Raw genomic sequence first — 288,358 nt, forward strand, 5'->3', positions numbered from 1 at the left:
GTGACTTCTCTTTTTGATTCCAGCTGGTACTAGATACTGAGTTGAGTTCAAAGGTAGTATTGGAGTGAAGAAAGGATGGTGAGGTAGAATTGGCTCATGAAGCAAAAATGTGTTAACAGGCATAATGCTTTCAGACAATTCTGTCAAGGAAAAGCACATAAATCAAATAAATGAGGCCAAGATTAGATCTTTAGGCAGTAACAAAAGAAAATTGTACAAGAATGTATACTGTTTGTGTGAGTGGGCTGTGCAGGGGTTGATCAGGTTCCATGTCACACACTAAAAAAGCTCAATGTTGGGTGTGAACACTTTGCATGTCGTGAATAAAAAAGGAATTCTCTTCTTTGATGTCAAAGGCTGCAGATGGAGATTGGAGGAAAGCAAGGAGAGTTAGTTCAGCTTGATTAGAATCAGCGTGACATCGATAAGAGCTGTCTGATAAAAACAGGGAAAGTGGGGAATGCAAGAACAAGATTAAAACACTGAAATTTGGGTCGGAGGTGAGGGATGAACAGAGGGAGATAAAATTATGGAGGGGTGGATGGTGCCTAGATCAGATGGATGGTCATAGCCTTTTTCACAGGCTAGGAAAATCTAAAATTAGAGGTGATAGATATAATGTGAGAAGGGAAAAGAAGAACTGGGGAACTTCCTCCACATAGAAGATGGTGGGTATGTGGAACAACCAGCCAGAAGAAGCTACAGAAGTAAGCAGAATTACAATGGTTCAAATACATTTAGACAGCATGGATAAGGAAGGTTTCAAGGTATATGGGTCAAATGCAGGAAAACGAGACTTGCACAAGTAGACATCTTGTCACTATGTTCGGAAAGGCTCAAATGTGGCGCAAGAGAGACTGAAGCATGTCGATAGTTCACAGACTTTAATGCAAACAGAGTTAGAGGGAAAAGAAAACAATAAATGCTGGGCCAAAACAGGGCTTTCTCAAATGGAAAATGAAGTCAACACTGCAGCTGAAGTGAATAACTACCGTAGATTCCGGATTTTAAGCCGCTACTTTTTTCCCACATTTTGAATAGCTTTGAACTCTGCGGCCTTTAATACGGTGCGGCTAATGCATTATTTTTTTTCATGCCGCCAAAAACATTTTGCCTCGTAACAGTAGACCAATAAAATTGATGAGTAGTTCACAGAGGTCCAATGAAATCGTACGATAAATCAAGCACACTTTCACAATTAAATTATTGTAAATCAGTCATTTGTACTCACCCTCATCAACATGGAAAACACTCGAAGAAAAGCATTGTTTAGTTTATAATATTTTCGCTTAGTAATTCATTTGTTAGTTAAAGTTAGAACTGTTTTAACTATATTTGTTTTCTGTACTACATCGCGGGATGCTATGACGTCACACCCGGTTTCGCCGCGTCTTGTGGGATACCGGTTTGCGATAAACGGGAAGGAGGGGGGCGAGCGGCGGAGCGAAAACGCTGCTTTTAAGTTAAAGGCGATCAATAACTTTTCCTGGTAGGCTGCAGTATATATATTTTTTACCAGTCGTTAGGAGATATTGGAATGTTGTTCAGTAAAGAAGTATACGCAACGTATATTTAAAAGTAGCCGCGTTACAGGCACGGTTCGAAAAAAAGCATTTGCAATATGTATTTGTTTATGTTACCATATGGATTTAATTAAAAGTTAAAAAATCCTCACGTGTAATATCTTTCTGTGTAAATATCTCATATTACAACATGGGACACCTGCGGCCGAAAATCCGGTGCGGCCTGTACAAGTAAAAAATTGATTTTATTTCTAAAATTAGAGCCAGCGGCTTTTAATCAGGTGCGCTCTGTAGTCTGGAATCTACGGCAAGTATAAAATGAATATCGTAAGTTGTCAGAGTCAGTTGACTCGACAGTCCAGTTTCTCAGGCAAGGCTGAATGCAAGCAGGCAGCAAAACATTGCAGTGTTTTGCTCAAGTCTCGAAAAGAAGTTAAGACAAAAAGAATGGAGTTAAATACCATTACAATGAAATAATAATTATCTGACACATGCATATTCACGAGCGCAATTGTCATATCTGCTGTGCTGTCGAGTCCATGGTTGTGACAGGGCTCCCCTCCTTAGGTGTCACAGACGTGTGTCCGCTGGAAGTCCTGGATGAGATCTTTTTTCCAGGATGTCCTTCGGCGGGCTCCAAGTACGTTCTTCTGGACCATACCCTTCCCGCTCCATAAGGTACTGGACCTTACCACGTATCTAGCAAGATGACAGGAGGTGCTACACCGTATAGACAAGGGAACCATCTACCAGGCAGGAAGGAGGGGGCAGGTGGGGTGACTGGGGCCAGGGGAGAGGTAGTAACTGGCTTAAGCTTGGAAATATAGAATACTAGGTGGATTTTCAGTGATGCTGTTAGATGCAATCTATAGGACACCTTGTTGACAGCCTTTTCCACTACAAACGGTCACATGTAGCGTGGTGCCAATTTGCGGCTCTTGACTTTTGGGGAAGATCCCTTGATGCCAACTAGACCCCCTCTCTGGGCTTGAAAGGCCTTGCCTGTTGATGGAGCTGATCAGCCTGCTGGGCACGCAGCAGAGAAGCTTTGGCTCATCTCCAGGTGTCATTGTAGCGCTGGATCAGTTGTTCAGCGGCAGGAACTCCTACGTCAATCACCTGATCAGGGAAGAGCGAGGGCTGGTATCCCTTCTGGCATTCAAAGTGAGACATACTGGTGGAGGACGACTGGAGGTTATTGTGGGTGATCTCTTCCCAAACAAATTGGGAGCTCCAGGACGTGGGGTTGGAATGAGCAGGGCAGCACAGGGTTGTCTCCAACTCCTGGTTCATTCTCTCAATCTGTTCATTAGATTGGGGGTGGTATCCAGAAGAGAGGCTGGCCGTGGCTCCTACAAGAGATCAGAAAGCCTTCCAAAAGGCAGGAAGTGAACTGTGGTCCACGATCAGACAAACCATGGAGCCTGAACACATGTTGAACCATGTGCGGCCATCTCATGAGCTGATGGGAGCTTGAGGAGGGCAATAAAGTGAGTAGCCTTGGAAAATTGATCCACAACCAAAATTGTGGTGTTTCCATTAGGCGGGCCCCCCAGTGAGGAAATCTACTGAGAGGTGAGACCAGGGACGGTGGGGCATAGGCAGTGGACATAACAGACCCGCATGATGCTGGTGTGATGTCTTGTTCTGAGCGCAGGTAGAACAGGCAGATACAAAGTCATGGACATCCTGGGATATAGATGGCCACTAAAACTGACTCTTTATAAGCTCCTGGGTCTGTTGAATTCTCGGATGTCCAGCCAGATGGAAGGAGTGACCCATTCCAGCAGGGACAAACTGCCGGTTGGGAGATCTCCCACCTGGGCCTGGGCCTGACTGCTGGTGGCCTTCAACTCTGCTTCTTTTCCCCAGATCACCAGGACAGCAACACACGAGTGAGGAAGAATGGGCTCTGGATTGGCATTGTTCTCAGATCTGTCAAACTGCCGTGAGAAAGCATTGGCCTTTGTATTCTTGCTGTCGGAACAATAAGTGAGGATGAAATTGAACCGTGTGAGGAAGAGTCCACCAGGCTTGATGAGAGTCGAGTCTCTTTGCATCCTGAATGTAGGAGAGGTTCTTCTGATCTGTCCAGAACAAGAAAGGATGTTCTGCCCCCTCCAGCCAGTGTTGCCATTCCTCCAAGGCCTCCTTGACAGTCAGAAGTTCCTGATTCCCAACATCATAATTCTTCTTGGCCAGGGTCAAGCAACGGGAAAGGAAGGCATAAGGGTGCAGCTGGCTATCCACAGGCAAACGCTGAGAGAGGACAGCTCCAATGCTGACATCGGATGCATCAACCGCGACGATGAATGGCTGAGAGAGGACGGCTCCAATGCTGACATCGGATGCATCAACCGCGACGATGAACGACTGAGAGAGGACGGCTCCAATGCTGACATCGGATGCATCAACCGCGACGATGAACGGCTGAGAGAGGACGGCTCCAATGCTGACATCGGATGCATCAACCGCGACGATGAATGGCTGAGAGAGAGGACGGCTCCAATGCTGACATCGGATGCATCAACCGTGACGATGAACGGCTGAGAGAGGACGGCTCCAATGCTGACATCGGATGCATCGACCGCGACGATGAACGGCTGAGAGAGGACGGCTCCAATGCTGACATCGGATGCATCGACCGTGACGATGAATGGCTGAGACGGGTCTGGGTGTTGCAGCAACGGGGCGGTGGTGAAACGTCGCTTCAGCTCAGAAAATGCTTCATTGGCATCGTCCGTCCAGTGGAATCCTGCCGAGGTCTTCTTGGTGAGGGCATTAATTGGAGCCGCGATAGAGCCGAAATTCTGGATGAAGTGGCGATATAAGTTCGTAAACCCCATGCAGCGCCATAACTGTTTGACTGTAGGTCATTTCAGACAGTCTGTAACAGCGTGAACTTTACTAGGGTCCATTTGAACACTGGATGGGGTGAGTATATAGCCCAAAAATGACACCTGGTCTTCATGGAATTCACATTTTTCGGGCTTGGCATAGAGGCTACTTTCAAGAAGCCGTCTGAAAACTCTCCAGAGTTTGCGTGTGTTCCTGATGACAACGGGAATAGACAAAGATGTTATCTAAATACATAAACTAGTTCAGCAGGTTCTTGAGCACATCATTAACCAAGGCCTGGAACACAGCGGGGGCATTGGCCAGACCAATAGGCATCACCAGATACTCAGTGGCCATTGGGTGTTGAAAGCCATTTTCCACTCATCCCCTTCTCTTATACGAATCAGATTGTAAGCATTGCACAGATCAGTTTTGAAAAATATGGTTCCTCCCTGAAGATGTTCAAACATAGACACCAGCAAGGGAAGAGGGTAGTGGTTCTTCACAGTGATGTTGTTCAGTGGCCGATAATCGATGCAGAGATGGAGCTTGCCATCTCTCTTGTTCACAAAAAAGCCTACTCTTGCCGGTGAGGTTGACCAATGGATAAAACCCATGGCCAATGCCTAACATCCTAACTCTCATACTCACTACTTAGATTTATGAAGGCCTTCTCCCCATAACCTTTCACACCCTGACTAATCAAGAACCTATCAACCTCTGGGTCCACATCTGCCTGTGGCAATGAATTCCACAGATTCACCAGCCATATCAATTTGTGTGCAGTTTCCTTGATGGAAATATAACAGTCTCTCGAGCTCATGCAGGCTTTAGCCTTTTCAGGGACTGCTGGGTTTCACTTGTTGGAGAGAGAGAGAGATTTTTGGTGAGAAAAGAAACTTGCCCAGTCTTTTTGGACGCAAACCGTTGAATTGGAAACGTGGGTTCCCCATTGTCAGTTCGAAGTCCTTTTCGGTGTTATCAGCCACCTGTTCCCCAGGCCAGGGGAAACGGACCACATGTGGCTTCCGAATAGCTTCCCGTTATCACGGGAGCGATGAGCGATGGTGTCTCCTTCTGGTGCGTCGCTAGGGGACTGCCCCCTGCAGCCCCTCTTTTATCTTGACTTGCAGGGTTGTAGATGTCAATCAAGGTTAGGGCTTCTGCCCTAGAGTGTACAAAATGGGAGGGGGGCAAGATTTGATAGAGTTATACAAAAGTATGAGGGGCAAAGATAGCGTATGAAGTTGGATGAGACTAGAACTGGAAGTCATCAGTTAAGGGTAAAAAGTGAAATGTTTAAGAGAAACATAAAGGAGGACTTCTTGACTCCGAGGGTTGTGAGAATGTGGAACAATTTGTCAGAAGTGGTGGATGTAGGTTTGGTTTCAAGTTTTAAATTTGGATAGGTAGATGGATGGGAGGCTATAGTCAGAGTGCAGGTTGATGGGCAAGACACATTACCAGTTCAGCATGGACTAGATAGGCCAAACAGCCTTTTTCTGCTGTTACGAATGATGAACAACTCTGATGGGCAGAAGGGTACAGAATCGCCAATGCCCCCCCCCCCTTTGGAGAATCGCAAATCACTACTATTCCGATGCTGTTATCAAGGGAGATGAGAGAGACACAGGAAAGCTGCCCAGACAGTTGTTATTGATAAACAGCTCATGTCAGTTAATGAGAGAGAGACAACTCAGAGATACACAAAGTGGAATGTCTCCAGCTAACAAAAGAGAACGGAACCATTGATTACTGCTATTGTCTTTTGGAGAAGGTTTGTGTACTAGGTACTGTTCTATTCATTGAAACCCCTCAGGGGGCAACCAGAGTGGGCTGGTTTGATGGGTTGCATCATCTCAACCTGATTGACACCTGAGACCCCGTGAGTGGGGATAAAAGTGAGGTCTGGGGAACACCCCTCAGACGCACCAGGAGAAACGCTACGAGACCGGTGGGGGCTTGTGTGTGTGTCCACCCTTGCCTGGGTGACGAGTCCTCCACTGAAGAACGGTCTAGCTAAAGGACGGAGGGGTCATAAGTGAATGGCCACAACAACAATGCATCGACGGATCAAGATCGTAAAGGAAGGTTGGCAAGTCAATAGCTGTTACTGTTCTCTCTCTCTCTCTCTCTCTCTCTCCCCAACAATTGAAACACCGTGACCAACAACTACTGCAGCCTGCATGAACTGAACTGAACTTTATATTTCCATCTGACAATTCATTATCCCCTAGACAACAACAGAGCTTATTTCTTATTCATCATTATTATACCCGCACTTTTAGGTTTAGTATTGATGACGTATATTATCTGTATATTTGCATTGATATTATTTTTGTGTATTTTTACTAATAAATACTGTTGAAAATAGTATCACCAGACTCCAACGGACACTCCTATCTTTGCTGGTAAGACACCTAGTTACGAGGTTCGTAACACTGCACTGTTGTACTCTATTACTCTACAGATACTCCAGGAGCTACTTTACTGGATAGATCATGTGAACCAAGCCTGCTGTACAACAATGAATTGATTTTGGGCTTTAAAAAACCCAACTTGTTGGAAGAGAGAACTTGTCCTATTGGTGAGGACTTCTCGGAGAAAGGTGGACAGCCTGGAAATCTTAAATTCAGAACAAGATGAAAAGGAACTAAGGTTTGATAGAAGAACACCTCCCAGACAAAGGGTGCCACTTAATTAATAACTTCAAAAGACTGTTGAAGTAAATACAAACGTAAAAGAACATGAAGCCAAAAAAATACAGATGGAGTTTAATGTACAGGTCAATCATGGTCTGATAGACATGTACAAGTTATAGGTAAGGGATGGTTAACAGAAAGAAAGGGAAAGGGAGACAAATTGTAAAAGGACCAGGAATGGCTGAAGTGTATCACTGGTTTAGGGAAGGAAGTCAAATGGAATATTGTGTTTGGCCAGCATTTCCAATCCACCCAGAAATGTTGACACACCTTTATCCTACATTGCCAGCACCTACTGTTCAAGTAAAAAGTGGGAGGTGTAGCTAAAATGATCTGTGGTTGTCACAGAGGCAAAACGGTCAACTGGTATTTCTGGACTAGGGAATTGGATGGAAAATTAATATAGAAATGACTACTTTTCACAATGCAGTTAAAGGCAATGAGGTACTGAGCACTTGATGTGTGCCTGTTCTTAATGATATCAAGGTCTTTTTATTGGTAATGAGTGAAGCATATTAGATTCAAGTACATATGTTTAACTTTTTTAGTCTTTTGAGACCAAGAGAGAAATCTGGGAAGAGAAGAGTTAAAGAAGATGGCATGTTCTACCGGCAGTGATTATTTAAAGCAAAATGAAGGCATTTATTATTTGAAAAGGGGGAAAAATGGACAATTTATGGAACAAAATCACAGTACCACAAAAAAGCATTTCTGTGCCAGCTCTGCAAGAGTAATCCAATCATCCTCACTCTCACATGTCAAACATCACATTTGCCTTTCCAGGAACATTTATTTACTTCCCTCTCCTGTGTTTCTGTCCTTGACAAAATAACACAAATGTAGTTGACCACACCATTTTTTTCTCCATTTTATCCAGCTTTTCTTATAAAGAATGAGAAATAGGACTGCTCTCATTCTTGTCTCTCTGTCATGGTGACATAATCATACTGAATTACTTCATTTTTCCTGACCACACCATTACCTTTGATGTTCCCTAGGCATCGATCCTTAACACTTTATATTTCTCACTTACAATAGACAATAGGTGCAGAAGTAGACCATTCGGCCCTGCGAGCCTGCACTGCCATTTTGAGATCATGGCTGATCATCTACTATCAATACCTGGTTCCTGCCTTGTCCCCATATCCCTTGATTCCCCTATCCATAAGATACCTATCTAGCTCCTTCTTGAAAGCATCCAGAGAATTGGCCTCCACTGCCTTCCAAGGCAGTGCATTCCAGACCCCCACAACTCTCTGGGAGAAGAAGTTTTTCCTTAACTCTGTCCTAAATGACCTACCCCTTATTCTCAAACCATGCCCTCTGGAAAACCACCCAAAGACACTGTATGATACATCAAGTACACCCAATCTTAGTTCAAAATCACTTTTTCTGTTCTCTAAATTGTCAAGTGGTTTTCCCACATCTGATAGTGTAGAAGTCTGTTTCACTATGTCCCAACTTCCACTGAGTCATGTTAATCCATTGCCCTTTGCTTGCTGATCTAAGTATAGATTACAAGCAAAATTAGGCCACTCGACATGCTCTATCATTTAATATGATCATGACTAATCTGACTGTAACACTGATTCTGCATTCCCGTCCACTCGTGGTAAGCTTTCACGCTCTTGCTTATCAAGTATCAATCTAAATTTTTGTCTTAAAAATATTTCAACACACTACTTGAGGAAGAGTAATCCAAAAGAGTAAGGAGAAAAAAGGCCTCATGGTTGCAGAATAGTCATAGAATACAGCACAGAAACTACCTAGTCCCATTGACCTGCACCCGGACCATAGTCCTCCATACCCTTCCCATCCATGTAGCTATCAAAGTCAAACCCGCATCCACCACTTCCACTGGCAACTCACTCCACACTCTCACCACCCTCTGAGTCAAGAAGCTCCCCCTCAAGCTTTTCACCTTACACCCTTGATCCATGACCGCTAGTTCTAGTCTCACCCAACATCAGTGGGAAAAGCTGACTTCACTTACTGTATCTACATCCCTCAATTTCGTATACCTCTATCAAATCTCTCCTCATTCCTCCATGTTCAAGGGAACCAAGTTCTAACCTCTTCAACATTTCCCTACAATTCAGATCCTCAGTTCCGGGCAACATCCTTGTAAATTTTCTCTGCACTCTTTCAGTCTTATTGATATCTTTTCTGTTGGCTGGTGACCAGAACTGCACACAATACTCCAAATTGGGTCTGACCCACATCTTACACAGCTTGAAGATAACATCACAACTCCTGTACTCAATACTCTGATTTATGAAAGTCAATATGCCAAAAGCTCTCTTTGTAACCCTATCTACTTGTGATGCCACTGTTGAGGAAATATTAATCTATATTCCCAGATCCCTCTGTTCTACCGCACTCTGCAGTGCCCTACCACTCACCGTGCAAGACCTATCCTGGTTTATTCTCCCAAAGTGCAACATTTCACATGTCTGCATTAAATTCCATTGCCTATTTTCAGAGCAATTTTTTCCAGCTGGTCCAAATCCCGCTGCAAACAATGATGGCCTTCCTCACTGTCTACTACACCACAATTTTGGTGTCATCTGCAAATTCACTGATCAAATTTAGCACGTTATCATCCAGATCATTGATACAGATGACAAATAACAGCAGACCCAGTACCAATTCCTGCAGCACAGCTCTAGTCACAGGCCTCCAGTGAGACAGCTAACCATCTAATACCACTCTCTGGCTTCTCCTGCGAAGCCAATGTCTATTCCAATACCTCATCCTGAATGCCAAGTGACTGACCCTTCTTGACCAATCTCCTATGCTGGACCTCATCAAAAGGCCTTGCTAAAGTTCATTTCTGACTTAAATTAATGATTCCTAGTTGTAGATTCACCCACAAGAAGGCATATCCTATTCATATCCATCCTGGCAATATCACTCAGTATTTTACATGTTAGTCAAATTCCACACGTTGTTCTGAACTCCAGCCTGTCTGGACACAGAATGGGCAGATTATCAAACCACCCTTGTCTGATTTGATTCAAATACTGTAACAGTTGTGTAAAGGATCCCAGTTAAATTTCAAGTTCTTCATGCTTTCTCTTCTAGCCCAGTGATTCCTTCAGTAGCTGCTTCCAGAATTGTCCCAGAATTGGGACAATTCTGTGTCCCAAATTCCTTCCTTCCATCATTGCATGTTTGCCCTCAATTGCAAGAATTGAATCTATACGGAATTTTATCTGTAAACTTCTTTATCTTAGTCCAGACATTATTTAAGATCTACTTCTTTGACAAAGACTATGCCCACCTTCCCCACAGTTTCATTATTCAAAACTATTGTTCCACACATCTTGGTGAACAAATGCCAACTCCTCAGTCTAAATACACCATTGTGCAACTGGGTGTTGGGACTTCCTAATAAACAGATCTCAGATAGTCAGGATGCACAATAGCACCTCCCTCCCCATCATCCTCAACACGGGTGCCCCTCCCCCAGCACAGGACAGCACATCAAATACTTGAGTACTCACATTGTCAAATTCACCAATGCCACAACAGTGGTGAGGTTCATCATCAACAATGACATGGCCCACAGAGAGGAGGGAGGTGGAAGAGCGCGAGGCCTGATGTCAGGCAAATAACCTTATCATTAATGTCAGCAAGACAAAAGAGTTGGTCATCAACTTGAGGAGAACTTCCACCATTCACACCGCACTTTACATCAGTAGCTCAGCAGTGAAAATTGCTAGCAGTTTCAAACTCATGGGAGTGCATATTTCATACAACCTCTCTTGGTCCCAGAACACATCCTAAATAACCTTAAAAGCTCACTAACACCTCCACTTTCTGAGGAGGATGAAGTCAGCTGGAATTTGCTTATCCATAATCACGTCACTCTACGGTAGACAGAACCCTAACAAGCTGCATCACCGCACAGTACAGAAACTGCATTGCGACGGAAAGGAAGGCTCTACAACAGATAACTAAAGTTGCCCAATGCATCACTGGCACCAGCCTACCCAGCATCAAAGATATATATATATATATATATATATATATAGAAAGGTGCTGGAAAAGTTCAGTAACATCATGAACGATCCCACCCACCCTACTCATGGACTGTTTGTCCCACTCCTGTTAGGGAGCCTACTTAGCACTGATGCCAGGACCACCAGATTCAAAAGCAGTTACTTTCCCCAAGCAGCAAGACTGATCAACACCTCCAGCCACAAACCCACCCATCCATGGCCCCAACCACCACTACTTTATTATTTCTTGTCAGTCACCTTATTTACAGACACTTCTGTGCCTAACGACACATTATGGACATACAATCAATCCATGCACGTACATAAGCGATCTTAAGTATTTATATTTATTATGTTTTTGTTATTGTGTTTTTAATCTTTTGTGCTTTATATGCTGAATTAGATCCAATTATTTTGTTCTGCTTTACAATTGTGTACAGAAAATGACATTAAACAATCTCTTATTTTTTTATTGTCAATGTTCCTGTAGGTGTCTTGTGACATCCTGCTGTTAAAATACAACATAAACACAACTTCTCATTGCCCAATGGATTTGTCTGTTTTAAGTACACCCCCATTTCCTACATGAAAGTTCCTACCACCTTTCAGAGAATGCACTCCACATCACAAAATGTAGCACAATTTCAATTTGCCCCAGCTATTTTAATGATTACTTTAAACCCGTTGTGCACACAAATCTTCTAGCCAGTGAAAATTGAAACTGATTTATTATAAAAATAGTTCTCATCTTGTTTTACTAACACAGTGTATGAAACTTCAGTGGGATGACATCCTCAGCTTCTCTAGTCACTTTACTTATGCAACTTCTCTTGTATTTGGTAGCCCTTTAACAAATCTTTGTCCCTTTCCCAAGGCCCTAATGTCCTTCAGAAACAATGATGTATAAAGGTTTACCATAAATATAGTCCCAGGTTTAGAAATCACAGTCCTTAAGTCTCTTTAAACAGCTGCAATTAAGTGCTCCTGCTCCAGAAACATACATTGATCTGGAACACGTTTCATGGAATTGCTTTGTTATTTGAATTGAAAGTGGGTGGAATAGAAATTCCATCTTAGATGCTGTAAACACTAAATGTAAAGTGTTGTACTTGCAAATTGATTGCAAGGAATCAAATTTGCAAACAAAATGCAATACACATATCTTATCAGATAATGCTAGCAATCATGAACAAATTTCTTCCCCATTGTTTCTCATTAGCATGAAGCCTTAATTTACATTTATCAAATATGTCAAAATGTTCAGATACAATTCAGTCATTTACAGTAGCTTATGGTTAAGCTAAACTCAAGTCATGAAAGCAACTTAATGATTCTTAAATTAATTTTCTTAATAGAAAATATGGGACTTGTAGGGGAACGATCATTAAAAAGTAACAGGTGGGTGTAAAAAGAAATGGAAAAGGCCAATGGAATGACCTTTTCATCAAACGAGTGGCAATGGGAAGGAAGTGGTACAGTGCCTTGGTCAAACATGTGGGAAAACTGCCTTTAACTCTAGGCATATCTAGAATGATATGTGTTGATCTTCATAGGAGTTCAAATAGGTTCACCAGAGTTTAAAGGTAAGGGAAGTTATCATCAACTGAATTATGCACTCTATTGAGTTTAAAAGTTTACAGGTCATCTGATGTGGTTCAAATGGTTAGATAAGAAAGATGAGCAAAAAATATATTTCCTTTGATGGTGAATCCAGAATTAAGGTATCATAATCTTAAAATTAGAGATTCATGGCTCAGGATTGAAATTAAGAATCAAGTTTTTTTACAAAGAGCAATAGAAATCTAATTTTTTTTCCCCAAAAGGCTTAAAATCCTGGGATATGATTGAATGTTGAAGTTTTAATAGAACCCTTTTTATTCCAGAGGCCCAATCAGTGGCCGGAGCAAAGCACAGCGATGAGGTTTCTCACAGGTCGGTGACACTTGTTTAAAAGAGGAGCTTAGCGGGCATTCGGACATTCTGAAGGTCCAATCAGCAGAGGGAGCAGAGCACAGCAAATTAAATAAAGGTACAAAAGGGAAAAGCAGGGTGCCCATTGTTGGAGTCAGGCTAGTGGAGAGAGTAGGAATGAGAGGCTTCAGCTCAAAAGAGGCATTGGCTCTAGGTAAGTTTCTATTAAAGTTCTCTTTTTTCTCTCTCTCTTGCTGTAGTAAATGGCTGTTGTGTGTTCTTCATGCTGGACATTGGAGACCTGGGAGACCCAGAGTCTCCTGGGGAACTACATCTGCGTGAAGTACATCCAGCTGCAGTTTCTTGAAGACAATGTTAGAGATCTGGAGCAGCAGCTGGATGGCCTTCAGCTTGTACGGAAAGTGAGGAGATAATCGATCAGAGTTACAGGAAATTAGTCACCCAGAAGTTGCAGGAGGCGAGTAGCTGGCTGACTGTCAGGACAAATGTAAATGTGAATAACGCAGTGCACCCCTGAAGCCATTCCCCTCAAAAATAAGTATACAGTTTTAGATACTTTTGTGGGGGATGACCTCCTGGGGAATGCCACAGAGACAAGGTTACTTACACTGAGCATGGGTCCGTGGTGCAGAAGATAAAGAGGGAGAAGAGGGAAACGGTAGTGATAGGGGACTCAGTAATCAGAGGAACAGACAGGAGATTCTGTGGATGTGAACAGGACACCCAGATGGTATGTTGCCTCCCAGGTGCCAGGGTCAGGGACATGTTGGAATGCGTCCACAGCATTTTAGAGAGGGAGGGGGGGAGAACAGCCAGATGTCTTGCTACATATTGGTACAAATGACAGAGGAAGGAAAAGCAATGAAGTCCTGAAAAGAGAATTTAGAGAGTTAGGTAGAAAGCTGAGAAGCAGGACCTCCAGGATAGTAATTACTGGATTGCTACCTGTGCCACGTGCTAGTGAGGGTAGAAACAGTATGATTTGACAGATAAATGTGTGGCTGAGAAGCTGGTGCAGGAGACAGGGCTTCAGTTTCTTGGATCATTAGGATCTCTTCTGGGGGAGGTATGACCTGTACAAAAGGGATGGGTTGCACTTGAACCCGAGTGGGACCAATATTCTCATGGGCAGATTTGTTAGAGCTATCGGGGAGGGTTTAAACTAATTTGGCAGGGGGGTGGGAACCGGATTAAAGGGACTCGGAATAGGACAGATAGTAAAAAAGCAAAGACAGCTTGCAGTCAAGACTGCAGGAACAGCAGGTAGATGATAGGACAAAATTGCAGCCAGAGGATGGGCATTCGGGATGCAAACTCAAAACAGGTTGGAAATACAGCACTCAAAGTGTTATACAATCAATGCACAGAGTATAAGAAATAATGTGGATAATTTTCTTGCGCTATTACAGATTGTCAGGTATGATGTGTTGTGGCCATCACTGAATCATAGCTAAAGGATGGCTATAGTTGGGAGCTGAATGTCCACAAGGTTTCAAGTTGTATCAGAGGGATAGAAAGGCAGGCAGTGAAGGTGGTGTGGCTCTGCTGGTAAAAAAAAAGCATCAAATCAGTAGAAAGATGTGACATAGGATCAGAAGATATTGAATCCTTGCCAGTTGAGTTAAGAAACTGGAAAGGTAAACAGACCCTGATGGCAGTTATATGCAGGCCTCCGAGCAGTAGCTGGGATGTGGACCACAGATTACAACAGGAAAGAGAAAATGTATGTCAAAAGGGCAATGTTCTGATAGCCATGGATTTTAATATGCAGGTCAATTGGGAAAATCAGGTTGGTAACGGATCTCAAAAGAGTGAGTTTGTTGAACGCCTATGAGGTAGCTTTTTAGAGCAGTTTGCATTGAGCCTACTAGGGTTCAGCTATACTGGATTGGGTGTCATGTAATGAACCAGAGGAGATTAGGGAGTTTAAGGTAAAACAGCTCTTAGGAGCCAGTGATCATAATATGATTAAGTTCAACTTGAAACTTGACAGGGAGAAAGTAAAGTCTGATGGAGCAGTATTTCAGTGAAGTAAAGTTTTTACAGTGATACGAGAGAGGAGTTGGCCAAATTAAATTGGAAGGAGCTGCAGGCAGGGATGACAGCAGAGCAGCAATGGTGTGAGTTTTTGGGGAAATGAGCAAGGTGCAGGACAGATGTATTCCAAAAATAAAGAAATACTGAAATGGCAAAACAGTACAATCATGGCTGACAAGGGAAGTCAAAGCTAATGTAAAAATGAAAGAGAGGGCATACAACAAAGCAAAAATTAGCAGAAAGTTAGAGGATTGGGAAGCTTTTAAAAACCTACAGAGAGCAACTAAAAGAATCATTAGAAGGGAAAAGTTGAAATATGAAAGCAAGCCAGCGAACAATATTAAATGAGAGTGGATATAGGACTGCTAGAAAATGAAGCTGGAAAAATAATAATGGGGGACAAGGAGACAGTGGATGAACTAAATGAGTATTTTGCATCAGTCTTCACTGTGGAAGACACTAGCAGTGTGCCAGATGTTATAGTGTGTGAAGGAACAGAAGTAAGTGCAGTTACTATTACAATGGAGATGTTCAAAAAGCTGAAAGACCAAACGATACACAAGTCACCCGGACCAGATGAACTGCACCCTAGGGTTCTCAAAGAGGTAGTAGTAGAGATTGTGGAGACATTAGCAATACTCTTTCAAAAATCATGGTGCCAGAGGACTGGAAAACCGCAAATGTCACTCCACACTTTAAGACAGGAGGAAGGCAGCAGAAAGGAAATTATAGACCAGTAAGCCTGACCTCAGTGGCTGGGAAGATGTTGGAGTCAATTGTTAAGGATAAGGTTATGGAGTACTTGGGAGACCCAAGACAAGATAGGACAATGTCAGCAGAGATTCCTTAAGGGAAGATCTTGCCTGCCAAACATGTTGAAATTCTTTGAGGGGATGCAGTGTATGTTGTATATTTGGACATTCAGAAGGTCCTTGACTAGGTGCCAGACGAGGCAGCTTACCAAGTTAAGAGCCCATGGTGCTACAGGAAAGTTACAAATATGGTTAGGGCATTGGCCGAGAGGTAGGAGGCAGCAAGTGGGAATAAAAGGATCTTTTTCTGGTTGGCTGCCAGTGACTAGTGGTGTTCTGCAGGGGTTGGTGTGTTGGGACCACTTCTTTTTATACTGTATATCAATGATTTAGATGATGGAATAGATGACTTTGTTGCCAAGTTTGCAGATGATATGAAGGTTGGTGGAGGGGCAGGTAGTGTTGAAGAAACAGTTAGGCTGCAAAAGGACTTAGACAGATTAGGAGAATGGGCAAGAAAGTGGCAAATGAAATCCAATGTTGGAAAGTGCATGGTCATGCACTTTGGTGGTAGAAATAACTGTGCAGAAATTTTCTAAATGGGGAGAAAATCCAAAAATCTGAGATGCAAAGGGACTTCAGAGTCCTTGTGCAGAACACCCTAAAGTTTAACTTGCAGGTTGAGTCAGTGGTGAGGAAGGCAAATGCAATGTTAGCATTCATTTCAAGAGGTCTTGAATACAAGAACAGAGATGTGATGCCGAGACTTTATGACACACTGGTGAGGCTTCACCTTGAGTATTGTGAACAGTTTTGAGCTCCTCATCTACAAAAATGTGTGCTGGCATTGGAGAGGGTCCTGAGGCAGTTTACAAGGATGATCCAGGAATGATAGGGTTATCATATGAGGAATATTTGCTGGTTCTGGTGTATGCGTTGTAATTTTGAAGGATGGGGGGGGGGGGGATCACATTGAAATCTTTTGAATATTGAAAAGCCCAGAGTAGATGTGGAAAGGATGCTTCCCATGGTGAGGGAACCTAGGACAAGGGGGCACAACCTCAGGATAGAAGGGTGTCCATTTAAAGCAGAGATGCGGAGAAATTTCTTTGGCCAAAGGGTGGTAAATTTGTGGGATTTATTGCCCCAGGCAGCTGAAGAGGCCAGGTCTTTGGGTGTATTTAAGGCAAAGCTTGATAGGTTCTTGATTGGACATGGCATCAAAGGTTATGGGGAGAAAGCCGGGGAATGGGTTGAGGAGAGGAAAAAAAAAGGATCAGCCATGTTTGAATGGCGGAGCAGACTTGACGGACCAAATGGCCTAATTCTGCTCCTATGTCTTATAATCTTGTTTGGTATGAGCATTAAGGTAAAAGGAGCTATAGGAAGTAAATAGAACTAAGTCACATTCATCTATAATTGAATTGAATGGTTCAACTGACTGGAATATTTTTAAAACAAAATTAGAGTTATTAATTAAATAATGAATGGAGCAATAATTTTCAATGTGCTAAAATTAGAGACTATAATTGTGTTGTAATAAATGATGTCAGATACAAAATCACTGCTTTAAAACTTAATTTAAAAATTAATTTGTTAATCATCATTATTTTTCACACAGCTACCACTGACCTTCTCCCATGGCTCTCTACACGTTCATATAGTAACACCATTTTCACATCTACATACCAAGAGTGCTTCCCACTCTTCATTACCCTGATACTCTGATTCATCTGTGGTCACATTCTTCACCATTTGCCTGTAGTGTATACTCACATCTTGCAAAGCTACAAATGGAGCCACATGTTTTAGTACATTGCTTCTGTGGAAGAGAACCTGGAAATTCAACCATTTTCAAATTTATTCCTTTAAATGAAGTCCACGATTCCTGCCTGGTCAGTTTAGATAAAAGCAAACCAATTATTCAGACCCTTAACTGATGCTACACCAGATAAAAATCAAATGTACAGTACTATGCATTAGTCCAGATTTTTGAAATAAATTTTGTTTTAGATGTTTATTTTTTATCTTCTGCATTAGTGAGTCAATAGAAAAGAGCAAATTTTAGATTTCATTTTAGGCATTCACTTACAAAAAAATTAAATACTATACAAATGTATGTATTAATTAAAGAAAATAATACATTGAGTAATAGACTACTTTTCAAATAAAACCTAGATTACTTTTGGATATGTAGCCCAGTGCATGATTAATCAAAGATAACAAACAGGTGCTAATGATCAATGACATAATGAGTTGAATGAACTAAACTGATTAACTGAAACAGAAACAGATGTAGAAGGAATCAAACTGGGCGACAGACATCCAAACTAAATGGTGAGGGTGTAGCAGATGCGACAGATTAACCTTCAAATCATCAATTCTCACACCACGGCAAGAGTGAGCAAAGCAACAAGACACAAGGTGGTCACAAGGTCTCTCCCAAGCAGAAATTTTGAAGCAGACAGGAGTTTTAAGACATGCTTATCAAGCTCTTCAAAAGCACAAAGAAATGGGCAAGGTTGAGGACAAGAAACATCGTGGTTGGTCACAGAATCTTGAGTGCATCAGACGAGAGACACATCAAACTGAAGTCCTTTTTAATACAAATACTGTTGGTGATCTGGTCAGAATTAATGAAATCCTCAATGCTGAGAAATACAAGCAGATTCCCATCCATCACACAATATACTATCAGGGAGGCAACTGATCAGTCGGTCCCATCTTCATTCTGTAGCAGGATAATGACCCCAAACACATAGCCAAGGTTATAAAGAACTATCTTCAGCAAAAAAGAACAAGGAGTCCTGCAACAGATGGTCCACAGAGCCTTGATTTCAACATCATCAAGGCTGTCTGGGATTACCTGGAGAGACAGAAGCAAGCAAGACAGGCAAAGTCTACAGAAGTACTGTGACAAATTCCTCAAGATGCCTGGGAAAACTTACCACCCGATGTTCTTAAACAACTACACGACAGTGTACTAAGAGAATTGATGCAGCTTTAAAGGCAAAGGGAGATTTGATATAGTTTTTAGCTGTTCAGTAATTTTTTAATATTTAGAAACTTTCATTTCATAGTTTTTGAAAGCATCTTCACTTTAGAGATTTTTTTTTGCATATGCCTAAGACTTTTGCACAGTACTGTAGATGGAAAAATTATCCTTCTCTTGGGGAAATGGTAGGCTGCATGAACCATATTAAAATATCTAGTTTATTTTTCTTTTGGGAGCAATCTTTAAAGTATTAAAACCACCTTTAAAGTATATATATATGTGCATCATTGGACCATTTATAGTCACTGGTGTTACATTGTTGCATTCTCATCCATGCTGAGAGAGAAGATATTAAACCAGGTGACCCCAAAGTTCACAGATCTTAGCCCTAGAAATCATGCAATTCTGAGTTTTGTTTTAAATGGTTTATCTCCATGTGAACTCCCTACAAATTTTGAAGTGAATCCAGAGATTACTGCAGACATTAAAACACTCATGTGATCAGTTCTCACTGACGTCTTCAACATCTCCGAGCAGCGCCACCATCGTGCCTGTGCAGAAGAAGTCTTCAATGTCCTACCTAAATGACTACCGTCCCGTTGCACTTACATCCATCATCATGAAGTGTTTCAAGAGGCTCGTCATAAGGCATATCAAGACCCTACTGCCCCCCTCACTGGACCCCCTGCAATTTGCGTACCATCCCAACCACTCAACAGATGACACCATTGCCACCACCCTCCACCTGGCCCTAACCCACCTGGACAAAAAAGACACATACATTCAGATGCTGTTCATAGACTTCAGTTCAGCATTCAACACAATCATCCCTCAGAAACTGATTGGAAAGCTGAGCCTACTGGGCCTGCAACTGGATGCTAGACTTCCTGACTGGGAAACCTCAGTCAGTCCGGATCGGGAGCAGCATCTCCAACACCATTACAATGAGCACTGGGGCCCCCTAGGGCTGTGTGCTCAGTCCACTGCTGTTCACTCTGCTGACCCACGATTGTGCTGCAACACACAGCTCAAACCACATCATCAAGTTCACCGATGACACGACCGTGGTGGGTCTCATCAGCAAGAACGAGTCAGCTTACAGAGAGGAGGTGCAGTGGCTAACGGACTGGTGCAGAGCCAACAACCTGTCTCTTAATGTGAACAAAAGAGATGGTTGTTGACTTCAGGAAGGCACGGAGCGACCACTCCCCGCTGAACATCGACGGCTCCTCAGTAGAGATCATTAAGAGCACCAAATTTCTTGGTGTTCACCTGGTGGAGAATCTCACCAGGTCCCTCAACACCAGCTCCATTGCAGAGATAGCCCAGCAGCGTCTCTACTTTCTGGGAAGGCTGAGGAAAGTCCATCTCCCACCCACCATACACATCACATTCTACAGGGGTAGTATTGAGAGCATCCTGAGCAGCTGCATCACTGTCTGGTTCGGAAATTGCACCATCTCGGATCGCAAGACCCTGCAGCGGATAGTAAGGTCAGCTGAGAAGATCATCGGGGTCTCTCTTCCCGCCATCACGGACATTTACACTACACGCTGCATCTGCAAAGGAAACAGCATTATGAAGGACCCCATGCACCCCTCATACAATCTCTTCTCCCTCCTGCCATCTGGGAAAAGGCTCCGAAGCATTCGGGCTCTCACGACCATACAATTTAACAGTTTCTTCACCCAAGCTATCAGACCCCTCAATACCCAGAGCCTGGACTGACACCTTGCCCTATTGTCCTGTTTATTATTTATTGTAATGCCTGCACTGTTTTTGTGCACTTTACACAGTCCTGTGTAGGTCTGTAGTCTAGTGTAGCTTTCTCTGTGTTGTTTTTTTTTACGTAGTTCAGTCTAGTTTTAGTACTGTGTCATGTAACACCATGGTCCTGAAAAACATTGTCTCATTTTTACTATGTACTGCACCAGTAGTTACTGTTGAAATGACAATAAAAGTGACTTGACTTGAATATTATTGTACTCTTGTGGGTTACTTGCAAAAATTCACATAGTTTTAGAGATACCTTGAAAATACCAACACAGAGAAAATACCTTAGGCATCTGGTGAACTTTCAGACTCATGGGGATCCCCTTTCAGAACTGAGTAGCTGGATGAACACTTCAAATACCGCGGTGCTTAATTTGGTTTTAAAAAGCTTTACAGCATTTCTCTGCTTGAGATAACCTATTGGGTCAATCAGTGCTCTGCCAATGAGGCCAATGATCTATGTGGTGGGTGTTTCTTTAAGCTTGGTTTAGTACAGCATATCAAAATAAAAATGGGAAGATTTTAAGATCCATCCGTACGCTCATTAAAAGTGAAAGCACAATACATATTAACTTACTGTGTTCATGTAATACTATCCGAACTTTAACAAAAATAAAACGTAAGTATCTTATGACCAAAAGAATACAAGAACTTGTATGAATCATCTCAATACAAAACATTAATTCCTTCAGCATTCTGACTGTAGTGCATTGCTTTTCTCACTTCCTGTCAGAACATTCCTTTAAAAACAGACAATGACTTTAAAGACAAAAGAGGCAAACATAAGTTGTTTTGGAAAGGATGCAATTTATACATTATGATGACCTGATGAATTCAATTAAACTTTTATTGAAGAAAAAAACTTTTGAGCATCATAGTTCATGTTGACTGAGCTGCAGCAGCTCTCCTATTGTTACCACAAAGTGGGTTAAATAACTTCATCAAACAAGGTGTACAGGCGTAGCAGGTTAGTGGCCTGTACAGCAAACGAAGAGTAGGCTGGAGCTGACCAGAGTTAAATTAAACTGGGCTGCTCTTCAAATTCAGCAGGTGAAATGATGGTAGCACAAATACTGCACACTGGAATCCAAACAGTCAGAGTTCTGTTCAACTGAAGATACCAAAAAGATGAGTTTTGCTTAGCAACTTCAAATAGGTTGGGCAACTGATTAATCAAAGTCAGTATTTTAATGGGAAACAGCAACATGAGGGGGTTTCTTCCCACATCTATATGTACTGTATTAAATTAGTTCTTACGTTTTGAACCCCATGGTAATGAATATGCATGTAGAGGTTAATTATTTGACTATTTTAAATGAATCAGAGTAAGACCCTCTGTAATGGAACTCTCTAAGGGAAAAAGAACACACTGTATAACAGTTATATCATTGAACATTTCAGACAGAGTTCAATCCTGGACATATATATTTTGTTATGTCTCTCCTGTAACTGGCAGACAACTGATGCTGACAGTACTGCACAAATAACTCGATCTACTGTTTCTGTAATTACACTCAGGTCACTGCCTACCATAGTTACTACTGAGCAAAATAGGCAGAAAATCTTTGATATTAATTATGATGCAGTGCAAATAAGTTCTTTGTAAAAGCTGACATTAGAGCAGTTGTGTCCTTTTTCTATGGTGCAGATAGAGGTGATTCTCGGGAAGGTGACCCAGTATTCTCATCTGGTGGAAAGACTGTAAGAGTGCATGCTCTGATTCCTCCCAATGACTCAGGGAGATCAAAGACCTTTTGCCATTCATCTTTCTCAGGATCGTACTTCTGAACTATCTCCACCATGCAGCGGTTGTTCCAGGAATACCCTCCAACCACGTAGATCTTGTTTTCAAAGACTGCCACACCTACATCACTTTGCCCTCGCAACATGGCTGCGATTGGGGTCCAGTGGTCCAAGGCAGGGGTGTAGAACTCACAGCTCAAGACATCATCGTAATCACTGGTTCCTCTGAAGTGATTCCCCCCAATGACATAAAGTCGATCTCCAACTGTGCACATGCAATGCAATCCCCGAACAGTGGTCATGGGAGCTTTCTGAGTCCATTTGTCTGTGTCAGGATCAAAGCACATGAGTTCTTTTTGAAAGGTGTCATGGGTAATCCCACCTGTGGACAAGAACATTTAGAAGCAATTAGAAGGTTTCTTTTGTAAAGTTCCCTCACCACTACCAAGAAAATAAGAGAGCAATTCCAAAAATTATCCTCAATTTTGAGAAGCAGCAATATATAAAATAAATACCAAATTATTCACAGGAGCATTGTCCAACAAAGAAATTGATGTAAAGCTTTCTTATATAAAAATTAGGCCAGATTACCAACAGATAGTCAGAACTTGATTTTAGGTAGTATAATAAAAAGAGGCAGAGAGATTTTGGAAAACAGAGATGGAGGAGACTGAGGAACAGAACCATGGAGGGATTTGAAAATTAGGGCAAGAATTCTAAGATCAACGCTTGGCCTAATAGGGAACTTGCTTAAATCAGCAAACTCAACGTTTGGATGTGAGTAGCAAGGTGGCAAACTTCAAGTTTATAGAAAGACACAAGAGTGAATCTGCAGATGCTGGAAATAAATAAAAACACAAAATGCTGGCAGAACTCAGCAGGTCAGACAGCATCTATGGGAGGAGGTAGTGACGTTTCGGGCCGAAACCCTTCATCAAGAGTGAAGTAACATGGGATGGTGGAGAGGGGATAAGAAGTGGGGGGAGGGATGAGGTAGAGAGCTGGGAAGTGATAGGCTGGAGGGAAATGGGCTAGGGGGAAGGTGGAGAATTATGGGAAATAAAAAAGAAAGAAAGGTAGGGCTGGGGGGAGATTATAGTGAGGGGGGAAAAAAAGAGAGAGAAAGAGAACCAGACTAAAATAATAGATAGGGATGGGGGTAAGGGGGGGGGGGGGGGCAGGGGTATCAACGGAGGTCTGTGAGTTGGATGCTCATGCCAGTCTGCAGCGGGTCTCCCCAATGTATAAATGGCCACATCGGGAGCACCGGATACAGTAATCATCCCAGTATATCGTCCACTATCAACTCTGCCCTCCATTGTGACTCCTGTATTTCACGCACCTCTGCCCTCACCCCATCCCCCCCACCAGCCCACCAGGGATAGAGTCCCCCTGGTCCCCACCTATCACCCTATCAGCCTATAGATCCAACGTATAATCCTCCGTAACTTCCGCCACCTCCTACGTGATCCCACCACCAGCCACATCTTCCCCTCCCCTCCACTCTCAGCTTTCCACAGGGATCGCTCCCTACGCGACTCCCTTGTCCGTTCATCCCCCCCCCCCCCATCCCTCCCCACCGACCTCCCTCCGGGCACTCATCCCTGCAAACAGAAGAAGTGCTACACCTGCCCCCACACTTCTTCCCTCACCACCATCCCAGGCCCCAGACAGTCCTTTCAGGTGAGGCACCACTTCACCTGTGAGTCAACTGGGGTGATATACTGTATCCGGTGCTCCCGATGTGGCCATCTATACATTGGGGAGACCCGCCGCAGACTGGGAGACCATTTCGCTGAACACCGGCGCTCAGTCCTCCAGCAGTGGCGGGATCTCCCTGTGGCCACACACTTCAATTCCACAGACCACTCCCACTCCGACATGTCTGTCCATGGCCTCCTCTACCGTCAAGATGAGGCCACACGCAGGTCGATGGAGCAATACCTTATCTCCCGCCTAGGTAGCCTCCTGCCTGCCGGCATGAACATCCAATTCACTGACCTCCGTTGATACTCCTGCCCCCCCTTAGCCCCATCCCTATCTATTATTTTAGTCTGGTTCTCTTTCTCTCTCTTTTCCCCCCTCACTATAATCTCCCCCCAACCCGACCTTTCTTTCTCTTTTATTTCCCATAATTCTCCACCTTCCCCCTAGCCCATTTCCCTCCAGCCTATCACTTCCCAGCTCTCTACTTCATCCCTCCCCTCACTTCTTATCCCCTCTCTACCATCCCATGTTACTTCACTCCTGATGAAGGGTTTCGGCCCGAAATGTCGTCACTACCTCCTCCCATAGATGCTGTCTGGCCTGCTGAGTTCTGCCAGCATTTTGTGTTTTTAAGTTTAGAAAGAGTAGGTCACAGGAAACCAATCACAAATGCATTGGAACGTCAAAATGATAACAAGACTTTGAAGGGGGACTTCAACTAAGGATAGGAGATGGTATTAGAAAATGTTAGAGTGTAAAAGGGCAGCTTTAATGATTTGTAGCATTACAATATCCTAAACTCAATACAAGCTCAAATAAGATCCAGGCGACAAAATTGAAAGTGTGAATGAATCAATACGTTTTCTCAATGAAAAGACAATAAATATTAAAACACAGCCAAAATGAATGGGCTATGTTATTTAGCATTTGGCCCACCATTCAAAAAGATCATTGTATTTTCATTATCTGCATGCCTTTATTCCATAATTCTGAACATCACTGCTTACCAAACGTCAATCAAGATTAACAACAAGTGTTCAATTAACCTACGCTAAACAACTGTCTAAGGGAAAGAACTCTTGACCACCACCACTACTGTCTGTGCCCTCCTTACTGAGGATCCCCTGATCAAGGGATATTCTGTCTTTGCATTCACCAAATGAAATCCTTTAATAATTTTAAGACAAAAAACCCACAATTTAGCCCTTTTTATAATTCCTGGTAACCTGCATTTTTATTATTTATTGAGATATAAAGTGGAATAAGCTCTTCTAGCCCTAGTCACCCAACAACCCTCGACTTAGCCCCAGCCTGATCACGGGACAATCTACAATGACCTATTAACCTACTAACCAGTACGTCTATGGACTGTGGGAGGAAACCGGAGTGCCCGGAGAAAACGCATGCATTCCATGGGGAATGACATGGGAATTGAACTCTGAACTCCAATGACCTGAGCTGCAAAAGTGTTGTGCTAACCACTATGCTGCCATGGCACCCATCAAGTATCTGCAGTGTCAGGATATTTAATGAACATTCAATTAATATCTTGACACTGCAGGATCCTTGAATGTAGATGTGTTGCATTTATTTTTTCCTTTAGGGCAGAGATTAATTCAATCTAAGATTAAAGCCATGAGGTTGGCTATATTTATGATCTCTATGGAATATAACAGCAAATAAGAGATGTAGTTCATGAAGGACAGGAGTAGAGATGGTGACATTTTCAGGAAGAACAAAGCAGTGAAAAGAAGAACGTGACAGTATTTGTAAAGCGTGTGAACTCTGGGATAATTTAGGGTTTCACTGTGAATTAAGGTTCATCAAAATACAAAGATGAAAGAGGTGACGATTTACTGATGATTCACAGGCAATGCCAGAACAATAATCTCCGATGAATTTAGCTAATCAGAGATCAGAGCCAAATGTTATGTGGATTTTCTAGTGTAGTCTGTTTTGTCATATGCTTTTGTGATATCATTCTGGAGGAAAGTTGTCTCATTTTTTAACTGCATTGCATTTGTGGTTTCTAAATGACAATAAACTGAATCTGAATCAGCCTGAATACAGGTAACAAACACAATCGAAGTAGAAAAATAAAGAAATAGGAATAAAGATTGGCATTAATTTAATGTCTTTTAGGTTCTCCCAAGGTGCTCTATATTCAATGAAGTACTCTTGAAATCCAGTAACTATCAATATTTAGAAATCATGCAGATTTCCTTGTGTTAACCAATTTGGTTTACAAGGTTCTATAAACAGCAGTGAAATAGATGAGAAGTCTATTTGCTCTCAAGGTACTGTGGCTGGGTTCGACTTTCCAAGCAAAAATGTTAATTTCCCCTCTTAGTTTGTTATTTTCTTCGCAATAGTTTCTTTATTTCATTGTTAGCCATTTTTATTTGGATCATCCACTCAGTCATTTTTTTCTGTGATGATATTGGATTTGCTGACTGTGAAGTTCTAAACTCAAATACCTAAGCCCTATCAGATATAGATAGCTGTGAGTACACTCACTAAAGGGGGGGGGGGGGGGAGTTATACTGTAAACTACCTATTCTTCAGAAACTAGTTCATTTCCTTGTTGATCTTCCATGACGAGAATAGTTGCCAAAGCCTACTATTTGAGTGGTGAAACCCCCTCTCCTTACCAAGGAGAAGATACTTCCAGCTAACAAAGTAGTTTAAACACAGTTCATTTATTTTTAGTGATACACGCTTTTTCAGCCAGACAAAGCTCTTAAAAACATATTTAAAATTCACTGAGGGTATTCGATCATAAAAATAACATTTCTAGATTACAAACAAATTAAAACAGAATTTCCAAAATACAGGTACAATTCCTATAGGCTAAAGACATAACAACGATAAATGAAATGCAGATAAATGAAATGCAGATGATGTCCGTGTCGCAGAAATCAAAGCTTGAGGAGTGGATTCTCGTCACTGTCTTTCTATCATACTTCTTGATGTTCTTTAAGCATTCCTAATAAGCCTGAACTGGTCCTTACATACATATGGGTTTCTTGCAACTTGGGTGATTTCACATGTACATATTCCTCAGATACAATTTTTACACATACGACCTAAAAGCTTCTTGGAAACACAGTTCCTAGGTACCTACAATGAATACAATGAAGCCAACTTCCCTGAATACATAAACCTTCCAATTTATTTGTGGACTGTCATTTGCTATGCTAAGTGATATTATCCATCTGGTCTGCAAGCTTCCTGGAATTAAATAACTTAGCCAGCATTGTCTGTTTGAAACAAGCCAAATTAAATAACCTGTTGTCTTATTGTCACCTCTTGAGAAGTCAGTCCAGGTGCTATGAACCAATATCCTGCTTTCTATAAACAATGTGTCTGTTAGCACAGCTGCTCTTCCAACTTCAAACTGATTACTGCTTGCTATTTACATTAAAAACTAAAGACTGCTCCCTTTTATGACAAGAAGCTAAGCAAAGAATTTTAGTTCAAAGTTTATCTTGTATTTTCCTTTGTAGAGGACAATAACTAGGAGACACAAGCAGGAATATTAATGAGGGGGAAAATCATTCAAGGAATGGTTAAAGGTCTGGATCTTACTGTGCAATGAAGAATTGAGGTAGAAATGTTGAACATATTTAAAAAGAACCAGGAGGATCACTTAACATGTCATAACATTCAAGGCTATTGACTGCTTTGATTCTTCTTTCTGACCACCTTCCTCCCCCATTTCCAATCCTGTTGGCCCTGATTAACACCAAATGCCAGTTATTCCTGATCATTCCAATGCCATTTGCTGAGCTGTCTCCAATTGTTTCTCCATTCTTCCTCCAATAACACTGTCAGTATGACTCCTACTCTTTCAATCTTAATTACCAGTCTTTTGCCCACCTCTGATCCTGTCACCAAGCACTGGTATTTTCACCACAACCATACCTAACATTACCATATAAAACTTTAAATGTAATATTACAATAAATTATATTAATCAGAATAATCAGAACTTTTTACAGAAACTTAGTTATTGTTCGTATAAATTTATTATAATACATAGCAATTCATAATCATTATTATACCTCCCCCTACACCTGCAATGCCCCCACTACTGTTGGCATTTTGTCCTTATGCTCTGATCCTTCAGTAAGTACATGCATCTCCTTTACCTAGACCATTTGACCTCACAAGAAAGCACCAGATTTCCACCAATGCTCCCATCATCTGGTCACACCAGTATCTCCCCTGCATGCCCGATCTCTGCACAAGTGCAAGTGTCTCTACCTCATCCCTATAATCCCACACCAAGTATGGATCTCTTCCCCATCCCTCTGTTCCTCCCATCAAGTGTTCATCAATGTCTCCATCCCTCTAATCCTACCCAATTCAAGTTTATTGTCTTTTGACTTCACATATACAACCAAACAAAACAATGGTCCTCCAGCCACAATGCACCCACAAAACACTTAACTTGCACAGCACATCACCAAAGTATTCCCATAACTAAGTTAATAAAATATAATTAAAAATGCATGCAGCACAGGTAAACAGTGCAGTATACAATAAACAGCATGCTGTCCTAATGATGAGATCTCAATGGTGGCAGGGTATTCATGAGTCTCACAGCCTGAGGGAAGAAGCTGTTACTCAGTCTGGCAGCCCTAGTCCTGATGCTTCTGTACCTCTTTCCAGATGGCGGTGGATCAAAGAGATTGTGGGATAGGTGGTGGAGATTCTGAACAATACTTTTGGTCCTTCGTCTGCAACGCTCCTGGTAAATGTCACAAATAGGAGGGAGGGAGACTCCAATGATCCTCTCAGTAATTTTTACTATCCTCTGTAGGATCTTGCGACCTGATGACTTGCAGCTTCTGTCCCACACAATGATGCAGCCAGACAGGACACTTTCAATGGTGTTCCCGAAGAAAATTGTTAGAATAGGGGTGGGGAGTCTTGCATGCTTCAATCTCCTCAGAAAATGTAGATGCTAATATGACTTCTTGACTATTGAGAAGTGTTGTAGGTTCAGGTTAGATTGTTGGTTATGTGCACACCAAGGAACTTTGTGCTTTTCTCTCTCCCCGCAGCAAAGCTGTTGATTTTCTTCGGCAGTTTAACGGGGGCATGACTGCGCAAGCGCGTGTTTAAGTCGGACCGTGAGGCAGCAGGAGTATTTAAAGAGAACAGTAGACGGAGCGGGCGACGGAGTAGAGGGGGACAGAGTAGGAAGGCTTTGTCTTGAGAGGCTTCGGCAAGCAGAGGCTGAGGACGAGCTTCACTCCAAGTGAGGTAAGGCCGGGTAAGTTCCTTTAAAAGGAGAAAGTTTCAAAAGTTGAGGCAAGTATCGGGTAGGTCATGGCAGCTGAGATTGGCTCTGTGGTTTGTTCATCCTGCAGCTTGTGGGAAATCAGGGATACTTCCAGTGTCCCTGACGACAATGTGTGCAGGAAGTGTGTCCAGCTGCAGCTTCTGGCAGACCGCATTGAGCGTCTGGAGCTGCAATTGGATTCATACTGGAGCATCCGCGATGCTGAGAAAGTCGTGAATAGCACGTTCAGTGAGTTGGCCACACAGGCAGAAAGGGAAGGGGTGGCCACTAGACAGCGTAGAAGTAGGCAGGTAGTGAAGGAGTCCCCTGAGGTCATCTCCCTCCTAAACAGAAAAACTGTTTTGGATACTGTTGGGGGAGATGTCTCATCAGGGGAAGGCAGCAACAGCCGAGTTCATGGCACCATGGGTGGCTCTGTGGCACAGGAGGGAAGGAAAAGGAGTGGGAGAGCTATAGTGATAGGGGATTCAATTGTAAGGGGAATAGATAGGCGTTTCTGCGGCCGCAAACGAGACTCCAGGATGGTATGTTGCCTCCCTGGTGCAAAAGTCAAGGATGTCTCTGAGCGGCTGCAGGACATTCTGGAATGGAAGGGTGAACAGCTAGTGGTCGTGGTGTACATGGGTACCAACGATAATGGCAGTTCTAATGTTAAAGCAATGCAGTAGGTTCCTGAATTCAACTTTATGTATTCCATGGTTCTGATTAGCAGTCATTGCGTTTCTTTTCACTTACACTTCACCCTAAATAGATATGCACATGTACATAACAAAAAAATGCACTGAATAGAAAGTAATGCATTCAGCTGAAGAGTGTAGTATTGAATTTTCCTCAAAAGTACTCTGTGCTAACTTGACGTAAATTTTTTCAATTTACTTTCTATATGATTTAAAGTAGTCTGCAGCCATTTTTATGAGTGTGCTACTGAAGTTGATGACGTTACTCAAAGCAATATCACGAATTGCACATAATAGAACTTCAGATGTTCAAAGCTATATACACTTACATTTTCACTTACACTTCACGATATAGGTAAAAAAAACGGGATGAGGTCCTACAAGGTGAATTTAGGGAGTTAGGAGATAAACTAAAAAGTAGGACCACAAAGGTAATAATCTCTGGATTACTACCAGTGCCACGTGCTAGTCAGAGTAGAAATAGGAGGATATTTCAGATGAATACGTGGCTTGAAAAATGGTGCAAGGGGGAGGGATTCAAATTTCTGGGGCATTGGAACCACTTCTGGGGGAGGTGGGACTGGTATAAACAGAACGATCTGCACCTGGGCTGGAATGGAACCAATGTCCTAGGGGGAGCGTTTGCTACTGCTGTTCAGGAGGATTTAAACTAATGTGGCAGGGGGATGGGAACAAGTGCAGAGAGACAGAGAGGTGTAAAATGAGGGTAGAAGCAAAAAGTAGTAAGGTGAAAAGTAAAAATGGCAGGCAGGCAAATCCAGGGCAAAAAGCAAAAAGGGCCACTTTTCAACATAATTGTATAAGGGCTAAGAGTGTTGTAAAAACAAGCCTGAAGGCTTTGTGTGTCAATGCGAGGAGCATTCATAACAAGGTGGATGAATTGAATGTGCAGATAGTTATTAATGAATATGATGTAGTTGGGATCACAGAGACATGGCTCCAGGGTGACCAAGGATGGAAGCTCAACATCCAGGGATATTCAATATTCAGGAGGGATAGACAGGAAAGAAAAGGAGGTGGGGTAGCATTGCTGGTTAGAGAGGAGATTAACACAATAGAAAGGAAGGACATTAGCTTGGAGGATGTGGAATCGATATGGGTAGAGCTGCATAACACTAAGGGGCAGAAAACGCTGGTGGGAGTTGTGTACAGGCCACCTAACAGTAGTAGTGAGGTTGGGGATGGCATTAAACTGGAAATTAGAAATGCGTGCAATAAAGGAACAGTAGTTATAATGGGTGACTTTAATCTACATATAGATTGGGTGAACCAAATTGGTAAGGGTGCTGAGGAAGAGGATTTCTTAGAATGTATGCAGGATGGTTTTCTGAACCAACATGTAGAGGAACCAAATAGAGAGCAGGACATTCTAGATTGGGTATTGAGCAATGAGGAAGGGTTAGTTAGCAATCTTGTCGTGCGAGGCCCCTTGGGTAAGAGTGACCATAATATGGTGGAATTCTTCATTAAGATGGAGAGTGACATAGTTAATTCAGAAACAAAGGTTCTGAACTTAAAGAAGGGTAACTTTGAAGGTATGAGACGTGAATTAGCTAGGATAGACTGGCAAATGATACTTCAAGGGTTGACGGTGGATATGCAATGGCAAGCATTTAAAGATCACATGGATGAACTACAACAATTGTTCATCCCAGTTTGGCAAAAGAATAAACCAGGGAAGGTAGTGCACCCGTGGCTGACAAGGGAAATTAGGGATAGTATCAAGTCCAAAGAAGAAACATATAAATTAGCAAAAAAAAGCGGCACACCTGAGGACTGGGAGAAATTCAGAGACCAGCAGAGGAGGACAAAGGGCTTAATTAGGAAAGGGAAAAAAGATTATGAGAGAAAGCTGGCAGGGAACATAAAAACTGACTGTAAAAGCTTTTATAGATATGTGTAAAGAAAAAGATTGGTCAAGCCAAATGTAGGTCCGTTACAGTCAGAAACAGGTGAATTGATCATAGGGAACAAGGACATGGCAGACCAATTGAATAACTACTTTGGTTCTGTCTTCACTAAGGAGGACATAAATAATCTTCCGGAAATAGTAAGGGACCGAGGGTCTAGTGAGATGGAGGAACTGAGGGAAATACATGTTAGTAGGGAAGTGGTGTTAGGTAAATTGAAGGGATTAAAGGCAGATAAATCCCCAGGGCCAGATGGTCTGCATCCCAGAGTGCTTAAGGAAGTAGCCCAAGAAATAGTGGATGCATTAGTGATAATTTTTCAAAACTCCTTAGATTCTGGATTAGTTCCTGAGGATTGGAGGGTGGCTAATGTAACCCCACTTTTTAAAAAAGGAGGGAGAGAAAAAACGGGGAATTATAGACCGGTTAGTCTGACATTGGTGGTGGGGAAAATGCTAGAGTCGGTTATCAAAGATGTGATAACAGCACATTTGGAAAGAGGTGAAATCATCAAAGTCAGCATGGATTTGTGAAAGGAAAATCACGTCTGATGAATCTTATAGAATTTTTTGAAGATGTTACTAGTAGAGTGGATAGGGAAGAGCCAGTGGATGTGGTATATTTAGATTTTCAAAAGGCTTTTGACAAGGTCCCACACAGGAGATTAGTGTGCAAACTTAAACCACACGGTATTGGGTGTATGGTATTGATGTGGATAGAGAATTGGTTGGCAGACAGGAAACAAAGAGTGGGAGTAAACGGGACCTTTTCAGAATGGCAGGCAGTGACTAGTGGGGTACTGCAAGGATCAGTGCTGGGATCCCAGTTGTTTACAATATATATTAATGATTTAGACAAGGGAATTAAATGCAGCATCTCCAAGTTTGCGGATGACACGAAGCTGGGCGGCGGTGTTAGCTGTGAGGAGGATGCTAAGAGGATGCAGGGTGACTTGAATAGGTTAGGTGAGTGGGCTAATTCATAGCAGATGCAATTTAATGTGGATAAATGTGAGGTTATCCACTTTGGTTGCAAGAACAGGAAAACAGATTATTATCTGAACGGTGGCTGATTAGGAAAAGGGGAGGTGCAACGAGATCTGGGTACATTGTACACCAGTCATTGAAGGTGGGCATGCAGGTACAGCAGGCAGTGAAAAAGGCAAATGGTATGTTGGCATTCATAGCAAAAGGATTTGGGTACAGGAGCAGGGAGGTTCTACTGCAGTTGTACAAGGCCTTGGTGAGACCGCACCTAGAGTATTGTGTGAAGTTTTGGTCCCCTAATCTGAGGAAAGACATTCTTGCCATAGAGGGAGTACAAAGAAGGTTCACCAGATTGATTCCTGGGATGGCAGGACTTTCATATGAAGAAAGACTGGATCGACTAGCCTTATACTCACTGGAATTTAGAAGATTGAGGGGGGGATCTTATTGAAACGTATAAAATTCTAAAGGGATTGGACAGACTAGATGCAGGAAGATTGTTTCCGATGTTGGGAAGTCCAGAACGAGGGGTCACAGTTTAAGGATAAAGGGGAAGCCTTTTAGGACCAAGATGAGGAAAAACTTCTTCACACAGAGAATGTGCCACAGTAAACAGTTGAGGCCGGTTCATTGGCTATATTTAAGAGGAAGTTAGATATGGCCCTTGTGGCTAAAGGGATCGGGGGTATGGAGAGAAAGCAGGTACAGGGTTCTGAGTTGGATGATCAGCCATGATCATACTGAATGGCGGTGCAGGCTCGAAGGGCCAAATGGCCTACTCCTGTACCTATTTTCTATGTTTCTATCTGCAATGGAGAGTGGTTGACCTGTGCCTTCCTGAAGTCAACAATCACCTCTTTTGTCTTGTCCACATTGAGGTTTAGGGTGTTGTTCTCACACCATTCAACAAGCCTCTCTACTCCTCTCTGTATGCCAAGTTATCATTGTTGCTGATGAGAAACTGTTGTATCATCAGTGAACTTGATGATGGGATTTGAGCTGAATCTGGCAGTGCAGTCGTGAGTCAGCAGCGGACTGAGCACATAGCTTTGGGGGGTACCAGTGCTCAGCTCCACGGAGATGAGATGCTGCTGCCAACTCGGAGTGACTGAGGTCGTTCTGTTAAGAAGTCCAAGATCCAGTTAAAGAGGGGTGTTGAGTTCCAATGAGGACAATTTACTCAGCAACCTCTGTGAGATGATCATGTTAAACCAGTCTCTTCTCCACCACTCTGATCTCCCGCCTAGTACTGATCCTCGAAGCCCCACCCAACTGATCCCTTCATTCACCTGATTCCACAAAGTACTGTTGTCTGGAAATTGCTATATGTCGGCTACAAAATTAGGTAACATTTTCTTCATTACACCTAGCAAACAGTAATCAAAGCAAATGATAAAAAGGAGAAGTGAAAAAAGTGATTAATCAGGAGAATATGCATAAAGATTAAGTGATTGAGCTTGTGACTGTGCATTGTATCCAAGTTAAATATTGTTTTGCTTAAATAAGGATTGCAAACTCTAGTATGTCAGGTGTGGTTTCAGCAAACACAGTTAGCTGGGCTGGACTTCCTGGTCCTGCACTGCAGCCTCCTTGAAATGACAGATCAGCATTCTATTTATCTTAATTGTTTGCTATATTCTTACCATAAATATTTTGCTTTTATAAGAACACGCAGATGTCTCTGAACTCCAGCATGTAATAACCTAACGTCATTATTTTTTAAAAATACTTACCAAAATGATTAACCTCGCATTTCCCCTCAGTACACTGATTTCGAATGTTTCAGCCACTGATGAAGCCATTGCATCATTCTGGGAACTTTACAACCCCTCACAACTGAATATTTTCCACTTATCTTTGTGTCATCAAACTGTTTACACTTACCTCTTCATCCCAGTTATTAATATAGACTGCAAACAACTGAGGCTGCTGTACACATTCCCCAAGTCAGCTGACTAGAAAACAGTTAATAACCTGATTATCATTAGCTTTGATTTGTTGCTAACCAATCCTCTCCTCAGATATAACAATATTGCATAATTTTAATCCCACGTACCATTACCTAATACAATTATTAACATGTAGTGTATCAAATATATTCCTGCCCTTTCACTATTCTGCAGATCGTATCCTCACATTTCTTAAACTTGACCTTCCTTCCTTATTCATGGACTGCTGCAAATTTCTAACAATTGATGAAATCAGGAAATCCTTCAAAATACAGAGCTCAGTAGAAATTTGCACCATTTTCTTTCAAAAGATGGTAGAGACTGGGGAATAATCACTAGCTTTTAAATAGATTAATAAAGTTCTGAGTTGTCAAAAATCTAAGTGGTATGTTGTTCTTACTGATTCATTGCCTTAAGGCCATTGTTTAGTTGAATGAAGAGAGTATATTGGTTACCCATTTCTGTAAAAAGCAATAATGTGTTTAAAAAAAAATATCAAGGTATTGAAAAGACAAACAGGTCCACACAGTTGTCTGGGAAAACTCCAAGATGGATGCAAAACCGTCAAAAGAGTTACCAATGAAAATCCTGAAGTTGATTTCATATCTGCTCAAAAGGGCCAAACCACGGATGGTATAAGTGGGAGCCAATCAGAAATTTTGATAACCATATACTGTGGAAACACATTTGAAATCCAAAGGCTGGACATCAGTCCAATCTAAACCCATGTTAGAGAGAAGAAAGCTGAATGTTCTATTCACATCCTTAATCCCAGAAATTATAGGAATTATCAACGTGCTTGGCTTCTCACATGGAAGAAGCAGACATTGGCCTGAAATTAGACCAATAAAGTTCCATCAAATAGGATCAAAGTCAACCCCGCCAAACTTTAACAAATAAAACAAGCAATCTCAAGGTTGCATAACTTATACATTCTTTGATAATAAATGTACTTAAATCTTGAATAAACTAATCAGATTGCAAAGGTGCTAACACTACTTAAAGCAATTTCAGATCAATTCAAATAATGAATAACTAACGTTTAGTGTGCTACCTCTCTTACAGAAAAAGGAAACTGGCAAATGCGGCGGCTGCAGTGTCTTAAAATGAACAGATCAGTTTTCAGGAATGACAAACGTAATAATATTATTTGATTAGGAACTTAAGGTTTGAATTGTTAATGTAAAAGGGGAAATGCTTTAAAACAGAACACACTTGTGAATTGAGTGGCCATATTCACACTATATTCACTCAAGATGCTTCTGCCAACACAGACTAACTGTGGTCTTTCTGTCAAGAAGTCTAGGATCCAGTTACAGAGAGAGCTGTTGAGACTCAGCAAGGGCAGTATACTGATCAGCTTTAGAGGAATAAAGTCGAGCTAAAGTCCACAAACAGCATCCTGGTACATGAAACACCATTTTCTAGGTGGGACAGGTTAGAGTGGAGTGCAGAGGCTATGGCATCATCAGTGGACCAATTTGACTGTGCTATAGGCGGTAGTCATTGAGCCAGATTACTGTCGGCCTCTTGGGTGATGGATGATGGTGGTTGCCTTGAAGCATGTGGGGACAGTTGACTGTTCCAGAGAGATGCTGAAGATGTCTGTTAGAACCTCAGTTAACAAGGCTGCAGAGTCCCTCAGCACCCAATTGGTATGTTATCAGGCCCTGTAGGTTTACGTGGTTTGATCCTGGCTAGGATCATCCTCACATCAGCTATGGCCTGCTCCTCAGGGGGGTGGGCCCTTCCTCACCAGCACATTGCTCCATGCATCAAATTGAGCATAAAAGACATTCAGACTATCAAAAAGTTGCAGATCTTACTGACAAATAAGTCTGAAATGAAAGCTGACTCAGGTACGTTGGATAGAAAGCATGAAGATGACAAATTTTACAGTATATTCATGAACTCAGCATGACTACTGACTTCAATATTACACCACACAGGAATGTGAAAACCTGTGATAAAATGTCAGGACAGCAATAAAAGACTTTTTTTATTGTCAACAAAAATCTAAGTCCTTTGTACTGATTAATGGGGATCTAATCAAACAAATACACTACTATTTGACAAAGCTTGAGTTTTGGTCTGTTAGAGCACATCTTCAATCCTCTTACCATTGCCAAGGTAGTTATATGATATTCATGATTTACTCCAATAACTTGGAGCACAGTGACAATTGTCTTTTCTATTCTGGGATCTTGCTGCATTCACTGAGCTGTTGGCTGTATTTATACAAACTCAAATGAATGAGGTCCATTGGTGAGAGCTCTCAAAACTAGGCATGTGGTACAAATATGCAAACTTGTGACACAGCAGAGTGAAATTATATTGGATGTCTACATTCTATATTGATTTATGGAGGTCAAGAAACATTGAAGGTTCATTAATTATGTTTGCTAAAAATCTCCCAAATAGTAATTGGAGCTATTAACTACCTGAAATATACATGTAGCTGCCATAAACAGTTCCAGCATGTCCATAATGAGGTTCATTCATTTTGGCCACATAATTCCATTCATTGGTTCTTGGATTGTAGCATTCCACAGTGGCTGTTGTAAAGAAATGAGAAACAGTTATGAAATGTTACAAAAATGCTCATCATTGTAAAGTTTTATTGAAAATTGCTGTGCCATTATCAATATTGATTATGGAGGCATTTTAGTTTCCAATAATTTATAATTATAGAGAAATACCTAATTATTAATATCAATACTGACAATACACATAGCAATTTTTTTCATAAATACATATTTCATTCACTGCAGATCCTTTTCATATCCCATGTGGTATATAGCTCCCCAGGCTATTTACACCTATGGTTGGTTATTTCACTTTGTTTGCATCCACCTATTTTTTTTAAAAACACAATTTCAAACACTTAGCATTTTCTTCTGAAATTATGGTAGTAAGGTAGAAGATTAAAAAAAGACAATAATTGGTACTCTACTCTAGCAGTGAAAAGTCTGTCTTAGAAATGTTCCTTTAATGCTTGAAGGACTCTCCATCTTCAGCACGACACTCTTTGTTGAAAGTTAATTACAAAAGCTGTAAGTCACATTTTCTTATGACATAGAAGGCAGCTATTTGGCCCATCAAGGGTATGGCAGCCCTCAGAACAATCACATCAATCCAATTCCACAACTCGGTTCCTTATAACCTAGTTTCTTTCACTTGCCCACCAATTTTATTCTGGTTGTCGGTTGGGACAATTTAAAATAACCAGTTAATCTACCAACTAGCACATAGCTTGGAAACTGCTCTATCTGGTGAGATCAATAGGATTACAGAGAGAACGTGCAAATTCCACACAGACAAGTCTGGAGGTCAGGAGTGAGCAATGAGTGTAGGTCCAGCCTGCTCAACCTTTCTTCATTCTACAATCCTTTCATTTCAGGAATCAAGCTTGCACAGCCAATATGCATATATATTTTTTCTTCAGATGGAGATCAAAACTTTATATACTGCTCCAGATGAGGTCTTCCCAGCACCCTGTCAAATTGCATCATAACTTCCCTGTGTGTATAATTCATACCTCTCCTACCACACCCTCCAATAAATATCGATACTCCATTACTTTCTAATCACCTGCTTTAACTGCATATTGACTATTTTGTGTTTCATATACCAGGATTTCTTTAAGTCTTTCTGTGCATCAACTTTATTGGTCTCATTGTTTAAATGTTTTTCAAATTCTTTCTTCCTAAGTGGAAATCATAAATTTTCATCTGACAACTTGCCCACTAACTTTATTTATTTATATTCTTTAACAGGCTCCCTGTGCCTTTCTCACAAGTTGCCAATCCAGTTGCTTTTGCACCATCAGCAAATTCTTCTAGGTTTGCATTCAGTCTCCTTATACAAGACGTTAATGTAAATTGTAAATAAAGGAGGCCTCACTCTGATTACTGTTGTACCACATTAGTTAATGATTGCCAATTAGAAAATTACTCAATTATACTGAGTATGTTTTCTGTTAATTAGTCATTTCCTTATCCATCTCACCATATAATACCCAAGCCCATACAATTCTATCTTCCACATTGACTTCTCATGTGCCCTATTATTGATTGATTTCTGGAATCTAAATACACATACTCATTGGCTCCCCTTTAACTGCCATCTTTCTTGTTATGTCCTCAGTTTACCCTAACAAATTCTGTCATGAATGATTTCTCTGCTACAAAACAATCATGCTCTATTTGATCGGATTTTCCAGATAACCTATATTGCATTTTTAGTAATGGATTCCAGTATTTTCCAAATGACAGTTGTCTGTTTTAAGTGTCCTACAGTTTTGTGCCTTGCCTTCCACATTTGTAGAATGGTGTTACATTAGCAGTTCTTGAGAGACATTTTACCAGAGTACAATCAATGCATCCTTTTATTTCTGCAATATTTCTTTTAAAATCCTGGATGCAGGCGGGTGGATTCAAAAGAGTGGTCAGCCTTTTGTCCCATGAGTTTGCCTAAGTCTCCATCATGAGCCAAAAAAGAACCATTTTAATTTCCTACCTTCCCATAGGCCCCTGATAACCTATCAAACGTTTTGTGTCTTCTATAGAAGATGAATCCCACAATATAGAATTTCTGCCGTTTCACATCAATTCCCCCATCTTTCCTCCAAGGTATAAAAGTTCACTTTAGTTGTTATCTTCCTTTTTACATTCTAGCAAAAGCTCTTACTGTTTATTTTTTAATTTCTTCCTACTTTCCTTTCTAGCTTCCTTGCATATTTTGTCTTTTTTCTTTTTAAAATGTATTTAGTTATCTGTTCCTTGTTCTGAAAAGATTTCCCCAATGCCCTGGTTATCTATATTGAATGTCTTTCAATTTCATACTATGTGAAGTCTCTGCCTGTAATGTCAGTGTTATTTATGGCATCTGTCTACCTTCTTTCCATTCTAACAATATTGAAATCTCTTCAAATACTCAAAAATAAATTGAAAAATAGTGAGAATAAAAAAAACTTGAAGTAATTTATAAGCTTTCACATTTGTCTATGTGAAGTGCTATCTAATGAGTTTATTTTTAATAACTACTTTGACAAATGCTCTGTAATATATGTCTCCTTTGATAAGACACAGTGTATTTATAAAATTCATTTTAAGGAAGGGATGATATTTAACATGATCTGTTTTTGGAGACATAAGAGGCTGCAGATACTGGAACCTGAAAAAAACAAACTGCTTTGAGGAACTCAGTGAGTCAGGCAGCATTTGGACTGAAAAAAAGAGGGGAGATAGCCAGAATAAAGAGGTGAAGGGAAGGAGAGGAACAAGAACTGGCAAGCAATAACTGGACCCAGTTAAGGAGGGATGATTGGCAAGTGGAGGAGGGAAGGGTGGAAATATGACAATTATGGGAACAGATGAAGGCAATAAAGCCTCTGGATGATGGAATCTGACAGGAGAAGGAATTAGAGCATGGAACCAAATAAGGCAAGTGGAGGGATGAGGAGGCGATCTAATGCAAGGAGTGTGCTGGCGATGGACTGGTGCTGTAGGTGGAAGAGCGGAAAATATGGTGATGGGGGCCGCTATGCAGTCAGATTTGGGAAGACCAGTAGGAGAGATATGGGGTAGAGAGAGAGAGCAGGTTACTATGATCTATTTTCCCATTTGTGAATTTATAAAACTGATAAATTACACAAGAAACAGGATTTGATAGACAAATGAATATGAACAAAATGTAGGAATATTGATGATAAGGTAACTTAGTATAAACTGGCATCAAGATCGGCACATCATGGGCCAAATGTCCTGTCTAGTACTATACTGTCTATGTTCCATGTACACTGTAACCCTATCCTATCTAAACTTCTTCAATGATTAAATGGTTTCAGTTCAAACTAAATGAACTTCTGTAAGAGACTTAAAATGTCTGACACTCTGAGGGACTCTATAGCTACATACATAATTCAAGTAGTTAATGGTAGGACAGTACTGATTAGAAATATTCTTTTTATGCTCAGAACAGGGCAAATTTCTCTACAAAGCAAAAAATGAAAATAGCTGATGCTGAAAACTAGAAATGAAAACACAAAATGTTGGAAATACTCATCACCTTAGGCAGCACTTGCAGGGAGGGTACCTGAGTTAATGTTTAAAGTCAATATAGACTGGAAATCAAGCATAATTTTAAACTTCAGAGAATAGTAATACAAATTCAGTTTAATAACACTGACATATGTCATGAAAAAGGGGGAGAGAACAATTGTGATTTGGTGGACAGCAGGATCTCTTAAGGACAATGCCAGATGAATTCCTTGTTAATCAGTATGAGATAGATCTGGCAGCTATGGTTAAGAGTTTCAATAACTATAAGGAAAGTAAAATGTTGGCTAGGGAGAGAATAAGTCCCCCTTAGAGCTCAACATGACTGTCTTATGTCTTGAGCCACAGGAGATGGGTGGGATCTTTAATATTTCTCCTCAGTATTTACTGAAGAAAAAAATCATGACTGCACCAAGAGATAAGAGAAACTAGTCGAGATGTTTTGGAAGAAATTCATATTACCAAGGAGGAGGTATTTGTAAATGATGGTGTATAAATGTCCAGACTTTTGCATCCTTGGACTTCATTGGAGGCTAGAGATGGAATTCCTCCAAGAAGACCACAACCATGTTGTAGGGTTAGGAGGCTTGCTTGCCTCAATAACCCAGAGAGCTATGTTGGCTGGTGTCAGGGCTTTATGCTTTAGCTTCTGGTAGGGTCACCTATGCTAAACAAGTCAATGGATAGAGGCCAGACTGAGTGGTCCACCAGTCCCCCAGGTTTGGGGGCTTTAGCCCAGGGCTAACAACCCTGACTGGTAAAAACAAAACTGTTATGGAAACAGCGATAAAGAATCCTTCTACAGCGTGATGGTATTCCTGAGTCTCCACCTGGAACTTGCATGACTGACAGTAGTGACAATCAAACTACTAACATCTAAGTTATTGGTGAGGCTGCACTTGGAATATTGTACAATTTTGGTCATCCTGTTGTAGGAAAGATGTGATTAAACTGGAAAAGGTGCTAAAGTGACTTACTAGGATGTTGCCAGGACTAGAAGGTCTGAGTTATAGGGAAATGCTTATTATGAGAAGCATAGATAAGGTGGAATTAAAAGGGACCAGAGGGTCAACTTTTTCACATAGAGGATGGTAAGCATATATTGAATGAGCTGCCAGAAAAAGTGAATGAGGCAGTAACAATAGTATTATAAAGAAGCATTTGGATAGGTATGTGAAGGGGCAGCAGTCGAAGAGCTATAGGCCAAATACTGGAAACTGTAACCAGCTGGGTGAGCACCATGGTTAGTATGGATTCACTGGGGGTAAAGGGTCTGCATCTGTGTTGTATTGCTCTGACTTTATAAACATCTCAAAAGAACATTTTGCTAAGGGGAAAGGTCAAGGGAATGGGACCAGTTTAATTGTTCTTACATATAGACTCAAATCACTGAATTACCTCCTTCTGTTGTATAATCTCTTGGCTATTCTGTAATACCCATTCCTATTTTGCATGCTATTGCTCTTTTGCTGTGTGTTGGTTTCAGGATCTCTGTCAACTTAGAGTGAACTTTCTGTAAGCACACTAAGGTGAACCTACCTTTTTGGACATTGGTCCCAGCTTGTTTAAGGTATAACCTATCCATCTGAATAGGTATCTCCTGCAAGAATTGGTCCCAATGCACTGATCTGATCTCCCCTCATCAGCACCATCTTTAAACACATTTTAATACATTTGATCTTCCTATTTCTATTCTTGCTGGCACACAGCACTAGACATAATCATCTTAGAAATGCTATCCTTAAACCTCTTCACTTTCTCCCGAAAGTAGGATTGCAGGAGTTGGATTGTTGGACTGTAATTGGTACCTATGTATGCTCCTTCCCTTCCACAGAATATTCTCCTTAACAATTTCCTTTCCTTTAACATCATGCACATTCTGTAGATGAGCTCAAAAATCCTACTGCAATATATTTTAAGATTTAGTAACAGTAAAATGTGAAAATATTTGGGGCTGAATATTTTTTCAAGGCACAGTAGCCACTATATTTCTAAATGGTATTTTCCCTGTGCAGTCATTTACTCTGTCTGGATATCAGATCTAGGGCTTATCAACTCCAAAAGCTTCCACGGCCACAGTTTTGAGTGGGAATTCCTGGAATCTGATCCACAGAAAAGCTTGGTTTCTCAGTGGCAGGTAATGACTCTAGCTGCCACTCAAGCTCACAAATCCTGATCAAGTGTAGGTACACCCTGTGTACATGGTTCCTTAGGATTCATAAAGCATCCTGAAATTCCCATGGTATACAAACTGTAGGCATCTATACAAAAAAACCATGCAATTCTGCTTCCTTCCTTTTTCAGATGTTATTCATACATAGCTGGTTAAATTACACTTAAATATTCTTATTGTAGGATTCAGAGTTTAAGCTTGTGAATTCTCTATTATTTGCATCTTTTAAAAAATATCCAAAATAGATTCTCAACCTTACTTCATCAAATTTCTTTGTTCACCAATGCTCTACATTTGGCAGAAATTTGCAATGTTCCATGCACTCTGTGCATTAGGAGAAATCATGCACATCAATACCATAAGCATCCCAAGATTTTAATAAGCTTACCAGTAATTTTAGGTAATGGGTTCAATGCTGACTGTCTACATTATGTCCTAATTTCAAATGTGCCATTTCTGCAATCTTTTTTTCAATTACTTTAATTATGTACAACCACCATAAGAAACAGATTCCTCTGATTCCTTCAATTTAGGCCACTTAGTGATACTAGAGATCAGGCACCAATTTTTGCATCCCAAAATAAAGATTCACTGATTTGCAACATGAACTACGCTCTAAAAATCACCAAAGACCACACCTCTCAATCCTCCAGTGATCAGAGAACAGGGTCCCACATGCTTCAAAAAGTTAGGGCCTTTGGGATCTAAGGCAAGTTGGCACACTGGATGCAAAATTGGCTTGGGTGTGGAGACAGTGGGTGATAGGACAGAGCTGTTTTTATTACTGGACACCAGTGACTAGTGGTTTACCATAAGGATCAATGCTGGGATCCTTAATGTTTGCAATGTACGTGAGTAACCTGGATTTGTATGTGGGTGTTTGTGGATGACACAAAGATTGGCAAGAGTTTTTGAAGTGTGGAAGGTGGTCTAAAGTTGCAGAGAGATATTGATATGCTAGTGAAATGGGCTATAAAGTGACAGATGGGGTTTAATTCAGACAAATGTGAAGTGGTGTGTCTTGGGAGCACCAATAGAATAGAGCATATTTCATGAATGGTGGGGTTTTAGGAAATATTGAGGAACACAAGGACCTAGGATTCATATCTGTGGATCCCTGAAGGTGTTAACACAGGTGGATATTAAAGTATATGGGATAAGGGCCTTCATTAGTTATGACATTGAATACAGAAGTTATACTCCAACTTTGTAAAACACAGGTGAAACCTCAGCTGGAGTAATTCAGAGAACAGAGGGGTAAAAATCATTTACAGGCAGAAGGGGTTAGGTGTCATTAATTAGTTAGGTTCTTCATCATGGGATGAAGAACCTGCTCTTGTGTTAAAGTGTTCTATGTTCAATGAACCACACCAATTGTGAAGACTGCAATGAATGAAGACTACAATGAACGACAGTACAAAGCTTCTATTTGTCCATCAGAAAAAAGGTAAAGGTAACAAGTGGAGGGAACCTTGGTTTTCAAGAGATATTGAGGCCCTGGTTAAGAGAAAAAAGGAGATGCATAACAGGTACAGACAAGTTAGAACTAATGAGGTGCTTACAAAGTACAAAAAATCACTTAAGAAAGAAATCAGAAGCTAAAAGAAAGCATGAAGTTGCTCTATGGGACAAGGTGAAGGAGAATCCTAAGGAATTCTAAAGGTATGTTAACAGCAAAAGGATTGCTAGGGACAAAATGGGGCCCAGTGGATGAGCAGAATGGTAATCCATGTGTGGAGCCAAATCAGATTGGAGGATCTTAAATGCATCCTTTGCATCTTTATTTACTCGGGAGACAGATACAGAGTCTATAGAAGTGGCATCAACTTCATGGACCCTGTACAGATTACAGATGAGGAGGTATTTGCTAACCTGAGACAAATCAGGGCCTAACAAGGTGTCCCTTGGACCCTACGGGAAGCAGGTGCAGAAATTGCTGGGGCCCTAGCAGAGATATTTAAAACATCTTTAACAACAGAAGAGGTAACAGAGGATTGGAGGATAGCCAGTGTTGTTCCACTGTTTAAAAAAGGCTCTAAACAGAAATCAAGAAATTATAGGCCGGTGAGTCTGACATCAGTTGTGGGAAAGTTACTGGAAGGTATTCTAAGGGAATGGATATGTAAATATTTGGATAGACGTGGACTGATTAAAGACAATCAGCATGGCTTCATGCGTGGTAGGTCATGTCTAACCAATATGATAGTGTTTTTCGAGAAGTTACTAGGAAAGTGGATGAAGGCAAGGTTGTGGATGGTGTCTACATGGACAAGGCACTTGACAAGGTCCCTCAAGAGAGGCTGGTCAAGAAGGTTCAGTCATTTAGCATTCAAGACGAGGTAGTAAATTGGGCTAGACAATGGTTTTGCGGTAGAAGCCAGAGAGTGGTTGTAGAGGATTGCTTCTCTGATTAGTGGTGGTCCTCAGGGATTGGTGCTGGGTCCTTTGTTGTTTGTCATCTATATCAATGATCTGGATGATAATATGGTTAACTGCATCAGCAAATGTGCAGATGACACCAAGATTGGGGATGTAGTGGACAGTGAGGAAGGCCATCATGGCTTGCAGAGGGATCTGTGCCAACTGGAAAAAAGGGGTTGAAAAATGGCAGATGGAATTCAATACAGACAAGTGCAAGGTTTTGCACTTCGGTACGACAAACCAGGGTAGGTCTTGCACAGTGAACATTAGGGCACTAAGGAGTGTGGTAGAACAAAGGGACCTGGGAATACAGGTATAGAATTCGCTGAAAGTGGCATCACAGTTAAAGATAGGATGTAAAGAAAGCCTTTGGCACATTGGGCTTTGTAAATCAATATCAAGTACAGAAGAAAGAAAGTTATGTTGAAGTTATATAAGGCATTGGTGAGGACTAATCTGGAGTGTGCAATTTTGGTCACCTACCTACAGGAAAGTTGTAAACAAGGATGAAAGAGTGCAGAGAAAATTTACAAGGAGGTTGCTGAGTCTGGAGGACCTGAGTTACAAGGTTGAATAGATTAGGACTTTTATTCTTTAAACGCAGAAGATTGAGAAGAGATTTGACAAAGGTAAACAAAATTATGAGAGGTACAGACAGGGTAAATACAACCAGGCTTTTTCCACAGAAGTTGGGTGGGACTACAACCAGAGGTCATGTCTTAAGAGTGAAATGTGAGAAAAACTTCACAAGGGGAACATGAGGGGAAACTCTTTCACTCAGAGGGTCATAAGAGTGTCGAATAAGCTGCCATGCAAACTCAATTTCAACATTTAAGAGAAATTTGGATAGGTACATGGATAATAGGGGTATGGAGGGCTATGAGATTAGGCAGTTTAAAGTTTTTGGCATGAACTAGATGGGCCAAAAGGCCTGTTCCCATGCTGTACTTCTCCACGACTCTCTAAAATTACACCTGTGAGAATCCCTGTAGCATTTTATGACTCTGATCTCTCTCAGAGGCCGATGTAAAAACATCTTTTAAGAGGGTGAACCCTCACAAAGTGTCAGCCCTGATGGTGTACCTGGTAGGGCACTAAGACCTGCACCAACCAACTGGTGGGAGTGGGCAACGACATCTTCAATCTCTCATTGCTGCAATCAGAAGTTCCCACCTGCTTCAAAATGTCGAAATCATACCAGTGTTCAAGAAGAGCTAGATGAACTGCCTCAATGATGATCCACCCAGTTGCACTCACATCTACTGTGATAAAGTGCTTTGAGAGGTTGGTCATGGTCAGAATCAACTCCTGCCTAAGCAAGGACTTTTACCCACTGCCATTTGCCTAGCACCACAATAGGTCTACAGCAGATGCAATCTCTCTGGCTCTCCACTCAGCCTTGGACAATATCAATATGCACGTCATACTTCTGTTTATTGATTATAGCTCAGCGTTCAAAACCATCATACCCTTAGTACTAATCAACAAGTTCTAAAACCTGGGCCTCTGTACCTCTCTCTACAACTGGATCCTTGACTTCCTCACTGGGAGACCACAGAGTGCAGATCTGAAATAACATCTCCTCCTCATTGACAATCAACATTGGTGCACCTGAAGGATATGTGCTTAGCATATTGCTCTACTCTCTTTATACCCACAACTGTGTAGCTAAGATGCCATCTATATGTTTGCCAGAGACACAACTATTGTTGGCCGAACTTTAGATGGTAGTGAGGAGACATACAAAAATGTGATAGATCAGCTAGTTAAGTGGAGTTGCAACAACCTTGCACTCAATATCAGTAAGACCAATGAAATGATTGTGGACATCAGGAAGGGGAAATCAAGAGAACACACATTTTCCCTTCCACCATCAGATTTCTGATTGGACAATGAACCTATGTACACTACATTACTGAGAGATCAGCAGTGGAAAGGATATTCATTTTTAAGTTCCTTGGTGTCAACATCTCTGAAGATCTAATCTGGGCCCAACACATTGATGCAATTACAAAGAAAACACAATTGTGGCTATATTTTTTTTACTTGCTTAAGGAGACTTGGTATGACACTCACACATGTATCGTGGAAAGCATTCTAACCGGTTGCATCTGGTATGAAGGGGCCGCTGCATATGACCAACAAAAGCTGCAGAAAGCTATGAACTCAGCCAGTTCCATCATAAGCATTAGCTTCCCCAGCATCAAGAACATCTTGAAAAGGCAATGCCTGAAAAAGACTGCATCCATCATGAAGGATGCCCATAACCCAGGATATGCCCTCTTCTCATTGCTACCATTCGGGAGGAGGTACAGGAGCCTGAAGGCACACGTGCAACATTTTAGGAACAGCTTCTTCCCTTCCACCATCAGATTTCTGAATGGACAATGAACCCATGTACACTACATCAATATTTTTTAATTTCTTTTTTGCTCTTTTATAAGATATATTTCTTAATGTAGTTTACAGTTTTTTTTACATTATGGATCAATTTAATAATTTAAAATTAGATTAGGAATAGAAGCTCCTTATAATGACACCAACCTAATAGGTTTAGTGTTTACCCCACTCAGTGGACAAACACATAAACCTTTGTGCTGTGGAGATTTCTTCTGCTTCAATAGAACGGCCTCGTATAAAAGGAATTTCTTCATAAAATAATTGGTATCTATTGATTTTATTTATTTAGTAATACAGTGTGGCTTTCGAGCCACGCTACCCTAGAAACCTCTGACAACAATTTAACTCTAACCTAATCACAGGACAATTTGCAATGACCAATTAATTTACCTGGTACATGGAAGGAAACTGGAGCACCCGTGCATTCCACATGGAGGACGTACAGAGTCTCCTTACAGACAGTGCCGGAACTGAACTCTGAAATCCAACGCCTTAAACTGTAGTAGCGTTGCACTAGTCGCAATGCTACCATGGCGCCCAAGAGGAAGAATCTTAGAAATCCCAAGGAGGAAAAAATACTTACCCAATTCTCCAGCTGCATTTCTACCACCGACTGCGTAAAGGTGTCCTTTTAGAGCACTTAGGTGGAAGAAAGTACGCTTTTCATTTAAAGATGCTACTTGCATCCATTTGTTGTACCGAGGGTCATATCTGAAGACAGTGTCAACTGCAGTCTTTCCTTTTGTATCGTAATTGCTCTGCCCACCTACAACGTAAAGGAAGTTTCCGATCACTGCAATGCCATGCTGGTATCTTGGTGCATCCATGGGAGCTAATGATTTCCACTCATGGGCCTTTTCATCATACAATCTTAGCTCTTTGCTCACAACCAGCTGTTGTCTCAGTACTCCACCCAAGGTTACTAAGTGTGTGTTATCTGAACGGATACAGGTTCTCTCAGACTGCATAACAGGTTGCATGTATGGCATCATCTGATAGTTACTGGCTTCCAATAATAGATTGACACAAATGTTGTCTGTTCTCATGAAATCCACTGTTTGAACATGATTAATTAACTCCTGTGGTGACATTAGTGGAAATCTAACATTCTTCATTATCTTTGAGGCAAAATCCATCCGTGCGTCCTCATATCTCAACCAACGGCAGGCAGACTTGAAAAGTTCAAGTTCAGTGCAATTTTTGAGGCTGTTGCTTGAAAGCACAAAGGCAAGTCGCTCAAACGGAAGTTTCATAAATTCACCAGTACTCAGCAGTGCTGGGAAATTCTTCAAAATGAAGTTATTTACATATTTATCTACTTCTGTCAAGTTATAGGTATTGGCGATTCTTCCAACCTCAACACAATTTTCAAGTGATACCTGGGGGGGAAAAAAGTCAAGCATATTACTTCTTATTTCCCTGATTTAAAGTTTAGATTTTGAGTACTTTCATAAAAATTCTCATCAAATTGAAAGAGGGTTGTATTGAGGACACAAAACTCTTCATATCAACCAGTTTTCCCAAGAATAAAGTAGATATATGTTTTTGTACACAAATGCATTTCAGTTTCAATCAGTGAAAATACTTAACTATTTTCTTAAGAACTGATAGAGATAGTTCTTATTTCTTCTTGAAGCTGTCCACTAGAATCTTACTGAACAACACATGCAACACACTTTACTTCAGTAGAGTATCATGGACATGAAGGAAACATTTTTAAGAATAAAGGAGCTGACGAGTGACTGAGATTGCTAATTTTTAACATATTAAGAAGAGCTATGTGCTGCAGCTTGAGTGAATGAGGTAAAACTATCAGACATCAATTTGGAAGCAGTTCCATTTGGAAGAAGTTTTCAGAACCAAGATTTTAATAGATAAAAGCTATCTAATTTCTAGAAAAAGAATCTGAAATAACTAGCTTTGGACAGCAGACAATCTCCAGAGTTCCGATTGAAATCTGAGGCATTATTCAGTATATTGAACAGATAAAATTAGGTATTGTGAAAAAAATTAATAAATAAAACAAGATGAATGTAATAAACACAAAACAGAAACTGATGACCATTTTTATTTTTTCAGAAATGATACACAACGACCATTTGAAATCTGCCACAGAAAACTGACAAAAGTCATAAAATAACAGCAGGAATTAGCTTCAAAATCAATCTGGTAACAAACATTAAATGTATTAAGAAAATGCAAACTAAATGCTTTAATAATGGGGAAAAATCAAGCACAAACTTACCCCTGATATAAGGAATACTTTACAGAAATCCAAGACAGGCAAAATTTGCAGAAAGCTAGCTGCTTCCAAAGTATCTTGGAGATTGTCCATGTTCAGGGAGAGCTTTGCAGTATAAATAAAATCAATAATTTTCTTAAGCCCTATCTGATTTACTCCATGAAGTTTAATGCACATCAGGTCCTGCTCTTTCATTCCACCTGACCAAAGGAAACAAATGAACTTCAGGTTGGTAAGTCCAAACATTAACAAGTAAACATTTCCAGTGAGACAGAAATGAGTGATTAGCCCACTTTAACTGCATGGAATAATGAAATATTAAACTTGTGATTAAAATCATGAACAACTTATGGCCTGTAATCTTCAAATGCATCAACCCAGTTGGTGTGCAAATTAATTAATACAAATACAAACTGATTTCTTCAGTAGCTCAGAAGTTAAGTTCTGACAAAATGGAAACCATATCTTTCCCCAGGACTTTGAAGGTGATTGGATAAAAACAATGAGAAGAGACTGGGAATTGATGGGAGAAGTAGAGGAAGCTGAGACGTGGGTGCAGATTCAAAGATGAACTACAGAAAGTAAGTGGACATGCAAACATACTCTTCAATGCTGTCATTAGTTAACACCCTTTCCAATCTTCAAATGTTTTGCAACAACCAAAAGTTTAAAAATGCTTTCTAAACTTTTTTTTGACATCCAAGTAAAATTCTTGCAAGAAACAAACTGCTGGAGGAATTCAGTGGGTCAAGCAGAATCCATGGATCAGAGAAATGGTCAATTATTTCAGTCCAGATCCTCCTCTGCAGTCTCTTGTGTCTTCATGTTCTTTGCAAATTTGTTTACAGCAGTTTTTTAGAAATCGATTTTTAATTCCTGCTGACTCCAAAGCAATCTTGGTGGTTTATGAATCCTAACGGTATTAGTGTGTTAAACACAAAGTGCTTACTGTATATGCATTGCAACTAGGACATTATAGTTCTTTGAGAAAAATGTGCAGGCAAATACAGGTGTGAAGATTTTCAATATTTTCAGGAGGGTGCTCTGAGCACTTGTGTAGTTGTCGAATGATTATATAATAAATTTACATTTCACATACACCATGATGTCTCTGTGGTTTACCTGTGAACATTGCCTTAAAATAGTCACTGGCGGAGGCCATCATCGCTCTATGGACTGGAAATACTTCATCACCGTCCCCTGGCACCAAGGTAACATCGCAGAGTAAACCTTCAATTCGGAGTTGGTCAAATCCCTACAAAATATAGATATTTCAAAAATCAGGTTACAAGTTGTAAACAATGAATTTAAAAAAATCTTGGTCCCTTCATTACTAACTGAAAATGCCAGGAAAAAAATGTCAGTTTAGCTTAAATGGCATCCCCTAACAGTTTCAAAACAGGAAAGCTTCAAGTTCGACTTCCAGACCATAACATAAGAGCGGAATTAGGCCACTCACCAATAGAGTTTGCTCCACCATTTCATCATGGTTGATTTATTATCCCTCTCAACCCCATTCTCCTGCCTTCTCCACATAACCCCTGACAGCCTGTCTAATCAAGAAACTATCAACCTCTATTTTAAATATACCCAATGACTTCACCTCCAAAGGTGTCCATACCAAAAAAACTCCATTCATTCACCACCTTCTGGCTAAAGAGATTCCTCATCTCTGTTCTAAAGGGACATCCTTGTACTCTGAGGCTGTGCACTCTAGTCCTTGACTCTCCTCGACCCTTTCCAATGTCAGCACATCCTTTCTTAGATATGGAGCCCAAAACTACTCACAATATTCCAAATGCAGTCTGACCAATACCTTACAAAGCTTGAGCATTATATATATTTCAGTCCTCTCAAAATGAATGCTAAAATTACATTTGCCTTCTTTACTACTGACTCAAGCTGCAAGTTAAACATTATGGAATCCTGCACTAGAACTCCCAGGTCCCTTTTCTCCTCTGATTTCTGAATTTGCTCCTTGTTTAGAAAAGAGTCTATGCCTTTATTTCTTCTACCAAAGAGCACAACCATACACTTCCTCTACACTATATTCCATCTGCCATTTTTTTGCCCATTCTCCCAATCTGTCAAAGTCATCTCGTAGATTCTCTGTTTCCTGAACACTACTTGCCCCTGCACCTATCTTTGTCTCATCCCCAAACTTGGCTACAAAACCATCAATTCCAGCGTCCAGATCATTACCATATAATGTGAAAAGAAATTATCCCTGTGGAGCACCACTATTCATCAACAGCCAATCAGAAAAGGCCCCTTCTATTCCCGCTCTTTGCCTCCTGCCAGTCAGCCAATCTTCTATCCATGCTAGTACCTCTCCTGGAACAACATAGGCTCCTGTGTTGTTTAGCTGCCTCATGTGTGCCACCTTGTCAAATGTTTCTGAAAAGCCAAATAAACAACGTCCACCGACTCTTTTGTCTATTCTGTTATTTCCTAAAAGAATTTCAACAGATTTGCTAGATAAGATTTCCCCTTAAGGAAACCATGTTGACTTTGGCATATTTTATCATGTGCCTTCAAGCATCCTGAAACCTGATTCTTAATAACGGACTCAAAAATCTTGCCAACCGTTGAAGTCAGCTTAATTGGCCTATAATTTCCTTTCCTTTGCCTCCATTCCTTCTTAAAGCAAAGAGTGACAATTGTGATTTCTCAGTCCTCTGAAAACATTTGGGACTTTGGTCTCTGCCTCTCCTTGCCAAAGGCTTGAACCAATGCCCCAGTTCTCCAATCTAACCCTATTCCACTCCAATAATGGCCACTTCCCTTAAACCTCACTTCTTTTAATTGGCCCAATTCAACCTTACATCCACTTTGGAATGGCTCCCACTCTCACACAGATCTCGCTCTCACTATTCCGAAGTGATTTACAAACACTGGTGACATCTCTTAGCCGGATTATTTCTTAGAGGTGGGGATGGCCTCATACTGAGAAATATCTTAGGGGTGGAGTTGTACCCATGTGTATGAAGTAGGACTAATTACTGCCATTTTGTGAATTTATTTTATTGCTTATCCACAATGACTCTGTCTTGCTGGCTAATACCTTCAGCAAACCATATGGGTAATTCACATCCCATCACAACCATCTCCCCGCTCCTCAAACCAGAATTTCAGACCAGGTCAGCAACTGAGAAACTCAAGAATCAACTCAGCTAGAGGTCTCTTGTCATCCAGTTGTTCAGCTTCATTACAATATTTCAGCAGACCAGACACACTGAATGGTGTGGCTGCATGCCAACAAAGATTGGGAGTTTCCACCTCACAGCAGTGTCATGAGGACTGGTTTCATTTGGAGGGCAGCCAACTGAAAAAAGGCAAGTAGCAGTATACTAGTAATCTGTGTAACTTCTGGTCAGAAATAAAAGCAAGTACCATCAGTTATTCCTGTGTCCATTAGATGGATGATCAGATCTGTTACCTCTCTTCCAGGAAAAACATTTTTCTGTACTTGTGGGAACAGTTTTATTTTCCAATGCAAAGTCTTTCAGAGATATTAATAGGCAATTATCATTCTGGTGACAGTAATGTTTCAATTTAAATTGTAAAGTGAGTCTAAAACCCAGGTGTACACTTTTAAGCAAGTAGGCATCAAGGTCTTTACACCCACAATGGTGCTAATGTCCAATAAACTTCCTCTTGCTTCATTTCAACTTGTTGGATATCCTCCTAAATCATTTTTTCCAGGGGAAACCAAACTTTTGCTTAAAGTCCCAGCTACTCCATGCGGTAATAAGTTCTATATCCTAACTATTCTCAGAAGTAGATGCATACATCTACTGAGTCTAAGTACTTATAACACAAGAGATGAATCAATATTTTCTTAGAAATTTTCCAACAAGATTTTGCAAGAATGGCCCATTATTTGCACCCGATTCCTTCTGTGCATGATCTATATCCTATCACTAATACACTTATGTTTCAATTTCAACAACTAGCTCAAAAGAAATTCAGAACAGCTGGAGTTGTGTATTTAAGATAAACAGACAAGTTCAGGACCACAACATTAACACTGAGATTGGTAGCACTGACATGCTTAATTGGCCCTTCCATTATATCATATTTATTAAAGCTTGAACCAAAAAGATAATTTTGGATATAATTTTCGAAGAAAGCTTCAATGACACTGGTCATTCACAATAGTAAAAGTAAGATACTTTCTCATTCTTTCTGGACTCCAAATTTCATGTTAGATTTCAGTAAGTATCAGCCACTTTCACCATAATATTAATCTAAAACACTTTAAATATTTATGGATACAATTTCAATAACAAGTTTAAAAATATTTTCCTGATTAAAGTGACTTTGACTTTAGACATAGGCTTCAGAAGAAAATTCAGTACAGAAGTAAAGCAGAGGGGTAGATAGCACATGAGATCTTGACAGCTTTAAGTTCATTATGAGCATGGCAGACGCTGAATACTATTGACAAGAATGCTGTTAATGAGAACTTGGCTCTCTGTTAAAACCAGAGCTCCAAAGTTCCTTTACTCCTCAGTGAAAGCAGACTGTGGTTTGGGTCTGATTCATGCCGTGCAGCATAAATACAATTTTAAAGATCATAATGCCTGTTGCAAAGAACTGACAGGCTCTCTGCAAAGCCATCAGCCAAAGCACTTCTGCAAGTATTGTATGCTGCTGATGCTTCTGCAGAAGTGGTTAAGATATATGCTGTGGAGAGGATGGAACTTGAACATTGCTTATCAAACTATAACCTCCATATTCTAGTTGAGGTGCCATAGGGTCTAGGTTACACTGAGGAGTTGAAAGGTGAGCACAGGATAGTTCTTTCTCTCTGACTTTCGAAGGATACTGGAGAAATGCCATCAATAGAACCATGAGTAGAATTATGACCTCATTAGATATCTGTCTCTTCCTTGTTAGTGAGAGAGAAAACCTGTGGGATGTTCAAATGTTGGAGTGAACAGTTAGTTTTTGATGTACTGTAGACCATGGTCTTTCTTTGGGGGCTTTGCTATTGGGTGGTGGGTGGTGGGAATGTTGATGCTTTATGCTAGGTCAGGGGTTCCCAACCTGGGGTGCCCGCACCCCCAGGGAGTGCGAGATGGAATTTCAGGGGGTGCGACAAAGAGTGGCTTGCGTGCTTGAGTCACGAGTCACGAGTCATCACTCAGCCAGCTGCCAGTGTGCCTTGAGAAGTAGTAGTAACGTTTGTCCCAAGCACACTCCAGTCTCCCGCTGCCCGAGTCGAGAGAGACGTAAACTCACTCCAGTCTCCTGCTGCCCGAGTCAGCGTTGAGGATTCTCATCAGTGTTACCTGGGAGTTACACCTCAGAGTTGAGGAGTCTCATCAATTTACTGTTTACAATTTTTTCTGAATAAATTACAATCTAATTGCTCAATTTATATTTGCATTTTATGCACTAAGTTAAAAGCTTATTTTTTAAGTTCAATTTGTTCATCCGCAGTATTGTATGTGGTTCAATTTGTGGTTCAAAAATTAGAAATTAGACTTCTTCATCTTCAAATGTGATACTACTTTTGTAGGGGGTGCGAACATTAATCAAATATTTCCTTGGGGTGTGGGGCACAGAAAAGGTTGGGAACCACTGTGCTAGGATAGGTGAGGAAGAGGGAGGGTTAATGCTGCTTGCCTCTGCTTGTGTGTTGGAGGGGGAGGAGGGCTTTGGGGTTCTTATGTTTTTTTCTGTCATTCCTTCTTTGGGGGTTTTCTTCTGTTTTGAGGATGTCTGTGGAGAGTAAGAATTTCAGGTTATACATTCTCTGATATTAAAATGGACTATTGAAATCTTAAAATAAGGGATCTAACACTTACAACTGCTGTTCTTGCCTTATGTGTAACACTCAGACCCCTCAAAAGACACACACAGCTGCATTCATACAAAACTTGAAAGACAGACAAGTGAACAGATATCAATTAAGTTAACCATGCCATTGATGCATTTTAAAGTATCTCCTCCTTTCTTTTCTAGGCAAATTGCAAGAACTACATGATCAAACAGGAAAATCCATCCATCTTTCACATGATGGGTACATGAAGTAGCCCAGCCTTTGGCACTTGTATCACTGAAGGACTGACCTTCTCAGTGGTGTTTTAATATTTGACTGCACATACCATCTCCATCTCTGCAATGAATATTTCATCATATTTGCATGTATGCTACAAATATCTCCATATGCGCACACTATAGACATGCTCTTCTATTCAGGGAGGAGATGATAAGAAATCATTCCAAATGAGAAAGGATACATATCATTGAACCTCACACCATTAAGCACCAGCTCAGATTATGAGCTGGTATGCTTTGAGATTTTGTTATGGCTAGAATTAACTCCAGCCTGAGCAAGGACCTGGACTTATGAAATTTGCCTACAGCTACAACAAATCTACAGCAAACACAATCTCACTAGCTCTCTCCTCGGCCTGGACAACAGCAACACATATGTCAGGCTGCTGTTTATTGATTATAGGTTAGCATTCAACACCATCATATCCTCACTAATAACCAACAAGGCCTCTGTAACTGGATTCTTAACTTACTCATTTGGAGACTACAGTTAGTACATATTGGTAATAACATACTGATTATCAACACAGAGCACTTCTAAGATGTGTGCTTTGCCCACTGCTCTACTCTCTCTACACTCATGACTGTGGCTAGGCACAGCTCAAATGCCATCTGTAAATTTGCTAATGACACCACTGTTATTGGCAGAATGTCAGATAGTTTATGAGGTGCTGTACAGAAGTAAGATGGGTCACCTGGCTGAGTGATACCACAATAACAATTTTACAATTAATGTCAGCAAGTCCAATGATTTCACAGTGGACTTCAGGAAGAGGAAGTTAGGAGAACAAATACCAGTTCTCATGAGGGGTCAGCGCTGGAAAGGGAGAATAGATTCAAGTTCCTGGGTGTCAACATTTCAGAAAATCTATCCTGGACCCAACACATTGATATATGACTTTATTTCTGATTCATTAGGAACTTGAGAATATTTGGAAGGTCACCAAAGACTCTTGCAAATTTCTACAGATGTATGGTAGAGCATTCTGACTGGTTGCATCACAGCCAGGAATGAAAGCATAATGCACAAAATTGAACAAGGCTGCAAAGGGTGATACACTCAGCCAGCTCTTTCATGGACCACAACCCTCCCCATCACCAAGGGCATCTTAAAAAAGCAGTGCCTCAAAAAGGCAGCATTCATTAATAAGGACCCTCAACATCCAGGACGTGCCCTCTTCTCATTACATTGATCACAAAGGTGATGCAGGAGATTATAGATGCATATTCAACATTTTATGAACAGCTTTGTTCCCTCTGCCATTAGATTTCTGAATGATCCATGAACACTATCTCAATATTCCTCTTTTACACTATTCATGTTTGGAGCTTATCGTAATTTTCATGTTTGTCACTGTAATCAGCTAAAAAGCAACATATTTAATGACATATGTCAATGATAATAATCCTAATTCTGATTCTGACACGAATGAAATTAAATTATATTGAATTGACTTTACTTCTTACATCCTTCACATACATGAGTAAAAATCACTGTCTGAATGTGTAATATGCAATTTATAGTAATTTGTAATAAATAGTATGTACAGTAAGATATACAACAGAATAGTCAATATAGCTTAGAAATAAGAGTGTGGTTAGATCAAAGGTATTGCACATTAGAGACAATTGTACTTGGAGAGTTTTGCATGTCCATGACAAAGGGAAGACCACAGATCATAAGACATAGGAGCAGAATTAGTCCATTCAACCTATTGAGTTTACTTCAACATTCCATGGCTGATTCATTATTCCTCTCAACCCCATTTTCCTGCCTTCTCCATGTAATTTTGATGCCCTTCCTAATCAAGAACCTATGAACCTCAGCTTTCAATATACCAAATGACTTGGCCTCCATAACCACCTGTGGTAATGAATTTCATAGATTGATCACTTTCTGGCTAAAGAAATTCCTCCTCATCTCTGTTCTAAATGGACGTCCATGTATTCTGAGGCTGTGTCCTCTGGTCCTAGACTCTCCCAATATAGGAAACATCAACTTCATGTTCACTCCATATAGGCCTTAAAATATTCAACAGGTTTCAGTGAGATTCCTCCTCTCCCCACCATCTTCATTTTTTATAAACTCCAGTGAATACAGGTCCAGAGCCATCAAACACTCTTCATATGTCATTTCTTTCATTCCCAGGATCATTCTCATGAACCTCCTCTGGACCTTCTTCAATGTCAGATAAGAGGCCCAAAATTGATCATAATACGGTCTGATCAATGCCTTATCAATGCCAATATTCCCAAAAATAAAGATCATATATTTGTAATTCTCTGTAGAACTCAGTACAACAACATACAAGTGCCTCCAAAATGTGTCTATGATCAACATCATCACCTATAAAGATGAACAGTGTATATTGGGACCTTAAAGCCCACCTTTCCTATTTGCATTGAATTTATCCAATGCTGAGATAACTAGTTCTCCTGCCTCAAGCCATGTGTTGGAATGAAATACCAGATTGCTAGTAATGCAAATGCTTCTATTGGTTCTTAAAAGCTTTTGGACAGCAAAGTCCCTCTGTCTCGTATTCCTTCAGATGAGAGAATCGATTGTATTCCCTCCAGATCTTTCCTGATTACAGAGCCAAGCAGCTGAACAGAGTGGTGAGAATTGGCTGCAATTCATCAAGTACTGAAAACAACTTTCACAAAAATCATTACGGCCAATTATACTGATGCCATGGAATTTGCAAGTGTTGACACATCAGCCACTGGAGATGCCAGAAATGATTCGTAGTGAATACATTTGAAACCTGTGAGAATCTTTAACAGAACCAAATACTTACAAAGAATAAATCCGCTGCTTGCTAAGAAGTCAATCAATTGATAATATAAAATGGGGTCAATTGCTCACTGAGTATGATGAACCATTACAAACTACCCTTAAGGAAATTTTAGAGGAAGTTAGTTTAGCATGCATCACTCCCTGTTTCCAGCTCCCAACCACAATAAGGGTCCAGCACTGTCACAGCACACAAAAGAAACTCCTCATGAGTCTAGCCTTCCATGATCTTGCTGATCCACTTCCCTGTAAAGAAGGCTGAAGCCCTTCAGTAATATCTGCTTGCAAGAACTACAAAGTTGAAGGGAAAAATTAACATAGCATCACATAGTAATGGGTACAATGATCATCTCCCCCTGTCATCTGCTTTACATCTTATTGATCTTCCCTTCATTCTCCTGTTTAGCACCTTAGGTGAGGATCGGCTGAATAGTGCAGAGGGCAGATAGTTTGCTGTACACAAGAGTATTACAAAATATAGAGTAATAGAGTTGAGCTATTCTCCACTCCTACTACAGCCCTGCCACCACACAGCAGTCTGGTGAACCTTTGTTGTGTTTCCTCTGCGGGTGAGTACATTTGTTCTTAAAAGGAAAAATTACACATTTCTTCAGGTACAGTATTACTAAGACACAGTTTAATTGTAGAACATGTTTCTGTACTCAAACCCTGTTGTGATAAAAGCATATCATTTGCCTTCAATTTCTTCCTGGTGATCCTATGTCTTTGACTGTAGTAGCACATTTTCTGCAGGCATACAGTGGCTGGATGGGAGATGCCAGATGCCAGAGAGTAGTGGTGGATAACTGTTTGTCAGGTTGGAGGCCCCTGACTAGTGGTGTGCCTCAGGGATCTGTACTGGGTCCAATGTTGTTTGTCATATACATTAATGATCTGGATGATGGGGTGGTAAATTGAATTAGTGAATATGCAGATGATAGGTGGTGTTGTGGATAATGAGGTAGGTTTTCAAAGTTTGCAGAGAGATTTAGGCCAGTTAGAAGAGTGGGCTGAACAATGGCACATGGAGTTTAATGCTGATAAATGTGAGGTGCTACATTTTGGTAGGAATAATCCAAATAGGACATACATCGTAAATGGTAGGGCATTGAAGAATGCAGTAGAACAAAGTGATCTAGGAATAATGGTGCATAGTTCCCTGAAGGTGGAATCTCATGTGGATAGGGTGGTGAAGAAAGCTTTTGGTATGCTGGCCTTTATAAATCAGAGCATTGAGTATAGGACTTGGGATGTAATGTTAAAATTGTACAAGGCATTGGTGAGGCCAAATTTGGAGTCTTGTGTACAGTTCTGGTCACCGAATTATAGGAAAGATGTCAACAAAATAGAGAGAGTACAGAGAAGATTTACTAGAATGTTACCTGGGTTTCAGCACCTAAGTTACAGGGAAAGGTTGAACAAGTTAGGTCTTTTTTCTTTGGAGCGTAGAAGGTTGAGGGGGGACTTGATAGAGGTATTTAAAATTATGAGGGGATAGATAGAGTTGACGTGGATAGGCTTTTTCCATTGAGACTAGGGGAGATTCAAACAAGAGGACATGAGTTGAGAGTTAGGGGGCAAAAGTTTAGGGTAACACGAGGGGAAATTTCTTTACTCAGAGAATGGTAGCTGTGTGGAACGAGCTTCCAGTAGGATTGGTAGAGGCAGGTTCGGTATTGTCATTTAAAGTAAAATTGGATAGGTATATGGACAGGAAAGGAATGGAGGGTTATGGGCTGAGTGCAGGTCAATGGGACTAGGTGAGAGAAAGCACTCGGCACGGACTAGAAGGGTTGAGATGGCCTGTTTCCGTGCTGTAATTGTTATATGGTTATACACAGTACATCCAAGAAACAGAACATAGAACAGTACAGCACATTACAGGCCCTTCGGCCCACAATGTTGTGCCGACCCTCAAACCCTGCCTCCCATATAACCCCCCACTTTAAATTCCTCCATATACCTGTCTAGTAGTCTCTTAAATTTCACTAGTGTATCTGCCTCCACCACTGACTCAGGCAGTGCATTCCATGCACCAACCACTCTCTGAGTGAAAAACCTTCCTCTAATATCCCCCTTGAACTTCCCTCCCCTTACCTTAAAGCCATGTCCTTTTGTACTGAGCAGTGGTACCCTGGGGAAGAGGTGCTGGCTGTCCACTCTGTCTATTCCTCTTAATATCTTGTACACCTCTATCATTTCTCCTCTCATCCTCCTTCCTTCTCTCCAAAGAGTAAAGCCCTAGCTCCCTTAATCTTTGATCATAATCCATACTCTCTAAACCAGGCAGCATCCTGGTAAATCTCCTCTGTACCCTTTCCAATGCTTCCACATCCTTCCTATAGTGAGGCGACCAGAACTGGACACAGTACTCCAAGTGTGGCCTAACTAGAGTTTTATAGATCTGAATCATTACATCGCTTTCTCTTAAACTCTATCCCTCAACTTATGAAAGCTAACACCCCATAAGTTTTCTTAACTACCCTATCTACCTGTGAGGCAACTTTCAGGGATCTGTGGACATGTACCCCCAGATCCCTCTGCTCCTCCACACTACCAAGTATCCTGCCATTTACTTTGTACTCTGCCTTGGAGTTTGTCCTTCCAAAGTGTACCACCTCATACTTCTCCGGGTTGAACTCCATCTGCCACTTCTCAGCCCACTTCTGCATCCTATCAATGTTTCTCTGCAATCTGCGACAATCCTCTACACCAGGGGTGTCAAACTCATTTTAGGTCACAGGCCGGATTGAGCAAAATGCAGCTTCATGCGGGCCGGATCAGTCGGACGCGTGCGAACGCAGCTTTTGTTGCCTCCGTTTGTTCAGCCTGCTCTCATGTGTCTCAGTTTCTGCTATAACTACAAAGTGTTTCACTTTACAAATTCCGTTTCTTATGAAGAAGACTGCCGAGCAAGACTGCCGAATAAACACTAAAACCCCTGAAAACCTGGTACCTGAATAAACTCAGCATTAGCCATATCATACGCCATAGGCGCTTCGATTACTGGGGCCAGCTTTAATAGTAATTAGATATTATCTCGCGGGCCAAAGATAATTCCAGGCCCACGGGCCTTGAGTTTGACATATATGCTCTACACTATCTGCAACACCACCAACCTTTGTGTCGTCTGCAAATTTGCCAACCCACCCTTCTACCCTCTCATCCAGGTCGCTAATAAAAATCACAAAAAGTAGAGGTCCCAGAACAGATCCTTGTGGGACACCACTAGTCACAACCCTCCAGTCTGAATGTATTCCCTCCACCACGACCCTCTGCCTTCTGCAGGCAAGCCAATTCTGAATCCACCTGGCCAAACTTCCCTGGATCCCATGCCTTCTGACTTTCTGAATAAGCCTACCATGTGGAACCTTGTCAAATGCCTTACTAAAATCCATGTAGATCACATCCACTGCACTACCCTCATCTATATGCCTGGTCACCTCCTCAAAGAACTCTATCAGCCATGTTAGGCACGATCTGCCCTTCACAAAGCCATGCTGACTGTCCCTGATCAGACCATGATTCTCTAAATGCCCATAGATCCTATCTCTAAGAATCTTTTCCAACAGCTTTCCCACCACAGACGTGAGGCTCACTGGTCTATAATTACCTGGACTATCCATACTACCTTTTTTGAACAAGGGGACAACATTCCCCTCCCTCCAATCCTCTGGTACCATCCCCGTGGACAACGAGGACATAAAGATCCTAGCCAGAGGTTCAGCAATCTCTTCCCTTGCCTCGTGGAGCAGCCTGGGGAATATTCCATCATGCCCCGGGGACTTATCCGTCCTAATGTATTTTAACAACATTTTAGAACGATGAAAACTTCATACAACAGGTTGGACAAACAACCATTCATGGCCCCAAACAGTCCATCCAAATAAAGTGACACTTCACCTGCCAGTCTGTTGGGGTCTACCGTATCTGGTGCTCTCAGTGTGGCCTCCTATATATTGGTGAGACCCAATGTAGCTTAGGAGACTGCTTCGCCAAGCACCTTCAGTCCATCTGCCACAAAAAGCTGGATCTCCAGTGGCCACTCATTTCAATTCTACTTCCCATTCCGATATGTCAATCCATGGCCTCCTCTACTGCCACAATGAGGCACACTCAGGTTGGAGGAGCAAAACCTTATATTCCTTACCTGCTCATCACCACCCTCTGGTACTCCTCCCACTTCCTTTTCTTCCATCCTCTCCTATCAGATTCCCCCTTCTTCAGCCCTTTGAGTTAAACAGCTCTCGTTACATGCATGTGCAGTTTAACTCTTTGAGTGATAATACAGAAAGTTTGAAGTTAATAACTCATCTCCTTCTACCTTAGGCCACAAACTTATCAATCACCCCTGCTGTCAACCATTTAAGGAGGTCCAAGACACTAACTTCTATAAAGAAGGGATCCACATGCTCCACGACTGATGGACTAAGTCTGTAAATGTAGGAGGGGTCTATGTTGAAAAGTAAATGTGCTAGGTTTTCTAAAATTGATGCCTACCTTAGGCCACGAACTTATCAATCACCCCTTGAAGTCCATCCAGTCCAGGTGACTTATCTACCTTTAAGACCTTTGACAACAAAAACGAGGAAATCTGCAGATGCTGGAAATTCAAACAACACACACAAAATGCTGGTGGAACACAGCAGGCCAGACAGCATCTATAAGGAGAAGCACTGTCGACGTTTCAGGCCGAGACCCTTCGTCAGGACTAACTGAAAGAAGAGATACTAAGAGATTTGAAAGTAGTGGGGGGAGGGGGAAATGCGAAATGATAGGAGAAGACCGGAGGGGGTGGGATGAAGTTAAGAGCTGGAAAGGTGATTGGTGAAAGTGATACAGAGCTGGAGAAGGGAAAGGATCGTGGGACGGGAGGCTTCAGGAGAAGGGGGGGGGGGGGGGAAGCACCAGAGGGAGATGGAGAACAGGCAGAGTGATGGGCAGAGAGAGAGAAAAAAAACACCACTAAATATGTCAGGAATGGGGTAAGAAGGGGAGGAGGGGCATTAACGGAAGTTAGTGAAGTCAATGTTCATGCCATCAGGTTGGAGGCTACCCAGCCAGTATATAAGGTGTTGTTCCTCCAAGCTGAGTTTGGATTCATTTTGACAGTAGAGGAGGCCATGGATAGACATATCAGAATGGGAATGGGACGTGGAATTAAAATGTGTGGCCAGTGGGAGATCCTGCTTTCTCTGGTGGACCAAGCGCAGGTGTTCAGCAAAATGGTCTCCCAGTCTGCGTCGGGTCTCACCAGTATATAAAAGGCCACACTGGGAGCACCGGACGCAGTATACCACACCAGCTGACTCACAGGTGAAGTGTCGCCTCACCTGGAAGGACTGTCTGGGGCCCTGAATGGTGGTGAGGGAGGAAGTGTAAGGGCAGGTGTAGCACTTGTTCCGTTTACAAGGATAAGTGCCAGGAGGGAGATCGGTGGGAAGGGATGGGGGGGACGAGTGGACAAGGGAGTCGCGCAGGGTGATCCCTGAGGAAAGCAGAAAGGGGGGTGGGGAGGGAAAGATGTGCTGGGTAGTGGGATCCCATTGGAGGTGGTGGAAGTTACGGAGAATTATACGTTGGACCTGGAGGCTGGTGGGGTGGTAGGTGAGGACAAAGGGAACCCTACCTACCCCGAGTGGGTTGGTGGGTGGATAGGGTGAGGGCAGATGTGCAGGAAATGGGAGAGATGCGTTTGAGAGCAGAGTTGATGGTGGAAGAAGGGAAACCCCTTTGTTTAAAAAAGGAAGACATCTCCTTCGTCCTGGAATGAAAAGCCTCATCCTGAGAGCAGATGTGGCGGAGACGGAGGAATTGTGAGAAGGGGATAGCATTTTTGCAAGAGACAGGGTGGGAAGAGGAATAGTCCAGGTAGCTGTGAGAATCTGTAGGCTTATAGTAGATATCAGTAGAAAAGCCGTCTCCAGAGATGGAGACAGAAAGATCAAGAAAGGGGAGGGAGGTGTTGGAAATGGACCAGGTAAATTTGAGGGCAGGGTGAAAGTTGGAGGCAAAGTCAATGAAGTCAACGAGCTCAGCATGCGTGCAGGAGGCAGCACCAATGCAATCGTCGATGTAGTGAAGGAAAAGCGGGGTCGGATACCCGTATAGACTTGGAACATGGACTGTTCATGATTTCATGGAACATGAAAGCCAACAAAAAGGCAGGCATAACTGGGACCCATACGGGTGCCCATGGCTACACCCTTGGTTTGGAGGAAGTGGGAGGAGCCAAAGGATAAATTATTGAGAGTAAGAACTAATTCTGCTAGACGGAGGAGAGTGGTGGTAGAGGGGAATGGTATTCTCCTATCATTTCGCATTTCCCCCTCCCCCCACTACTTTAAAATCTCTTAGTATCTCTCCTTTCAGTTAGTCCTGACGAAGGGTCTCGGCCCAAAACGTTGACAGTGCTTCTCCTTATAGATGCTGCCTGGCCTGCTGTGTTCCACCAGCATTTTGTGTGTGTTGTTGAAGACCTTTGAGTTTGCCTAGCACTTTTTCCTTTGTAATAGCAATGGCACTCACTCCTGCTCCCTGACATTCATGGACCTCTGGCACACTACTAGTGTCTTTCATAGTGAAGACAAATGCAAAGCACCCATTAAGTTCATCTGCCATTTATTTGCCCCCCCCCCCCCCCATTCCTACCTCACCAGCATCATTTTTCAGTGGTCCAACATCAACTCTCACCTCCCTTTTACTCTTTATATAACTGAAAAAAACTTTTGGTATCATACTTTATGTTATTGGCTAGTCTGTGCCCTCATATTTCACCTTTTCCCTTATTATAGCTTTTTTAGTTGCCTTTTGTTGTATTTTAATTGCTTCCCAATCATCCAATTTCCCACTCACTTTTGCTACTTTATATGTACTTTCCTTTGCTTTTATGCAATTATGAACTTCCCTTGTCAGCCACAGTTGCCTAGCCCTGCCACTTGAGAACAACTTTTTCCTGTGGGACCTATTTATCCTGCGCCTTATGAACTATTCTCAGAAACTTCAGTCACCTCTGCTCTGCCGTCATCCCAACCAATATCTCCCTCTAATTCACCTGGGCAAGCTCCTCTCTCATGCCTCTGTAATTCCCTTTATTCCATTATGATACTGATACATTTGACTTGTAGTGCAATCCTCCTCAAATTGCAGTGTGAATTCAAACATATTATGATCACTGCCTCCTAAGGGTTCCTTTATGTTAAGCTTTTTCATAAGATCTGGGTTATTACCGAACATCCAATCTAAGATAGCCTTTCCCTAAGCACAAGCACAAGCACAAGCTGCTCTAAGAAGCCATCTCATAGGTATTCAACGAATTCCCTCACTTGTGATCCGATACCAACCTGATTTTCCCAACCACCTTGCATATTGAAGTTTCCCATTACAGTTGTGTCATTACCCTTATTATATGCCTTTTCCAGCTCCCTTTGCAATCTTGGCTATGATTTAGAGGCCCATATATGATTCCCAGAATGATTTTTTTTATGCTTGCAATTTCTTAACTCCACCACAAAGTTTCAACATTCTCTGACCTATCCACCTCTTTCCAAAGATGCCATTCCAAGTCTTACCAACAGAGCCACACCACCGCCTATGCTTTCCTGTCTGTCCTTTTGATACAAAGTATAACCTTTGATGTTAAGCTCCCAATCATGGCCTTCCTTCAGTCATGATTCAGTGATGTCCACAACGTCATACTGACCAATCTCTAATTGAACCACGAGCTCGTCCACCTTATTCCGAATGTTCTGCACATTTAAATACAGCACCTTCAGTCCTGCATTCTTCACCTTTTTGAATTTTGCCCCTGTGATACCATTTAACTCTTTGCTCTGACTGCATTTGTGCTCAATCATTGGCTTGTCCTTCCTTAAATTCATGTTACACCCATCATCTACTTGTAAACCTACCGGCTCATCCTCAGCTTCATCATACTGGTTCCCATCCCCTGCCATATTAGTTTAAACCACTCCCAACAGCTCTAGTGAATCTGCCCGGAAGAAGATTGGTCCCCCTTCGATGAAGGGTCTCGGCCTAAAATGTTGACTGTTTACTCTTTTCCATAGATGCTGCCTGGCCTGCTGTTCCTCCCACATTTTATGTGCGTTGCTAGGGATTTAATAGAGTGAGATCTTGATCCAGTGGCATGGGGAATCAAAAGCATGCTCCATTCTCGCACACATGGATGTACAGACTTGGATATTGCGCAAATTTCAGAGTCAAGGAGAAAATGAAAGCCTTTATAAATATGAGGATATATGCAAATATTTCAGTGTTATGCTCCTTTTTTAGGAATGATACAGTATTATGCAAAGCTTCAGCTGATCTGGCTCTGGCACTGCATCCCTTAAAGTTGATGTTGAACAAAGATGCACAGGAAGTCCTTTCAAGATATGCAAGAAATGTTTTGGGGTTGCCTTGTAGCTTGTCCACTGCTTGATTTTGTATCAAGATCAAATTAGGGAATTGGTAGAGTGATTGAATTAGATAGTAAACAAAAAAGCACGAGGACCTTAGCTCTCATCTTGTGCATTTTTCCAGAACAGCCAAAGACGATTCATTCGGCTGCCAGAAAAACACACAAATACATGTCCTGTTTTGCATTAACACAAAAGACTCAATTGGAAATATGCTTTCACAATCCCTGTGCATCCCAGCTTCTAACCAGTACCAACGGACAAATTTTAAAACTTGTATCAACATTACAGTCCAGTCTGCACACTTGCTTCCCAATAATGATCATTTGACACATGTATCTGTAGCTACATTATGATTTCACACCTATAAATATTATTCTTGATTTTTAATAAAAGCAAGAGTTTTCTGCAAGTGCCTCTAAATGAAAGGTATTCCCACCTGGCCATCCTTGATGCACTTCTTATTTATTAAAAAGCTCAAAGAAGTGACACACAAAACAAATGAAAACATTGATTTATGAATACATAATCACTGGGATCAATTCAGAATCACAAAGACCAAATAAAGCACAGCCAGTTATGTGGAAACAATTAAACTGCATGCATTATAGTTCTCAATCAGTTGAAACAACCATTGACAGTATAACACAAACATGAGAAATTCAACAGATGTTGGAAATCCAAAATAACACACAAAAAATGCTGCAGGAGCTTAGCAGGTGAAGTTGCATCCATGGAAATGAATAAATAGTCAACATGGACTGAGACCATTCTTCAGGAAGGGGGAAGATGCCAGAAAGAAAAGATGGAGAGGGGATGGAGGATAGCTAGGTGATAGGTGAAGCTAGGTAGATAGGAAAGGTAAAGGACTGGAGAGGAAGGAATCTGATAGGAGAGGTGGTGAACCACAGGAGAAAGGTAAGGAGAAGGAAGCATGGAGGGGGCAGAAGAGGATGGAGGTGATAGGTGCGAAGAAATAAGGGTGGGCTATTCATGCCATTAGGTTGGAGGCTATCCAAACAGAATATAAGGTATTGCTCCTTTACCCTGAAGGTGGCCTCATCGTGGTACAAGAGGCAGCCATGGATCAACATGTCAGAATGGGAATGGGAATGGGAATTAAAGTGTTCAGCCACCAGTAAGTTCTGCTTTTGGTGGATGAAGCAGAGGTGCTCAATGAAGTGATCCCCCAGTTTTACAACAAGTCTCATCAATGTAGAGGAGACTGCATCAGAAGCAACAGACACAACAAACAACCCAGAAGATTCACAGGTGAAGTGTTGACTCACCTGAACGGACTTTTTTGCGGGCCCTAAATGGAAGACTTTGACTGCTGCAGGGACAAGTTCTGGGAGGGAGACCAGTGGGGAAGGACAAATGGACAAATGAATCACAGAGGGAACATTCCCTGCAGAAAATGGGGCGGTGGGGGGGAGGGTAAAGATATTTTGGTGGTAGGATTGCTTAGGAGATGGCAATAGATTTGGAGATTGAAGTATTAGATGTGGAGGCTCATGAGGTGGTAGGTAAGTATATGAGGCGCTCTATCACTGTTGAGGCAGCAGGAAGACGGGGTGACTACAGATATTCAGGAAGTGGAAGAGATGTGGGTGAGGGCAGTATCAATGGTGGAGGAAGGGAAACCCCATTCTTTGAAGGAGGAGGACACCAATGTCCTGGAAAGGAAAGCCACATTCTGGGAACAGATGCAGTGAAGACAAAGAAACTGAGACAAGATAATAGCATTTTTAAAAGAGACGAGATGGGAAGGGGTGCTGTCAGGATAACCATAGGAATAGTAGGTTTATAAAAGATGTTACTTGATAGTTTGTCTTCAGAGATAGAGAGATCGAGTAAGGGGAGAGAGGGGTCAGAAATGGACGGAGTGATTTTAAGGGCAGCGTGGAAGTTAGAGGCAAAGTTCATAAAACTGATAAGCTCAGCATAGGTGCGTGAAGCAGTACCAATTCAGTTGTCAATGTAGTGGAGGAAGAATTGGGAGCAAATAAAATCCAATTCACAAATAAAATTCTCAGTTAAATTGATCATAATCCCTGGTTGTAATACTCATTTATGTGAATAAAGGGTTGGGGCTGAATAATCTTACAAGGCACTGTATGCAGATGATACCACTGTTATTGGCAGAATCTCAGATGTTGGTACAGGAGTGAGATAACTGATAGATAGAGATAGATAGTAACAACAACCTCAAACTTAACATCAACAAGAGCAAGGAACTGATTGTAGACTTTGTAAAAGGGAAACTAGGAGAACACAAACAGGTCCTCACTGAAGGGTCTGCAGTGGAAAGGGTGAGTAGCTTCAAGTTTCTGGGAGGCAATATCTCAAAGGATTAATCCTGGACCCAATATATTGATGCAATCATAAAGAACACACACCACTGATTCTACCGTTAGGAATTTGAGGAGATTTGGTATGTTATCAAGGAATCTCACAAATTTCTATAGATGTATACTGGAGAATATTCTGATTGGTTACATGACAGTCTGGTATGAAGCCACCAGTGCACAGGATCACAAGAGGTTGCAGAGGGTTATAGACTCAGCCAACTCCATCATGGCACAACCCTCTCTTCCATCAAGGATATGCTCTTTTCTCATTACAGGTTTCCTTCACTATCCGAAAGTACAGCGCTCCTATGAAACCGTTTGTAAGCCGAAATGTCATAAAGCGAAGAAGCAATTACCATTAATTTATATGGGAAAAATTTTTGAGCGTTCCCAGACCCAAAAAATAACCTACCAAATCATACCAAATAACACAAACCTATAGTAAAAGCAGGAATGATATGATAAATACATAGCCTATATAAAGTAGAAATATTGTATGCACCGTGTAGTTTCATTTATCAAAATCGGGAAGACAGTGAGCCAAAATCTATCTGGAGAAAAAAAATTGGCACGTACACGTCTACACACGCAACTGCCCGCACAAGGCTTCACGGTCATGGTAGTCTTTCTCGGGGTAAACACACGTATAAAGCGGGCGTCTTTTCTTTGTAAAAGTGAAAATCCATTTTGGTTACCGAAAACAGGTACTAATGTAGGTCTTTTGTAACAGCGAGCTGTCGTAAAGTGAACGTTTGAAAAACGGGGGCCACCTGTACTACCATCAGGGAGAAGGTAAGGGAGCTTGAAGACCCACACTCAACAATTCAGCTTCTTTCCCTCCATCATATTTCTCAATTGTTCATGAGCCCATGAACATAACGTCATTATTCCTTTTTTGACGCTATTTATGTATTTTGTAATGTATAGTAGTTTTAATGTCTGTGCATTATGAGGATGCCACAAAACAACAGATTTGTCAGTGATAATGAATCTGATTTTGATTCTGAAGTTGAAGTTATCCAAGAACAAGGAAATATGCAGTGATAAATATTCTCCAGAAGAGGTCATAAATAATAAATGTTAGACCATTATTGATGAAAACTATTTCTAAATGGGATACCTGTAGCACTGCAGAACTATGGGTATTGCTCGTGAAGAAGCGAGTATTGCCTGTCTTTGAAGACTGCAAATGGGTTGTCACACCCATGTCTCCACTTGCCAAAGACACTTTTAGATGAGGATCCTCCTCTTCAACTAGAGATCTGCAAAGAGAGTAATGAACAAATTAATACAATAAAATTAAATGAAAGTTGCCCTGTATACCACAGAAGGCAGTATAGCGATCCAACTAATTAGTCTTTCAGCGGCTCAGCATTTTTACATTATTCCATATTGCAGCTTTAAAAATGTGTAAATCATACCAAGATTATGTACATTAAGCAAGTTTTTTCAATTATCATTTTGAAAAAGTGCACATCAGCAGGAACAGTGTGTTGTGAGAATAAAAGCAAATTGGTACCAAACAATTTTGTGTAAGAAGCAACAATGGAAATTGCTGCATAGAAATTTTCCAACATCAAAAGGACAGTGAAAAGGAAAAGAAACTGAAACTCAATTCAGGGACATCTAATTTACCGCCTACTATTTATGAGTCCTTGCAGTCTAACCAACAAGATAAATAAGTTCAAAGTACAAGTAAATTTATTATCGTAGTACATGCATATATGTCACCATATACAACCCTGAGATTCATTTTCTTGCAGGCAATCAAAATAAATATAAGAAACACGATAAGATCAATGAAAGACCACCCCCAACAGGGTGGACAACAAGCAATGTGCAAATACAAACCTAACCTTGCAAATACAAAAAAAAACTAATAAATAAACAAGTAATAAATATCAAGAACATGTGATAAAGAATCCTTGAAAATTAGTCCTGTTCAGTGGAAACAGTTCAGTGATGGGTTGAGTGAAGTTATTCCTTCTGGTTCAAGTGCCTAGTGATTGAGGGCTAATAACTGTTCCTGAACCTGGTGGTGTGGGACCTGAGGCTCCTGTACCTTCTTTCTGATGGTAACAATGAGAAGAGAGCATGACCTGGATGCTGGGGTGGGAGTCTTTGATGGATGCTGCTGACCTGGGACTGCGCTGTATAAATGTGCTTAATAGTGGGGACAGCTTTACCTGTGATGGACTGGGCTATATCCACTACTTTTTTTTTGTAGGTTCTTCCATAAGGACATTAGTGTTTCCATACCAGGTCATGATGCACTCAGTCAATATACTCTCCACCACACATCTATAGAAGTTTGCCAAAGTTTTAGATAATATGCCGAATCTATGTAAACTTCTAACAAAGTAGAGGTGCTACCTTGCCTTCTTTGGAATGGCCATTATGTGCTGGACCCAGGACAGATCCTTTGAAATGATAACACCGAGAAATTTTAAATTGCTGACCCTTTCCACCTCTTATTTCCTTATGAGGCTCATGAACCTCTATTTTCCTCCACCTGGTCAATAATCATTTTCTTGGTCATGTGACATTGAGTAAGAGGTTATTGTTGTGACACTACTCAACCAGATTTTTAATCCCCATCCTATATGCTGATTTGTCATCACCCTTGATTCGGCCAATGACAGTGATTTGGCAAACTTGAATATCGCATTGGAGCTGTGCATAGATGTAAAGCAAGCAGAGCAGGGAGCTAAGCAAACAGTCTTGCATTGCCAAGTCTGCAAATGAGAAAAATCGAGGATCTGGTTGTACAAGGGGGTATTGAGGCCTTGGACTGGAAGCTTTTTTGGCTAGTTTTGAGGGGATGATTGTATTAAATGCTGATCTGTAGACAATGAAGCACATCCTGATGCGTGCATCTTCACTGTCCAGGTATTCCATGACTGAGTAAAGAGCCAATGAAATGGCATCCGCTATTGACCCATTATGACAGTAGGCAGATTGGAGTGGATCCAAGTCGCTTCTCTGGCAGGAGTTGATATGCTTCATCATCCACATTTCAAACCACTTAATCACAGTGGATGTCAGTGCTACTGGATGACAATCTTTGAGGCAAGTTACCACATTCTTCTTAGACCCCCGTATAACTGAGGCCAGCTTGAAGCTGGTGGGTACCTCAGACTGCCAAAGCAAGAAGTTAAAGATATTAATGGACATACTAACCAGTTGATCAGCACTAGTCTTTAGTACTCAGTCAGGGCCAGATGCTTTCTGTGGGTTCAACCTCCTGAAGAATGCTCTCACGTTGACCTCAAAGACTGAAATCACAGAATTATAGAGGCTCTGGGAGTTTGTAAAGGTGCCTCCATGTTTTAATGGTCAAAACAAATATAAAAGGCATTGAGCTCATCTGGGAGTGAAGCCTTGTTGTCATCTTATGCTGCTTGCTTTCATTTTATAGGAGGTGATAGCATTCAAGACCTGCCACAGACATTGGGCATCCTTCAGTGATTCAAGTTTGGTCTGGAATTGCCATTTCATACTCGAGATGACTTTCTGGAGATTGTACCTGGACCACTTATATTTAACTTTTTTACTATATATCATTTTGAATTAGTTATTATTTAATTTATTAAACTATTAGTTTTATTTTTATTAATTAATTTAATTTAAAATTTGCACACAGAAACTGACCTTGTTTCAGTTTTGAGAACCTAAAGGTTTGGTAAGCAGTTTCCTCAGGGCTATACCTCCCTGATGATTAGAATGAAAATCTGAACACCAGGATCGTAGAACAAAGATTTCTAAAGGCATTCAAATAGCCCACAACATCAGAAGATTGGACATTTTGGTTCCAACTACAATAACTTAAATTTCTACTTCCTGAATAATGGAAATGTTTCTTCAATATAAAAGAAAAATAAATCAAAATGAGCCACAAAGGCTTTGATCTAGATAGATAATCAAAGACAATGCAGTTTTGCAGTAACTGCTACTAACATAGATTATTATACAATAAGTCACATTTATTTTATTTAGAGATACATTGCAGAACAGGCCCTTCTGACCCTTTGAGCTTTTTGAAGCCACCAATTTAACCCTAGACTAATCACAGGACAATTTATATTGACCAATTAACCCACTAACCGGTACCGTGTACTTTGGGAGGAAATCAGAGCATTCAGATAAAATCCACACACACAGGAAGGAATATACCAACTTGTTTACAGAGGGCGCTGGAATTGAACTCCGACATCCCAAGCTGTAATAGCATTGTATTAACCACAATGGACTGTGATGCCACGATAGATAAAGTGTCATCAGTTAATCAATATTACTAATATTTGTGGAATTATCCAAAAAAAACAAGCTTACAGGAAGCCATTTGGCCTTCTCCTTGTTAAGCCATCCATATAATTAAATTTCCCTCTCTTTCCCAAAGTTGTGTGAACACTATCCCTTCATTTATTTGTCCATTTCTCATGATCAGAGAGGTACAGGATGAAAGTAGGCCCTTCAGCTCATCGAATAAATGTTGACCATCAAGCACCCATAATAACACCAATTCAACTCAAACTACTTAATTGTCTCCATATTCCCATCAATTCCCCCAGACTCTCTTCTGAATGTTATTATTGGCTCTGCTTGCACCATCATTGCAAGCAGAGTATTCCAGATCACAATCTGCAAAATATACAACTTTTCTGGTGTGTAGATTGCAACATAATAATCCATCCTTGCATTTCATTTCTATGCTTTTAGAAAAAAAAGGCACATATTCCTGTTTCTTCATTCTTCCAGCCCTTTTAAAAACCTTAATTTATATAGTCTCTCCTTACTTGTCCCATCAACAAGGCACATCTGCCTTGGATAGGATCGGGCAGGACCCCCCAAGACTTTTTTTAACCAGCATTCTGTGAAGTTAGATGTTATTGCCAAAGTGGCTGCTATGAATTGTTTTAGTGACAAAGCCTTATGCAGTATAACTTAGGGTCCCACCCACTGACCACCTTTACAGCTCTCTGATCAAACATGACCAAAGTAGTGGGGTAAACAGAAACAAACATTAAGCACATTTTTAAAAAATTTTAAAAGATTACATTGAGAAGCCATTAACTGACTTAAGACATAAATAATCAGTCCATAAAGAAGAAAGAAATTGTCTGAAACTATCCATACAAAACCTCATTTGAATGCATTAGATTCTCCAGCCAGGAGAGAGGTCAGTTATGAAGTGGATCTGGTTCTTTAACTCAGCAGCTTCTTGGACAGCCAAAACTGAATCCCAGATTACCGAGCATCTGATTTTTACGCTGCTGTGTAGAATGTGATCATTGTAGCCAGACACTGTCTAGACTATCCAGTTTCACCTGATCACTAACTTACATCCATTTGTCTTTACCAAACACCTCAATACTTTTTCTGGTATTTACTTAACCCACAAACTTTCAAAATTACTCAAAACCAGGTCACAACATTAACAAGCACAAGAGCTTCTGCTGATGTTCACAATCGAGAGCAACATGCGCAAAATGCGAGAGGAACTCAAGTCAGGCAGGTCATCTACGGTGAGGCCCTGAACGACACCAGACTGTAGATACCACTGACGCCAACTTCGGCTCCAAAGATGGCATGCAGGTCCCACCAGTGCCAACACTGGTTCGAACCACCCTAGACTGCAAAATATGCAGCTTCTAGCTCTGGTTCCAGCCCGGACATTGGGCACCAACTCCAAGCTGAGACACTGTCACTAGGCCACCGGGCTCCCCTTCTCCCACCACCCCTCTCTAGTCCTGGGTCTCTCAGGTTCCCCTTTGCTCTCTGAGTCCTCAGAGACTAACTTCATCCCACCCTACATTCCCTGTACAGCCTAACCCTCAGCTTCATCTAATGCCACCAACTCTCCTCCCACCTCTGATCCCAGCTCTAATCCCTGCAGTGTCTTCACCATTCCCTCTGACTTTCCCCTCTGCCCTCAGTAAGGAGCTTCCCTCTGTCCCCCTTTGCCAGCACCTCAGTGAATTCCGCACCCAATTCCCCAGCCCACACCATCATTCCTTTCCTGTCTCCAACCCTTCTCCATTTCTTGGAGCACCCCACTCTGGGTTTCTGCCTGATCTGGATCTTTTCATCTCCAATTGCCCACGAAACATCAACTGGCTCAACTTCTGCACTCCTCTATGCTCCTCGAACTGTACCCCTTTAAAAGGACTTCCCTCCACTCTCTCTGTACCAATCCCAACCATACCATCAAACCTGCAGAGAAATGGGGTGCTGATGCAGTGTGGCAGTTTGATCTCCACCTTGCTGAGTCCGGGTGGCTACTCTCAGATACTTCTTACCTACCCCTTGAAAAGGACCCCACTCAGGACCTTCAGAAAATTGTCTCTGACATCATCAACTTTGGAGAACTTCCATCTACTGCCACCAAACTCATAGTTCCCTTACCCAGCACTGATCATTTCTAGCTCCTACTCAAGATCCACAAACCTGACTGTCCAGGTAGGCCCACTGTCTCTGGCTGCTCCCACCACGCGGAAGACATGTCCACATACCTCAACTCTATTCCATCTCTCTTGGGTGTCCCTTCCCACCAAGGTCTGTAAAACGTTACATGCTCTCGACCTCAACAACTTTTCGATTCCCTGGCCGTGATAGTATCATTTTCACCATGGATATGCAGTCCCAATACAATTCAATCCCCCATCAAGAAGGCCTTAAAACTCTCCCACTTCTTTCTAGACAACAGATCGAATTAACTCCCCTCCTTTCTCAACAAAAGACCCAACTAGTTACCCTCCTCCATCTGGAAGAACCAGTCCCCAAGCACAACAATTTCTCTTACAGTTCCTCCCACTTTCTCCACCCACGTGGGCCCCAACTATGCCTGACTTTCCATTGGCTACATGGAACAATGCATGCTTCAAACCTACACTAGAACATTCCCCAAGTCCTTCAATGGATGACTACATTGGTACATTGATGACGTATTGCTTCATTGGTGCTGTGCTCATCTAATCTCATCAATTTTGCCTCCAACTTCCACCTGCCCTCAAATTTACTTGGTCCATCTCTGATATCTCTCCCCCTTACTCAATTTCTCTTATCTCAATCTCTGAATGTCACAGCTACCTTGTCCATACCTCTTCCCAGTATGTCACTTGTAAAAATGCTATTCAATTTTCTCAGTTCCTCCATCACTACTGCACCTGTTGTCAGTATGAAGTTTTCCATTCCAGAACATCTGCGATGGTCTCTTTTTTCAAAGAATGGGTTTCTCTTCCTCTACTATCTAAGCTTCGCTCACCCGCATCTTCTCCATTTCCTGGACATTCCCTCTCACTTGACATTTCCATCACCGTAACAGAGATTGAGCTCCCCTTGTCCTTAACTACCAGCTCACGAGCTTCCACATCCAGCACATCATTCTCTGTAATTTCCACTGTCTTCAATAGGATCCTACCACTAAACACATCTTTCTCCTCCACCCTCCAATTGTCTGCTTTCTGTGGGGTTTGCTCTCTATGTTACTACTTTGTCCACTCCTCCCTGATGGCACTTAACTTGCAAGTGGGGAGGTGCAACACTTGCCCCTACAATTCCCAATTCCTCTCTCACCTCTATTTCTCCTTCATCATTCTTCTCTTTTTCCATTCCACAACCTGGCTCCCATTTTACCCCTTGTCCTCATCTGTCAATCATCTCCCTCTCATGCATCTCCTCTTTCCCCTCCTCCCCACAAAGTTCTATTGTTCTCTGTTATCAAATTCCTTCTTCTTCAGCCCCTCAGTTCTTCCACCTATCACCACCCAGCTTCTCACTTCATTGTACCCTCTTCACCCACCCACCTTCCCCCTCCCCTGGGTTCAGCTATCAGCTGCTATTTTATACTCCTTCCCCTCTCCCCATCACATTCTGGCTTCTTCTCTTTTCCTTTCCAATCCTGATGAAGGTTCTTGGCCCTAAATATCGACTGTTTATTCCTTTCCATGGATACAACACACACAAAATACAGGAGGAATTCAGCGGAGCAGGCAGTATCAGTGGAAAAGAAAAAAGAGTTGATGTTTTGGGCTAAGACCCTTCTTCAGGACTGGAAAGGAAGGGGGAAAACTGCTAGACTAAAACAGTGTGGGGAGGGGGAGGAGGACTAGCTAGAAGGTGATAGATGACTCCAAGTGGGTGGGAAAAAGTAAAGGCTACAGAAGAAGGAATCAGATAGGAGAGGGGAGTGGACCATGAGAGAAAGGAAGAGGAAGGGGAACCAGGGTGACATGATAGGCAGGTGAAGAGAAGAGGTAAGAGGCCAGAGTGAGGAATAGAAGAAGAGGGAAGGGGGAGGGAAAAAATTACAGGAAGAAGAAATCAACGTTCATGTCATCAGGTTGGAGGCTACCTAGACGGAATATGTGGTGTTGCTTCTCTACCCTGGGAGTGGACGCATCATGGAATGGGAATGGGATAGGAATTAAGATGGTTGACCACTGGGAAATTCCACTTTTGGCGGTGCTTGACAAGGTGGTCCACCAATCTACGTCAGGTCTCACCAGTGCAGAGGAGGCTGCATCTGAAGTACTGGATACAACAGATTACCCCAACAGATTCTCAGATGAAATACTGCCACACCTGGAACAATTATTTGGGATCCTGAATGGAGGCAAGGAAGGAAGTGAATGGGCAGGTGTAGCACTTTGGCCACTTGCAAACATAAGTGCTGGTAGGAAGATTAGTGGGGAGAGAGAATTGAACAAGGCAATCCCTGAAGAAAGCAGAGATCAGGAGGATTGTAAAGATGTGTTTGGTGCTATGATCCCATTGGAGGTGGTGGAAGTAGGGGAGAATGATGTGTTGAATGCAGAGATCATAGGGTGGTAGGTGAAAACAAAAGGAACACTTAAGGTTCGCTGTTAAGATGGTGAGAAGACGGGGTAGGCACAGATGTCTGGGAAACGGAGATATAGATAAGTACATCATTAATGATGGAGGAAGGAAATCCCCATTGTTTGAAGAAGGAATACATCTCTGATGTCCTGGAAAGGAAAAGTCTCATGCTGGGAACAGATGCAGCAGAGACAAAGGAACTGAGAAAAGGGAATAGCATTTTTACAGGAGACAGGATAGGAAGAGGTATAGTCAAATTAGACAAGACAATCAGTAGGTTTACAAGGACATCAGTAGACAGTTTGTTTCCACAGATGAAGGCAGAGAGATCAGGAAAGGGGAGAGAGGTGTCAAGGTGGAACAAGTGAATTAAGGGCAGTGTGGAAATTGGAGGCAAAGTTGATGAAATTGACGAGAGCAGCATAGATGCATGAAGCAGCAACGATGCAGTCTTCAGTGTAGTGCAATAGAGTTGAGGAGCATGACAAGGCCGGGAACATGAACTGTTCTATGTAGTAAAAGAAAATGCCAGCCTAGCCAGAGCCCATGGGGGTGTCCATTGTTACCCCATGACTTTGGGAAAACAAGCATTGTGGGGTAAGGGAAATATGAAATTGGTGGCAGTGGATGGGAGATCTCCAGAATCAATGACATTGGTGATGATGCAGGAGACAATTTCCCAATGCTCCTTACTGGGGTTCTTTTCAAGGGGTAAGAGGTGGCATCTGGCTTCAGCAAGGTAAAGGTTAGTCTACCAGACTACAACAGCACTCTCAGCCTGCATGGAGGCTGATACTTAATGCTGCTTTGTTTTCTACCCTTATTGGTTTTGTATTCACACTACAGTACATTGCTACTTTAATCCCAAACTCTTAAAAGTATATGATGTGGTACTTTTGACTAAGGTATTTTTAAAGTTCATATAAGTAGGTCAACCAGGCTACCCTTTTATCAAAGGACATCACATTGGTAAAACATAATTTGTCTTTCCATGCACACCAACTTCTATCTAATAGCTCATTTTTTAAGATGTCAATAGAAATCTGCAGGAAATTATTGTTAAGTTTTCCTGTCACTGTCATTGGATTGGCTGACCATCGTCCCTTCATTTTTAAATTAGTATATTACTTTTCCCATCTTATTATCCTCTGATACCATCCCTTTGTCTGAGGACTCAAATATTGTGGCCTTAAAAACAAAATCATAGGCATACCTGATCTACATTCCTCCTTCAATCAGAAGCAATGCTGTACAACTGAAACTCATTTCTCCAAAAAATTCTCATTCATCAAGGAACAAACAGATGATCTTGTTACTCACCTCAATATTATTGGTGTAATCTAATAAGCAAACTCATTTTTACATTTGCTTACTGTGTGTCATTAATGATAGTAACATGTAATATTCTTTGTACAGTACTAGTGTGACTTTTTTGACCTTGCAAGTATTTACAAAAAATGCTGAGGTTTAACAATGTGATTACATTGCAGTTTATTTGAGCACTAAATGGACTTTCCCCATGTCTTTCACAAAACCCTATAAACTTTACTGGACACTTCCTGCTTTCAAACCACACATATCAGATGGCAATTCCCATTCAAAACTCCTGAAACATTGCTGAAGAAAGTAGACCATCTGTTGGTAACTGCCAAAATTATTGTGTGTGCTGGCCTGGAACTTCAATAACCACGTCCTATTATTTATCTTATATCTCCATGACCAAACACACCACCATTCACATTCCCTAGACAACAAACTCACCTTCCCATTCTCCTAACCCACCAATACTACTCCAGAGGCACACTGACCGTCCAGTTATTAAACACACTGGAGGTCCCAATTCCAACTCTTCAACATAAGTAGAAATTCACTCTCCTAACCACAGGACATTCTTGAGTCTCCAATATGGCCTCACTTACCAGGAAAAGTTTCATTGACTAGTGCTTCATTCCCCTGGAATCCAGGAGATTGAAGGGTGACCCGGTAGAGATATAGAGGATCATGAGGATCACACACAGGGTAAAAATGCATTGTCTTTTTCCAGGGCAGTGGACACTAAAAACAACAGATCGTGTGTTTAAAATCAGGATTGACAGATTTAAAAGGAACTTTGGGATCAGCTTGCTTCTTCACGCAAAGATTAGTGAGTATTTGGAATCAGCTGCCAGAAATAGTGGCAGAGGCAGGCACATTAGCAACTTCTAAAAGCTATCTAGACAAGTACACGGATAGATGTTTAGAGCACTGCAGATTAAATGTTGGCAGATGGGAGTAGCTTGCTAAGCAACATAGTTGGCATGAAATGACTGGGCAGAAGGGGCAGCTTCCTGCTGTATGACTATGGTCTGTGCTGTAATTGTTAGATGGTTATATGACTCTATAATATGATGGTGCGTTGCCTCCCAGGTGCCAAGGTCAGAGATGTCAAGTATCAGGTCTACAGCATTTGAAAGGAGGAGAGTGAGCATATTGGTATCAATGACATAGGTAAGAAAAGGGAAGAGGTCATAGGAATGATGGCAGATCAGCAATGGCTGAAGCTTCTGGGAGCAATGCGTAAGGTGCACGATAAATATATACCAAAGATGAATTAGTATTCTAAAGGGAGGATGACACAACCATGGCTAACATGCAAAGTCAAAGACAAAATAAAAGCAGAAGAGAGGCCAAATAATATAGCAAAAATAAGTGGGAAGTTAAGAGGATCAGGAAGCTCTTAAAAATAAACAAAAAAACCAAAAAAAAAATCATAAAGACAGAAAAGCTGAAATATGGCAAGCCAGCCAATAACAAAGAGGATACCATTTTTTTCAGGTACTTTAAGAGTAAAAGAGGGTGGATATTAGTCCAGTGGAAAATAATCTGGAAAGGTAATAATGCAGTCAAAGAAATGGTGGATGAACTTAAGTATTTTGTGTCACTGTGGAAGACACTAGCAGTATGCTAGAAACTCAAAAACGTCAAGGGCAGAGTGAGTGTAGATGCTATTACTAAGAAGGTGCTTGGAAAGCTGAAAGGTCTGAAGGTGGATAAGTCAGTTGGACAAGATGGTGTACAGCCCAGGATTCTGAAAGAGGTAGGTGAAAAGACTGTGCAGATATTAGTAATGATCTTTCAAGAATCGCTAGATTCTGGAATGGATCTCTCGGATTGGAAAACTGCAAGTGTCACTCCACACAATAAAGAGGAAGGGAGGCAGAAAAAAGAAAATTATAAGCTACCGTAGATGTCGGATTATAAGCCGCTACTTTTTTCCCACATTTTGAACAGCTTTGAACACTGCGGCCTTTACTGCGGTGCGGCTAATGCATGATTTTTTTTCATGCCGCCAAAAACATTTTGGCTCGTAACAGTAGACCAATAAAATTGATGAGTAGTTCACAGAGGTCCAATGAAATTGTACGATAAATCAAGCGCACTTTCACAATTAAATTATTGTAAATCAGTCATTTGTACTCACCCTCATCAACATGGAAAACACTCGAAGAAAAGCATTGTGCTGCCTTTATGGCAGTTATTTAGTTTATAATATTTTCGCTTAGTAATTCATTTGTTAGTATTTTCTAGTTAAAGTTAGAAGTGTTTTAAGTATATTTGTTTTCTGTACTACATCCCGGGATGCTATGACGTCACATCCGGTTTCGCCGCGTCTTGTGGGAAATACCAGTTTGCGATAAACGGGAAGGTGGGGGGCGAGCGGCATTAGACCCGAGCGAACGCTGCTTTTAAGTTAAAGGCGATCAATAACTTTTCCTGGTAGGCTGCAGTATATATATTTTTTACCAGTCGTTAGGAGATATTGGAATGTTGTTCAGTAAAAAAGTATACGCAACGTAATTTGTGTTACCGATACGTATGTATATTTAAAAGTAGCCGCGTTACAGGCACGGTTCGAAAAAAAGCATTTGCAATATGTATTTGTTTATGTTACCATACAGATTTAATTAAAAGTTAAAAAATCCTCACGTGTAATATCTTTCTGTGTAAATATCTCATATTACAACGTGGGACACCTGCGGCCTAAAATCCGGTGCGGCTTGTACAAGTACAAAATTGATTTTCTTTCTAAAATTAGAGCCAGTGGCTTTTAATCAGGTGCGCTCTGTAGTGCGAAATCTACGGTAGTTAGTCTGACTTCAGTGGTTGGAAGATGTTGGAGTCCATTATTGAGGATGTGGTTTCGGGGTACTTAGAGGCACATAATAAAATAAAACCAAAGTCAGCATGGTTTTCTCAAGGGAAAATCTTGTCTGACAAATCTGTTTGAATTCTTTGAGGAAATAACAAGCACATTAGACAAAGGAGAGTCAGTGAACGTTGTATACTTGGATTTTCAAAAGGCTTTTGACAAGGTGTTGCACATGAGACTACTTAACAAGATAAGAGCCCATTGTATTACAGGAAAAATACAAGCATGGATAGAGCATTGGCTGACTGGCAGGAGACAAAGAGTGGGAATTAAAGAGGCATTTTCTGATTGGCTGTCGGTGGCTAGTGATGTTCCACAAGGGTCATTGTTGGGACTGCTTCTTTTCACATTTTATGTCAATAATTTGGATGATGGAATTGATGCCTTTGTGGCCAAGTTGTAGATGATACAAAGATAGGTGGAGGGGCAGGTATTGTTAAGGAAGTAGAGAGTCTACAGAAGGACTTGGACAGATAGGGAGAATAGGTAAAGAAGTGGCAGATGGAATGTAATGTTGGTAAGTGTATGTTCATGCACTTTGATAGAAGGAATAAAGCCAGAGACTATTTTCTAAATGGGGAGATTTTTTTTTAAATCAGGAGGTGTAAAGGAATTTGGGAATCCTCATACTGAATTCCCTAAAGGTCAACTTGCAGGTTGGGTCAGTGCTAAGGAAAGCATACACAACGTTAGCATTCATTTCAAGAGAACTAGAACATAAAAGCAAGGATGTGTTGTTGAGACTTTATAAGACATTAGTCAGACCGCACTTCATGTATTGTGAGCAATTTTGGGCCCTGGTCTAAGATGTACTAACATTCGAAAGGGTCCAGAAGAGGTTCACAAGAATGATTACAGGAAATGAAGTGTAAACATATGAGGAACACTTAATGGCACTGGGTCTGTACTCGCTGGAGTTTAGAAGAAAGAGGGAGGAACCTCAGAATAGAAGTTATGTCCATTTAGAACAGAGATGAGAAAAAATTGATGTAGCCAGAGGGTAGTGAATCTGTGGAATTCAGTGCCATGTATGTCTTTGACAGACAAGTCATTGGGTATACTTAAAGTGGAGGTTGATAGGTACTTGATTAGTCAGGGTGTCAAAGGTTATGGGATGAAGGCAGGAGAATAGAGCTGAGGGGGATAATAAATCAAGACATGATGGGATGGCTAACAGTCTAGATGAGCCAAATAGCCTCATTCTGCTCATAAGTTTTAGGTTGTATAATATCCACCCCAAGCCCTGGCCATGATTGGACCGTTGATGTGATCATTCATCACCAATTATCCCAGTTAGGGCTCATTTGTCAATAAACACTGTTCATTAACCAATCAGTGGGCATTAATTATGCCTTCAAGTTCGGCATCCAGCCTCTGCTCAAATCAGACCTCAACTACCCAAACTTCAGACACCAATATTCAGGCTTCATTTAGGCCTTCAATGTCAACAGCCTCCACTTGGCTGGCTACAGTTGAGCAAGCAAAATTAGTATCACTCTATCCACCAACAACCACTGAAGCCTCACCACACCGACCAGGCCTTCCACAATGCTGCCTTGTCCACTGAGTGCCCGCTCCACAACATACTGATTCAGTTTCATACAAAGTGCTCTGCTTTCACAAGGTAGGAGCATTTGTGTAAATTAATTGGCATAGTATGAATCTGATTCACTCTTCTGTTCAACAAATTTCCAAAACTTCTGCTGCTAGAAAAAATAAAAACTGAACATGACAAGAGCGAGGGGCTAAAAAACAAAGTCTATTGAAATCACACATGAACAATCTGATTGTACCTTGTGACATTCTACTAAAGTCTTGTAGCTGAAAGATTCCCTCAGTTCTGAACTGATGGAAATTAGTTTACTTGTAAAGATTTTCTAAATGCTCTGAATCATATGCTCCTCTGTGCAAATGCATTACCAAAGACTTTACCAGCACCGAAGGGTCATTTGTTCAGGTAGCAGCAACGTACGGAAAATTGCCAGACAGTTTTGGGTTTAAAGCAAGAAAAATATTCTGTTTCAAAGCATCGAGATTTTGTGTAAAATAATTCTACAATGAAGCTATATTTTCTGGATGATGTTTATGCACATCAAGGACAATCTTCCCAGTATCTCTACATGAAGCAGGAATTGAAATTCCTAATACATAAAGAATATTTTGTCCAAGCTATAATTATCCATAACTGGTAACACAAGTTTAATGGTTAAATCTGGTTGTCAGTTTATTTGTATTTAGATTTGGCAATAAAATTGTTAGATGCCCTCTTTGAAGTATAAGCAGCAGAAATGTAAAAATAAAGCACCAGAATCTCTACTATAAACTGTATATCAGCAGCAAAACCAAAAAATAAGAACACAAATCTGTAACAGCATCTTATCCTATCATTCAGAACAAAGCAAATTAATTCTAATACTAGTTTCCCCAGTTAACAAGCATTCATTTGTCGCACCTTCACTACAATAAATGGTTTTATTTAATTCTAGCCAGGACATGGGATCATTAACTAGCTGATATAGGCATCTATTGCATAAAAACACTACCTTTTAAAATGAAAAAATATAGTTTCTCAATGTCTGTCCAATGCCATAATAAATGCTAAGTCACTCCTGTACTGACATGGTTACAAAAATAACCCCTGAATTTATCTGTTAATATGGTGTTGACCACAGATGTCTTTTTATATAAAAAAAATAAGATTTCATTGCTGCAGGATCTAATTTCTTTCATAAGAAGAAAACTATACATACTCCTGAATATTGCTTCTATTTAGTCTCTTAGCAAACATATTTGTGCTATGGATAAATGAACTGATAACTTGGTGTTGGCTTAGCAAATGAGCTCAAGTTCCATTCCAGGCTGGCATTCCAGGGGAGAACAAAAGGAGCTGCCTAAACTCCTGGCAAAGCCCTTTTTAGAGATATAAAAAGCTGAACATTTTTCTTGAGCAATACCATAAAAAAATAGGAGTAGCATTAAGCCATTTGACCCATTGAGTCTGCTCTGTTATTCAATCAAAGCTGATTTATTTTCCCTCTCAACCCTATTCTCCTTCCTTCTCCCTGAAACCTTTAATACGCTAAGTAATCAAGGTTCTATCAACCTCAGCTATTCTTTATGTGGTAATGAATTCCACAGATTCACCACTCTCTGACTAAAGAAATTCCACTTTATCTCTGTTCAAAAGGGATGTTGTTCTATTCTATACCAAAATATTGCAAAGTTGAAAGTTACAATCATATCTAATACTCAGCTTTTTACCTACCTTACACATGTCGCTTCTTCCTCTGCCAAAGGATAAAAGAAACCTAGCCTCTCCATTTTATCCCCATAACTACAACATTTCATCCTAGGTGAAATGTTCCCACAGAAGAGACCTATACACAGTTTACACTTCTACAAGATAGCACTGACTCACATCTGTGGCCATATCAACTCTTAAACTCAAGCGTACACCTGAGCTGCTTTCACAGTTAAATTCAAAGTCATCATTATCCTCAACTCCACATTCTGCTATAGCATTGGATTCGGAAGTCAGTGGAATTCTCTACTCAACACTGAACTTTGCCTGCTGTCAGAGCTGTCATGAGCACTGGTGTGCATTGCAGACTTTCCCGAAACGCAGGCATTAATTGTAAGAAAGTGAGTGCAATCAAAGTTTCTGAATGCAGTTTTATAAGGAAACGAGTGAAGTCTATGAGTGACTATGATCCTGGAGAGTCAATGTGGTTCATTGGAACAGAGGACACTCTTCCTGTGATGAAGTGATTCAGCAGCTTCTCCAGATCACTTGCATTGAAATTTGAGATCTTGATCTCACGAATCACTAGTTCAGCTATCTACAAGTAGATTCAACACCTATAGCTAGAAATCATATTGATAGATATAATATTCAAGTGAGTTTATAAGGGCAGGCAGATGAGCTCTCAATTATGTATCTAAATGTTATCAGTAATGCACACCATTTCTGAATCATGAAGCAAACTGACCATGCCATATTTTCTAAACTTTCTAAATCTTTTGACACTTTAACACCTAGTAACCAATGTAGACTTATTTCTTGGCTAAAGAAAAGGAAGTTCCCTGATGTTCTGTCCAATGCTCCTCTTCCAAAGGACATCACAGTTTAATTATACACAGTTTTATTATAGCATGTCTACTGGTTGGATCTTACTGAATGATAATGGTTGTTCTGCTCATGGGTTCATTCCAAGTTACCAGAGCAACTTTCAGGCACTTGAAAGGTTGGTACAGCAGTACAATAAATGCAAGGTATAGCTTCCAGTATGTTATTTTCACCACAGTTTTCAGTGAAATACATTTCTTCAAAAAAAAATGTGAAGTACACTGGATGACCAGTTTTCCCCAATAGCATTTGGTGTGGCCATGACACGTACTCAAGGTAATTCAGCAGTAATGACATCACTTGATGATCTCCTACAAATCTAACAGCTCTCCTCCTATTTGATTCAGTTAGGTTTTCAAGTTAAAAAACCAAATTGAGCTGAATGGGACCAGTCGCTCCAAAGGAAACTGCTGGCATTCAGCTAACCCCTGCATCTTGGTTCAGACTTGGGAGAACCTGCATTAAGTCCAAGACATGCTGAGTGATTGATGATTATTTCTGTCAACAGATAGCATGGGGACTTCAAAGTGAAGCTCCATCTTGCAGGGATTCCCTGGTATTATACTATGGAATCTAAATCTCTGATCCTACGCCAATCATACAGGGCATGTATATAGAGACCTCGTTGATTTATATGCAATTCCAGATGTGAAAATCCATAGGAATTACTGTAGGTACGGCATATTATTTATTCTTTTAAACATACTTTTCATTAATAGTGTTTAACATGTTTTAATTTTTAACTTAAAAAATAAATAATATATGCAGAAATTTTAATAGTTTTTAATTGTCTCTGAATATCAGAGACATACAATAACTATAAAAAATACCTCAAGTCTTTACTGAAAGCAAAGCTCCAACCCTAGCTTGCCATTTATCAAAGGCTAGGCTGTCGGAACATTTCAACAGCTTCTAGTCGTGTCTCGATGTGAAGGCTTGGCAATAGCAGTCTACCTCACCTGGGCCTGGTGAGTGTGGGAATGCAGGCATAGAAAGCAACAGGCCATATCCAGTTTCATTCACTCCATAAAGTCTTAGAACCCAACCTAGGAAAGATTAACTGAATAGCTTTCATCTTGATTTAAAGATTCCATTATATTCATGGCCCAAAATATTCCTGGATAACGTTGAGCATAATGGTGACTGAATTGCTAATAAGTTAAAATGAGCAGTACTAACAATGATGTGAAAGACAGCATAATATGGAATGAAGATAAAACTATTTGATATGGTGGGTGTTCTAGGACTGAACAAGACCTTGGGCTTTAGATAGCTGCACATTGTGCTTATGGAGTAAGAATGTTACTCAAACAGCCCCAGAAAGTGCTTTGAGCAGCACATCATTCTTTATTCAACAGCAAAATGATTTTGGCATTCAAAACTATAATAGCACATATGGTTCAACTCACTTGCAAAAATGGCATAGATATAATAGAAAACAGACAACTGCCTTTCAACCCACCAAACTCTGTTAACATTTTGAAAGTTCTCCTACCTCAGTTTCTTAAGTGTCGCCCTGAAAATTTTTTAAAGACTGTCTAATTTCCTCTTCCCAGCGACTCAAACAATGCATTTCAGAACATAACACACTGAATAAAACACATCACCTACCTCATTAACTGTAAAGCAAGTTTATTTAATGGTTCATTAACAAAACACAAGCTTTATTTATTCCAAATCAAAATAAATGATGCTGCATTTCCATCAAGCACAAATGCAGAGTTTATAAAAGTGAAGCTTTGTATTTTGCTCAGACATATTAGTTATAACATATGACATATACTGCCAGAATCAGTGACTGGTGAAACTCTCCTCAAGCAGTAAGGTAATATTTCAACATTTCTACTTGACTGCAATTACAATTAGCAAAAATACTGCCACAGATGTAGGAATACCAGGATCACAAAACTCTTTGTATCAAGTATGGAAATCAGTGAATGAATAGATGAATGGAGGGTAAATGGATGAGTGGTTGAAGAAATGATGCATGAGAGAGGACTTTATATTCCTGGATCTTTACAAAGCAGACAGGGTATACCTCAAATGGGAAGGTCCAACTTCCTTACAGAAATGATTGTTGGGAGCAGGTTGCAGTTGGAGGGTTGGTAGAGCTCTTGGAGAGGCTTGCAAAGGTGGCTTTTCTCAGCAAGGTGGCAGCATGCCCGGTTGCTTATGGTGTAATTGTTTGTCCTTTATGTCTTTCTTCGGATAGCAAGACACTGCTGGATATTAAGAACACCAAGTACTGCAAGTCTATTTCAGTGGCAAGATGCTGGATAGGAGAGGAACTGTGCAGCATAGGCTTATTGTATAACATATCAATGCTATGCCACCCAGGGAAGAAGGCGTCAGAAGCGCTGTGTGGAAAAACGGAAGCACAGAAAGTGTGCTGGTATTCGTGCAAGACTAAAGGTGAAACCCTTCAGGCCAGCTCTCCCATCGATTCTGCTTTAAAAAGTTTGGTTGTTGGAAACTAAAGTAAATTTCCTGCATCTGCAATTGAATCAGCTTTAGATGGACAGCTGCGCGCTCCTTCTGACAGAAACATGACTTCAAGCAGCAGCAATCCACCTAGAAATTTTATCTCTTTTGAGCCAGACAGAAATCCCATGTCCTCTGGCAAGACCCACGGAGGAAGGCTGAGTATCTACGTAATAAGAACTGGTGTGTGAATGCTTCAGAGGTGAAGACCCACAGTCTTTAACAGTTAAGTGCAGGCCCTTCTATTTCCCAAGGGAGTTCAGTGCCATTGTGATTATGGCTGTATACACCTGCACTCCCCACCCACCATGCTAATGCTGGGTAAGCACTGCGTCAGCTCGACGGTTCCAGTGACCTCCAAGCCACGTACCCTGATGTTTCTATACCGACTTCACCAATGCCGACTTAAGAGTGGTCCTGATTAAATTCAATCAGTATGTTGACTTTAATACCAGAGGTGAGAACACATTAGACCTGGCTTATAGCAACATCCATTTTGCATACAAGGATGCTCCACACACCTACCTTGGATAATCTGCCTACTTTACCTGTTATGCTAATTCCTACATACAAAATAAACAGTCAAACCAGTTCGAAGGGAGATAAAGACCTGTCCAGAACAAGAAACCTCAGCATTGTAGGACAGTTTTGAAAACACAGACTAGAACATGTGGCTACCCTTGACCATCACATTAACGTCGATGAATATGTGGGATCTATGATGGCTATAGTGAAAAATGTATTGAGGACATCACCACTATTAAACACGTATCTATGAGGGCAAATCAGAAGCCATGGCTGACAGCAGAGATTGGGGCACTGTTGAAAGATCAGAATGAGGCCTTCAGTTTGGGGGATATGACAGTTCTTGGATCAGCAACAGCTGTGCTTTCCCACATGAAGGCAAAGTGGGTATATTCACAGTGAATATCCAGCCATTTCTGTGTCACCAGAGACACAAAGTACATTTGGCAAGGCAGTCAGACCATAATTGGCAACAAGTCCACGTTGCACATCAATGACAATGACACCACTCTTCCTGATAAGCTGGGTGTCTTTTATGCACGGAACAATGTGCCAGCGAGGGAAGGTGGGCCAGAGGAGTAGGCACTCTGACTGGCCAGAGCTGATGTGACTCTAGCCAGGGCCAACCCATGTAAAGCTACGGGGCTTGAAAACATACCTGGTCAGGTGCTGAGGGACTGTGCAGCCTATTTAACAGAGGTTCTAACAGACATCTTCAACATCGCTCTGGAACAGTTTACTTCAAGGCAGCCACCATCATCCCAGTGCCTAAAAGAGTGACAGTAACCTGCCTTAATGACTACCATCCAGTGGCACTGTCCTCACAATAATGAAGTGCTTTGAGCGGCTGGTTATGAATCACATTAAGTCCCATCTTCCTGCTATATTGGACTATTAGGATGGGAAACAGCTTCTTCCCCCAGGCTGTAAAAATACTGAACTCTACCACCACCCAGTTCTCATCACATATGAAGCGCCAGCGGTGTAGTATTGTTTACTTTTTAAACTTGTGCTGTAAATGCACCTTCTGTTAAATGACAATCCTCTGGAAATTTTACTATGTTAATTTATTTGTGAAAATATTACTTCATGTGTTGAGTTATATGTACTGTGTTGTGCACGTTGGTCCAGAGGAACGTTGCCTTGTTTGGCTGTAAACATGTACAGTGATTATAAAAAGTATTCACTCCACTTAGAAGTTTTCATCTTTTATTGTTTTACAACACTGAATCACAGTGGATTTAATTTGACTTCTTTTGACACTGATCAACAAAAAAGACTCCTTTGCATCAAAGTGAAAACAGATCTCTACAGTGATCTAAGTTAATTACAAATATACAACACAAAATAATTGATTGCACAAGAATTCATCCCCTTTAAGTCAGTATTTAGTAGATGTACCTTAGGCAGCAATTACTGCCTTGAGTCTGTGTGGATAGGTCTCTATCAGCTTTGCATATCTGGACACTGCAATTTTTTCCCATTCTTCTTTACAAAACTGCTCAAACTTTGTCAGATTGCATGGGGATCCTGAGTGAACAGCCCTTTTCAAGTCCAGCCACAAATTCTCAATTGGATTGAGGTCTGGACTCTGATATGGCCACTCCAGGACATTAACTTTGTTGTTTTTAAGCCATTCCTGTGTAGCTTTGGTTTTAAGTTTAGTGTCATTGTCTTGCTATAAAACAAATCTTCTCCCAACGTGCAGTTCTCTTGCAGACGACATCAGGTTTTCCTCCAGGATTTTTCTGTATTTTGCTGCATTCATTTTACCCTCTACCTTCTAGGGCCTGATGCTGTGAAGCATCCCCAGAGCATGATGTAGCCACCACCATGCTTCATGGTAGGAATGGAGTGTTTTTGATTATGCGCATTGTTTAGCTTACACCAAACATAGCATTTAGTCTGATGACCAAAAAGCTCAAGTTTGTTTTCATCAGACCATAGAACCATCTTCCAGCTGACTTCAGAGTTTCCCACGTCTTCTGGCAAACTCTAGCTGAGATTTTGCGTGAGTTTTTTTTAAACAGTGGCTTTCTCTTTGCCGCTCTCCTATAAAGCTGCGACTGGTGAAGAACCCAGGCAACAGTTGTTGGATGCACAGTCTCTCCCATCTCAGCCACTAAAGCCTGAAACTCCTCCAGAGTTCTCATAGGTCTTTTGGTGGTCCCCTCATTAGTCCCCTTCTTTCACAGTCACTCAGTTTTTGAGGATAGCCTGTTCTAGATAGATTTACAGTAGTGCCATATTCTTTCCATTTATTGATAATTGACTTAACAGTACTCCAAGAGATATTCAGTGACTTGGAAATTTTCTGCTATTCATCACTTGTATTGTGTTCTTCAATAACCTTTTTGCAGAGTTGCTTGGAGTGTTCTTTTGTCTTCTTGATGTAGCTTTTGTCAGAATACTGACTCACCAGCAGCTGGACCATTCAGATACTTATGTATTTTTACTATAATCAATTGAAACTCCTTGACAGCATGCGGTAATCTCTATTTAACTAATTATGTGACTTCTAAAACCAATTGGCTACACCGGTGATGATTTAGCATGTCATACTGAAGAAGGTGAATATTTATGCAATTACTTTGTATTTTATATTTGAATTAATTCTGATCACTTTGTTGAGATCAGTTTTCAGTTTGATACAAAAGCATCTTTTCCTGTTGATCACTGTCAAAAAAAAAGCCAAATTAAATCTACTGTGATTCAATGTTGTACAACAATAAAACATAGAAACATAGAAAATAGGTGCAGGAGTAGGCCCTTCGGCCCTTCGAGCCTGCACCACCATTCAGTATGATCATGGCTGATCATCCAACTCAGAACCCTGTACCTGCTTTCTCTCCATACCCCCGATCCCTTTAGCCACAAGGGCCATATCTAACTTCCTCTTAAATACAGCCAATGAACCGGCCTCAACTGTTTACTGTGGCAGAGAATTCCACAGATTCACCATTCTCTGTGTGAAGAGGTTTTTCCTCATCTCGGTCCTAAAAGGCTTCCCCTTTATCCTTAAACTGTGACCCCTCGTTCTGGACTTCCCCAACATCGGAAACAATCTTCCTGCATCTAGCCTGTCCAATCCCTTTAGAATTTTATACGTTTTAATAAGATCCCCCCTCAATCTTCTAAATTCCAGTGAGTACAAGCCTAGTCGATCCAGTCTTTCTTCATATGAAAGTCCTGCCATCCCAGGAATCAATCTGGTGAACCTTCTCTGTACCTCCCTCTATGGCAAGAATGTCTTTCCTCAGATTAGGGGACCAAAACTGCACACAATATTCTAGGTGCGGTCTCACCAAGGCCTTGTACAACTGCAGTAGAACCTCCCTGCTCCTGTACTCAAATCCTTTTGCTATGAATGCCAATGAAAAAACATGAAAACTTCCAAGAGGGGTGAATACTTTTTATCAGCCCTGTATCTTGAACTTGAAAAATTCTGCAAGGGTGTGGGACAGAGTAAGACTAAAAACAGAAAATGCTGGAGCCACTCAGCAGATTGGTACACATCTGCAGAAACAGAACTGGAGCTGATGTGTCAAAAGATACAAGGTAAATTCCTTAAATCATAGATGACCAGACTCTGAGAAAAAAAGGAATTATATTCAAAGACTTTTCTAGGAAGTGTTTATAACAAGCTTTGTAGGCCAGTTACAGTGAACTACTTTTGAAGAATTACACTGTATCGATCCATATGGCAATTAATTTGCCAAAAAGCACTTTTGTTAAATGATATGGCTTTAAAAAGTCTTAAAATGTACAAACAATACAGCAAAAACTTAATGGATGGTTACAAATACCCTAAAATTATCTTGCTGCTCTGTAAAACAGATATCAGTAAAAAATTAGAAAATTATTTTCTAGTGGATGGCAATGGATCATACATTTCCAGTGCACATCAGATTATGCACTTCATAATCAAACGACAATATTTTGTTTCCAACAGACCTGTAATGCATCTAACCAGTGAAACTTGATGTAGTATTATTTGTAATTTATTCAATAATAATGGAGCTTCAAGTTTCAAATTTTGACTGATTTAACTTAATTTTAACAGTGAGTTGCATGAGTGCTGAGAATTTTGCAAAAAAATAATTGCTAATTGGTTTATTATTGCCATATGTACTGAGATACAGTGAACAGCTTTTTTTTGCATGCCATCCATACAGATCATTTATACATCAGTACAGCTGGCTAGTACAAAAAGACAATAATAGAATGCAGAATATGGTGTTAGAGTTACAGAGAAAGTGCAGTGCGAGTAGACAAATAAGGTGCCAGAGCCATGAGGTAGACTAAAAGACAAATAATTCATTGTTATTGTATACCAGGTCTGGTCCAAGAGTTTGAGCAGGATAAAAGCTATCTTTGACCCTGGTGGTACATGTTTTCAAGATTTTATATCTTCTGACTGACTTATTGAGGGAAAAAGAGTGAATGACTGGAGTGGGAAGTTGTTTTATATTGTTTAATTAGTTCCCTCTGAACCTTCATAATGAACTTACTGCAACAAGTGGAGTAGCAAAATCTTATGAATCTACCATAGAATAACAGCCAGTAGTTTTGTTCAGAAGTTAATGCGCTGAGTGAATATTGCTCATCCTGCCAGAGTAATTCAGTGCATTAACATTCACTACAGAGGCTGAAATACCTGGGCAGCAATGAGGACGTTGTTTACCCTATTGAATACTGAAAGGCCTAGACAGAGTGGACATAGTGAAGATGTTTCCTATAGTGAGGGAAACAAGAACCAGAAAGCAGAGCCTCAGAATAGAAAAACATCTCTTTAAAAGAGATGAGGAGGAACTTCTTTAGCTAGAGGGTAGAAAATCTATGGAATTCATTGCAAGACTCTTGTGGAGGTCAAGTCGTTGGGTATACAGTATTTAAAATGGAGGTTGATTGGTTCTCGATATGCAAGGGCATCAAAGGTTGCAGAGAGAAGGCAGAAGAATGGGGTTGAGAAGGATAATAAATCTGCATTGATGGAATGGCGGAGCAAAATCAATGGGCCAAATGGCCTAATTCTGTTCCTAAGTTTTATGGGCACCCCTGCCCCCCAGCAATGCCAAAGATGCTGCCTTTCAAATCTGATGCTAAAATGTGACTTTTGCAAATGGACATAAAAGTTTTCACTGCACCTTCTCAAAATAAATGGAAGTGGGTCCTCTAGGATTCTGGCCAATACTTGTATCCCAAAAGTACCTAAATGCAAAAATACTATTTCACTTGTTTGCAGATTTCTTTTGCACCACATTTGCTACATTACAGTAATGTGCAATTTCAAAACAGAATTAATTGGCTAGGAACTGCTGTAGGATGTCTAATGGTCTTTAGAAAAGCTATGTAGAGATGCAATATTTTTTATTCCATTAGCAGGTTTTGCTTTACATCATTAATTATGTTTTTTTTTACTCTTTCCTTCCATCTTGTTGACTCCAAAACTTTGATCCAACAGGACTCTAGATTCATTGATTAAAATTTTAATGCAAATGATGGATGAATTTTAAATAACAATTTTCTGTTAGCAAAAAACATTTTTACATTGCATTAATCAGTTGTCTGTGTCATGGAAACAAAGGAAAGAAAATATCTATATAATTTTATCTGTGGCAGTGAGCATTGAGAACAAAGCTTGTGACTATAATTCCAAAATAATTTCAATTGGAAGTATTTTTTCCTTTCAATATTACAAAAATGAAGGGGATTACAGAGAGATTATTTTATTACTTATAGCAGAACTGTAACATTCTACAGGTATGACCATGAACATATACATAGTAATACAGCTATAATGTACCACCACTTTAGATAGTTACTAAAAGTTATGACCCTGCTCAGTGAATCCTAAAGACCATGGGATGAAATCCTATGCCGCAAGTCCTAAATTTAATTCAATAAATCTATAAAGGTAAATAGGAAAAAAACCACAATCAAAATGGCCCCACATTTTGGTGTGGTCTCTACATTACACCATTCAATGTGCTATTTTCATCCAGGACCCACTGCTGAATTGCACGGTTTGGGGACCAAGGCGACAGTACCCTTTCATCCAGCTAAGGTAGAGCGGTACTGGAGAGTCTGCAGAAGCAGAGTTGGCAATTTGACTCAGCCAGCACAATCTGGCTCAGAAATGTACAAGCAAAGTGTCTATGGTACGTGGAAATAAACTGTGGGACGTGAAACACAATGCAAAATCCAAAGTGCACTCACTGATGGAACAATTAAAAGAATGCCAATGTAAAAATCAGAAGGAATTCAAAGTTTAAAGTAGATTCACTATCAAAGTACACACATTACTGTGCAAAAGTCTTGGGAACGTGCAAAAAAAATTTCATAAAGCAAAAGGTGCTTTATATGATGAAATGAAATTTTTTTAAAATCTAAAAGATTACTATAAAGCGCAGTAAATAGTGAAAAAAACCTAAATCAAATCAGTATTTGGTGTGGCACTCTTTGCCAGTAAAACTGCATCAATTCTCTGACATACACTGTCATGCAGTTTTATAAGAAAATAGGCTGAGAGGTTGTTCTAATCATTTTGGAGATCTTGCCGCAGTTCTTATGGAGACTTTGGGTGTCTCGCTTGCTTCAGTCTCTCCAGGTAATCCCAGAGAGCCTTGACGATGTGGAGTCCATACCATCTGTTGCAGAATGCCAAAAAATGTGGATGCTCAAGTCCCTTATTCAACCTGTCTCAATGCGGTGGACCTCAGGACCCAGCGGAACCCCAGACCTTATTTAACCTGTCTCAGTGCGGTGGACCTCAGGACCCAGCGGAACCCCAGACCTTATTTAACCTGTCTCTGTGCGGTGGACATTAGGTCCCGGCGGCAAAGCTCTGAATCCACAACGTTTCTGTTTACGAAAATAATCACGATCACGATTGAAAATAAAGTGGAAATAATGAAGCAATCAGAAAGAGATGAAACGCCATCGGTCATTGGAAAAGCGTTAGGCTACAGTCGGTCAACGATCGGAATAATTTTAAAGGATAAGATAAGAAAGGCCCTGCCCCGATGAAAGCTACAATTATTACTAAGCAACACAGTGGTTTAATTATTGGGTTTTGGGTTTTTGATCCCCCACATCAACCAGGGATGGATGGACAGCGCGCTTGGGAGCCCAGCGCTGAAACATACATTCTTAAGTGTTTTATATGCATAGAAAGATAAAAATATATACTATGACAAACGTTTGACTAACTGACACTAAATAATATCGGATGTACCGGTTCCGACTTACTTAGTAAGAGAACTTCCAATTTTTTTTTGAGCCCAATCCACGATAACCTACGCACATCCTCCTGTATACTTTAAATCATCTCTAGATTACTTATCATACCTAATACAATGTAAATGTTATGTAAAATTGTTGTTATATTGCAGTGTTTAGGGAATAATTACAAGAAAAAAAAAGTCTGTACATGCTCGAATAACAAGTGCTGGAAGAGCATTTCTGGGTTTTCTCGATTCACGGTTGGTTGAATTCGCACATGCGGAACTCATGGATAAGGAGGACCGACTGGACTGTATCTGTCACCATATACAACCCTGAGGTTCATGTTCTTGTGGGCATCTACAAACTAAATACAAAGAAACACAACAGAATCAATGTAAAACTAAACAAAATCAGACAAACAACCAAAGTGCAAAAGACAACAAACTATGCAAATACAAGGAGAGAAAGAAACAAAATAATAATAATTAATAAATAAAGAACATGTGTTGAGAGTCCTTGAATGCGAGTCCATAGGTTCTGGAATCAGTTCAGTGTTGGGATGACTGAAGTTGAGTGGTTATTCCTTCTGGTTGAGTGGCTATTCCTTCTGGTTCACAACCTGATGGTTGAGGGGAAATAACTGTTCCTGAACCTGGTGGTATGGGACCTGAGGCTCCTGTACCTCCTTCCTGATGGCAGTAGCAAGAAGACAGCATGGCCTAGATGGTGGGGGTCTTTGATGATCGATGCTACTTTCCAGCAACGGCGTTCCGTATAGATGTGCTCAATGGTGGAGAGAACACAACCCGTGATGTACTGGGTTGTATCCATTACTTTTTGTAAGCTTTTCTGTAAAGGTATTGGTGTTTCCATACTAGGCCGTGATGCAACCAATTAACATACTCTCCACTACCCACGTGTGGAAGTTTGTCAAAGTTTTAGATGATATGCCGAACTCTGAAAATAGAGATGCTGTCATGCCTTCTTTGTAATAGCAGTTATGTGCTGGACCAAGGTCAGATTCTCTGAAATAATAATACAAAGGAATTTAAAGTTGTTGATCCTCTCCACCTCTGATCCTCTGATGAGGGCCTCCAGTTTCCTCCTCCTATAGTGATAATCAGCTGTTTGGCTTTGCTAACATTGAGTGAGAGGTTGATAAAATGTCACAATTCAGCCAGATTTTCAACCTCCTGCCTGCTCACTGATTTATCAGCACCTTTGTTTCACCCACAATGTCAGGAAATCTAAATATGGCATTGGAGCAGCCTCACAGTCATAGGTATAAAGCGATTAGATCTGGGGGCTAAGCTCACAGGCTTGTGGTCCATCTGTGCTAACGGAGACTGTGGAGGAGATGCTGTTGCTAATCCAAACGGCCTGGGGTCTGCAAGTGAGAACATTGCAGATGCAGTTGCGAGGTATTGAGGCCTCTGTTTTAGAGCTTATTCTGTAATTCTGGAGCTTGAATTTTGTACTGTGACAGACATTTTTTTACATGTTACACAAAATATCTTGCACACTGAACCATACTGAAGCAGAAGATTTCATGATCTCACTGAAAATGCCTGTAATTCTGTTCAGTACCGAGTACGCAGAATAAACATTGTTCACCCTGCCAGGTTAGCTCATCACATCAACGTTTAATTATAGAGAGTGAAATTTCTATGCAGCAATCAGACTGCTCTGTCTATTAACATTTTATCTGTTTTTGCAAATGGACACGAGAAAGGTTTAATTGAACTGCTACAAATCCAACAAACTCCCCTTCACATTCAGAGAAATACTTAGTGCCCCCATGTATCCTATCCAGCCTGGAAACAAAATGGTTTGATGTTTCATTAAGATGCACATCAGCTATCATCTCAATGAAAGCAGAACCTCAATGAAAGCAGAACCTTCGAGGGACTGAAGAGAATATTCAGCCTCTATTCCCAGCAAACACCAGTAGCTTCTTACTGTCTTCCTTAATTCAGCAGTTAAAAATATCCAATATTTTTCCACTATTTATGCAGCCTTTGTTTGCATTCCCAGACTTCAGCTGTGCTGTTCTCAACACTAACAATAAAATTCCCAAATTTAGTGAACAGGTGGCATTGTGGAAATATTTAATCTTCCTTTTCAGTTTTAATTACATATGCCACTAAACTTTGTTGTGCATTTCCACATATGTTATAACATTAAATATAAATTTTCCATCAACCTAACTTTTGAATCATTGATTTTTTTCCCCATATACCTTAGTTTCTCACAACACACTTTACCTGCCACAAATTAATTGGACAGGTGTTTCATTGACTGACGAGTCAACAAGTTTGACGGCTGCTGTGCCACTGGATGCAAGGAGCTCAGATATATTCTTCGAAGGGGAGGCTAGCCCCAGTGATTGATAAGGCCTGCATAGTCAGGAACTTTCTAACAATAACAACATGGCTCCAACCCAGGAAAGCTTTGTTAGCTACTCAAACTTGTGCCTGTGTTTGCCATAAGATCTTTCCCTGGATTCCTTGTGAATTGCTTGGCTGGTTTAAAAAATAAAATTGCTTTGCATATCTCACTTCAATGTCCAGACCCCTATGACAAAGACGCTCATCTTTGTTACTGGGCCGATCAGAGCACTTCCAATAATTCCCTTTCTCGCCCTGTGGTCTCGCTATCATTTTGTACAGATGATTCCAACCCCCCCCCCCCCCCGACATCACAAAATAAAATCAATTTTGCTCCTCTATTATCTAACTCCAAAACCCAGGATTAAGATGAAATAGCCTGGGTCTGATGGCCAGCTCCCACCATCGTCATTCAAATGCAATAACTCAAAATCCACCAGTAGCCAAGTGCTGGCTGCAGACACAAGAGCCAAATTATTTCTCTAGGGCATTGAACTCTACAGGAGATTGTTAGGATGAAGATGCGTACTGGACAACTGAGGGACTGGTCAGACAACACCCAAAAACCTCGGCTCACCTGCTTTTCATTTCAATTAAACAAGTACCAATTCAGTCCACTGCATGTTCCAAATGTATTATTGCACAAAATTACAAAACACAATCTGCAATTTTAGTCATTTCATTTATTTTATTACTTATATTGCTTACATTATATGCTATTCAAGATTATGTAAATTCCAACAATTTTGATGATTACTTCATTTATTGCTGGGGATTTTTGTTTAACTCCTATAAAATTTAACAAACTTGCTACTCAGTTTCCAGTTCTTCCAAGGCTTTTGAAATGTTCTGCCAAACTGTCTATCATCAGGCCATCTGTGATCTCATTTGTTTTCATGAATTCTGTTACACAACAAAAGATTGCAATGTAAATGATAATCCTTCCAAAATTTAGCCAATTTGAATTTTATGAAAAGACTTGAGAAATATTTTTCTTTTTACTATTTCAAAATATTTTAATTAACAAGACAGCTGGCTATGTTTCTGAGATTTACATTGCTTTAAACACACAAATGGAACACGTGCAACAACATAAGTGAAATTCTTAAGTTGTTTTCAAAATTTATGCTTAACATTGAGATTGGTTATATTTAATACTGAGAAATGTATGAACTTGTACATTGGAACCATAATGACAGCTTTAATAAAATGAAGGAAACCAGGAAATACTAAACAAGAAGATTTCAGATGTACCAACAGCACCATAAACCCCAAAACAACTTGAACATCATACATGTCAATATTTATGGAGATATGCTTAATATTCTGCCATGAATTTCAGTGGCATAATGACACCGCAGTTACAGCTCCTGGAAGCCAAGTTGATCTTTACTTTGGGCACTGTCTGCATGGAGTTCACACATTCTCTTCATAACTGCACATCTTCTCTCCAAGTGGCACTGTTTAAACCCTCATCACAAAGACATGCTGGTAAGTAAATTATTGTGCAAGAAGAATCACAGCCAAACTGATAAACATATGTTAGGGAATAAGAAAGGAGGTGGGGTTGGAGAAATGGATTAATGACATTGGTTTCTTGGGAGTCAGCTTTAAAGATGGCACCAATAAGGGGCAACTTTTTACATGCATCTCCAAAGGGAATCATCAAATATTCCCATTTAAGACGACTACAGCTGAAATCCACAGCCACAGACATCGCTACTTCAATAAGCAACATCATTTTAAGGCATTTAAAAAAGCTATTGATCCTTAAAATTAACAAAACCTGGACAGCAGACTCAGTATGCAAGTGCAGCTTGCCTTTAAGAAAAAAAAGCTGCAATGCTGCGCTGGGCCACTGGTACAATTGAAACACAGAGGCCTTAAATCCCGACTCCCAATCATCTTCTACTGCAAGATTACAGTACCAGAGGGACATCAGGGACTGCTGTATACTTTGCATCACGGAAATATGGCTCACCATTGCCATTTTGGACACAGCAACAGCTTAATCATTCTCCACAAAGACAGGTCAGTTGAGACTTTTAAAAGTAGAGAAGAGTATGCTTCATGATTCACTCATTGTAGTGCACAGATGTGACAGTTTGTCTCAGACCTGCTCACCCAATCTCCAACCTAGCGGTTGTGACGTCCATTTTATCTGCCAAGGGAGCTTTCCACCATCATCCTGGTAGCAGTGTACATTCAAAGGTTCAATAGTTTAACTTATTATCAAAGTATGTATCCATATACAACTATGAAATTTGTCTTCCCCAGATAGCCACGAAACAAAGAAAGAGCATGAAAGTCGTTCAGAGAAGCATCAAACCCTCCCCCAGCCCAAAAAAGAATGGCATCCCGATCATCAAGCCCCCAAACACACCTCCCCCTGCACAAAACGGAAGAACATAGATCCCCAAACTCCCAACCCCATACAAAACTCAAGAACATCGACCATCCCCCGCACAAAAAACAGAAAGCAACAAGAACATTAACCCCAAACACTCTCCCCTCGCACAACAAAATGGAAATGGGTGAAAAACGCAGAATATAAAAATCACAAGTCCATGTCCATAAACGCAAGACTCTAATCCATAAACGCGGAACCACAGTAACACCCTCTTCCATCATTGAAAGTGAGAGAGATTACATGAGAGCAGAAGCCTAGATGCCTGTCACAGAGAGCCACAGAGCAATACACCACTCAGACTCCTTCTCCAGCAGTGAACAAAAGGCAGGCAGCTGGTGCTGGCATCTCACTCACCTTCCGCATTTGCCTCAATGCCTCAATCTTCCTTCACGCTTTAATTGGTGAAATGGAGCCAAACATTGGCTCACACCCCATCTCCAAGTTACTTTGCATCGGGACCATCTAAGTACGTGCTTTCTTCCCAGAATCTTATTGAAGACAGCAAAGCACTACATTATTCAGTTGATCTCCAGACTGTAAGTTGCAGACTCCAACTAGTTCCAGAAACACACTTAAGTTGTAAAACAGATGTAAAAGAAGTAAAATAGATACTTTTGTGGGTTATCTGGAAGATGTCAACCAATAAGCTGAACACCTTTTATGTGCGCTTTGAAAGGGAGAATAAAATTACACCTGTCTGAATCACTGTAGCATCTTGTGACTCTGTAATCTGTCTTGGAGGATGACATTTGAAAATATTTCATGAGGGTGAACTGTTGCAAAGTGTCAGGCCCTGATGTTGTACCTGGTAGGGCACTGAAAAACTGTGCCAACCAACTGGCAGGGTGATCAAGGACATCTTCAATCTCACACTGCTGCAGTCGGAGGTTCCGATCTGCTTCAAAAAGGTGATGATCATAATCAGTTCCCAACAAGAGCAGGGTAAGCTGCCTCAAGGACTATCACTTAATTGTACTTGCATCTACCCGACAGGTTGGGCATGATCAGAATCATCACCTACCTAACAAGGACCTAGACCCACTGCAATTTGCCCATCGCCACAATAAGTCAACAGCGGATGTAATCTCTCTGGCTCTCCACTTGGATTTAGATCACCTAGACAACAGCAATACCTACATCTGGCTGATGTTAATTGATTACAGCTTAGCGTACACACCATCATACCTTTAGTACTAATCAACAAGCTGCAAAACCTGGGATCTGTTTCTCCCTCTGGAGCTGGATCCTTGACTTCCTCATTGGGAAACCAGTCAGTGCAGATCAGAAACAATAGCTCCTCCTCGCTGACAACCAACACTGGCGCACCTCAAGGATGTGTGCTTAGCCCTCTGCTCGACTCGCTCTACACCCATGACTGTGTAATTAGGCACAGCTCAAATGTCATCTATAAGTTTGCTGTTGACACAACTATTGCTGCCAGAATTTGATCTAGCAGTAAGCTAGATCAGCTGGTTGAGTTGTGTTGAAACAACAACCTTGCCCTCAATGTCAGTAAGACCAAGGAACTGTTTGTGGACTTAAGAAAGAAGTCATCGAGGGAACACACACCAGTCCTCATCAAGGGATCAGCAGTGTAAAAGGTGAGCAGTTCCAAGTTCCTGGTTATCAACATTTCTGAAGATCGATCCTGGACCCAACATATTGATGCAATTTAGAAGAAGGCATGCCAGCAGCTGTATTACATTGGGAGTTTGAGGAGATTTGATAGGTCACCAAAGACTCTTGCATATTTCTACAGATGTTCCATGGACAGTATCCTAACTGGCTGCATCACTGTCTGGCATGGAGGGGCCACTGCACATTATCAAAATAAGCTGCAGACAGATGCAGACTCAGCCAGCTCCATCATGGGAATGAGCCTCCCCAGCATCGAGGACATCTTCAAAAGGCGGCCCCCTCATTAAAGACCCCAATTGCCCAGGATATACCCTCTTCTCATTGCTACTATCAAAGAGGAGGTACGGGAGCCTGAAGACACACACTCAACATTTTAGGAACAGCTTATTCTGTACCGCCATCAGATTTCCAAATGGGCTTGTACATTACCTCTATATATTTCTTCTTTTATCTCTTTTTGCACTACTTATTTAATTTTATATATATTTCTCCATTTAGTATATTTCTATATAATATGTATATGTAATAGAAATATATATACTATATGCACAATGTACTGTTGCTGCAAAGAACATATTTTACAACATATGCCAGTGATACTAAACCTAATTCTGATTCTAAATAATGGGTTGGTTTGTCTTCTATGTCATTATAAGATTTCTACCTACATTTCACATGCATGGATCCAAAATGGTCATTCGGTTATACTTACCTTGAGTAAACAAAAAAAGGACAAACTATTTTGACTATCAAACCCTAACAGCTTAATTTTCAAATTATTTGCCATTACTAATTAATACACCCCTTTTACTTCTGACATCTTCAACTGACATCAGAATATTTTTGTTAGAAGTTCAGGTGAGAGATGATCCACAGGCGTACCATTAGCTTCCTGATTTTATACTTAAAAGACAAACCTACTCACTTTCTTTTAGTAACTTCAAAATGACTGATTTCAGGGTGCACTAGAACTTACTTAGGCCAATATGTGAATTCCATGACTTCTGTGAATGAAAACATACATTGGGAACCAAAACAACAAGTCATCAAGTGGAGGGAATAAAAGGCAGGCACGGAGTTAGGCTACGTAAGCCTGCCAGAGCCAGGTAAATGGGCTCACTGGAACTGGTGCACTAAAGTATGTATGATTAGGAACCTAAAAATCAGACAACCCTCAGGAAACAAAGGGAAAGCAGGAAAGAACAAAAACAGGAATTAGAATGGCTAAACAGGATCATGGAATGTCTTTGGCAAGTGAGATTAAGGAAAATCCAAAGACATTTTAAACATACATTTAAAACAAGAGGGTAGCTAGGGAGAAAATACCCCCACACAAGAACAAGGATGGAATTTATTCCTGGAGACAGAAGGTGTGGCTGAGATACTAAACGAATACTTCGCCAAGGAAAAGGACATGAGGTAGTGATATCAGTACATAAATTCAGTGCCTACAAATAGTGTTCAACCACTCCCCTTGGAAGTTTTCATGTTTTATTATTTTACAATAATAGATCACTTTTAAAGATCTGTTTTCACTTTGACATGGAAGAGTCTTTTTCTGTTGGTCAATGTCCAAAAAAGCCAAATTAAATTCATTGTGATTCAATGTTCTAAAACAATAAAACATGAAAACTTCTGGATGGGGTGGGGGGGGGGGTGAATACTTTTTATAGGCACAGATCCAGAAGGTGCTGTTGTCAGATCTACTGAAGAACATGAAAGTAGATATGTTCCCAGGGCTTGATGGATCTATCCCCAGTCATTGAGAGGCAAGAGACTGGTGGAATCATGACAAGGATCTTTGTATCCACGCCAGGCACAGGCGAAGTCTCAGAGGTCTGGAAAGCAGACAGCATTACTCCTTTCTTTATAAAGAGCACTAGGGATAACTCAGGAAACTACAGGACAGTGAGCCTCACATCAGTGATAGGGAAGCTACTGGAGAGGATTCCAAGGGATGGGATTTCTCACATTTGGAAATGCATGTGGTTATAAAGGAGAATTGACATGGCTTTGTGTAGGGCTGGTCACGTCTTACAAACTTGATTGAGTTCTTTGAAGAAGTGACATACATGACTGATGAGTGGATGTTGTTTACATGGTCTCTGTCAAATTGCAGAGGGTCAAGAAATGGTTCATCAGGATGCTGCCTGGATCACAGAGTATGAACTATAAGGAGCCGTCTGACAAACTTGGATAGTTTTCTCTAGAGCATCAGAAGCTGGGTGGAGGGGGAGGAACCTTTTCCCCCCACAGGGCAGAAATGTCAAATATTCAAGGGGAGTATTCTAGGGCAAAAGGGGGAAAAATTAAAGGAGCTGCGTAAGATAAGGTCCCCCCACCCCACAGAGAATAGTAGGTGGCTGCAGTGTGCTGCCAGGGTAGTGGTGGCGGTGGAAAAAGACATAGCAGCGGCATTAGAGGGATCATCGGGGCAGTAAAAATAAAATCCTTCATTCTATATATTAATTCTCCCCATGGTCAAATCCGTTCTTCCACAGGTAGATTAACAGAACATGATTAGTGAAACAATGACAGCAGTGAACCAATAAATTTGATGTTCCATTATGTCTTTTGATGAACAATTAAATTCATTTCTTAACAACATGTAAATAAAAGTTTCTACTTTGTTTCAATAGTCCAATGAGTATATAGAAAACAAATCAGTACTAATATTCCCCTGCAAAGCTCCGTTTTCATTTTTTTAAAAACCTGAATACCTCAACAATATTTCCTTGACTAAATTGTCAGTGGGAATCTGTCTTACTGACATTTTTAAAATCTGGCTACAGACAAGCACTAAGAAGGGAATTCAAAACATAAAAAATCCATTCATCTGGTATGCATTTATTATCAACAACGTGATTGGATTAAATTATAAAACTGACCCCAAATTATACTGGGAATTTCTAGCTACAGAATAAAACTTGGACTGTAAACTTCTGTGTGCACATTACGTTGATGCACAAAGTATGCATGCAGTACAGGGAGGAATGTCAATGCACGTTAAACATCTGCTTGACACAGCACAGAAAATGGATACACTATTCATATAATGTCAACAACAGAGATAAAAATAAAAAATACTGGAGATCAGAGATTAGGCAACATCTATGGAATGAGAAACATAGTTTAATATGCTATTGAATGATCACAGACAGTTCAAGCCCTACAGTGGGATCATTAATTGCTTGCAGTTTTATTGGGGGGGGGGGGGGAATCACTTAGAAAAGAGCTCAATATGGATGAATTCTGCATTTGAAAAATCTTAGAAGACTTGTGAGGGTTGAGGTCAAGGTGGCTTTTTTTGCTATACGATGGAAGTATGGTAAGGATCAGAAATGGGGGACAAAAGACACAACCAACTTGATAGAAAAGGCAAGAAGAAATCTGCCTGGGATTTTTTGGGAGACAAGCTCCACCTCTAACTGAATCGAAAGGTAAGGTTTTCTCAGTCAGATTTGTTAGCTGATTGCATTTATCGGTCTTTAGAGATGAAAGTTAGTATCACCATGAACTTGTGAACTTCAGTACAACTCCAGACAGCAGTGGATGATATATGCTCTGCTTGTCCAAATTTACAGTACACGACTGCAAGGTGTCAAGGATAATCTCTGCACAAAGGTATTCTATCTTATTATACTGGAGTAAAGCAGAAGACATTGCCAGTGTTGCAACCTTCCAAAAAGTCTCATTGGCTATTCCCATACAGTGCTCAGAGCTCCAAATGCAAACCCTGAGCTTCTTTAAGAACTGTGATCTAATGCTCCCTGTTCAAGAGTAGAAGCATGAGGAAGACAATAGGTAGGTTACAGCATGGTCTGTTCCAGACATAGTGTTAACACTGACTTCCTAATGTTAAGATTCATTTGATGACCCTATTTAACCAGCAATGGGCATGGTGACACAACTTTTACCCAAATTCAGCAAGACCTTGTGAACATTTGAATTAATTAGTAACTAATTACCATCACATTACACCAAGGCATTGTGATGACATCTGCAGCATGGAAGATTCTCCATTTCCACCAATGTTCAATATCATTACTCATTCTCCCAATAAAAAAAGTCCCAAAATTACCATTAATCAGAAAATTGCCAGTATCTCTCAATTCACTAATTACAGTGGCTGCATGTAAATGCTCCAGTGAGATGCTCCACTTGCACCAAGGCAAAGCTATTAAACCATATGCAAAGCTCATATCAGGTCAAATGCATTACAGTTCAAAAAAAACTGAACACACTTTTCTACTACTAATGAGTGCAGCTCTCAAGACAATGAATCATCTTTGATACAGTCAAAGGAATGAGAAATTTAACTACAATCACTGCCCAGTCATTCTTATGAATTCTCTTAGGGCTCAATTTTGCTTGACTATTGATGATACACTGGTCTCACCCCTTGTCTGCAGTCAAGCTAGTAGATGGGTCAAGCCATCATGGGAGAATCCAAGTAATTGTGGGTCCAACTGTATTTGCTCACCAACAGCAGCAATCTATAAAACAGGCAATTGCATGGGGTTAACATTTCCTTCTCCACAGAGTCACTGCAGCTGTGTATAAACTGGCCAACAATTTGCTGAAGATCAACTATGATCAGTCTGTCATCTTTGTTTCAAAGACACTGAAAGTAACAGAATCAATAAGGCAAGAAATTTAGATGGCAGTCATTAGAACTTCCATTGCATCTACCAAATGCTGGGGAGCTTCCATTCTTTTTCCAGTGGAAGGTTCTACCATAGGATGCATTATCAATGGATCTGTGAGTGTCATTACAGAAATGTTCACCAAATATACCAAAAGCCACAGGTTTAAGCATCTATGCATGCTTACAGGCACTAGATGATGCCCTAATCAATTCAACATGTATACTTGCCTGTATGTGCCCCATCATGATCCTTATCTTGTGTATCTACAGCAAAACTGGTTGTTGCTCTTGTAAGTATCACCTAGCCTCCCCTTTCCACCAGCATCACTGTAGTCTAGTGATACACCACAGTCAGAATCTAACCTGGTAAAAGCACATGTGAAATGCAGTGACACAAATACATTTTCTTTCCACCATACCATGTTGGCTCCATTGACAAGCTTGCATAAATGACTTGATTAGTATTTGAAATGTGAACAGCACAAGGCTACAGCATTGCTAAGGGATGCTGACAAGTAAGAGCACCTCAAGGTGGTTTCAGCAAAATGTTAGCATGTGTTTTCACAATTGCTTTCATATCTTTCTGAGTCACCACTTGAGATGTACTGCAGAGCTGAATGCAATACTGGAATATACAGCTTGATGTGGTGAAATACACTCTCCAACTGCCTTCCATGGGGACAAGACTGTCCCAATTGAGAATATTAACAATGTGTTATTTCAGACATCGCTCCTTGACTGACCAAATAAATATAGGAACTGACTGTAGGTACATAACGGTCACCCAATTTAGAAGCTAACTGGGACAGCCAATTGAAGATGGGCATGCCGGTGATCCCTATATCCCGTGATTGAACACATTTCTTAAAAACCTATTAAGGGAAAATCAGAGGAAGAAATAGAGCTAGCAAACCTGATGAAAAAAACTAAACCTAAATGGTCTCCATTTGTGTTATAAGCTCTAGAATTTTGTTTGTATTCCACATCACTAAAGGATACTGACTAACTGTAGGTAAATTGGGCTACTTATAAATTGGATTAACAATGAATTGCGCCAGCTTATCAAATTGAAATACTAGGCCACTGATATCCAACTTTTAGAAACCTCATACGTACCTTCTCATTTTCTCCTAAACAATGGCATTCCTGCAAATTTTAACTAAATTACTTATAAAGTTTTAAAGTTAGGATGCTGCAGCGTGCCAGTTTATATTTGTACTTGTTTATTTCCTTTTAGCAGAACTGCTTCTTCAATATAAAAGAAATGTCATTAGGCAAAGCCTGAATTCGTTTCCTTGATGTTTAATGATCCCCTGTTGCTTTCTGCATCAATACGTAAGCACTTCAAAGATAACTGTCTTAAAGGTTTTATGATTTCTGTTTTGCTCTGATGATTACAGCAGGTGCAAAAACAATATTTGGGACAAAAATAAATCATGTACATAAAACTCACACCTGTTTTGAAGAAGAAAGCTTCATTTCCTTGCATCTCAAGTTATTCTACTATACACCACAACTCCAGAAATAACCAACAGAGAAGCAACACCTCACATATTACATCTACATAGAATATATTGGAAATGTTACTTATTCAGATACAGCACAGAACAGGCCCCTCCTGCTCTTCAAGCCGTGCCGGCCAGCAACCAGTACACCTTTGGACTATGGGAGGAAACCAGAGCACCCAGAGGAAACTGATGTGGTTATGGGGAGAACATATAAACTTCTTCCAGGCAGCAACGGAATTGAACCCTGCACTGTAAAGCTTTGTGTTAACCACCACACTACCATGCAATTTCTCATTTCAATTAGAAATATTCTTTCTATTAATGCATCCTTTTTACCAACTAATTTTGTCCTCATCACCTCAATTAATTGGTAAGAGTATTACTCCCTTAGCAGCAAGCTAACTTGATGGATACTGCACTGTGCCACCCAGTGAAGATTTGAATTTCAGAGACACTGTAAAGAATTAAAATTCTTGATGATATACACGCTTAAGTACCTTAATTCATAGCTGCAATTACAAACTATGCTTGTTCCGAATAAAATACAGAACATAATCAAGTCTTAAACCAGGTTACAGTAACATGGGTTAGCAACTTTACACATTTCTAGACCTATCATCACATTACCGACCTGCCTCCTTTCTTGCAACTAGTTGATAAACAGGTTGATAATCTCAAGGCAAACAGGCTGTCTATTAAACAGCTTTTACAGTCTCCAATATTTTTTCTTAACAAAAGAATATAATGCAGATTGAGGAAAAAGTTAAAGATTACTCATGACTTTCCTCTAGAATTGCCGCAAGCTCTACCCAGGGTGTGGAGAGATTAAAAAAAATAACATAAAAAATGGTCTCAACAAAACAGCAACTTCATCTCTTACTATTATCCACAAGGAAATCAGTGCCTTGGCAAAACTATTGCATCATGGTTTAAGATTTATTAATCATGACTCCATGGAAAGGACTTGGACCTGCATTATTTTTACAAATTTGCTTTAAAGGAGTTTGTTTTTAAAGGCAATATTAAGTCTGTTTGTAGATCTACAGACACACAAAGTATGAAGAAAATGCAAAATATAATCTACAAACGTTGCTGATGCCCATCAGTTGAAACACCATATTTGGAGAAAGAAGCAAGAGTCAACATCAAATCCTTAGTCTGTCAGAACTGTTCTGATGAATGGTTTTGTGCTGGAAATGTTAGTTTGCAGTTTTTACTTATAATTCTGTATCCTAACATCTAGGCATACCATTGCCTGACCACAAAATAGATCTATTTTTCTCAAATGAACAAACTATATGATAAACCATCTCAATCAACCTTGCCTATGTGTAATCAGGCAAAATTTAACACTGAACCATATAATGACACAGTAAGATAGATACCCAAATGTTTGGCCAAAGAGATAAGCAATAAGCTATATGAGAAAGCAAGAGAAGTTGAGAGAGAATTCTTAGGCAAGGAAACAATTACTACAGGTAGAGCAAAAGTAACAGAAGAATCATTTTCCACGATTTACATCAAACTTCAAATGTGCACATTCCATGACGCCATCCATCATGAATTCAAACAGTAAGTTGATGACCACAAATGCATGGCTTCAGTACCTCCCATTCTCGACAATAATTCTTCGACTCACCCGAAGGTGAGAGAAAAAAAAAAATCAGATCCACCAACACAAATAGCTGAAATTCAAGTTCCAATCAGCATACCAAGGAAGGCACCTTGGTGAAGTCTCCTCTTTCTGAGTTTACAAGAAAAATTAGTAAGAGAGCCTCTGCAATGCTGCTGCTATATACAAAAAGGGGCAGCTACCAGTTGGCAGTATTAGTAAATGCATTAAATCAATGCACTATTGTGCAAATGATCTGAACAGTCAGAATGAATTTTGACTTTGAATTGCTTGACCACTCTAGCACAAATAACTGCTGACCTTGAAAATTCTTCAGGTGATCTGCATGAAAATCTTATCCAATCAGCAATGATCTTCCAGCTTTGCCCACAAAAAGGAAAATAAATGATAATAATGAGAAAGCAAGGATCCATGAAAACCGTAACCTACATTATTTTGGAGGAACAGGACGTTCTTCTAGAAATCACAAAAATAACTCAAGGTATATCTTTTCCATAAAAGGCTCTAACCAATTGCCAAAATAGTGATCAGTTCCACTAGTTTTCATACTAAAATGGAAGGCTTATCGGAAAGACAGAAACACTTAGGATATCATATTCGTTACATTGCCAGCCATTACAAAGACGATGAGCACAGCATTCTGCTGAAGCTAGTCTGATAATGATAAGAATGGTTTCAGGGAATCAAGGCCTTGGTGCAATCTAATATGCATCAAAAGGTAAATCAATTGTTGTCACAAATGTTATGACCCAATGAATCAACACTGAGAAGCTATGTAAATCCCAAAATAAACTAAAGCAAACTATCTGCGAATATTTTCAAATATCTAGCATCTGGCTGACAACTTCAACCAAAAAGTAGGGGATCAGAGGGACTTTCCAACAAATTATCTTTGGCTATGTCTATCCTGAGTACTTAATCCAAGAAGCAATGAAACAATGAATAAACACAACTGAACATTTGCTGCACTGATACAGAATCAGTTGTGCTGCAGCATTTCTTATCCACAGCTCAGTGAGCAAATACAATCTCTATACATGGAAAATTATTCTGGAGTTGAGAGGACACACTGTAGGTTTAAGGTGAGAGGGGAAAGATTTAAAAAGGACCTGGGAGTCGAGCTTTTCTCCCCCCCACACAGAGGGTGGTGAGTATATTGAACATGCTACCAAAAGTTGTAGAAGTGACAACAATTACAATAATATAAAGACATTTGGACAGGCACATGGATAGAAGGGGGTTATGAGCCAAATAAAGAGAAATGGAACTACCTCAGACAGACATCTGGTTCCACACACAGGAGTTGGGCCACAGGGCCTGTATTCCATGTTGGATGATTCTATAACCATATGACTCAATTGCAAAAAAACTCATTAGGGTATCAAGATTGGGATTACAGACATAATATGTATGTAACGGAGATGGAGGCGGAGTTAAGATGGCGCTAAACGGTGACTCCTTTGCTTGCATCTTTGGAAACAGTTCCATTTCCATCTTTAATATCTCTATTTTTCCCTTTCAGGATTCTTTTGAAGATCCTGACCTGGAGTTACACACCGACTTTAGTTCTTTGTGGGAATGACTCCTGTACTTGGGGTTTCAGGACTGGCTGTTGTTCGGCCCGAGGGTCTGGCTCATATTTGGAAGCCTAACATCTCCAGGCTCTGGAGACGGGCAGATCGAGGATCGGTATCATTGCTGCTATGTGCCTGAAGACCTGGGATCTTTGCAATCTTCAGGCACAGAGCTCGATAAAGGAAACGAAACAGACTTTTTAACATCGTAAAGCAGCGAGTTGTTTGTTACGTCTCCCCACTCGCTGGAAAATGGAGACACTCCCTCTCCCTTACTAGGGAGAGAGAGAGCCTGTGGTATGCTGAATGCCGGGTAAAACACGAAGTCTTTGGGGTAACTGCAAGTCTGTATCTTGCTACTGCTTTGCTCGCATTTCAGTGCTCGGTGGTGGTGCTGATACTGCTTTTTTTTTGCCGGTGGGAGGAGGGGGGATTGTAGCTTGCCGCTGCTTGCGCACGGGAGGGGAAAGCTGGGGGGAGGGGATGTTGGGGTTCTCACGTTTAACTGTCATTCATTCTTTGGGGCACTTCTCTGTTTTTGTGGATGTTTGCAAAGCAAAAGTATTTCAGGATGTATATTGCATACATTTCTCTGACATCAAATTGGACCTTTGAACCTTTAATAAATCTCTACATAGCAAATTGCCACTTTGTTTCCTGAAAAATGTGCTTCATGCACATTGACGTGAAATATATGGAAAGCAATTTCTTATCACATTGCTTATATGGATGCTATTTATAGGATTACATGTTTGTTGCAATACATGATGCAGCACTACTCACTTTGACAATGGAGAGTTTTCTTCAGTGAATAATGAAATTTGCATATAATTTCACACTATTCCATTTTAAAAATTAGTTTGATTTCTGAAAACAGGTTGTTATATTAACTTATAAATGCAATAATTAAACACTATAAGTATTTTGTAAAAAATGTACATTCTGTACAAAGTTCCTTGCTACTGATTTTATGTTTTGTCTTTTATTATTTTGCTCAAGAACAAATGTAAATAAAATGCCTGTTCTACAGCTAACCGGTGAACATAGCAAACACGAGGAAATCTGCAGATGCTGGAAATTCAAACAACACACACAAAATGCTGGTGGAACACAGCAGGCCAGGCAACATCTATAGGGAGAAGCACTGTCGTCGTTTCGGGCCAAGACTCTCCGTCAGGACTCACTATCGACGTTTTGGGCAGAGACCCTTCATCAGGAACGTAGGTGAACATAGCACTTTGTTTTTGCTTGTTTCCACTGTATATGTCTTTCTGGCCTAAACAGATTTTCTATTGCCATCTTTAAATTTCTGCAATGACTTGTCTTTCAACCATTTCTTTCCCTAAATGCAGAGCAACACACACAAAATGCTGAAGGAACTCAGCAGGTGAGGCAGCATCTATGAAATGAAGAGTCAACGTTTGGGGCTGAGACCCTTTCTTCAGGGCTGGAAAGGAAGGGGGCTGATGTTTTGTTGCAGCAATGGTGAAACTTTGCTCCAAAAACTTTTCTGAACAAAAATCAACAATTATTTACAGAGCGCTAGTCAAAATCACACACATTAAAATTCAAACCAGTTTCTGTTTATTAACGCAATTTGCACCTTACTAAATTGGTGACAATTGGCGGGGGGGGGGGGGAAACTAATAAGTCAACACCTTTACCATCATGTTACTCTTTTAAAATAACCTGCAGGACTTTGGTGTTCCAACCACATTGGTTCAATTGGGAAGTGCCCTCTTTAGTTACTATTATTACATAAGGCATAACAAGAAACAGAGAAGAGGATTGCGCGTACGTGGTATAGTCAATGAATATCACCTTCAATTTCTGTAAGATTTATTTGCATTGGGGAACGGGGTTGATAATCACAGTTAACCCTTAAATTGTGGGCATCAATTGCCCAAAATTTAAGATGTTTAAAGGCCAAGTTACAATTGGTGGCAACACACACAAAATGCTGGTGGAACACAGCAGGCCAAGCAGCATCTATAGAAAGAAGTACAGTCTACGTTTCGGGCCGAGACCCTTCCTCATGACTAACTGGAAGAAGAGATAGTAAGAGATTTTGAAAGTGGGAGGATGTCTTCCTTTTTTAAAGAAAGGGGCTTCCCTTCCTCCACTATCAACTCTGCTCTCAAACGCATCTCTCCCATTTTACGCACATATGCTCTCACCCCATCCTCCTGCCACCCCACTAGGGATAAGGTTCCCCTTGTCCTCACCTACCATCCCACCAGCCTCCGGGTCCAACATATAATTCTCTGTAACTTCCGCCACCTCCAACGGGATCCCACCACCAAGCACATCTTTCCCTCCCCCCCCCCCCCTTTCTGCTTTCCGCAGGGATCGCTCCCTAAGCGACTCCCTAGTCCATTCGTCCCCCTCCATCCCTTCCCACCTTGGAGGAACAACACCTTATATTCTGTCTGGGTAGCCTCCAACCTGATGGCATGAACATTGATTTCACTAACTTCTGTTAATGCCCCCCTCCCCTTCTTACCCCATCCCTTATTTATTTATTATGATTTTTTTCTTTCCTTTTCTCTCTCTGTCCCTCCCGCAATCACTCCTTGCCTGCTCTCCATCTCCCTCTGGTGCTCCCCTCCCCCTTTCTTTCTCCCTAGGCCTCCTGTCCAATAATCCTCTCCCTTCTCCAGCTCTGTATCCCTTTTGCCACTCAACTTTCCAGCTCTTATCTTCACTCCTCCCCCTCCTGTCTTTTCCTATCATGTCGGATCTCCCCCTCCCCCTCCCACATCTCTTCTTCCAGTTAGTCCTGACGAAGGGTCTCGGCCCAAAACGATGACTGTACTTCTTCCTATAGATCAGTGGTTCCCAACCTTTTTTTGGCCATGCCCCACCTAATCACCTCTAAAATCCTGATGCCCCCGTGGTGATATATCATTCTTATTATTCAAAAAGTGAACTCCTATTCACCTGGAGGAAGCCTAAAAGACCATTAACTTGGTTTAAACAAGCTTCCAAAGAACATGGCATTCATGAAAGAGAAAAATAAAAGAACCAAAGGACTGTTAAAGTTCTGAGGAAGAAATTACTAAGAAATTGTAAAAAAAAAGAACATTAAGTGATATTAAAATAATAATAATAATAAATAAATAAAACAATGCCGATTCGTTTCTACAGCATACAAAGACAGATACACCGCTTAAAAGAGATGACGCAATGTACACACCTTCACACCACCAAGAACCGAAAGCTACTGCAAAAAGCAGCATTGGCGCGACCTCGTACGAGTTTCTTACTCGTTTGGACTTGTTTATTCGTTCCTTCCTACATCAGTCAATTCATTAATTTAATTATGAAAGCCATTTGATGGTTGTAATGATGGTGATACACTATATATACAGTACATATGCAATTACACATGTACATACACACAAGTATTTTTATGTATGCATACTGTATATACACATATGTATTAACTCGCACACACACTCATACTCATACAGACTTACTAGAAAAAATTCACTGTTAATAACTCATTCTCGAATTGCCCCCCTTAAAAATCAAATTATCCCCCTGTGGGGCGTACGGCCCACGTTGGGAACCACTGCTATAGATGCTGCCTGGCCTGCTGCATTCCACCAGCATTTTATGCGTGTTGCATAAAATTTCTTGGAGAAAGACAGACAGACAAAGGAAAAATTAGTCATGGTCATCTCAAACACAGATTAGCAATAACCAAAAATTTCAGTGATAACAAATAACTGAAAAAATAGCCAGAGTCAAGTGGTGTCACATCTGCTATTGAAAACTAAGTTTCAAGAAAATACAGAAGCAGCTACGCTGTGATTACTGGAGAATTCACTGAAACTATTACATGTATATAGGCAATTATATCAAAATAACTCTACACCCCAATCAAACAGTGGTAAGCAACTAAAAGATTTGATGGATATACTTCTTGTTGCAAACATCCCGTGAACTGAAGTACATGGCATGCGACTAACCAGCAGGTTCATAAAGATAAGTTGCTTTATCCATATCAACCACTTACACAGAATACCACTAGACCTGGATGCCAAAATGGATTCAGCAACGTGATAGCTACGTGCTGTTCCAGAAACACAAGACCCTTTTTCTTGTGGCTAATACTCAGCTCAACCAAGCTTAGCTGGTTTTCAAGGGCTAAAAGTGATAGTATGCTTGTTCTCTTCTCCCAGCAAATTCAGCTTCAATGACTACGTTAATGGACCAAAGTTTAATTAAAAGAAAATAAATATTTTTACCACAAGAAGCTTGCCCGTGATAAAATCACCTGTCTGAAATCCAGAAAAATCTTCCATATAGACTTGCTTCATTCCCCCCAGCCAAAACACAGACCTACCTGAAACCCCCATCATCCATCACCCTGACATCTCTGTATCCACTTTCTCATGCCACATTACAAAAACTGCTCCCCCTTCCCCCCTTCACTTTAACTCCCTTGTACCTGCACTTAGGATCTGTGAGAGGGAGGTGAGTCAGCTGTTCCGGAGGCAGAAGACCAGGAAAGCACTTGGTCCAGACGGTGTGTCGCCCTCCTACCTGAAGACCTGCGCTGATCAGCTGGCCCCCCATCTACACACGGATCTTCAATTGATCATTGGAGCTGTGTGAAGTCCCTCATTGCTTCAAGCGCTCCATTATCATTCCAGTCCCTAAGAAACCCACTATCAAGGGACTAAATGACTACAGGCCTGTTGCTTTGACATCTGTGGTCATGAAGTCCTTTGAGAGACTAGTGTTGGCTCACCTGAAGGACATCATAGGCCCCCTGCTGGACCCCCTGCAGTTTGCTTATCGGGCAAATAGGTCAGTGGATGATGCAGTCAACATGGGACTGCATTACATTCTACAACACCTCGACAACCCAGGAACTTCTGTGAGGGTCCTGTTTATTGACTTCAGCTCAGCGTTTAACACCATCGTCCCAGAAATCCTCCACTCCAAACTCACCCAGCTTACTGTCTCCCCCGCCATCTGTCAGTGGATCACAAGCTTCCTGACTGACAGGGTGCAGCAAGTGAGGCTGGGGAGCATCATCTCTAGCACCCGGACAATCAGCACCAGTGCCCCCAGGGATGTGTGCTCTCCCCACTGTTCTTCTCCCTTTACACTAATGACTGCACCTCACAGGATCAATCTGTCAGCTCCTGAAGTTTGCAGACGACACAACTGTCATTGGCCTTATCCAAGACGGTAATGAGTCTGCATACAGACGGGAGGTGGAACGGCTGGCCCTCTGGTGTGGTCAGAACAATCTGGAGCTAAATACGCTCAAGACTGTGGAGATGGCAGTGGACTTCAGGAGGAGCCCCCCATTCACTATACTCAACAGTGTTGTGTAGGCTGTGGAGACCTTCAGATTTCTGGGTGTCACAATCTCCCAGGACCTGAAGTGGACACCCAACTCGGACACTCTTATCAAAAAGGCTCAACAGAGATTATATTTCCTATGTCAACTCAGGAAGTACAACCTGCCTCAGGAGCTGCTGATTCATTTCTATTCAGGAATAATCCAATCTGTTCTCTGTTTGTCCATCACTGTCTGGTTTGGATCAGCTACCAAACAAGACAAGAACAGACTCCAAAGAACTGTCAGGGCTGCGGAAAGGATTATTGGTGTGAAGCTGCCCTCGATCCAGGACTTATATGCATCTAGAGTCAGGAAGCGAGCAAGCAGCATTATTGTAGACCCATCACACCCTGGACATCACCTGTTCCAACTCCTTCCTTCTGGTAGGCGCTTTAGATCTCTGTATGCCAGGACAAATAAGTACAAGAACAGTTTCCTTCCGTATGCCATCAGTCTTATGAACACTTGAATTTTAGTTTATTATAAATCAAGTCCACCTATACATTCAATGAGGTGGACCTCATTCTATACAGTTTATGATTATTGTTTTTGTTTGCTTTTAATTCTGTGCAGAGAGAGCTCAGGGAAACCGGCATCAAATTCCCTGTATGTGTCCTCATACTTGGCAATAATAAAGGATTCTGATTCTGAAGCAATGAATATTGTGGGAGAAAAATAAGTCTGGGAAGTTTATAATGCACGAAACAATTCAGAACTGTTTCATGAAAATGGTTTTATATGAAAATCATGCTGGATAGGAAAATATGGATTTTCAGAACACAGAACAAAATTAGGATCAGAAAAGTAATTTTAAAAAAAGTACCAATCATTAATTGTGGACTCTGTTACAATTAAAATGAGTCTTGGATTTCACTTGTGGAAACTAACCCCAGATTTAAGAAGCAAAATAGGGCCTGTCAGCATTTTCTACAGAGCTTGAGATCTTTTGGATTATTAGCAAGGACCAACAAAAAATTAGGTTTAAGTGGGGCAGCCATTATGGGAGTGGCCATGGTGTGACTAGGCAGAGCTGGGAATTGAGGCTTTGGTTGAAGAGACTTAGGTGAAGAGAGGCAGAGACTAAGATGAGCTTTCCATCAAGTTTCTCTTTCAATTAGTGCCTAGCTAGAGTAGTAAGAATGGATCCCAGGTTAGTGGATTGCTCCTCCTGCAAGATGTAGGAGATCTGGAAGAACTCCAGTCTCCCTCAATGTTACATCTGTAAGTATAGTACTGTGCAAAATGTCTTGGGTATGTATATATGTGTGTGTGTGTATACTTTTGCACAACACTGATAATTTTATGTATTGCACTGTACTGCTACAACAAAAAAACAAATTTCATGATAAAGCTGATTCTGATATAGGTCTCTAATGTGGACTGAGAGTGGGAAAAGGGCAGGGAGAGAGATTTCATGGTTGGGAAAAGGGAATGGGAGAGAGGAAGGAGCAGGAAACACCATAGAGACATTCTATAATGATCAATAAACTTTATTTGGGAGAATGAGGAAGTAATTGATAGGAGCTACAGGCAAGCAGTCACAACTAAGTTGCTGGTGGGAGGTAGCTTGGTCACTGTCAGGAGGTGGAAGGGAACAGGCGTATAGTGTAGAGAAAACCTGTGGCCATTCCCCTCTATAATAAATATATGGCCTTCGGATGCTGTTGGAAGATGGAAGGTACAAAAGGGGGATGGAATACAACTGAACTCGAGATGGACCAAAATCCTCACATGCATATTTACTCAAGCTGTTGGGAAGGCTTTCAACTAGATTGGCAGGGGAATAAGAACTAGAGTAGTAGGTCAGAAGATGGAGCAGTTGGTGTAAACATAGATGCAGCAGCAGATAAGCTGTGAGGAAGAGTAGGCAGAGGAAAGGGCATAATTATAGTCAGCTTGATGAGTTAAAATGTGAAGCACTGTCGACGTTTCGGGCCGAGACCCTTCGTCAGGACTAACTGAAAGGAAAATCTTTCCTTTCAGTTAGTCTTGACGAAGGGTCTCGGCCCGCAACGTCGACAGTGCTTCTCCTTATAGATGCTGCCTGGCCTGCTGTGTTCCACCAGCATTTTCTATGTGTTGTTTGAATTTCCAGCATCTGCAGATTTCCTCATGTTTGGGTTAAAATGTGACTATTTTAATGCAAGAAATACAGGCAGTCCCCGGGTTACGAACAAGTTCCATTCCTGAGTCTGTTTTTAAGTCGGATTTGTACCTAAGTCAGAACAAGTACATCCGGTATTATTTAGCGTCAGTTAGTCAAACGTTTGTCATAGTATATAGTACAGACGGCCCTCCTTATCCGCGGGGGATTGGTTCCGGGACTCCCCGCAGATACCAAAAAACATGGACGCTCAAGTCCCTTATTTAACCTGTCTCTGTGCGGTGGTCTTTAGGACCCAGCGGAACCCCAGACTTTATTTAACCTGTCTCAGTGCAGTGGTCTTTAGGACCCGGCACAGCTCTGAATCCGCAGTGTTCCTGTTCACGAAAATAATCATGATCACGATTGAAAATAAGGTGGAAGTAATAAGGCGATCGGAAAGAGGTGAAACACCTTCGGTCATTGGAAAACACTTTATTATTTCCACTTTATTTTCAATCGTGATCGCTTCCTGTCAACGGAACAGAAACACTACAGGCGGCGAGTCCCGACCTCCGCCGGCTCCCGAGGTCCACTGGGTCCTAAGGACCACTGCACTGAATTAGCTGTGTGCTAAAGTCTACTGCACTGAGACAGGTTAAATGGGACAAGTGGGAGCTGTGCTGGGTTTGGGTATTTGATCCTCCTCAATATTCCGCGTGGGAATTTAAACTGGAGGTGACAGTGTTTTTTTTGTTACAAGGTCGATTTGCGAGCTCGACATCAACCCGGAGCGCTCGGGAGTGGTCTGTCACTGGATTGAAATCGGGAACCTCCGTTTTTGAGCCCGGTGCTGATCTCACTGCGCCACCGGCCGAATGGAACAGGGGGAGGGGGGATCAGGATTAAACCTGCTAAGAAAAATTTAAGCCAAATGCAAAGTTACACACTCAACACAGTGTCAACGGCAACAACTTAAAATGGCAGAAGGCGTCGTGATCCGACTTAAAATGGTGGACTGCATTCTCCTTCCTCGGTTCGTAAGTATGAGTTGTTCATAACTCGGGGACTACCTGTATCAGAAACAAGGGTGAAGAACTTAGAACATGGATCAGTACATTGAACGTAGACATTGTGGCATTACTGAAACAAGGGCAGGAATGGCAGCTGATGTTCCAGGATTTAGATGTTTCAAAGGGGATAGGGAGGAAGGTAAAAGAGGTAGGTTGGCATTTCCAACGAGGTTGCAGCTGACATCGGATGCACGGCAACTCTGGCAGGGTCTGCAAGACATTACTTCCTACAAAGCAAAACCCAAAAGCATGAATGGTTGCAATGCTTCACTACCAGATGAACTCAACACCATCTATGCACGCTTTGAAAGGGAGAACACAACTACAGCTGGGAAGATCCCTGCTGCACCTGATGACCGTGATCTCCGTCTCAGAGGCCGATGGTAGGCTGCCATTAAAGAGAGTAAACCCTCGCAAGGTGGAAGGTCCCGATGAAGTACCTGTTAAGGCTCTGAAAACCTTTGCCAACCAACTGGCGAGAGTATTCAAGGACATTTTCAACTTCTCACTGCTATGGCCGGAAGTTTCCACTTAATTCAAAAAGGCAACAATTATAGTAGTAGAAGGCGGAATCATGAGAGAGGTGATAGGCAGCTGGAGCAGGAGGCAGAGTGAAACTGTGATGGGGAAGGGAAGGGTGAGGGAATTAGCGGAAGTTGGAGAATTTGATGTTCATACCAAGGGGCTGGAGACTACCCAGACGGTATATGAGGTGTTGCTCCTCCAACCTCAGTTTGGCCTCATCATGGTAGTAGAGGAGGCCATGTATGGACATATCCGAATGGGAATGTAAAGCAGAGTTGAAGTGGGTGGCAACCGGGAGATCCTGTCTGTTGTGGCAGACAGAGCAGAGGCGCTCAACAAAGCAGTCCCCCAATCTGCGTCTGGTCTCGCTGATGTAGAGGAGGCCGCACCGGATGCAATAGATGACCCCAACAGACTCACAAGTGAAGTGTTGCTTCACCTGGAAGGACTATTTGGGGCCCTGAATGGTGGTAAGAGAAGAGGTGTAGGGACAGGTGTAGCACTTACGCTTGCAGGGATAAGTGCTAGGTGGGAGATATGTGGGGTGGGACATGTGGACCAGGGAGTCACGGAGGGAATGATCCCTGCAGATAGTGGAGAGGGGTAGAGAGGGAAAGATGTGCTTAGTGGTGGGGTCCTGTTGAAGGTGGCAGAAGTTGCAGAGGATAATGTGCTGGATCTGGAGGCTGGTGGGGCAGTAGGTGAGGACAAGAGGAACTCGGTCTCTGTTGTGGTGACGGGAGGATGGGATGAGGACCAAAGTGCAGGAAATGGAGGAGGTGCGGGTGAGGGCATCATTGATGATGACAGAAGGGAAATCACAATCGTTAAAGAAAGAGGACACTTGAGATGTCCTGGAACGGAAAGCCTCATCCTGGGAGCAGATGCGGTGGAGACAGAGGAACTGGGAATAAGGAATAGCATTTTTGCATTTGGCAGGGTGGGAACAGGTATAGTCAAGGTAGTTATGAGAGTCAGTGGGTTTATAGAAGATGTCAGTGGACAGTCTGTCTCCAGAGGTGGAGTACTACCAGAAGATTTGAGGCTGGCGAATATTATTTCTTTGTTCAAGGATAACCCTGAGAATGACAGACCAGCAAGTCTTAGCTCAGTGGTGGGAATATTATTAAAGAGGATTCTTAGAGACCGATTTATAGCATTTGGAAAATCTCATTAGAAATAATTATCAGGGCTTTCCGAGGGCCAGGTTGTGCCTCAGGAACCTTATTGAATTATTTGAGGAAGTGACAAAACAACAATGGGTGTGGCGTATATGGACTTTAGTAAGGTTTATGACAATGTTTCCCCATGGTAGGCACATTCAGAAAGTCAGGAACAATGGAATCTAGGGAAACCTGACTGCATGAATTCAGAATTGGCTTGCCCACAGAAGGCAGAGGGTGATCGCAGATGGAGTGTGCACTGTCAGAAGGGCAGTGACCAATAGTGTTCTTCGGGGATCCGTTTTGAGACCCCTGTTCTTTTTGAAGTGGAAAGGTGTGTTAGTAAGTTTGCAGGTGACACAAAGTTTGGTAGTGCTGCAGATAGTACAGAACATTGTTTTAAGTTACTGTGGGACATTGATAGGATGCAGAGCTGAGAAGTTCAATTTGGAAATGTATGAAGTAATGCACTTTGAGAAATTGAAGTCAGAGTTGAAGGCAGAGTACAGGATTAATGACAGGACTCTTAGCAGCAAAGAGGAACAGAGGAATTTGGAGTCCATGCCCATAGATCAAAGTTGCCAAGTAAGTTGAGAGTGATTAAGAAGGCATATGGTGTGTTGACCTGCATTAGTTTGGATATTGAGTTCAACAGCTGGAAGGTAAAGATGCAACTTCTTAAAACACTGGTTAGACCACACTTAGAGCATTGTGTTCAGTTCTGGTTGTTATAAAAGGATGCAAAAGCTTTAGGAAGCCTGCAGAGGAAATCTGTCATGATGTTGCCTGATTAGAGAGCATTTCTTATGAGGATAGATTGAACAAGCTAGGGCTTTTCTCCTTGGAATGAAGGAAGACGAGAGGTGACTTGATAGAGGTATATAAGATGCTAACAGGCATAGATTAGACAGCCAGAGACATTTTTCTAGGGCAGAAATAGCTAATACGAGGTGGGATAATTTAAAAATGAATTAAAGAAAGTATGGGGGATAATGTGGGTAAGTTTTATTATGCACTGTGAATGGTGGATGTGTGGAATGTAGGGGCAGATATATTAGGAACATTTAAGAGACACTTAGGTAGGCACATGGATGAAAGGAAAATGGAAGGCTATCTGGTATAAGAAAAGGTTAGATTAATCTTAGAGTAGGTTAAAAAGTCAGTACAACATCATGAGCTGAAGGGCCTGAACTGTACAGTGGTGTTCTACGTTTTTTTTTTGACATTGAATACGCTATACTGATTACCAAACAGCATAACCGAGAAGAAAAAATGATAATTCAACCCACTGTCACTCAGCATAAGAGAATGTGGTCCTATTGGAATGGCAATGTCGACAACATACTATGTTGACAAAGTCTGCATGGGCATAGCAGTGTTCAGGTAACTGGATGATTGTCTTGTCATAACTGTCTTTTTATTATATTCTTTACTCATCTCATTTTTGTCAGACATTGAGAGTCTGCAACCTAATGACATTATTGTCTTGCATTTCTCCAAGAATATATTTTTAAAGGGCAATATTTGTCAGTCTATCCAGGGAGACAGAATATATTAAGTCAACATCAATCATAAGCAGTGCCATTTTTAAAGCATACAACATCTCATGAAGTTAGAAATTACCTTTACCAAAATCAATACATTAAAAAAAAATTCAATGGAAGTTCCTCTGCTTTAGAGCTATCCAGAAACAGTTAACCAAGTATTTCTATTTGCTATTATAGGTTGAGTACTCCTTATCTGAAAAACCAAAATCCGAAATCCCAAAGTTTGAGCACTGACATGACGTCACAAATGGAAAAGATGCCAGGAAGGTTCGCAGGTGATGCACAGGTCTCTGCGCACCACAGACAATTCTGAGATGTGACCTCATACATGTAATGAACAGAGGTTAATAAAAAATAGAAAAATACTGCAGAAAGCAAAAAACTTAAGATCTTGATCATGTATTGAAAGATCAACATCAGAGTGAACATATTCCACTAACAATACGCTGATCATGAAACAAGCAAAGATTGATCAAGATGAACTGAAAATTGAAGGCTATTGTGAATATTCAGCAGGCTGGTGCAAAAATTTGAGAAAAGGAATGGCACTGAATTTTTAAATCATCTGCTGATCACAAAGCCGCAGAGAACTTCATTAATGAGTTTGCCAAAATTGTCACTGATGAAAATCTAATGCCAGAACAACTCTACAATGCTGATATTTTTATACATTTGTATATGAGAAAATAGCCAAAAAATTGGGAAAACCTCAATTTAATGAATGAAAATTGAGTATAAAATATATCAGTAAACTAACACAGGATATGATTGACTTTTGAATCTATGGTTTTCTGGATGCTCTATGCAGTCAATGCACAGAGACTAAAGGACTTTCCACCAAGTAAGGAACTTCTAACAAAAACATATTTATGATTAAATAATATTATCAAACAAACCCAGCACTGAATAAATAACATTACAAGTCAGCAGACATAATAATATATTAGCAAATGATCTAATTTTTAAACAATTGATGGGTTGGGTACAGCAATAAAGTTAAGAAACAAAGACCCCTATAGTTTCTTGCCATTTCTCCAGCTCACTCAGAAGTTTAAAACTTAATGCACATTTACCACATCTTTAAAGTTCAAATTCAGGTTTATTGTCATTCAACCATACACATGTAGACAGTAAAATGAAACAATGTTCCTCCAGAACAAGGTGCACTACACATAAAGTAATATTACCACAAATAATAAGATGCATTCACAAGCCAAGTTAAAAAGAAAACAGTATAATGCTACTGGCACTTCATGCATGTTGAGACCTGCGTGGTGGCAAGGAATTCAGTAGTCTTATGGTCTGGGGGAAGAAACTGTTTCCCATCCTAATAATCCTTGAGTTAACGCTACGGTACCTCCTGCCTGATGGTAAGTGGTCAAAGAGATTGTTGGATGAATGGGATTGTTGGATTGTTGGGATGTTAAGTTGAATTCTAACAGCCTGGCGTGCAGAGATTCTGATGGGTGGAGGGAGATCCCTATGAACCGGTCATAATTCTTTTTAAGAACTTGCGGTCAGATGCTTTGCAGTTCCATACCAGGCGGTGATGCAGGTAGTCACAGCACTCTCAATGGTGGTCCTGTAAAAACTGGTTAGAATGGGGCGTGTGGGGGGGGGGGGGGGGGGAGGAGGAGCGCCTTGCTCGCTTCAATATCCTCATGAAGTGGAGATGTGGTTGTGCTTTCTTGACTGAAGAGGTGGTACTGCAGGAACAGGTAAGATCGCCCAGAAACTTAGTACGGGTTTCTACCGCTATTCGAAGGTAGAGTGTTCCTATGAAACATTTCGTAAGCTGGAATGTCATAAAGTGAAGAAGCAATTACCATTTATTTATATGGGGAAAAACTTATGAGCGTTCGCAGACCCAAAAAATAACCTACCAAATCATGCCAAATAACACATAAAACCTAAAATAGCAGTAAACATCTAGTAAAAGCAGGAATGATCTGATAAATACACAGCCTATACAAAGTAGGAATACTTTTCTGCAATTATTGCAGCACTGTCCACCGCAGCAAAAATCTCACGCAAGCGCTCCCGGCAGAAGCACTCTTTCCAGTAACCTTTAAGCTATGAAGCTACCAAATAACACATAAAAATACACAGCCTATATAAAGTAGAAATAATGTGTAGTTTCACTTAGCAGAATTGGGAAGACAGTGAGCACACTGATGATGGTGTGTTAGGCTGAGTTGTCAGAGGTTGGGGTGGTGGGAGGTAGAGGAGACTGGGGTGTCATCTCATCGTCGTCTGTTTCCATCAGGGCAGGCAGGTCACCTTCTTCTATGTCTGCCTGCCTCGATGTCGAAGGTCAAGTTTCGTTGTCTGCTGTGGCTGATATGGAAGGCTTGAAAAACGACAGTATGCTTGCCTGTTTAGCCTCACACATTTTTCTATCATATAGTTCTTTGTAAGCACTCAAACCATCCTGCAAATAGGCCCTAAACCTACATACCCTTTCAAAATTAAAGTCATACTTTTCTGCAATTGCAGCGTTGTCAATCGCAGCAAAAATCTCATGCAATTGTTTCACGTTCAGTTCCTGGACGACTTCACTTTTGTTCAGATCATTACTGTGTTCGGCTTCAATTGTTGTCCTTCCCTTTTCATCAGCTCTTCATCTCTCAGTTCTTGGTCATGGGATGCCCAAACCTCTTCAACATCAACAATTCCCACAAACCCTCAGTCAAACTCACTATATCCTTTTTTTCACCACAAATTAAACGCTTAATTATGTCTAGTTTTACGCTAAGTGTAACACCCTTACGTGCTCTTTTAGGCTTATCTGATACCTTAGAACTCATCTTGCTAACGGATGCACAAAATAAATCGTGGTAAAGCACAGATGCTCACAGACACATGTTTAAGTAATGCCGGTTAGAATGCCGTTCCGGGGGAGGAGCTTGGCTGCTGGGCGCGCGCTGCCTTTTTACATACGCTAGCTTTTTCCGTAACAGTGAAAACACCTTCTGTTAGCGAAAACAGGTAACTAATGCAGGTCTTTCGTAACAGCGAGGTTTCGTAAAGCGAACGTTCAAAAAACGGGGAACACCTGTAATCCTAATTCTCTCCACACAGGAGCTGTTTATGTGCAGTGAGGAGTGCACCTTCCCAAAATCCACAATCATCTCTTTGGTCTTGTCCACTTTGAGACTCGTGTTGCTGTGCTCACACCAATCTACCAGCTGCTCAATCTCCTCTCTGTACATTCTCTCATCATCGTTGTTGACGAGGCCAGCTACTATTGTGTCATCAGCTTACCTGATTACTCAGTTTGAAATGGATCTAGCAGTGCAGCCATGTGTCAGAAAAAATAAACAAATATTGACCATCCTGCTTTCTGGGTCTTTCCCTCCCCCCTTCAAACAGTTGACAGCTGATATGGGTTTCTCAGCTCTACTTGTCTACTTTTGATATAGATTTCATCATATTCTTGCAGAACAAACTATCCATCTTGATCTTAGAAGAGTCAAATGACTGAGCAACCAGAGTCATGTGGAAGAGCATGACTTTGGAGTTTTACAACACTATATGTTGGGCTTACTGATTTCAGTTACAAATGCATTAGATATATTTTTATGTTGATATACTTTTGTTTAAGAAATTCCAACACAGAAAATAGATTCTGTTCATTCTTACCATGCATCATTTCTGAACCTTCACTACAGCACCACACCAACTGTCTAACAGAAAATATAATGTATGTTTTGTAAGTGGTCCAAGCAATTCAACACCAAGCTGAAGGTATTGTTCCTTGTGCTCCAACTGAAATTAGTCACCACTTCTCGCATTTGAAACACCTGCACTCTACACGGGTCAGCAGTTGACTTTATTGTCAAATGCCCAAAGTGCATGTCTGCAGTTAAAAATAGATCAATATTGCACTCACTCTTCTGGTTCTATTTTACACCCACTGACTATCACTTTTAGTAGCTTGGGTATACAAACATACAATTCCTCCACAGCTCTTAGTCTGACAAAGTATACAGATTTCTCAAAGAAACATAGTGGACTATGCAACTCCCCAGATTGAATGCCATTTTCAGTAATGTTTATTGTTTGCCCCTCCATTGTCTATTTTCTTCTCTACCTTCATGTTCTGTGTAGATTACTCTTATTGTTTTATTTCCATTGCAACCTCATGTTTGTTGTTACTGGCTTGTAATCCAGTAACCAGGTTGCCTTTTCTTTACATTTCTTTCCTTTTTTCCATGCCCAGTGGGATTCAACATTAACCCAACAGAGCCAATGCAGTATTAATAACAAAGACGGTAATAGACATACCGGTACATGAAAAATGCATAAAGATGATGGAAGCTCTGTCACAAAGCATAAATGGCTCACTCCCTGTGGATAATGATGGTTAACTGAGAATTGACCTACGCTCCCTTGCATGTATGGCACAGCAAAATGTAGGCCACAAAAGTAAAGAAAAAAGTACAAACATAAAGACTTAAGAGCAAATACATTTTGTGCTATGATCTATAACATTAAGGAATAGACCGCTGCAATGAAATTACAATTTTGCAAACTCGTTAGCTCATGAAGGTTTCAGTTCAAAATGGAAGTGCTTCTGTGCAGTAAGCATATGAAAGAATTATGTTGTAATCTTGTAGGTATTTCTTTCAATGAATAAATAGAGTAGATAATATAATTCTCAGAGAGGAATTCTTTACGAGTAGGAAGACAATATCTTTTGGGAGATAGAGGGTTTACTCTATTCTTTGATCTTTTGATTCTGTTCAAACATTAATTGTTGTAGGGTGAGTTGGCTATTTGACTGGAGGACTTCACATATAATTAGTCTTGTTCCCAAGCAGCACATACTCAGTGAGGTTTCCTGTAACTTGAACAGCAATGAAAGGCTGCCTGATTTCTTTCCAGTTTAGATTGCAACTATCATTCAGATCACCTCTGCAGTACACCTCTGCAGGCCACCCTTATACAAGACACTTGGCGCCAAAGGTGGTGCTTTGGACTTTGGATTTTTTTTGATTTCGGAATATTTGCACATATACAAGATAGCTTGGACATGAAATCAATTTACATTACATATACAGCTTAGACATATACCATGAAGGTAGTGTTATATAGATTATTAAAATAATTTTGTACATAAAACAATAGTGTGTACATTGAACCATCAGAAAAGTAAGCTACCACTACCTTGGCCACCCAGGTGAACAGTCAGTAGCTGTTTGGTATCAAAATTTGGATCAAAAAGCTGTTTGGAGCAGAATTAGGCCATTTGGTCCATCAAATTCAGCTGCATATGTTTACATGACACTGACAAATCCGCTCTTTCCATACACAATCGAGTTATTCATTTTTCAGCTTATGAGTATTTTTCTATTTTTCATTAGCTTCTGTTCATTACATAAGTGAGGTCTCTTCTCAGAACTGCCTGTGGTGTGCAGAGGCCTGTGTATCGCCAGAGAACCTTTGCGGTGCCTTAAGGAAAATTCTATTTGTGAAGTTACGGCAGTGCTAAAAAAATTTTGGAATTCGGAGGTATTCGGATTTTGGAATTTCAGATTAAGAGGTACTCAACCTGTGCCAATGAATATTTGATCTGCTTCTCTAAAGCATGTCCTGGCTTGTTACATCTACTAAGGTGCTATTAGAACAATGGATTGACTGATTTAGCAGAATTGTACCTTCAGCATAGAATATTAATTTATCCAATCATTTCAAAAGACGACATGATATTCTTAATGGCAAAATTCATTCATTACAGAAGATTTATGTCAGAATGCACAAGATTCTACAAATAGTTAATGCAAACAAAGCAACACTGCCTATTTGTAGAATCTTGTCATCAACTCTTGGTTTTATGTTTTTAAATCACAATCAGAATCAGGTTTATTATCACCGGCATGTGACGTAAAATTTGTTAACTTAGCAGCAGCAGTTCAATGGAATACATAAACTAGCAGAGGAAAAAAAATTAAATAAAGAATAATAATAAACAAGTAAATCAATTATGTATTTTGAATAGACTTAAAAATGTGCAAAATCAGAAATGCTGTATATTTAAATGCAAGTGAGGTCATGTCCAAAGTTTCAATGTCCATTTAGGAAACGGATGCCAGAGGGGAAGAAGCTGTTCCTGAATCCCAGAGTGTGTGTCTTCAGGCTTATATACCTCCTACCTGATGGTAACAGTGAGAAAAGGGCATGCCCTGGGTGCTGGAGGTCCTTAATGATGGACGCTGTCTTTCTAAGACACCGCTCCCTAAAGATGTCCTGAGTACTTTGTAGGCTAGTACCCAAGACGGAGCTGACTCAATTTACAACCTTCTGCAGCTTCTTTCAGTTCTGTGCAGTAGCCCCTCCATACCAGACAGTGATGCAGCCTGTCAGAATGCTCTCCACGGTACAACTACAGAAGTTTTTGAGTATTTGTTGACATGCCAAATCTCTTCTTATACCTAATAAAGTATAGCCACTGTCCTGCCCTCTTTACAACAACATCGATTATGTTGGGACCAGGTTAAATCATCAGACATCTTAATACCCAAGAACTTGAAGCTGCTCAGTCTCTCCACTTCTGAACCCTCTAGGATTGGTACGTGATCTTTCATCTTACCCTTCCTGAAGTCCACAATCAGCTCTTTCGTCTTACTGACGTTGAATGCCAGGTAGTTGCTTTGGCACCATTCCACTAGTTGGCATATCCTGTACACCCTCTCATCGCCACCTGAGATTCTACCAGCAATGGTTGTATTGTCAACAAATTTATAAATGGTATTTGAGCTATGCCTAGCCTCACAGTCATGTGTATATAGAGAGTAAAGCAGTGGGCTAAGCACACAACCCTGAGGTGCACCAGTGTTGATAGTCAGCGAGGAGGATGTGTTATAGCCAATCCGCACAGATTGTAGTCTTCCGGTTAGGAAGTCGAGGTTCCAATTTCAGAGGGAGCTCCAGAGGCCCAGGTTCAGCAACTTCTCAATCAGGATTGTGGGGATGATGTTATTAAATGCTGAGCTACAGTCGATGAACAGCATCCTGACATAGGTGTTTGTGCTGTCCAGCTGGTCTAAAGCCATGTGGAGAGCCATTGAGCTGGCGTCTGCCACTGACCTATTGTGGCGATAGGCAAACAGCAATGGGTCCAGGTCCTTGCTGAGGCAGGAGATCAGTTTAGTCATGACCAACCTCTCAAAGCATTTCATCACTGCCAATGTGAGTGCTACCGGGTGATAGTCATTAAGGCAGCCCACATTATTATGAGCTGCCAAAATGGGGTTTTAAAAATATTAAAATAAGATTTGATTACAAGATTTCACAGATAAGCAGTGTTGCTTTGTTTGAAAATATTATTTGAATCCAAGGGAAAAACATCATTTTTTTCTACAAACACAAGAATCAAAGAACCTTCTCCATTCTGCATGTATACTCAAGACAAATTAATTATTATTCATGAGTCAGATTACCAAAATACATCACGCTTTATATTCCACACTAGTCCAAAATCACTGGATTGGCAGTTTTGAAAATAAAAGGGACATCATCTTAACGTTTTCCCATGGAGTATTCTACAAATAAATATCAGAAAAGAGTTATCACTAAGTTAAGCTTTCCAGTTTTTAATTCGGCACATGTAGAAGAAAGGCATTATGTATGAAAGAAAGATTGACAATCTGTAGGACCATCAATCAATCCAACAAGGAAGAGTATTCCGACCCTTCATGCTTCAAGCTTATACTATAACTCTCTTCACAATCAGGCCACAAGGATCACTAAATGTTGAGTGTAAGAACTGACAGCAATAAATCATTTGGAGCATTAAAAAAAACACCCTATTTTGGTTTGACAGCTTGTAGATAATAGAGCTGCAAAAGAACATAATGTGGATGTCTAAAAGGTACAGTCAATTATCAACAGCAAATTGCCATTACAGTTCATGCCATGTATTATCTGTATAACAATGGTAGGTATAACTGAATGCTTTAGATATTGGACTATTTAATAAAAATAGATACTGAAGTCATTCAGCGTCCTCAAGCGCACCAATTCTGATTAGTTCCCAGGAAACACTTCTTACTTTTCTTATTGCACCAATTTAATATTTTAACTCTGCTTCCAGCTCTGTCTTAGCAATGTGCCTGACTTCTATCAGTGCATTCTTGTAACATCTGAGACTTCCACCTGACCCTCAAAATTCAATCCCATGCTCGTTTCCTGGTACACTGCAGTCATAAATAGCCTTCAGCACAAGTCACAGGCAAATCATACGTAACACACTCCCATCAACTTGACTTGAATGAGTTGATATCCAAGGATTTATGTTCAATATTCTTCTCCTAGAAAGATGTGCCTTCATTGTATTTATGTAAGGAAAGAACCCAAATAAAAGTGCTCTTGTTGCATTGGACTAAATTATACGTAGAAACCTTGTTGTGACATCTGATAAGAGAAAAATATGGACCATATGATATTTTTCTATCTCCCAACTTCTGCTTTGCACATCTAATCATTATTAGTGAAATGAATGCCAAACCATTCTTTTTGTCAGTTAATAATTCAGTTAATAATTTCTATAATTCCCAAAATTTCGAAGGAAGAAAGTCCATATTGCAATCTGCTATTTACCAGCACACCTAGATCAATACATTATTGCATAGATTTCCAAAGGAGGAAATCTTACATTGGAAATTTGTACATAAAACATCAGTTATTCAAAAACAAATTGTTCAAATGAATTATGAGTTTAGTTTGATGTAATCAAACCACAAATTGGAAACAAAATAACCCAGTTTCATGGAAAATGGCTCCCACTTATTATACACTGTTCATACTAAGTCCAAGGAAAGTCACAGCCTTCAGCATTTAGAGTCAGGAAAGAAAGCTGAGCCAAGGATTTACAAGAAATTACCTGACACTTTGTCATGACCCCATGACATCTCTTCCCTATATCAGTAAATAATTATTAGTAGAAATCTGCTGCTTGACTTTTCCGAAGGATTCACATCCAACCACCACTTTTAAAATTTAAATAATGTTTAATGAAAACTCATTCAAGGTGTTTTTAACTCTAATTCTCGCATGCGCACGTGCCAAAGCAGCAAGATACAACGTGTCAGAAGATGAGTAAGGATAAAGAAACCAATTCAACAATTCAACCAGGACACCTGGTGGCATTTAGTGGTAAAATAAAACTAAAATTTAAAAACGGAATGCAGGGATTGAGGCTAGTAACAGTAAGAGTGAATTAATAGCATTGTTGCAATAAATGATCAAGTGTTAGACGCTACACAATGCAGCACATTGCAAATGCAGTCTTTTAGTACATTTCGCTGTAACCTTAAATGATATCCAGCAATGTAAACCCTCACAAAAAGCACACCAAGTGTATCCAGTTACTACAATTTGAAACGTTTTGGTTGATCAGTACTAATCCATCAACCCAGTAATTAATACAAGAACATGTATTCATGAATAATTGACGTTATACTACAGAGCACCCGCTTTGCAAAACCATACAATGTTTTCAGAAGCTGGCATTTGCAAACTTACATGTATGCCGGAGTCAGTGTTGCCGTCCTAGATGGCTTAAGCATAGAAACTGGGAATTTCCAGTTAGTGGTGTTGCTCGTTTTCCATTTCAATGGCATGGTGTTATAAAAGTACTACGATACCAGAGACAAGCATTTCCAAAACAGACTTACAGCTATGAGCTCCATACCAGATAAGACTGATCACAGTGGCTGCTGCTTAGAACACGTGAATAATTCTGGCACTGCTCTTAAGCTAATGTTTTTGATTGCTGTATTTGGTGAAAGAGGGTTGAAAGACATTCTCTTTTTCCAATCCCTTTGTCTCCCTGAACATACAAGATATGGTTTCTATCACGCTAAGTCAATAGCAGTGCCTCCGTATTCAAGAAAAGCTCCGATGCAACACGCAGACCGATTCTCAGAAGCAGCACATCAGGGCTTTGTTTACCAGTACACAGCCAGAATAAGATAAGGGCTGCAATAAGCAATACTACCTGTACAATACTCTGCAATGAAGCAGTAAATTATTCACAGATTATACCTATTATTTTAGTAAGATTCTTTTTGAATAGCTCCATAGAAGATTAAAGAAAACACAAAAGGATCATGTGATTTAACTGAGTCATCAACATACCTACTCAGAATACACTTGTCATCCTCTGTAAATTCTTCTTTTGGACTGCAACAATACAAATAGGATATAAATTTCAGCATAGCCCTGGGCCACTGTTAATAGACATCAGGGAACAAATTCAGCAGCCTGATTTTCTCCCGTGAAAGCTCCATCCAAACATAGCATCAATGCTATTGTGATAAAAAGCCTTTCCTCATTCTAATAGTCCATCACACAGGCATAATGTAGCGTCCAAGATATCAAAAAAACAGAACTGATCCAATTTCCTGGATGTCGGCTAGTATCTGTTCAGTTTGATTTTATTTTTTCCTTATCGCTTGCTGAGCACCATCCTCAAACACCCGAGTATTTTACAACATGCTGTATGATATGGCTCTCATTCTGTCTCTTCTGCAGGGAACATGGATTGCTTGCAGTATGTTCCAGCAGTCACAATCAGCAGTGCTGTTAACGATCTGATTCAACGGCTCTCGAATAGCTCATCGAGCACTTGAAGTTGTGGCGGAGCAGTTGGTCAAGCAGGTGGCCTCCTGGGACCACTCTGCTGTTCCGTGGTCTGTTGTGATCCAAAGGTTGGTGAAAACACTCAGCATCATACAACTAAATAAATGCCTTACAAATACTTGAAAAATAGTACATAATATTCTGAGGGATGTTACAACCCCTTTCAAAGTAACAGATTCAGTAATCGTTTTCTTTTAAAGAATGAGGCTAGTCAAATATTAATATGTAGCTCTCTGAACTCGCTTTTAAAAAGCCACGATTACTGCAAGTATTTTGCAAGATATTTCTTTAATGTACGTTTAACCTTTAAATAAAGAATATAATTATGAAATTTCCAACAATTCACTTCCATACCTACTGTGAAATATAAACTGAAATAGAAAGCCACAATTTTGATCTGCCACTGGTCCTAAAAGAAATGTTTATACTAATCAGGACCAATACAAGAAATCATAATAACATGAAAACAAAGTACAATTTCAGCAAATTTATAACAATTTATAATTATAATGGACTTACACTTATACTACAACTGCAGTACCAGTGAGAAGTTCATTCACTCCAGACAAACAACGTAGTGCAAGTGTGTCTCAAATCTGGTATTAGATCATGACCTGATATCAAAGTTAGTTTGAAGCTGAATCCACACTGCACATGTTCAACACTGGTGCAAGGCTAAAACCACTTGGCATGGATACTTACTGTATTATGAATACACTTATTCTATCAAACTGCAATAAAAACAAAAACACAATTCTGATTCTACAACTTAACTTTCTCCCATAAAAGCTGCATCCAAAGCTAACCTGAATGCTAAAAGGATTATTTTCTTCCCCATTCTGCTGTTATTTCCTTTCTTTGATTGTAATATTGACAGATAAAAGTTGCAGATCTCAATTCTGTAGTGACTTAACAATAAGTGTATCACAACTGAACTTAATGCATGATTTTTTGAGTAAGAATTTTGTACAGGTTATAAGACAAACTGGAAGCAATGGATCAAGCAAAACAACATAATGCAAAGTGACACAAGAATCCCTATGATAAAAAAGGCCCTGTATCTTACTAGTTTCAGTTAAATGCAAAGATCAGAGAAGTTGGTTTCTTTTTTATAGATCAGATGATGCTAAAATGATATTTTATACAGATGTTCCAAATCATTAGACATTACATAAGGGTCACCTCCGAGAACCACAACCTTGTCATAAGGTTTGAAGGCTTGCGTGGCTTAATGATCCCAGGAACTATATTGGTTGGAGTTAGGGTTTTTTGCTTTGGCTCTTGGTAAGGTCACCCATGCCAAACAGGTTAAGGGGTAGAGGCCAGATAAATAGGGTTCCTCCAGCTTCCATGCTGCCCTCAAATTTACCTGGACCATTTCCGACACCTCCCTCCCCTTTCTCGATCTCTGTCTCCATCCCTGGAGACAGCTTACCTACTGCTGTCCATTAGAAACCCATGGACTCTTACAGCTACCTGGACTATACCTCCTCCCACCCTGTTACTTGTAAAAACACCATCCCTTTCTCTCAATTCCTTCATCTCTGCCGCATCTGCTTTCAGGATGTGGCTTTTAATTCCAGAATGAAGGAGATGTCCTCTTTTTTCAAAGGAAGGGGTTTCCCTTCCTCCACTCAACCATATCTCTTCCATTTCATGCATGTCTCTCATCCAAGCACCAACGCTCCACCCATTAGAACAAGCAGGATCTCCCAGTGGCCACCCGTTTTAATTCCAGTTCCCATTCCGATATGTCAATTCATGGCCTCCTCTACTGTCCCCATGAGGCCACACTCAACTTGGAGAAATAATGCATTATATTCCGTCTGAGTAGCCTCCAACCTGATAACATGAACGTAGATTTCACGCACTTCCAGTAATGGGCCCCCACCTCTGGTTCACCATTCCCCGTCCCCTTTTCCCGCTCTCACCTTATCTCCTTGCCTGCCCATCAACTCCCTCTGGTGCTCCTCCCCGCCCCCCTTCTTTCTTCCATGGCCTTCTGTCCTCTATTAGATTCCTCCTTTTCTAGCCCAGTATCTCTTTCACCAATCAATTTCCCAGCTCTTTACTTCACCCCTCCCCCTCCCAGTTTCATCTATCAGCTTGTGTTTCTTACTCCCCTCCCACACCTTTTAAATTCATTCCTCAATCTTTTTTTCCTCCAGTCCTGCTGAGGGGTCTTGGCCTGAAATGTCGACTGCACACTTTTCCATAGATGCTGCCTGGCCTGGTGGGGGGGGGGGAGGTGTGTTTCTTTGCTAGGATTTCCAGCATCTGCACATTTTCTCTTGTTTCTAATAAGGGGCCACTGGTCTTCCAGGTTCTGGGGTTCAGTTCAGGGCTAACAACCCTGACTGGTAAAACAAAATTGTTACTAATGAAGATTCCTTGTACATCTGAGTGCAATGGTATTCTTGAGTCTCCAATCTGTAGTTGACACTGGTGAAAACCAAAAGGAAGCTACTCTTATGATGTAGGAAGCCCTGAACACCACCAGAGATGAAAGACTGTAGCGATGTACTACATACAGAGCTAGAGACGACACGCAGTCGGTAAGTCGTTTCGAGACTAGTTTATTCAAACTTCACGGCGCTGGCATTTAATCCCTAGCACCCGCCCTCTCTGGCGGAAATGACGTCAGAGGTGCATTACCAAAGTCTCTCTCCGCGCGCTGGCTATTTGTGAGCCAGTTCGCCTGCACAGAAAGTGGGTCACCACATAACCCCCCCCAGAACCGGCGATACACCCCCCAATGTCCACAGTCTGGATCAGCCTCTGTTTGGGAGGCCTGCCTCTGCGCCGCGGTGCCTGAACCTCGACCGGCTGTGTCAAGTCCACATGGGCTGGTTTGAGTCGGTCCACCGTGAAAACCTCCTCTGCCCCCCCAATGTCAGAACGTATGTGGACCTGTTGTTGTTGATCACCTTGAATGGCCCCTCATACAGCCGCTGTAGCGGTGCCCTGTGTCCGCCCCTTCGTACAAACACAAGCTTACAGTTCTGCAGGTCTTTGGGTACATGGCTCGGGGTCCGTCCGTGCTGTGAAGTCAGTACGGGGACCAGGTTGCCGAGCGTTTCGCATAGCCTGTCCAGGACTGCTACAGGTTTTTCCTCTTGCCCCCTTGGGGCTGGTATGAACTCTCCTGGGACGGCCAGGGGCGCGCCGTACACCAACTCGGCCGACGAGGCGTGCAGATCCTCTTTGGGTGCCGTACGAATTCCAAGCCGGACCCAGGGAAGCTCGTCCACCCAGTTAGGTCCTCTCAGGCGGGCCATGAGAGCCGACTTCAAGTGACGGTGGAAGCATTCCACTAGTCCGTTCGACTGTGGGTGGTAGGCAGTAGTGTGGTGTAGCTGCGTTCCCAACAGGCTGGCCACAGCCAACCACAGGCTGGAGGTGAACTGGGCGCCTCTGTCGGAGGTAATGTGGGCCGGTACCCCGAAGCGTGCTACCCAGGTTGCGATCAGTGCTCGGGCGCAGGAATCGGCAGATGTGTCGGTGAGCGGGACCGCCTCTGGCCACCTCGTGAACCGGTCTACCATAGTTAGGAGGTACTGCACTCCTCGGGACACTGGTAGGGGGCCCACGATATCCACATGAATGTGGTCGAACCTCCGATGGGTGGGTTCGAACTGCTGCTGCAGGGCTTTAGTGTGCCGCTGCACCTTGGCTGTTTGGCACTGCGCGCACGTTCTGGCCCATTCACTGACCTGCTTGCGAAGTCCGTGCCACGCAAACTTGCTGGAGACCAGCCGGACAGTTGTCCTGATAGATGGGTTCGCCAAACCGTGTACAGAGTCGAAAACATGCCGCCTCCAGGCTGCTGGGATGATGGGGCGAGGTTGGCCGGTAGCCACTTTGCACAGGAGGGTCCTATCACCTGGGCCTACAAGAAAGTCTTGCAGCTGCAAACCCGAGACTGCGGTCCTGTAGCTGGGCATCTCGTCGTCTGCCTGCTGCGCCTCCACCAGTGCTGCATAGTCCACCCCCAGGGACAGGGCCTGGACAGCTGGTCTGGAGAGTGCGTCCGCCACGACGTTATCCTTCCCCGACACATGCTGGATGTCTGTCGTGTACTTGGAGATGTAGGACAGATGTCGTTGCTGGTGAGCCGACCAGGGATCGGACACCTTCGTGAACGCAAAGTTCAATGGTTTGTGGTCCGTGAACGCGGTGAACAGCCTGCCTTCTAAGAAGTACCTGAAATGCCAGATTGCCAGATACAGTGCCAACAGCTCCCGGTCGAAAGCACTGTACTTGAATTCGGGTGGTCGTAGGTGCTTGCTGAAGAACGCCAGGGGTTGCCAGCGCCCCTCAATGAGCTGCTCCAGTACCCCACCGACTGCTGTGTCAGATGCGTCCACCGTGGGGGCGGTTGGAACATCCGTTCTGGAGTGCACCAGCACCGCAGCATCTGCCAAGGCTTCCTTGGCTTTAACGAAAGCGGCCGCGGCCTCCTCGTCCCAAGTAATGTCCTTACCTTTACCTGATATCGGGGTGTACAAAGGGCACATGATATGGGCTGCTGAGGGGAGGAAACAGTGGTAGAAGTTCACCATACCAACGAACTCCTGCAGGCCTTTGACCGTGTTGGGCTGGGCAAAGTGGTGGATCGCGTCTACCTTGACGGGCAGAGGTGTTGCCTCATCTTTGGTAATCCTGTGGCCCAGGAAGTCAATGGTATCGAGACCGAACTGGCATTTGGCCGGGTTGATCGTGAGGCCGAAATCACTCAGGCGGGAGTAGAGCTGGCGGAGGTGGGACAGATGCTCCTGATGACAACTGCTGGCTATAAGGATGTCATCCAAATAGATGAACGCAAAGTCCAGGTCGCGTCCCACCGCATCCATTAGCCGCTGGAACGTCTGTGCGGCTTTCTTCAGGCCGAACGGCATTCGGAGGAACTCGAACAGGCTGAACGGGGTGATGGAGTGCTGTTTTGGGGATGTCTTCAGGGTGCACCAGGATTTGATGGTATCCCCGGATGAGGTCTACTTTGGAAAAGATTCTTGCCCCGTGCAGGTTTGCTGCAAAGTCCTGTATGTGCGGCACGGGGTGGCGTTCTGGAGTTGTAGCCTCGTTCAGTCTGCGGTAGTCGCTGCATGGTCTCCAACCCCCGGCTGCTTTGGTCACCACGTGCAGGGGGGAGGCCCATGGGCTGTCAGACCTCCATACGATCCCCAATTCCTCCATCCTCTTGAACTCCTCCTTCGCCAGGCGGAGCTTTTCTGGGGGGGAGCCTTCGTGCGTGGGCGTGGAGGGGTGGTCCCTGGGTCAGGATGTGGTGCTGTACCCCGTGTCTGGGTATGGCTGCCGTGAACTGCAGTGCCAGAATCAATGGAAAGTCCGCTACGATTCTGGTGAATTCGTTGTCCGACAGCGTGATGGACTCCAGGTGTGGGGCCGGCAACTTGGCTTCACCCAGGGAGAACGTCTGGAAAGTCTCAGCATGTACCAGTCTTTTCCCTTGCAAGTTGACCAGCAGGCTGTGAGCTCGCAAGAAGTCCGCCCCCAGGAGTGGTTGGGCCACGGCGGCCAGTGTGAAGTCCCACGTGAACCGGCTGGCGCCAAACTGCAGCTGCACTGTGCAGGTGCCATAGGTCCGTATCGTGCTGCCATTTGCGGCCCTCAGGGTGGGTCCTGGCTTCCTGTTGCAGGTGTCGTACCCCGTTGGGGGCAAGACGCTGATCTCCACTCCGGTGTCGACCAAGAAGCGGCGTCCTGACTGTTTGTCCCAGACGTACAAGAGGCTGTCCTGGTGGCCAGCCGCCATAGTCATTAGCGGCAGCTGGCCCTGGCCCTGGCCCTTGCAGGGCGGGCGACAATGGCGGGCTTTTGTGCCCCACCGCTGGTGGTAGAAACACCACTGTTCGCTGGCCTCCTCACTCCTGCCTCTGTGTTGTGTGCGCCTCCCTGCTGGGCCTGGTCTGATCCGCTGTTGGGCGCGTGGCCTGGTAACCTGACCGACGGACGCCACGCTCTCCCTCTTGGCTTTCCACAGCACGTCTGCCCGGGCCGCCACCTTCCGGGGGTTGCTGAAATCTGCGTCGGCCAGCAGCAGATGTATGTCCTCGGGCAGTTTCTCCAGGAACGCTTGCTTGAACATGAGGCAGGGCTTGTGTCCATCAGCCAGGGACAGCATCTCGTTCATCAATGCTGACGGCAGTCTGTCTCCCAAACCGTCCAGGTGAAGCAGGCGGGCACCCCGCTCACGCCGTAAGAGGCCAAAGGTCCCAATGAGTAGCGCCTTGAATGCTTCGTATTTGCCTTCTTCCGGGGGCGACTGTATGAAATCCGCAACCTGGGCGGCCGTCTCCTGGTCAAGGGCGCTCACCACGTGGTAGTAACGCGTGGAATCAGAGGATATCTGCTGAATCTGGAACTGAGCTTCTGCTTGGCTAAACCACACGCGTGGTCGCAGTGTCCAGAAAGTCAGCAGTTTTAGCGAAACTGCGTGAACAGATGAAGAGTCGGTCATCTTTGGTCCAAATCCCGTTTGGACCGTCGGGGTCACCAATGTAGCGATGTGCTACGCACAGCGCTGAAATAATGACACGCAGTCGGTAAGTCGTTTCGAGACTAGTTTATTCAAACTTCGCGGCGCTGGCATTTAATCCCTAGCGCCCGCCCTCTCTGGCGGAAATGACGTCAGAGGTGCATTACCAAAGTCTCTCCCCGCGCGCTGGCTATTTGTGAGCCAGTTCGCCTGCACAGAAAGTGGGTCACCACAGACTTTCATTATTGCCCTAAATGGCAGTGGAATAATGGGCAAGAGAGGCGCATAAAGCAAAATTAAGGAGAAATTGTTTTCATGAGTAGTGACAATGCTAACCAAGGAATACAGATTTAAGAAATACAACGCGTCTTTTCATGAGCAAACACTGACATTGGGCTAATATACATCCTGGTATGTTGTTGTATTAAGTTGCAGCAATCAGTCCTGTACCCATGACCTTATGAATGAGAAAACATAGTTAGTACTATGACAAGGCTTACTCCAGCAGTACAGTCAACAAAAATAGCTCACTCTGCATGCATCAACTAAAATAAGAATAACTGTAAGAGGAAACAAAACTAAAATCTACTGGTGTACTGCAACAGTAGCACAAAAATACTTTATCCAAATTCTATACAAGCCGATAATTTTGCACCAAGTTATTTACAAATTCATTTCACATTACATAATCATGACAATAAACTACATTCCCTAAGGCTTAGAACCACAGCTTTTACAAGAATCTTTTGAGATTATCGTGCTTTTTTTAAAATACAACTTCCCCTTGAAGAGAGAAAAAAAGGCAAGGCAAACAGGTTCACCAGACAGATTTTAAGAAAGGCAGGACTGCCATACAAGGAGAGATTCGTTGACTAGATTTCTATTATATAGGGTAGAATGAAAATGGACTGATTAGATAAGGACTCAGGTGCTCATAGTGAGGGTTCTCTACCTGTTTTTACATTAAGACACTTGGAATGAGGTTAGGACAAAAGTCTTCACTCAGATAGTGAAATTACAGAATTCACTATAACAATAAAAGCCAAGTAACTCAATGTATTAATGGAGATTACTAGATTCAAAAAGCAATCAATGGATATTGTTTGGTATTCTGCTATCCCTCTGCCTTCAGCCAACCTTTCCCTACACTTGTACTTAAAGATAGTCAAGAACTGCAGCTTAGTCAGGTAATTACTGAAGAGCAGAATGAGAGTGAAACTGAAGTCATTCACTATCTGACACTAGCTCAGCTGCAGGTACGTTGTGAATTGCACTGCAGTTTAGATGTGGGATGTGAACAACTGACTTGCCATCAGTGTAGGAGGATACTACAAAAAAGTGTCAAAGTGTGCTCACTCTGCCTTCTCTCTCCAACAAGGAAGAATGAAGTACCGTAGATTCCGGACTACAGAGCGCACCTGATTAAAAGCCGCTGGCTCTAATTTTAGAAAGAAAATCAATTTTTTACTTGTACAGGCCGCACCGGATTTTCGGCCGCACCGGATTTTCGGCCGCAGGTGTCCCACGTTGTAATATGAGATATTTACACAGAAAGATATTACACGTGAGGATTTTTTAACTTTTAATTAAATCCATATGGTAACATAAACAAATACATATTGCAAATGCTTTTTTTCGAACCGTGCCTGTAACGCGGCTACTTTTAAATATACGTTGCGTATACTTTTTTACTGAACAACATTCCAATATCTCCTAACGACTGGTAAAAAATATATATACTGCAGCCTACCAGGAAAAGTTATTGATCGCCTTTAACTTAAAAGTAGCGTTCGCTCAGATCTAATGCCGCTCGCGTAATGTGCTCGCCCCCCCTTCCCGTTTATCGCAAACGGCATTTTTCCCACAAGACGCGGCGAAACCGGGTGTGACGTCATAGCATCCCGCGATGTAGTACAGAAAACAAATATACTTAAAACACTTCTAACTTTAACTAGAAAATGAATTACTAAGCGAAAATATTGTAAACTAAATAACTGCCATAAAGGCAGCACAATGCTTTTCTTCGAGTGTTTTCCATGTTGATGAGGGTGAGTACAAATGACTGATTTACAATAATTTAATTGTGAAAGTGCGCTTGATTTATCGTACAATTTCATTGGACCTCTGTGAACTACTCATCAATTTTATTGGTCTACTGTTACGAGGCAAAATGTTTTTGGCGGCATGAAAAAAATCATGCATTAGCCGCACCGTAGTAAAGGCCGCAGTGTTCAAAGCTGTTCAAAATGTGGGAAAAAAGTAGCGGCTTATAATCCGACATCTACGGTATGTTCATCTTTGTTGGTATAAGCAATTGAAGAATAGCTTCTACTTCCCCTCAAGCTTGCTTTAATATTCAGTTAACATTACAGCTGACTTTGCCATTCATTCTTCTTACCCTCTATTTCACTTGAGCCCAAATGTCCATCATTCTCAGCCCTTCAGCTTGATCTCCAAGTTGTCTTCTTTACTGAAGTGTCTAAAAATCTGTCAGCTATTGGCTGTTCACAGTCCACTGATACAGAAAATGCCAAACACTTACAAATATCGATGAGAAAAATTTTAAACAAAATGGCTTAGCTCCTATAGTAATCAAGTCATAGAGCACAATGGCACAGAAACAGGCCCTTAGGCCCATCTAGTCCATGCCAACCTATTATTCTGCCTAGTCCAATCGACCTACATCTGGACCATACTCCTCTATAACCCTCCCATTCGTGGGATGAAGTAGCAACACAACATTAAAACAGATAATCAGCCTGATCACAATAAATGGCAGAACCATTTGTAAGGGCCAAATGGTCTACTCTTGCTTCTATTCTTCTATGTTCCTACTTTCTTTGCTGTGTGTTACTATGGATATAAAGCACAGTAAACAGAATTGATGATACACATTAGTGTACTTTTACATCGCTGGGTTGACGTGGTGTGCATTTTTTGGGAATCTGGGTACTGACACACTAATTTTAAGTTCTAAGTCGCTTTCAAGTGTTCCTGTCCAGTGAAAGTCAATGCTAAAAATTCAAATTCTCATATATTACATTTCAATATTATTATTTGGCAATGAACTACTATCCAGAATAATAAGTGCTGTGTATCAATTTCCAACCAGGGCAAGAACTGGGTTAACTTTAAGCTCTAGCTTTTATCAGATGTAAAATATTAACTCTACTTTTCTCGGTCCACAAATCTATTTGACAGCTGGTAGATCTTCCCAGCTTTTACTATTTTGATTCTTCATTTGCTAATAAGGATACTAGAAACACAGTATATTGAGGTAAATTATCTAATTAATTGCTACAAACATATTTTTTGGTAATTTTGAAAAAATTGAATGGTTCACAGTAACAGAGTTTGTGCATTGATGAAAGAAAACCTTAAGAATACTCAGATCTAATCTGAAATGCTACTTGTTTCTTTTTCCAGATACTGTCTACCTGAGTATCCCTAGCATTTTCAATTTGAATTTCAGTATTCCCACATCTGTAAGGTTCTATTTTTCAATGACTGCATAAAACTTTATTTGAAAATAAAAAAGCAACATGCTATGCAGATTCAAAGGTTTTCCACATGCTGCGCTATGGAGGGTGCCTAAATATAGTTGTCTATAGGTGAATTTATATCCAAGTGAAAAAAGAATCAGTAATATCAAGTTGCATTACAAGTGAAATAACACAAATGGAACTAAACATCAGATATTATTTCAAAATCTCATTAGGACTACATCTGCAGCATGCTGCCACCCACACTGGACCCCCCCACAATTTGCCTACCGACACAACAGATCGACAGATAGCACAATATCCACAGCTCTACACACTGTCCTTACGTACCTGGAGAGTAGGGATGCTTATGTGAGAATGCCATTCTTGGACTACAGTTCAGCATTTAAAACCATAATTCCCTCCAGACTCGACAAGTAGCTCAGATACCTCAGCCCTCGGCTTTCACCCTGACTTTTGTAGCTGGATCCTGTACTTTCCCTCAGATTGCCAGCAGGGGGCAAGAGTGGGCTCCCTCACCTCTGCCCCTCTGACCATCAACACCGTTGCCCCTCAGGGCTGTGTATTAAGCCCGCTCCTTTACTCTCTGCACACCAATATTGTATCGCCACCCACAGTTCCAATCTGCTAATTAAATTGTTGATGACACTAAACTGATTGGCCTAATCTCAAATAATAATGGGACAGCCTAAAGAGAAGTCATTACCATGATGTGGTGGTGACAAGAAAACTACCTCACCCTTGATGTCGCAAAAACAAAGGAGCTGGTTGTGGACTACAAGAGGAATGGAGACAGGCTAGACATAGCACAGTACAGGCCTTTCAGCCCACAATGTTGTGCCGACTCTTAAACCCTGCCTCCCATATATCCCCCCCACCTTAAATTCCCCCATATACCTGTCTTGTAGTCTCTTAAATTTTACTAGTGCATCTGCCTCCACCACAGACTCAGGCAGTGCATTCCACGCACCAACCACTCTCTGAGTGAAAAACCTTCCTCTAATATCCCCCTTGAACTTTCCTCCCCTTACCTTAAAGCCATGTTCTCTTGTATTGAGCAGTGGTACCCTGGGGGAGAAGTGCTCGCTGTCCACTCTAACTATTCCTCTTAATATCTTGTGTACCTCTATCATGTCTCCTCTCATCCTCCTCCTCTCTAAAGAGTAAAGCCATAGCTCCCTTAATCTCTGATCATAATCCATACTCTCTAAACCAGGCAGCATCCTGGTAAATCTCCTCTGTGCCCTTTCCAATGCTTCCACATCCTTCCAATAGTGAAGCGACCAGAACTGGACACAGTACTCCAAGTGTGGCCTAACCAGAGTTTTATACAGCTGCATCATTGCCTCGCGACTCTTAAACTCTATCCCTCGACTTATGAAAGCTTACACCTCATAAGCTTTCTTAACTACTCTATCTACCTGTGAGGCAACTTTCAGGGATCTGTGGACATGTACCCCCAGATTCCCTGCTCCTCCACACTACCAAGTATTCTGTCATTTACTTTGTACTCTGCCTTGGAGTTTGTCCTTCCAAAGTGTACGTGGACCAGACTGCATCCCAGGGCAGATATTCAGGTTGTGCACAGCACAACTAGCAGGTGTGTTTATTGACATTTTTAATCTCTCCCTCTCCCAGAGTACAGTGCCCTCCTGCTCCAAATTATCCACCATTGTCCCTGTACCAAAAAAAACCAAGGTAACATGCCTGAATGACTGGCGTCCTGTTGCACTCACCTCAATAATAAGCAAATGTTTGAGAGGCTGGTCAATGATTACGTCTTCAGCTTGCTACTACCCAGACTGGACCCCCTACAATTCGCCTACTGACACAACCGATTGACAGACGATGCAATCATCCACATACCGTCCTTACACATCTGAAGAAGAAGGATGCTTATGTGAGAATGCTGTTCTTGGACTACAGTTCAGCATTCAACACCATAGTTTCATTCAGGCTCAACAAGAAAGTTAGAGACCTCGACCTTGACCCTGCTTTGTGCAGCTGGATCCAGGACTTCTTGTCAGATTGCCAGGTGGTTGTAATAGTGGGCACCCTCACTTCCAACCTGCTGATTCTCAATTCAGGAGCCCCTCAGAGCTGCGTACTGAGTCCGCTCCTTTACTCCCTGTATACCCATGACTGTATCGTCACCTACAGCTCTAATTTGCTAATTACATTTGCCAATGACAGTACACTGATCGGCCTTATCTCAAACAACAACGAAGTAACCTACAGGGAAGAAGTCACCTCTCTGACACAGTGGTGTCAAGAAAACAACCTCTACCTCAATGTCACAAAAACAAAGGAGCTGGTTGTGGATTACAGGAGGAATAGAGTCAGGCTAGCCCCTATTGACATCAATGGATCTGGGTTTGAGAGGGTTCCTCTCAAACAGCTTTAGGTTCCTCGGCATCCACATCCACAGATCCACATCATGTGGTCTGTACATACCAGCTGTGTGGTGAAAAGGTCACAACAGCACCTCTTTCAATTCAGACAGTTGAGGAAGTTTGTTATGGGCCCCCAAATCCCAAGAATTTTCTACAGAGGCACAATTGAGAGCATCCTGACTGGCTGCATCACTGCTTGGTATGGGAACTGTACCTCCCTTAATCGCAGGACTCTGCAGAGAGTGGTGCGGATAGTCCAGCACATCTGTAGTTGTGAACTTCCCATGATTCAGGACATTTACAAGGACAGGTGTGTAAAAAGGACCCATAGGATCATTGGGGACCCGAGTAACCCCAACCATAATCTATTCCAGCTGCTACCATCTGGGAAATGGTACCACAGCATAAAAGCCAGGACCAACAGGCTCCGGGGACAGCTGCTTCCACCAGGTCATCAGACTGATTAACTCACGCTGATTAGAGTGTACTCTATATTACATTGACTGTTATATTATCATTTACTATGATTTCACATTGCACATTTAGACAGACACGTAACGTAAAGATTTTTACTCCTCATGTATGTGAAGGATGCAAGAAATAAAGTCAATTCAAATATCATGGGGTCATACAGAATAGAAACAAGTCTTTCATCCCATCAATTCCACAATGACCTACAATATTCCTCTTTTATTCTCCCCATACTCCCATCAACACCACACTGCCCCCCAACTCCAATTCTATACTCACCCACACCAAGGACGACTTATGAGGCCAACTTGCAGGTCTTTGGGATGCAGGAAGAAAATGGGACACCCAGGGGAAACCCACACAGAGGGAAATATGAAACTCCACACAAAGAGCACTAAAGATCATGATCAAATCGAGTACTGAGCTATGAAGCAGCAACCCTACCGGCTGCACTACGGTATCTCCACTGTTGTCAATGTCAAGACCATTATTAGAAATAACTGCAATGGTGAAAACTGGCAATATGCTGACTTACTGGAATTATCACCATGCTACAAAAGATGGCAGGAAAATTTGACAGGATATGTGATGCTGATCATTATCAGATATTTCTAGCCCATTCTGAAAGTTCCTGACATTGGCCTCTCCCACACTCTCCTTTCTTTATTCATGTGCTTAACCCCTTAAATATTTTCCAGTCACTAGATTAAGAATTTGTGGGTTCCATTATATTACCTGACTTAAAATCAAAGATTCCTCATTACTAATTCTGTCCTTCCATTGGCCAATGTATCGTCCTCCTGATCATAAGACCACCACATCTTAAATTGACATCCTCCCTCTTCTGTATGAACCTTGAGCTATCCGCATGCAGCCTCCACATTTGTCCAATACTCCTGTTCTATCATTCAATGTCCACATTCCATCTTCAATAGATTTATCTCACCTAAAATGCTCCTGACAGTATCCCAATATGAGCTGAGTTTCATCCCCTTACATTGCTCCTTAACTCTGCCCGCAGACCAGTAATGCCCCAAATTCAAATGTCTCATATGTCCAAATCCACCCTCATAGCTTGGTCTGCCTCCTTAATATAATCCACATTAACTGTCAAGATTATCAATGTATACTCAACCAATGCTGGCCATTTTCCTTCATCCCACACAAGTATTTATGCCTACTAATCTAGGTTATTATTTCAAGAATAATCACAATCAATGGTAGGACACTGTAAGTGCCACACAAGGTAGCAGGGCTCAAGGAAAAGATGATCAGTAAAGCTTATCAAACACTGCCCTGCATTGATCAAAGAGAAAAATATAAGAGCACAAAGTCAAATTGAAAACACATAATCCAGTTTAAGCCATGGTTAGCGTACAGAGCAGTGTTCTGTTTCCTGAGCTGCAGAAGGATTTTGATAATACTAGAAAGGATGCTAATGAGATGACTATTTTACCAGAGTTAGAGAATTATTGTTATGAGGACAATTGAGAAGTCAGAGACTGGTTGGCAATGGAGTGTGAACCAAGAAAAGGGGGTTACCAATGAAGTTAATTTTTGGTCAGATGAACACGATAGGCTGAATGGTCCCCTTGTGCATTGTAAGTTGCAAACATTCTGTGTGTCACCTTTACATAAAAATATATGGGTTTTAAACCATAGTTGAAATTGAGCAATAACGTAGGTTGGAGGCTGTGTAGTAGAAAGAGCTGCCATGGGCTAGGTCTTTTGTTGAGTCCAATCTGCTCTCTCAATTAAATGTGAAGGATCCCAAGGTATTATATGTTAAGGAAGCAAGAGAATTATCCTGCTGCCTTGGCTGATGTTTATTTCCCAAATGAATTTCAATGAAGCATTTATCATTTGTAGGAGCTGTGAATTAACCAATCATTTCTTACTGCTCTTCAACAGCTACACTTCAAATACACTCAATTGGCTGTTTTAGTGTTTTATAACAGAGGGTGCAAAAAAAAAGGACATCAAATATATCTTTTAAAAAAAACAATGGAGGCTGAGGGAAGACCTGATAGAGCTTTATAAAATTATGAGAGACAGTCAGATCTTTGTCTCAAGGCTGAAATATATAGCACCAGAGGGCATATATTTAAAATCAAAGGAAGTAAGTCCAAAGGAGATAAGTGGGACAGGCTTTAATTTTACAGAGTGTGTTGGGCACCTATATGCTGTCTGGGTTGGAGATGGAGATAAATACAATAAGGACATTTAATAACCTCTTAGATTGGCAGGAAATGGAAGGATGTGGACAATGTATAGGCAGAAGAGATCAGTTGGGCATTTGATTACTAATTTAATTAGTTCAGCCTAACATTGCAGGACCTATCCCTGTGCTGTACTGTTCCACATTCTACAATCTTCACTAGGAGAAAATTTGTGTGGTTGCACAGAGATCATTTCCTCAAACTCTTAGCAGTAGTAACAGGCAACCATCTTTGTATGAAATTCCTGCACAAATCCTTGATATCATTAGTCATCTATCAAACTAAATTCTTGCAATCTGTTAAGTTTTATGAATATTAGCACCATGAGCTGGACCACAGTCTCACAGAACCCAAATAAGAGGCAGTATAAAGGCTGGCTTTAAATGAAATGGTTAGCAATTATATTGCAAAGCACAACATTTTTGTGCACAATGCTAACAATTTCATCTAAAACTCAATTGCTCTAAGGATTCATTCTGCATGTTAGGGAACTTTAGCATGACATTCTATGCATTTGACTTGTTAATACAGAGGGTCCATTGCATCATTTCATGTACACACAGTGAGACTGAAAGGCATGCAATGTAAAAATATTATAATTTTCGTAATGAATACTGCTGAGCCACAGCAGTTATAGAATTCTCACAGTCCTAAGTCTGAAATTGCCATTGGTCATTAAAATATAAATTAATTTGACGAGAGAAACTGTGCAATGTATTTTGAACTTCAAAAAAGGCGCATAACAAACAACTGGAAAGGCTCTATTCACATGATCACACTGACATAAAGGAGTTTAATTCTTCAAGGCAAATTAGTTCATTCTGAAATTTTACTTTGATAACATCCCTCAAGGTCTTCAAGCCTATTCCACATAGATTTTTTTGTTCACCACTACACACCCCATTTCTACAATTCAATACCTAGACTCCCTGTGAATCTTTTTTTATCTTATGATATGAATCAATTTCAATGCAAATTATTTATATAAAAACAATCAGAGCCAAAATGGTTCTCCTTGCATTGCTATCAGGTCAGGATTTACAGCTTCTTAATTTTGATGCAAAGTAAATTCAATTCACATCATGTTTTATTATATGCACCCCTAATTCAGTCTCAAGTATATTCTCAGTACAAGCCACAGCAATACATCATTCTGACTAGGGTACAGTATAGACAGGTACAAAATGTTTTACAACACTTGCAAAACAGAGTTCTGGACCATGAACTTCAATAACGTGATATCACTCTTGCCTCTGAATCAGAAGGTTACTGGTTTATTCAACCTTTGAAAGTTGAATTATTAACCAAGGGATAAGATACACTGGTGGAGCATACTGGAAAGAAAGTGGCCAATGTTATGTTTGGCATATCACTGTAAAGGTAAGAAATTTTAAATGCCTTCAGGGTGGAATTGCAGCATGTGACGTATTCTGAAAATTGCACAATCTGAAGATGAGTTTACCCAGAGCCTTGTTCAACTGGCCTTACCCAATTGCACTGGCAACATTCATTTCCAAAATAGATTCCACTCTACACAAATAATGGAAAAGGCATAACTCACATTGAGTTATTTTTCTAGATCTTCAATTAAGAACATAAAAAAAATTGGGAGTAGACAAGAGCAACTAAGGCTTCTTGTGACAGTTCTAAAGAGTTATAACTGATATTAGACTCTTGAGAAAGCAAAGCCCACATAAACAAGGATGTTCAAAATTTATTGTCCTGAATGTTGATAAAACTCAACGAATGAGCATTGGCAATCCCCTAGAATAGTTTATTTCAAAGATTACGGGCAGCACATCTGGTACAGCTGCTGCCACACATCTCCAACAGCTTGGGTCAATCCAAGCCTCAACTGTCTGTGTGGAGTTTGCAACTCTTCCCTGTGACCACATACCTCTGGGTGTTGCAGTTTCTTCTAACATACCAAAGGGATGCCAATTGGTAGGCTAATTGGGCACTAAATTAGCCCTAGTATGTTGATGAGTGATAAATAGGAATGTGAGCAGAATGAAGAGGGTTAGGATGCAAAAATTGATGGCATGAACACAGAAGGTCAAAGGGTCTGTTTCCTCAGTTGTAAGTCTCTAACCCTCTTTAGATCTTGGCAAATGAAGAGATTCCAACTCATTTCAGTCCAGAGTTACTTCCTCCTGGGACAATACCTTCCAGTTTAAGATGCACCACTGAAGATGGGCGACAGCTTACTGGCAGTTCATAAACCAAGAAATACAATTAAATACTTTATTAATAACACTTTTCTGTGGAAAATTGTGGTAAACAATCACTGCAAATAATGAAGTGGTGAGCAAAGACAAGGCAACACGAGGATTGAGGCGTGTGGATGAGATGCAAAATCGATGCAAAGTTCAGGCATGTTTGAAAAGTGGTTGGAGAGAGTTGAGGTGAAGTCGGGGCATGCAATGCAGAGAAAAGTTGGAACCCATCCACCTAAACCAAAAGCGAGATTGGGCTGAGCAAAGTGCCAGGCTGATTTGGAAAGGTCGGATACAAGCTGAAATGCAGTGACAGGGTCCAGGCCCAGGATCTATCTAAACGACAGGATCCGGATCCTAGTGTGGGGAACGACCCGGTGTTTGGATGATTCAAATGTTGGGTCAGATGGTTTAGAAAGGCAGGGTGTCAGGACCAGAGATGAAGATGCTGGTTCTGCTTGCGACTCCGTGATATTTGCTCTGCTCTTCACTGCACTAAGGCGAAAGCTGTGAGACTGCTCCAAATTTTGTGCCTGCGAGTTCTTTGACAATTTACCCTGCTGTGTGATGAAATGAAGTTGAAGCTATGGGCTTGTTTTGGCTGCTCTGGGCTTCATGTCCATGGACTCACTTTCATTCTGAATGCTGTTGCTTGCACGATGTGTTCTTTTTCCTCTCTGCACATTGCGTGTTTGTTGGTCTTTTTTTCTAAATTTTTTTTTGGGCTTTTTTTGTTGCTGTTTGAAAGTAGCCGAATCTCAAGGTTGTATAATTTACAGATACTTTGATAATAAATAACCTTTGAATTTTGAACTCTTTCTTAACTTTCCAGCCTCTCAACATTCTCTGAAAATCTTATATCATAAAAACTGTTCTCTGTTGTGGAACCTCTGGGGCTCTGTCTCCACCCACAGGCAGTCAGATGGAATGCAAATGTTCATTGCTCAGAACAAAGAAAGGCTTTATGTGCATGCAACAGGGTGCATTTGAAATGTAGAAACCATTGTAAGATATATATAATACAGCAGGCAACTTATACATTGCACCTTCCTAATAACAGCAATATATTAATGGTTAAATAATCTAGCATTGCCTAACAATGGCCAAGGGGAAAACACTGGTCAGAACACCAACAAGAGTTTTCTTGCTCTTCAAGATAGAGCCCTGTGATCCATGAAATCTATCTGAATGGAGTAAAAGGTCCTTGGTGCAACATTTGAAATAGGACACCTCCATCAATATAACACTTTCTCAAAATTGTACTTCAGTGTCAAATATTTTTGTGTACACTTAGACCTAAAACCTTCTGATTAATACATGGCACAAATGCTGGAATCAAACAATACCGGACACAACTGCAGCACCTGCACTGAGGCTTTTCTAAATTTGAAAATGCTAAATTGGGTTTTAGTCAGTTTTGAAGAAATCAAGAGAATATACTCTTTTTAGTTATTTTAATTCAGAAGGAAATCATTGGCAGAATTAGAAGGGGACAATTTCAATTTATTTGGTTCTACTTGTATTCTCATTAATCTCCTTTTATCTCAGAGTGGTCACTGTGGTCTTGCAACAACAAGCAGTTACCCCTATTGTCTTTATATGAATAACCATTTATTAATACTTGGGAGTCCTCATTCAGGATTCCGAAAAGGTTAACTTGCAGACTGAGTCGGTGATAAGAAAGGCAAATGCACTATTAATATTCACTTCAAGAGTACTGGAATATAAAAACAAGGATGTAATGCTGAGGCTTAATAGGGCATTGGTCAGATTGTACTGTGAGCAGTTTTCGGCCCCTTATCCAAGAAAGGATGTGCAGGCATTGGAGAGTCTCCAGACAAGGCTTGCAAAAATAATCCAGAGAATGAATTGGTTAATATATGAGGAGTGTTTGATGTTCTCAGCCTGTACTCGCTGTAGTTTAGAAGAATGAGGGGAGGATCTCATTAAAACTATATTGAAAGGGCTGGATAAAGTAGACACGGAGAGTGTTTCCTATAGTAGAGGAACCTAGGACCAATGGGCAGTGCCTCAGAATACAAGGACATCTCTTTAAAACAGAAATAAGGAGAAATCTCTTCAGCCAGAGGATGTGAATCCATGGAATTCATTGACACAGATGGCCCTGGAGGCCAAATTAGTGAAGCAGAGGTTGATAGGCTCTTGATTTGTAAGGATCAAATGGTAAAGGGAGAAGGCAAGAGAATGGGGTTAGGAGGGATAATAAATCAGCAACAATGGAATGGCAGAGCAGACTCAGTGGGCCAAATGTCTAATTTTGTTCCTATATCTTATGGCTTACGATCTTATGCATTACACATTTAAACTGAATTTTTTCTATTCTAGTTTTTAATCAGTTGATTAAAAATTTGTAACGTAATACCCCATATGATAAATAAAACTAGATAGTTAAAAGTGGAGAGGACACCAAGACTGATGTCTATTATTCCATATTATTTCAATAAATGAGTCAATTACTTTTGAAATGGAAAATTCAGAAAAAAAATCTGTCAAGCCAAAATTGTTTTCCAGCTGACTGCTGACTGACATGAATTTGCTTCTAGCGCCATCTAGACAAATTGGTTGCTTCTTGCATCATCCAGGCGTACTACTAAACAGTTAACTCAGGATCAACTGCAGTCATACAATCCTGGGGGCTACTAAATTGTGATTTGTCATACATTGGCCCTCAGTTTAACCTGAATTAGTGGATTCCATTATTTTGTATGTAAGCACTCAGCACTCAACAGTAAGAGTTGACTCAAAGCTCTAAACACATCAGAACACTAAAAGGATCGGATGAACCTTGGAAGTGCGCAGTAGTTCAAACAGCATTGCTGAAAAAATAAAGACTCTGATGATCTTCCATTTGAACATCAAGTAATTGGCCTAAAATGTTAACTATTTCTCTCTCCACAGATTTGCTCAGTAAAACGAAAGAGATGATTATCATATACATGAGGAATAAACCGGAGTTCCATAAGCCAGTTCTCATTAGGTGAATGGAAGTGGAGAAGGTCAGTAAATTAAAATTCCTTGGTTTTATCATATTACAATTTGACTTCCTTTGCATATTGATTTTGTCTGTCTTTGTTTATGTATATTTTCACAGAACATAGAAAACCTACAGCACAATACAGACCCTTTGCCCACAATGCTGTGCCGAACATGTACTTACTTTAAAAATAACCTAGGGTTATCCATAGCCCTCTTTTTCTAAGCTCCATGTACCTATCCAAAAGTCTCTTAAAGTCCATTGTATCTGCCTCGACCACCGGGTGCTGGCAGCGCATTCCATGCACTCACCACTATCTGCGTAAAAAACTTCCTGACATCTCCTCTGTAGCTATTTCCAAGTACCTTAAAACTGTGCCCTCTTGTGCTGGCCATATCAGCCATAGGAAAAGCCTCTGACTATCCACACAGTCAATGCCTCTCATCATCTTACACAACTCTATCAAGTCACCTCTTATCCTCCATTGCTCCAAGGAGAAAAGGCCAAGTTCACTCAACCTATTCTCATAAGGCATGCTCCCCAATCCAGGCAACATCCTTGTAAATTTCCTCTGCCTCTTCTATAGTTTCCACATCCTTCCTGCAGTGAGGTGACCAGAACTGAGTACAGTACTCCAAGTGGGGTCTGATCAGGGTCCTGCAACATTACCTCTCGGTTCTTGAACTCAATCCCATGGTTGATAAAGGCCATTGCACAGTATATGCCTTCTTAATGACAGTCAACCTGCAATAGCAGCTTTCGAGTATCCTATAGACTCAGACCCTAAGATCCCTCCGATCCTCCGCACTTCTAAGAGTCTTACCATTAATACTATACTGTATTCTGCCACCACATTTGACCTACCAAAGTGAACCACCTCACACTTATCTGGGTTGAACTCCATCTGCCACTTCTCGATCCAGTTTTACATCCTATCGACGCCCGTTGTAACCTCTGACAGCCTTCCACGCTATCCCCAACACCCCCAACCTTTGTGCCACCAGCAAATTTACTAACCCATCCCTCCACTTCCTCATCCAGGTCATTTATAAAAATCACGAAGCAAAGGGGTCCCAGAACAGATCCCCGAGGCACACCACTGGTCACTGACCTCCATGTAGAATATGACCCGTCTATAGCCACTCTTTGCCTTCTGTGGGCAAGCCAGTTCTGGATCCACAAAGCAAGGCTCCCTTGGATCCCATGCATCCTTACTTTCTCAATAAACCTTGCATGGGGTACCTTATCAAATGCCTTGCTGAAATCCATATACACTACATCTATGGCTCTACCTTCATCAATGTCTTTAGTCACATCCTCAAAAAATTCAATCAGGCTTGTAAGGTGCGACCTGCCTTTGACAAAGCCATGCTGACTATTCCTAATCATATTATGCCTCTCCAAATGTTCATAAATCCTGCCTCTCAGAATCTCCTCCATCAACTTACCAACCACTGAAGTAAGACTCACTGGTCTATAATTTCTTGGGCTATCTCTACTCCCTTTCTTGAATAAGGGAACAACATCTGCCACCCTTCAATCCTCCGGAACCTCTCCCATCCCCATTGATTATGCAAAAAGCATTGCCAGAGGCTCAGCAATCTCCTCCCTTGCCTCCCAGAGTAGCCTGGGGTACATCTCATCCAGTCCTGGTGACTTATCCATTTTGATGCTTTCCAAAGGCTCCAGCACATCCTCTTTCTTAATGTCAAGCTCTTTAGTCCGCCACAAGTCATCCCTACAATCACAAGGGTCCCTTTCTGTAATGAATACTATAGGGGGCAGACTGAAAACCTGACTCAATGATACCACAATAATAACCTCTCATTCAAAGTCAACAAAACCAAAGAGTTGATTATTGACTTCAGGAGGAGGAAACCTGTGGTCCATGAGCCAGTCCACATCAGAGGATCAGAGGTAGAGAGAGTCAGAGGATCTGTTCTAGGACCAGCACATAAGTACCGACACAAAATAAGGCAGTACAACACCTCTATTTTCTTAGAAATTTGCAAAGAATTGGCATGTCACCAAAACTTTGACAAATCTCTATAGATGCATAGTGGAAAGTATCCCAACTGGCTAAATCAGTCGGGATATGGAAACACCAATGCCCATAAAAGTAGTGGATGTAGCCCAGTCCATCACAGGAAAACCCTCCTCACCATTGAGCTCATCTACAAGGCGCATTGCCACAAAAAAGCAGCATCCATCAAAAAAGCCCCCATCATCCAGGCCATGCTCTCTTTTCACAGCTGCCATTAGGGAGGTGGTACAGGAGCTTTAGGTTCCACACCACCAGGTTCAGGAACAGTTAACATCACTTAACCATCAGGTTCCTGAACCAGTGTGGATAACTCACTCACCTCAACACTGAACTGATTCCACAATCTATGGACTCACTTTCAACAACTTGACAACTCAGATTATTTATTTATTATCTTTTTTTTTGTGTTTGCACAGTTTGTCTTCTTTTGCACTTCGGTTGTTTGCAGTCTTTTTTTTCCATCAATTCTATTTTATTTCTTTGCTCTACTGCAAATGCCTGCAAGTAAATGGATTTCATGGGATTATATGGTATTATATTATATAGTACTTTAATAATAAATTTTACTTTGAGATAGTGTTCAATTTACTCTTTTTATTTCAGATTTCCAGCACTGGCTACATTCTGCTCTCAATAAAAAGTGTAGGACACGGTGAGGTTCTATCAAAAGATCCGTGAAATGTTTCTAACAATAATTAATTTCCTTTAAATTCTTATTACCACGTTTAGATTCATTAGTACAGGCAAATATAAAGCATAATCCCTAGAGTTTTCAATGGAAAGTCACAACCTGAGCACTGTCCCCATGTATTTAATTCTTTGTTCTACTCTTATTCTCATGTATCTTTCCTTTTTTTCTCTAAAAACTCACCAGTTTTCTTTCACAACACATCTGCTTATTATTGTAAATACAAACAGCCAAGTCACATTACATACTTCACACTAATTTTCTGTTTCTGCTTCTATTGATCGCTTCAACTCAAGACTTTAGTGTGGCCAATTTCAGAGTAACATAATTTAAAAATGGCATAATGTTATAAAATAAATGTGCCCTTTAATTGTTTTTTCAGAATTCTGTTCAATGAGTACTTAACAATAAGAGACAGACCATATCTCATGTCTTCCCTTCCATGGGATCAGAGATGGAGAAAGGAATAGGTATTTTTCCTTCAAGTCCCACCAATCTCAGTGGCAACAGCTATTACAATAGTGAAACAGAGCTGATGGTCAGATTATTTTCTACAAACACGAATTCAGAAGGACTACTAGTCCAAGAGTCAAGTTTTGTAATGTATGACTATGTTGAATGTCCAGTGGTGATTCTCTTTCCCTGTGTACAATGGACCAGTGGCACAGGCTACTGGCTCTTGATGTGATGCTGAATTCCTTCAAGTGAGAATTAATTCTATTTCTGAGGGAAGTGGGTGGCTGACATGACCATGTATAAAAAAAGGCAACATTTCCATAGAATTATATAATAGATTTGAGATACTTCTCCTCCATGATCTCCATCAGCACAGGTGAACAACAGGGCCATGTGCTTAGCCCCCTGCTCTACTCACTTTACACCTATGACTGTGTGGCACTAAAAAGATGGCAAGAATTCAAGATTTTCATCACTTAAATGGCCAGTATTTTTTCATCTGTTTTTGACTTCTCATGCAGGAGTGCTTGGCTTTCAAGGGGATTGGGAAAAGTCCATATGGAATTCACAAGGCAGTTCAGTTATGTGGGTCATACTGAAAGATTCAGATGCTCCTTTATCTGTTCCTATGTTTGTAGATTAATTCTTTTCCTCAGATAATGACCACAAAAATTATTAAAATTGTATGTGTCAAACATTAATTTCCAAAAGTGAAGAAAATGCTGGATCTCTTAACATTGACATTTCATTGCTGCCCTACTACAATGTCCACCCCCAACCCCAACAGTAACATTTTTTGGTTGAATATTTCAATGGAATTTATGGAATGATCATATTGACAGTTACATAATTGTTTATTCCATTACTGGCTCAGGATTAATGGTTTGTTTTGATAATTAAGTGACTTTTGAGTCTCTTATCTATCAGGTATTAAGTATAGTTCTACTGCATACACCTATAGTTCATCTTATCACCTCACTTCAAATCATTTCATCCTTAATGTTACAATTTCAAGTATTTGGTGCTTTACTTGGTGCATCAACTCCTGAAGTATAACTAAATCCTGAAAGTGAAACTGCTGAAACAGTAGCAAATAAATTCCGAGGTAGCCAGATATAAATTTTAACTAAAATATATGCAAACATATGCAGCAGTGCATATTGTTAGGAAACAAAAAAATGAATGATGCATAAAATATCAATTAGACTGAAGTGTATAAGAATGAGCAAATTTAAACTCAAAGGCTCAGCATGTGCATTCAGATCTCGAACATAAAATTACCATTTTTTTGGGGTAAGATCACTTAAAGCTACCAGTTAGTTTGAACTGAAATTTATCAGCAAATTATTATTATATAGTATTGCCTGACAATTCCACACTGCACTGAGGGATAGATCAACAATGGAGATCAAAGAAATGAAATGCAAGCTTCACTACTACCTTTGGGGGTTCATAGTTTTCATTTAAAAATTTTATTGTTATGGAAGTGGCATTAATTTAATCCACAGAATTGTCTTTTATTATTTACAATCTATAGGGTTTTTTGGGGTAATTTAGTTTTCACTTGATAAAGAACTAGAATGAGTTTTATTTCCCAATTCTCTACACCACACTCCAGTCCAGTTGGTGACAGTAATGCATCTTTAATTTGGACTGCCAATCGCCATTAAAAGTCAGAAGATGAAAAAAATGGAGATGACATATTTTGATGAAGTGTAAAACCAGGGTTACATCTGCACTCTCAGATACATAGAAAACATTGCCTAAACTAATCAGAAGTTTCTGTGAACTGGCCTAAATTTGTACTCCACCTAATCTGACAAAAAATATTTACAATTTATTTAATTTGCTACTTGTAGGACTTTGCAGTGAACAAATTGCCTATATTGACAACACTTCTCAGTTTACATACATTATGACAGCATTATCTAAAAGGATCTTCTTTCCTGAACTGAACATGAGTTGAATCTCTTGATGGAATTTGGAGGAATACAATACCCTAAATCTACAAGAACAAAAGCTTCAAAGTAATTCCAATCACCTTCACTTGACATGTTCCCTGGGGCACATAAATCAAAAATCCAAGGGTTAACACAAGCAAAAGGAGGCAAAGGTTTTACAATTTCAGAAAAAAATACTGACAATGGTAAAGATTTTTTTTAAAGTTACTGTATATGACCTGCCTCAATGTCTATCGCCCAGTAACAGTAACATCCACAGTGATGAAATGTTCTGAGATTTTGGTGATGAAATATCATCTCCTGCCTGAGAACAAGTCCACAGCATATGCCATATCATTAGCTCTTCACTCAATCCTGGAACATCTGGACAGCAAAGTTGCATACTTCAGGATGCTCTTTATCAGCTACAGCTCAGCATTCAATGCCATCATCCCCTCAAAATTAATCAATAAGCTTCAAGGCCTTGGCCTCAAGACCTCCTTATGCAATTGGATCCTGAATTTCCTCACCTGTAACTCCAGTCAGTTTGGATTAGCAACATATCCTCCACGATCTCTATCAGCACAGGTGCATCACAGAGTTGTGTGTTAATCCTCCTGCTCTACTCATTTTACACCCATGACTATGTGGCTAAGCACAGCTCCAATGCCATATTCAATTTTGCTGATGACACCCCTGTTGTGGGTCAAATCAAAGGTGGTGATGAATCAGCTTGCAACAGGAAGATTGAAAATTTGGATGAGTGGCATCATAACAACAACCTCTCACTCAATGTCAGAAAGACCAAGGAGACTTCCCAAGAGGGAAACCAGAGGTCCATGAGCCAGTTCTTATCAGAGAATCAGAGGCAGAGAGGGTTAGCAACTTTAAATTCCTGGGTGTTCCTATTTCAGTGGACCTGTCCTGGACCCAGCATGCAACCACAAACTTCCATAGCTGTTTAGTGGAGAGTGTGTTGACTAGCTCTATCACAGCCTGGTATGGAAACATAAATGCCTTTGGATGGAAAATCATACAAAAGATAGTAGATTTGGCTCAGTACATCATGGGTACTGAGCCCTCCCAACAACTGAGCACATCTACATGAAACACTGTAGTAAGAAATCATCAGAGATCCCTTCCCCCCCACCAGGTCAGGCCCTCTTCTCGCTGTTGCCATCCGGTAGAAGGCACAACAGCCTCAGCACTCACACCATCAGGTTCAAAAACAGTTACTAACCCTCAATCGTCCAGCTCCTGAATAAAAGGGGTAACTACACTCACTTGTCCCATCATTGAAATGTTCCCACAACCAATGATCTCACATTAAGGAACCTTTCTCTCATTATCTCACGTTCTCATTATTTGTTGCTATTTATTTATATTTGCATTTGCACAGTTTGTTGTCTTCTGCACTCTGGTTGATCTTTCACTGATTCAGTTAGTTACTATTCTATGGATATACTGTGCACGCCCAAAAGAAAACAAATGCTGACACATATGTACTTTGATAATAAAATTTACTTTGACTTTTGAACTTAAATTAATTATGTTGTTCTGTTTCAAATTTTAAAATATACACAAAATTATTATTCCAGATAAAGTATACTGCTGTTTAGTGTTACAGAACAATGATAATACAAGAACATCAGTGCACATCTCCATCATGTATTAGATTTTATTTGAATGAGATTTACAGGAGATTCACTTTTGAAGTATACCTGAACAAAGAAAACAAATAATTGAGGAGAATTAGGTAATTCAATTTTATCCATTGTCCCTTTTAACCTGCTCAGGAATGGGAACATCTGTCTGAGATGGGGGAAAAAACTAAACAGCAAAAGTTGTCAGCAACTAAACCACAACCAGCCACAGGCTCCTGGTGAGCTTTATACAATACCCTTTATTTTATTTTTAAAAAATGCACTAGCAATAGATACTTTTCTAATTAAGGCTTGATAAAGGATGAGATAATCAGAAATTTAAAATAGATGTTTTTTCCCAGTAATTGTTGATTTTGCAAAAGTGAAAAACAAGGCTTAATTGTTTTAGTTAGTTGTGGATCATGACAGCATCAGAAATGCAAGAAAAACAATGCATTTTGAATGCTACAATTGCTATAAATGCTTGAAATGTATGATAGCATTGTGACCTAAACGATAGCATACGATGCAGATGAATGAAAATTACCAAGTACAATGCAAAATATCCATGAGGTTGTTTTGAATGATGGCAATATATTCCCTAAACAGATCACTCACTGTCTCTATCTCCGGAGACAGCTTATCCACTGATGTCCGTTATAACACAACGGCCTCTCACAGCTACCTGGACTATACCTCATCCCACCCTGCTACTTGTAAAAACACCATCCCCTTCTCTCAATTCCTCCATCTCCACCACATCTGCTCTCAGGATGAGGCTTTTCATTCTAGAATGAAGGAGATATCCTCCTTTTTCAAAGAAAGGGGCTTCCCTTCTTCCACCATCAAGACTGCCCTCAACCGCATCTCTTCCATTTCACACACATCTGCTCTTACCCTATCTTATCACCACCCTACCAGGGTTAGGGTTCCTCTTGACTTCAGCTACCACCCAACCAGCCTCCACATCCAGCACATAATTCTCTGAAACTTCCATCACCTCCAACGGGATCCCACCACCAAACACATTTTTTCCTCCTCTCCCCCCCCCCACTTTCTGCTTTCCGCAGGGATCACTCCCTGTGCGACTCCCTTGTCCATTCGTCCTACCCCACTGATCTCCCTCCTGGCACTTCCCCTTGCAAGCAAAACAAGTGCTTCACCTGCCCCTACACCCCCTTCCTCACTACCATTCAGGGCCCCAAACAGTCCTTCCAGGTGAGGCGACACTTCATGTGCGAGTCTGTTGGGGTACTCATGGTGAAGCTTCTTTTACCTCGGTGACACCCAACGTAGATTGGGAGACCGCTTTGGTGAGCATCTACGCTCCATCTGCCAGAACAAGTGGGATCTCCCAGTGGTCACCCATTTTAATTCCACTTCCCATTCCGATATGTCCATCCATGGCCTCCTCCACTGTCAGGATAAGGCTACGCTTAGTTTGAAGGAACAATACCTTACATTCCATTTGGGTAGCCTCCAAACTGATGTTATGAACATCGATTTCTCAAATTTCCAGTAATGCCTCCACCCGCCTTATTCACCATTTCCCATTCCCTTGTCCCTCTCTCATGTTATCTCTCTGCTCGCCCATCACCTCCCTCTGGTGCTCCTCCCCCCCACCCCTTCTTTCTTCCATGGCCTTCTGTCTCTTTCACCAATCAACTTCCTAGCTCTTTGCTTCACCTATTCCCCCTCCAAGTTTTACCTATTGGCTGGTGTTACTCTCGCCCCTTCTCCCACCTTTCCCCCCACTTCTACTCCTCAGCTTTTTTTCTCCAGTCCTGTCAAAGGGTTTCTGCCTGAAACGTTAACTGTACTTTTTCCATAGATGCTGCCTGGCCTGCTGAGTTCCTCCAGCATTTTGTGTGTGTTGCTTGGATTTCCAACATCTGCAGACTCTCTCTTTCTTCAGTGGGTTTGGTTTAAATTTGCAAACCCTAATATATTATGGTTCCCTACACAACTTTGACTCAAATGCCACTTTTTGACATTTTCCCATAGTGAATGAACAAAGCATCAGAGGCACTTGCTGAGCAAATGGTTCTAACCATCCAGCAGAATGCCTCAATGCCTCACCACCTAATCTTAACAAGAACCAAGACCTCATTTGTCTGGCAGTGAGAGGGGCCCTCACAGTCATAGCCTTCCTGTACAGATATCCCAACATGCCAAATACATGCTGTCCCCAGAACAGCTCTGGTAGGAAAGAAACATTCACCCATCTCTTTACAGACTATAGATTTACTAAGATTATGTGGAGAAGAATGCAAGGATCTGAAGATATGTTATAAGGGATTGACTCTCTGATCGATGGGCTTTCCCAGGATTACATACTGAAACAGACATCAAATACTGCTGGTCAGCGAAAGTCAACCTTTGGTCTGCCCAAAACATTTTGGTCTTCCAGCACAGTGAGATGTCTTTAAGGGACTACTGCAAAATGACACATTCCAGGGTGCAGGGTGTAGGAGTCCTCCAATCCGTAGTACATACTGTCTGCAGTCTTTGGTGGATTTGCAGATGTGCAAACATTGGGCCTTTGACTTCCCCAGTGGACTTACAAATTCAGGGTTCCAGCCATTGGTCCTCGACTTCCAGGCTTCCATTCGATCTTTGGTATCAACCCCAGGACTCACCAATGATGACAAATGAGGACCCCAAACACCAGACTCACCAATTCATGTGTTTGGGGCGGGGGGGGGGCACATCACCATCGTGCTTCCTTCCCACATGAAACTCCAATCTCAGGAACACGCAAGCAGCTCGCTAATCTGAGGGGAGGGGGGTGGGGCAGGGGGAGTACCAGCCCTCATCCTTGCTGGTTTGCCAGCCCAACATCTAACCACAGATGACCTTCACCACACATCCATTCTGCTGAATTTCGAATGGGGAGTGGAGACCTAGACTCCAGACTGACCGCTAATTCCCCCACGTCCCTGTCCTAAACCCTAACCTAACTCCTAACACCACCCCCCACCCATCCCCAAAACGATCTGTACAAAACAACTAAAGCTGCACAACAACCTTGATGGAGACTGCAGCTCAGCACCATCTTGACCAGAAATTTAGGAAGTTCACAGGTTAGGTTAAAAAGCCCTATGCAAATTTTAAATAGCGAAGGCTGATCTGTAAATGCCATCACAGATGATTATTTATAAACTGGATTAGTAATTATCAGCAAGAAAAACAGCAAATGGGATCAACTAGATTAAAATTCAGACAATCCATTCTAACAAAATATTTCTGACCTGAAATCTTAGGTCTGGCTTTCTTTCCACAATGTGACTCTGCCTGTTGAGTATTTCCAGCAATTTCTGTTTTCACTTTCACATATCCATCATCTGCAGTTTTTGATTTATGTAGCTGTAAGCTTTAACACGAATTGATATTGCGCTTTTTCAGAGTGGTTTTAAGAATTCTCAAAACCTCAAAAAGAATACAATATCTACAGACTTGTGGAAGTTCAAGAGTTGTGACACTTAAACCAGAGACAGAGCATTTAAGATGGTATTGGGAGTTCCTAGCCCACTCACTGGCAGCAGATATCCCAATATCATTACAAGGGGCAGCACAACACTTCAAACTTTTTTTGATGCATGCACCATCAAGCATCTCCTGTGCCACTGGAATCGGCAGGTCCTACTTTGGCCTTATTAACCATTCGGTGTCAGGTGCCACAGAACTGAAATGACACCAAGGACTACATAGAGTAGAAATATTAAAAGGGAACATACTGCATTTTCAATGCAGATTTCAGAAATACAACCCAATACAGCATCTGAATGTGCAGTGAATCAACTGCAAAGAATCAGCAAAATCATAATTTTCCATGCCACAGTAACCAAACTTGGCCTATCAAGTGCCATGTACAGTTCAAACTAAAATTTCTCCATGCATATATGGTATGCTTCAGAAAACAAAAGGAAAGTATTCCCTGATTTTTTTTTAATTCGTCTTAGTTAAGGAGATCCTATTACATTAATGAGTATGCTGATATATACCCTTACAAACAAGCTGGAGGAACTCAGCAGGTCGGGAAGCATTGTAGAAACCAGCAGTCAACCTTTCAGGCCGAGACCCTTCGTCAGGTCTCGGCCTGAAATGTTGACTGCTCATTTCAACAGATGCTGCCCGACCTGCTGAGTTCCTCTAGCTTGTTTGTACGTATTGATTTGACCACAGCATCTGCAGTGTACTTTGTATTTGATATATACCCTGTTCCTCCACTATTCCAATTTATCACATTCCCTTGTTTTATTACACTTCCCAACCACTTCTCTGGATTAAATTCCATTTGTCAATTTTCTGCTTAATTGGTAATATCTATATCTTCCTGCAAACTATAGTCAACCACACAGCTATTTTTTATATCATTTATAAATTTCATCATCTACACTACATGGGTATACAGTACCAACTCTGTGGAACCTCATTGGTAACAGCCTTCCAGTCACAAATATGACCATCTGCTTCATTCCACGGAGCTAATCTTTCTTTCTCTGCTACAGCCTCTTGGATTCCACATATCTTTACTTTTTTGACCAGCTTCTCATAGAGAACTTAGTCGCAAATTTTGCTTAAATCAATATAGACTACATCAAGCATATCTACTTTTCTTTGCTATCTTTTCAAAAAAATTCAATTAATTCAGTTTGACATGACCTTCCCTAACAAATCCATTCTGACTGCCCTTGTCTTTCTAAATGAGGGCATCAGAACTGAATCCAATAATTTGCCTACTCAAATTAAACTAAGTGGCTAGTAATTATGCAATTTGTCCTGATCTTCCTTTACTTACACTGGTATGTTAGCATATCTTTCAGAAAGCCTTTGATAAGGTCCCACATAGGAGATTAGTGGGCAAAATTAGAGCACATGGTATTGGGGGTAGGCTACTAACATGGATAGAAAATTGTTTGGCAGACAGGAATCAAAGAGTTGGGATCAACGGGTCCTTTTCAGAATGGCAGGCAGTGACTAGTGGGGTACCGCAAGGCTCAGTGCTGGGACCCCAGTTGTTTACAATATATATTAATGATTTAGATGAAGGGATTAAAAGTAACATTAGCAAATTTGCAGATGACACACAGCTGGGTGGCAGTGTGAAATATGAGGAGGATGTTAGGAGAATGTAGGGTGACTTGGACAGGTTGGGTGAGTGGGCAGATGCAGTTTAATGTGGATAAATATGAGGTTATCCACTTTGGTGCCAAGAACAGGAAGGCAGATTACTATCTGAATGGTGTCAAGTTAGGAAAAGGAGAAGTACAACGAGATCTAGGTGTTCTTGTACATCAGTCACTGAAAGTAAGCATGCAGGTACAGCAGGCAGTGAAGAAAGCTAATGGCACGTTGGGGAGTTGAGTATAAGAGCAAAGAGGTCCTTCTGCAGTTGTACAGGGCCCTGGTGAGACCACACTTGGGGTATTGTGTTCAGTTTTGGTCTCCAAATTTGAGGAAGGACATTCTTGCTATTGAGGGAATGGAGCGTAGGTTCACGATGTTCATTCCTGGGATGGCGGGACTGTCATATGTTGAAAGATTGGAGCGACCGGGCTTGTATACACTGGAATTTAGAAGGATGAGAGGGTATCTGATTGAAACATAAGATTATTAAGGGATTGGACAAGCTAGAGGAAGGAAACATGTTCCCGATATTGACGGAGTCCAGAACCAGAAGCCACAGTTTAAGAATAAGGGGTAGGCCATTTAGAACGGAGTTCAGGAAAAACTTTTTCACCCAGAGAGTTATGGATCTATGGAATGCTCTGCCTCAGAAGACAGTGGAGACCAATTCTCTGAATGCTTTCAAGAGAGAGTTAGATAGAGCTCTTAAAGATAGCAGAGTCAAGGGATATGGGGAGAAGGCAGGAACGGGGTACTGATTGTGCATGATCAGCCATGATCACATTGAATGGCGGTGCTGGCTCGAAGGGCTGAATGGCCTATTCCTACACCTATTGTCTATTGTCTATTATTTTCTTTAGCCAGGAATGGTAGAAAAATGATGATACATTCACAGCCCAACTGGGAAAAATGAATTCACAAAGCTTCTGCAATTTTCTCCATTGCTCCCTTTAACAGCCTGGGTTATATTTTATCCAGGTCTAGAGATTCATTCAATTTCAAAGATGTTCAACTACTTTATACTTCCTTCTTTTCAGCATTGCCCTCTTCTTTTGTAGACAACTGCAAAGCATTCACAGTCATCCCTACCCATATCCCTGCTCATGCATGCAGGTTACCTTTTCAGTTCCAAACAGACCTATTTGTTCTTTGGTTACTCTTGTTCTTTTTATACACACAAAATATCTTTGAATTTTCTTCAATTTTACTAGCCAATTTTTTCATATCTTGGCTTTGCTAATTTCTATTTTAATTTGGCCTCCATATTTTCTGTCCTCTTTCGAGCTGCATACTGTATTTAGCTTTAATAATAGTACATAATCTCCTCTTTTTTAGCTACTGTCTTCTATGGACTTAATTAACAAGGGCCTCGACATTTGGCTGGCCTACCCATATTCTTGTGGGAACACATTTACCCTGAAGTTCTGGAATTGCCTTCTTGAACGTCTCATTACTCCAAGACTGATTTAACAATAATGATCATTGCTACAATGCTGTTCTCCCATTAGTACTCATTCCACCTGCGCAAGCTCATTTCTTAACAATCCAGAATTGCACATAACCTCAGACCTGTATTCAACCTACGCCCACCCCTGCCCACTAAAAGGTAATTTAGGTAATCTGTGTCCTCTATATGACTGGATCCCAGCTATTGCTTGAATAACAGAATTTCCATGCTAATAACTTTGCTCTTATCAGAAATTTCCTTTGTTTATTTCACAGTTCTCTAGTATCAATATCCTGTTAAAAGTCAGATTTGCTGATACCACTGAAGATGCTTTAAACTAGGTCGTCAAGATGATGGAAAGCTGTAAAACATTTCAAGAGAAGGAAGACAGATTTTAAAATGGAAGGCAGGACAAACAAAGGTTCTCTCTTTTAATCTTTTTATTAGTATTAAAAATATTATGAACAAAATACAATTAAAATATTAATAATGGATTACAAACATATAAACTCCCATTACACATGAAGGAATACATAAACAATGAATACAGTATAAGTAAGCTTTCCCAAACATAAACCATATAGTGTATATATGAACAAGGTAAGTCTAGATATTCCATAATATATAATATAAAAAAAGAGAAAAAAATATAAATCTATATATGAAAGTTAACTAATCTACTAATCTAATATCTAAGAAAAAAACAAAAAAGGAAAAACTAAAAAAAACTAAAAAAGAAAAAAAAAGGGCTGTTCATAATATCTCACAAGCATACATAAACATCAATGTCGTCAACTCCGATCCTCTCAACATACTACAAACAAAGGTTCTAAGAGACAAAAAACATTGCCTGTGCTTAATGGTATAACCGAAATACAAGAGTATATCGTACAAGATAGATGAGCTGAAGGCACTGACAAGACACATCTATTACAGAAATATAGATGAAAGTGCAGTGTGAATGACAACTTAATTTTCTTGACATCAGTACTTTCAAATGAGATGAGGTTATAAAAGGAGAGGGACTTTTAAAACTGTTTCAAGAAACAACAACTGTAACAAGAAATTTTAAGTATCTTCTGCCCTGAACATAGATTTAAAACATTCATTCTTCTCATTATTAATTCCATCTTTTTCTCTAAAGATTCAAATTTATTTTACCAATGCTCATTTTATATTTGTAGAATCTGCTTGGCTTTATATTACTTGTTAGTTTATCCTCAATCTATTTGAACTTAATTTTTGTTTACTTGCCTTTTGATGATTTCTGAAATCTTGCCAACCTCCTAAACATGATATGCTCTTATTCACTTTCTCCTTTGCTTCTCTTAAGCAACCAATGCACATGTAACCTGGCTCTGCCACTTATCCACTCTTTTAAGCTACAACCCTTTACAAATACTTCTCTCCCAAACTGCAATCAAAATTTTACATTGTTCCTTAACCTCAGTGTCCTTGGCTTCAGATATTATCCTTGTATTTTAATAATATTCACTTAATATGATGCCATTCATTTATTCCCCATCTGTATTGTATTAACTACCAGAAGGATATTTCAACTCGAGTAAGATTCAATAAGCAATAAAAACAGGAAAACATGTGCATCTGTTCACTTTGTCCTGACTTGCAAAATTTGTCCATGTTAGTTAGCAATCAGAAACAAACCACTTATCAAGGCATTAGATAAGCAAACATTGATTGAAAGAATTATATTCTAACATTGCTTAATGGCAACTATTAGTGTAATCCAACGTAACAGAAAAGATATAAACTGGTTAATATTTTTCTTTGGAAAACTACCCACATTTTTTTTCTCTTCATTGAAAAATTACACAATGGTGAAAATTGATCTTGTTCCACCTAACAAGTGAATATGAAATGTCGTTTGACACTACACAATAAATGAAAATGCTTATTGGAAAAATAATGTAGTAGACAAGCAGCAATCCCTGCGATAAAATTACTTGATAAATCTTGCTTAACCATCATCAATACTATTGAAAACACATGAACAGTAAATGTAAACAAGTCAGCATCATACAAGAGTTTCCAAAGTACACCAAATTGAGATTTAAAACCAATTTCCAGTTCAGTGCAAACCACAGTTCATGAGGTAGGCTTGATTTGAATGAAGCTGATTTAGGAAGGATCTTGAGCTTTGGGGAGGGGGGGGGGGGAAGAAATCACAACACCATGGGCTTCATGTATAATCCCCATCACAAAGATGAAAAAATTCAGCTTCATTGTCATTAAACCCCCATTTCTGTTTTTTATTTTAATTTGCATCCCAAATCAACAAAAATATTAAAACTTGGATAATAGGAAAATAAGTTGAACAATTCATTTCTCCATCTCTTGTGAGAAGAACCCAAGCTCTAACTAGCAACTGGCCTGCTGCCTTGATTAACATGTGAAGAGCCTGGTGCAGATTGATGTCCTAGATTTCTGGAAACAGTCCTCTAATGTGACATTGGTTGGAATCATAACAATTAAAACTGCAGCAGGGCTGCTGATAAGATTGACATACATGATATGATTTCCTCACACCATCACTTCTGTAGCTCTGTCACACTGGATTCCACATATACACTAATTGTCACCTCTGTTAAAGGAATACCTCTCCACTTCCAGCGCAAGCAAGACAGCATATGATCCTTGAATCATAACTGCAACCATTGGAATTCTTTAAAGAAAGTAAGGCAGACAAAGAGCTATTGGTTGATGTTGTGTATTTGAATTTTCAAAAGGCCTTTGACAAGGTGCCACAAATGAGGCTGCTTAACAAGCTAAGAGCCTATGGTATTACAGGAAAGATTCTACATGGATAAATCAGTGGCTGATTGGCAGGAGGCAAAGAGTGGGAATAAAGGGAGCCTTTTCTGGTTGGCTGCCAGTGACTAGTAGTGTTCCACCAGGGTCTATATTCATCCGATTCCTTTTACATTATATGTCAATGATTTGGATGATGAAATTGATGGCTTTGTTGCAGAGTTCGCAGACAATATGAAGATCGATAGAGAGGCAGGCAGTTTTGAGGAAGTCGAGAGGTTACAGAAGAATTTAGACAGATTAGGAGAGTGGGCAAAGAAATGGTAGATGGAATACAGTGTCGTGAAGTATTTGGTATAAAAAGTGAAAGGGCTGACCACTTCTAAATGGAGAGAAAACACAAAATGGAGGTGCAATCCTGTGCAGGATTCCCTGAAGGCTAGTTTGCAGGTTCAGCTTGCAGTGAGGAAGACAAATGCAAAGTCAGCATTCATTTCAAGAGTACTAGAATATAAAGCACTGGTGAGGCCTCACCTAGAGTACTGTGAGCAGTTTTGGGCTCCTTATTTTAGAAAAGATATGCTGAAACTGGAGAGGGTTCAAAGGAGGTTCACAAAAATGATTCCAGATTTGAATGGGTTGTCATATGAAGAGTGTTTGATGGTTCTGAGCTTGTATTCACTGGAATTCAGAAGAATGAGGGGTGATCTCATTGACACCTAACAAATGGTGAAAGGCCTCGATAGAATGGATGTGGAGAGAATGTTTCCTATGGTGGGAGAGTCCAAGACCAGAGGACACAGCGTAGAATAGATGGACATCCTTAGAACAGAGATGAGGAGCAATTTCTTCTGCCAGAGAGTTGTGAATCTGTTGAATTCATTGCCACAGGCAGCTGTGAAGGCCAATTCTGCTGGGTACCTTCACATCAGCATACTTCAAGGTCTAGTTCATCCATTACATTTGTGCTCACTGACCAACCAGGCACCAAACCAATAAAACCACAAATGTTAATGTTAAACACTTAATGTTTAACGTATAACACATATTTGGTACTTCACCCCTCTCTTTGTATACTTCATTAGCCCTAATATTGTGCAAGAACTCAGATACTACTGTAGGCAAAATGCTATTTCTTTAAAGTCAACTGTTAGGTATTACACGAAACCCAAAATAACACCTAGCATTACCTTTCTCAAATTGACTTTTATCATTTCTACAAGTCCATATTATTTCTGTTTACTACTCTGACAAGTCTGTTCTTGTACTGTCTTGAAGGTAAATGAAATGGAATTTGGGAAGAAGGTGGTGGGAAGGCTGGCACAAAGCAGTGAACAAACATGTTAGCAAGCCAGGGAGGGGTCTGTGTGATTGTTAATGTGTTCCAATTCTATAAGTGGTAGACTTTGCAAAAACAGTGTCACTATGTGAAGTAGCACAATATATATTTAATAATACATTCCATGTCCCATTCCACCCATTCACAATTGTTATACAATGAAAAATTTAACAAAAAATGACATCACGATCCCAACTAATATGAAGGTAAAACAACACACACAAAGTGCTGGTGGAACACAGCAGGCCAGGCAACATCTATAGGGAGAAGCACTGTTGACGTTCCGGGCTGAGACCCTTCGTCAGGACTAACTGAAAGGAAAAATACTAAGAGATTTGAAAGTAGGAGGGGGAGGGGGAAATGTGAAATGATAGGAGAAGACCGGAGGGGGTGGGATGAAGCTGAGAGCTGGAAAGGTGATTGGCGAAAGTGATACAGAGCTGGAGAAGGGAAAGGATCATGGGACGGGAGGCCTAGGGAGAAAGAAAGGGGAAGGGGAGCACCAGAGGGAGACGGAGAACAGGCAGAATGATGGGCAGAGAGAGAGAGAAAAAAACAAACAATATGTCAGGGATGGGGTAAGAAGGGGAGGAGGGGCATTAATGGAAGTTAGAGAAGTCAATTTTCATGCCATCAGGTTGGAGCTACCCAGACAGTATATAAGGTGCTGTTCCTCCAACCTGAGTGTGGCTTCACCTTGACAGTAGAGGCGGCCATGGATAGACATACCAGAATGGGAATGGGACGTGGAATTAAAATGTGTGGCCACTGGGAGATCCTGCTTTCTCTGGCGGACAGGATATGAAGGTAGATGACAACCACCAAAATAAATCCCAGTTGACTTCAAAACCTTTTGCTACTGGACTCCATATCACCAGCTACTTCTTAACATTTCCAGTTCTGTTCTGTTGGTTACTTCGAAAAAGTTTATATTTAAAAACAGATCAGCTGTTCTCTGCAAAAACAAACCCGAACATTCGAGCCTTGTATTTTGCCATGGCACTCACTAGGAACCAGGCAGCCCTGTTAGGAGATTATAATACATCAGCGAACCATAAAGATCTTTATCATTAAAGTCTATAGCCTTGATTTTCATACCTCTTAAGGGAAAGAAATCCTTTTGTTTACTTCATTTATTTTTTTTACATCTCATCTAAACCTACCGTGTATCAATGAAAGAAATGTAGCTTACCTATCCTGTTCCTTATAGCAAGTTTTCCAATCTAGGTAATCATTTCTCACCTCAGAGTTGAAAATTAGTTGGTAGTAAAAGTAAGTTTTTTTTGAGACAGAGATAGATAAATATTTGACATGGGAATGAAAGGTTACTATGGATCATCAGGATGTAGAATTGATGCGAAGCAAGATTAGATTGCCTGTTATTAAATGGCACAATTTGCTTGAAGAGTTGAATATCCCATTCCTGTTCATAATTTGTACGTTGATATGCATACCCATCATATCAACAATTTTGTACATGGAAAACAATATAGATTACATTTATTCAAAGTGATAATCAGGAAAAAAGAGAAAGCATCCGAAAGAATATATTTTCAAACCTTTCTGCTTCAACTTCACTTTCTAAAATTTCTCAGCCCAAACTAAGGTTGTTCTAATGAAATGCTATCGATCTGAACTGTTGACTCTCTTTGTGAGTATTTATAACATTTGCTTTTATTTCAGATTTCCCAACATCTTCAGCTTTTTGGTAAATGCAGATGTGATGCTACAGTTTAACTCCACAAAACTCACCTTGAGCAGTAACCAAGAGGGCATAGTCAAAATGTTTGTTCCAGGTTAAGCAAAGAATCAATATTTAAATTCTTATCCTGTTTTTCTAATCCCTACAAAAACTCTTATAGACTTGCAACACTTAAAATAGCTCTATTCCATTTCTAGCACTTGGCATCCACAAAATTAATACTGCATGTTATATATTCAGATTTATTTATCAGAAGTGTACACTGAAACATACAGTGAAATGCGTTATTTGCATTAACAACCAACATACTTGCAGCTTGCAAATGTTGGCACACGTTCCAGCGCCAACATTGCATGCCCACAATGCTTAACAGAACACAGAACACAACAAGCAACAAAACAACAAAAAAACAAGCTTCTTTCCTCTGTCCCACCTACCCATATATACCATCCTCCAATTCCAGGATAGGCCTCCAGGCCTCTAATCTCTAGTCTCCAGCCTTCAGACTTCAATCTTACGTAATGATCCCCGGACTAACTGACGACAGGACTTGTAACTCCAGGTTCAGATTCCGGTTGTGCCGACTGATCAACCCCAGTGCCTCCTACTCGCACAGACATCTGATCCTGGGACCAATCTGTGACAGCCCACTATCAATGGAGGCTCTTCAGTACCCCTCTGTCAAGCATGTAGTCTTCAGATGTCCTTTGATCCTACGTCCACATTGCCAAATTTCAAGTGCATGTTCTCCCTGTTGGTTGTCATGCCAATAGGTGCCAGAGCCCTGAATCTCTTGAAATCCCTCCCAAACCTCTTTTAAGGCATTCCTTAATACCTGTCCCCTTAGTAACTCCGAGTAACTCCAGTGATGTCTTTCTGAAGACGTTTGAAATATTCCACTTCATTTATGGTGGAATTACTATGCACACTTCTGGATTGTGCCTAATTAAATTATTCAATGCAAATCACCTCAGAATGGATTATGTGAGGAAGAGACAGAGAATACACATTTTGCCTATTTGGAGCCACAACAACCAGACCCTTTAGGAAGCTCTAATGATTAACTATTTGGCTGTCAATAACAAAGGGCCTAAACATTGATGTTCAAAAACAGGATCCATATGATGCAAGAGCATTGTGCAACTGAGGCATGATGTCATTGCCATAGCTGAAAGCAAATTGTAAAATCAACTTAACAAATCATGCAGTGTGTTGGACTGGGTTTAAAAAAAACAAGTAGCTATCAAGTACAGTACCCAAAGTTGATTCTGGAAGATACACCAGCACTAAACTGGCTTGTCTCATGAACTTCCAAATGAAAAGATTACAGATCCACTCAGATGTAGTTCCATCTAGGATGTTGTGCTGACCTTTTAACCTATTCCAGGAGCTATCTCACACTTCCGTCTCACAAGCCCTCCATTTTTCTTTCATCCACATGCCTATCTACTATAAATGTCTCCACCATCATCACTGGCAGTGTGTTCCACATATTTACCACTGTCTGTATATATATTTTTTTTAATGGCCTGATACCCGCCCCCCCCCCCCGCATACTCTCCAATCATCTGAAGTATGTCCTCTTGTTTTCACCATTGCTGCCTTGGGAAAAAGGGGGCTGGGTGTACACTATCTATGTCTCTTAACATCTTTTACACCTCCATGAGTTTCTTCTCATCCTCAATCACTCCAAATAGAAAAGCCCAAGCTTGCTCAACCTTTCCTCATAAGACGTTCTCTAATCCAAGCAGCACCCTCTGCACCCTTTCAAAAGCTTCTACATCCTTCCTATAATGAAGTGACCAGAACTAAACACAATGCTCCAAGTGTGGTCTAACCAGAGTTATATAGAGTTGCAACATTACTTTGCAGCTCTTGAACTCAATCCCCCAACTAATGAAGGCCAACACCACCCCATCAACATGGATGGCAACTTTGAGGGACTTGAGGGCTTGGATCCCAAGATCCCTCTGTTTCTCCACACTAAGAAACCTGCCATTAACCTTGTATTCTGACTTCAATTCAACCATCCAAACCATATCACTTCACACATTTCTGGATTTCACTTCACCTGCCATTTCTCAGCCTAACTCTGCATCTCTCAATATCCCGCACAAACCTACAATAACTTTCTACACTATCCACAATACCACCCCCTTTTATGTCATCTGCAAACTTACTATCTCACTCTGTTGCTTCCTCATCCAAGTCGTTTACAGAAAATCATCACAAGCAGGGGTCCCAGAACAGATCCCTGCAGAACACCACTGGTCACTTACCTCCAAGCAGAATATGCACCATCTGCTACCACACTCTTCCTTCTGTGGGCAAGCGAATTCTGAATCCATGCAATTAAGTTTCCCAAGATACTATGGTTCTTCACTTTCCAAATGAGCCTACCATGAGGAACCAAGCCAAAAGCCTTACTAAATAAAATACACCACATCCATCACCTTGTCTTCATTAATTTGTTTTGTCACTTCCTCAAAACGCCAATCAGGCTCTCATTTGCCAGTCACAAATTCATGATGACTTACCCTAATCAGACTATGCTTCTCCAAATGTTCATAAATCCTGTCTCTAAGAATCGTCTCCAATAGTTTGCTCACCACTGATGTATGACTTTCTATAACTCCCAGAATTATCCCTCTTACCTTCCTTGAACAAAGGCATAATATTTGCCATTCTCTAATCTTCTGGTGGTACTCCTGTGGGCAATAAGGATGCAAAGATCATTGCCAATGCTGCAGCAGTCTTTCTCTTGCTTCCCCGGTAACCTGGAGCATATCCCATTCCAGCCTCAGTGACTTATACATCTTAATGTTTTCCAAAAGTTCCAGCAAATCCTCTTTCTTAACATTGACAACTTCCATACCAGCCTGTTTTACTCTGACCTCACATTCATCAAGACCCCTCCCAATGGTGAATAGTACGAAGGGTGATTAATAAGTTCGCGGTCTAGGGTAGAAGGAGTCAATTTTAGAAAACCTAGCACATTTAATTTTCAACATAGTCCCCTCCTACATGTACACACTTAGTCCAGCGGTCGTGCAGCATACGGATCTTTGACCTCCAGAAAGTGTCCACAGATGGGTGATAAGTTTGTGGCCTGAGGTAGAAGGAGATAAGTTATACAGCTCTCGTTATATGCACATGCAGTTCAACTCTGAGTGATTATGCAGAAAGTTTGAAGTTAATAACTCAGCTCCTACTGCCTTGGGCCACGAACTTATCAATCACCCCTGATGAGTTATTAACTTCAAACTTTCTGCATAATCACTCAAAGAGTTGAACTGCACGTGCATGTAACAAGAACTGTAAAACTCATACAGGTAAGAGTGTACGTTGGACTCTGGGAAATGACCTGGAGAAGTAATAATGGGGTACAAAGAAATGGCAGATGAACTTAAGTATTTTGCATCGGTCTTCTCTGTTGAAGACGCAAGCAGTGTCAGGAGGCAGAAGTAAATGCAGTCGTTGTTACTAAGGAGAAGGTGCTTAGAAAGCTGAAAGGTCTGAAAGTAGATAAATGACACAAACCAGATGGACTACACCCTAGAGTTCTGAAAGAGGTAGTTGAAGAGAGTGTGCAGACATTAGTAATGATCTTTCCATAAACACTAGATTCTGGAATGGTTGGAAGACTGGAGAATTGCAAAGTATCACTCCACTCTTTAAGAAGGGAGGGAAGCAGAGATTATAGGTCAGTTAGCAGGACTTCAGAGGTTGGGAAGATGTTGGAGTCTATAATTAATTTTGACATTTCAGAGTACTTGGAGGCGTATGGCAAAGTCAGCATGGCTTCCACAAGGGAAAATCCTGCCTGGCAAATCTGTTCGAATTCTTAGAGGAAACAGCAGGCAGAATAGACAAAAGAGAGACAGTGGATGTTGCTCACTTTGGTTTTCAAAAGGCCTTTGACAAGGTGCTGCACATGAAGCTGCATAACAAGATAAAAGCCCCTTAAAAGATACCTGCATGGATAGAAGATTGGCTGACTGGCAGAAAGCAAAGAGTCAAAATAAAGGAGGCATATTCTAGTTGTTTGCCAGTAACTATGGGTGTCTGCAGGGGTCAGTACTCGGACCACTTCTTTTCATGTTATATGTTAATGATTTGGATGACAGAATTGATGGCTTCATGGCAAAGTTTGGGGATGATATGAAGAAAGATGGAAGGGAAGGTACTGCTGAGGAAGTTGAAAGTCTTGGACAGATTGGGAGAATGGACAAAGAGGCGGCAGATGGAATATAGTGTAAGGAAGTGTATGGTCATGCACTTTGCTAGAAGGAAAACAAGTGTAGAATATTTCCTAAACGGGGGAAAAGATTCAAAAATCAGAGGTGCAAAGGGACTTGGAGTCCTTGTGCAGGATTCCCTAAAGGTTAGCTTGTACGTTGAATCGGTGGTAAGGAAGGCAAATGCATTTTGAATTGTGTAGAATATAAAAGCAAGGATGTAATGTAACACTCAAGTCCTTATGAATTTGTAACTTTTGTAAAATGTAATGTGACAAAATGGCACCTGTGAGATCCCAAAATGCTTTACTGGTTTGGATGGATGCTTACAAGAAATTTGTTTATGTGTGTTTTATCAAGTTCTGTTTTATGGTGGGGGAGATGATTTGACAACAAAAAAAAAATCAGAATATAGCTATCATGGCAGTAAAGACAAATGAACTAATTGAAGAATAGATGCCAGGAACCAGAGACACTTAAAGATAATGGAGAAATCCCATTATGGAATGGAACAACCTAATTACTGTTCTCTGTAAAAGTCTAAAAATCGGTTGTTTGAGCTGTAAGACTGAAGCTATTTTCCAGAAGATAACCTATGGAAGTAGACCTCCCTTGCAAGTACATAATAAAATGTACCTATAAATTGATCCACATCTGAATTTATTGTAGTTTGTTACTGTATATTATGTTACGTACCCCGTAACTGGGTCACTTACCAGCAAAGATAGAGGTCCGTTGAAGTCTGATGATACTATTTTTAAACAGTATTTATTAGTAAAAAGACACAAAAATAATAACAATGCAAATATACAGATACTATACGTCGTCATTACTAAATCTAAAGGTGCGGGTATAATAATAATCAATAAGAAATAAGCTGTATCGTTGTCTAGGGGATAATGAATTGTCCGATGGGAATATATAGTTCGTTCAGTTCATACAGGCTGCAGCCGTTGGGGAGAGAGAGATTTAGAGAAAAACTTGCCGATTCCTTTTATGATGTCAATCCTTCAAGAGTCGTTGGGAAGTTGAGTTCCCCGTTGTTAGCTAAAAACCGTTTTTCCGTGGCAAAGGCCACCGATTCCGGGGCAAATGGAAGCGGAAGCACGTGGCCTTCCACCGGCTTTCGCTATTACGGGATCGCTAGCGTTTCTTCTGGTGCGTCTGAGCGGCTGTTCCCACAGACCCTCTTTTATCCTGACTCACAGGGTCTCAGGTGTCAATCAGGTTGGGATGATGCAATCCCTCCACCAACCTCCCCCTCGGTTCATTGCCTGGGGCTTCGATGCATAGTACAGGATGCAATACACAAGTCCATCTCCAAGAGACAATAGCCGGTATCAATGGGTCCGCCTTTCGGAGGCCAGGACACATTCCAACCCTTTTGTGGATTCTGCATGTCTTTCTCTCATTTCCTGTGTCCCCTGAACTGACTTAATAGTGATCTTGCGATTCTCACAAAGGAGGGGGCTACCCCGCACCCTTCGGCCCCTCAGAGCTGTGGCACATTCGTAACAATTAGAAGACCTAGCTGAGCAGTACATAACAAATGCCGAGGCTTTATAAGGCACTGGTGAAGGCATACTTGGAGTACCGTGTGCCGTTTTAGGCCCCTTATCTAAAAGACATGCTGGCATTCAAGAGGGTCCAGAGCAATTCAGAGAATGATTCCTGAAATGAAAGGGTTAATGGGTGAGGAGATTTGATGGCTCTGGGCCTGTACTCACTGGAGTTTAGAAGAATGGGTGGGGGGGGAATCTCACTGAAATCTATTGAATATTGAAAGGTCTAGAGTGGATGTGGAGAGGATGTTTTCTATAGTCAATGAATCTAAGAGCAGATGGCAGAGTCTCAAAATAGAGGGACATTCATTTAGAACAGAGATAAGGAATTTCTTTAGCCAGTGATAAATCTGTGGAATTTATTGTCACGGATGGCTCTGGAGACCAATTCATTGAATATATTTAAAGCAGAGTTTAATAGGTTCTTGGTTAGTCAGGGCATCAAAGGTTATGGGGAGAAGTAGTATGGGGTTGCAAGGGATAATAAATCAGCTATGATGGAATGGGGGAGCAGACTCGATAGGATGAATGGCTTAATTCTGCTCCAATCTTATTGCCTTACTGAACTACTTAATACTTCGTCTGAACACTGCAGCTGTGCCAGCATAAATAATATCTGGAAGAACATCTTTATTAACAGCAATTCACTCAACTCTATTATCACATCTAGAAAAATGCATGCTGTACTTGGAGATGAACAAGGAGAAACGATGTAACACTGCTTGAACTCCAAACCTCTGAAACCTAGTAAACATTACTGTACAAGAAAACAGTTTATCCCAAACTACTCATTGCCCAGGTGAACAATCATTCAGGAATTTGGATAGCAGCAACAGGTAATTGAAGAGCAAACAAAAAAACAAAAAAAAATCAATCTAAGTTATGAGGGGTGATTGATAAGTTTGTGGCCTAAGGTAGGAGTCAATTTTAGAAAACCTAGCACATTTATTTTTCCTGCATTTACACAGTTAGTCCAGCGGTCGTAGAGCATACATACTTTACATTATTGTCACCAAACAATTGATACTAGAGCATACAATCATCACAGCGATATTTAATTCTGCACTTCATGCTTCCTGGAGTACAAATCGAAGTAAATATAATAAAAATTTAAATTATAAATCATAATTAGAAAATAGAAAAGGGAAAGTAAGGTAGTGCAAGTCAGGTCCAGATATTTGGAAGGTACGTCCCAGATCCGGGTCAGGATCCATTCAGCAGTCTTATCACAGTTGGAAAGAAGCTGTTCCCAAATCTGGCCACACGAATCTTCAAGCTCCTGAACCTTCTCCCGGAGGGAAGTGGGACAAAAAGTGTGTTGGCTGGGTGGGTCGTGTCCTTGATTATCCTGGCAACACTGCTCCAACAGCATGCGGTGTAAAGTGAGTCCAAGGATGGAAGATTGGTTTGTGTGATGTGCTGGGCTATGTTCACGATCTTCTGCAGCTTCTTCCGGTCTTGGACAGGACAACTTCCATACCAGGTTGTGACGCACCCTAAAAGAATGCTTCCCTTCTCTGTAGAAGTCGGCGTCTTGGACCTCCAGAAGTGGTCCACAGTATGGGGTGATCGATAAGTTTGTGGCCAAAGGTAGAAAGAGACGTTATTAACTTCAAACTTTCTGCATTTTCACTCAGAGTTGAACTGCACGTGCATGTAACGAAAGCTGTACAACTCATCTCCTTCTACCTTAGGCCACAAACTTATCAATTACCCCTGCTGTGGACCACCTGGAGGTCCAAGACGCTCTCGTTACATGCACGTGCAGTTCAACTCTTTCAGTGATGATGCAGAAAGTCTGAAGTTAATAACTCATCTCCTTCAACCTTAGGCCACGAACTTATCAATCAGCCCTGCTGTGGATCACTTCTACAAAGAAGGGATTCGTATGCTCCACGACTGCTGGACTAAGTGTGTACATGTAGGAGGGGACTATGTTGAAAAATAAAAGTGCTAGGTTTTCTAAAATTGATTCCTTCTACCTTAGACCACGAACTTATCAATCACCCCTCGTATAAACAGAACTGGTCAGTAGATAACACAGCATCTGTAGAGGAGAAATGGTTAATATTTCAGGTCAATCTACTGAGTGTTTCCAGCATTTTTTTTGTTTTCATGAAATGAAGTGGGACTTGTATCATGGTTGGAAAATAATTTCTTCACAATAACAGTGAAGTTTATGATCCTCTTTGAAGTTTTAAAATGAAATGTTTCCATTCCCCTTGTTGCAGTGTAAAAGTGATTTGGAATTGTAGTTGCAAGTCCTGTGATTCATTGCATATTCCTATCTGCTTCAAACTAAAAATACTTCGGCAACACAAATTCTTCTGCAATTACATAAAAAGTTTATTTTCTCCAAAATGCCACATTCAACTTAAGCGCCAAAACTCAGCATGTATTGACCTTTGAAAAATTATACTGTGAATTCACTTGAAACATATTACAACCTTTGGTTACTAATGATAGGTACCCAAGCCTCCTCCCAGCTCTTAGAACACAGAACAGTAGTGCACAGGAACAGGCCCTTCAGTCCACAATGTTGTGCCAAACCAATTAAGTTAGTAATCAAATGCCCAACTAAACTAATCCCTTCCGCCTACACAAGGTCCATATCCATCCATTTTTCTCAGTCATGTGTCTATCTAAACACCTCTTAAAAGGCTCTAATATATCTGCCTCCACCACCAGTTCAGGCGGTGCATTCCATGCACAATCTCTGCGTTAAAAAAAAAACTTGCCCTTCACATCTCCTTTGAAATTACCCCCCCCCACCTTAAATGCATCCCCTCCGGTATTAGACATTAATATTTTTGGAGAAAGATATTGTCTATCTGCTCTATCTATGGTTCTCATACTCATAGAAACCTCTATCAGATCTCGCCTCAGCCTCTGCCACTCCAGAGAAAACAGCCCAAGTTTGTCCAACCTCTAATTATAGCATATGACCTCTCATCCAAGTAACGTTCTGGTAAACCTCTTCTGCATCCTCTCCAAAGCCTCAACATCCTTCCTATAGTGGAGCAACCAGAACTATATGCAATACTCCAGATGCGTCCTAACTAGAGTTTTATAAAGTTCTGACATATCTTCACGACTTCTGAACTCAATGTCTCAACTATTAAAGGCAAGCATGCCATATGCCTTCTTAACCACCCTATTGACCTGTATAGCCACTTTCAGGGAGCAATGAACTTGTACCCCAAGATCCTTCTGTTCATCAACACTGTTAAAAGGATCTTGCCCTTAACATAGAAACATAGAAAATAGGTGCAGGAGTAGGTCATTCGGCCCTTCGAGCCTGCACCGCCATTCAGTATGATCATGGCTGATCATCCAACTCAGAACCCTGTACCTGCTTCCGCTCCATACCCCCTGATCTCTTTAGCCACAAGGGCCATATCTAACTTCCTCTTAAATATAGCCAATGAACTGGCCTCAACTGTTTCCTGTGGCAGAGAATTCCACAGATTCACCACTCTCTGTGTGAAGAAGTTTTTCCTCAACTCAGTCCTAAAAGGCTTCCCCTTTATCCTTAAACTGTGACCCCTTGTTCTGGACTTCCTCAACATCGGAAACAATCTTCCTGCATCTAGCCTGTCCAATCCCTTTAGAATTTTATACGTTTCAATAAGATCCCCCCTCAATCTTCTAAATTCCAGTGAGTATAAGCCTAGTCGATCCAGTCTTTCTTCATATGAAAATTCTGTCATCCCAGGAATCAATCTGGTGAACCTTCTCTGTACTCCCTCTATGGCAAGAATGTCTTTCCTCAGATTAGGGGACCAAACCTGCACACAATATTCTAGATGCGGTCTCACCAAGGCCTTGTACAACTGCAGTAGAACTTCCCTGCTCCTGTACTCAAATCCTTTTGCATCCTCTAACATTGTACTACCTCTTTGCATTTGACCTACCAAAGTGCAAAACTTCACATTTGATCGGGTTAAATTCCATCTGCCATTTTTCCACCCATATCTGCAAATGATATATATACCATTGTATTTTTGCCAGTCTTCTAGGACATCCAGAACATCATCAATCTTCACATCATCTGCAAGCTTACTAACCCAACCATCTGCAGTACATTTTCATCTGTCATTTAAAAAACATCATAAACAGCAGAGGTCCCAGTACAGAACCCTGCGGAACACTACTACTCACAGACCTCCAGCTAGAATCAGTCCCTTCAATCACTAACTAGTCTTCTATGAGGAAGCCAGTTCTGAATCCAAAGAGCCAATTCATCATGGATCCCATGCAACGTTCCCTCTAATTTGTAATGACCAGTGTGCGCATGTTTTGTGCTGCAATTTTTTGCCCAGTGACAAAATGTGCACACTGAATTTTATATATAGAGCTATTCATTTTAACAGTTAGCAAAATACTCTCAATAAAACTTCGATCTCATCTGGGTTTGATTGTTTTCACTCTTGTTCATCTGCACTCCCACAAAACATATGTAGCAGGCATGTAGTGGATAATGAAGGATTTTATCACTGGAGCTTTTCCACACCAGTCACATATGATTTGCTTGCTAACGCTTTAAAAAGTCAAGTTTCCAAATGTCACACCACTTCTTCCCACTAGCAAATTCTCCAGCAACTTTTGTATCACAACAATAATACAGGTAACACCAGCTTCTGCACTGTACACAATTAATTCTCATAGCTTCACAATCCTGACCTCATGAGCTTTCTGTGCAGCAGTTTCTACTGTTTCATTAAGCCATTACACTTTAGATAAACTAGCAGTTCTTTTGCATTTCACACCCTTTGGTTCTTTGGAATTCAACATTGTGAATCAATAACTTCTTCATATAAACAGTATAAATAAGCCAGTTCTAAAATCTGTAGACAAATCAACATAAACTCCATGTTGTCAATACCGTCAGCATTAGAAACCAGAAAAGGAAATATGATTGCGTACAATCGTGAAATATACTTACCATGCCAACAAGGTAGAGGGTGACAACCTTTTGTGCACAGTTTAAATTCCTTTGTGTGCTGGTAGCAAAAGATTCTGTGTGCACACACGTGCACACCTTAGAGGGAACACTGATCCCATGCATCTTAATCTTCTGGATGAGCCTCCCTAAAATCCATGTACACAGCACCAACGGCTCTATCTTCATCAATGATCCTTGTTACGTCATCAAAAAACTCAATCAAATCAGTAAGACACACCTTGCCCCATACAAAGCCACGCTGACTCTCCCTAATTATGCTCTGGATTTCCAAATATTCATAAATCCTATCCCTAAGAATTCTCTGCAGTAACTTTCCTAACCATTGACATGAGACTCATCAGTCTATTGCTTCCAGGATTATCCTTGGTACCTTTCTTGAACAATGGAACAACATTAGGTACTCACCAGTCCTCTGGGACCTCACCTGTGGCTAGAGAGGACACAAAGATATTGGTCAAGGCTCCAGCAATCTTTTCACTCACCTCCCTCAATAACCTGGGCATATCAAATCTCTCTCTGCCTATCACTCTGCCTGTTCTCCATCTCCCTCTGGTGCTGCCCTCCCCCTTTCTTTCTTCCGAGGCCTCCTGTCCCATGATCCTTTCCCTTCTCCAGCTCTGTATCCCTTTTGCCAATCACCTTTCCAACTCTTAGCTTCACCCCACCCCCTCCAGTCTTCTCCTATCATTTCGCATTTCCCCCTCCCTCTCCCACTTTCAAATCTCTTACTATCTTTTCTTTCAGTTGGTCCTGATGAAGGGTCTCGGCCCAAAACGTCGACAGTGCTTCTTCCTATAGATGCTGCCTGGCCTGCTGTGTTCCACCAGCATTTTGAGTGTGTTGCTTGAATTTCCAGCATCTGCAGATTTCCTCGTGTTTGCATATCAAATTAGGTCCTGGGGTCTGATCCACTAATACTCTAAGAGACCCAACACAATCTCCTCCTTTACCTCGTAATGTCCAAAGCATATTAATACACTCAGCACTGATCTCCCTATCCTCCACATCCTTCTCGCTGGCAAAGACCGATGTAAAGTACTCACTACGAACCTCACTCACATTCTCCAAATCCCTTTATCCTTGAGTGATCTTAAACTCTCACTAGTTATCCTCTTATTGTGTGTGTGTGTGTGTGTGTGTGTGTGTGTGTGTATATGTGTGTGTGTATGTGTGTGTGTATATATAAAAAATGTTTTGGGATTCACCTTAATCACACTTATCAAGGATTTTTATGGCCCCTCCTGGCATTCCATTTCTCCTCGAGCTCTTTTCTGTTTCTTTATGATCCTCGGGGGCTCTGCTTGATTCCAGCTTCCTAACCTCCACATGCATTTCTTTTTTCTTCTTGACTAAATTTATCAAGTCTGTTGACATCAAAGGTTCTGTTACCTTGCCATCCTTGTCCTACCTTCTGACTGGAACATACCTGCCCTGTACTCTGTGTCGTTGGTCGTTAAACACCCGCCACATATCAAATGTGGACTTGTCCAAAAATAGCTGTTCCCAATTAACTCTCCCTAGTTCCTGCTTAATGTTCTCATAATTTGCTCGTTTGATAGAAACAAGAGAAAAAGGAGAAGTTTATTTCTGAGAAAAACAATTTAATGTTAGAGCTGTTCAAAACAAAAGTTCTCACACTGATCAACTGCCCCTTTGATCTACTCATATCCTCCAAATATAAATGGTAAGGAAATATATGGATCTGCCTCCATTGTCCTTTCTTTTTTGATCCAATCTTAATCTTTTCAGTTCACCAACCATTTTTCCATGTACCAATATTTCAAACTGGAATATATTATAAACCACGCTTATTTCCATCACTCCGTTGCCTGTACAGGACTCGAGCCTTTGAGTCCTCCACCTGTGTTCTGGGGCATAGGCTGTTAACTAATGTCCCAGAGTAGAGGATTTGGAACAGTTGCAGAATTTCGTGCTTTCTTAACCAAGTTCTTCCAAAAGGAGCTGATTATAGCACTGATGATTAAAAAATTGAATTAAATTGTTTGGATGCTTACAGAATAGAAACTGTTCCAACAATGCTGGGTACAGAGTTTGAAAACTGAAAATGGTGATTAGAATATATTTTCTCCAGGTTTGCCAGACTGACTTTGATCTAAGAGCTTTGAGCTAATGAGAGCAAAAGCTGTTGGGTTGAATACTTGGACAAAAATGTAGCACCAGAAGGGAAGTAGGATTTAGTATGTTGCATTTTGGAACTTTATAGGCTAAATGCTTTCTCCTCTGTAACTGCAGTACTCTATAACTGGAATTGTCTAATAACACATTGCCCGACTTTGGATGCCTTAGTTCACCTGCTGCCTGCACCCTCAAGCGTGACTTGTTATCTGTATACCTAACTACTTCCATGCTCTCATTATTGATCTCATTTGTTCTGATCTCTTAAATGAGATCATCCAAAGCCCGATTTCCTAAGTATTAACTTGTATCAGACTCATCACCGGAGGCCCCCACATTTGGCTGCCTGACCAGACCAGAAGTCAACTCCTCCAGCATGAACAGTTGTACTTTGAAGTTCCCTGTCCAAACCTCTAGCATTTCTCTCTTTAAAAATGCTTTATCACCTCAACAACCAAAGTTTTGGTCTTTCACACTGAAATCTATTTCTATTATGTAAAAATCAGTGTGCTTGTGTGGCTAGGCACAGCTAAAACACCATTGATGCCTCAAAAAGATGGCATCCATCATAAAGGACACTTGCCATCCAGGACATGCTTCTTCTCATTTCTACCATTAGAAAAGAGGTACAGGAGCCTGAAGGTAAACACTCAATGTTTCAGAAACACCATCTTCCCCTCCACCATCAACCACTGAGCCTCCTTTTTGCATGAGTTTTTTTTTACTTTTCCTTTGTAATTTATAGTAAGACCATAAGACAAAGGAGCAGAAGTCGGCCATTCAGCCCACCGAGTCTGCTCTACCATTTCATCATGAGCTGATCCAATCTCCCCTTTAGTCCCATTGCCCCACCTTCTCACCATAACCTTTGAAGCCCTGACTACTCAGATACCTATCAATCTCTGCCTTAAATACACCCAATGTATTGGTCTCCACTGCCGCCCGTGGCAACAAATTCCACAGATTCAACACCCTCTGGCTAAAAATTTTTTTTCACATCTCTGTACTGAATGGGCGCCCTGCAATCCTCAAGTCATGTCCTCTTGTACTAGACTCCCCCACCATGGGAAACAACTTTGCCACATCCACTCTGTCCATGCCTTTCAACATTCAAAATGTTTCTGTGAGGTCCCCCCTCATTCTTCTAAACTCCGAGTACAGTCCAAGTGCAGTCAAACGTTCCTCATATGTTAACCCTCTCATTCCCAGAATCATTCCAGTGAATCTTCTCTGAACCCTCTCCAATGTTAGCACATCCTTTCTTAAATAAGGAGCCCAAAACTGCACACAGTATTCCAAGTGAGGTCTTACCAGTGCCTTATAGAGCCTCAACATCACATCCCTGCTCCTATACTCTATTCCTCTAGAAATGAATGCCAACATTGCATTCGCCTTCTTCACTTTCATGAATTGCTGCTGCTAAACAACAAATTTCACAACATGTCAGTGATAATAAACCTGATCTGTTAAGTTAATTTATATGTAAAATAAACAACTAATGTCAGACATTCTGATATATCCATCTGTGGCCTCCTCGACTGTCAAGATATGGCCATGCTTAGGTTGGAGGAACAACACCTTATATTCCATTTGGGTAGCCTCCAACCTGATGGCATGAACATTGTTTTCTCAAACTTCTAGTAATGCCTCCTCCCCCCCACCCCCACCCTTTCACCATTTCCCATCCCCTTGTCCCTCTATCATATTGCCCACCCATCGCATCCCTTTGGTGCTCCTCTCCCCCCTCTACTTTTTCTTTCTTCCATAGCCTTTTATCTCTTCCACCAATCAACATCCTAGCTCTTTGCTTCATCCCTCCCTCTCTGAGTTTCATCTATTGCCTGACATTCTCTCTGCCCTCCCCCCACCTTTCAAATCTACTCAACTTTGTTTCTCCAATCCTACCAAAGGGTTTCAGCCCAAAACATCAACTGTACTTTTTTTCCATAGAAGCTGCTTAGCCTGCTGATTTCCTGCAGAATTTTGTGTGTGTTACTTGGATTTCCAGCATCTGTAGATTTTCTCTTGTTAATGTCAGACACTTATTGCTTCTCCTACCATGTATCCTGCAAGGTCTCTATTCCATTAATCCTCTCCATGCCAACAGCTTTGATAAATCTATTTTCTGTGCCAGTGTTTCCAACAACTCATGTTCCCTTACCAAAGGATTCTTTTCCAATTGAGTTGGTTCATGACTACATCCATCCTATTTCTGCACTTTTGCTGGATCATCCAGTGCCGTTTCCACCATTTATGCATCTTACCGTCACCGCTCTTTCAGCATTCTTATGCACGTGCTCCCTTTGATGTCATGGGGCATTTTTATAATCCCTTCATCACCCTCTCCCCTTCCCACACCACCATCTCACGTAGCAGTAGAATATGCAACATCAGCGTTTTTATTGTTGGTATTTTTTAAATCACACTCCTTTCCAGCTCCCAAAGTAAAAATAAAGCTCCTGTGTGCAACAGCTATTTATTTCTACTATCAATTTATTAGATGTGCTATTCATAATGCAATTTCCCTCACCTGCCAAGCCCACCCAAACAGACTGAATTATTGCTTTTCTGAACTTTGCTTTACTTTTCCTCGGCATGAATTTGAGCTTACATTTATTTCCCAAATTAATCCAAATCCCCTTTCTTCCTCAGCTGTCCCAATGAACCTCAAAGAAAAGTTCATACATGCCAGAACAGCCTTCAAGATTCAAAAGGAATTCAACAAATCTAAATCATCTCCTGCAGTAACCCAGAGAAGAACACTCCACCAGGAAGAGAAGGCAGAGAAAAATAAACATTACATCCATAAAAACACATAGCATCAAACTTCACACATCAAATTTAATGCATGCAATTTCTGTGTAATCAAAAAATATCAGCAAATGCTATATATATTTAAAATGTAGTTAATTACATGAATGTAAATTCCCCAAACACAAGCAAACAATCAAGAAATAAGAAACAGGAAGCCTGGACCAGCCACAGTAGCATACTCATATGAATAACCCCATTTCCTGGCTCTTTCACTGTGTTTTAGTACAGTAGAAATAGGTGCTGACTCTTGCAATTTAATGTCTTTTTGCAACAACAGTGTTTGTTTCTTTCTTTATTCATTCACAATGAGCAATTAAGGACCAACCACGTGAATTGGTCTACAGTCACATAAAGGCAGAAGACTAAAGACAAGTGAATTTATAACAAACTGATAGCCTCATGGTCATCATTACAGTATCTGACATTTCTTGAAAGGCCAACTTTAATCCAATCTGAGAAAAATCCATTTATTCTCACTGCTTGGTTTCAGTCCAGGATAAAGTAGCCTATACAAATGGTAATGTATTAACCAACATAAAAATCATTCCCTTCGTCCTGGTGCACTATGACAACAACTTGTACAATCTATCAAATGCACTGCAGATATCCACCTTCCAAGACCCGTGTTACCTACCACTGAAAAGGACAGGCGCAGCAGGTGCGAGATGCCTTCTCAGTCACACAATTCTTCCCCAGCTTTCAAATACCCAACTTAGGTGTAGCCTATACATACGAGCAAACATTTGGGAGAAGAGCAGGATAGATTTACCCACTGCTGCAGGCATCTCTGCTTCCAGCCTCATTCCCAACTTGCAAATTGTTTGAGTTAAGTGGAGTTCACAGGATCAGAACCCTGGGGATAACCTAAATCATTATGATTTGCAAATTATATTTCCAGTTACTCATGGTCATTTAGTCTATATCAAGGAACCTCCCATAGCTCACAACAGGGTCAAGAGGCTGGATGAACTGCTGTTTGCGGAGTTTGCCATTAGAAAATTGAGAGTTGACATTACGACAATGACTTTCAGAAAGGAATTTATTGGCTTTAAACTGCTTTGGAAGAAAACTTACTGGACATTACAAAACAGTATGCTCAAATATTCTTTGTAACATCTACAGGAAAGGCTATTTATGTATTATTGAAGATTCCAAAACATCTTTTTATTTGCAAATGCTAAGATCTGATCTGATTTCCAAAATAAGCAGCAAGAAACAGACTAATGTTTATTCCCCTCTGGGTAGCAAGATACAGTGGCATGCAAAAGTTTGGGCACCCCTGGTCAAAATTTCTATTACTGTGAATAGCTAAGCGAGTCAAAAATGAACTGATTTCCAGAAGGCATAAAGTTAAAGATGACACATTTCTTTAATATTTTAAGCAAGAAAACTTTTTTATTTCCATCTTTTACAGTTTCAAAATAACAGAAAAGGAAAAGGGCCCAAAGCAAATGTTTGGGCACCCTGCATGGCAGTACTTAGTTTAACACCCACTTTGGCAAGTATCACAGCTTGTAAATGCTTTCTGTAGCCAGCTAAGAGTCTTTCAATTCTTGTTGGGGGATTTTCACACATTCTTCCTTGCAAAAGGCTTCGAGTTCTGTGAGATTCTTGGGCCGTCTTGCATGCACTGCTCTTTTGAGTTATCTCCACAGATTTTCAGTGATGTTTAGGTCAGGGGACTGTGAGGGCCACGGCAAAACCTTCAGTTTGTGCCTCTTGAGGCAGTCCATTGTGGATTTTGAGGTGTGTTTAGGATCATTATCCTGTTGTAGAAGCCTTCCTCTTTTCATCTTCTGCTTTTTTTTTAGACAGTGTGATGTTTGCTTCCAGAATTTACTGGCATTTAATTGAATTCATTCTTCCCTCTACTAGTAAATGTTCCCCGTGCCACTGGCTGCAACACAAGCCCAAAGCATGATCGATCCATCCCTGTACTTAACAGTTGGCGAGGTGTTCTTTTCATGAAATTCTGCACCCTTTTTTCTCCAAACATACCTTTGCTCATTGCAGCCAAGAAGTTCTATTTTAACTTCATCAGTCCACAGAACTTGTTTCCAAAATGCATCAGGCTTGTTTAGATGTTCCTTTGAACCTTTTGATTAGAACTTTTTGGCTGCAATGAGCAAAGGTATGTTTGAAGAAAAAAGGGTGCAAAATTTCATGACAAGAACACCTCTCCAACTGCTAAGCTCGGGGGTGGATCCATCATGCTTTGGGCTTGTGTTGCAGCCAGTGACATGGGGAACATTTCACTGGTAGAGGGAAGAATTAATTCAATTAAATGCCAGTAAATTCTGGAAGCAAACATCACACCGTCAGTAAAAAAGCCAAAGATGAAAAGAGGAAGGCTCCTACAACAGGATAATGATCCTAAACACACCTCAAAATCCACAATGGACTACCTCAAGAGGTACAAGCTGAAGGTTTTGCCATGGCCCTCACAGTCGCTGACCAAAACATCATCGAGAATCTGTGGATAGACCTCAAAAGAGCAGTGCATGCAAGGCAGCCCAAGAATCTCACAGAACTAGAAGCCTTTTGCAAGGAAGATAGGCGAAAATCCCCCAAACAAGAATTGAAAGACTCTTAGCTGGCTACAGAAAGCATTTACAAGTTGTGATACTTGCCAAAGTGGGTGTTACTAAGTACTGCCATGCAAGGTGCCCAAACATTTGCTTTGGGCCCTTTTCCTTTTTTGTTATTTTGAAACTGTAAAAGATGGAAATAAAAAAGTTTTCTTGCTTAAAATATTAAAGAAGTGTATCATCTTTAACTTTATGCCTTCTGGAAATCAGTTCATCTTTTACTTGCTTAGTTATTCACAGTAACAGAAATTTTGACCATGTGTGCCCAAACTTTTGCATGCCACTATATAAGAAGCTGCGTGCTACGAAGACTGGTACTACAGAGTCAGATTTGTACAATTTATATCAATAACTTGATTGAAAGTACCCATCTAAATTTACAAATGACATAAAATATATGAGGATGCTACAAAGAAATCTAGGTCAAATGAGTGGGGAAGTTCTTGCAATTGAAGTATAATGTAGAAAAAAATGTGAAAAGTATTGCGGGGAAAATTAAGAATAAGGCATATTATCTAAAAGGTGAGAGAAAATAGAGATTTGGATTACAGAGGGATGGGTTCAACAAGTAAATAGGAAAGACAGCAGAACATCATGGCTATTGCTTGGTGTACTCAATATCAAAGTAAGAGGTTTTGTTTAAGATCATTAGGTATCTGCTGAGACTACACAGAGAACAGGCTGTCTGTCCATGGGCTACAACTGCCTGACTTATGGACACCTGTTCAAACGAACAAGCTCCCATAATATTGCAAAGTTAGTTCAAAAGTCTGATATATGTACAGAATTTGTTTCTCCAGATGGCAGAGCTAGTTTCCTTTCTCTCCACTTCTAGTAATTGTTCTTTCACATCATTCTTAGGTGATTTTGATGGCATTCACTCCAATACTGTAGCTGAATGGTTACTGTATTAAAATTTTTTCAACTTATGGACAAAACCAGTTTACAGGCCTTTGCAAAAACAGATCTCATTCGTATACCTAGACACTGCTTGTACTCTGTAACATGTCGATGTCCTTATTTAAGGAAGGACGTTAATGCAAATCAAGTGGTTCAGAAAAGGTTTACTTGACCAATACCTGGAACAGGAAATCTGTCTTATGAGGAAATGTTGACGACCAATAGGGTTTCAACAGGGTGGATGTGAAGTGGATGTTTCCTGTTGTGGGAGAAGCTAGAATTAGGCTTCACTGTTTAAAATACCAGATACTGCCCATTTACAACAAAGATATGACTAATTTATTTTTCTTCCAGACGGCTGAGAGCCTTTAATATTTTACTTCTTACTAAAACTCACTCTTACCAGAGATTATTTTTATATGTCTATGTTATACATAGCAGTTGATTCTTGGTCTGTCAATAGAGAAATATAAAACTTCCGAAGCTGAACATGTAGCACTTGCTCATAAAAAATAACTCAGAATTGCTTCCTCATCGATTCCTCAAGTCTGAATGCATATATTTATTTTAAGCCAAATCAATAAGATTATAGCTGTTTTGCTTGTAAGCACAGCAGTGCATCCCATTTACCCATAGTAAATTTTCATCCCCTTGAAAAATAAAAAGTCTTAAAAATATTCCGACTCTGCTTCCATTGCACCCCAGAGCTCGATGCTATCTCACCATTTAAATATACCTTTACACAGACTATCACATTTGGAATACATGTTAAAAGGATTGATCTTTTTGCTTACTTTCTAGAATAACAAAACGAAGTTTACATTAGCAGAGTGCAATTTGCAAGCAGAGTTTAAAGCTGCTTACAATTGCAACAAAGAGGAAGGAAGGGACTTTTGAAATGCAATCAACAGGCTCCTGAAGGGAAAAGAAAAAAAGGAAACATACTAGTTTAGTTAGGTAGTGAAAACAATGTTCAGGAACTTTTCTTTAATGGCTTGAGGCAAAAAATTCAAGAATTTTCTAAAATTGCATTAAGCAGGAATCATATAACAGCTGGAGTTCTTCACATTGTTTGGTCATAATATTATGGGGAGACAATTCAGAGACCTCAGAAGAGATTAAAGAGAATCTTGCCAGAGTTGTGCAATATTTTCAAGTATATTTGGCAAGGGTGGGGTTGTTTGCTGTGAGAATGAGACAGTTAAAAGAGTGAATAGAGGAAATAAAATTAGGACTGCCATAGATACCGTTAACAGGAAAGACTTTAGCAGAGAAATGACTAGGGAAGAGGAGCATAAATTTAACATAGAAACATAGAAAACCTACAGTACAATACAGGCCCTTTGGCCCACAAAGTTGTGCCAAACCTGTCCCTAAATTAGAATTACCTAGGCTTTATTCATAGCCTTCTATTTTTCTAAGCTCCATGCAGCCATCCAGAAGTCTCTTAAAAGACCATATTGTTTCCGCCTCCACCACTGCCGCCAGCAGCTCATTCCACGCACTCACTACTCTGCGTAAAGAACTTACTCCTGACATCTCCTCTGTACCTACTTCCACGCACCTTAAAACTACGCCTTCTTGTGCTAGCCACTTCAGCCCTTGGGAAAATCCTCTGAATATTCACATGATCAATGCCTCTCAATATCTTGTACACCTCTATTGAGTCACATCTCATCATCCGTCACTCCAAGGAAAAAAGGCTGAGTTCACTCAACCTGTTCTCATAAGGCATGCTCCCCAATTCAGGCAACATCCTTGTAAATCTCCTCTGCACCCTTTCTGTGGTTTCCATGTCCTTCAAATAGCGAGGCGACCAGAATTGAGCACAGTTCTCCAAGTGGGGTCTGACCATGGTCCTATATAGCTGCAACATTACCTCTTGGTTCTTAAACTCAATCCCATGATTGATGAAGGCCAATGCACCATACGCCTTCTTAACCACAGAGTCAACCTGCTTAGCAGCTTTGAGTGTCCTATGGACCCCAAGATCCTCTGATCCTCAACACTGGAAAGAGTCTTACCATTAATACTATATTCTGCCATCATATTTGACCTACCAAAATGGACCACCTTATACTTATCTTATACTTGACAGATAGACCTCAGTATGTGCGGTTGGGAGACTGTAGGTCTGACACGGTGGCCAGCAGCACAGGAGCGCCGCAGGGAACCGTACTCTCTCCGGTCCTGTTCACCCTGTACACATCAGACTTCCAATATAACTCGGAGTCCTGCCATGTGCAGAAGTTCGCTGATGACACGGCCATAGTGGGGTGTGTCAGGAATGGACAGGAGGAGGAGTATAGGAAACTGATACAGGACTTTGTGATATGGTGCAACTCAAACTACCTGCGTCTCAATATCACCAAGACCAAGGAGATGGTGGTGGACTTTAGGAGATCTAGGCCTCATATGGAGCCAGTGATCATTAATGGAGAATGTGTGGAGCAGGTTAAGACCTACAAGTATCTGGGAGTACAGTTAGACGAGAAGCTAGACTGGACTGCCAACACAGATGCCTTGTGCAGGAAGGCACAGAGTCGACTGTACTTCCTTAGAAGGTTGGCGTCATTCAATGTCTGTAGTGAGATGCTGAAGATGTTCTATAGGTCAGTTGTGGAGAGCGCCCTCTTCTTTGTGGTGGCGTGTTGGGGAGGAAGCATTAAGAAGAGGGACGCCTCACGTCTTAATAAGCTGGTAAGGAAGGCGGGCTCTGTCGTGGGCAAAGTACTGGAGAGTTTAACATCGGTAGCTGAGCGAAGGGCGCTGAGTAGGCTACGGTCAATTATGGATAACTCTGAACATCCTCTACATAGCACCATCCAGAGACAGAGAAGCAGTTTCAGCGACAGGTTACTATCGATGCAATGCTCCTCATACAGGATGAAGAGGTCAATACTCCCCAATGCCATTAGGCTTTACAATTCTACCGCCAGGACTTAAGAACTTTTTAAAAGCTATTATTAATGCTTTTTGAGATAGTGATTTAGATGCATATCATATTTTTTTACTGAGTTAAGTATTGTATGTAATTAGTTTTGCTACAACAAGTGTATGGGACATTGGAAAAAAGTTGAATTTCCCCATGGGGATGAATAAAGTATCTATCTATCTATCTATCTATCTTATCTGGGTTGAACTCTATCTGCCACTTCTCGATCCAGTTTTACATCCTTTCGATGTCCCCTTGTAACTTCTGACAGCCCTCCACACTATCCACAAAACCCCCAACCTTTGTGCCATCAGCAAATTTACTAATCCATCCCTCCACTTCCTCATCCAAGTCATTTATAAAAATCACGAAGAGTAGGGGGTCCCAGAACAGATCCCTTAAGGCACACCACTGGTCACTGACCTCCATGCAGAATATGACTTGTCTACAACCACTCTTTGCCTTCTGTGGGCAAGCCAGTTCTGGATCCACAAAGCAAGGCCCCCATGGATCCCGTGCCTCCTTACTTGCACGGTGTACCTTATCAAATGCTTCACTAAAATCTATATACGCTACATCTACGGCTCTACCTTCATCAATGTCTTTAGTCACATCCTCAAAAAATTCAATCAGGCGCGTAGGGCACGACCTGCCTTTGACAAAGCCATGCTGACTATTCCTAATCATATTATGCTTCTCCAAATGTTCATAAATCCTGCCTCTCAGGATCTTCTCCATCTATTTACCAACCACTGAAGTAAGACTCACTGGCCTATAATTTCCTGGGCTGTCCCTACTTCCTTTCTTGAATAAGGGAACAAGATCCGCAACCCTCCAAACCTCCAGAACCTCCCCCGTCCTCATTGATGATGCAAAGATCAATGTCAAAGGCTCAGCAATCTCCTCCCTCACTTCCCACAGTAGCCTGGGGCACCTCCCGTCTGGTCCCGGTGACTTATCCAACTTGAAGCTTTCCAAAAGCTCCAGAACATCCTCTTTCTTAATATCTACATTCTCAAGCTTTCCAGTCCACTGCAAGTCATCTCTACAATCGCCAAGATCCTTTTCCGTAGTGAGTACTGAAGCAGAGTATTCATTAAGTACCTCCAATATTTCCTCCGGTTCCATACACACTTTTCCATTGTCACACTTGATAGGTCCTATTCTTTCACGTCTTATCCTCTTGCTTTTCACATACTTGAAGAAAGCCTTGGGGTTTTCCTTAAACCTGTCTGCCAAGGCCTTCTCATGGCCCGTTCTGGCTCTCCTAATTTCATTTTTAAGCTCCTTCCTGCTAGCCTTATAATCTTCTAGATTCATATCATTACCTAGATTTTTTAACCTTTCGTAAGCTAGTTAGCTCATAGCACAATTAGGTCAGTTGAGTTCAATCTGTTTCACCAACAATATTGCAGAGAATCAGTACATGCTAATTTGAATCCTTATCATATTCAAGAATGAGAAGGGAAAATATTTTAGGAGTGAGGTTTACAATATGCTAGCTTGACAGAAATTAATACATAAAGGCTTCTGAACATTTAAAAAGTACTTGGATAAGTATGTGATGTACTGTAGCCTACAAGTCTAATACAGCAAGAGCTGGTTAATAGTCTGAATACCGTAGATTCCGGATTATAAGCCGCTACTTTTTTCCCACATTTTGAACAGCTTTGAACTCTGCGGCCTATAATCCAGAGCGGCTAATACATGGTTTTTTTTCATGCCGCCTCGTAAACATTTTGCCTCGTAACAGTAGACCAATAAAATTGATGAGTAGTTCACAGAGGTCCAATGAAATTGTACGATAAATCAAGCGCACTTTCACAATTAAATTATTGTAAATCAGTCATTTGTACTCACCCTCATCAACATGGAAAATACTCGAAGAAAAGCAAGACCCGAGCGCGTCAGACCCGATTAGACCCGATCACATTGCGCAAGCGCGTCAGACCCGATTAGACCCGATCGCATTGCGCAAGCGCGTCAGACCCGATTAGACCCGATCGCAATGCGCAAGCGCGTCAGACCCGATTAGACCCGATCGCATTGCGCAAGCGCGTCAGACCCGATTAGACCCGATCGCAATGCGCAAGCGCGTCAGACCCGATTAGACCCGATCGCATTGCGCAAGCGCGTCAGACCCGATTAGACCCGATCGCAATGCGCAAGCGCGTCAGACCCGATTAGACCCGATCGCATTGCGCAAGCGCGTCAGACCCGATTAGACCCGATCGCATTGCGCAAGCGCGTCAGACCCGATTAGACCCGAGCGAAAACGCTGCTTTTAAGTTAAAGTCGATCAATAACTTTTCCTGGTAGGCTGCAGTATATATATTTTTACCAGTCGCTAGGAGATATTGGAATGTTGTTCGTGCTGTTCAGTAAAAAAGTATATGCAACGTAATTTGTGTTACCGATACGTATGTATATTTAAAAGTAGCGGTGCGGCCTAAAATCCGGTGCGGCCTTTACAATTAAAAAATTGATTTTATTTCTAAAATTAGAGCCTGCGGCTTTTAATCAGGTGCGCTCTGTAGTCCGGAATCTACGGTAGTTCTTTTTGCTGTGAACATGGAACACAAATTAGATCTGATTGTCTTCGGTGATTTACATTTCTATGAATCAATGACGTTTTCACATGTTAAAGATGTCGAACAATTGAATGTTAATTTATATTTGAGCTTCTGATCAAAGATCTGATTTGCCACTCACTGTTATTGAGCAGGGGTTTTCAGTTTGCCACTCTATAATCCCACCAATCAAAAAACTGATGCTGATGCTGAAAGGTAGCCATCAGAAAATGCAGAGCAGATTTTTTTTTAAACTGAGCTTGATTGATTTTTGTTAGGCAGGACATCAAGACTGGAGGAACAGGACTTGAGGCACTGACTGATATATTCCTATAAAGTTTTAAAATGCTCAGCCAGAAAAATTCTACTATTGTCAGCTAAGACCACCCTGCAATATTACAGGTTCCTTTGAATCACATATCATGGCTTTTAATTATGTCAGGAAACTCATGAGGCTGCAAAAAAGAAAGGAAAATGCTGCAAGAACTCAGCAAATCAGGCAACGAACATCTGCAGAAAGACAACCAGTCAACATCTCAGTTCTGCGACCATTTCTCAGAATGTTCCTAACTCCCTGCTACTGCCAACAAACTTGCATCTCTCTTTTCCAGTGCTAATGAAGGTTTGTAGACTGGCAACATTACCTGTTTCCACAGATAATGTCTGACTTGCTAAGTTTTTAGCACTCTGTTTGTTTCAGATTTCCAGCATCTACAGTTTTCTTTTCACAGAATTGCATGCCCATCTTCAATTGTGATGGCCAATGATGAGTTAAATCATACAAAACTCTATAAGTGCAAACCAGAGACACTGCAGAAACCCAGTGTACGCTGTTGAATTCTGACAATATTAGAACATGAGATGAGAGAGTAGTCTGCAAGTAAAATATACCAACCCAATATCGAATTAAAGCCCAACTCTTTGCCCAAGTCTTTATAGTCTCTTAGTAGCTCTGTATTTGCTTCAGCGTCAGTTGTTTAAACAATTCTCTATTATATAAAATTAAATATTTTTCAACTGTGAATTGATGAAGGGTCACGGCTCAAAATATCCCCTACATTGATGCTGCCTGACTTGCTCAGTTCTTCCAGCATTTTGTGTGTGTTTGTGTTTATGTACACAGATGCAAGTTATTGCTGTCAAAAACAAGAGTCCTAGTCCAGCATGTTACTCCATTGTTCAAGTTCAACTGTTATTCAACCACACATGAATACCCAAACAAAACCCTGTCAAGGTCTAGGGTCAAGGTGTAAAACACAGTACCAACAGATACACACAGCACAAGGCACATATAGCACATATAAGATAGCAAGCATATACAAGATATCTGTTCAGACAAAGAAGGAATCATATGGACAATCTATAGATAACAGTTGCAACAACACAGATTAGCCTTGACCTGAACTGAAGATTTACCTCCCTCTGCATGAAGAAATTTCTCCCAATATCAGTTCTTTTTCTGAAATTGTAACTTCTTGATCTAGAAGTTCCAGTCAGGAAATGCCCCATTATCGGTATTAAACCTATCGAGCCCACTAATAATTTTTTATTTTTTTATTTAAATATCTTTTCATTATTCATGTAGTCATCTAGCCATTCTAGCTCTCCATATCCTGCCTAGACAGGTACCAATCCAAAGCATACAGTTAGGGTTAGTGAGTTGTGAGCACCAGAAGTGTAGCAACACTTGCAGGTTACACCCTCTGACTGTTGTTGACAAAAAAAGACATTTCACTGCATGTTTCAATGAAGCTAATGATTTAGTTTTATTTTTCAAATAAAGCCAATTTTTACTCCAAAATGCTCTTAAATATTGCAATCGAACTTGCATCCACCACTTCCACTGGCAACTCATTTCACACTGACACCACCCTCAAGTTCTCCTTAAACATTTCACCTTACACTATTAACCTATGATTTCCAGTTTAGTTTCACCCAACCTCAGTGGGATAAAAACATTCTTCCATTTACTCTATCTCATAGTGTAATCAAATCCCCCCTCTATCTCTAATGCTCCAGGAAAAAATGTTCCTAGGTAATGCATAAAAGCAAAGATTACAGGATTAACCATTTAGAGTTGAGATGGGGAGAAATTTCTTTACTCAGAGGATAGTGAATTGAGGAATTTATTACAAAGACAGATGTGGAGATTAAGTATATTCAAGAAAGAGACAATAGGATTTTTAGATATTTGGAGAATAAAAGTTTTCCAGGAAAGCAGCAGAAGGCAGATCAGCTGTAGTCATATTTAATGGCGGAGCAACATGAACAGCAGATTGGCTAATGAACACAGACAAAATGCTAGAGGAACTCAGAAGGTCTGGCAACATCTAGACCAGTGGTTCCCAAAGTGAACAATACTGTCCCCTGGAGGCAGTGGGAGTTTAGCAAAGGGGCAGCAGAGGGATTACAGGCATAATTTAAATTAATTACTTATTATAAGCATTTAATCCCCAGTGCCTCATAATGGGTTGCAATAATCACGTAATCACCTCATCTCTTGCTAACCCATCATTCTCAGAAAAATTGCTTGAGCATTGTTATTGTTGTTGAAAAGCAATGTGACACTTCTGTATTTGGCACATCATGAGAAATCTGGACTGAAGTAGTGGTGTTATTTCCGGGACCAGCCTTCCCATTATTGCCATTCAATACTGTGCTACAGTATTAGCCAGTATTATTTCCTTACACTAATCATGCAGTGATGCATTTTCTGTGAATTAGGGTATGGCATTCAATGGGGTAACGCTCAGAATCTGTCCTTTTGAAAGCTCTTAAATATATTTCTCTAACCCACAGAATATTGATGCCTCACTTCATGTACCTTCAGCCAGAGTCAGGCTTTGCCTGAGCTATTACATCATAGCTTTCCCCTTTATTGATCGTAGTGCTTGGGGTTGGACTTAAACAATAGATGATTAACCATGATCGTTAATCCACGACAATGGCAGAAGCATACCTAATGTAAAAGTGTAGACAGCGTACTGTGAAGTATCTGAAATATGGATTTATACCAGCACCAAGCAACCAAAAGCAGCCAATGTGTCTGTTGTGTGAAAAAGTTTTTTCAAATAAGGCAATGAAACCATCCAGGCTCCTTGAAAATTTGAAGAGAAACCACTCTGATAAAGCAAACAAGAGCTTGGTTTATTTTCAGTCACTTCATAAAATCATTCAGAAACTGAAAACACCTCAAAACATGTTTACCAGCACTTCACAACAAAACAGTGACGGTCTGCATGCTTCATACATCATTGCCCATTGCTAAATCTGGAAAGTCCTGTAGAATTGGAGAAAAACTAATTCTGCCAGCAGTAAGGGAGCTTCTGAGTACACTTTTGCATAAGTCACCAGACCAAATAATTAAAGTGATTCCGTTCGGTGACAATTCTGTTCAAAGATGAATAAATGAAATGCCTGAGAACGTGGAAGACACACTGTGCATTATACCTAGGTCAACAGAATTTGCTGTGCAGTTAGGCAAATTAACTTTGTCAGGCAACAAATCTGTGCTTCTTGGTTATGTTTGCTTCACAAAACATGGAAGCATGGTTCAAGATTTATTTTCAAGAAGACTGGAAACAGGTACGAAGGGGAAATCAAAATTTCAGGTGGTAGAGGAATTCTTCAAACAGAATGACATCCCACTCACCAACATTCTTGCTTGTGCAACAGATGGAGTACCATCAATGATAGATGCTACCGTGAGTTTATTACTTTTTAGTAAAAAGCTATATCTAACATGTTTTATCATTCACTGTGTAATTCACCGTCAAGAACTTTTTGTAAAAAAACTTAAGTGATTGGATGCAGAAATCATTAAACACTGTTATCACAGTCCCAAGTCTCAAAATCAAGTCTCAAGCTCTCAATTCTCAACTATTTATTTTTATTGAGAATGATGAACAGTTTGAACACTTGCTGTTGCACACAGATGTCAGATGGCTCTCAAAAGGAAAATGGCCAAGATACTTTTATGTGCTTTTTGAAACTATGATATAATTCATTGAAGACTTGAATACTTCACTCAGTAATCAACTCAAGCATATTGGACAACACGTTGCTTATTTGTCAGAATTATTTCGAAAGTTTAATTAAATCAATCTTTAATTGCAAGGAAATTATATGAATCTTATCAAACTCAAATCAGTTGTCTCCACATTTCTATCCAAGTTAACCTTCCAATTCAATGGAGATAGAAGGTAATCAGTTTTCCTTTATTGAACGATTTACCATTATAAAGACCATAAAAATTATTTTATTCTGCACTTCGTCACCATTTTGGTATGTAAAACTAGTTGCCATTTCTAACTGTATTTGAAAATTATATTCTGAGGACACACATTGTACCATAAAAATATAACATCATTGTTTTTCATTTGTAAGCAAGATATTCACATTTCATGACTGCATTTAATACATTATTTCCAATGTCCAAGTACCAATTCTCTTCAAGAGTTTATTTGTTGATGCCAATGATTTTACTGGTCAGCTAATTGCACATTACTTATCGATTCTAATCAAGGAAAAATGCAACCTACTGACTTGATTTTTATCTTTTGTTGGATCTTCAAATGTTTACCACAAGCCTGACAAAATCATCTAGCCAAGATCTGATCTAATTACCAATAACACTGAGCCAAGTAGGGATGTGTGGACATTAAAAACCACTTTCAAACCACATGTACAGTACACACCTCTCATGGAGTCCTGTTGCCATTAGATCCCCTCTGAGTGGAGAGTTATCCATTTTCTCAGCTCCAGCACCTCCTCTGTCACAATAAAAAAAATTAGGTTAGAGCTGGAGCTTCAGTGTAGTGAAAGTACACCAATATACATTTGACATGGAATTGTTACTTGGTCAGTAAATGTTGATCCATGCCATTTACATGGCAATAATACTATGATTATTTTGTTGAAATTTTAGTCTGAACCAAGCTCCAGCGTGAAAATGCAGGAAGTGCACAAGCTTCTAAGCAGCTACTAGGACAGCCACGGGAAACATTGCAGTTAATAATTAAACTCGATAAGGGTTAAAAACAAGTAAGTACATTATATTTAAAATGACAACCACAAATTTTAACAATGGCACACTGGAACATTCTTTAACATCTTCACAGTATATACAGTTTAGAAACCTGATCCATCAAGCTATTTTCCTACATGCATGCTGTCAGTTTGAAATCTAGATTGCTTTTTCCATTCTCAGATTGTCAACTCTAATTACTTTCATTTCAGATTTTACCCTACTTAATTTCTAATTTGTTTTTGACAATCGTATTTACTATTTCCCTCCCTCCCTCTCACCCTCCTAACCGTGCACAATTATTATTAGCTTTTAGTTTTCAAATCTGAAATGAGATTTCTATGAAATTAAAATCTTTGGATGAAAGAGTTAAGTATAACCATATAACCATATAACAATCACAGCACGGAAACAGGCCATTCCGGCCCTCCTAGTCCGTGCCGAACTCTTAATCTCACCTAGTCCCACTTACCCGCACTCAGCCCATAACCCTCCACTCCTTTCCTATCCATATACCTATCCAATTTTACCTTAAATGACACAACTGATCTGGCCTCTACTACTTCTACAGGAAGCTCATTCCACACAGCTATCACTCTCTGAGTAAAGAAATACCCCCTCGTGTTTCCCTTAAACTTTTGCCCCCTAACTCTCAAATCATGTCCTCTCGTTTGAATCTCCCCTACTCTCAATGGAAACAGCCTATTCACGTCAACTCTATCTATCCCTCTCAACATTTTAAATACCTCGATCAAATCCCCCCTCAACCTTCTACGCTCCAATGAATAGAGACCTAACTTGTTCAACCTTTCTCTGTAACTTAAGTGCTGAAACCCTGGTAACATCCTAGTAAATCGTCTCTGCACTCTCTCTAATTTATTGATATCTTTCCTATAATTCGGTGACCAGAACTGTACACAATATTCCAAATTTGGCCTTACCAATGCCTTGTACAATTTTAACATTACATCCCAACTTCTGTACTCAATGCTCTGATTTATAAAGGCCAGCGTTCCAAAAGCCTTCTTCACCACCCTATCTACATGAGACTCCACCTTCAGGGAACTATGCACTGTTATTCCTAGATCTCTCTGTTCCACTGCATTCCTCAATGCCCTACCATTTACCCTGTATGTTCTATTTGGATTATTCCTGCCAAAATGTAGAACCTCACACTTCTCATCATTAAACTCCATCTGCCAACGTTCAGCCCATTCTTCTAACCGGCATAAATCTCCCTGCAAGCTTTGAAAACCCACCTCATTATCCACAACACCTCCTACCTTAGTATCATCAGCATACTTACTAATCCAATTTACCACCCCATCATCCAGATCATTTATGTATATTACAAACAACATTGGGCCCAAAACAGATCCCTGAGGCACCCCGCTAGTCACCGGCCTCCATCCCGATAAACAATTATCCACCACTACTCTCTGGCATCTCCCATCTAGCCACTGTTGAATCCATTTTATTACTCCAGCACTAATACCTAACGACTGAACCTTCTTAACTAACCTTCCATGTGGAACTTTGTCAAAGGCCTTGCTGAAGTCCATATAGACTACATCCACTGCCTTACCCTCGTCAACATTCCTCGTAACTACTTCAAAAAATTCAATAAGGTTTGTCAAACATGACCTTCCACGCACAAATCCATGCTGGCTACTCCTAATCAGATCCTGTCTATCCAGATAATTATAAATACTATCTCTAAGAATACTTTCCATTAATTTACCCACCACTGATGTCAAACTGACAGGTCTATAATTGCCAGGCTTACTTCTAGAACCCTTTTTAAACAATGGAACCACATGAGCAATACGCCAATCCTCCGGCACAATCCCTGTTTCTAATGACATCTGAAAGATCTCCGTCAGAGCTCCTGCTATCTCTACACAAACTTCCCTCAAGGTCCTGGGGAATATCCGGTCAGGACCCGGAGATTTATCCACTTTTAAATTTCTTAAAAGCGCCAGTACTTCCACCTCTTTAATTGTCATAGGTTCCATAACTTCCTTACTTGTTTCCCACACCTTACACCATTCGATATCCTTCTCCTTAGTGAATACCGAAGAGAAGAAATCGTTCAAAATCTCTCCCATCTCCCTCGGCTCCACACATAGCTGACCACCCTGATTCTCTAAGGGACCAATTTTATCCCTCACTATCCTCTTGCTTTTAATATAACTGTAGAAGCCTTTCGGATTTACTTCCACCTTATTTGCCAAACCAAACTCGTAACTTCTTTTAGCTTTTCTAATTTCTTTCTTAAGTTTCCTTTTACATTCTTTATATTCCTCGAGCAATTCCTTTACTCCATGCTGCCTATATCTATTGTAGACATCCCTCTTTTTTCGAACCAAGTTTCTAATATCCCTTGAAAACCATGGCGCTTTCAAACCTTTAATCTTTCCTTTCAACCGAACAGGAACATAAAGATTCTGTACCCTCATAATTTCACCCTTAAATGACCTCCATTTCTCTATTACATCCTTCCCATAAAACAACTTGACCCATTCCACTCTCTCTAAATCCCTGCGCATCTCCTCAAAGTTAGCCTTTCTCCAATCAAAAATCTCAACTCTAGGTCCAGTCCTGTCCTTCTCCATAATTATATTGAAGCTAATGCTATTGTGATCACTGGACCCGAAGTGCTCCCCAACACATACATCTGTCAGCTGACCTATCGCATTCCCTAACAGGAGATCCAACACTGCCCCATCTCTAGTCGGTACTTCTATGTATTGTTGCAAAAAGCTATCCTGCACACATTTCACAAACTCTAAACCATCCAGCCCTTTTACAGAATGAGCTTCCCAATCTATGTGTGGAAAATTAAAATCTCCCACAATCACCACCTTGTGTTTACTACAAATATCTGCTATCTCCTTACACATTTGCTCTTCCAACTCACGCTCCCCATTAGGTGGCCTATAATACACTCCTATCAGTGTTACTACACCTTTCCCATTCCTCAATTCCACCCAAATAGCCTCCCTAGAGGAGCTCTGTAATCTATCCTTCCAAAGCACCGCCATAAGATTTTCTCGGACAAGCAATGCAACACCTCCTCCTCTGGCCCCTCCTACTCTATCACACCTGAAGCAACTAAATCCAGGAATATTTAGTTGCCAATCACACCCTTCCTGCAACCATGTTTCACTAATAGCTACAACATCATAATTCCATGTATCAATCCACACTTTAAGCTCATCCACCTTTCTTACAATGCTCCTAGCATTAAAATAGATACATTTAAGATACTCTCCACCTCCTCCTCTCTTTTCATCCCTAGCAATGCATTCAAATTCTACCCCAGCTGGCCACGAGTGGCAACAGTCCTATTGCTTTTAAGGAATGTAATAGATGTGTAATGCATTGACCATGAATGTAAGAATAAAAGGCATTGCATGGTTTATTTTTGTAAATTTTTTAGTACAAATAATATTTATTTTGATATAATTAAAAAACTATATTTTTTTGCGGCTTTCAAACACTGTTTGGCTGACATGTCTCCATCCTGAGACCTTTTGAACTTGCTTAGATCTGTTGCACTGACAATAGAAAACACCAAAGGGCCCCCTTTTGAATTGCCGGATCTTGGCACTCTAAATCCTTAGTTGCTTCCACCATTGGTTACCTTGCATTGCTTGTCCATATTAAACAAAGGCAGGAACAAAACAGTGCATTAGAAGTAAAATTCATATTGTGGCTACAGAACAAACCTGTGTAATGCAAATTTTTCAGCAAATTAAACTGGTAGTGCAGCCCAGTTAAAGTTCCTTAGAAATTTGCTCACTTGGTTTAGAGTTTTCTTTTCCACTACTGCAAAATGCTGCTTGAGGTGCTGTCATTCAGAGCGGTCAAGCAAAAAAAATCCAAAAGAGTTCTCGTTATAGTGACCAATATTCATCTACCAAACCAGATCGGGAACACATAAACAAATCAATATGACATCCAAACTGCATGCAAAACACCATCTTATAACAACGGCCACATCATTTGGCAGTTAACCTACATAAACACAAGTTTTTTTTCCACCAAAGCATATCCATCATTTATCTTTTACTAGTGAAGATTAAAAACAAGACAATCTCAACCAATTTTTTGCATTTCCTACAGTTTACATAAGCTTCAGCCTATTGTCCCAGCACAGACTATAACAAATGCAAAAAAAAATAATCCAACTCAGTTATTTGGTCCCAGTCTTAAGTTCTGATGTCTTCTGCAGGCTGCATTTTGTTCATTGATATACAATTCTGTAGTTCAAAAAATGTAACAGAATACAGCAAATAAGTTGTGAAAAACATTCAAATGAAGAATTATGGCACTAGGAAGTCATTGTGCTAACCTGCAATATCAAATGAAGATAATCAGTCGTATAGGTTCAGATCAGTCAAGTTCCAAGATAAATATTGTCGTATTACAGATGTACTTCAATCTACCCTATTTTGACAAACTAAGTTTGCAGTTCAATTATGAATCAATGTATCTCTTTTATATTCAATTAAACTTTATTCAGTTTAATACCTCATGCAATCTAAAATCATAATAAAATAAAAATTCTTATATCCAAAAATCAAAGTTACGCAGGAAAAACAAAACTGACTTAAAACCTGACTACCAAGTTTGTCAAATATACATGTCTCTTTATGATTTTATCAAATATATTATCTAACCTTCATTTGCAAATAAGGACATAGGGATTTGATGGATAATCCGAGACTACCCACTACTTTACAGTCCTTAATTTATCTTCCATTTATTCTCAATTAACACCATTCTCTTAGGCAAATTTAGTGACCTTAATAATAAAGGATACCAGATAAAAGCAGGACACAGGACTTTTCTTAAAATAAAGGAAAACTGAGAAGTGGAAATTTCTGATATAATTATCTTGCTCATCTCTTCTAGGTCAGCTGAATACACAGTATTTAGACACACCTCTCATGAACATCTTTTGGAATCAACATTTCACAGAATCAAGAGTCAGGAAATAAAGACAGCTATTTCATTTCACACAACGAACAGCAAAAGGAATTTGCTGCTGACATGCAATGGGCCTTGGAATGCCACAAATTTCCCAGCTCAAACTTGGGATTCAGAGCAAGGTAGTCAAAATTCCAAAAGAAGGGGACTACTATCTATGTTCTACGCATGTATCTAGTATACATTGATAAACAGAAGGTTAACCGTGGAGAATCCAAGCATGATTCTGAGTAACTAGGAAGGGGACGAAGGGAGAAAACACACCAATCCTCATTGAGGGGTCAGTAGTGGAAAGGGTGAGCAGCTTCAAGTTCTTGGGTGTCAACATCTCAGAGGATCTGTCCTGGCCCAAAACACTGATGCAATCACAAAGGTGGCAAGCTAGTGGCTATACTTCTCTAGGAGTTTGAGGATATTTGGTATATCACCAAAGACCTGGCAAATCTCTACATATAAACTGTGGAAGGCATTCTGACTGGTTCTGACTGTCTGGTATAGAGGCTCCAATACACAGAATAAAAAGCAGATGCAGAGGGTTATATACTCAGCCTGCACTGTCACAAACCCCCTCCTACATCCTCTCCCCCCCACCATCAAGGATATCTACAAAAGACAGTATCTCAGCAAATTGGCAGCTCAAGAAGACAGTATCCATCATTAAGGAGCCTTACCAATAGGAACTTGCCTTCTTCTCGTTATTCTCATCAGGGACTAAATACAGTGAACTGCTTGTTTTCCTCTGCCATCAGATTTATTGACGGTCCGTGACGCCATAAGTATTACCTTGCTATTACTATGAGCTCAGGAGGAGACAATGGCACCTAACGGCGACTCCTTTGCTTGCATCTTTGGAAACAGCCCTATTTCCATCTTTAATATCTCTATTTTCCCCTTTCAGGGTTGTTTTGAAGACGCCGAGTTGGAGTTACACGCTGACTTCAGTTCTTTGTGGGAATAGAACCCGCTCTCGGGGTTTCAAGACTGGCCATTATTCGATATGCCAAGGATGCGGCCTAAGAGATTAGCTCGCCTTTAGAGTTCCAGGATCTCGTGGCTCTGGAGATGGACGGACATGTGCCAGCAGGAAATCGGTGTGTCGTGGGAGATGGTAGATCTCTGGCTGTGTGCTCAGAGACACGAGATCTCTGGGCACAGAGCTTGGAAAAAGTGACACAATGGACTTACAACATTGTAAATCAGCGAGTTGTTTGTTATGTGAAACTGAGACACCTCTTTCTCCCTTATTGGGGGGGGGAGAGAGAGAGAGGGAGAGCCTGTGGTATATGTGGTAAACAAGTAGTAGTCTTTGTCTTTGCTGTTGCTTTGCTGCATGTTTGAGTGCTCAGTGGTGGGTGCCGCTGCTTATTTTTGCTGGTGGGGGAGGGGAGATCGTTGCTTTGTTGCTGCTTATGCGTGGGAGGGGGTAGCTGGGGGGGACTTTGGGGTTCTAACATTTAACTGTCATTTGTTCTTTGGAGCACTCCTGTTTTTGTGGATGGTTGCAAAGAAAAAGCATTTCAGGATGTATATTGTATACATCTCTCTGACATTAAATGTACCTTTGAAATCTTTTTTTACACCATTTCATTATTGTAACTTATAATAACTTCTTGTATCTTGCACTGTACTCTAGCCACAAAACAACAAATTTCAGTAACAATAAGCCTGATTCTAATAATATACCTTGGCTCCAAATACATTTAACTCAGCATGGCAATCATCAACTTGAACTTGGTGAACATAATTTAAGAGATCGATAAAGTAAAATGGTCTCCTCTGGAAGATCTCACAAAATAAATTGTGCTACTGCTGCTCTAAGAATCCAACCTCACCCATACATACCTTGACGGCAGTTGAGGTGGTCCGATATTGGCCAGCCTTATTCCTGCGAACTGCATCAGGATGCCTGCTTGGTGCCCACAACTTGCTGGCCTGAAGTTAGAGAGGCCGGTGCCTGAAATTCGTGGCTGCCTCTTCTCTGTGGGTACGGGTGAGCTCCTGGCTGTGCTCCGCCTGTTGATCGCCCAAAAGTCAAAATCAACCCCATTAACTCTTTCCTTTCACACCTTGCCTTAGCTTTAATGCTAACAGCATCTGATTAAACAATTCTCTGTCTTTATCTTTCTCCAAGTTTCAATTGACTTAAAAATATGCTAACTCTGCTTATCTTGAGCAGTAAACTGCAAATAGTTCCACTTGCACTAAATAAACAGTTCTATTTCAGAGTTGATTCTTTATGCAAGAGTAGATGTTATTTTAAATGAAAAAGTATATAAATGAATCAGTACCAAAACATTACCTGGTCTTCATTAAGCCAAGAGTGGAAGAGTCATAAGCAATTTGAAAAAACTTTTTGTTACTGACATGACATGATATTAGAAACTCACTTAGTGAATGAAATAATTCTAATTTAGAACAATATAGCATTTGGCTTATTTCATACATGGAGGAGTTTCTTTTTTGGAACTATGGATCCAATTTAAAATGAGAGAAAAAGGGACTAAATTTCATGAAAGTATCTTAAGAGATTTAAAGGTATACTACTATTCCAATCTTTTATTTTGTCCGCAGTGGATATATGTGCAAAACTATTATTTTATAACTCGATTAATTAACTGTAAATTCTTTTTCATTTCCACATTACTACCATTGGGCAGGAGTTAGAGGAATTGGAAGACACGCACACAATGATGCAGGAACAGCTTCTTCACCCTACACTATCAGATTTCTGAACAGTGTGTCAAACCTACGAACACTACTTCCTTTTTTTGGTGCACTATTTATTTTAATTTATAGTGATTTTATAACTTTGCACAGTACTCCCACTGCACAACAACAAATTTCATCACACAAGTCAGTGATAATAAATCTGACCCTGATAGGTATTGGTTTTCAATGAAATCAATGTGATTCTTATACTTATCCAGTAGCTCAATCCTAACCTTCCATTCATCCAAGGTCCAGAACTGATGTTATCCTGATCCTTATTAGATTAAGATAATATCGATTTTTTTGCTGAAAGAGTCATAGTCATAGAGCACTGCATCTATAGATATATAGAGATATAGGCCCTTGCATCCAGTCCTTGCCAAATTGCCATTCTTCTATCTCGTATTAACCCGCAGCTGGACCATAGCCTTCCATACCCCTCCCAGCTGTGTACTGTACTTACCCAAACATCTCTTAAAAATTGCAATCAAACCTACATCCACCACTTTCACTTGCAACTCATTCCACACTTGTATCACTCGCTGAATAAAGTTGTTGTCCCTCAGATTCCCCTTAAATAGTTCACCCTTAACCTATATTCTCTACTTCCAGTTTCACACGACCTCAGTAGAACAAAACTGCTTGCATTTACCTGATACATACCCCTCATATTTCCATTTTTAGGGTGCTCTGATAGCCTAGCGATTAGCGCAACACTATTACAGCTCAAGTTGTCAAGAGTTCACTCCAATGTCTTCTGTAACAAAGTTTGCACATTCCTCCTGTAACCACCTGGGTTTCATCCCACAGTCATACCTGTTAGTAGGTTAATTAGTCATTGTAAATTGTCCTATGATTAGGCTAGGATTAAATGGTTGGGGTGCTGGGTGTGAAGCTCGATGGGCTAGTAAGTCCTGTTCTGCACTGCACCTCTAAATAAAATACATAAAATCTTTACCCTTTGGGAATGTCAGAGCAATACTTCATTCTTTGCAAACATCAATGTGATTTACTAGCAATTGCAAAAGACAAGATAGTATGCCATCTTTTCCGCACTCAATCACACTGGAAAGTGCTCTGAAAGTACAAGATAACTTAGGCACTTATGAGAGGTAATGCTACAACTAAATAGGACCCTGGTCAGACCCCACTTGGAGTATTGTGCTCAGTTCAGGTCACCTCACTACAGGAAGGATGTGAAAACCATAAAAAGGGTGCAGAGGAGATTTACAAGGATGTTGCCTGGATTGGGGAGCATGCCTTATGAGAATAGGTTGAGTGAACTCAGCGTTTTTTCCTTGGAGCGACGGAGGATTAGAGGTGACCTGATGGAGGTGTATAAGATGATGGCAGGAACTGATCATATGTATAGTCAGAGGTTTTTTCCCAGGGCTGGAATGGCTAGCACGAGAGGGCACAGTTTTAAGGTGCTTGGAAATAGGTAGAGGAGATGTCAGGGGTAAGTTTTTTTTTAAACACAGAGTGGTGAGCGCGTGGAATGGGCTGCCAGCGATGGTGGTGGAGGCGGATACGATAGGGCCTTTTAAGACACTCCTGGAGAGGTACATGAAGCTCAGAAAAATAGGGGGCTATGGGTAACCCTAGGTAATTTCTAAGGTAAGGACATGTTTGGCACAGCTTTGTGGGCCAAAGGGCCTGTATTGCACTGTAGGTTTTCTATGTTCTAATAGTTTGCCAATGGTTCTCCTACGCTTCACAACCAAAAATTTTAAACATAACAGACACTTATTAAACAATAGTGAATTGAGACCTAGGTCACTAGCAATAAAAGGTTAGAAAATCTTCTTTTGTGTTTCAACTCCTTTCGCATATATTTGTCAATGGGTAACACACATCAAAAACAAAGTTAAGAAACTGCAGTCGTGATATTCCAATGCATGGGCAAAGCCACTACAGAGAATCACATCTTCAGATCAATTCCTATTTAAATTAGATTGAAAAGATTAACTGAACCTTAGCTTGTTCCTTGCTAAAACTGGAAAACACTAAGTATAAAGCTGAAAGCAATCTTTGATCATGATAGAAATATGAATGAATTAAGTTATATTTAATATCCATTAATGAGCAGATACATTCCAACTCTTGTTGGAATATACAGTATATCACTGTTCAAGCGTAATAATAATCCTTCCTTGTTAATGCTCCCCAACTCTCTCTGTGCTACAATGCCAATTACATTGGTGCTCCTTCATGCACACATGCTGAGCTCGTTAATTTCATGAACTTTGTCTTCCAACTTCCACCCTGTCCTCAAGTTCACTTGGCCCATTTCAGACACATCTCTCCCCACTCTAGATCTCTTGGTCTCCATCTCTGGAGACAAACCGTCTACCGATATCTTTTATAAACCTATCGATTCCCACTATCTTGACTCTACCTCTTCCCACCCGGCCACTATAAAAATGCTATTCCCTTTTCTCAGTTACTTCGTCTCCACCGCATCTGCTCCCATGACATGGCTTTCCTTTCTAGGACATTAAAGGTGTCTTCCTTCTTCAACAATGAGGTTTTCCTTCCTCCACCACTGATGCTGCCCTCACCTCCTCCATTTCCCAGACATCCACACTCATCCCATCCTCTTGCCACCTTAACAGGGATACAGTTCCTCTCGTCCTCAACTACCACCCCATGAGTTTCTACATCCAACACATCATTCTCCACAACTTCCACCAAACTCATTTTTACCTTTCCTTCCCCTACTCCCTGCTTTCTACAAAGGTCATTCCCTCCATGGTTACCTTGCTCATTTGTTCGTCCCCACTACTCTCCCTCCCGGCACAAATCCCTACAAGCAACAGAAATACTACACTGCCCATTCACCCTCTCACGTTCCTCCATTCAGAGCCCCAAACAGTCCTTCCAGGTGAGGCAACATTTCACCTGCATCTGTTGATGTTGTCCAGTGCTCCCAAAGCAGCATCCTCTACACTGGTGAGACCCAACGTAAATCAGAAGACCGCTTTGGCAAGTATCTCCATTCCATACAGAAAAATTGGAATTTCCCAGTGGTCAACCATCTTAATTCCAATCCCCATTTGTGTTCCAACATCTCAGTTCATGTCCTCCTCGTCCTACAATACAGCCACTCTCAGGTTGGAGGAGCAACACTTCATATTCCACTTGGGTAGCCTCCAACCTGATCGCATGCATATCGATTTCTCCATCCAGTTAAAAAAAATTCCCTTTCCCTCCCCTTTTCTCCTATTCCCCACTCCAGCCCCTTACCTCATCTCACCTCCCGCTGGGTACCATCCTCCTTTCCTTTCTCCTTTAACCCTTCCTATGCACTTGGGTTCACTTATCACCTTCTAGCTATCCTCCTTCCCCTCCGCCCACCTCTTTATTCAGGTATCTTTCCCCTTCTTTCTCAGTCCTGAAGGAGGATCTGGCATAAAACGTCAACTGTACTTTTTTCCATCGATGCTGCCTGACCTGCCGAGTTCCTCTAGTGTTGCGAGTGTGTTGCTTTAGATTTCCAGCATCTGCAGAATTTCAAATGTATAACAAAGACTGCTCACCAGTAACACAATTTCAGAGTTGCTGAAGAAACTGACCGTCCACCAAGGCAGCCTCGGTATTGATAGCTTACCTTTCTAATGGTTCAATGCACATCTTATTGTTTCATATACAAAATTATTAAAAATATTATATAAAACTACCTTCAGGGCATATGTTTAAACTGTATATGTAATGTAAATGGATTTTCTGTTTAGACCTGGGTCTCATCCTCAATCTATAGATGCAAAATTCCCAAAATCCAAAAAAATCTGAAATCCAAAACACTTCTGGCACCAAACATTTCCAAGAAAGGGTTTACAACCTGTATTTGGTACTCATTCCAGCGAATTACCAGCTATTTCTAATATGAAAGAAATATTTAAAGATCAAAGTTCAAAGTAAATTTATTGTCAAGGTATGTATATGTCACCATATACTACACTGAGATTCTTTTTTTTACAAGTATTCGCAGTAGGACAATGAAATACAATAAAATCAGTGAAAAGCAGTTTGTGCAGATTTAGAATGTCATCTAAAATTCTGAAAAACTTCTAAATATGCAACGAAGAGATTATCCTGACTGGTTGCTTCAAGGTCTGGTATGGAAACACCAACAGCCATGAATGGAAAAGCTGTTCTTGAACCTGGTGGTATGGGACCCTATGCTCCTTCGCAATGGCAGCGCTCCTTGTAGACGTGTTCAAAGGTGGGGAGGGCTTTTTCTGTAATGTACTAGGCTGTATCCACGACTGTTTTTTTTAAAAAAATAAAAAATAAATTTTTTTTTTTAAAAATCCCACTACTGTTTGTAGGCTTTTCCATTCATGAACATTGAGAATGCTATACCAGGCCATGATGCAACAAGTCAGGATATTCTCCTCTGTGCATCTATAGAAGTCTGTTAAAGTTTTAGATGACATGCAAATCTGCACAAACTTCTAAGAAAATATGAGGCCTTCTTTGTAATGGCACTTACATGTTACTCCCAGGACAAATCCTCTGAAATGATAATGCCAAGGTATTTAAAGTTGCTAACCCTCTCCACCTCTGATCTCCTGATGAAGACTGGCTCATGGACCTCTGGTTTCTTCCTCCTATAGTCAATAATCAGCTCTCTGGTTTGAGTGGAAGGTTGTTGATGTGATACCATTCAATGGGATTTTCAATCTCCCTCCTATATATATGCCAATTCATCACCATCTTTGATATGGCCAAAAGCAGTGGTGTCATCAGCAAACTTAAATACTGCACTGGAGTTTAACTTAGCCTCATAGTCATAAGTATAACGTGAGAAGAGCAGGGAGCCAAGCTCACAGCCTGTGGTGCACTTGAGCTGATGGTGACTGTGGGTCTGACAGGGATTCGCAAGTGAGGAAATCAAGGATCTAGTTGCACAAGGAGTTAGTGAGGCATAAATCTTGGAGTTTATTGATTAGTTTCAAGGGGATAATTGTGTTCCATGCAGAGCTGACGTTAATGAAGAACATTCTGATGTATGCATCTTCACTGAAAGATGTTCCAGATCTGAGTGAAAAGCCAATGAAAAAGCATCTGCTGTTGACTTGTTATGACAGTAGGAAAATTGAGCAGATCCAAGTTACTCCTCAGGCAGAAGTAGATCTGTTTTATGATCAACCTCTCAAAGCACTTCATCATAGTGGATGTAAGTGCTGCTGGACAATAGTTATTGAGGCAGGTTACCATGATCTTCATGGGCACAGTATGAATGAAGCAGATAAGCACCTCAGACTACTGAAGCGAGAGGTTAAATATGTCATAATACACTCCAGTCTGTTGATTCGCATAGGACTTCAGTACTCGGCTAGGTACTCCATCTGGGCCAGATGCTTTCTGTGGGTTCACTCAGATCTCACATCAGCCTCAGAAATTGAAATCACAAGGTTGTCAGGTGCTGTGGGAGTTTGTGAAATTGTCTCCATGTTTTGTCAGTCAAAGTGAACACAAAAGGCATTGAGCTCATCTGGGAGTGAAGCCTTGTCACATATGTCACTTGATCTTACTTTGTAGGAGCTTAACTTGGTTTTTATTATGCCAATGTCTAAAAGAGAAGTTATTTGCTAATCACTCAAACTTGAAATAAGTTTAGGGTCATTGAAAGTAAGCATTTTGCAAATGGCTGCCATTTCTGAATTACCTCTTCTAATATGACTAGAAAGCCCATGGTAGACAATTTCACAATTTTTTTCCATGACTCATTTTTCAAGAAACAACACTTTGAATCTATAACAAGACTGACAACTTCTGAATAGTCCAACAAACCCTCACTGATTTCATCTCTAATGTTATAGCAAAATAGGTAATGTACTATTCACTCCAAGTCTTTTCACTGAATTATTTAGTAATGTGAAAGAGGAACAGTAAATAAGAGGCCTATTAATTCACACAAGGCTGTCTGAAATTGTGTGAGAATGTGCTCCAGGGAACAATAAAAGAAATGAGCACCAAAAGGACATTGGGAACAAATAAACGGAGAAGACCGAGGATGAAACATCCAAATCAGCCAAACAAAGCAACTATCTACTTCCAACAATGCAAAACTCCACAAGCTCCTTTTTAAAACAGTATTTTAAACCTTCCTGTCTGGTGTGAAACAGTAAATGCTCAGTCACTAGCTTCCAGATGATCTAGACTACTGTGTGCCTGGTGTCAAAGTGATAACCACTTATCAGAAGTGCGAAGCCAGCAACTACGTGCACCAGCTTGAATTCAAGCTCTAAAATGCACTGGAAAAAAAATGTAAGGTTAAACTTCACAAAGCCCATATCTTATTTATATATTTTAATCTGTAAAATGAATGAAAGTTCAACATTTTCTAACTTAGTTTGCATCACCTATCTCTAGACATAGTGTTTGTACAGCTCTCTGTCTGTCAGGCATTAGTAAATTTCCTGTAAGCATGCGTATTTCATATGATGGCACTTCCTACATTTCCAACAAAATGGTAGTAAATTTTCTAAGGCATTAAGCAATCAAGTGACTTAGCAAAGATTAAAACGGAATAAAAAATATCTATAACTACAATGTAATCCAATGACAATTGTATGAACAATAATGGAAGTGATAGTGATTCTAAAGTGCATATATAGCAAAATCTGTTTATTCATGGAAGGGAAACAATTAAGTCATTGATCGTCAATAGAAATACACAGTAATGGACGATTACAAATTCCATGGTTCAAATAAAGCTACAAACCCATAGATTTCTGGTCAAGGTAGTGGCGAGCTGCAGTCTCCATCAAGGCTGTGGTTTAGATTTAGGTTTTTTTTAAGTTTCCAGGGATGGTTTTGGGACAGAGAGGAAGGTTGTGAATTAGGTTTGGGTTTTGGAACAGGGACGTGAAACAGTTAGAGGTCAGGCCAGATTCTAGGCCTCCACTCCACCTTCAAAAGCCAGCAGCAATGTGGGCAGGTGACACAGGACATCTGGAGTCAAGGTCTCCACTTGAACACTAATGAAGTTGACATGGGATGAAGGACACAGTCGAGGCCTCTGCTCCATATTCAAAGACCAGCAATGCAAACATGCACAAAGGATATCTATGAAGTTAGGCTGGTAAATGCTGTGGAGCAGGACAGCAAGAACAAGGCTGGTGGCCCACCAGGTTAGTGGGCCCTGGGATTGGATATCCATGCAATCTGGAGGCACCACAGCTACAGATTTCCACAAGGTATGCGAGTCCAGAATTTGAGTTCTGGAGTTTGGGGCTCCATTAATGACAAGTCTTGAGTTCGAGGCCTGGAGTTTGAGGTCCCATATTTGGCTACTCTGAACATCGATACCAAAGATCAAAGCCCGAAGGTTGATAGGAAGTCTGGAAGTCTAAGTTCAATGGCCAAAACCCCTGGGTCTATGAGTCTGCAGTTCACTGGGAAAGTCCATTGTCAGCAAGTCTGCTGGAGGTCCAGGGGCCTTTCCTGGGGTTGGATGACTGTCTGTATGTGTGGGTCTGTAGGTGGATAAGAGAGAGGAAAGGGGCCTGTTGTGTTTTGTGTTGTCGTGGCAACATTGTGCACCTGCTATGTTGGCAACGGAATGTGGCAAAACTTGTGGGATGCTCCCAGCACATTCTTAGGTTATGTTGGTTGTTATCACACATGATGCATTTTCAATATATCAATGCACACATGCTAAATAAATTCATCTGAATCTGACAATTAAATTACTCCTCATTATTAGGAACAGACAGTAATGAACCATTTCAAACTCCATGGTTCAACAAAAAGTTACAAATCAAGATAAATACAAGTATAATCACAGAATCATCATTAACCCTCTGAAATTGTTTCCTCACTACATCCATCAATTACTGCTCCTTCATTACACGAATCCTCAATATCAAAGAGAAAGACTTCAATTAAATATCTCCCTTCCATGTTGTAAGAATGTTCCAATACAGTTATGTTAAATATTTCTTATTGTTGTGGTCTTATTGTAAAATAAATACACAAGATATTTTGCTTACACCCAAGTCCCTCAAACACCAATGGAGAAGAAAAAAATTAAAACATCCTGTTTGTGGTGTTCAGTGAGGAATAAATATAGATGAAGACATTGAAGTTTCATCTGCTCACCTTCAAATAATGCAGGAGATTCTCCCTACACATGGTAATGCAAATAGGCCTTACTGTAAATGCATCATTTGAACAATAGACCCTCTAACTGGATTTGTAGATTTTAAACTGTTCCAATCCAATAGATTTATGAGTCTATGAGTATGAAGTTCACTGGGGAAGTCACAGCAAGTCTGCAAGTGTCTGGTACACCATCTGGTCTGGATGTGCCACTACACAGGATAAGAAAAAGCTGCAGAAGATTGTAAACTCAGCCAGCTCAACCAGACACTAGCCTCAGCAGCATCCATGACACCTTCAAAAGGTAATGTCTCAAAAAGGCAGCACCCATCATTATGGATGGCCATCACCCAGGACGTTGCTACCATCAAGGAGGTACAGGAGCCTGCAGACAGACACTCAATGTTTCAGGAACATCTTCCCCTCAACCATTAGATTTCTGAATAGGCAACCTAAGAACACTACCTCACTATTTTTTCCTCTCTTTTTGCATAATTTATATTTTATAAATATATATACTTATTGAAAATTATAGCTTTTATTATGTATTGTAATGTACTGCTGCTGCAAAACAGCAAATTTCATGTCAAATGCCAGTGATACTAAACCTGATTGTTTTGATTAATACATTAATTTTAGGTGGAGTAAGTCATATGTAAATTCCCTGCATCAGATAGTGGATCCAGCATACATGCAGACATCACCCAACTGACATTACTCCAAAGGATACACTTGTTTTGCATTTTGAGCATATAGTCACAAGACCTTATCTGAAATTTGGAATTATAGAGCAGAGATCTCAAATTATTGCCAGATGAGCATTCACTTGGCTGTGATCATTAAGAGTTCAGACTCAGAATCAGGTTTAATAGCACTGGCATATGTGGTGAAATTTGTTGTTTAAATCAGGGAATTACAACCAGCAGTCATATTATGGGCAATACATTTTCAGATAAATTCCAAGCAGCCAGTTGAACTGCATTCAAAATGAAAAGGGGTTTCACTGACACACTCTCTTGCCTTCTAATTATAACATTTACCTCATGTGTAAAGACCGTTGTTTAGGGCAATTACCTCAACAGTCCCTCACTCTGGGAAAACAAGAGTTACTTTATCACCTTTACCTCAAACTTAAAGATGATTTATTTCTATGTTAGAGAGGGTATTACCTCAGCATTTATGGAATTGATGTTCACTGCAGATAATACTTTTGTGAATATATTGTGATCTCCTGATCCCATCAATCCACAACTGCCGAGTTGTAAGCCATCTGTTACTGCAATCTTGATACACCTCGTTGAAGTTAAAGATCAAGTAGTGGAAGAACTTCTTGTAGTTGAGATACCAAAAGGGGTCCTGTTCTAGTTGTACTTTACCTTTAAATTTAGCGTGCAAAATCTTAAATGATAGATTTGCATTTATTTAGTACATTATATAACCTCAATGTTTCAAGATGCATTTCCAAACAAAATAAATTACCTTTGAAGTACAGACATTGTCATAAATTCTCATTCACTACTGCAATTCTTGTTAACAAACTCTAAACCAAATGGTATGCTCCATGAAATGGCCAAAGATATTTCACACCTTCAGTGTTCCGTAACCTTGATGTGTGAGGAAAGAAGGGTGAGGAAAAGTGAGAGTGAGTGGGTATAAATACATGTTAAACCCATGTAGCTAGATATGGTTTTCTATCATCTTGGATATCCAACCATTGCTTCAGATGTTCCCTTGACAAGTCCATATGGTGGTTCCATTGCAACAGCGCTTCACATTAAAGAAAAATATGCACAGGAGTCATCCACTCTTTAAATTGGTGAAAGAAGCCCATCTTCAACCCAAACGGGTGCCTCTGGAAGAAATACCATCAGCCTAATCTTTTCACTAATATTTCTTAGCAAGACTTGAAATACTACTTTTGTATTCAGCTATGGGAAGTCAGTATTGTGCCAGTCTCCAGACCTTTGAGGTCTTCACAGACATTCCCCTCCTTGTATCTGAACTTCGTCCAGCCCTACAACCTGGCATTCTCACTCTCTTCCCATCAGTGAGAGCTGAATTCACCTTCTGCAAATCAATTCTGGGACTCATTCGCTTGTCCTCCCTGACAATCCTTTAATTGCCCAATGTCAACATTTTCCTTTTAGTCCATCATATTTTAAAAAAAATATAATGCAGGTAAGCTTCTTTTGTACAGGCAAAATAGTATACAAATTCTACACAAATGCTACTTGTTGTTGCTTAGTAACAGTGACAAATTACTTCAACTTAGAAGGGAGGGGTAGAGGAAACTGAAGATATTTTAAAGAGGACGAAGATCACTTCATATCTAGAACTGGTGCAGTTTTACACCAATTCTGAAACTTATTTGATCAGCTGATGGTTCTGTTTTACATGTTCACCACAGTCCAAATGAGAAAACTGCAAAATGACTTCAAACTTCTATACATCAATCATAAAACAGATACCAGTTACTAAGCAATGATGCTTAAAATAACTAAATAAGCAGTTGCGCCTAAAGATGTATATTACTTTTCCCAACTCAAAAGGCTTTGGATGACAAAACTTTTCATGTGCATTATTTTCTTAAAATAGAACAAACCAGAAAACTTATTTCTGTATAGGTAGATTTGATCATTGTTGAACTTTTATCTTTGTGATTCAAATATAATATTGGTTGTTTTGTACTATCATAGAAAAACATCAAAATGGGCACAGAGAAATTACACTACAGGTGCCAAGATTTAGTAGGGTTATGAAGTTTATGAGGAAAAAAAAACAGGTACCAAGATTTAGTAGAGTTATGAAGTTTATGAAGCCATGGACCAACTGAGACCTATTAAGGTGAAGGAACAAGGGATGGAAAGCATCGGAAAAGAGCATTAAAGGGGTAAAATGTTGGAAGAATTAAACGTGTCTAGGTAGATCAAAATTAAAGTGTAATATTATCTAAAAGTAATTATGAACAATATAATCTACAAACATGAGAAAATCTGCAGATGCTGGAAATTCAAAGCAAAATGCTACAGAAACTCAGCAGGTCAGGCAGCATCTATGGAAATGAATGAACAATCAATGTTTTGGGCCAAGACCCTTCATCAGGACCTAAGCAGTTAATTCTGTTGGCAGGGGCCCAAACTCAATCCTGACTTTGGCACAGTCTGTTTGGAATTGGCACATTCTCCATGTAACAAGAAAACATGGAGGTAAGTGGCAAAAAAAAAGGTGCTCAGGAGGGAATAAGATACAAGGAAAGAGGGAGGACATGAGACAGGTCAGCTAAGAGTCTGACCAATGGCCTGACTATTATCTTGTCTATCCTATCAAATTTCTTCAACATTCTAAACACAAAAAATCTTCGCCTCAACCATATATAATAAAGGCATTATCTTCCAGTCAAGATGGTGCTGAGCAGCAGTCTCCATCGAGGCCTCCACTCCAAAGGCCAGCGACATGGACAGCTGGCTAAGGACATCTGGAATTCACGTCTCCTCTTTTGTGGATACAGGTTGAAGGACATCCAGCATCCAGGCCCCCACTCCAAGCTCTAAGGTCAATGATGTGGATGTGTGACGAAGGACATCCATAGACATTGGGCTGTCTCGGGTCAGTGGGTCCCATGATCTGATGTCTGTGCAAGCAGAAAGCACAAGGGCCGTTGAGATGAGCCAGAGGCTTGAAGTTCAGGGACCCAGACCCATCATCAGCTTGTCTGGGAGTTCATTCCCAAGATTGAAGGCAGAATATTGTTCAGAAGTCCAGAAGTTGCAGCCCAATAGCTGGAGACTAGAGGCTCACAGGCCTGTTTGGCTCTTGTTGCTTATTGTGTTTTGTGTTGCTCTGCAAAGCACTATGGGTCTGTTATATTGGCACTGGAATGTGTGGTGACATTTGCTGGCTACTCCAGCACAACCTTAGGTTGTGTTCGTTCACACAGATGACACATTTCACTGCAAGTTTCTATATACATGTGAAAAGTAGATGAATCTGAACTACTTAAAATCTTGCAGTCAGACCAACTAAATCCTGAAAATTCAAAAATTGTCAATGATGGAAATATAAAACAAACAGAAAATGCTGGAAACATTTAGGTCATCAGGCAGCACCTGTTGTAAGAAATTGGATTAACATTTGAGGTCTGGAACCCTTTAATAGGATTGCGGAAGTTATGAACCTGTAATATTAATCCTCTCTCTTTCAGGAATTTCTGTTTTAACTGGCATCACCTGACCAGGATGGTCAAATAACTTTGTTCTGCTTCAACTGTCACAACAGTTCTCAGCTGATTTCTACACAAAATAAAAATAAAATCTTCCAGATCCATACAACTGTGCAACACACTGAAATCACTGACTCAGTGGAGGGAATGCTACATTTCTCCATTTCTAAACATTACCTCTTCCATGCAAATACCCCCTACCAATTTTGACACTATTGTAAAAATTCTTTGAAATCAAACACCTGACCTAATAGTTTTTCAAAAAGTCAAAAACTGTTACACATGTGTGAAAACATTACACAAATAAACTGCAGAAAAAATAAAGTTATACTTTTTTCCTTGTACACAATTACTGCTCTTCTTGTGTTCCCACAACAATGTGTACGCAACTATTTTACCCTCATTTGTATCACTAAATTAACTATTTACTACAAGTGCATTTAGTTTCTAAACAGTACGTTTTAACATGACAGAAAGCAGCTTCATATCTTTATATTGTTTCAATTCACAAACTGTGTGACAGAACAGCTCATTCCCAATTATAAAATGAACTCATCTTAAAACAGAAACTGCGGGCAATTTTGAATAACTTTCGTTACAAATTCCTACATTTACTGCAGTCCATACAAACTTGCAGCTTGTCCAGCAGATCTGGCAAGCCTTGACACGCCCCCGGTGGTAAGAAAGCTAAATTGCAGCCATGTTTACATGATAAAAATCCACATAATAATTTTTATTAATAATAATTATAAGTGAACCACACCGGGGGGGGGGGGGGAGGCAGCGAGGTAAGAAAACATTGAGGAAATCAATTCATTGGTTCAAAAGTCCCAGCATTCCCCCACTCCAGCGCCCAAACTTCTAATTCTTCTATACTTGAAGGCTCAATAGTGACCTGGGGTTCTTTCATTACAGACTAGTTGACAACCATAGGTGGGGGAAAAGATCTTAACATCAGTTCTCTTGCAAGCTGAGTGAACTTTGTGTGGAAGAAGGCAGCTAGACACCGACAACCACACATCTTATTATTGTACACTACTCATCAATAGAGGCAAATGGAACAAATTTAACAGCAGGCAGCAGGAAAATAGCAAAAGATAACTGCAAGCATGTGTTATTGCCGCCCGCAAGCCAAGGATAAGTCGGGGTGGGGGCAACATCTGTTAAAGAACTAACTCGGGACGGTGCGGGCGAAACCGGGCCTGGGGTTTGTGGTCGCACTTTAACTGTCAAACTCTTCCACTGAGGCCGAAAGTCTGCTAACCTGCTGCGGCCGGACCGAATGCTCATCTGCCACAGCCTCCAACAACCAAGCAAACTCCCTCCCGAGTGCACACCGCTACTTCTTTACCTCACCAGAACCGGCCGTCCTCCCGCCGCGGCTCGCACGGCGATCGCCGCTCTCCGCCGTGCCCAGTCCCAGTCCCACCTTCCCCACACTCATTGGTCCGCCCGAAGCTCTGTTCCGATTGGTCGCCATGGACGTCACTTCCAGCACGCGCACCAGGGCCGTTGGGAGGGCGCCGACCGGAAGTTTGCGAGTGGACCGGCTTTTGTGCGGGTTTGGTTAGAAGTATGGCTGGGGTATTGGTCCAGGGTGCCCCCAGCTTGTGGAGAAGGATGCCAAGGGCCTGGGTCACGGTTCATCCCGAACAACTCTGATCTACGGCTATACCCAGGGATGCACACAGAGTGCTGGAAGATTACCAACTAGGTGAAAGACGGTCTTTGGTCTACCCGAAAATTGTTCTGCCAGCGTACCGAGATGTCTGTGGAGGAGTGCAGCCAACTGGCACATTCTAGGCTGATGCACCCACTGGGCCCGCTGGGGAAGAGTTCTTTCGCTACAGGACACTCCAGGTTGGGTGAGGAAGCCCTCGATTATTGTAACAGTAGGACCACATGCTTGGCAACACTGACATTAGCTTTAAAAAATGAAAGATCACACTGCTTAAAGCACTGTCTATGAATGTAAGAAGGAAAATACATTATACAGCTTATTTTTATTATGAATAAAACTTGTTTTGATTTTTTTAAATCGCCCTGCTCGGGTAATGCTAACAAATCGGTGGTTAGTTCATTCGGAGGATTGTGGACGAGCAAATATCAAAAAGCATCAAGCTGCTGTGGGAAGTGATTGAAACTCGGGGAAATCACCAAGAGCACTCGTGGTGGCTTTGTTTGCGGAGCTCTGGAAAAGGACGTGGGGTTTCTATGCTGTACGGTGGAGCAACAACCAAATCTGCTGCAGGAATAAGATATTTTAGAGCAAGACACTTCTACTGTTCTACAAGAATTAGTTTATTTCTCTCTCTCAACTATTGGTAATTGTTATAGAGTCACTCAGCATGGAATCAGGCTCTTCAGCCCGACTCCTGTAGGGCAATCAAGGTTGCCTTCCTGAGCCCGTCCTGTTTGGCCCATATCCTCAACCTTTCCTGTCCATCCACTTGTCTCGGTGTCTTTTAAGCACTGCAATTGTCCCTGTACCTATCATTTCCTCTGGCAGCTCATTCCAAATACTCACCATACTGTGTATGGAAAAGGTTGCTCCACAAGTCTGTTTTAAATCCTTTCCCTTGAACCTTCTTTACTTTTAGTCTCCTCTGTGCTGGGGAAAAGACTGAGCGTTCACCATATCTCTGCTCTTTATGATTCTGTATACCTCTATAAAGGTATTATTATTATTATACTTTATTGTCACCAAACAATTCATACGATCATCACAGTGACGTTTGTTTCTGCGCTTCACGCTCCCTGAAGTACGTTTGTACAAATCGAAGTAAATACAATAAAAATTTAAATTATAAATCATAATTAGAAAAAGGAAAGTAAGGTAGTGCAAGTCAGGTCCAGATATTTGGAAGGTACGGCCCAGATCTGGGTCAGGATCTGTTCAGCAGTCTTATCACAGTGGGAAAGAAGCTGTTCCCAAATCTGGCCATACGAGTCTTCATGCTCCTGAACCTTCTCCTGGAGGGAAATGGGACAAAAAGTGTTGGCTGGGTGGGTCTTGTCCTTGATTATTCTGGCAGCACTGCTCCGACAGCGTGCGGTGTAAAGTGAGTCCAAGGATGAAAGATTGGTTTGTGTGATGTGCTGGGTTATGTTCACAATCTTCTGCAGCTTCTTCCAGTCTTGGGCAGGACAACTTCCATACCAGGTTGTGATGCACCCTAGAAGAATGCTTTCTATGGTGCACCTAAAAAAATTAGTGAGGGTTTTAGGGGACATGCCAAATTTCTTCAGCTTCCTCAGGTAGTAAAGGCGCTGGTGGGCCTCCTTGGCAGTGGACTCTGCTTGGTTAGACCAAGTTAGGTCATTTGTGATATTCACCCCGAGGAACTTAAAGCTTTTGACCTGTTCCACCTGCGCACCACCGATGTAGATGGGGTTGTGCGGTCCATTACTCCCTCTGAAGTCAACAACCAATTCCTTCATCTTGCTGATATTGAGGGATAGGTTATTGTCTTCGCACCATGCCTCCAGGTTCTTAATTTCCTCTCTGTACTCAGCTCATCATTGCCCAAGATACGGCCTACAATTGTGGTGTCATCAGCAAACTTGTAAATTGAGTTTGATGGAAACTTGGCTACACAATTATGGGTGTACAGTGAGTACAGCAGGGGGCTGAGTACACAGCCTTGTGGGGCACCGGTGCTCAGAGTGATTGTAGAGGAGAGCTCATCCCCTATTTTTACAGCCTGGGTCCTGTCTGTGAGGAAGTTGAAGATCCAGCTGCAGATCTGAGTGCTAAGACCCAGGTTCCGGAGCTTAGGAATCAGTTTATTTGGAATGATGGTATTAAAGGCAGAGCCGTAGTCGATGAAAAGGAGCTTTACATATGCGTCTTTATTCTCCAGGTGTTCTAAGGAGGAATGTAGTGCCAGAGAGATGGCATCTGCTGTTGACCTGTTGCTCCGGTAGGCGAATTGCAAAGTGTCGAGGTTGGCCGGTAGGTTATGGTTGATGTGTGCCATAACCAATCGCTCGAAGCACTTCACAGCAATTGATGTTAGAGCCACAGGTCGATAGTCATTCAGGCATGCCACCTTGCTTTTCTTCGGCACCGGGATTATCGTTGCCTTCTTAAAACACGAGGGGATCTTAGACTGAAGCAGGGAGCAGTTGAAGATGTCAGCAATCACTCCAGCTAGCTCGCTTGCACAGGCCCAGAGAACCCGTCCCCGGACGCCATCTGGGCCGATCGCCTTCCTTGGATTTATCTTCAGGAAGGCTCTTCTAACGTCTTCCTCAGTGACGATGAATCTTGATGCCAATATGTCCGGTTCATCCAGAGGGGGCTGGATGCTCCTCGTCTGTTCGAATCTTGCGTAGAATACGTTAAGTTCGTCAGGAAGAGAAGTGCTACAGTTATTGATATTCCCAGCCTTTTCTTTGCGCCCAGTGATCTCATTTAGACCCTGTCATAGTCTACTGGCATCCCTCGTTAGCCTGGGCTTCCAACTTGGCTTGATATTGCCTCTTGGCGTCCTTAATGGCTTTCCGGAGTTCACGATATTCACATATATATATATATATATATACATATATTTATTAATTAATTACCAATCTTTGTGTTTTCAGTGTCACTCCTAATAATACAGGAGGTTTGTTGCCATTGAGTGATTTTTGTGTATTTTCAGACTGGAAAACTGTGAAACCAGAACTTGTTTGTTACCCAGAGACAGGCTGTAACTGTTCCGTTGTTTTTCATGGAGTTAGGCAGCACAAAAACAGGTCCTTCAGCTCAGTGTGTCAATGCTGTTCAGTCTGCCTCCTCTTCTAGCTGCCTATCACCTCTCATGATTCTGCCTTCTACTACCCATAGTGCTTTCCCCTACATTCCTTCACCGCTCTGGCCTATCCCCTCCCTGCTTCCTCTCCCCCACCCCTTGATCTTTCCCCTGATTGGTTTTTCACCTGGCACCTTCCACCCTCCCCCCACTTTCTTTATAGGGTCCCTGCCCCCTCCTTCAGTCCTGACGAAGGGTCTCGGCCCAAAACGTTGATTGCTCATTTCAATGGATGCTGCCCGACCTGCTGAGTTCATCCAGCTTGTTTGTACCTGTTCATTGAGTATCTGTCTATACCAAACCCATTCACCAGCACTTGGCGTTCTCTGCCTGGGCAATTCAAGTGCTCATTCAGATCCTGCTTAAATGTTGCAGAAGTTACTGTGTTCACCCCTTTTCAGTGGAGTTTTCCAAATGCCAACCATTCTGAATTGGTAAAATCTCCCTCTAAACTTCTACCTCCATCTTAAACCTATGACCTATGTTTCACATCCCTCCTGTAGTGTTGTGATCAGAGCAGTACATAATATTATGCCGTAGTGCAACCAAAGTTCTGTAAAGTTGCACATTGGCCACACTGACCATCCTCCCATTTTCTCCCAAATTCTGAGGAAGAGTCTCTGACCTGGAACATTTACTGGTTTCTCTTTCCACAGCTACAAGTTGGCTGGCTAAATTCTTCCATCATTTTTGTTTCTGTTTCAGCTTGCAGCATGTACAGCTGTGTTTGTTTTTCCTGTTCAATGACCTTCCTGCTCTTGTATTGCATGCCCTGACATCCTGTGTGGTTTCTTCACCAACCCATTGGCACATGCTGCCATTTTTTAGGAATTTAAGGATATGTATCGCAGTCTCTCAGTTCCCCTGAACACCATTGGACCATTAATGGTTTATGTCCTATTAGAACACACAAAATTCATTGTTTCACACTTATTGGGATTAAATTCTATCTGCTGCTGTTCTGCTCAGTTTACCACCTGATCAATATGGAATTGGTTTATTGTCACATGAAAAGCCTGTCTCGCATACAGTTCATGCAGATCAGATCATTACACAGTGCATTGAGGTAGCACAATAGAATGCAGAATAAAATGCAACGGCTATAAGGAAAGTAGAGTGCAAGTAGACAATAAAATGCAAGAACATAACGAGGCATTTTGAGAGGTCAAGAGTGTTGGCTTTAATTTACTAGGGAACCATTCTATAGTCTTCTAACAGTGGGATAGAAGCTGTCCTTGAGCATGGTGGTACATGCTTATAGGCTTTTGTATCTTCTGACCGATGAGAGGGGAGAAGTGAAAATATCTGGGATGGGTAGGGTCTTTATGAGGCTGTGTCTTTAAAAGGTTGGTCATGACTAGACTGAACTCCTGCCTCAGCAAGGACCTGGCCCCATTTCAATTTGCCTATCGCCACAGTAGGTCAACAGCAGATACAATTTCAATGGCTCTTCACACGGCGTTAGACCACCTGAACAACACAAACACCTATGTCAGGATGCTGTTCATTGATCCTGTCCCGTCTGCAACTGATCCAAAATACCACAGCCAGGCTACTGACAAGTGCCCGGAAGAGGGACTATATCACTCCTATCCTGGCCTCCCTCCACTGGCTGCCAGTACAGTTCAGAATTGATTTTAAGATTCTCCTGTTTGTTTATAAAGCCCTAAATGGGCTGCTCCCCCCCTCTTATATCGCAGACTTTCTAACCCCTTATTCTACTTCCAGGTCACTCAGGTGGGCTGACTTGGGGCTCCTGGCTGACCCACGATCTAAACTTAAGCTCAGGTGACTTCCTAACCAGAATACAACAATCTGTGCAGATTGATGATAACATTGCTGATGATCAACACTGGTGCACCTCAGGGGTGTGTGCTTAGCCCACTGCTCTACTCTCGATACCAAAGACTGTGTGGTTAGGCATAGCTCAAATACCATCTATGAATTTGATGATGATACAACCATTGTTGGTAGAATCTCAGATGGTAATGAGAGGGCGTACAAGAGCGAGATATGCCAACTAGTGGAGTGGTGTCACAGCAACAACCTGGCACTCAACATCAGTAAGACAAAAGAACTGATTGTGGACTTAAGGAAGGGTAAGATGAAGGAATACATACCAATCCTCATAGAGGGATCAGAAGTGGAGAGAGTGAGCAGTTTCAATTTCCTGGGTCCCAACATATCAATGCAGTTATAAAGAAGACAAGACAGTGACTATACTTCATTAGGAATTTGAAGAGATTTGGCATGCCAACAAATACACTCAGAATCTTCTATAGATGTACCGTTAAGAGGATTCTGACAGGCTGCGTCACTGTCTGATGTGGGAGGGTATGGGAAGGAAGCTGCAGAGTGTTGTAAATTTATTTGGTTTCATCTTGGGCACTAGCCTACAAAGTACTTAGGGCATCTTCAAAGAGCAGTGTCTCAAAAAGGCAGCGTCCATTATTAAGGAACTCCAACACCCAGGGCATGCCCTTTCCTCACTTTTACCATCAGGTAGGAGGCCACATACTCAGCGCTTCAGGAACAGCTTCTCCCCTCTGCCATCCGATTTCTAAATGGACATTGAACCCTTGAACAGTACCACACTTTTTAAATATATATTATTTCTGTATTTTGCACAATTTTTAATCTATTCAATATACATACATATACTGTAATTGATCTTTTTTCTCTGCTACAGCATTGAACTGCTGCTAAGTTAACAAATTTCACGACACATGCCAGTGAGTCTGATTCCATGGAGAGGAGTCTAGTGTCCATGGTGTACCACAACTCTTTGCAGTTTCTTGAGGTCAGGGGCAGAGCAGTTAACTTACCAAATCATGATACATCCAGATAGGATGTTTTCTGTCCTGCACAATAAAAATTGATAAGGGTTGACAGAAACATCCCAAATTTATTTAGCCTCTTGAGCAAGTAGATCAATAACATTTTGTAACCTAAGATTATCCTCACTGATCTATGTTATCTCACTTATTTATCTTATCTACCCCCTGTTTCGCTGCTGGCATTCAGGGCAGCAATGAAGGTCCTCCAACTCTGGCGGGGTTCAAGGCTTCCTTCATCGTGTCAGTAGCTTGGTTTTCACTACAGTCAGTCATGCAAGCATGGGTCGGGACTCAGGAATACCGTCGATGCAGAAGGATTCTTCATTGCTGTTTCTGTAACAATTTTGTTTACCAGTCAGAGTTGTTAGCCCTGAGCAGAACCCCCAAACCTAGAGAACCACTGGACAAACCTCTACCCTTTGACCTGTATGGCATGAGTGACCCTACCAAGGGCCAAAGCAGAAGGCCCTGTCTCCGGCTAACAGCTCTCCAGATCACTGAGGCTGGAAGCCTCCAAACCATGACAAGGTTGTGGTCCTCTTGGAGAATCCTCACTATCAACACCACAAATCTTCGTGTTAGCAACCAAATTAAAGATGAAAGATGTCTATTGGAGTGGGGATAGTTTTAATAGGATGAATAATGAACTGCCCTGGGAAAACAGGGATTAAATCTATGCAGACGAAGTGTTAAATGTATAAATAGTCAGTCTTTAGGAGTAAATGTTTTAGCTAGAATCTAGATACCTTGGGAGAAGGGTAGAGAACTTTGTGCCAGAGCTCTGCAAATGGCCACACAAATATAAAAAAAAGACATTACATATGCAAAGTTGTTATCATGAGTCAAAACCACCCTGATTACTGAAACTTCAATGAGGAAGTTAAAAAAGGAACTGAGATGACATGGCAAAAGACTCTACAAACATGAAATCCAAAAATAGGTATGAGTAGGAAAAGGATTGTAAGAGGAGATTGGGGACCAAAAAAGGAAATCTATTCGTGGAATCGATAGGCATAGCTGAGACACCAAACAAGCTTTTGACATCAGCCTATACCAAGGAAGAGGATATTGCTGGAGTCCCCACAAAGGAAGTTATATGTGAGGTTTTGAATGGGCTAAAATTGATAGGGGAAGTGCTAAAAAACAGCTGCAGTTGGTCAGCCTGGGGTTCTAATCACATGGTCCAAATCTGATGCACTTTAGTTTGTCAAAGGAAGCAAGAGCAATGGCCATAAATGAGTATTCAGGGACAGTGTCTGAAGTCTGGACAATTGCAAATACTACACACTTGTTCAAAAAAATGTGTAAGAATTAACCCAGTAACTGTAGGCCAGTGCATTTAACCCTAGTAATGAAGAAGAGTTTAGATAATGGAAAGAATTAGCAGTCACTTGGGTTTGGTTAGAGGCAGACATTATAGATATGTTAGAGGCAAAATGTCAAACTAGAATCACTGATTGCAACTAGTGACTTAAAATTAACAGAACTTCTGACATATACTGGAAATTTTGAGTTCAATATTGCTACTTAAAGCGATATAGCTGAGCCTATGTAAAATCAATGAACTGGAATCATTATGCATTGACAAGGATCTCATACTGCCAATGTAAAGTATCATATTATCCTAGCCATTCTCATTTAATTAAATCAGTATGTTGCCTACACAGAAGTTTAGTACTTAACACAAAACCTTCACTTTATAATCTTTAAGGAGTTAAATTTTAAATGTTTAAATTAGAGTAAGTAATGTCGCAAAAACAAAGGAGCTGGTTGTGGACTACAGGAGGAATGGAGACAAGCTAACCCCTATTGACATCAACGGATCTAGGGTTGAGAGGGTGAACGGCTTTAAGTTCCTTGGCATACACATCACTGAGGATCTCGTGGTCTGTACATACTGGCTGTGTGGTGAAAAAGGCACGACTGCGCCTCTTTCACCTCAGACGGTTGAAATTGGGATGGGTCCCCAAATCCTAAGAACTTTCTACAGGGGCACAATTGAGAGAATCTTGACTGGCTGCATCACTGTCTGGTATGGGAAATGTACTTCCCTCAATCGCAGGACTCTGCAGAGAGTGGTGTGGACAGCCCAGCACATCTGTAGATGTGAACTTCCCACTATTCAGGACATTTAGAAAGACAGGTGTGTAAAAAGGGCCCAAAGGATAATTGGGGACTAGAGTCACCCTAACCACAAACTGTTCCAGTGATTACTATCTGGGAAACGTTACTACAGCATAAAAGCCAGGACCAACAGGCACCAGGTCAGCTGCTTCCTCCAGGCCATCAACTGATTGATTAATTCAAGCTAACACAGTTGTATTTCTATGTTATATTGACTATACTGTTGTACATAATATTTATTATAAAGTACTATAAACTGCACATTGCACATTTAGACAGAGACATAACAAAAAGATTTTTACTCCATGTATATGAAGGATGTAAGTAACAAGGCTGCAGCAGGATATGTATCAGATGGGAAGTTGGTGGGACCACCAGCTGGTGGAATTTAAGCCTGACAAATGCAAAGTGATACATTTTGGGAAGTCAAATGGGGACAGGACATGTATAGCAAATGATAAGGAACTGAGGACTATTGATGAGCTGAGAGACCCAGGGATTCAAATCCAGAATTCTCAGAAATTCGCTCAGTAGCCAGGTAAAGAAGGCGTATAGCATACTGGCCCTCCTTGATTGGGACATAGAATATAAAAGTTGGGAAAGGGATAGGTAAGAGAGAGACAGGAAAGATGTTTCCACTGGTAGGTGAGACTAGAGCTAGGGGACATAGCCTCAGGATTCAGGGGAGTAAATTTAGGATGGAGATGAGAAGGAACTGCTTTTCCCAGAGTGTGGTAAATCTGTGGAATTCTGCCCAATGAAGCAGTGGAGGCTACTTCAGTTAATATATTGGTTGGATAGTTTTTTGCATAGTAGGGGAATTAAGGGTTATGGGGAAAAGTCAGGTAGGTGGAGATGAGTCCATGATAAGATCAGTCAGTATCTTATTGAATGGAGGAGCAGGCTCGACAGGCCAGATGGCCTACTCCTGCTTCTATTTCTTATGTTCTTAAAGTCAATTCAATTCATATCTTAAATTGTTTTAACAGTCCATCTCATCTGTTTATAAAGAATTGTAGACAATAGACAGTTGGTGCAGGAGTAGGCCATTCGGCCCTTCTAGCCAGCACCACCATTCACTGTGATCATGGCTGATCATATACAATCAGTACCCCGTTCCTGCCCTCTCCCCATATCCCTTGACCCCGCTATCTATAAGAGCTCTATCTAACTCTCTCTTGAATGCATCCAGAGACTTGGCCTCCACTGCCTTCTGGGACAGAGCATTCCACACATCCACCACACTCTGGGTGAAAAAGTTTCTCCGCATCTCTGTTCTAAATGGCCTACCCGTTATTCTTAAACTGTGGCCTCTAGTTCTGGACTCACCCATCAGCGGGAACATGCTTCCTGCCTCCAGTGTGTCCAATCCCTTAATAATCTTATATGTTTCAATCAGATCCCTTCTCATCCTTCTAAATTCCAGTGTATACAAGCCCAGTCACTCCAATCTTTCAACATATGACAATCCCACCATTCTGGGAATTAACCTTGTGAACCTACGCTGCACTCCCTCAATAGCAAGAATGTCCTTCCTCAAATTTGGAGACCAAAACTGCACACAATACTCCAGGTGGGGTCTCACCAGGGCCTTGTACAGCTGCAGAAGGACCTCTTTACTCCTATACTCAATTCCTCTTGTTATAAAAGCCAGCATGCCATTAGCTTTCTTCACTGCCTGCTGTACCTGCATGCTTGCTTTCATTGACTGATGTACAAGAACACCTGGATCTCATTGTACTTCCCCTTTTCCTAACTTGACTCCATTTAGATAGTAATCTGCCTTCCTGTTCCTGTCACCAAAGTGGATAACCTCACATTTATCCACATTAAACTGCATCTGCCATACATTTGCCCACTCATCCAACCTGTCCAAGTCACCTTACATTCTCATAACATCCTCCTGACATTTCACACTGCCACCCAGCTTTGTGTCATCATCAAATTTGCTAATGTTACTTTTAATCCTTTTACTGTTACTTTTACTTTTAATATTACTTTTGTAAAGCTAAACATTGTCTGAATATTTAAATTAAAAACAACTCTTTGAATTGTATGCCTTAATTTTGTTCAGTTTTCATCCAAACAGCTTTTTATTTAAAAAAAAGGAATAGAAGTAACATAAAGGTATCTTCTATTATTCACTGAAAGATATCACAAGCAAATGATACCAGGCACTCGCTGATTTTACCGCCCATGTACATCAAGACTGGAACCTTTTACCAGTACGGCACAAATAATCTTATCAATTTGCCACTCACACTCACAGAAGAAGGAATACAAGCCTAGCTGACTCTTTGCAACCAACCAGTTTTAAAATTCTCATGTTCTAAAAAGTGGACAAGAGATTGTACCAAATATTCTGGCATAATCTGTGCAAAAAGATTTATAACCTTCTTTGAAGAAGATGATTTTTCTGATACCAATGACGAAATCAAAGAGGCTTCTTTACAACTTGAAAAAGGGCAGCAGACTTAAAAGCAGAAGATGGTACCATCCTGAGTAGAAAAGTCTGAGACTGACATGGGAACAAAGTGGTTAGCACATAATTTTACAGTGCCCATGATTACCGATCAGTGTTCAATTCTTACCACTGCCTCTAAGGGAATGTCTACATTCTTCCTGTGACCACATGGATTTCCTTTGGTTACCCCTGTTTTCTCCCCCACATTCCAAAGATGTATGGGTTGGGGTTAGTGAGTTGTGGGCGTGCGATGTTGGCACTGGAAACATGGTGATACTTGCAGGCTACCCAGCACAATCCTCACTGATCTGATTTGATACATACAACACATTTCACTGTATGTTTTGATGTACATGTGATAAATAAAGCTCATCTCTATTTTTCAATGGACTAGACATTACAAAAAGCATCATTGCCTTTGCTGCTAGTTTCAAAACATATGAAATAAAAGTAGAAATAGGTTATTTGGCCTCAGATGCCTGGTTTGCTATTCTATAGGACCAAGGCTGATATCTTACACTAGTGTCATTTTGCTCATTTTCTTCCATTTCCCTTGAATACCTACATTCCCCAGCTTTCAATGATGCAGAAAGTAAGCCAAACATCAGCTCTCAAAAATGCTGCAGAAATCATCAAAATAAATTGCATGTGTTAGCTGTAAACAGTAATAAGCTCCAGACCTTCTGAGAATATTTTGAGAACTTAAGTGCATACCAGTCTACAGCCTCAAGAGCAGATAATGGTAAAAAAACATTTTTGTCTGGGGAATCATTAAAGTCAAGGGCCTTGAAGGTTATAAAAAAAGACAATTACTTTGTGCAAGGGGAGTCTTCTCCTAAGCCATGTAATGACTAGTGCTAAGATCTAGTGATAGAGCCAAGGACATTGTGATGGTTCATACTTGTTTTGACTGTGAGAGAGTGTTTTGACTTGTCACTGTGAGGCTAATCAGAGCTCTAATGCTATATTCAAGTTGGCTGACAGCACCACTGTCAATAGGCCAAATCAAAGGTGGTGATGATTCAGCATATAGGAGGGGAATTCAAAATCTGGCTGAGTGGTGCCACAACAACATTTCCCTCAATGTCAGCAAGACCTGATTATTGATGTCAAGAGAAGGAAACCAGAGGTCTATGAGCCAAATCATCATTGGAGGATTAGAGGTGGAGAGGGTCAGTGAAATTAAATTCCATAGTATTACCATTTCAGAGGACCTGTCCTGGGCCCAGTACATAAGTGCAATTACGAAGAGGGCACTACTGAGGAGACTGTGAAGGTACAGCATGATATCTAAAACTTTGACAAACTTCCATAGAAGTGTGGTGGAGAGAATATTGACTGGCTGCATCATAACTTGGTATGGAAGCATCAATACTTTTGAATATAAAATCCCACAAAAAGTAGTGGATACAGCCCAGACCATTACAGGTAAAGCCCTCCACACCACTGAGCACATCTACAGAAAGCATTGTCGCAGGAAAGCAGCATTCATCATCAGGGACCCCCACCACCTGGGACATGCTGGCTGCTGCCATAAGGAAGCAGATATAGAAGCCTCAGGACTCACACCATCAGATTCAGGAACAGTTATTACCCCTCAGTCATGGGGCTCTTGAGCCAAAGGTGATAGCTTCATTTAACTTCACTTGCCCCTTCAATGAAATGTCCCACAATCTATGGACTCTTCATCTCATGTTCTTGATATTTCTGGTAAGCATCGCGATGCTTCCAGTAAGATGGCAGTGCATTCAATCACAGCAGCTTCTACAGTGTCAACAAAGGGTGCTACTATCCTTTTTATGATTAAGAACTTAAAGTACTGCAGGTCTACCTCATCAGTGAGTTGTTCCTTGGCAGAGAACTGAAGGAGCTGGACTCGGTGCAGTTCGTGCTGCTACTCGTGTCAGAGAGGCTTCAGAGGAGTCGGTGCGTGAAGGAGGCATAAAGTCTATTAGTGAGTGACAATCTTAGTTGTTTTTCTTGTGTTCACAAGACCCTTTTGCACATTGTTAATGGGGAATGCTGCAAATCCGATTCACTAATTTATTGGTGGACAGCAGGGGTGAATGGCGGGTGAGCAGTGTGGCCTCGGTCGTAGCGAGGAATTGGCCTCAAGCTGTGCTGTTGCCTGTTTCCTGCTGCCAGGAGAGAGGCGTTGAAGCCAGTGTGCTGCACCACGGACAGTGTGGTCCAGCGTTCAGGCTGGAGTCAGTGCTGCCACCCTACCCATCCCCAGTATTCACTCAGCAGAAGAAAAGCTGTATTGTGGTTGAATGTACACTTCTGCAGCATTCATGGACTCAGAGCCTGGACTATTTTTTTTTGTGTGGCTGTAATTTTACTGATATCTTACATGTGCTTGCTATCTTGTGTGTGTTTTGTGCTGTGTGTGACTGTTGGTACTGTGTTTTGCACCTTGGCCTCATTTGGCTGTATTCATGTACAGTTGAATGACAATTGCACTTGAATCAAATTGAATTGAATTTATTGCTTATTTATTTAATATTTTTATTTATTTCTTTTTTGTATTTGCACAGTTTGGTGTAATTTGCACACTGGTTGAACACCCAAGTTGGTGCTGTCTTTCATTGATTCTATTATGGTTACTATTCAATTACAGATTTATTGAGTATTCCCACAAGAAAATGAATCTCAGGGTTGTATATGGTGACATTTATATACTTTGATAATAAACTTACTTTGAACTTTGAACTTTTGAGAGACAGACAGACTGAGACTGGAGAAACTGTCGGGACACTTGCAGTTCTCTCCAGCAGTATCTTGTATAAAGTAGCTTAGTGATAGGTTTATAAACATTACTTTGTCTCTTTTACAATTTTATCAACTATTTTTTCTTTGTGTTTTGTTCCTAATAAAGTAATTGTTATAACCATTAACATGTGTACAGTGTCTCCTTTGTCTGTGGATACCTCTTGCTGTTGAATCAGAAAAGAACAAGGAATACATTTTAAAATATTTTCATTACAAGGATAAAATTACCAGTCACCATCTTGTTAAGATCAATACTGAATCTGAATGCCCAGTAATCTCTTGAGAATTTTACGTAAAGTTCTTTGAGGAACTAAAACCACAATTATAAACAAAATGTAATGGACGTCAATAGGTTGGAAACATTTGAGTAGTCCTTGCACATTAACAAAAAACTGGCTGAATGAATAGGTGATTAAAAGTAATAGATGTTTTATTTTGAAACTCAAGTCCTGCAGTGACATTCATGGCAATCAATATTGAGAGTACCTGGATTTGAGAAGATGCAGCTTTAAAATAAATGGAAGGCACAAAAATAGTCAATCTAGCAAACTAATCTTCTTGGACATTAGTTAGCAGATTATGCACATTTATTTAAATTGAAGTTATTTCAGGGAGAGTGATCAAGTAGAGGAAATATATCCAAAATATCAAAACACAGAGAAAGGACAGCAGAGGTTTTAAACAGTTAAATCTTTAAAAATGGATGAGCATTGTTAAAGCTGTAAAAGAAAACTTAAGTGACCCCAAATTATCTAAATAGAGGCATCAAGTAATATGTAAATCTATTTTGTAAACCCTGATAAAGAACTGTTCAGCCACCACATTTTTTAAAGTTTTGTCCTAATGGGAATTCAGTGCCCTGGAGAGGATGCAAAATTAATCCAAAATCCAATTACATAAAATGAGAGGCCCTTATTCTGTAGGTAGACAAGAAGAAAAGCTGAAGGCACTTTCTTTTAAAAGATTAGAAACAATCCAGCATGGGTGGTGAGAAGTTTTGTTGCTGACCAATGAGTTGGTAACAGAAGAGAACAAAGAGAGAAGAACTTTTATGTTTAATTATAATGTTGATTTATTTTTTCAGTTATAGAATTTCCTACCACTAAAAGTAGTTCATGGACAATCCAGAAAATCTTTCTACATTTTTGAAAAATAAATAATGAAAGGAGTGTTAGGAACACAGCAGGTGGACAAATTGAACATGTGTGCAGATTAAGTTGTATGGCTCCTGCAGCAAAAAAATATAAATTTATTCTGCAAAAATATCAGGAGTAGTCAAGCAGAAACCCAGTTAAACTAAATAAATCTACAATTCTCCATTTTCTTTATCAGATTGTTTACATCTTTGTCAGAATTTAAACAAAAACACTTATTGACCAACTGGAGCTCAAGCCTTCTCTGCCATTCAAAAAGATGATCGTTGAGCTTTCCATGATTTCAACAAAATTTTGTCACTCTTTCCCCATATCCCTTAATTCCCTTCTTCAAACATACAGTGTTTGAGATTCTGCCCTGGCTGTATCAATGATCTGTATGAATGACATCAAAAACAAAGTTTTTCACTGTATGTCAGTGCATGTGAGAATAATCAACTTATTTACAAATGACACTACCTCCACAGCTCAATGGGAAAGAAAATGTCAAGTAGAGACAATCTTCTGAGAAAATAAATTGCTTTTCATCTAAACTTTAAATAGGTAATTTCTGATGTTGAAACCCAGCCTCACAGTTTGAAATACACCCACTATAGCAAGCATCGGCAGTTTGAACGGGGCGTGACTGCGCAAGCGTGTGAAAGTCGGCCCGTGAGGCAGCGGGAGAGTTTAAAAAGCGAGAAGATTGAGAAGGGGCGGTCATTTCTCCGGCAGTTTGAATGGGGCACGAATGCGCAAGCGTGTGAAAGTCAGCTCGTGAGGAAGCGGGAGAGATTAAAAAGCAAGCAGATTAACGGAGCAGGCGACATAGTAGTGGGAGACAGAGTAGGAAGGCTTTGGCTCGAGAGGCTTCGGCGAGCAGAGGCTGAGGACGAGCTTGCTCCCACTGAGGTAAGGCTGGGTAAGCTCCTTTAATAACTCTAATTAACTTAGGACTAGGTAATGGAGGCAGCAGTTAGGGCAGTTGAGTGATCCGTTTGCAGTATGTGGGAAGTCAGGGCAAGCACAATTGTCCCTGATGACTACACCTGTAAAAGGTGCATCCAGCTGCAGCTCCTGACAAATCGAGTTAGGGAACTGGAGTTGGAGCCGGATGAACTTAAGATCATTCGGGAGGCAGAGGCAGAAATAGACAGGAGTTACAGGGAGATAGTGGCCCCTAAAAGTCAGGAGACAGGTAGCTGGGTGACTGTCAGGAGAAGGAAGGGGAATAGACTGAATGAGCAGAGCACTCCTACTGCCGTTCCCATCAATAAGTATACTGTTTTGGTGGGGACAACTTGCCAGGGACAATTTGCAGTGGTCGCGTCTCTGGCACTGAGAATGGACCCTCAGCTCAGAAGGGAAGGAGGGAAAAGAGGAGAGCAGTAGTGATAGGGGATTTGATAGTTAGGGGGTCAGATAAGAGGTTCTGTGGAAGAGATCGAGAATCCCGGATGGTCTGTTGCCTCCCTGGTGTCAGGGTCCGCGATATCTTGGATCGAGTTCTCAGAATTCTCAAGAGGGAGGGTGAGCAGCCAGATGTCGTGATTCATGTAGGGACCAATGACGTGGATAAGAAGAAGCAGGAGGTCCTGCAAAGATAATTTAGGGAGTTAGGTGCAAAGTTGAAGGGCAGGACCTCCAGGGTTGCAATCTCAGGATTGTTACCTGTGCCACGTGCTAGTGAGGCTAGAAATAGGAAAATAATGCAGCTAAATATGTGGCTAAGGAGTTGGTGCAGGAGGGAGGGCTTCATGTTTCTGGACAATTGGGCCTTGTTCTAGGAAAGGTGGGACCTGTTCCGACAGGACGGGTTGCTCCTGAACTGGAGGGTGACTACCATCCTTGCGGGAAGGTTTGCTAGTGCTGCTCCAGGGGGTTTAAACTAGATTTGCAGGGGGAGGGGAACCAGAGTGTTAGAGCAGATAGTGAGGTGGAGGAGGATAAAGGTCATGCAATAGCTGCAAGTATAGTGCATGGAGTAAAGCCAGATCTAACATATAAAGAGGCTTTGAGGAAAGAGAAACAGAATAAAGGGTGTAAAGGTAGTAAGGTAGAAGGGCTAAAGTGTGTGTACTTCAATGCAAGAAGCATCAGGAACAAAGGTGATGAACTGAGAGCTTGGATACATACATGGAATTATGATGTAGTGGCTGGAACTAGGTCAGGAACAGATTCTCAATATTCCTGGATTTCAGTGCTTTAAAAGGGATAGAGAGGGGGGAAAGGGGGAGGAGGGGTGGCATTACTGGTCAGGGATACTATTACAGCTACAGGAAGGGTGGGTAATGTAGCAGGATCCTCTTTTGAGTCAGTATGGGTGGAAGTCAGGAACAGGAAGGGAGCAGTTACTCTACTGGGGGTATTCTATAGGCCCCCTGGTAGCAGCAGAGATACTGAGGAGCAGATTGGGAGGCAGGTTTTGGAAAGGTGCAAAAATAACAGGGTTGTTATCATGGGTGACTTTAACTTCCCTAATATTGATTGGCACTTGATTAGTTCCAAGGGTTTAGACGGGGCAGAGTTTGATAAGTGTGTCCAGGACGGATTCCTGTCACAGCATGTTGACAGGCCGACTAGGGGGAATGCCATACTAGATCTAGTATTAGGTAACAAACTGGGTCAGGTCACAGATCTCTCAGTGGGTGAGCATCTGGGAGACAGTGACCACCGCTCCCTGTCCTTTAACATTATCATGGAAAAGGATAGAATCAGAGAGGACAGGAAAATTTTTAATTGGGGAAGGGCAAATTATGAGGCTATAAGGCTAGAACTTGCGGGTGTGAATTGGGATGATGTTTTTGCAGGGAAATGTACTATGGACATGTGGTTGATGTTTAGGGATCTCTTGCAGGATGTTAGGGATAAATTTGTCCCGGTGAGGAAGATGAAAAATGGTAGGGTGAAGGAACCATGGGTGACAAGTGAGGTGGAGAATCTAGACAGATGGAAGAAGGCAGCATACATGAGGTTTAGGAAGCAAGGATCAGATGGGTCTATTGAGGAATATAGGGTGGCAAGAAAGGAGCTTAAGAAGGGGCTGAGGAGAGCCAGAAGGGGGCATGAGAAGGCCTTGGCGAGTAGGGTAAAGGAAAACCCCAAGGCATTCTTCAATTATGTGAAGAACAAAAGGTTGACAGGAGTGAAGATAGGACCGATTAGAGATAAAGGTGGGAAGATGTGCCTGGAGGCTGTGGAAGTGAGCGAGGTCCTCAATGAATTCTTCTCTTCACTGTTCACCAATGAGAGGGAACTTGATGATGGTGAGGACAATATGAGTGAGGATGATGTTCTGGAGCATGTTGATATTAAGGGAGAGGAGGTATTGGAGTTGTTAAAATATATTAGGACAGATAAGTCCTCGGGGTCTGACGGAATATTCCCCAGGCTGCTCCACCAGGTGAGGGAAGAGATTGCTGAGCCTCTGGCTAGGATCTTTATGTCCTCGTTGTCCACGGGAATGGTACTGAAGGATAGGAGGGAGGCAAATGTTGTCCCCTTGTTCAAAAAAGGTAGTAGGGATAGTCCAGGAACTTATAGACCAGTGAGCCTTACATCTGTGGTAGGGAAGCTGTTGGAAAAGATTCTTAGAGATAGAGTCTATAGGCATTTAGAGAATCATGGTCTGATCAGGGACAGTCAGCATGGCTTTGTGAAGGGCAACTCATGTCTAACAAGCCTGATAGAATTCTTTGAGGAGGTGACCAGACATATAGATGAGGGTAGTGCAGTGGATGTGATCTACATGGATTTTAGTAAGGCATCTGACAAGGTACCACATGGTAGGCTTATTCAGAAAGTCAGAAGGCATGGGATCCAGGGAAGTTTGGCCAGGTGGATTCAGAATTGGCTTGCCTGCAGAAAGCAGAGGGTCATGGTGGAGAGAGCACATTCGGATTGGAGGGTTGTGACTAGTGGTGTCCCACAAGGATCAGCTCTGGGACCTCTACTTTTCGTAATTTTTATTAACGACCTGGATGTGGGGGTAGAAGGGTGGGTTGGTAAGTTTGCAGACGACACAAAGGTTGGTGGTGTTGTGGATAGTGTTGAGGATTGTCGAAGATTGCAGAGAGTCATTGATAGGATGCAGAAGTGGGCTGAGAAGTGGCAGATGGAGTTCAACCCAGAGAAGTGTGAGGTGGTACACTTTGAAAGGACAAACTCCAAGGCAGAGTACAAAGTAAATGGCAGGATACTTGGTAGTGTGGAGGAGCAGAGAGATCTGGGGGTACATGTCCACAGATCCCTGAAAGTGCTTCACAGGTAAATAGGGTAGTTAAGAAAGTTTATGGAGTGTTAGCTTTCATAAGTCAAGGTACAGAGTTTGAGAGTCGCGGGTAATGATGCAGCTCTATAAAACTCTGGTTAGGCCACACTTGGGGTACTGTGTCCAGTTCTGGTTGCCTCACTATAGGAAGGATGTGGAAGCATTGGAAAGGGTACAGAGGAGATTTACCAGGATGCTGCCTGGTTTAGAGAGTATGCATTATGATCAGAGATTAAGGGAGCTAGGGCTTTACTCTCTGGAGAGAAGGAAGATGAGAGGAGACATGATAGAGGTACACAAGATATTAAGGGGAATAGACAGAGTGGACAGCCAGCGCCTCTTCTCCAGGGCAGCATTGCTCAAATACAAGAGGACATGACTATTGGTGTTTCCATACCAGGCTATGATGCAGCCAGTCAATATACTTTCCACTACACATCTATAGAAGCTCATCAAAGTTTTAGATATCATGCTGACTCTTCGCAAAGTGCCATTCTTTCTTTGTAATTGCGCTCACGTGTTGAGCGTAGGGCAGGTCTTCCAAAATAATAACAGTGAGGAATTTAAATCTGCTAACCTTCTCCACCTCTGATCCTCCAATGAGGACTGGCTCATGGACCTCGGTTTCCTCCTCCAGAGATCAATAATCAATTCCTTGTTCTTGCTAACATTGAGTGAGATGTTGTTGTTGTGGCACCACTCAGCCAGATTTGCAATCTCCCCCCTATATGCTGATTCGTCACTACCTTTGATTTAGCAAAAAAAAGCAAGTAGAGCAGGGGTTAAGCACACAGCCTGGTGGTGCACCTGTGCTGGTGGAAAATGTGGAGGAGATGTTGTTGCCAATCTGAACTGACTGGGGTTTGCAACTGAGGAAATTGAGGATGCAATTGCATAAAGAAGTATTGAGGCCAAAGTCTTGAAGCTTACTGATTAGATTTGAGGGGGTGATGAAATTGAATGAGGAACTGTAGTCCATAAAGAGCATCCTGATGTATACAGCTTTGCTATCTAGATGTTCCAGGGTTTAGTGAAGAGCCAGTGAGACAGTAATCTGTTGTGGATCTGTTGCTCAGGTAGGCCAATTGGAGTGGATCCAAATCGATTCTCAGGCAGGAATTGATATGTTTCACCAACATGTCAAAACATTTCATCCCTGTGGATATACGTGCTACTGGACAATAGTCATGGAGGCAGGTTACTACATTTTTCTTAGGCACCAGTATAACTGAAGCCTGTTTGAAGCAGGTGGATACCTCAGACTGCTGAAGTGAGAGGTTTAAGATCTCTATGAATACTCCAGCCAGTTGATCAGCACAGGTTTTAGTACTTTGCAGGTATCCTGTCTGGGCTGGATGCTTTTCATGGATTCACCCTCCTAAAGACAGCTCACACATCGGCCTCAAAGACTGCAATCACAAGATCATTGGGGGCTGTGGAAGTTCGTCATGGTTCCTCCATGTTTTGATGGTCAGAGTGAGCTTAGAAGGCACTGAGCAATACATTTGTAGTGTAGGCCTCCGTTAGTCTCAATAGACCATGGATTTGCGCCTTAGGAAGTTTCTAGGGCGCAAGCCTGGGCAAGGTTTTTTGTTATGGAAGACCAGCAGTTGCCCAAGCTGCAAAACTCCCCTCTCCACATCACCGATGTTGTCCAAAGGAAGGGCATTAGGACCCGCATTGGCACCGGTGTCGTCACAGAGCCATGTGTGGTTAAGTGCCTTGCTCAAGGACACGCACGCAGCATCAGCCAAGGCTCAAACTAGCGACCTTCAGATCACTAGACGAACGCTTTAACCACTTGGCCATGTGCCACTGAGCAATACATACAGAAGATGCAAATGACAACAATTGCACTTCAGTGAGTTTTACACAAAAAAGCTAGACCAATGAAAAAGCTTATTCCGATGTAATAGTGATCATGCATCAAGTATGCCATATTAGAGCAGTAAACTGTAGAATAAAGTGCTTGTAGCCATTGTGTTTAAGACTTGAGACAGAATTGGAAGCAGAATAGTGCCAGCCAAATATATTCCCAAAATAGGTAAAAAAAAATTGTTAACAAAAGAAAATCACAAATGACAGGCTGCATAAGATTGAAGCTAATGGGAGACTGAAGAACAAAGTTTAAACAAAGTACATAGCAACAATGGAAAATGTAGTTTAAAAGTTAAAACTTTATGTCAAAATTAATTTTCATTTTCATTTTTATAATCTTTTTATTGGTACATAATCTTCAACAGCTATAAGATGATACAAAACTTACAACTAATTAATGTATATACAATTAATAAAGCTGAAGAAAATAAAAACTGATCGTAATATATAAAAATGAAAAAAAAATTATATGTAAGGAAAAGAAGGGAAAAAAAGAACCCCATCTAACTAAGAAAAAAAACCCACTGACTACAAAAAAAAGGGAAAAAATAAAACCCATTAGGAATCAACCCCCGGAGCAATACGTCTTACCATCATCTCTATATAAAAAGAAAAAGAATCATCAACTGCCAATTTATATTTATATAGAATAAAATTGGAAGGAAACCATATAAAATAATTCAAATTAAATGATAATATTTGGCAAAAGAGCCCCATCTTCTCTCAAAATCGAATCGGGGATCAAAAGTTCTACTTCTAATTTTTTTCAAACTGAGACATAACATCACTTGAGAAAATCATTCAATTAATGTAGGAACAGAGGCATCTTTCCATTTTAATAAAATAGCCCTTCTTGCCAATAATGTAACAAATGCAATTTCATGTTGATCTGAAGATAAAATACCCTGAATATGATGCGGAACTATTCCAAATAGAACAGTCAGTCTGTTAGGTTGTAAATTAATTTTCAGAGCTTTAGAAATTGTAGAAAATGAAGATTTCCAAAATGGTTTTAATAAAGAACATGACAAGAACATATGTGACAAAGTAGCTACTTCAGTTTTACATCTATCACAGTAGTTGTCTATATTAGGGAATATTTTAGATAGTCTCTCCGATGCTAAATAATAATGGTGAACAATTTTGAACTAAATTAAACAGTGATTGGCACATATAGAAGAATTTACATTTTTCAAAACTTGCAACCAATCTTCATTAACAAAGGTCATATGAAGTTCTCTCTCCCAATCTTGTTTAATCTTTAATGAGAGGTTCTCTTTTTGTAACAAAAGTATATTATAAATTCTGCTAACGGAACCTCTCACTAAAGGATTAACTTCAAAATGGTATCCAACAAATCAGATTCTTGCAAATATGGAAACTTAGATAAATATTGTTGTAAAAAATGTTTAACCTGAAGATATTGCAGAAAATGTGTATGAGCGAGAGAATATTTGTTAATTAACTCTTCAAAAGTCATCAATCGACCATCACAAAATAAATCTGTAGAAGAACGGATCCCTTTATTTCTCCAAAGGAAAAAATGGGATCGATTATTGAAGGTTTAAATAAAAAGTTTTGATATAAAAAACTAGACAACTTCAATAGTTTAAAATTTTAAAAATTGCGAAACTGAAACCAAATCTGTAAAGATTGTTTAATAACTGGGTAAAAATTTAAATTTGGAATTTTAGAGAGTTGTAGAGGTAATGGAGCTCCTAATATTGAAGGTAAATGAAATTGTTTAACAGCTTTTAATTCCAAATCAACCTATAGTGATTTTTGGCTCTTGTTGAGCCAATATAGCCAAAAACATAATTGTCTGATATTAACAGCCCAATAATAGTCTTAAATTGGGAAGTGCAAGTCCACCATCTTTTTTAGATTTTTGTAAATGATACTTATTAATTCTTGGTCTTTTATTGTTCCAAATAAAAGAAGAAATAAGAGAGTCAGTTTGATCAAAAAAAAATTTATTTAAAAAGATAGGTATATTTTGGAAAATATATAAAAATCTAGGTAAAATCATCATTTTCACAGCATGGATACAACCTATTTAAGAGAGAGTAAGTGGATTCCATCTAGAAAATAATTTGTTCATGGAGTCCATTAAAGGAACTACATTAGCTTTCTAAAGATCTTAATATTTTTTAGTAATTACAATACCTAAATATTTAAAAGTATTAACAATTCTAAAAGGAATATCATTATATATAAAAACAGGGGCATTTAATGGGAACAACTCACTTTTATTCAAGTTAAGTTTATATCCTGAAAATTTACCAAAATTTTTTAGTGTTTCCAAAAGATTAGGAATTGATTCCTCAGGATTCGAAATAAACACCAAAAGATCATCTGCATAAAGAGAAATCTTATGCATGGTTCCATTCATAGAGATACCATGAATATTTTTAACTTCATGTAGTGTTATTGCCAAAGGCTCCAATACAAGATTAAATAATAAAGGGCTTAATGGACATCCCTGACTAGTACCACGAGAAAGTGAAAAAAAAGGACCTGAAATTATTAGTAATAACCGTGGCAATAGGATTCTTATAAATCATTTGAATCCACCTATTAAAATTATTACCAAAACCAAATTTTTCTAATACTTTAAACGAATATGGCCACTCAACTCTATCAAATGCCTTTTCTGCGTCGAGAGGGATAACACATTGAGGTTGCATATTGGTGAATATTTAATGTTCATCAATCTCCGAACATTAGAGAAAGTGTAACGGCCTTTAGTAAAGCCCGTTTGATCCATAGAGATGATTTTAGTTAAATATTTTCCAAGCAGTTAGCCATTATCTTAGAGAGAATTTTTGCATCCACATTTAATAGTGAACTAGGTCTATATGATGAACATTCAGTAGGATCTTTATCTTTCTTAAGGATTAAGGAAATAAATGCTTCATAAAAGGAAGAAGGTAAACTACCCTTCTCAAAGGATTCATGAAATATTTCCAAAAGATACAGAGAAAGTAATCTTTCAGATTTTTTGTAAAATCCTACCAAATAACCATCAAGTCCAAGAGCTTTACCTGATTGCATTAATAGAATAGCTTTCTGAATTTCATGCTCAGTAATTGGAGCATCAAGCATCTGTTGATCTTCAGCAGAAACTTGAGGAAATTTAATCTTATGTAAAAAAGCCTTCATTTTGGAGGAATCTGCAGGAAATTGAGATCTATAAAGATCAGAATAAAAATCTTGAAAAATATTATTAATGTCTTCATGGTTACTTGCTATATCTCCATTATTTTTATGAATCTTTAAAATTTTCTTTTAGCTCTAGCTGCTCTTAATTGGGAAGCTAAGAGCTTATTATTTTTATCCCCAAAAATATAAAATTGACTTTTCAATTTAGGCAAATATCCTTCAATAGGATATGTTAATAATAAATTATATTGTAATTCTACTCTTCTTTTAATGAAAAAAAAAATTAGAGAGATTGCATTGATGTTATCTAATTCTTTAATTTGTTTAGAGATTTTATCTAGTTCTATTCTTGTTTGTTTCTTCAGTTTGGATTAATTTGGGATTAGTAATCCCAAATTACTAATTTTGAGATATTTCCTGTATTATTAAAGAGAAAAAACTCTTTTATCTGAGTTTCAATAAACTCAACAAATTCTGAACTTTGTAACAATTGTTCTGGAAAAAGCCAAAATGGTCTGGTAGAAGCAACATCTTTCAGTTCAAATATTAGGTTTAAAGGAGCATGATCAGAGATAATAATTGCATCATACTCACATTTCTGAACATTAAATAGAAGTCGAGGGTCAACTATAAAATAGTCGATTCTCGAATATATATTATGAACATGTGAGAAAAAAGAGTATTCTCTATCACTAGGATGTATATGCCTCCATATTTCAATTAGACCATAATCAATTAAAAAGGAATTAATAAGTGATGCAGAATGATTAGGGAGTTGATGTTTGGGTGATGACTTATCCATTAAAGGATTTAAACAAGTATTAAAATCATCACCCATTAATAACATATATTCATTTAAATCAGGTAATAGAGCAAAGGCAGCTTTAAAAAAAGAGGGATCATCTACATTTGGTCAATAAATATTAACCAAAACTGTTTTCCTATTATAAATTAATCCTTTAACAACCAAAAATCTACCATTAATATCAGCTATAATATCCTCCTGATTAAAAGGAATATTGGAATCAATAAAAATAGAGACACCTCTAATTTTACTCTGAGAATTTGCATGAAACTGAGAACCCTTCCAAAATTTAAAAAATCGATTTTTATCACATAACCTGATATGCGTCTCTTGAGCAAAGATTATATCAGGTTGGAATCGGTTAATAATTTTAAATGTTTTCTTATGCTTAATAAGATGATTCCAACCATGGACATTCCAACTTCTAAAAAAACATTTAACTGTTTAGATATCATCATAAGACTTTGTATCTAAAAGGAGTAGTTAGACGCATATCAGGATAAGATTGCCGAAAATGGCGGAGATGAACAACAATAATAATAATTTGCGTATCCATAATGGGGATAAAAAAAGAAGAAAAAAAAATACCCAAACTACGAAGCCCAGAAATAAGTCGATATCCATTGATGCAAGCCCCAAGAAAAGCATAGAAGCAATTATAAACTCCACCTACCTAAATAAAAAAAATGAAAAAAGTAATCTCTGTCTCCCTCTACTGAACATAAAACTCGTTACAGTTGACATGTATCTCAATATAACTAAATTGGAAGGAATGGTGTTTTTCTTCTGTAAAACAAAACGACCTTCAATTTTGAAAATAACCTTCATAATATTAGAAAAGGGAAGGAAAAACACATCCAAAACAATTCTTGAAATATTTGCACAAAAGAAAAACAATCGCCATCTTTAAATTATCCAATCTATCTCTAAAACGTGAAGAAATCCAAATAATTACTTAAAAGATCTTTACAAAAGCATACGGAACAAAAAATAGTTAATTCATTTAAATGCTGCAGAGAAAAAATTCTAGATGGTTCAAAATTATCTACTGTCTTTCAACAGTTCTCCCGGTATGTCTTCGAGGTTAAAACCATCCAAACCAGTCTTTTTCAGAGATAAAAATACATCTTAAGGTAAAGACTTTCTATAACCATCAAATCTTCCAATTTCATCACTCTTTACGCCACGAGACAATCAAACTGTTGTAGATCATACAAACTTCAGTCTTCAGACTCATCAGGCAAAGTGTTAATAAAATGCAATGCTTCAGCTGGGTTATCAAAAATACGAGCCCCAGAATTTTTGACAAAAAGCCTTAATTTAGCTGGATATAGAAGTGATGGAAAAAGCTTTTTTTGATATGCTAATCTCATAGTCGAAGCAAATCCAGCACACTTCTTTACAATTTCGCGTGGAAAATCTTCAAAAAAGTGAATTTCCGAACCTTGAAATTGAAACAACCTTTGTTTTCTTGCAAGCTTAATAATGCGGTCTTTGTCTCTAAAACGGAGAAAACGCACAACAATATGCCTGTTTTTAACTTGATCCAAAAGTTTTAAAGTACCGGTTCTGTGAGCCATTTCAATCTCTGGGGGTTGCGAACAAACCTCCGGAAATAAAGACTGAAACATTTTAGGAAAATAACCCAGAGTGTTGGCAGATTCTGATTTCTCTTTTAATCCAACAATTCAAATATTATTCCGACGTGACCAAGCTTCCAGATCCACGATTCATTGTTGAGCCTTTTCCAAACGAGAAGAAAGGTCAGCCGCATTTTGACTAACTTCTTTAAGGTCGAGGCTCAGAGAGTCAATTTCTTCTTCAAATTTCTCTTTTAGTTGAGTTATTTCAGTGCTGATACTGCTGATTTGAGACTTTAAATCTCTTCACCCAAGGGGGTTCCTCCGAGAACTCGTCAGCTTTTTTAGACTTTCCGTTGCCTGGGTCCGGGTTCCTTTTGGTGCTTCTTAAAGTAGCCATAATTATAACTGTTGCTCTACAGATCCGACTGAATAAAGTTGAAATTTCAAAGTTTAAGTCAGAAAAGGGAGAGATTAAAGGTGGACAGAAAGAGACTGTGTCTTACATGTCTGTGAGCAGGAGGCAGAGTCCAAAATTAATGACCAACAGCAATGAGAGCATTGATATGGCCCTGATTGTTCATTTCTGAGTACATTAACAAATTAAGAAGTGTCAGTACCAAAAGTATACCAAATCTAAAGAAAAGACATGCTGAAGTAAAGCTGGATTGTGCAGGAGTGTGCGGATGGGGAGGGAGGGGGGATATCATTTATAGTTTGGAATATTTATGACTGACATCTGTGCTCTCATATTGTAGAAATTCAATTGTTCCATATCTTTCCAAGTGCTCCGTCACTATTTTGAGTCTTTGCATTTTTCCCCCAGAGTCTTTGGACAAATTTTTAGACCATTTTTTCTGTCTTCCTAGAAATCACTTGATGTGATGGAATGACAAGGCGTTTTGGGCAAAACTTCAGTGAGTGAGTTGGTGATAATTATCGCTGTGGTACCCAAAGCAGATAAAATGTTGGGGCCTTGAGAGTACTCTTGGGTAATCTTGAATTGAACTATGTGCAATGGACAATATCCTCTGGCCATATCATAGAGTCTATGTATTGGATTGGCACAAACCAAGGTCTTTATCTAATGAGTTGGTCCCATGAATTAGCACATGCCTGGATAATGAAAGCCAAGACAACCTAGCAATCAAGACCCCTTCAGGAGTTTTACAGATATGCCAAGCAGCCTCATGGTATTTAGCTGTCACCCAAAATGTTTCAGGCCATCATGAATTGAATTATGTAACTTTTAACTTCAGAGGAGCAAATGTGCCTCTTGTAACCATGATTGAAATAACTGGGGAGTTGTTTTAAAGCTGGTGATATAGAGTACCCTTTATTCATCACAATAAACAGGCATTCTTCTGAAGATCCTCACAGTAGAGTCTGACAAACTCAAAAGTACATCACATTTTCATACCCCTACGATCCAAGGTTACAGCAGGTGCTTCAATACAATTTCAATAGTTACAATGACATCATTTACTTCAATATTTTGAGTTGACAATGCTTCCTTTGAATTACATATCCACAATGGGAGACATCTCTGAATATTCAAACACCTTTCCTGAGACAAAGTAATTCACACAAATAGTCTAAAAGCTTCTGAGGACAGGGATTCCAGACACCCAAAGCTAATGTTGTTGGGCCTGCCTCTCTGAGTGCACAATACTTCAGCTATTAATGTGCTAGGTGATCGATCTGATCTGCAAACTTCCTAGAACTAGTTTACAATGGTGCAAATTACTTAAACCAATAGTTGCCTGGGCGGATGCAGGGCAACTAACACAACGCCATTTCTTAATGTTAGGCTGATGCATATGCAAAGCTGTCATGATCACCATTTTGCAAACCATATCTCTTAGTCTATGGGCCAGCCTGTGCTCCACAGTCAGCATTGTTTATTTGCAAAGGTATGCATTTAACTTCAATTTACTGCTTTCAAATTACAACTTACATCAAGAACTGGCTACTGAATTAATACCTGCTACAGTAACTCCAGAATACTCCCTAAAAGTGCCATTTTACAAAGAGATTTGTTTAGACCCAGGAGTGATTGCAAATGATCTACCATTGGTCATTAAAATGATTAGGATCATTGTTAAGGCTACAAACGGAAGAATTTAACTTTTCTCTAGTATTAAATATTGTTATACATGGTTTTCATCAGAATTCACAATGGTGACATCACTGAATCAACTTTTGAAGAAGGCCAAACCCTGATGTAAGGGAAAGGCACAACCTCTGCAAGGAAGGTCTTGATAACTGCCCAAGTCTCAGGCACTCTAATAAGAATGTAAGGAAGTACATCCAGAAGGAGAAGAATGCAATGAGAATCTTACCTGTTACTACTATCCTGAGACATTGTGCCAGAGGTTTACTACTGGTCAAACACCTTCATCTGGTTCAAAGTGTGAATGTCCAGTAATGGTTGCACAATATTCAACTTTATTTGCAACTCATCAGCAATTGATGTAAACCACAACCAAATGCTACAAGATCTAAAGAAAATTAGACGTGATGGTGTTGTAAATAACATTCACATTACCAAAGTGCCAAGAAATAACCATCTGCAACCAGCAACATTTAACATTCATTGAGATTACCATTGTCAACCAAGAGATGGTTGTTGACTTCAGGAAGGTACGGAGCGACCACTCTCTGCTGAACATCGACAGCTCCTTGGTAGAGATCGTTAAGAGCACCAAATTTCTTGGTGTTCACCTGGCAGAAAATCTCACCTGGTCCCTCAACACCAGCTCCATAGCAAAGAAAGCCCAGCAGCGTCTCTACTTTCTGCGAAGGCTGAGGAAAGTCCATCTCCCACCCCCCATCCTCATCACATTCTACAGGGGTTGTATTGAGAGCATCTTGAGCAGCTGCATCACAGCCTGGTTTGGAAATTGCACCATCTCAGATCGCAAGACCCTGCAGCGGATAGTGAGATCAGCTGAGAAGATCATCTGGGTCTCTCTTCCCGCCATTACGGACATTTACACTACACGCTGCATCCACAAAGCAAACAGCATTATGAAGGACCCCACGAACCCTCATACAAACTCTTCTCCCTCCTGCCATCTGGGAAAAGGCACTGAAGCATTCAGGCTCTCACGATCAGACTATGTAACAGTTTCTTTCTCCAAGCCATTAGACTCCTTAATACCCAGAGCTTGGACTGACACCAACTTACTGCCCTCTACTGTGCTTATTGTCTTGTTTATTATTTATTGTAATGCCTTGCAGTCCTGGGTAGGTCTGTAGTCTAGTGTAGTTTTTTCTGTGTTGTTTTTACTTAGTTCAGTGTAGATTTTGTACTGTTTCATGTAGCAACATAGGCCTGACAACACCATGTTGTCTCGTTTTTACTGTGTACTGTACCAGGAGTTATGGTCAAAGTGACAATAAAAGGTGACTTGACTTGGCTAGGTCAGCCACCATCACCATTCTGGTCACCATTAGCTGTGACCAGAAGCTCAACTAGACAAGCCACACCAATGAGATAGCTGCAAAAGCATGTCACCCTGCCTGGGTATCTGTGCTGAGTAACTCATCTCCTGATGGCTCAATGCCTCTCACTAATATAAATAAAAATGTGATAGAATATCTAGTGTTTATGATTAGTGCAAAACCAAGAAGCTCAGCACCATTCAGAACAAGCAATCTATTTGATTGGCATCATGTGCACCAATTTAAATACCAAGTCCTCCCACCACGAGCACACAAAGCCGCAGAATGTACCATCTAGTAAAATACAAAACACAAAATGCTGGCAGAACTCAGCAGGCCAAACAGCATCTATGGGAGGAGGTAGTGACGATGTTTCAGGCTGAAACCCTTCATCAGGAATGAGGTAACATGGGATGGTCGAGGGGGGATAAGAAGTGGGGGAGGGATGAAGTAGAGAGCTGGGAAGTGATAGGCTGGAGGGAAATGGTCTAGGCGGAAGGTGGAGAATTATGGGAAATAAAAGAGAAAGAAAGGTAGGGCTGGGGGGAGATTGTAGTGAGGGGGGAAAAAGAGAGAGAAAGACAACCAGACTAAAATTATAGATAGGGATGGGGTAAGTGGGGGGCAGGGGTATCAACAGAGGTCTGTGAGTTGAATGTTCATGCCGGCACATAGGAGGCTACATAGGCGGGAGATAAGGTATTGCTCCATCGACCTGCGTGTGGCCTCATCTTGACGGTAGAGGAGGCCATGGACAGACATGTCGGAGTGGGAGTGGTCTGTGGAATTGAAGTGTGTGGCCACAGGGAGATCCCGCCACTGCTGGAGGACTGAGCGCCGGTGTTTGGCGAAACGGTTCTGTGGAATTGAAGTGTGTGGCCACAGGGAGATCCCGCCACTGCTGGAGGACTGAGCGCCGGTGTTTGGCGAAACGGTTCTGTGGAATTGAAGTGTGTGGCCACAGGGAGATCCCGCCACAGCTGGAGCAATACCTTATCTCCTGCCTAGGTAGCCTCCTACCTGCCGGCATGAACATTCAACTCACAGACCTCCGTTGATACCCCTGCCCCCCCCCCACCCCATCCCTATCTATAATTTTAGTCTGGTTCTCTTTCTCTCTCTTTTTCTCCCCTCACTACAATCTCCCCCCAGCCCTACCTTTCTTTCTCTTTTATTTCCCATAATTCTCCACCTTCCCCCTAGCCCATTTCCCTCCAGCCTATCACTTCCCAGCTCTCTACTTCATCCCTCCCCCCACTTCTTATCCCCCCTCGACCATCCCATGTTACTTCACTCCTGATGAAGGGTTTCGGCCTGAAACGTCGTCACTACCTGATGCACCATCAATAACTCTCTCTGAGACGTAAAGGCGAGGTATCGGCTTTTATTGACTGGAAGAAGGAACAAGCAGTGAGTGACCACCATACTACATCCTGGAGACAGAGAGGCCGGGCTCGGACCTCCATCACCTTTATACAGGGGTCTGTGGGAGGAGCCACAGGAGCAGTCAGCAGGGGGCGTGTCCAGACAGGTATATGTAGTTCACCACATTCACCCCCCCCCCCCTTTGTTTTAAAGAGAGTCCCCATGGGGCGAAGTTTCTTACAAGTATATTTACAGGTTAAGTCTATCAGGTGGTCGAATCTGTCGCTGCGATCTACGTAGCACCGGCTGTGATCGCACAGATGCCGGAGGTGCTGTCACAGGTGCCGGAGGTGGTGATTGCACAGGTGCCGGAGGTGGTGATTGCACAGGTGCCGGAGGTGGTGGTGATTGCACAGGTGCCGGAGGTGGTGGTGATTGCACAGGTGCCGGAGGTGGTGATTGCACAGGTGCCGGAGGTGGTGATTGCACAGATGCCGGAGGTGGTGATTGCACAGATGCCGGAGGTGGTGATTGCACAGGTGCCGGAGGTGGTGATTGCACAGATGCCAGAGGTGGTGATTGCACAGATGCCGGAGGTGGTGATTGCACAGATGCCGGAGGTGGTGATTGTACAGATGCCGGTGGTGGTGGTGATTGCACAGGTGCCGGAGGTGGTGGTGATTGCACAGGTGCCGGTGGTGGTGATTGCACAGGTGCCGGAGGTGGTGATTGCACAGGTGCCGGTGGTGGTGATTGCACAGGTGCCGGAGGTGGTGATTGCACAGGTGCCGGAGGTGGTGATTGCACAGATGCCGGAGGTGGTGATTGCACAGGTGCCGGAGGTGGTGATTGCACAGATGCCGGAGGTGGTGGTGATTGCACAGATGCCGGAGGTGGTGATTGCACAGGTGCCGGAGGTGGTGATTGCACAGATGCCGGTGGTGGTGATTGCACAGATGCCGGAGGTGGTGGTGATTACACAGATGCCGGAGGTGGTGATTGCACAGATGCCGGAGGTGGTGATTGCACAGATGCCGGAGGTGGTGGTGATTGCACAGGTGCCGGAGGTGGTGATTTAACAGGTGCCGGTGGTGGTGGTGATTGCACAGGTGCCGGAGGTGGTGATTTCACAGGTGCCGGTGGTGGTGGTGATTGCACAGGTGCCAGTGGTGGTGATTGCACAGATGCCGGAGGTGGTGATTGCACAGGTGCCGGTGGTGGTGATTGCACAGATGCCGGTGGTGGTGGTGATTGCACAGGTGCCGGTGGTGGTGGTGATTGCACAGGTGCCGGTGGTGGTGATTGCACAGGTGCCGGTGGTGGTGATTGCACAGATGCCGGAGGTGGTGATTGCACAGGTGCCGGTGGTGGTGATTGCACAGGTGCCGGTGGTGGTGGTGATTGCACTGGTGCCGGTGGTGGTGATTGCACAGGTGCCGGTGGTGGTGGTGATTGCACAGGTGCCGGTGGTGGTGGTGATTGCACAGGTGCCGGTGGTGGTGATTGCACAGATGCCGGGGTTGGTGACTGCACAGGTGCCGGTGGTGGTGATTGCACAGATGCCGGTGGTGGTGGTGATTGCACAGGTGCCGGTGGTGGTGATTGCACAGGTGCCGGTGGTGGTGATTGCACAGGTGCCGGAGGTGGTGATTGCACAGGTGCCGGAGGTGGTGATTGCACAGGTGCCGGAGGTGGTGATTGCACAGATGCCGGTGGTGGTGGTGATTGCACAGATGCCGGAGGTGGTGATTGCACAGGTGCCGGTGGTGGTGATTGCACAGGTGCCGGTGGTGGTGGTGATTGCACTGGTGCCGGTGGTGGTGATTGCACAGGTGCCGGTGGTGGTGGTGATTGCACAGGTGCCGGTGGTGGTGGTGATTGCACAGGTGCCGGTGGTGGTGATTGCACAGATGCCGGGGTTGGTGACTGCACAGGTGCCGGTGGTGGTGATTGCACAGATGCCGGTGGTGGTGGTGATTGCACAGGTGCCGGTGGTGGTGATTGCACAGGTGCCGGTGGTGGTGGTGATTGCACTGGTGCCGGTGGTGGTGATTGCACAGGTGCCGGTAGTGATAGCACAGGTGCCGGAGGTGGTGGTGATTGCACAGGTGCCGGAGGTGGTGATTGCACAGATGCCGGTGGTGGTGATTGCACAGATGCCGGTGGTGGTGGTGATTGCACAGGTGCCGGTGGTGGTGGTGATTGCACAGGTGCCGGTGGTGGTGATTGCACAGATGCCGGGGTTGGTGACTGCACAGGTGCCGGTGGTGGTGATTGCACAGATGCCGGTGGTGGTGGTGATTGCACAGGTGCCGGTGGTGGTGATTGCACAGGTGCCGGTGGTGGTGATTGCACAGATGCCGGTGGTGGTGGTGATTGCACAGGTGCCAGTGGTGGTGGTGATTGCACAGATGCCGGTGGTGATTGCACAGGTGCCGGAGGTGGTGATTGCACAGATGCCGGTGATGGTGATTGCACAGGTGCCGGTGGTGGTGATTGCACAGGTGCCGGAGGTGGTGATTGCACAGGTGCCGGAGGTGGTGATTGCACAGATGCCGGAGGTGGTGATTGCACAGGTGCCGGTGGTGGTGATTGCACAGATGCCGGAGGTGGTGATTGCACAGGTGCCAGTGGTGGTGATTGCACAGATGCCGGAGGTGGTGATTGCACAGATGCCGGTGGTGGTGATTGCACAGGTGCCGGAGGTGGTGATTGCACAGATGCCGGAGGTGGTGATTGCACAGGTGCCGGAGGTGGTGATTGCACAGATGCCGGTGGTGGTGATTGCACAGGTGCCGGTGGTGGTGATTGCACAGCTGCCGGAGGTGGTGATTGCACAGCTGCCGGAGGTGGTGATTGCACAGATGCCGGAGGTGGTGGTGATTGCACAGATGCCGGTGGTGGTGATTGCACAGGTGCCGGAGGTGGTGATTGCACAGATGCCGGTGGTGGTGATTGCACAGGTGCCGGTGGTGGTGATTGCACAGATGCCGGAGGTGGTGGTGATTGCACAGATGCCGGAGGTGGTGATTGCACAGGTGCCGGAGGTGGTGATTGCACAGATGCCGGTGGTGGTGATTGCACAGGTGCCGGTGGTGGTGATTGCACAGATGCCGGAGGTGGTGATTGCACAGATGCCGGTGGTGGTGATTGCACAGATGCCGGAGGTGGTGATTACACAGGTGCCGGAGGTGGTGATTGCACAGGTGCCGGAGGTGGTGATTACACAGATGCCGGAGGTGGTGATTACACAGGTGCCGGAGGTGGTGATTACACAGGTGCCGGAGGTGGTGATTACACAGGTGCCGGAGGTGGTGATTGCACAGGTGCCGGAGGTGGTGATTGCACAGATGCCGGTGGTGGTGATTGCACAGGTGCCGGTGGTGGTGATTGCACAGCTGCCGGAGGTGGTGATTGCACAGCTGCCGGAGGTGGTGATTGCACAGATGCCGGAGGTGGTGGTGATTGCACAGATGCCGGTGGTGGTGATTGCACAGGTGCCGGAGGTGGTGATTGCACAGATGCCGGTGGTGGTGATTGCACAGGTGCCGGTGGTGGTGATTGCACAGATGCCGGAGGTGGTGGTGATTGCACAGATGCCGGAGGTGGTGATTGCACAGGTGCCGGAGGTGGTGATTGCACAGATGCCGGTGGTGGTGATTGCACAGGTGCCGGTGGTGGTGATTGCACAGATGCCGGAGGTGGTGATTGCACAGATGCCGGTGGTGGTGATTGCACAGATGCCGGAGGTGGTGATTACACAGGTGCCGGAGGTGGTGATTGCACAGGTGCCGGAGGTGGTGATTACACAGATGCCGGAGGTGGTGATTACACAGGTGCCGGAGGTGGTGATTACACAGGTGCCGGAGGTGGTGATTACACAGGTGCCGGAGGTGGTGATTGCACAGGTGCCGGAGGTGGTGATTGCACAGGTGCCGGAGGTGGTGATTACACAGGTGCCGGAGGTGGTGATTGCACAGATGCCGGAGGTGGTGATCGCACAGGTGCCGGTGGTGGTGATCGCACAGGTGCCGGAGGTGGTGATCGCACAGGTGCCGGAGGTGGTGATTGCACAGGTGCCGGTGGTGGTGATTGCACAGATGCCGGAGGTGGTGATTGCACAGGTGCCGGAGGTGGTGATTGCACAGGTGCCGGTGGTGGTGATTGCACAGGTGCCGGTAGTGATAGCACAGGTGCCGGAGGTGGTGATTGCACAGATGCCGGAGGTGGTGATTGCACAGGTGCCGGAGGTGGTGATTGCACAGATGCCGGTAGTGATAGCACAGGTGCCGGTGGTGGTGATTGCACAGATGCCGGAGGTGATTGCACAGGTGCCGGTAGTGATAGCACTGGTGCCGGTGGTGGTGATTGCACAGGTGCTGGTGGTGGTGATTGCACAGATGCCGGTAGTGATAGCACAGGTGCCGGTGGTGGTGGTGATTGCACAGGTGCCGGTGGTGGTGATTGCACAGGTGCTGGTGGTGGTGATTGCACAGGTGCCGGTGGTGGTGATTGCACAGATGCCGGTGGTGGTGATTGCACAGGTGCCGGTAGTGATAGCACAGGTGCCGTTGGTGGTGGTGATTGCACAGGTGCCGGTGGTGGTGATTGCACAGATGCCGGTGGTGTTGATTGCACAGGTGCCGGTGGTGGTGATTGCACAGGTGCTGGTGGTGGTGATTGCACAGGTGCTGGTGGTGGTGATTGCACAGGTGCCGGAGGTGGTGATTGCACAGGTGCCGGTAGTGATAGCGCAGGTGCCGGTGGTGGTGATTGCACAGATGCCGGAGGTGGTGATTGCACAGGTGCCGGTAGTGATAGCACAGGTGCCGGTGGTGGTGGTGATTGCACAGGTGCCGGAGGTGGTGATTGCACAGGTGCCGGAGGTGGTGATTGCACAGATGCCGGTGGTGGTGATTGCACAGATGCCGGTGGTGGTGGTGATTGCACAGGTGCCGGTGGTGGTGGTGATTGCACAGGTGCCGGTGGTGGTGATTGCACAGATGCCGGGGTTGGTGACTGCACAGGTGCCGGTGGTGGTGATTGCACAGATGCCGGTGGTGGTGGTGATTGCACAGGTGCCGGTGGTGGTGATTGCACAGGTGCCGGTGGTGGTGATTGCACAGATGCCGGTGGTGGTGGTGATTGCACAGGTGCCAGTGGTGGTGGTGATTGCACAGATGCCGGTGGTGATTGCACAGGTGCCGGAGGTGGTGATTGCACAGATGCCGGTGGTGGTGATTGCACAGGTGCCGGTGGTGGTGATTGCACAGGTGCCGGAGGTGGTGATTGCACAGGTGCCGGAGGTGGTGATTGCACAGGTGCCGGTGGTGGTGATTGCACAGATGCCGGAGGTGGTGATTGCACAGGTGCCGGTGGTGGTGATTGCACAGATGCCGGAGGTGGTGATTGCACAGGTGCCAGTGGTGGTGATTGCACAGATGCCGGAGGTGGTGATTGCACAGGTGCCGGTGGTGGTGATTGCACAGATGCCGGTGGTGGTGATTGCACAGGTGCCGGAGGTGGTGATTGCACAGATGCCGGTGGTGGTGATTGCACAGGTGCCGGAGGTGGTGATTGCACAGATGCCGGAGGTGGTGATTGCACAGGTGCCGGAGGTGGTGATTGCACAGATGCCGGTGGTGGTGATTGCACAGGTGCCGGTGGTGGTGATTGCACAGGTGCCAGAGGTGGTGATTGCACAGATGCCGGTGGTGGTGATTGCACAGGTGCCGGAGGTGGTGATTGCACAGATGCCGGTGGTGGTGATTGCACAGGTGCCGGAGGTGGTGATTGCACAGATGCCGGAGGTGGTGATTGCACAGGTGCCGGAGGTGGTGATTGCACAGATGCCGGTGGTGGTGATTGCACAGGTGCCGGTGGTGGTGATTGCACAGGTGCCGGAGGTGGTGATTGCACAGATGCCGGTGGTGGTGATTGCACAGATGCCGGTGGTGGTGATTACACAGGTGCCGGAGGTGGTGATTGCACAGGTGCCGGAGGTGGTGATTACACAGATGCCGGAGGTGGTGATTACACAGGTGCCGGATGTGGTGATTACACAGGTGCCGGAGGTGGTGATTACACAGGTGCCGGAGGTGGTGATTGCACAGATGCCGGAGGTGGTGATTGCACAGGTGCCGGAGGTGGTGATTGCACAGATGCCGGTGGTGGTGATTGCACAGGTGCCGGTGGTGGTGATTGCACAGATGCCGGAGGTGGTGATTGCACAGATGCCGGTGGTGGTGATTGCACAGATGCCGGAGGTGGTGATTACACAGGTGCCGGAGGTGGTGATTGCACAGGTGCCGGAGGTGGTGATTACACAGATGCCGGAGGTGGTGATTACACAGGTGCCGGAGGTGGTGATTACACAGGTGCCGGAGGTGGTGATTACACAGGTGCCGGAGGTGGTGATTGCACAGATGCCGGAAGTGGTGATTGCACAGGTGCCGGAGGTGGTGATTACACAGGTGCCGGTGGTGGTGATTGCACAGGTGCCGGTGGTGGTGATTGCACAGATGCCGGAGGTGGTGATTGCACAGATGCCGGAGGTGGTGATCGCACAGGTGCCGGAGGTGGTGATTGCACAGGTGCCGGAGGTGGTGATTGCACAGGTGCCGGAGGTGGTGATTACACAGGTGCCGGAGGTGGTGATTACACAGGTGCCGGAGGTGGTGATTACACAGGTGCCGGTAGTGATAGCACAGGTGCCGGAGGTGGTGATTGCACAGGTGCCGGAGGTGGTGATTACACAGGTGCCGGAGGTGGTGATTGCACAGATGCCGGAGGTGGTGATTGCACAGGTGCCGGTGGTGGTGATCGCACAGATGCCGGAGGTGGTGATCGCACAGGTGCCGGAGGTGGTGATTGCACAGGTGCCGGAGGTGGTGATTGCACAGGTGCCGGTGGTGGTGATTGCACAGATGCCGGAGGTGGTGATCGCACAGATGCCGGAGGTGGTGATCGCACAGGTGCCGGAGGTGGTGATTGCACAGGTGCCGGAGGTGGTGATTGCACAGGTGCCGGAGGTGGTGATTACACAGGTGCCGGAGGTGGTGATTGCACAGATGCCGGAGGTGGTGATTGCACAGGTGCCGGTGGTGGTGATCGCACAGATGCCGGAGGTGGTGATCGCACAGGTGCCGGAGGTGGTGATTGCACAGGTGCCGGAGGTGGTGATTGCACAGGTGCCGGTGGTGGTGATTGCACAGATGCCGGAGGTGGTGATTACACAGGTGCCGGAGGTGGTGATTGCACAGATGCCTGAGGTGGTGATTACACAGGTGCCGGTGGTGGTGATCGCACAGATGCCGGAGGTGGTGATCGCACAGGTGCCGGAGGTGGTGATTGCACAGGTGCCGGAGGTGGTGATTGCACAGGTGCCGGTGGTGGTGATTACACAGGTGCCGGAGGTGGTGATTGCACAGGTGCCGGAGGTGGTGATTGCACAGGTGCCGGAGGTGGTGATTACACAGGTGCCGGAGGTGGTGATTGCACAGATGCCGGAGGTGGTGATCGCACAGGTGCCGGAGGTGGTGATTACACAGGTGCCGGAGGTGGTGATTGCACAGGTGCCGGAGGTGGTGATTGCACAGGTGCCGGTGGTGGTGATTGCACAGGTGCCGGTAGTGATAGCACAGGTGCCGGAGGTGGTGATTGCACAGATGCCGGAGGTGGTGATTGCACAGGTGCCGGAGGTGGTGATTGCACAGATGCCGGTAGTGATAGCACAGGTGCCGGTGGTGGTGATTGCACAGATGCCGGAGGTGATTGCACAGGTGCCGGTAGTGATAGCACTGGTGCCGGTGGTGGTGATTGCACAGGTGCTGGTGGTGGTGATTGCACAGATGCCGGTAGTGATAGCACAGGTGCCGGTGGTGGTGGTGATTGCACAGGTGCCGGTGGTGGTGATTGCACAGGTGCCGGTAGTGATAGCACAGGTGCCGGTGGTGGTGATTGCACAGATGCCGGAGGTGGTGATTGCACAGGTGCCGGTAGTGATAGCACAGGTGCCGGTGGTGGTGGTGATTGCACAGGTGCCGGAGGTGGTGATTGCACAGGTGCCGGAGGTGGTGATTGCACAGATGCCGGTGGTGGTGATTGCACAGATGCCGGTGGTGGTGGTGATTGCACAGGTGCCGGTGGTGGTGGTGATTGCACAGGTGCCGGTGGTGGTGATTGCACAGATGCCGGGGTTGGTGACTGCACAGGTGCCGGTGGTGGTGATTGCACAGATGCCGGTGGTGGTGGTGATTGCACAGGTGCCGGTGGTGGTGATTGCACAGGTGCCGGTGGTGGTGATTGCACAGATGCCGGTGGTGGTGGTGATTGCACAGGTGCCAGTGGTGGTGGTGATTGCACAGATGCCGGTGGTGATTGCACAGGTGCCGGAGGTGGTGATTGCACAGATGCCGGTGGTGGTGATTGCACAGGTGCCGGTGGTGGTGATTGCACAGGTGCCGGAGGTGGTGATTGCACAGGTGCCGGAGGTGGTGATTGCACAGATGCCGGAGGTGGTGATTGCACAGGTGCCGGTGGTGGTGATTGCACAGATGCCGGAGGTGGTGATTGCACAGGTGCCAGTGGTGGTGATTGCACAGATGCCGGAGGTGGTGATTGCACAGGTGCCGGTGGTGGTGATTGCACAGATGCCGGTGGTGGTGATTGCACAGGTGCCGGAGGTGGTGATTGCACAGATGCCGGTGGTGGTGATTGCACAGGTGCCGGAGGTGGTGATTGCACAGATGCCGGAGGTGGTGATTGCACAGGTGCCGGAGGTGGTGATTGCACAGATGCCGGTGGTGGTGATTGCACAGGTGCCGGTGGTGGTGATTGCACAGGTGCCAGAGGTGGTGATTGCACAGATGCCGGTGGTGGTGATTGCACAGGTGCCGGAGGTGGTGATTGCACAGATGCCGGTGGTGGTGATTGCACAGATGCCGGAGGTGGTGATTGCACAGATGCCGGAGGTGGTGATTGCACAGGTGCCGGAGGTGGTGATTGCACAGATGCCGGTGGTGGTGATTGCACAGGTGCCGGTGGTGGTGATTGCACAGATGCCGGAGGTGGTGATTGCACAGCTGCCGGAGGTGGTGATTGCACAGATGCCGGAGGTGGTGGTGATTGCACAGATGCCGGTGGTGGTGATTGCACAGGTGCCGGTGGTGGTGATTGCACAGATGCCGGAGGTGGTGATTGCACAGATGCCGGTGGTGGTGATTGCACAGATGCCGGAGGTGGTGATTACACAGGTGCCGGAGGTGGTGATTGCACAGGTGCCGGAGGTGGTGATTGCACAGATGCCGGAGGTGGTGATTGCACAGATGCCGGTGGTGGTGATTGCACAGATGCCGGAGGTGGTGATTACACAGGTGCCGGAGGTGGTGATTGCACAGGTGCCGGAGGTGGTGATTACACAGATGCCGGAGGTGGTGATTACACAGGTGCCGGATGTGGTGATTACACAGGTGCCGGAGGTGGTGATTACACAGGTGCCGGAGGTGGTGATTGCACAGATGCCGGAGGTGGTGATTGCACAGGTGCCGGAGGTGGTGATTGCACAGATGCCGGTGGTGGTGATTGCACAGGTGCCGGTGGTGGTGATTGCACAGATGCCGGAGGTGGTGATTGCACAGATGCCGGTGGTGGTGATTGCACAGATGCCGGAGGTGGTGATTACACAGGTGCCGGAGGTGGTGATTGCACAGGTGCCGGAGGTGGTGATTACACAGATGCCGGAGGTGGTGATTACACAGGTGCCGGAGGTGGTGATTACACAGGTGCCGGAGGTGGTGATTGCACAGATGCCGGAGGTGGTGATTGCACAGGTGCCGGAGGTGGTGATTGCACAGGTGCCGGAGGTGGTGATTACACAGGTGCCGGAGGTGGTGATTGCACAGATGCCGGAGGTGGTGATTGCACAGGTGCCGGTGGTGGTGATCGCACAGATGCCGGAGGTGGTGATCGCACAGGTGCCGGAGGTGGTGATTGCACAGGTGCCGGAGGTGGTGATTGCACAGGTGCCGGTGGTGGTGATTGCACAGATGCCGGAGGTGGTGATTGCACAGGTGCCGGAGGTGGTGATTGCACAGGTGCCGGTGGTGGTGATTGCACAGGTGCCGGTAGTGATAGCACAGGTGCCGGAGGTGGTGATTGCACAGATGCCGGAGGTGGTGATTGCACAGGTGCCGGAGGTGGTGATTGCACAGATGCCGGTAGTGATAGCACAGGTGCCGGTGGTGGTGATTGCACAGATGCCGGAGGTGATTGCACAGGTGCCGGTAGTGATAGCACTGGTGCCGGTGGTGGTGATTGCACAGGTGCTGGTGGTGGTGATTGCACAGATGCCGGTAGTGATAGCACAGGTGCCGGTGGTGGTGGTGATTGCACAGGTGCCGGTGGTGGTGATTGCACAGGTGCTGGTGGTGGTGATTGCACAGGTGCCGGTGGTGGTGATTGCACAGATGCCGGTGGTGGTGATTGCACAGGTGCCGGTAGTGATAGCACAGGTGCCGGTGGTGGTGGTGATTGCACAGGTGCCGGTGGTGGTGATTGCACAGATGCCGGTGGTGGTGATTGCACAGGTGCCGGTGGTGGTGATTGCACAGATGCCGGAGGTGGTGATTGCACAGATGCCGGTGGTGGTGATTGCACAGGTGCCGGTGGTGGTGATTGCACAGGTGCCGGAGGTGGTGATTGCACAGGTGCCGGAGGTGGTGATTGCACAGATGCCGGTGGTGGTGATTGCACAGGTGCCGGTGGTGGTTATTGCACAGGTGCCGGTGGTGGTGATTGCACAGATGCCGGTGGTGGTGATTGCACAGGTGCCGGTGGTGGTGATTGCACAGGTGCCGGTGGTGGTGATTGCACAGGTGCCGGTGGTGGTGATTACACAGGTGCCGGTGGTGGTGGTGATTGCACAGGTGCCAGAGGTGGTGCTTGCACCGGAGACGGAGGTTGTGCTGGTTCCGGCCTAACTGGAGGTGTCAGCCCACTAGGCGTCAGTGATCCCTCACGCGTGTGTGAGGCGCCTGGAATATACGCGTACGAGACGCCCGGTATATGAGTATCGTGAGGAGTCTGTGTAGGGCTTGGTGTGCGCGGTGTCACCTAGGATACATGGTTCATAGTTACCGTGGAGTGTTTGGGGTAGTGGTCTGCTGCTCCTGCGGGCGCCAGGTCGCGGACGGAGACCGTGTCCTCCCGCCCATCAGGTAAGACTGTTACGTACCTGTGACACGTGACAGTGGTACCCTTGTCACGTGATTGGGGTTGAAGTTATACTGGACTTGAGGTAATGGTCTTGTGATGGTGGAGTGACGTCATTTTCCCGCCAGTAGAGATCATGTGACAGGTTTTTTTTACAGGGTATAAGAGAAGGACCCCTCCCTGTGAGGAGGGGCAGTTCATGGCTGGATTTGCCATGTTGACTTCATGCCACTGCGTGATTTAATGTGATGACGCAGTTTAGTTGAAAGATGAAGTTTTATCTAATGCCTAAAGTTTAAAAGGTCATTGCCAGCAGTTTCTTTATAATACTGCTAGTTGAGAATCAGTGGAGAGTGAAGATCGGAGTTCGGGAGTTAAAGATCGAGGAGAATCGATTTTCGACGGTGAAACGGGTTCGACCTTGTTTGATCCTTATTCGGAAGGATTTCGTTGACTATTCTCGTGTTAATCCCTGGGATTCCAGAAAGGATTGAGAATAGTGCGGTAAAGGAAAGGTCAGTGCCTTTGAGCCGTTTTGTTTCATAAAATTCTTCGTGGGAAAAGTTCGACTTCGGGGACTGAAGGAAAACGACGTGAAAGAGAATTGAAATCGTCTTAAAAAGTCTCTCCCTTAAATGGACTGTGAGCATTTTGAACTTTTGGCAATACCACTTTAAAGAACTGTTTTTTTCAATATCGCTTTAAGAACTGTTTTTGCGACATCGCTTTAAGAACTGTTTGAGCTGCATCGCTTCAAGGACTGTTTAAGCTGTCGCACAGCAGCTGATTTCGGGTTATGTTAGTGTTTGTTTACTTTTGGGGGGTTTGTTTTCAGTGTTTAATAAACGTGTTATTTGTTATAAAAACCCTTGCCTAACTCATATATATTTATTGTTGCCTGAATACGTAACAAAGACCACGTAGGCATACTGGGGGTTCGCATGTAGAAGGTGAACCCTCTCGACCAGCGGGGAGTATTTATTACTCCTCACATGTTTCCAGAGCAGCACTGGCCCTGGGGACGTCAGCCAAACTGGTAGGGTGGTCCCAGTGACAGACTTCCTGGGAAAAGAGAATAGGTGCTCGTGAGGGGTGGCATTGGTGGACGTACATAACAGGGAGCGGATAGAGAGGAGTGCCTCAGGGAGGACCTCCTGCCATCGAGAGACCGGCAACCCTTTTGACTTAAGGGCTAAAAGTGTGGCCTTCCACACTGTGGCATTCTCCCTCTCCACCTGTCCATTTCCCCAGGGATTATAACTCGTGGTCCGAGTAGTAGCAATGCCCCTAGCTAGCAGGTACCGGCGCAGCTCGTCACTCATAAAGGAGGACCCTCTATCACTGTGGATGTAGCAGGGATATCCGAAGAGTGAAGAGCTGGCGCAGGGCTTTTATGACGGACGTGGTAGTGGTGTCAGGGCAGAGAATGGCAAAGGGGAACCGCGAGTACTCGTCGATAATATTGAGAAAATAGACATTGCAGTCAGTGGAGGGAAGGGGGCCCTTAAAGTCAACACTCAGTCGCTCAAAAGGGTGGGTGGCCTTGACAAGTTGCGCCGTTTCAGGACGGTAGAAGTGCGGTTTGCACTCAGCGCAGATCTGGCAGTCCCTGGTCATCGTCCTGATGTCCTCCAGGGAGTACGGCAGGTTCCGGGCTTTCACGAAATGGTAAAATCGGGTGACCCCCGGATGGCAAAGATGTGCATGAAGGGCGTATAGCTGGTCGAGCTGTGCGCTAGCACACGTTCCCCGGGATAGGGCATTAGGGGGTTCATTGAGTCTGCCAGGCCGGTACAGGATATCATAGTTGTAGGTGGAGAGTTCTATTTTCCACCGCAAAATTTTATCATTTTTGATTTTGCCCCGCTGTTGGTTGCTGAACATGAACGCAACCGAGCGCTGGTCGGTCAGCAAGGTGAACCTTTTGCCGGCGGGATAGTGCCTCCAGTGCCTAATAGCTTCCACTATGGCCTGGGCTTCTTTCTCCACCGCAGAGTGCCGAATTTCAGAGCCTTGAAGGGTACGAGAAAAGAATGCTACTGGCCTGCCTGCCTGATTGAGGGTAGCGGCAAGCGCGAAATCGGAGGCGTCACTCTCTACTTGGAAGGGAATGGTCTCGTCCACTGCATGCATCGTTGCTTTGGCAATGTCCCCTTTAATGCGGCTGAAGGCCGCGCAGGCCTCAGCAGAGACGGGAAAAGTGGTAGACTTGACCAGGGGGTGGGCCTTGTCTACGTAATGGGGGACCCATTGGGTGTAATAGGAAAAGAAGCCCAGGCACCGTCTGAGGGCTTTGAGAGTGGCAGGAAGAGGGAGTTCTAACAGGGGGCGCATATGGTTGGGATCAGGGCCAATGACCCCGTTTTCCACGACATACCCAAGGATAGCGACTCGGGTGGTTCCGAACACACATTTGTCCCCATTATAAGTAAGGTTCAGGGCTTCGGCTACTTGGAAAAATCGTTAGAGGTTGGCGTTGTGATCCAGCCAGTCGCGACCACAGATAGTGATGTTATCCAGATAGGGAAATGTGGACTTCAGTTGGCACTGGTCCACCATCTGGTCCATTTCCCTCTGGAAGACCGAGACACCATTTGTGACACCGAATGGGACGTGCAGGAAGTGATAGAGCCTGCCGCCCGCCTCGAAGGCGGTGTAGGAGTGGTCCTCCGAGCGGATGGGGAGCTGGTGATAATCGGATTTCAGATCTATTGTCAAGTACACCTTGTACTGAGCAATCTGGTTGACCATATCTGCGATGCGGGATAGGGGGTACGCGTCAAGCTGCGTGGACCTATTGATGGTTTGACTATAGTCCACGACCATCCTATTTTTCTGCCCAGTCCGAACAACAACCACCTGGGACCACCAAGGGCTTGTGCTTGGCTCAATGATCCCCTCCCCGAGCAGCCGCTGCACCTCTGACTGAATGAAGGCCCTGTCCCCCGCGTTGTACCTCCTGCTTTTAGTTGCCACAGGTTTACAATCGGGGGTCAGGTTGGCAAACAGCAGTGGGGGAGGGATCTTGAGGGTGGAGAGGCTGCAAGTGGTGTCAGTAGTGCAGCTGTCGGCATGGTGCTGGGTGGGATGTGTGGGTCGGTGTGTGTGTGTGGTCAGTAGCGGGGTATATGACGAAGTCCCACCAAACTGAGGATTCCTGACAGTGAGTGGTGGGAGGGGCCCGTCATATGCCATAGTCACACTTTCGAGATGGCTCTAGAAGTCCAGCCCCAATAGTACAGGCGCACACAGTTGAGGCATGACCAGTAGCGCAAAGTTCCGATATTCTGTGCCCTGCACCACCAATGTCGCTACACAACCCACCCGGATGTCTGTGGAATACGACCCAGAAGCCATGGTGACCCTCTGACTTTCCGGCCGTGTCACGAGTCCACAGCGTTGCACTGTGTCCGGGTTAATAAAACTCTCAGTGCTGCCCGTGTCAAACAGGCAGCTAGTCCTGTGCCCCTCCACCAGGATGTCCATCATTGACCTTGCAAGCTGGTGTGGGGCGCTTTGGTCGAGGGTTACGGAGGCCAGAGTTGAGCCGTCTTGGTGCCCGGTAAATACCGGCGGGTCGGGGGCGGGGCATGGTGACGCCGACAAAGATGGCCGCCCACATCTGGGCATGCAAGATGGCGGCTCCCATGTCTCACACGCAGCGCTGCCCAACCCCGCTTGTGGTTTAGACTTACAGACCTTGGCGAAATGGCCCTTCTTCCCGCAGCTGGAGTAGGTCGCTTCTCGGGCCAGGCAGCGTTTTCGGGGGTGCTTTTCGAGTCCGCAGAAGTAACACAGCTCGGGCTTTCACCTGGCCGCAGCTGTGGTTGGGTTCGGGGAGTTCGTGGAATCATGACTGGCAGCGGCGTTGGCGAATTCGCTCGCGGGAACCGGCAGCGGCGGGGTCTGAGGTGTCCACGGAACCGGCGGGGAATCGCGCGACTGGACAGCGTCAGCGTTGCGCAGAGCAGCCTCCAGCATGTCGGCCGTCTCGATTGCCGAGCGTAAGGTAAGATCGGCATTTTCCAGCAGCTGCTGGCGCACATACACTGACCGAATTCCTGTAACAAAGGCGTCTCGTACCAGGAGCTCCGCATGCTGCTCCACCATGAGAGTTTTGCAGTCACAAGTTCGGACGAGTGTCTGTAGGGCTCGGAGAAATTGGGCACTCGACTCTGCAGGCTGCTGCCGTCGGGTAGCTAAGCGATGTCTTGCGTAGACGGTGTCCACCAGCCGCAGGTACTGTCTTTTGAGGGTGTCCAGTGCCCCTTCGTAGGTTGACAGGTCCCTGATAAATGAGTAAACTTTTGGGGTGATCTTCGAGAGGAGAATTCAGTGCATAACAGCGGGGTCAGTTGCGTGAACCTCCTCCAAGTATGAGTGGAAGCATGCAAGCCAGAGTTCAAAGGCAAGAGCTGCTTCAGGGTCTTGGGGGTCCAAATCCAATCTTTCCGGACGTAAAACGGTTTCCATGTTTTAAAACTTCCAGTCAATAAAATTGATGCACCATCAATAACTCTTTCTGAGACATAAAGGCAAGGTTTCGGCCTTTATTAACTGGAAGAAGGAACAAGCAGTGGTTGACCACCATACTACATCCTGGAGACTGAGAGGCCGGGCTCAGACCTCAATCGCCTTTATACAGGGGTCTGTGGGAGGAGCCACAGGAGCAGTCAGCAGGGGGCATGTCCAGACAGGTATATGCAGTTCACCACATTACCTCCTCCCATAGATGCTGTTTGGCCTGCTGAGTTCTGCCAGCATTTTGTGTTTTGTATTTATTTCCAGCATCTGCAGATTCACTAGTGTCATCTAGTAAAATACGCTGCATTTACTTAGCCACTTCGGCAGCACCTCCAAAGTCTACATGGGCTAGGGGAGCAAACACCTCCACCACCTGTAAGTTCACATACTATACTGACTCAGAAATGTATCACAGATCTTTCATTATTGCTGGGTCTGAATGTAGGAACCTCTTTCTTACCAATATCATGGGGTAACTTCAGTAGAAAGACTGTAATGTTTCCTGAAAGTGGCTCATTTACAATAACTTGGAATGAGAAATAAATTCTAAACCTACCAGCCATACCCAGATCTCCCAATGTGAGTAAATTTAAAAATTAGACCATTCGCATTGCTCATTGGCCATAAACACTTGCTGGCTGTTCTTAGACCCATTGTTGTAACTGTGAACAAAGTCACCAGACGTCGAAAGTGATGTGCGAGGAAGCAGAAGCGAGGCAAGTGGGCAGGGGTCCGTGCCAGGCTAAAAGCGAATCCTAGCCAGCCGGCTCTCCCATCCATTCTGCTCTCCAATGTCCGCTCCCTGGACAATAAAATGGACTACATCCAACTACAACGAAACACTCAGTGGAAGTACAGAGTTTGCTCCGCGTATGTCTTCACAGAGACATGGCTCACTGATGGAATTTCGGATGCCACTATTCAGCTGCACGGGCTCGCCTTGTTTCGTACGGACAGGGACGCTGCTCTCTCCGGTAGGACTCGTGGTGGTGGTGTGTGTATTTACATGAACACGGAACGGTACAAGAACTCTGTGCTGGTTTCCAGACACTGCTCATCGCTAGTGGAGTTTGTGGCAGTTCGATGCAGACCATTTTATTTGCCATGGGAATTCACCTCTGTCCTTGTATTCGGTGTCTACATTCCCCCCAGCGCTAATGCTAAGGAGGCGCTCTGTGAACTGTATGGGGCTATTAGCGAACTGCAGAACGCACACCCTGATGGTCTGTTTATTGTCGCCGGTGATTTTAACCACGCGAACCTTAAGTCAGTGCTCCCCAAATTCCATCAGTATGTGGACTTTGCAACGAGGGGGGAGAACGCATTGGACCTGGTTTACACAAACATTCCCCACACGTACCGGGCAGAGCCCCGCCCCCACCTCGGATACTCAGACCATATCTCTGTTATGCTAATCCCAGCATACAGACCGCTCGTCAGGCGCTCCAGACCAGTTCAGAAGCAGGTGAAAACCTGGCCAGCAGGAGCCATCTCTGCTCTTCAAGACTGCTTTGAGCACACTGACTGGCACATGTTCAGGGAGGCTGCAACCGATGGCGACTCTACCAACTTAGAGGAGTACACAGCATCAGTGACCAGCTACATCAGCAAGTGCATTGATGATGTTACTCTGTCCAAGACCATCACTAAACGTGCCAACCAGAAGCCGTGGATGACCGCAGAGGTGTGTGTGCTGCTGAGGTCCTGCGACTCCGCCTTCAGAACAGGCGACAAGGCAGCCCTAATGATGCACCATCAATAACTCTCGGAGACGGGAGGTGAACAATAGGCTTTTATTAGCTGCAAGAGACCACGATTAGCAGCAAGAGACCACCACACAACATCCTGGAGAATGAGGGAGGAGCAGTGCCTCCAATCGCCTTTATACCGGGGTCTGGGGGAGGAGCCACAGGAGCAGTCAGCAGAGGGGCGTGTCCAGACAGGTATATGTAGTTCACCACACCTAACAACAGCGAGGGCCAAATTGTCCTGGGCCATCAGAGGGGCAAAGCGTGCACACACCCAGCGAATCCACAGCCACTTCCAGGACAGCGGCGACACGCGACGCATGTGGAAGGGCATCCAGGATATCACCAATTACAAGACAACATCACCTGACTGTGTGGGTGATGTCTCCCTCCCCGATGCGCTGAATAACTTCTACGCCTGTTTTGAGGCAGAAAATGATGTGGCAGCCAGGAAGTCCACACCTCCTACAAATGACCAAGTGCTGTGTCTCACGGTGGCCGATGTGAGAAGAACCCTGTGCAGGGTCAACCCACGGAAGGCTGCTGGACCAGACAACATCCCTGGTAGCGTGCTTAGAGGATGTGCAGACCAGCTAGCAGATGTTCTCACTGACATCTTCAACATCTCCCTGAGCGCCACCATTCCAACGTGCCTCAAGGCCGCCCCCCCTTACTGGACCCCCTGCAGTTTGCGTACCATCCCAACCGCTCAACAGATGACGCCATTGCCACCACCCTCCACCTGGCCCTAACCCACCTGGACAAAAAAGAAACATACGTTTGGATGCTGTTCATAGACTTCAGTTCAGCATTCAACACAATCATCCCTCAGAAACTAATTGGAAAGCTGAGCCTACTGGGCCTGAACACCTCCCTCTGCAACTGGATCCTAGACTTCCTGACTGGGAGACCTCAGTCAGTCCGGATTGGGAGCAGCATCTCCAATACCATCACACTGAGCACGGGGGCTCCCCAGGGCTGTGTGCTCAGTCCACTGCTGTTCACTCTGCTGACCCACGACTGTGCTACAACACACAGCTCGAACCACATCATCAAGTTCGCCGATGACACGACCGTGGTGGGTCTCATCAGCAAGAATGACAAGTCAGCTTACAGAGAGAAGTTGCAGCGGCTACCGGACTGGTACAGAGCCAACAACCTGTCTCTGAATGTGAACAAAACAAAAGAGATGGTTGTTGACTTCAGGAGGGCACGGAGCAACCACTCCCTGCTGAACATCGACGGCTCCTTGGTAGAGATCGTTAAGAGCACCGAATTTCTTGGTGTTCACCTGGCGGAGAATCTCACCTGGTCCCTCAACACCAGCTCCATAGCAGAGAAAGCCCAGCAGCGTCTCTACTTTCTGCGAAGGCTGAGGAAAGTCCATCTCCCTTGCCCCATCCTCATCACATACTACAGGGGTTGTACTGAGAGCATCCTGAGCAGCTGCATCACTGCCTGGTTTGGAAATTGTACCATCTCGGATCGCAAGACCCTGCAGCGGATAATGAGGTCAGCTGAGAAGATCCTCAGGGTCTCTCTTTCCGCCATCATGGACATTTACACTACACGCTGCATCCAGAAGCAAACAGCATTATGAAGGACCCCATGCACCCCTCATACAAACTCTTCTCCCTCCTGCCGTCTGGGAAAAGGCACCGAAGCATTCGGGCTCTCACGACCAGACTATGTAACAGTTTCTTCCCCCAAGCTATCAGACTCCTCAATACCCAGAGCCTGGACTGACACCTTACTACCCTATTGTCCTGTTTATTATTTATTGTAATGCCTGCACTTTGTGCAGTCCTGGGTAGGTCTATAGTCTAGTGTAGTTGTTGTGTGTTTTTTTTCCTCTGTGTTGTTTCTTACGTAGTTCAGTCTAGTTTTTGTAATGTGTCATTTAACACCATGGTCCTGAAAAACATTGTCTCATTTTTACTGTGTACTGTACCAGCAGTTATGGTTGAAATGACAATAAAAGTGACTTGACTTGACGTGACCAGAGAGACACTGAAGTTAGAAGATACAGAAGTGTTTTTTATTAAGCAAAAATGAGCAACAGGCTTCATATTGAGACCCTATTGTAAGAAGAATATTACATGACATTTTATATGCTAAAGATCAGAGGTAACAGCAGGACAATTAAATAGTTATAATGTATCAACAATGTCTGCTTTGAATTACATATAGGTTTCAAACACCTCCTTCTTCACTCCAACATTCCAGAAACCAAAAATGAATGTTGATCAGCATTGTCTGGTATGCAATCAACTCCATTCTACAGTTCCAAGGATACTAATGTTCAGGGCTGCATTTTAAATTCAATCTACAATCCATGTTCAGGTCTGAAGACTAGTTGCTGGTGAAATTAAAATTTACTATGTACCCTAATTCCAGAATATGCCTTAACACCATGTCCGGAGCTCCTGTAATGAAGGCCTCAGAAATGCAGCATTGCGTCATCTTCATCTCCCAATAAAACATTGGCATTGAATATTGAGTTTCTAAACAGAATTCCACAGTGGATGCATTATCAAGATTGTCTTAGTAAAATGCTGATACAAACAGAAATAATGGAATCTATACACTGCAAGTAGGAAAGATGATTTTTCCATAACATTATGGAGTTGGTGACATTGTCACAGAGCCTCACAGTAAAAAATTAGGTGTAAGTGTTTGTTTAGTGGCTGAATTGATTTCATCATATGTCTTCTGCAAATCACGGCTGCAACAAATGGGGAGACAAAGTTATTATTCTCTGGAGTCACTGAAGATGTTACTGATTGACTCTGTTCAGTGATACTAAAGCAGAGTCAAGAATAACACATTCAGTGAATCTGGAGATAGATGCCTGATTGATATCTATTGAGTACAGAGGCCAAAGAGAGTTGAGAACTCAGTCTGCTAAAATTATGTGGCAAGAAGAGTTGGTAACTATACCCTGGTTAATGAGGTAGTGCTGCTGTAGAGTTCAGAAATTATGACCTTGAATTCCAAGAGAGAATCGAAGACTGTAAAATTAAAAGCAGTGAAATCAGAGTGGTGGCAGAGGAGGAGGTATTCAATGGGGTAGGGTGTTGGCAGACAGCCTTGTATTTGCTGAAGATTAAATAATGTCTTTTCTAGCACTGTATGGTTTATGATTGTAATATTCATAATATTATTAGAAAACAAATGTTGCTAGAAAACAAATCTTCTCCCAAAGCACAGTTCTCTTGCAGACGGCATCAGGTTTTCCTCCAGGATTTTCCTGTATTTTGTTGTATTCATTTTACCCTCTACCTTCACCAGCTTTCCAGGACCTGTTGCAGTGAAACATCCCCATAGCATGATGCAACCACCACCATGCTTCACGATAGGGAAGGTATGTTTTTGATAATGTGTGGTATTTGGCTTACACCAAACATACTGTTTAGTCTGATGGCCAAAAAGTTTCATTTTGGTTTCATCAGGCCATGGAACCTTCTTCCAGCTGACCTCAGTGTCTCTCACATGCCTTCTGGCAAACTCCAGCCTGACTTTGCATATGAGCTTTTTTTAACAGTGGACTTCTCTTTGCCACTCTCTCACAAAGCTGCGGCTGGTGAAGCACTCGGGCAACAGTTGTTGTATGTGCAGTCTCTCCCATCTCAGCCCCTAAAGCTTGTGACTGCTCCAAAATTGTCATAGGTCTCTTGGATGGCCTCCTTCACTAGCCCCTTCTTACACGGTCACTCAGTTTTTGACCACGACCTGCTCTAGGCAGTTTTACAGCTGTGCCATATTCTTTCCATTTCTTGATGATTGATTTAACTGTTCTCCAAGGGATATTCAGTAACTTGGAAATATTCTTGTATCCATCTCCTGACTTGTACATTTCAATAACCTACTCGCAGAGTTGCTTGGAGTGTTCTTTTGTCTTCATGGTGTAGTTTTTGCTGGGATACTGACTCACCAGCAGTTGGACCTTCCAGATGCTGGTGTATTCTTACTACAATCAGTTGAGACACCTTGACTGCACACAGGTGATCTCCATTTAACTAATTATGTGACTTCTAAAACCTATTGGCTGCACCCGTGGTGATTTGGTGTGTCATATTAAAGGGGCTGAATACATATTACAATCAATTATTTTGTGCTTTATATTTATAATTAATTTATATCACTCTGTAGAGATCTGTTTTTAGTTTGACACAAAAGAGTCTTTTTCTGTTGATCAGTTTAAAAATAGCCAAATTAAATCCACTGTGATTCAATGTAGTAAAACAATAAAACATAAAAACTTCCAAGGAGGGGGGTGAATACTTCCTTTCAGCACCATCATCAACCAAATGAGTTGTTCTAGGTTGTAATCGTTCTGTGATACTGTTGATTGCAAAGCAATGCTGGTTTACCTCTAGCAAGCGACTAGTTGGATTCGCTTTCTATTTATTGCAGGACTTGATGAAGTCATCATCAATTTTGAAACACTGTAAAAACTGAGGTGGACAAATGAGGTGATACAGAGGTTCCATTATACAAACAGAAATAAACATTTCTTTGTGCTCTGCAATTACTTCCCCCTTAATCTACAAGAATGTATTGTCCTTGGAGACTGACACAGATGTTTATATTTTTCCGGCCATTCTAAACTTTAGCTGCTGCAAGTCCCAGAATATTGGGACCAGCAGGGGATGAAGAGAATTCCAGAGATTCCTGGTTTCCTGAGAGAGGTACTCCCACATCTTTACAGTGTTTCAAAATTGATGATGATTTCATCATCTTGTAATGGATTAAACAAAATAGCTGCAAAGAAGCAGGGAGTTGCCTCCCTCATTTCATGAAGGCAAACAAGAACAATCAAATTAGGAGCAGAAGTAGACCAATGTATGATTATGTCTGATCTGATCTGTAACCACATCGCTACAGTACCATCTGTCTTTGCTTGTTGTATATCAAGAATCTGATCTTTGCTTTAAAGATATTTAAATACTCTGCTGTTTTGAGGACAAGCATTTCAAAGACTCAATGCCAGGTGGGAGAAATTGTTCTACCTCACATCTGATGTATTGGACAACTCAGTGTTTCTTTTACACAGTTGTCCCTCAATGCCGCCCACCACACCACACCCCAACCCCAAACCCTTTTCTAGATTCTCTCATAATAGGAAATATCCTTCTACATCAGGAACTTAGTTTGAAGGGTGGAGCTTAGTCAAGATGGAGATAAATGGTGACTCCTTTGCTTGCATCTTCGGAAACAGTTCTATTTCCATCTTTAATATCTCTACTTTTCTCTTTCAGGGTTCTTTTGAAGATCCTGACCTGGTCACACTGACTTTGGTTCTTTGCGGGAATGGGACGCGGTCTCGGGGTGTCATGACTGGCCGCTATCCGACATGCCCAGGGCGCGGCCTAAGAATTTGACTCATCTTTGGAGGCCTAGGATCCCAGGGTCTCTGGAGACGGGCAGATCAAAGGTCAGTGGCCCAGAACGGTGTGTCATGGGAGCTGGAAAATCTTTGGCTGTGGGCCCAGAGACCTGAGATCTTTGGGCACAGAACTCAGAAAAAGCGAAGCAACTGACTTTTAACATCGTAAACCAGTGAATTGTTTGTTATGTCTCCCCTCTTGCTGTAAAATGGAGACACCTTTTTCTCCCTTATTAGTGAGAGAGAGAACCTATCATATGTCTAATACCAGGTGAACACATAGTCTTTGGAGTACTGCAAGTCTGTGTCTTTGCTGTTGCTTTTGCTGCACGCTTGAGTGCTCGGTGGTGGGTGCCGATGCTTTTTTGCCGGTGGGGGGAGGGGGATCATTGCTTGCTGCCGCTTACATGCGGGAGGGAGGGGGAGCTGGGAGGACTTTGGGATTCTAACATTTAACTGTCATTCATTCTTTGGGGCACTCCTCTGTTTTCATGGATGGTTGCAAAGAAAAAGCATTTCAGGATAAATATTGTATACATTTCTCTGACATTAAGTGTACCTTTGAAACCTTGAACACTCAAGATTTGTTATGTTTGGGGTCGTCACGTGATGACGTAGGATCGAGATGTGGAAATCCAGCTCTCCCGTAAAAAAACAGTAAAATAATGTTTAAGTGAAGAAAAGTTAGTAAATACTTTTTTAAAATTACTTATAAACTACTCAGGATTGTCTTAAGATATGTCTCCTAAACAGAAGCAGAAGAAAACTACTACTTTGAAGACAACACAAGTTGGAAAAGAATCAAGGCCGGCCGCCATGAAAGAGCCTCGGGCTCAAGTGCATTTTACCTTCGGCGATACAGAACAGGAAACTGCGGCAACATCAACCGTTTCCAAAAAAAAAGAGCAACAGGAATTGCGCATGCGTGAAGGAAGGGGCATGCACAAACACGAGCAACCCAAACTACAAATCCCAGCTATGATTGGAACTGAAAGTGAAAGTGAATATGAGATGGAATCAGATTCTCTGGATAAATCAGATGAAGATGAAGAGACAAACAAGGAAGAGCAACAGGAAGAGGTTGGAGGTGATATTGGAGACATAAAAAAATCTTTGGTGCAAATAATGCATGAATTAAAAGCATTAAAAGTAATAAAAAAGATATTAAAAATATGAAGATTATGTTTGATAAAATGATGAAAAGACAGGACAAAATGGACAAGAAAATTAAAAACCTGGAAGAAACAATGGGAGACACCATTGATAGAGTGAATAAAATGGAAGATAATATCTCTGCCTGGACATCAGAAAGAAAACGATTGTTGGAAAAAGTGAATGTACTTGAAAATTTTAGCAGACGAAATAATATTAAGATTGTTGGACTTAAAGAAGGTATAGAGGGAGAGGATCCAATAATTTTTTTTCAAAAATGGATTCTGGAAATTTTGGAAATGGAAGAAGGAACCCAGTTAATTGAAATTGAAAGGGCTCACAGAGCCTTAAGATCAAGACCTCAAGTTGATCAAAACCCACGATCAATCTTGATAAAATGCTTAAGATATCAAGATAAAGAAAAGATCCTGAAGGCGGCTGCCCAACGTGCCAGAAAAAGAAATGGGCCATTGATGATAGAAGGGAAAACAGTTCTTTTCTATCCTGATATAAGTTATGACCTTTTGAAGAGAAAGAAGGAATTTAACCCAGCGAAAAAAGTTTTATAGGAAAAGGGTTATAAATTTATATTGCGCCACCCGGCAACCCTGATAATTTTTTTAGATGATGGTTAAAGAAGATCTTTTCCTGATTATCGGGATGCAGAAGAATTTGCACAAGAACTCCCAAATATTCGCTAACCACAGCCAAAGATTTAAAAGTGAAACAGATTAAAGATGAAGACAGGGACAGTGAATGGAGTTGATGGATGTTTAAGGACAGAAGAATATTTCAATATATTTTTAATTATATGATACAGGGGGAGAAAGGTAAAAATTTGAGAAATATTAATCGAGAGTAGTGATATTATTTTTTCTTCTCTTATATATAATTTTTTATGTTACGGGGGAGCTTCGGATTGATTGCTACGGGATTCACGTGTGTAATCATGGCGATTGCCATGACCTGTACAATGGAGGGGGGGTAATGTTGTGTTTTTTTTTAATTCACAACATTAGTAGGGGGGTATTTTGTTATTTTTTTATAATCTATTTTTCTTTAATCTTTTTTTCTTTGCCTGGACAATTGGGGGGGGGGGAGACACATAGCAACACGGAGAATTTTAAAAAGATTCCCCAAGGTTCTACAAAAGTTGAAAAGTTAGGTATTACTATAGACTGGAGTAACCCTGTTAAAAATAATGACTAATTTACTGAATTTTTAAAGTTTTAATGTTAATGGGCTTAATGGACCGGAGAAAAGAAAAAGAATTTTAACATACATTAAGAAAATGAAAATAGATATAGCATTTAGCTGCATTCCTCTTGAAAAAATTACTTATAATTTAAGAGATAAATATGAAATATTTCTGAAAATTAGGCACCCTTATTTATAAAAGATAGAATTAAACATATAGGTGCTCCGAAGATAAAATTATTGGTTATTTGGGGAAATAAATAAATATATATACTAAAGCTATTATGAACTCCATGGAGCATGTGGGGATCTTCCAATATCCAGGCATTCTTTCTTCCTTTCTTTTTTTTCTCTTTCTACAAGGATATGTTAGGGGGGAGGGGTTAAGGGGAGGGGGGAAGGGTTGATAATTTTTTTTTTCCTTTTGTAACCATTTGAAAATTCAATAAAAAATTTTATTAAAAAAAAGATTTGTTATGTTTCAGTTAGGTTCCCTCTCACCCTTCTATACTCCCCTGGATACAAGCCTAGCATGTAGGCTTCTCTTCAAAAGACAATCTGTCCATTCCAGACATCAGTTTTGTAAACCTTCTCTTAACTGCTTCCAAAGCATTAACATTCCTTCTTTAAATATGGAGACCAACACCGTAAACTGCACTCCAGCTTATAATGGGCAGAATAAATAAAAGATTTCTCTTACTTTTATATTTAGTACCCAGTGCAATAAACAACTTTGCCATTTTGCTATTCACGCTGCAGATGAGTGCTAACCTTTTGCAGAACACCCAGATCTATCTGCTCCCAGGTCCACCAAATGCAGAGCCGTTGAAAGTTCTTCGAAAGTCAATAATACATATCCTCCCGGGATCATCTGTTGGGGTCATCTTCTGTATCCAGTGCTTCTAATGTGGCTCCCTGCATATTGCTGAGACCTGACGTAGATTGGGAGATTGCTTCATTGAGCACTTTCACTTTGTCTGCCAGAAAAGGCGGGATCTCCTGCTGGCCACCCATTTCAATTCTACTTCCCATTCCCACTGTGACATGTCAGTCCATGGCCTCCTCTACTGCGCGATGAAGCCACACTCTGGTTGGCAAAGCAACTCCTTATATTCCATCTGGGTAGACTCCAACCTGATGGCATGAACACTGATTTCTTGAACTTTTGGTGATGGCCCCTCCCTCCTCTTCTTCACATTCCCCATTCCTCATTCCTGTTTCCTTCTCTCACCTTCTCTTCTTATCTGCCCATCATCTCCCTTCTGTGCTCCTCCCCCTTCCCTTTCTTCCATGGTCACCAGCCCTTTATCCCTTTCACCAATCAAATTCACAGCTCTCTACTTCACCCCTTCCCTGTCTCCCAGTTTCACCTATCATTTGCCAGCTTGTACTTCTTCCTTCTCTCCCCCACCTTCTAATTCCACCTTCTCCCCTTCCTTTCCAGTCCTGTTGAAGGATCTCAGCACAAAACATTAACTGTTTACACCTTTCCAGCCTAGCCTGCTGAGCTCCTCCAACATTTTGTGTGCATTGCATTTCATATCCTAGCACAGATGTTGCTCAACGCTCTGAGTTCCTCCAGCAGATTGTTTGTTACTGGTACATGAAGCTCTGCTAGTAGAAAACAATATAGACGTCAGATCTTTCTTCCAAAATTATCACCCCAAATACACTACATTGGTACTGAGAATGCTGGAGGAAGAGAGCTGATACCCTTGGGATTATGGGAGTCTATCCTTTGTACCACCTTTTATCAAGTCGTAGTAACAAAGAAACAAGTTGAAACAAGAAGGGGCCACTCTGACCTTCAAGATTTATCCTCTGCCTCAGCAACATTCTTATTCTCTCCTCATATCTCTTGATGACTTTTATGTCTAGGAATCTATTTATCTGTTTTTTAGGTATATTCAGCAACAAAACTTTGGTTGGGCCACACGTGGAGTATTGTGGGCAGTTTGGTCTGAGTGTTCAGTTGTTGAACCTAGTGTTGTAGAAATTCAGGCTTCTGTACCTCCTGTCCAATGGTACAGGAATAAATACCGAACATAGAACAGTACAGCATATTACAGGCCCTATAACCCATGATGATGTGCCAATCTATATTGATCTACTCCATGATCAATGAAACCCTTCCATCCTACACAGCCATACCCTTAATTTTTCTAAGTATCTCTTCAATGTCCTTATTGCATCAGCCTGTACCACCAACCCCTGCAGTGCATTTCAGACAACTGCCACTCAAAAAGTTTACTTCTTACATCTTTCCTCCGCTCATCTTAAATAGTGTAGCCCTGACTGCACTAGGAAAACATTGCAGTCTGTCTACTTGATCTATGCTTCTCAATCTTATACACTTTTATCAAGTCGCCTCTCCTCTGTCACACCAAAGAGAAAAGCCCTAGTTCACTTAACATTTGTTCATCTGACTTGCTTTCTAACCAGACAGCATTCTGATAAATCTATTCTGTACCTTCTAAAACTTCCACATCCTTCCTATAATGAGGTGACCAGAACAGATCACAATGTTCCATATGTGATGTAACCAGAATTTTATAGAGCTGCAACATTACCTCTTGACTCTTGAACTCAATGCCCCGACTGATTGCCAACATGCCATACACATTAATCACTCTATCAACTTGTGTGCCAAATTTGAGGGATCTATAGACGTGGACCCCATGATGTCTCCATTCTTCAACACTACAAAGAATCCTGCCATTAACCTCAACTTAAAGTTCAATCTTCCAAAGTGTATCATTTTACAATTCACCTGGACTAGCCCTTCACTTTCTCATCCAAGTAAGTTATAAATCACAGACCAGATTTCCCCGGACAGATACTTCCAAAATATCACTTGCTAGTGACCTCCAGGGAGAAAATGCTCTATCACCATCCTTTACTTTCCATGGACAAGTCAATTCAGAATCCATGGAGCTAAGTTTCCATGACCCCATGTTTCATGACCTACGGATGAGCCCTCTATGGGGAGCATTATTAAAACTCATACACCCTACATCCTCTGATGTACTGTCAATTTATTTTGTCACCTCCTCTAAAAACTTAGCCTTGAAGCATGACCTGCCCTCATGTACATTCTTATTATCCCTAAGAAGATTATGCTTCTTCAAGCACTTGTAAATCCTGTCGCTAAGAATCCTCTCCAAATGGCTTTCCCACTACTGATGTAAGGCACACTGATCTGTAATTACCTTTCTCAAACAAGGTATATCCAATCCCATGGTTCCACTCCTGTGGCCAGGGACATTGTCAACTCTTCCCTTGCTTATGTAGTGACCTGTAGCATATCCTGTCCAGCTCCTGGGACTTATGCCCTAATGCTTTCAGAAGCTCCAACACTACAACTTTCTTAATCTCAGCCTGTTCTACACGGACCTCACATTTGAAAAAGTCCCTCTCACCGGTGAATACTGAAATAAAGAATTCATTAAGTACTGCATCTCCCTTATCTCCTCTGTATCCACCCACATTTCCCCACCGTCTTCACCAAATTTTTCTGAGTGACTCACCTCAGTCATGTCATCTTCTTGTTCTTCATGTACCTGTAGAATGTTTGGGATTTTCCTTAATCCTCGTGTCCAAGGCCTTATCCTATCTCCTTCAAGATCCTTTAACTCCCTTTTTAAGCTCCTTCCTTTACTTTATAACAGTCAGGAACACTGCCAGTGTTTTACTCCATAAACCTGAAGTATGCTTCCTTCTTCCTCTTGCCTAGATGTTCCTTCTCTCTTGTCAGACATGATTCCTTCATCCTACCATCTTAACACTGTCTCAGTGGGACAGACCTATCCAGAGCCCCATGCAATGGTCCATAAGCAACCTCCACATTTCTGCTATGCATTTCCCAGAGAAACTTTATTCCCAATTTACACTCCTATGTTCCAGCCTAATACCATCATATTTAGTTCTCCCCCAAATAAATGTTTTTCAATATCATCTGCTATTATACTTGTCCATGGATATGCAAAGGTCAGCTGTGGTCACAATATCTGAAAAGTCTGCTTAACAAGAAATCTGACCAAGTTCAAAGCCTCTATGAATCCCCCATCACTATCACTTTGCTCTTCTTCCCCCTTAACCTATAAGCCACAGAACCAGATTTACTGTCAGAGAATTGGCCACTGTAGCTTTTGCCTAGTAGATCATTCCCCCACCTCCCTAACAGTATTCAAAGTGGTATACTTGTTATTGAGACAGACAGCCACAGAAGTTCCCCTTTGCTTTAGTGATGGAGACCCAGCTACCTGCATCCTGCAGCTTAGGTATGACTGTCTCCCTGTAACTCCTCAGCCTCCTGAGTGATCCATACTTTATCCAGCTGCAGTTTCCTATATAAATATTCCCTATATTATGTAAATATATTGTTTGATTAAGTATTCTTTGTTGTGCACATAATTCATTATGGGTGACATGTAAAAGTATGTGAATAACATACGTCATTATGTCACCACATCATATGTGAGCCTCTGACTAAAACAAAACAAGTACTCAAGTTCCCAGGCACCTGTTTTTTGTTCTATTAGTTTCAGAGGTTACGAAAAAAAACATAATCGTGGTGACAAGGAACTTTGAAAACAAACCAGAGACAACTACCTACCTGTTAAAGTGCAGCACGATTTTTCTTCAGAAGGAAAGCAAGGCGGTTGAGTTTTAAAAAAAGCACCAGACGTGTATCTTATGGAGAGAGAGAGAGAGACATTTGAGTTAAAAAAGGCAAAAAATGAACAAATTCCATGGATTCACAAATAGTGATTCACAATAATAATAATGATAGTAATAATGAATAAGTAACTGAAAAACTAAATAAAGCAGAAATGGCTGGGTACATTGGAAAGATAGGTGTGTTCAATTGCACAACAGATAACTGAATGATGCACACTAAACAAATTGAGCAGTATTTTGAAGCAAATGAAAGAGCCAATGAAAAGCAAGTACAAGTATTACTGAGTGCAATAACTGGAAAATCATACAGTTTGCTTTGAAGTTTAAATTCTCTAGGCAAACAACTGAAATGAGCATGGCTGGCATTGTGAACATGATGCAGGAACATTGCTTACATCGCTTTTCCGAGCTCTTTTCTCAAAGATCTCAAAGATCCTGGGTCTTTGGGCACACAGCAGAAGATTTTCCAGCTCCCCTGACGACACACGGGTCTCCTGCCGTGACACTGACCCTCGATCCACCCGTCTCCAGTGCCCCGAGATCTTAGGCTTCCAAATCTGAGCCGGACTCTCAGGCCGAACCCTTGGCGTGCCGAACAACGACCAGTCCTGAAACCCTGAGAATGGGTCCCATTCCTACAAAGACCCAAAGTCAGCATGTAACTCCAGGTCAAGGTCTTCAAGGGAAAAATAAAGATATTAAAGATGGAAATAGAGCTGTTTCCGAAGATGTAAGCAAATGAGTCGCCATTAGGCGCCATTGTCTCCTCCTAAGTTCATAGTGATAGCTTTTCTCCCAGCAATGAGCGCTGTATGGCATTTGAGAAATGAATAAAACATGACCCTTACAGTGCTGCCCTGGGAGTAGGCTCTGTTTAGCAGGTAGATGACAACATCATTGACTCCAATACGCTCCTGCGCTCCTGGTAGACAAACTGCAGGGGTTCGAGGTGTGATCTGACTGGGGGTCGGGGGTGAGCCAGGACCAGTCTCTCTAGGGCCTTCATGATGTGTAAGGTCAGGGCCGCTAGACCTCATGAGAGGAATCTTAAGTAAAATAGAATTAGAGATTGGCTCAGCTGTTTCAGTCATTCCACAAATACTGAACTGAAGCCTGCAGATATCTGGAGGAAAACACTTCAGCAAAGTGGGCTCAGCTGTGAATGGAGATTGAAGATGAGTAAAAGTGTTTCTCACCATAAACACTCACAGCAGTCTTTATCACTATAATAGG

The 288,358-nt window shown here is 41.9% G+C and overlaps 1 protein-coding gene across 9 annotated transcripts; it reads right to left on the bottom strand.

Annotated features, from left to right (window-relative positions):
- Nucleotides 1-21,377: 21,377 nt before the first annotated feature.
- klhl13 (kelch-like family member 13) lies at nucleotides 21,378-226,054 on the bottom strand. Of its 9 annotated transcripts, none has more exons than XM_073058636.1 (9): nucleotides 225,943-226,054; nucleotides 211,394-211,564; nucleotides 204,228-204,302; nucleotides 70,907-71,048; nucleotides 51,278-51,410; nucleotides 50,159-50,355; nucleotides 48,497-49,292; nucleotides 37,302-37,415; nucleotides 21,378-22,681 (listed from the first exon to the last, which is right to left on the bottom strand). In XM_073058636.1, the coding sequence occupies exons 2-9, from the start codon at nucleotides 211,447-211,449 to the stop codon at nucleotides 22,194-22,196; spliced, it is 2,001 nt and encodes a 666-aa protein (XP_072914737.1). In that variant the 5' UTR covers nucleotides 211,450-211,564; nucleotides 225,943-226,054; the 3' UTR covers nucleotides 21,378-22,193. The 9 variants fall into 9 exon arrangements, with proteins under 9 accessions (XP_072914737.1, XP_072914744.1, XP_072914736.1 ...); XM_073058643.1 differs by having other exon boundaries at nucleotides 225,948-225,996; XM_073058635.1 differs by having other exon boundaries at nucleotides 225,856-225,956.
- Between the last annotated feature and the right edge of the window lie 62,304 nt (nucleotides 226,055-288,358).

Source organism: Hemitrygon akajei, chromosome 10, assembly GCF_048418815.1.
Source record: "Hemitrygon akajei chromosome 10, sHemAka1.3, whole genome shotgun sequence".
NCBI classification, from domain to species: Eukaryota; Metazoa; Chordata; class Chondrichthyes; order Myliobatiformes; family Dasyatidae; genus Hemitrygon; species Hemitrygon akajei.

What these genes read in the sequence shown, in the direction of transcription:
- klhl13 (XM_073058635.1), bottom strand. Translation starts at nt 225,881, where the DNA reads ATGAGCATTCGGTCCGGCCGCAGCAG. An exon ending in CCACCTCAACTGCCGTCAAG is followed by an intron (nt 204,303 to 211,393) that starts GTATGTATGGGT and finishes TTATTGTGACAG; the next exon opens with AGGAGGTGCTGGAGCTGAGA. An exon ending in TTTTAAGGCAATGTTCACAG is followed by an intron (nt 50,356 to 51,277) that starts GTAAACCACAGA and finishes TCCTTTGGTCAG; the next exon opens with GTGGAATGAAAGAGCAGGAC.